The sequence below is a fragment of the Thermobia domestica genome, chromosome 12 (genome assembly GCF_964235325.1).
Source record: "Thermobia domestica chromosome 12, izTheDome1.hap1.1, whole genome shotgun sequence".
In the NCBI taxonomy this organism is placed as follows: Eukaryota; Metazoa; Arthropoda; class Insecta; order Zygentoma; family Lepismatidae; genus Thermobia; species Thermobia domestica.
Window position 1 is genome coordinate 206,373,255 of NC_137465.1, and position 232,719 is coordinate 206,605,973.

At 35.7% G+C, this 232,719-nt stretch overlaps 3 protein-coding genes across 3 annotated transcripts; 1 reads left to right on the forward strand and 2 right to left on the reverse strand.

Moving 5' to 3' along the window:
- Positions 1 to 62,662: 62,662 nt before the first annotated feature.
- On the forward strand, positions 62,663 to 187,573 carry LOC145665865 (uncharacterized). Its single transcript, XM_081732978.1, has 19 exons — positions 62,663 to 62,787; positions 70,366 to 70,566; positions 75,766 to 75,922; positions 83,170 to 83,279; positions 90,692 to 90,794; positions 92,330 to 92,618; positions 102,420 to 102,473; positions 104,466 to 104,559; positions 141,697 to 141,791; positions 147,370 to 147,676; positions 149,421 to 149,573; positions 157,179 to 157,358; positions 158,078 to 158,200; positions 160,197 to 160,284; positions 169,945 to 170,230; positions 172,091 to 172,147; positions 176,199 to 176,310; positions 177,930 to 178,030; positions 187,378 to 187,573. The coding sequence occupies exons 1-19, from the start codon at positions 62,699 to 62,701 to the stop codon at positions 187,503 to 187,505; spliced, it is 2,727 nt and encodes a 908-aa protein (XP_081589104.1). The 5' UTR covers positions 62,663 to 62,698; the 3' UTR covers positions 187,506 to 187,573.
- A 5,211-nt stretch (positions 187,574 to 192,784) lies between these two features.
- Positions 192,785 to 220,734, reverse strand: LOC145666979 (BLOC-1-related complex subunit 8 homolog). Its single transcript, XM_081734640.1, has 6 exons — positions 220,561 to 220,734; positions 218,720 to 218,836; positions 217,444 to 217,509; positions 212,294 to 212,471; positions 207,619 to 207,726; positions 192,785 to 193,850 (listed from the first exon to the last, which is right to left on the reverse strand). The coding sequence occupies exons 2-6, from the start codon at positions 218,742 to 218,744 to the stop codon at positions 193,652 to 193,654; spliced, it is 576 nt and encodes a 191-aa protein (XP_081590766.1). The 5' UTR covers positions 218,745 to 218,836; positions 220,561 to 220,734; the 3' UTR covers positions 192,785 to 193,651.
- A 6,424-nt stretch (positions 220,735 to 227,158) lies between these two features.
- Positions 227,159 to 228,190, reverse strand: LOC145666246 (uncharacterized). The gene has a single exon (XM_081733310.1). The coding sequence runs from the start codon at positions 228,188 to 228,190 to the stop codon at positions 227,159 to 227,161; it is 1,032 nt and encodes a 343-aa protein (XP_081589436.1).
- Between the last annotated feature and the right edge of the window lie 4,529 nt (positions 228,191 to 232,719).

A 232,719-nucleotide genomic window follows, 5' to 3' on the forward strand; every position in this document is an offset into this window, starting at 1 on the left:
AAAGCAGAAAAAACAGTATGAAGTTGACCACCAAATGTATCCTGGAAATAGATATATTTTACTGGTTGTTTTGAAACAAGTGATTTTTTCTTCAAAATAAGCAAACCGCCCCGAAACAAATCACCTTCATCAACATTATTTCTTAATTATATTCTTATGTTTTTCGAATCAAATTACTTTTCTTCCAAACAAGCAACAACAAATCCATATCAAACGATTGATTTTGGTCTTGAATCGAAATTTGTAAGTAAAGGAATCAGATTGAATTTGATCACATTCTAAATTTATTTTGTAAATCTCTTTCTCTATTTTTTCGAAACAAGCGATTTGCTCTTAAAATCAACCAATAAGAAACGCTTGGCTTCGGTTTTGATTCGAGACTTTAAAGTGGAGCCAATATGAAATTCCATCACCCATTTCTCTTGAAAAGACTCTTTATGTTTTTCGAAACAGACTATTCTTTTTCAAAATAATTAGTAGCATACGCATATCAAACAATTGATTTTGATTTTCAATCAAAATTTTAAGTGGAGGAACAAGGATAAATTTGACCATATACCAACTTTATTTTGTAAACATCTCTTTATGTTTTAAGAAAGATACGATTTTTACTATTTTTCTTCAAAAAAGTCAATAACAAACGAAAAACAAACGATTGGCTTCAGATTTCAATTCGAAATTTGAAAGGAGGCAACTTAACATAGTGCATTGCTTCGCTTAAAAAAAAAAAAAATCCAAACGCAAATTCTAAGCCTACAGTTTTAAAATTGCAGTTACATGTACATACTTCAACTTAGTATACATAAAAAATTACAGCATTATAAAAATATCAGACAAATAATATTATTTATTCGGTATTGAAAACCTCGAATCAACTATTGGAGTTATTTAGCGTATTTTTTTAATATCACAAAATTAAAGGTGTATTTATTACGGCATGGATATATTACGCACAATATTTTTATACAATTTGTATATATATATATATATATATATATATATATATATATATACATAATTTTTTAAAAAATAGACCATTTAGAATTATTTATCCTTACAATTTTTTATATCCACAAATTCAAGGTGAGGGATATGCGATATTGATATTTTCAGAAAGTGTTGACCACCCTACAGAGTGTCGATCCTGTGCCGTGTCGATCCTGTGCCGTGTCGATCCTATGCCGTTTCGGTCCTGTGCCGTGTCGATCCTGTGCCGTTTCGGTCCTATGCCGTGTCGGCCCTGTGCCGTGTCGATCCTATGCCGTGTCGATCCTACGCCGTTTCGTTCCTATGCCGTTTCGATCGTATGACGGTTCTCTCCTATATATCCTTGAGAAAATAATTGTTACTTAATATTGCGTAATTATAAAATAATGTATTTTTTATTATTTCGATCGTATGAAAGTTCTGCTGTCGATCCTATGCCGTGTCGATCCTGTGCCGTTTCGGTTCTGTGCCGTGTCAATCCTATGCCGTGTCGATCCTACGCCGTGTCGATCCTATGCCGTGTCGATCCTACGCCGTGTCGATCCTATGCCGTGTCGATCCTATGCCGTGTCGGTCCTGTGCATGTAACCCCAAAATGGAGCAACGGTTCCAGGGCAAATGATCTATCTACGTCAATGCTAGCTGACTATTGTTAGACCATTAATGGATCCAGAAAGATCGTTTGGGGAGGAGGCGGATCACCTGGACAAAGAACGTAAGTAAACGATTTTCACATAAGGCCTAGAAAGCCCAGGCGTCAGGTCAACATGACGAGATAAAATAAGGTCAAAATAGATAGACCTATGTATCAAATTAGAATTGTGTTATTATGTTATTTCTAACATTTTATGGTTCTTATTTGTCAAACATAAAACAAACATTGTGGTGTGTTTATTAAAACAGGGTGGACAACCATATCTGTCGATGTGGGGGGCAGGGTAGACATGAGGGGGAGGTCCGTGCTTCTAGTTTTCCTTTTATTCATAATTGTCAGATCAGAATGATTTCTGGTTCTTAACTGTATTTTCTCGTAACCATAGTTTCTAGGAATGTGTACGAGTCGAGACACGTCTCGAATCTCAACTCGCCTCGGCTCGAATTCGAGTCGAGACATACTTTGTAAAATTTTAGACAAATGTATTTCTCGACTCGAATTTTCGAGTTGAGATACGAGTCAAGTCGAGACTGCTCGTAAAACTCTCGACTCGACTCGCATGTCTCGAAAATCTTTCTATGATTTTTTATATTATTTTGAAGAAAGTATTCACTCAGAAACAGGCTTGAAACCAATTCCAGCATTTATTACTTTAGAAAGGTACAGAACGCATAAACTTAATAGTTAATCTTTCGAGATCAAGATTTAATTTTAATAATAATAATAATAAAAAGCAACTCCGGAGCAGCCAGATTAACACAATAAATGATATGCTCCTTCCGACAAAATAATTGAATTTCTGAAAAGAAGAAAAAAATGACTAAATTAATCTTCCCACGACTGTTGCAAGGAATCGTCATCATTTTAATAAGGACAGAAACCTCCATGATAAGAGAATGAGGGCTACATTGGTAGAGCGCTCACCTCCGGTGTAGGGTTGGCATTCGTTTCGGAAAATCCGGGACAGTCACGGAATCGAGATCTGCGTCTCGGCGTCCCGAAAATATTTCTCGGGACGCTTAAATGTCCCGTATCTCAGAGAAGAAAGGAAGGAAATATTATAGTTTGCTTTTTTCACAGGATTAGGTATATAATTATTCTCTTCAACCTCTGAGTATGGCAGTTCAAAAGTTGAAAAAAAAAAAAAAACTTGAATACATAAAACATGGATTTAATTAAGTTCACGATTTAACTACTTTGACATTGAACGAAGCATTCGTTTCTTTGGGCCAGGGGCAAAAGGTTTTCCTGCTCAATTTTATTGTTATCTTTAATACTCTGTTCCAATCTGCATCTTGGTTCTGAAATATTTTAACCAATAATTCCTGACCGATATTTTTAGTAATTTTCCGCTGACCATTCAAGAAGAAAAATATATTTATTAGTTATATAACACTTTTCTTCATTTTAAGCATTTCAAAGATTCTCGTAATTTAGTAGCGTACCGGATTTTCATTTTTGAAATATACCAAACATACTCCAGTACAAGGGGTCCCTGAGTCGATTCCCGGACACGTGAGTTTGTGGTGGACAACATAGTATCTGTGGGTTCTCCCATGTCCTCCCACTTTCTTATTCCAGGAATTCGTTTAGGATTATTCACTTTTATTAGTCATCATCCATCTTAACTTCTTTAGCCTATTTACATTTAGGAAATAAATGTAGGCGTTCAGATTACAGCGACCAATTAAAAAAGAAATTGTTGCCTTCTCTTAGAGAAACAATGGACAAATAAGCTGTAAAAATGACTTTGAACATACAGTATATTTATTTAAAACAAAGAATTGAAAGTTTCAGAGGGCCGCGGTGGCTCAGTGTAGAGCGTTCATCGATGTTGCATGGGGTCTCTGGTTCGATCCCAGCTCGCGTCAAGCGGGCTTAGTGGTGGACAAATATGATTAAAAATTAGATTTCTGGGCTGTTGACATCTGAAGCCATTTAGCCCGACACGTATATGAGAGATGACGTCCCTTGGCAATCACACTATCCGATGAAAGGGAATGGAGGAAGCGGCCTGGGAACTATATGTTAGGTACCATCCCGACATTCGCCGGGTGTGAATGAGGGAAACCAAGATAAAACCTCATTTAAGATGGCTGACCTGAAAAATCTGTTACACTTTTTCGAGCGAGTGTCCCCATCGGGAATCGAACCCGGGACCGCTTGCACTAAGGGCGAGAGCGTTAGCGACTACGTCATGCGGGGACACTGGTGGACAAACACCGTGTGCGTGGGTTTTCTCAATGTTCTCCCGTTTCCTCCCACTTTATTCATTCCACCATAACATTCATTTCTCATTATCCCCATCTCCTTTAGCCTAGCCGGCATAATCGTGCGACGTAAAACAAAAAATTCATTTCATGAAAGTTTAAGGTTGTCTGAAGGTTAATTGCAGGGAATATACCCCTTGGCCAGTTAGTTATGGGTCCGATTCTGTGCTCTCCCAGTTTATCAACCATCAATTGTATTTATTGCTATATTTACATCTATCATAATCTTATTCCGAAGAGCATGTGATTTCCTTCGTCAATAAGACAGTAAATACATCGTTGTGAGAATTACTTGAATCAAGAAAATAAATGTGAAGAACTCTCGATAAAATATTGTAGCTATAACTCATAACAATTATAAGCAGTGAGGTATTTGAGAACTGAGCATGAAATATTACGGAAATTTTTTGCTGATGAAGTCTTCTAGAATAATTAACGACAAAATAAATAAATAAATAACGAGTTTCCGGGGGATTCAGAGGCACAATTGAATCAAACAAAAGCCAATAAATTTCAATAATAAAAAAATAACAGGTAAAATAGGACGATAGCCTTGAGATAATTTCCTTTGCAGTGTTTGATTTCGATCGTTGTCTCTGCTCCTTTTGTTTGCACAGCAACTACTGGAAGAAAAAGAGGTTAAACCACATAACCTTTTCACGTGATATAACCGGTATATAGACATTGCTGTCAAAATAGGCACCAAAAGAATAGATTTTTTTTTTTTTAATATTTGACATCCTACAAACATTGTGAAGAAAGACGGAATATAAGTCTCCTAAACATAGCATTGACATATGTCACGTGACTTGTAAGGCGAGGTTTTGTCATTCATTAACCTGTCACTCATTTATTTCCCTCACAGAATATATTTTTATTCCCTTCGTCATTATCATTTATTCCATTTCCTACAAGTAACTGTGTTTGCTGCATTGCACAACTGTGAGTAAAAAAAAAAAAAAATACACAAGGCACAGAAACATACATACATAGTCACTTTGCATGAAACGAATGTTCATTCGTTGTTTGAGGTTAGTTAACAAAATGTTAATGTAATTATTTCTCTTAATGATCTTTCTGTTTTCAAATACGATTCTTTTCAGTTTTCTTTTCCCTAGACCAGAGTTTCTCAACCTGGAGGTCGCGACCCCGTAGCGGTCGCGAGAAGGTTTCATGGGAGTCGAAGAGAAAACTTCAATTAGAATTTAATACCGCAAAATATTTTTAAATATTATTTCGAATTTGTTGTAATAGGCATATTTTTACTTTTATATACACTGTTAAGAACAACAAAAAATAGGTCTACTAAACATTTTCAACAAGTAATTGTTTAAAAATTAATTTAAATGAAAGAGGTACGATATGAAACTGATGAGAACTGCATATTGAAATACCAGAAAAATACAAGTGCAACAAAACCTGCAAATTGAAATACAATTAAAATTCAAAGCTAATAAGATACGTATGGAAGATTTTATTAATGAGGTAATGTCCGGTTCATTCTTCGTGACGCGCATTACCAAGTTATTTAAAATATTCAATGAGTTTTTTAACAACTGTCCAAGTTTTTTTTAACCAAAATTAGAAATCACTTTATTTTTTATCACATGACCCAAAATTAAAGGAGTTACGAAGTTTTAAAATATTTCAAATGGCCTCCATTTTGAAACAATATGACGGATCGGATTCGATATTTGTAATATAAATGAACGGATGAAATTTAGTTTTAATCCATTCGCTTTTAGGGAAGTTACTGTATCCACTATATACAAGAAATGGATTCTACTATTATAGAAATAGATCGATATTGTAAGATCTCGGTAATAGGTATATTAAAAATATCACACAGCTTATTACAAACCAGAAATTATAAAGGGTTAGCTGGCTAGAGAGTGTTGTGAAATGAGGGTTGTGATTGGAATTAGGTTCAGAACCACTGCCCTAAACACATTAATTACAGGGCATTGTTTTCTCCGTCTCTTAGTCCTAGAGATAAGCTAATTATCTTCTGCCATTTTGTTGGTATTTTACGGCGAAAACAAGTTTGAAAATATGAGTTGATCTACTTCAAATAGCCCAAATTTGTACTCACTGCTCTATCATCTCAGAAATTTGTAAATTTTCCTTCGGGATAGAGGTTCAGAAACATGATTTGATTTCATTTTCAGTTTAGCATTCCTTTCAGCAGCGAGACTATATGAGACGTGGGCCTACAGCTTAACGTGGGATCCGAACTACATGGGCTCGAACCGGGAATCGAACCCGGATCTCACATGCCAAAGGCAGGTACTCTAACTGCTTAGCCAGGAGGAAGCTTGAAATTCAGAATCAACAATAGGTTAATGTAATTGGACTTGTTACAAGGTTGTACTATTATTAAATCTTCCTTCCGTTACACCACACTAAACGAAAGCGAATGTATAATTCTGTTTCTTCAATAGATAGCGAGAGGTTATTATTTCGACCGAGTTCCTTAATGGAGTCAATTCGTTGAAATCTCCACAGATAACGTACTGTATAGTTTATAATCACCACATTCCCTAGCTCCTATGCAACCTATACGGCAACAAAACATAGTTGGTTGCCTATGAGGGAAGGATACGAAGGATTTCTCACTGCAAAAAAGTTTATCAGCATTCTTTCGCCTGGTCCTCTCTACTAACTTTACTAGAATTTATTTTCAATATTTTTCCTTCTAAAATGGCGGCCATGCTTATGTTGCGAAACTCAGAGATTTAGCATTCCTGAGTTAGAAATGAAAATGAAATGTAATCTTTGAGTTTAACGTCCCACGATTATGCCCGTTAGGCTAAAGTAGACGATGATTAAAGCAAATGAGTGATGGTGGAAAAATTGGTGGAATGAGAAAGTGGGATGAAAAAGGAGTACCCCGAGAAAACCTCCGGACAGAATGCTGTCCAGCACAAACTCACTTGTCCGAGGATTGAACCAAGGAGCCCAGAGCTAAGCGCTCTACCACTGAGCTACCATGCCTCCCACCTGAGTTATATGTTAGACATATTAGGGATCTGGAACTATAATACCGTTTTAGACAATAATAATAATAATAATAATAATAATAATAATAATAATAATAATAATAATAATAATAATAATAATAATAATAATAATAATAGTAATAATAATAATAATAATTCTCTCTTATGGCTAAAATTGGAGCCTGAAATAGGTTTCCAGCATTTTTTTAAATAATAAAAGGTTCTAACGTTTGAATTGATTTTATTTCACAAAGGAATTATAGGACTTTAGTAGTCACATGCTCAAATAATAATCCTGAAGCTTTACGCTTTTTAAAACAAATGAATGTAAGCATAAACTCAATGTGTATAATCCATGGATATCACAGTTTTGATGTCCCATGAGAGTAGCCGTTCACCCACATCATTTTCACCTCCAGGATAGGTTAGTCACAGAACCCCAATCGGTTCCAACACCCTTTATTTGCAGTATAAAATGTTGTATTATTATTATTATTATTATTATTATTATTATTATTATTATTATTATTATTATTATTATTATTATTATTATTATTATTATTATTATTATTATTGTATGAAATTTATAAGGTAAATCAGCATGTATTTGAATTCTATTTTGGAGCATATTCTCGAGAAAATTTACTGTTCGTTATTCTTAGCAAAATAGGTATAAATACATTCTTCCACTAACAAATATATTGTGATTTTTATGAAGTTTGTCTCTTTCTTTAAAAGAATATTTTCTAATAATTATTTTAATCTCTATTGAAAATCAGGCTACAATACTTTATTACGGGATTAATTTCATTAGTTGGAAGCGAATTTTTGAAGTGTTAAGAACCAATCATATTTCGAAAGTAGTAAGTGTTTGCAGTATATCAGAACAGAGTCAGACATATGTTGTTTTTACTGATTCAACATCCTTTATTTACGTCCTTCAACGTCCAAGTGTGTATGTACACGAGCAAAAATGCATTCACACTTCCAATTTTCATATCCTACAATACATAATCAAATATGAATTTCCATGAATGTTTCGGATAATATTTCAATTGGAGCAGGGCCGGCCTTAAGCCGATTTTTCTCTCTTGGAATACGCCGTTCCCCCACATCATTTTCATGCCATCACTATCCCTTGCTATATTCCAAGTAATCAATAACTGTAATTTAGTAAAGAAGAATAAACAAAAGTGAACTAAAATATGATCAAATGAAGAGTCCAGGGAGAAAAGAGGGTATGTCCATTTTTACTAATTTTTCAGGAAACTATTTTTAAAGTTCAAAACATTTTATTTCCTAAACTAATCGTAGAAAGTGCTTCAAAATTAATTTATAAGTTTGTTATTATATTGGAAACTAGCTTGCACAATCTTATGCTTAAAGTATATTATTGTAAGGAAAAGAATACAAAAATTCCGACATGTGGTTGATTTGTACTACGAAAAAAGGGGTCTATTGCAGGCAAAAGAATGGAAAAGAGAGGCGATTTTTTTTTTAAAAAAATTATAAATATTATTAAAAATAGATTATTTTCTTCCTTTGTCGTTTTTATTCTGTTTTACTCCGCTATTTACTTTTTTGGTAGTTCATTATAGAAGGTTTGAGCATCTGCGCTACATAAGACCTTCAAAGCTTACAAAGCCTGCCATTTTTATTCCGAGATAGGCAACTTCCCTTTAAAATAAAGGAAAAGATCTTTTAAGTCACACCATTAGTAATCGTGTTGATCATAGTATCCTATTCAAACTGTTCTCAACAGATTTAACCTAGTACTTTAATGTACAACGAAAATTTTGGAAATGTACTTTTATCCTCGAATCAGTATCAAGTATAGGAGAGTGGGACAAGAAGATCAAGTGGGGTACAAAGGTTCATTGACCTTGTTGACTTGATAGTCAACGTTGTATAAACGACTATCTGACATTGCTTACGAAAGGTGGAGTTGCTCAACCAAGTTTGACGACATTAGGGTGTTAAAAATCAGGTTCTGGGGGCAAGAGTGATATATTTTTAACTTATTTAGTATATAATAATTCATTAAATATACCTGTATTGCACGCATGTCCGTGACAGAACAAGATGACATGAAAATCTAAATTTTGCCCAAAAGTGGACATCCCCCTTTCTTCCTCTGGACTCTTCAAATATGAATATCGATGAATCTTTCGGATAATATTTCAATTGGAAATAAGCCCACTCTTTCGTTTAGCATGTACATGAATCTTGCATTTCATATCTAAATGGAGAACTTTGAACAAAGAGAAGCCACCATACACCTTGCAAGAACAAATTAAATTTAAAAGTGATAAATTTACTTATAGTGGATTTGAATCCACGACCCCACGATTTCTAACCTAGTGTCTATAACACCTCGACTATTCTTTCATTACTGCCGTAGTCTCCTAACTTGGAGGTTGTGTCATGAAATGTTGGTCGGATGGAGAAAGAATGGAAACAAAAGTTTGATTAAAAAAAAAGAAATAACCACAGAAATTTTCGGTTTGCCGAATGAAGGCTTAAGTCTCGGTTAGGATAACCCTTTTGAAGAAATCTTGAGTGTGACACAATATTTCTTTCTACCATAGAAACCTGTGTGTCTTGGTAGGTATTCAATTAATTACGCTGAAATCTAACAGGAGAGTCTTGTGTGGTAAAATAATACATTACTATCTGTCTAAAAGATTTTTGTCGCGGGTATACATTGTTTAACCTTCTTGAAATCGATGTTATGAATCATGGCGGACATAAATTCTTGACCAGGTAATGCCGACTGCCATGGAACCAAATAGAAATATGAGAATTAAATCTGTCATATCTCTAGTTTGGTGTGGAGAAGAAACTAAATTGTGAACTAAAGGTATAAGAACAACTCAAGTTATTTATATAAACTATGCCAAAGATTATTGACTTATACTAAAAGAAATACGCAGACGTTTTGAAACGAAGAAAACATATAACTGGAGGCAAAGAAATCTACCGTAAAAACACTAAAGACGAACAACTAATCGCGTAGTGATCGTGGTTCAGTGGTCAGTGTGCTCGTCCAGTAACTTGAAGGTAGTCGCTTCAGATCCCCAGCTGGTAAGTCTTTTTTAAATTTAGAATTTTTGGTGGCAATTCATCGGCGATGACACATGTTTTATTATCTTCAGATATTTGAATATTTGGACGTTTCAATACTTCAACTATCAAATATTCAGGAATAATAATAATTATCTCGTACAAGATTAAAAGCTAGAAGCTTATTATCGCTCAGGAAGAACCATTACAAGCAGAAATGTGATATTTGCCAAGAATATTGCGATTTTATTTAGTGTTGCTCACGAGAAAAGGAATAACATTTTACATTCGAGACGGGACAAAGCTAAGTCAAGTTATCGTCTCGCTTTCGAGATGAGATGAAAAGTATCTTAAACATTTCTCGTCTTATCTCGATTCTCAGAATAGTGTATGTCCATTCTTTAAGTAACAATTGTTCTGTAGACTGAATCTTATACGCTCTTTTGTTACATTGTATTTCTGAGTTCATCGAATTATGGTCTGTGTAGGTATTTTTGTAGCATAGCCTTTATAATTACTACTGCACATCCAAAAAATAATTTATTATTAGCCTTACTTTTTCGTGATATTCAGTTATTTTTATTACAGTTTTATTCCTTAAAACGTACAGTAGTATACCTTTTACTTAAAACTTAAATGGAACGCTTTCGTTTAATATTTGTGTGGTTGCAGAAGTGTGTTCTGAAGGTCCGGACTCCATACCCGAAATCCCAATTTTTCTGTAAGTTCTGCCTAATTTGGGGCAAAGTTAAAAATTTTAATGCAAGTTCTTCTTCTTCTTCTTCTTCTTCTTCTTATTATTATTATTATTATTATTATTATTATTATTATTATTATTATTATTATTATTATTATTATTATTATTATTATTATTATTATTATTATTATTGAAGTTTTGTAAATTTAATGGTTCACCTTGTACCAAAAAGGTTGAGAGACTTCTTTATGGTTGTTTCAGTCGTAGCCCACTCAGCTTTGGAGCTTGTGTCCTTGGATCTATCCCAGCTTTCCCCCCAGTGTGCATTGTCTTGGACAAACGCCGTGTGTGGGGGTTTTCTCAGGGTTCTGTTTCGTCCCACTTTCTTCATTCCACTATTTCTTTCATTCTTATCATCGGCGTCTCCTTTAGCTTAGCCGGCATCATCATGGAATTTGAAACAAATTTTCGTACGGCTCTTGTGACTTAGTATCCCTACTTTCTATATAAAAGTTTACTGGAAACCTTTTGTTTACCATTTAGCTACTTGTAGGGACATACGTAGGGCGTATGTCCTGGTGGTACGAACACGTCTATCCAATCCCGACTATTTTGTAACTTTTGCCTAATGCTAGGGGCGATTTTACAAATTTTAATACAATCTATCTTCGCACGGAATTTGTGTTCTATATTATTGTTTTCTTCTTCTTCTTCTTCTTCTTCTTCTTCTTATTATTATTATTATTATTATTATTATTATTATTATTATTATTAGTATTATTATTATTATTATTATTATTATTACTGAAGATTTGAGACCTCAATATTACATCCTATTCCAATAAGATTGAGGACATTTTCGGGTTGTTTCAGTGGTTTACTCCTGTTCACATAAACTTGGAAATTTGGCCAAAAAAGTAAGCCTAGATCCGTCACAATTCTCACAGATTTTTAGAGAGGGAATTGCATTTATATAGGCGCTAGCTAAAAGCCGTACATATGCCGCCAGTAGGTAAGCATGTTGAGCCGCTCTGTCTTCGAAAGAAAAACTTGTGAAATTTGAAGATCGAGAGTTCGAAATTCGGTCTGAGATGTTTTATTTATTTTTAACATGAAGATCTGATGAAATAATTTAAAGTGTAACGCTTTTCACAGATGTAAATTGCAAATGTAAGGATGTGAAATTAAAATTGATGTTTACATGCTTCTTTACTGCCTACTAGTGTTTACTGCCTATATTGCGCCTTCTCGGTTTAAAATCTCTAGAATAATCAGTGACACTTGGATGGGTGAAATTAGACTGAAATAAATGCAAATAAGCATACTGAAAATCATAGGAAAAGGAGAAGGAATTGTTTCTTTACACCGTCTAAGGGTGAATTGCTTTGTTGGAAAGATTAGTGCCTAAGCTCTAGGTCCTAAGGGTGAGCCTTATAAATTCATGGATTGTTTGCTAAACACGTTACGTTCTCAGACAGTACGAATCACGGTTGTAGACATTTGAGGTCACGTTGTTGGTTTGTGCCCTATGAACAAAATCGTTTCAACTCTAAGACCGAGGGAAATGGAAGTTTTCATGTTATTATACATCAGAAATATCAACATTGTGAATGATAAAATTTTCCCTATTTACTTAAGCGGGAATCGAATCCAGGATTTTTTAATTAGGAAACAAATGCTCACGCTACTACTCTAAGACGGTTCTGTAAAATAAGAGGAAAAACACTCATGTATGTAGCTAATTGCACTCGTTTACGATTGAAAGGTTTTAATAATGACGGATTTCAGTCATGATAAAATACTATAGTTCAGAGGATTCCAATTTAAATTAGAAATCAAAAGAAAGTATACAAACACGCAAGGAAACTGGTCCTGAGAGTCATTTGAACTATTAACTGAAACCTGGTGTTTCAGACCACTTTCTTTTTTGTTTTCCTGATTAATTGAAAATATATCCGAACTTGTCTCTATTTTCTACTAGGTTAGACTCGTTTTACAGTTCCATTAACCTTGAACGAACACAGACACAGACATCGAGAACATTTAAAATTTCAAAGGCTCTCCCACCGGAAATCGAAAGTGTGACCCCGACTTGTGAACTATCTGACGGGTAGAATATCTGGTTCATTCACACGGCAAGTACGCTTGAGATAACAACATCGTGCACATGGGTTTTCTTGGGACACCTCCGTACTCCGGTTTTTCATCCCTCTAATTTATCCTTCATAATTGACTTGTCTTAATCATGGTCTCGCTTAAGCTGACAGGCATAACCGTGGAATATTAAACGCAAAGAATTTATTTCATTTCATTTTCAAATGGTTAACCAAATCCAAACCTAACCGAAAAACAGTTGTATTTTCTATTGCTCATTCACGTGTTCTCACAAATATATATAGAGAAAAAGGCATGGGAAATCGTAATTCCATTCAAAAGTGAAACAAGATTCTTAATACCTTAACCTAAAACGAAAGCATTAAATATCTTTCAGAACTTTTCCAAAATATGGTTCGATATTCTAAAATGCGGCAATATAATGTCTGTTTTCAAACAAAACTGAACCAAATTAAAGTTTGGTTTCTGAAGTAACTGGAACACGTTCCAGGTAATCGGGCTTTGGAACGCGTCTAGTAGTTAGACTGTAGTTTCTATTATCTCGTAAAGTCAACTGCTACTACGTAGTGTAAGTTTGGAGAGAGATAAAGACCCTAGACCATATATATTTGAATTTTTCCAATTTTAACAGTAAATGAGAGAAGGTCATTGTTTGGCTGCTGTTTTGGGGACGTAAGCACAAAACTTCATTTTCCTTATGGGAGATTCAATGCTAATTTTTTGAAGCAGTTTTCTTCAATGATTATTGGTAAGGATTTTCGGGCACATTCAGTATTATTTGTTAAAACATGCAATAACACTCATCCAAAATGATAGTATAGTTATCTCGAACATTATTTTTGGTAAGGCTCCTCTTTTGGGTAGCAAGGAACGTAAAAGGGTGGTGGGTTAAGTGTCACCAAAATCGCAAATTCTATTTTGGGAATGCCAGTAAGCGTTATTTTAATCACAACTGTCACAGAATTAATGCTCCGATGCTCCTTGCATATGCCAGTGACTGATATGGGGCTACAGTCCCTCCTTTTAAAAATTCACTTATATATTCGTCATAAATATCCTTAGCAGGAACATACGGGAAGAAACATTTTTTGTCAATTAATGTGAAAATTGACGTTCTTGTAGTAAAAAGGGTATGTGTTTTTGAAATCTGGATGGTTGTTTTAATAAGGCAGCACCTTAGGGGGCAAAGTGGGCGTAGCATATGAAGTTGAATCTTCATAAAAACTCGAAATTTTATTTTGGAAATTAGAGTCATTGCCAGATTAATCACAAATATTGCAGAATTAATACTCCGATGCTTCTTGCATGTGCTAGTTGCTAATATGGGCAGTTGACACCAAAAAAGTTTGCAACGCATCTACCAGATGACTTGAAACAAAGAATTGTTCAGAGTGTAGATATGATCACTCCAGATACGTTGGAGAAGAGGTTCACAATGGCTATACTAAATCACATTATTTTGACTTGCTCGTTCACGAGCGCATGCTGAATAAGAGTAAGTTGATATTATCTGTCCTATACTTAGGGTTAATTATATTTTTAAACATTTAATGATGATAGAGCCAGAAAGTGTTGTTTTCAAGAAGGAATAATTTTGAAGAAATGATTCTTAATCTTCGCGAGGCATTTGTTTCTACTACAACCGTGTGTCCATAGTATACGGTTTCTTAATGTATTTACGTGTACATACGAGTAGTTTACCATCTGGAAAGTAGGCTTATACACTTATTGTGTAAGAAGTATGAAAAAGATACGCTCTTCTTTCGAATAAATATATATATATATTGAAATGAAAAGCTATCCTACTAAACTTGTAACTTTTAAAATGTTACTTTTCATTAACATTTTTTGTGCTTTCTGCGACATTTTCAACTATCATTTTATGTTCTATTTCGAGCTGATTTTGCTTAAGTGTGCTGAGTGGCGGAGCCAAGGGAGGACCTAGGGGGGCCAGGCCCCCTTGCTCAAATTGTTGACCCCCTAGTGGCCCCCCTACACAGAGTGATACTGCTATGGGTCGACAAACAGTGAGTTGATAGTAGCCACAAGCGAAACTACTACCAAAACATCTCTCGGCAATAGAGTTACCAGCCGCAGAATACCGTGTTTTGCAATAGTCTGCGTTCCGAGTAAAAAGCTCCAGGTTGATTTTTGTTTGTAGTACAGTAAGTTCTAATTCATCGAAATCTGTAAGGTGTAAATTGACCTCACCATCTAAACGTTCATTTTAACCTCTATCCCTTATCTGATTATTTTCGTTGTTTTCGACAAAGAACCAGAGAAAACAAAAACAAAATCAGTCGCATTCTCATTCGCTTCGATGTTGAAAGTCATACTAAAATAAGAGATGCTAGAGATACAAATAGCACAGTAAAACATTACACTTGTGTTGGAGAAAGAAGTCTTCGTACACTAAGTAATTAATTTCCATTGATCACGGCGACATAGAACAAATGCATAGCATCCGTTAAATAACTTGATATTATTACTATCATGTAATGTACCATTACAATCATATGTAATGATATTTTTGATGGGAGGGTGCCCGAAATTTTTTGCACCGACTGTACTTGACGTTCAGCAAAAAAATTTCTGGCTGTTCATATAGCTCATAATTTTGTTTGTTATCCTATTCCAAATTAATGTGAAAGACTGTAAAAGTTCATTAGGAATCATATTTTTGGTGATTAATATCTTTATTCATAAATTAAATTAGTTATAAATCTTGTATATGGATGTTTTAATGCCTGATTACAAGATCTTATGGTGTCAGTGCTATTCGGAAATGTAGGCCCAGCATTGGACGGAAATTTTGGAATCAGTAACCAATCTAAAATTTTGGCAGAATTTTCTGGACCTCTCCCCACCCCCCTCCTAGATACCCATGTCATCCAAAATCTAGTTTAATCCAGATTTTACTATTTTTTATTTGCTTCAAAGCCCCACCACCAAAAAAGCTTTGTTTTGATTGGTGCAATTACTGACGCGATATATCAAAGCGCCAACATCTTCACTTCTTTTGTTGAACCGGCTGAGCAAGCTCTATAATTTCTGATGGTGACGATTTAAGCAGATTCTATCCAAAAACTGCAGATTTTCAGGTAAATACGTAATACAAGGGAAAAAGAACATGGCTGGAAGCTGTCAATAGTTGAGAACAGAGAATTTATCAGTTATAAAACCCATAGAAGTTAGTTGATATACGAACATCAATTACTGTGACGCCATATTTGACAACAGGAATCGTGATGGATAGAATTCAGTCAAAAGTAATACTCTCGAGTTGAGTTCCTAGCCGATTCACTGCTTTTGACGTCGAGTTTTGAGTCGAGTCGAGTTTGATAAATGGCTCGCTCGTTTTAACTCGTTTTGAAATCATGAAATCATGAAACTTCGAGTCGAGTTTTAGCTTGACTTGTGCCCATTCCTTATTAGAAAAAAATGGTTGCTTATTATTATTCTGCTTAACAATGTTGCTATGTAAAATTAAAAATACAGAATATAGAGAAACATTACACTACAGCTGAAAATGAGAACACATGAACTGGAAGTGAATCAAAACTTGCCATTAACTCTAAAATCGATACATGCTTTTTAAAGCTAATTGTTCCAAACTCTATAATCAACGGGAGTTTAGGATACGCAAACTGATCTAAAAGAACTATAATATTACATACCATCAACATTACATCAATAAAGTAGGCCTGCTCATCAGAACACAATTTATTCATATTAACCCCTTATTGTATGTCGTTAATTATGGCACCCTAGTTGTTGATAAATATTTCCCGCCGGGGCACCAGTTTACTTTTAAATTCTGTTCACCATCATCTTCAGCTTTTAAGAAAAGTATTCTCTCAAATGTTCGAACGATAAAATATTTTCGTTCTCCATCTTTATAATAACAACACCAATCAAAGTAAAATAGACTACCAGTACCATTGCACTCGTAGTTCACTCACTGAATGTATTGATTTGGAGCTGTCAAAATCTAAGACAAAATCTTCCAGGTGCTTGTAATCAGTACACGTTATTTCCCTGAGGCTGTCCTCATCTTCCAAAAAACAGCAAGTGGCACTATATTTTGTTATGTAAATAAATAAATCAAATTGTATCTATGAATATATTTGCAAGCCTACCAACATAAAGTTCGTAAGGCGAAACGGGAAGATGCACATCAAGATTTCCCGTTCCGCCTTACATTAAGATGAAAAGTGATAACAGGTTTTACATGCAAATTTCATTGCTAGAGGTCATAAGGCGAAACGGGAAAAGGCGAACAGTGCAGGAATCGTCGGTCACTGACATCGTTCATGCTCCATTGTTCCATTCTGAGCAATTCACTTACATGAAAGAAACATTTGTTTCCGAAAATATATATACATATATTATAGTTACTCATCCGAAATGTAACGCGAAAAAAGTAACGCAAACTAGGTACGTTACTTAAAAATTTGTAACGCGTTACCATTACTGTTACTTTGTAAAAAAATGTAACGCGTTACTAGGAAACGTTACTTAAAAAGTAACGCGTTACAACTAACGCGTTACTTGAGTTACGTTACTTCCCAAGACTGTCAAATAGTTAAATTTCCCTCTTGCTCCTCTTGAATCAGTGTAGGTTCGTTCAGACCTGACTGTTCAGTAATCTGTCTGTGTAGTTAGTACGTGAATTTTTTAAATATATATATGGCGGTATTTTTAGGTCTGTTTGTAGTCTTAGTAACCATCAGCATGTACGTTTAAATTAAGCAGAAGGGCTCCTATTTACTCCCGAATTGGTTACGGTTTCCAGCGGGGATGGGTTGAATATAGTTGTTAGGGTCCCTTTCCCTTCAGGGAAGGGCCATTTTTCAATAAATAGTTTGGTCACTCAATAAATAGTTCGAATCAATAATGTAAATTTGGCGAATACAAGGGCAAATTGGCCCTGTTCCTTCCTTTCCTTTAGTCTTGCGTGGAGCCGATTTAATATGGTAACATTTGGGTTTAGGTTGTTTAGTAGTGTTTATTAGTGTACGTTATAACATGTATTAATGCATTCTGTAGTTATAGTTTATGGCATGTGTGTGTTTGTAATGTAGTATTATTAGTAGTAATTGTAGTTGTGAGTGATGGAATAGTGTGTGAATTAACTAAGAGTGGACAGTGTACCGTTTACCATTTAATTTTCGTATGTTGTTAGCAGTTAAAACCCATTATAACCCATATCAGCCGATAAGAAATTTAGTATACAAGGTCACATTCCGTGGTTCAAGGGTTGTTGCTATCGTTGCTATTACCCTAGTGTCAAAATTCAGTACTATCCGTTATTCTTATGTCGATAACTCAAGCGCTTAGTGATTTAGTTTTCATAGAATTGACCTTTATTTTTCGATTAAAACCGAGTGAATATAATTCCCAGACCACCTAAATGTGTAGTTACGTAGAATAATCCCGAATAAAGATTTCCTGAAGAGCACGACATTCTATTCGATCTAGAAAGTGAAATATTTGAGTAAAAAGATATTACATAATTTCTTAACAGAAGTCAGCTGATATGATGCTAGTTGTCGTTCTGAAATTACACTATTAAAATGTTCTCTTTTTTTCATTTTTTTTTCGTGGCTGCAGAATTTCATTGTTGTTGCAGAATTTTCGTAAAATTAAATATTATCGCGGATAATTCTATTTTCCAGTGAACATTTTTTTCTTTCTTAATAAATCTATCAGGTATTACATAGTATTTTGTGTGTGGTGAAAGAGTCTTGAGTTCGAGTGAGGTTGTCGTGCGGTGATCGGAATGGGAAATGATTTTAAAGTATTATGATGAAATGTGCATGTAGGCTGGGCGTAGATAGAGGAAACAGAGTGTTTGTAAAATATAGCGTCGTAGTAAATGGAAAAAGATGATGATATGAATATTATATGAATATTTATATGAATATGAATATTATAGTAGATGAATATAGATGATAGGACCCCAAATAGTTATATATATATATAGTAGCCCAGTGCATACTTCGCCACGTGTTGGTATATATATATATATATTGAATAGATATGTGTAGCTACAAACATCTCAGGTTCTGACCCCTGCACCGGAATATCACGCGGACAGGAGGGCGATATATAGTCGGACTATGGTAATACTTTGTAGTTTAATGTGTTATAGTAATGATCAACCATAGTAATATCATCTGATAGTATGGGTAGCATCATATAATCGCTGACTAGACATATTGAATAATCAATTATGCAAAAGACAATAGTAGCCGTAGAACTTGGGGCTGTCGGGAATTATGTTTCGGTCGGTTTTAAACAGAATATTCTGCGTCTTAATATTTTTTCATCTCATGTTACCTACTCGGGCTGGCATACGGTGTTCATGGAGTCGACAGGTCAGACAGGGCTATATAATTAAAGCAACTGGTTACAGTAGACTTTCGTATTCCCGCACCCAGGTGTCGAACCCCTCGCCCCTAGAATATTGTCATTTTTCTTCTTAGTTTTAAAACTAAATAGTTATAGAAATTAATCGACACCTTCAGGATTTGGCATTCCTGCGTAGGGCAGCTATCGGTGAGATTTGGCAATTGACATCACCGATCCAAAATTTAGTTTATTTATTTTTTTTAATTTTTGGCAAATCCATAATTAGGATTTCTCTTACTTCGCTGACCTTAGTCTAGGTTTTTCGTACTTTCCTCGAACTTCTGAATTTCGACGAGGTCGTGTAGATATTTTTTGGGGGAAATTCTAAATTAAGAGACTACACCAACCTTCCGGTATGGCCGGGGTCTCCAAGAACTCAACCGGATACAGTGAGGAGGGAAATTTCCTTAAAGCTTTCGCCTTTTTGAAAATTCCCTTGTGGGCACGGGCTCGTTGTGGGCTTGGAGATAGCTTCTGAGTCTGCGTATTTGAGTAGACCACCCTTTTCGGCATATTAAGAATATTTGGCTATGGATTTGTTGAGAGTGAGATTCGACCTCTATCCTGTAGATTTAGTTATTCTCATCTACGTCTTCGGCGCGCTATTCTTCCTCTTTTCCTTTCTCTCCTCTATCTCTCCTTCTTCTCCTTCAAGTTTTTTAAATCTCAACCTGCCCCCTCAAAAATTGTGAACTTGTTATTTAATAATTATTCAACTTATAACTCTGATCTGAATTTACAAGGTGAAACATTGCGAGATACGACTCATGAGTGAAATATATAGTGACTGGGTTTTTTTCCCATCATTTTTGACCTATTGCCAAAGTGAATAGTGACTTCGTACTTGACGACATTTCATTTACATTCCTTCACAGTCGTCCTTCTGGGATTTTTTTAAAGCCATTGGTCACTATGTTCTGTGTTACGTGCCTGCCTCACAATTTTTTTCTTTTCTTTCCTTGATCTACTCTCCAATTGAATATGTGAGAATTTAAAATTAATAGACGCGCGGTATAAAGGAAAATAATATTTTATTATGATATGTCGACAGTTTTGTTTCTTTGTGTAATGTTGCAACCTTCTTCTTGGACAAATTATTGTTGAGGTTATGTAATTAAATGTGTGCGCGTGTATTAAATATATAGACGTCGAGATGTAAATATGTATGAAATATAGAATATTAAAGTGAAATGTAAAATGTTAAATTTATCATATGGATATATGTAAGAGCACCGCATCTGCCCCAAACGTGTATTGGTTGCCATGGGTTTTTAAGTAATGTTTTCCAACGAATGGAATGATGTAGCCTATTTCTCTCTTTTTAGGAATACCGCCACGAACTTAAATGATTTTCTTTGTTCTGAACAAATGTAATTAGTGATCAGTAATGTAAATAGTTTCAGTGGCGTGTATTCCAAAATAACTGCAGGTCTAAAACGTAACTCAAACCATCAGCAAGTATTATCCTTTAGTGATCAACCAAAAATTATTTTGGAAAGTGTACCTAGAATCCCCCCTGTTTTCCAGTGTGTATCCTATGGCTTAACCAGTGTTTGCCACGATATAAATCACCATAATCATCACAACTATTAAAGATCTTCTCAAATATGAATACTATGTGTAAAAGTTATACATAATTCACGAATAAAGTGTTATGATGTGTCTCAGTGATGAATGAGTAACGAGTAACCTGGAGCTATTAAATAATGAATTCAAAAATGGACTGAACCAAGAGGAGAATCCTCCTCTGACCAAATGTTGTCGTTGAAATCCCTAGATGGGTGGAAATTTTTCAGTATGCAAATACAGCTACAAACTGATAGTTCGTGTATACCTGACGAATGGTCATTATAAATCAATATATATGTGTATAAATATAAACTAAATTAAATCGAGCGAAATGTGTTGGACACTACCCTTAGTGCATTAACATTGATCTTAAATGCTCGAGTTTGATATACGCTACAGGACGTATAAGGATTCCTTTTTTTAATGTCTTGACATGAGATAGAGACTCATAAAGACTTTTTTCATTATATATAAAAGTTCTTTTTGCTTTCCTCTTTGTTCAATTTTTTTAATATAAAAATGAATGTCTCTTTCGTTTATGTTGTGAAGTATAAATTTGATTTAGCATGCGTAAAACGTGGTATATGTAATTATATTAATATTTTTTTCTTTCCTTCGTCAATGTGATTAAATATATGAAGCTAAATTCCAAGAAATGCCATTCGATTGTTTAGACTTATGAAGGTATAACTTTATGTATTCCGTTGACACATAACTAAGAAATTGTTCTTTCAATAATAACTTTTTTTATTCTTTATTCTTTTCCTCCATTAATGTAATAAATATTCTGTAAAATCGTAGCTAGATGGTTTTCTTTAACGATATATACACTGTCCTGTGTGAGTGAGCGTGTGAATGTATGATAGAATTTAGTTTAAGTTATACTGTCTTGTCGTATATAATATATGACGTTTAACGTTTATAATATATGTGTCATGATTTAATATATGTGTTAAGGTAAATGACCGAGGTCATGAAGGACCGCTACTAACAAATTTAAATTGGCTCTAGGAGTGAAATCAGAATAGCAAGATGAGCCTGAAAACGACGTTTTTCTTTCAGAGAAATTGAAACTCCTATTGATGCAATATATAAATATATGAAGTTGATAACTTTGATTTTTTTCTTTCCTTCGGCTAATTCATATGTGTGGTCGATCTCAGATTATGGAGTTCAGATACTGAATAGTTATCAATTATCGTTTAAAATTAAATTGCAAAGAATTAAATTCCATTTTCTCCACACCTAGACTGGGTTTGGGCAACCGATTGGAGCGGTCACTTGGATCCAGGTCGGGGTTGTGCGTATGAACATGTGTCTCTTCCAAATCACTTCAAAATTGATTCTTCACTAATAGTATTTGGAATGATTTACCGGTTAATAACCATTCGAGTTTATTACTATATCTCCTAAATTATCCAGTAATCCATTCTCCTTTAAAATCCTCAATCTTTCTTTTTCCTTTTTTTCTTCTTCTTCCTATCTCCTTCTCCTCCTTTTCCTTCTCTTTCTTTTTCTTATTTCTAACAAAACTGAAAACGGGGTCGTGACTGGGAGTAGTCGCTATCAGCACGGTCAAGGAATTATTTCGATAAGTTTCTTCGGAAGTCTGATGTGGGATAATTAACTCTAAAAAATATATATATACAGGAAGACTAAGAATAATAATATAATTTATTCAAAATTTACTTTATTAGAAAATATTGATAATTTCAATTAGTAGTAGATATTTTATTATCACTCTTTTGCTAAATTCAGGCGACTTCTTCTTCAATCACGATAGTATTTATTTTTAAAATTTTTTTTTACCGTTTTACAATCAAATAATCTTAATATCGAGATGTCTTGTTTAATATACAGTAAAAGAAGAGAACAAAAGTTCTTTTTTCTTATTTCTGTCATTCTTTCTGCTGTTCGTATCCCAATCATTCGAGAAAATTAAGATACTGAATACTACCAACACCTACTATTTGCTACTGATACTGGTTCTCCTTCTCGACTACCTTTTGGTCTTGTCTCTAGTACGTTTAGTTTCCTAACGCTTTTGGCCGTTGACAACTCTGTAGAAACCTGCTGCGATGTTAACAAGCAATACTAGCGATCTCCAAGGAAAACGGAGTCAGCGCTTGGTAGATACTACTAACTAAAGCCTGGGGAAATGAGGCTAACAAAAGTCAGTGATTCTTTATAAATAAACCGTTCAGAAATATTTTCTTTTAAACGATTTTAACTAGCTTAATCCCAAAACTACTAGAGAAATTCCGAAGTTTATCACAGAGCCAGTGCTATAATCTTCTGATTACTAACCATCAAGTACAGGATATTAAGTTATTTCAACTACATTTGAATTTATTTTAAGGCTTTCAAACATCCGAGACCCAGAGGATAGAAATGAGGAAAATGAGACAATAGGACCATAAACATTTTCCTAGTGACACCGAGGAAGAATCTTGGTAAACTTCTCAGTCGAATTATTTACCCACGAAGGATCGATCACACCACCTTCCCAATATTAAGCTGATGATCTACCGCTGAGCTTTGGCTATTCGGTGTGGGTGTGAAGTGTTTGTGTATTTGAATTCACTTGAAATTCTAAAAACTAGTGAAGGTAAACAAACGAAAGAAAATAAAGGCCACGTATACTTCTTTTGCTATAAGGGGTCCTAATTGAAATGTCTGTTCTAACATTTGTTTGATATTAGGGAAAGACAAACACATTTCTTCTTTTAGCTTAAAAGAGTGTTCACTTCATCAGTTTAATGAAATAAAGGCAAATTCATAACTCGGTTTTAAAGTTCAAGTAAAAATAAAATAACTACGGCCAGATCAAGACAAGGGGCTGCAACCAGGGCAGTTACTCCGGGCGCCAGCAAACTAATCTGTGTGTTTATTGGCGTAGATGTAGATGAAGGGAATGCTAATCGCAAAATTTGCCCTGGGCACCAAACATCTAGTTTCGTCACTGGTTAGGCTACCATATTTTTAGAGCGTGAAATCGGAATATTTTTTTGAAATATAAAGAATACATGATAATTATTGGTAATTTACTTTAAAGTGAAACTTAAGCTTCAAAAGCAAGGCTTAAAATTTAAAGCGGACTGAGACAGCAAATCAGTGTCCTGTTAGAGTTCAGTTCTTGTTTCTGTGCGACGTTTGTCCCTTAAGAACATTTGTCCTTGTTCATCACTTTCTACTTTATTATTATTATTATTATTATTATTATTATTATTATTATTATTATTATTATTATTATTATTATTATTATTATTATTATTATAGTTTATCTACCAAATATTTATTTATATTATTATGCGGTATTAAAAAATAAATCTGAAACTTGTGATATTTATTTAGTTCCATCATTCTGTCCGGCAAATTAGTGTGATCTGTAGTCCAATTGAAATATTATCCGAAACATTCATGGAAATTCATTTTTGATTATGTTTTAGTTCATTTTTGTTTATTCTTCTTTACGAAATTAGAGTTCTCGATTACTTAGAATATAGCAAGGGGTGGTAAATGATATATTACGGTATTCCAAAAGAGAATTCGTATTCTTTTGATATCGTATATGCTTCTAATAAAAACATGCTTGTATCTTTAATTAGAGATTAAATTACACAAGCTCATGTTAAGTGCACACAAAATATGACCATATGTCATATTTGAAACATGTGAAACCGCAGTGGCGTATTTAAGGGGGGCTTCCGGGCTTAAGCCCCCCGAAATCTTACTTACTATAGTAAAGTATATGAAATATCTTCTAGAATTTTCACATTTTCAGGCAAATCCCCCCGAAAGTTAGCAAAGCCCTCCCCGAAACAAAATTGTAAATACGCCACTGATGAAACATATGACATGAGGGAATGTTTTTCGCAAATTGAACTGATACACACTGCATATCTTGTTTTTACTTTCTTAGATTGTCTTTCTTTTTTCTTTTTTGTTTCATTTCCGAACACACTGGAAACTATAACTTCAGAACATATTCTTATTATCTTTAATGTGTAAATGAAAAATAATAATAATACATTTTAAAAACTAAAAACTACGATGGTTTTGCTGATAAAAATATTCTCGCAAAACAAAGCTGAAATTCGAAACACCTCGACCTGATCTTTTTTCATAAAATTTTAGTAGAGATATTAAAACTGGTAACTAAGAAAAGAGAAGGTAACGTTAAAACGAATAATGTAAAAGATTTAGAGATTTTACTAAAACTGTAACCTGTAAAATGAAATGAATGTCTGACCAAATTGATATTTCTTTGGTATGTATAAGGTTAAATAAGATCTCTTTGTGACTTTCTCATGATATCAATCGCTCTGTAGATACTAAATGACGTCTTCTACCCGATTTTTTTTATTCGTTGCACAGGCATGGATATTTTTCTATTTTTTGAAGTTTGCTACATTGACATGTTTCCAACAAACTATTGCACTTGTAAAAAGCCTTATGTAGTTCTCAACCAGCCAACCTTAAAAGTATTGTTGGTTGTCTTACGTTGCAGGATATGAAAATTGGAAGTGTGAATGCACTTTTGCTCGTGTGTATACAGTAGGTTTTGGTGCATGGAAAGTTAACACTATTTTTTGCATTATACGATTTATATAAAATTTCTGAACATGAATTTTTTAAGCTCTGAAAGAACTTTCACAAAGAGAACTTAAACTGACCAAAAATGTTCAAAATGACCAAAAAAATGGACTTGATTCCGTTGCGTACTGAACACACCACATGGAACGAGAACAATTGTTTAAAGTAGGGTTGCCAACCGTCCGATATTTTACCGATCAGTTCGGTCTGTGATCCCCTTGTCCGGTAGATCTCACAATCGGACGTTAAATGTCCGGTGATGTTTCGTCTTATTAGTTCTATTCTCTGTTCTATTCAGATTATTTTTTTTAAAAAATTCTGTTTAATGTAGATTTAGTTTAATCTGGTTTCTAAAATGAACTGCATTTTACAACCGCTGATCACAGCCATAGCACAATTCGATTCCAGTACGAATTTGTTTTTCCGTTGCAGTGATGTTATCATTTGCAAAGTGGCAGTGACGTCAATTTTGCCTATTTTTGGCTAAATCTAGCATATTTGGAGAGTGGTAAGACTTATTTTTCAAGTATATTTTGTGTATGCCATAATTATATTGCCAATTATATTTGCTTTTCTGCTTTAAATACAATGTACTGGTATTGATAATGGTAGACTACAACAATTACACGTGTCGACTCGACCAAAATGGAATAAGTATGCTTAATAAATGCTTCAAAAGTAACTTCATTTATTAAATTCGAACTCTGATTCGCTCGATTTTATGTGAAGTAACCATCTTCAAGTTGTTCGCATTTTTGACGAGCGATGATGTCAGGATCTTAAGGGTATACTTACTGCAGGAGGGTGTCCGGTATTTCCATTTTCAAATGTTGGCAACCCTACTTGAAAGTAGGATCCAAACCACTATTCGGGTTTGTATCCGAAGCAAGTACCCCCTCCAGGAATCGAAGCCGGGAACATGTGCAGAAAAAGCACACACATTAGCCACTCAGCCACGTGGAGCAGCTCCATCTTGATAGAAGATAATACTATCAACATTCTATCTTCCTCGTCGAGGTTATACGGAACTTGTATATGCTATACATGTTTCTTTATAAACAAGCTTAGAGCTACGTGGAATATTGAGCTTGTCACTTAAGCGCTGAGTAGATATTTTAGAGCTTCTGTCACTAGTAACTTGCATTTATTGATATGCATTGACATCCAGGTTGATTTTCCTTATCCTGCGCCCTTAAATTTATTCATAAAATGACAAATGGATGCTTGTTGGAAGTCGTTTTCCGTAATTTATACGTAAACTCAGCTCTGGCATTAAATAAAATGTCATATAACGGTAACCAAGAAAGTTCTGTCGCTATATTGATGCAATCGTATATGAGAAATTTCATACTGCTAAATGCAAAAACCTTATAATTCATGACACAGACTTACGACGTTGGGCTATAGAAGCTAGTCAAACTGTGGGATTCGACGGGTTTAAAGCGTCAAAGAAATGGTTATGACAGTTTAAAAGGCGTCATCACATCGTGTCACGGAAAATTACAAAATATGTCACGTACAATAGCGCAGAACAATCCAAAGAGATACATGATAATGCTAATGGGTTCGTGCAAAGTGTTCGCTCATGTATAAATTCTCATGGCGCGGAGAATGTGTATAATACAGATCAGAGTGGATTCAATTTGAAATTTCACTCGGGGTAGATGTCTGGCAATGCGTGGAGAGAAACAGGTCTACGCAAATGTGCAGTCTCTGTCTGCGACGACACACAGTTACACGATACAAACAATTGTATCTTCCAATGGAAAACTACTGTCGCCTATGCTCGTCTTAAAAGAACCTCACGGAAAGTTCGGGCCACGGGTACAACAGACAATGCTTCGACCAGAAAACTTGCTGATTTGTGCATCGACATCCGACAAAGCAACCAAAGAAATAATCAAATTATGGTTTCAGTCTGCGTATCTTCCACAAGTTGGTGACCGGACTGTGCTTTTAGTAGATTCCTGGACTGGGTATGATAAAGATGATTTGGCAGCTATCACGATCCAACAAAACAATGTACAATTATGACCATACCTAAGCATACAACGGGCATAATCCAACCTCTGGATGTTTATGGTTTTAGAATGTGGGAGTTATGTGCGTAAAATACTCTTCAACGACTAAATATTAATTTCTATACAAGAGACAATATCATCAAACTTCAATCATTAGTACATAATCAGTTATCTTCTCCAAGATATACACCTCTGTTCACCTATGCATGGTTCCGCTGCGGATATGTTTCGGAAAGACCGATACATTTCACCAACCCAGTAGTTTTCGGTTTTCAGCAATTGCATTCATTGTTGTGTGATACCTGTAGACAACCATCCGTTGTCAGGTGTTCTTGGCGCCTAAAATATTTGTTTGGAGGATTTTGTGAGTGAGTGAGTGAGTGAGTGAGTGAGTGAGTGAGAGTGTGTGTGTGTGTGTGTGTGTGTGTGTGTGTGTGTGTGTGTGTGTGTGTGTGTGTGCGTTGACGAAAATGAGTTTGTGGGGAGCTTTTGAAGAATACACACCTTGCGAGTGGGGAACGGTTTTTCCATGCGGGGAACAAAGTCGGATCCCCGGAAGAAAAAATAGTTTTAACCGTCTCATAAGGGCCAAAATATGCTAGAAAACGTTTTTTTAGCGACTTCTGAAAAGTTCCCCAACGTTCCCCAAGTAAAGGGTTCTATACCCGTAAACTTTACACAATGTGTGTAAAATAGTTCTAATTTTCTTCAATAGATGGCAGCACAATCGGTTCCGTGTGTAAGCGACTTCCCGCTCTCCAATGAGTGTATGATGATTTTCGAGTTGATGGATTTCCATGCAATGTTGCCAACTCTTCCAGCGTTGTTCCTCTGAAGCAAAGGTGTGTGTTTCGAGGATTTACGATGGTATTTACTAGAAAAAACTCTCTCATTGAAGAAGTACGTATACATTACTTATTTAACCGTTTTAGGATTTATGGTATATTTTATACTATGAAGTAGTATCGTCTTTGACCGTTTATTTAAGTTCTATAACAGGTATTTAAGCCGGATTTTTTATTGGTCAAGCCAAGAATGGAACAAAGAACACCTCAGATGTGTTTTGGAAGCTGGTGGTCAACTTGGCGGCGCCAAGTGGGGCGGGGGGACGTGACTTTTTTTCTTTCTTAAGGAAAATTTCAAACATTTTTCACGTCTTTATTTTTCAAGATATCAGATTGAAACTTTGCATACGGATTATGTGTACCTTTGGCTATTTCTACATTTTTTAGATCTATACGTCAAACTGGGCCGGGCCCCAGGGGGCGATTTTTTCAGAAAAGTTTCCTGTTATTAATGATTATTCCATGTGAGTGGTGCAGTTGGAAAGGGATGGTTAGACTGAAGAAAATATAAATGACGGAGTACACTTTTGAAGTATATATATATATATATATATATATATATATATATATATATATATATAGGGTGTTTCAGATAAAACTTCCAGTGCCTATAAATCAGAAACGGCTGGGAATAAAAAGACGAAACAAAAACTGAGATAGCAAAAGGTCTTAGAGCACATCACATGGTGTTGTTGTGGTGGCCCCCAGGGCCCTCCTTGAAGGGACCCAGGGGCAAACTTTAAATTTTCAAACAGGAACATGTATTGAATCATACCTCATTCGGTGGTCCTTGAAAAACGAAACAACTTTTGTACGAAACAGTTTTCAATTTGGGCCACCGTTTTCAAAATGGACGCAAAAATGTCGTGTGTCAGATAAAACGTCCAGTGCTTATATATCAAAAACGGCTGAGCATAAAAAGATGAAACAAAAACTGAGACAGGAAAATGTCATAGAAGACATCACATGGTGCTGTTGTGGTTGCAACCGGGGCCCTTCTTGAAGGGGGCCCGGGGGAAAATTCAAATTATCAAATAGTAACATGTATTGAATCATACCTCATTCGGTGGTCCTTGAAAAACGAAACAACTTTTGTACGAAACAGTTTTCAATTTGGGCCACCGTTTTCAAAATGGACGCAAAAATGTGTCCTGTATCAGATAAAACGTCCAGTGCTTATAAATCAAAAACGGCTGAGAATAAAAAGATGAAACAAAAACTGAGATAGGAAAATGTCATAGAACACATCACATGGTGCTGTTGTGGTGGTACTCAGAGCCCTCGTTGAAGCGGGCTCAGGGACCAACTTCCAAATTTTTAAATAGAATCATGTATTGAATCATACCTCATTCGCTGGTCCTTGAAAAACGAAATAACTTTTGTAGGAAATAATTTTCAATTTGGGCCACTGTTTTCAAAATGGCTGCAAAAAGTGGGTCCTGTATAAGGTAAAAAAATCAAAAACGGCTAATAATAAAAACCGTTTTCGTTTTCAAAATGAATATAAAATGTTGGTCCAGTATCAGATAAAGCGTCCAGTTCTTATAAATCAGAAACGGTTCAGAAGAGAAAGATAAAACAAAAACTGAGATAGGAAAATGACATAGGGCACTTAACATGTTGTGGTGACCCCCAGGGCCCTCCTTGAATTTGTCGCAGGGACCAACTTCAAATTTTCAAATGGGAAGATGTATTGAATCATAACTCATTTGGTAGTCCTTGAAAAACGAAACAACTTTTATAGGAAAAGATTTTCGATTTGGGCCACCGTTTTCAAAATGGCCACAAAACTGGTGCCTGTATCGGATAAAACGCCCAGCACTCATAAATCCGATCTTAGTTTTTGTTTCATCTTTTATTCTCAGCCGTTTCTGATCTATATACACTAGACGTTTTATCTGATACAGCACCCACTTTTTGCGTCCATTTTGAAAACGGAAGCCCTAATCGAGAATTTTTTTCCTACAAAAGCTGTTTCGTTTTTAAGAACTACCGAATGAGGTTTGATTCAATACATGTTCCCATTTGAAAATTTGAAGTTCCCCCTGGACCCCCTCTATCAGATAACGCGTAAAGCGCAAAAATACAACTTGCTCTCTCTTCGTATTACCAATCTAAACCACTCAATCGTTCCGATCTCAATAAACCCTGCCTGACAGGAAAAACATTCTGCAAGAAACGTATCTTATTCAGTTTTTCAACCATGAAGTAAACTACATACATTTTCCTTTACAAAGGTCTGGTCTCTACAATCCTCCTCCGAAAGGTGAAACATGTTGCGCCTTTTGTGGAAATAAAGGACGTTGTGTTCAATGCACTCTATGACATTTCCCAATTGCGCTAATTCAAAATGGTGGATCAAATTGAAATTTCCTTCCCACAAACGTCGTTTCTTTTCATTTGACTATTTAATAAAGTATGAACCACCCAATGTTCCTATTTGAAACTTGGAAGTTAGCACCCTTCACGGAGGGCCTTGGGGGTCACCACAAGATCATGTGATGTGCCCTTGACATTTTCCTATCTCAGTTTTTGTTTCATCTTTTTATTCTCAGCCGTTTCTGATTTATAAGCACTGGACATTTTATCTGTAACACCCTGTATATATGCATCAGTCATCTTCAGACTTTCAAAAATTTCTCCCGGCCTTAGTTTTCAGGATTCAGGATTAAAAATTTGCACACGTATTATGTACATAACAACGCGTTTTTTTTTTGTAAAAAGTCAGATTCCTACGTGAATCCAGGCCTAGGCCAGAGGGGTGCAAGTTTCGAATTTTTTCGAAAAATCTTCCAATTTTCCCGATTTTCTGGTTCTGGTGTATAATACGGACAAGCGAGTGGTGCCGTTACAAAGTATACTTTACCTTGAAAAAAGGCGAGGTATGAACCATGATTCTACGATAGACAGTAAGGAAGCAGTAGCTGTTTGAGTGAAAGCGTAAAATTTACCTCAAAAAGCGGAAATCCTAAAAGAGTTGGAGTCTTTTATTATGTATAAGGACATCTTCCCATTTTCGATGCACACTATAATATAGTAAGACGACATTTACATTACTTCAATTAACATTATTTGTTTTAGTGTGGCCATGTGAGCTATTTTACAACAATATAAATTTGTACAATTTACGGAAGAAATGTGTATGTTGTCCTATTTTACGACCACAAAAGTACGTTCATGAAATATTAACTTCTTTTAGCATCAAATGAACTGTTACAGCGTCTGTTTTAGAAAGTGTTTCTTAGGGGAAATTTCATTGAAATTGTACGTTTCGATTCAGATCATGATCATTGAACAATATAGTCTAATAGTTCTATATACGCATATGGTGCTTTGGCGTGCATTTACAGTTTTAAGACACTTTTCTCTAAATTTTAACTACTTTGAGAAATGATGTTAGATATTTTAACTTAGTTTGTCCTCTTACTAAATGTGAATCCCTCAAAAAGCTTTCCATCTTTCAAATAAATTCCTGCCTACATCTTTGCAAAGCAGTCATGATTTTAAAGAATGGTCAGGGTTAATGCTTCTCTGCAGCAACGACATTTCCTTAGATCTTCACTAGTTCTCGCCTAGTCCCCTAGTGACCCCCAGACCAGTTCGGCCGATCTTGGACATATACCACATCTGGAATATAATTATTTATGTTAGTGATCCCAAAAACTATGCATTCGATACAAATATAGGATGTTTTCGATTATTTTTGAGTGTCATTCCCACTCTCTGAGCGTCATGCCAACTAAGGCCTAACTTAGAGTTACGCATCATTTATAGTGTCATTATTCATTTTTGCGACCCCGAAGACTATTAATTCGACACTAATATTGTTCATATACCTTCCCCCTCTGACTTTCGTTGACTACCTCCACCCCTTAGTAGGGATTGTTTCAGCGTCTCGCCCCCACAACTACAGAGGAATTTCAACCAACTTAAATATACTTATAAATTACCATCTGAAAAACAACTATGCGGTTGATTTTTTTCCGATAGAAATTCGGCAACTACTTTTTCAGTATCAATTTGGTAGCTCTTATCGCTTTACATGCTGAAGACGGTCAAAGAGCCCAACTTCATCTGCACTATTGTACTATGAATATAGGTTTCAATGGAATTTAGTTGAATGAATGCTTGCTTAGATGTTGCTCTCGTCACAGAAATGTGAGATACGGTTATAAAAGAGTAATAGTCTAAACAAATACGGAACACTACTAGCAATGACAGTTATCTAAGATTAAAATTTTAGATAATTCAATCTAAGTTGAAAATTAATTCAATCTTTTCCTTCATTAGTGTTCGAAAATTTAAAGTTGTTGCAAAAGAGGTGATACATCATTTGAGTAGACTTCGCAGCCTATAGGTTCTTTCACTACTTCTTGTTCATCTGAAGCTAAAGTAGTGTGCATTTTAGACAATGAGGAAAAAGTGTGAAATTATATAAAAATCTGCAGAGTGGATTTACGAAACTTAAATAGGGCCTTTCTTTCCTTGGATCTACCCCACCTTTCGCCGTCCATGCGCATGATGGCATTTCCCCTTTTTAGGAATATTTTCTAAGGCAGTAAGGGTTTCTTTTTTGCTGTAGGAATTGAGTTGTATTTGATAGAACTGTCTGATAAAGGAGACAATATACTCAGACAAAACATATATTTCGAAGCTCTAGCTGAGAATGCAACAAATCGTCGTACATCTGTCACGTTTTCCAAGAGAAAAAGAACAAAACAGTTATTGCTTATACGCATAATGGTGTCACTTGGATTCATATTTTTAATTTGCAAAATGTCATGGTTACGTCATGGCTTGTTAGATAAAAGGTTAGATAAGGAGGTTCCTACGCTGGTGGTCCTGACCTCGAAACTTGGCCGTTCTTGTTACTATTTTCTTCTGGCTACACTTAATTTGTGCATTCCAGACTTTCGGGTTTGAATTAAGTATAAAAGCAGCTAGTTAATTAAATATAGCCAAAGTTATTTTCAAATATGATACTACTATTACATGTTTTTTTCTTTAATTTGTGTTTCAACTTTGATATAAAATCTTGAAATCTTAATTTAACTCATCTTCCGGTGTCAAACAATGATGAACATTTTTATAACGACTCCAGTCGGGTGAAAATACTATATTCCATTGTTACTCGTATATACCTAGCTACTTGTTTATTTGTTTACTTATTTTTGAATTGTTTAAGTAAAAACGTATGGCGGACCGTACAATGTATCATGTGACGGAGCTACGTAGGCGGACATAGCAGGAGGCGTAATGCAAATCTCCCTGGTGATAAAAAAGTACGGCAATTCTTCGCAAGATTTGAACCACTGCTTCAACTAATATTGGTTTACATAGTAAGCGTAATACCACTCTGCCATAATGTCTCATAAATTAGTCTGCTTATTAGTGCAGAACTCATTGAGACGTACATTTACAGGTGTCACGTAAAGTATTTGATAAAACTTTGCTAATAAGTGGGTCGAGTTAGGTACCCTTCGAGACGGCTGATCATGTTGTGGGCGAGCGTTTATTAATAGTATGTATAGTTGCCTTAGGACTCCATCATAGCTGCCGTACGCTGTAGCATTGAAATGAAAATGAAATGAAATGTTTGAGTTTTACGTCCCACGAGTATGCCGGTTAGGCTAAAGGAGACGGTGATGATGAGTAATGAATGAAATGGTGGAATGAAGAAAGTGGGAGGAAACGGGATAACCCCGAGAAAACCCACGCACACGGTGTTTGTCCACCACAAAGTTCACTTGGCGGGGCTGCAGCATTGAATCCGCCAGGCGAGAGATATAGCGTTGTGTGCAAAAGATTGACCACACATCTTCAACACGTTCCCATAACTCGTCGTATCTTCGTCGAGGATTGTTTAATCACGTTTCCCGCAATGGTCGGGCAACAGAGGCCTATACATTTTCAATAGATATCAGATCTGCTCCACGAGGAACCCAGTCAATTGTTTCGACATCAGGTTCCCTCTGCAACCATGTCCGAATCACATTTGTATTAAGTATCAATGTATTATCCTGTTGTAAGTATGATATGTCGTCACCTACATGAGATTTTATTCCGGAAGCGTTTCTTCCAGATTTTCCGAATCCTTGTGGATAGGGATGCACACGAGACGAATCGAGACAGGATTTTCCTGACAAAATTCGAGTCGAAACACGGCTCTTCCAATAGAGAAATATACATTTTTCGAGTCGAGACATAACTTTTACAGCACATTTTCGAGACGAGACAGCCACAAATCTTGTCTCATGAGCATCTCTACTTGTGGACGTTTAGATGACAAGGAATCTTGTAGATTCCACTGAAATTTGAAGTCTTGCATATCCACCAGCAGCAGTGGATTGTTACAGTACTTTTTTGACCTGAACGGCAAACGCATTCAGAGGCATAATTTTTTCCATGTGGGCGGTAAATACATTTGTCCCGATGTTTGCACTGGAAAGTATTTTCCACCTGTATAAACGATCTCGTTCCACACAGTGCAATATTTACCTGCCCCATATTACAGACGTCAAGCATGTGCTCGTCTGTTAACCGCTCCTTAACAGCAGCCCTGTATGACATTAAACTAAATAACAGTCGGACAGGTTGTCAATCTGTCGGATAATTGTAGGATCCCCTGGGAAATTGGTTTCCTCTCGCAACTTTCGAGCAGACATGAAAGGCTTCTCACAGCATTGGGCAGTTAACCTTTGGTTGTTTTCGGCAAAGAAAACTTTTTGAGCCCAGTTCCTTTTTTAGTCTTACATCTCATGTTTCCTCATATCTCCTCCTCCAACTCCGTGCTGTTGCAAGGTTAACGCAATATCACGCGCCTGCTTCACTGCACTTCATGTCCATATGGTGGATGTTTATGTATTTTAAGAAATCTACTGTCGTGATTGACAGTTTCCATAGATTTCACAAGGACCATCTTCTTAGCTTGTAGTCTTTGTAGAAGGGAAAGAATGCAAATAAAGGCGTTTGTAAAGCTATAGCAACGTTTTGTAACATTTTTAAATTCAGGCTCTAAAAAGGCATTTCAGAACAAACGAATGAAAGAGACGGTTTTTAGAGCTATGAAACTTGGAAACCTGGTTCCTGTTTGTTCCGCCTGAATGGAAAGTGTATATTACGTCATACACTACCCTAGACAAGGAAAATGAAATGAAATCTTCCAGCTTTACGTCCTACGTTATGACGGCTAGGCTAAAGAATACGGTGATGATGAGAAATGAATGAAATCGTGGAGTGAATAGTGGGAGGAAATGGGACAACCCATGAACATTGTGTTTGTCCACTACGAAGCCTCACTTTGTGCGAGCTGGGATCGAACCAGGGACCCCACGCACCAGAGTTGAACGCTCTACCACTGAGCCACTGTGCCCAATTTAGACAAGGAGAGGTGAGGGAGTGGATAAGTTGGATTCAATGCCAAACCAAGTACACGATCGAGATGTGTGTTTCTGAATGCATAAGCTAGCCGGGCAAGAGCTTTTAATTAATTTGGGTTTAAAATTTTTGTAACGATTTTTAAGCAGCTATTAGTAAATATAAACAGACCTGACGAAAAATATCAATAAAATAAAGCCGTTGAAAACTCAATTTATTTCAAAGGAAACAGAACACTTCTCATGTAAATCAATGGACTCAAGAAGAAAAATCGTGGGGGTATTCCAGACCCTTAATAATTTGTTCTTTGTTGTTGATCCTTGGTTAAGGAATTATTGATATCGACTATGTATGGTGTCCTTTAGTGCCAAATCTTAATCGAAGGTTTATTATTATTATTATTATTATTATTATTATTATTATTATTATTATTATTATTATTATTATTATTATTATTATTATTATTATTATTATTATTATTAACTACTTGTAACAGCACATGCATTTTCCTTACAGGCTGTACTGGTCACAATATTATGTAACGACTTTGTCTATCGTCGGTCCGTGCTGCAAGTTGATTTCATACTTAAGATGGCTGGTGCGGTCTGGCACGTTATTTCATTTCGTATGGCTCAGATACAAGTTGATTTGAGTCCGAATTTTATTTTTTTTCTACTAGTTTTAACTGCAGATAATAGCGATACGCAATCTCCCTTGTTCATTCAGTATAGGTTTTGGCAAAATTTTAGATTGGCAACGTGGTATGCCGATAATCACTATCCAAAAAGCAGGTTTTTCGTTGTGTCTAAGCAAACCAGTACGGAATGAGGCCTTCTTTTAATATTTGGTAATGATATATTTAAGCAATATGATAAACGCTTCGGGTTCTATAGAGTCGTGTTGACGTTTGATTAGCGTCATATTAAAGGCTGACTACTAAAGGAAACATATGTTCTTTGAACTCTTTAGTATGGAACCAATCATGCGTCAGAACTCTGCATAAGGCATTTCATGTTTAAATTTTCTTTTTATATATATTTGCAGTTGTTCTTCTTGATAGGTTGACAACGCAATATGTAACAGATAAGCGAAGAATCATGGACAACATTCCATATCAGCCTTTGCAAACTTTGCATATCGCAACCAAACACAAAAAAGCGAAAGCCAATAATAATTGCAATGCTGACTACCGCAAACTAAAACCCAAGTTTTGTGTTGCGTTGCTGCACACCAATACAGAATGAGGCTGTAAGTGTAAGCGTGGAATACTGATAACCAAAATTTTAGCAGAAATATACAAAGAGTTTGCAACAGTTGCCATGACGTATTGATAGACCGGAAGTTCCCCAATGTGTACGTTTTAGCTGCAATGTACAAAAATGATGGAATCGTATGTTTCCCCATAAGATGACAGAGAAAAAAACTGTACTTACACATTATACCCCAATGTGGTACATGTATGTTGGTGTGTTTACATGTTTCCCCAATAGCATAGTGTTGTTTGCGGAAGTTGCATGACGTACTTCCGTTCCCCGATAATAACTTTCTCAACGTGTTAGTACCCCGGATACATGATTTTACACACGTGAACTTTAATCAATATATCTCGTAACTATTGAGCTTTTCATGGCAATGTCAGATTTGTAGCTGATTTTTTTCTCTTTCCGCAGCTTGCAAAAGATACGAGAACCCGATACACCCGGTTACCCGAAGGCAGTAATGAAGTGAGGGTCCCCGCAATTTTCACACTGCCAACCATAGTGTGTGTGTGTGTGTGTGTGTGTGTGTGTGTGTGTGTGTGTGTGTGTGTGTGTGTGAATTTCCACTTCTGCAATACATACAATGAATAGGTTGGACAACAAATAAGGAGATGTCATTTATAACAGACAAAGTGAATGTCTGTTTCCCTTAGAGAGCATTTTGTTTCTTATTATCCTTGTTATTGTTTCAACATAGCTATTTACTTTGTAATATCCGCACTGACATGCAACATTTTGCTGTCCAAAATGCACATAATGATACTACGCAACAGACGTGTTGCACGCAACATATTGCCAACACACCTATTGAATTATGAATTGCATTACTGGTTATGTTCTTCGGCTTTAGTTTTATGCCCAGTACTTTCTCAATGACATCAGAACTGTTTTCTAGAAGTTTGTGTTCGGAGTGCTACGTTTAGTTCTATGTATTAATACAACAGAGGAATGGTTTCCAATATTGACATGTGGCAAATTCAAACGCATTTGAATGGCCCCGAACGGTATTTATGTACTGTTTTCGTAAATGTACGTATATCGAACCGTTTTGTTAGTTAGTTGTATAGCTTAGCTCACGAATCTCTGCCGCGGTTGACGGCAAGAAAGAATTAGAATCGCGGCAGAGATTCGTGAGCCAGACTCTAAGACTTTTTATTTTCATTTGACGTGCCATACTTTATACTGTTTACATTTGTATATTTCGAAACAAATACATGTACCCACGAATCATTTAATATCGTTTTTACATGCTTATGTCAAGGAAGTTCTATTAGGCTCATATGCGATTTCAATAAGAATCATTTGTATGATAAATATTTACTACAATTGTTTATATTCGTTCCATACAATATTCGACATTACGCTAATAGCAGCCGGCTATGGTTCAACATACAGCATATTACCGAATATATGTAACATATTCATGTGTTTTGGTTTAAATGCATGCTCATATGCATGTGACTATGAATTGTCTATTTTTGTCAACCTGTTCAATTATATTCAACATGTTTAGTATCCCGCAAAGGCCCTATTTATCCCTACAACGGGGCTTGTTGCAAAACAATATCAATATTTGTATTACTATCCTATACGGCCGATTCTTACAGGAAGGGCGTGATTTCGTTTACTGCTGGGTGGCTTTTAAATTACTGATCATGAGCATTGAACTGTTCGCAATCACTAACTACTAATATATATATAACATATAAACCATTGAACAACAAGACCAGGTTTGGTATTTCTCTCTCGAGCAGGATTCTACCTGTCACGTGCAACCAGTTCTACAACACTGATTGACAGGTTGCCTCTCATACAGGCATTCACATCTTCATATTCGCAGTTCTCCAATCTTTCCACATTGAGATAACGATGCATCTATTTACTTTTTTATCTCATCTAGCAAAAACGAAAAAACACGTATCACTTATTGTTTATCATTCTTTATTCTTACCTACGTTATTTGGATTCTGCGTAATAGATAGAGCTCTGTGACTGCTTTTCATCCCTGATTGGTCCATTTGCGGATGTTGTGTGTTATCCCCGTGGAAGCGCTATGTGTTACTCAAATGCTTATCGTGTCATGACAACTTGCTCCTTTACAACGTTTGGCTATCTCTTCTCGTTTTCGCGCTTTTACCTAAAGTATGCTTTGTTGTCCCAATTTGACAGCCCTATTATACCGCCTAAATATGCATATGAGCCACCATAAAAAATACGTGTCTCTTATTTTTTGTTGTTCTACAAACCTGTGAAGTTTGATTAAAATTGGTGTGTATCACCTGGGAAACTTTACTTCTTAGTAGCTCAAGTACTTGATTTCATCATACGTTCTTTAGGTAACTACGGCTGAGGCCATATGGATGATGATGGGATGAATAGGTGGAATGAAAACTGGGAGAAAACGGGACCACCCCGAAAAATCCCACGCACACTGTGTTTGTTCACCACAAAGCTCACGTAACACGAGCAGGTATTGATCCGACGACCTCTAGCACCAGATGTCAGTGTTTTACCTACTGAGTCACCGTTGTCCCTCGTAGATCAAGCATCGGGTCATATTCTACGCAGACCTTCCATAATAACTATCATTTCTCCGTTTTTTTCTGCACTTAGAAGGTAAATTCTGTACCACCAGACATGTCAACTCTGACGCGAAGTCGTAGCAGTTGTGGTAATATTAGCACTGAGTGGTCGTAGTAGTAATAGTACAAGAAGTATTAGTAGTAGAAGTAGTAATATTACAGTCTTGCAGTCTTTGTAGTCTTCAATAAAGAGTCAGTTTCTCAAACACATTACGATTAACATAGGCTGTCAACATTAGTTTCCGTTCCGTCTTTCAGAGTGTCCTGGCCGAGCCGGGCCGGCATGGCCCGACCCGGAAATACATGTGCCCGGTTCGGCCCTGTAACATTTGTGTCCAGCCCGGAATGTGCCCGGTTAGGGTTCGGTCCAGTTTGATATTACCTGAAATGGGCCGGGCCGGGTAATCCGCCGGACCAAACGGGCGCGCCCGGCCCGTGCAGGGCCTAGCATGGGACCTCCACAGAGCGTCGTAAGGGCGTATATGCTGTACGAGTTCAAACTGGGGTCAAACTCCTCTGCAGCGGGGTGGAAGATATGCCAGGCCTTTGATGAGGGTGTCGTGACTACGCGGACAGTGTAGCGGTGGTTTAACAAGTTTAAGGACGGTGACGAAATACACGAAGGCGCACTACGTGCCGGAAGACCAACACCAGGGGCGTCATTTAAGGGGGGCAGGAAGGGGCATTTGCCCCCCCTGAGTTTGAGATTTATATACATTTTATCAAATTAGTAGTAGTAAATGAGTGAAAAACGCGAAATTTTACTTATATCGAGGGGTTTTTTCTCCCCCAAGCAAAATCTGAAATGACGCTCCTGACCAACACATGTATAAAATGAAGATCTTCAAGTAGCAACTAAGGCGAACAGTAGCCAGACATGAGAGTAACTAGGATTTCAATTCAGTGTGAGTGGAGAAACCATTCGGCAGCACTTCCATCAACTTGGAAAGCACTACAAATTGGATCGATGGGTCCCACATGATTTGACTCTCGGCTAGAAGGAAACGCGAGCAGACACCTGTGTTCTTTTGCTGCCCCGTCTAAGGAAGGGCCATTTCTGGAGAGGGTGTTGATATATTATGAGAAGTAGGTCCTGTACGAAGATCCACGGCACCGCCGTCATTGGTTAACATCCCATGAACCGGTTCCAAAACAGCTGAAACCAGCACTGCAACAGAGTCCTCCAATGTGTTTGGTGGACTGCTCACGGCATCGTGCATCGGGAACTGCTACCAGTTGGTCAGAGCATCAATGTAACTGTGTGCTGTCAGCAGTTGAGCCATATTGAAAAACTCAAAACTCTGGAGCCAGCACTTCTGAATCGCAAAGGGGCCCTCTGTCACAGGAGAACGCTAAGCCCCATGTGGCTAGGATGACCCGGGACACCATTCTACGCGTTGGATAAAAAACACTATTGCATTCGCTATACTTTCCGTACATTGAACCATCCGATTATCACCTGTTCCATTCCTCGGATAATCACCTTTGAGGACGCCAGTTCAAATTACTAGTAGAGGTACTAAATGCACTTGATACCTTCTTTGCTTCACGGTCCACCAAGTTCTATTGCGATGGAATCCATGGCCTTGCAGAACGTTGACAGAAGGTCGTCGATGCTGATGGGGACTATTTTTGATCTTCCAGGTACGTCTTAGGTGACATATCAATGTTCAAAGGTGGTGGGTGAAAAAATGACAGAACTTGCTTGGGTAAATTTATAGTATGAAATAGTGCTTTAGGAACACACGGTATAATAGTTGTTATGTACGTTTTCTGCACGAACGAAGACCAATCAGTGCTACCTACTACTGCGAACTTTTTTGCTACATTATATAGTCTATCCGCGAAGTGTTGCTGCTTCATAGTAACGCAACATCTCATTTTGCAGCTTGTAGCAAGTGAAATTGGGCGATTGCATTGGGCAGTGATTAAGAACATACTACAATTGTGATTTCTCATTATGAGACTATGTTGTGATTGGACCCTTCAAAATAGATTCATGAGTAGAAAAGTTGTCTAACAACGGAAAAATTGCAGAGTTTCGTCTATAATCGGTTAATTTTTTTTTAATGAAAGAATTTTAACTGCCAATATGGTAGCAAAATGTGTTGACATACAATGGAGAATGTGTAGACTGATAATTCAATCCTTTTGCATATGGACTGCTTCGATGCCAAATGGTATAAGGTAGAGCCCTTAGCTCTGGCGCGTGGGTCCCTGGTTCGATCTCCGGTCAAGTAATTTTGTGGTGGACAACACCGTGTCCGTGGCTTTTCTCGGTGGTACTCTCGTTTCTTCCACATTGTCATTCCAACAATCCTTCCTTCATCATTCACTTGACTTAATCATCCACCTTCATTAGCCTGAAAAGCATTCTCGTGGGATGTTAAAGTGGAAAATTTAATTTTCGATCTCAAATGACCTAAGTCCAAAACTGAAATGTTCCAGGAGAGAAATTTTAAGTTTTAAAACATCTCATGTGAAATTAATATTTGTCCTGTGTAGACAACTAAAACTAAAATTAAACAGTTTTTGCTCTAACAATTTACTGTTTAAAGAAATAACAAATAAAATAACAAAATATAAATAGAAGTGAATAATGGCATTAGCCCATTTTCTAATTTTGTAGACTTCGGCCTCTTGACATTTATCTGGCCTATCTGTGTATGTTATTTATTGCATATACATGTGCATTCTATACATATTATGTTTAAAAGTATCCTTTATACTAAATTCACCGTTCGTAGTTCGGTCGACTAGTCTATGCAAGTCTCAATATCAATAAAGATTAAGTTGTTTAATGCAATAGTGTGGATTTAACTGTTCACGACGTTTCATAATAGCGAACACTTGGGTTCGATTCCCGATAGGGCTCATGTGGTTCGGATCTCACGTTAAGCTGTAGAGTCTTGTCTCAAACAGCCTCAGCGATGAACGGAACGCTAAAGTCCAAAGAAAAGAAAATCAACTATGTTTCCCGTGTAACTGAGTTAGGAAAAGCATTGAGAAGCTTAGGACGCTGTGAGCCCCTAATCAGAACTGTAATTGGGAACATTGAAATGAGTGGTGTACGGAAATGGGGTTCAGGGTTTTAACCTGTTTCTTATACAAAATATTATGCAAAAATCAATTTGTCACATTAAATCTCCTTGATGAAATACTGTGTACGCAAGTGTTTGAAATTGTCTCAAAGTAATAAAAGTCGGAAATAATTTTTCTTGATCAGATTCATAACTAACAAACTAACTCTATTGCCTTTCGAACCCGAAGGTTCAATGCCGCTTTCACAGAAGCTCTCCATTGACTTCTATCCTTAGCCAACTGGATCCAGTTTTTACTTCGTATTTCTATTTCTGCAAATCTATCTTAATATTGTCCTCCCATCTGCGTCTAGGTCATCCTAATTATCATTTTCCGATTGGCTTTCTAGTAAAAACTGAAAGCGTTTCTTCTTTCTTCCATTCTGGCTACATGACCTGCCCACTGGAGCCTCCTAGACTGATGATCCTAACAATGTTTGGTATAGGGTATAAATTATGTAGTTCCTCGTTATGAAGTTTCCGATGTTCTCTAGTCTCGTTCCTCTTGGGTTCGAATATTCGTCTCAGGGTCTTCCGCAAATGGACCTCATAAGATTATAAAGTTAATTTTACCCATAAATGGATAAAACCGGATGCTTCCACCATAACGTGTGCTACAAATTTTAACTGGAATGACAGTATTTTAGAAACTGTTTATACTTGAGGGCAGAGCATAGCTTATCTGAAATTTGTAACACCGTGTATTTAGACAACTCAAGGATGAATTTAATTAATTATTTTAGGATAAGAAATGAAATAATCATTTATTTTTTGGGGATATTTTCTACATCACACCACAAGCTATCAGGACTCGAAATGGTTTTAACTATAAAAATCTACTAAATCTTAATGGCACAGAAACTTAACCATTATGTCTATCCAACATCGTAAATAGATATACTCACAGGTACGTAGTTCAGCTTTGATAATCTCCAATTGAAGTCTTTTCACTATGCGATCTTAATTCCAACTCTCTAGTCCACTCTCCGTACTCAACCAGCACAACCCCTTTCCGGGATTCAGATGCTTCCTGGTTGTAGCGTAGAGCTTAGCTCAGGTCTCCTTATGAAACGCCTTACTTTGTATAGGAAAACTCCGTATAGGAAAACTTCCTATAATTGTGGTGTGATGCCTACGTTATCTGTTATGTTTCTAAGCAGTTTAAATATTGCTTCCTTGTTTTACAATAAACAAAATAAATTTAAAAATACATGTAAGGATTTTGGGTACTTTACAGTATGGTGTTTTTGCAAAGGCCTGGTTACCCAATTCTCTTTGAAAAGTTGTATTCTTTTACATTTATTTGGAATTAATCAAATATTTTTTGTTGTTTGGCCGTTTGAAATAATTGTTTAGAACAAAGTATTAAAATTTCCAACATACAGCTGCCAGAATATGGCATTTTAAACTTTGGTGGGTGGCCAAGAAAATTTGAACAAGACTACATATGTAAGTATATACTTCCGTTACTCCACATGACGACTCTTGAACGAAAGCTTTTTTTTTTTCAGGAGATACCTAGAGCAATTATATCGACCAAGTTTGTTAATGGAGTCAATCCATTAACAACTTCACTGGTAATGATGCTTATCCATATCCTGTTCAAAATCAATACAATTTCCTAGCTTCTATGTAACCTGCACAGTAGCAAAGAAATGTTGGTTGCCTATAAAACAAGGATAAATCATCATTTTGTTCACCTCAACCATAGGTTGTTGGGCAACATGGAAATTTTAAAATTTTTCTCTCCTTTGGGAGAGTTGTTTTACACTTTGATAAGGCCTCTTCTTGTAACTGCATCTTGATATTCTATCCTTGGTCTTCCTCTTCCTGATTTTCCTTTTGCACTTACCTCTATCAACACGGTGATCCAATCGGAGTGTCGAATAAGATGGTCAAGCATGCTGTTTCTTCATTTTCCTATTATCTTCATGAACTGTCGTCCTTCATTATCTTCCTTTAGTACGTCTTCATTCCTTTTCCTTTCGGTTCATGATATGTGCAGCATTCTGCGCCAACACCACATTTCAAATGCTTCCAGCTTGGATATTACAGCGTTTCTCAATGTCTATGTCTCTGATCCGTAAAGCGCTACGCTCCATACCAGAGTCTTAATAAATCGTTTACGAACGTCCAGCAACACATTTCTTGATGTTAGTAGTCCTCTTTTCCTATTGAATACTTGTTTAGCCTGCGCTATTCTGGAACTTAGGTCTTTTTCACTTCTTCCGTCCGGGGATATTAGACTTTCTAAATAGGGGAACGTCTTAAAGTCTTCGATTTTCTCTCCATCTTGCCATAATTTGCCCCTTCCTGTCCTGTTCTTGTGCATTTATCCCTTTTTAAACAAAGATAAATAGATTTTCTTAATGGAATTATCTCGGACTGAGTGCGTTAATGGAGTCAATCCGTTAACATGTTCACGGGTAGTGGTGACTATATCCTGTTCAAAATCAATACAATTTCCTATCTTCTATGCAACCTGCACAGTAGTCAAGATATGTTGGTTGCCTATAATACAAGGTTAAATAGATTTTCTTATTTCTAATTATCTCGGACCGAAAAAAGAAAAAAGAAAGCTTTGAGTTTTACGTCCCACGATTATGCCGGTTAGGCTAAAGAAGACGGTGATGATGAGTAATGAATGAAATGGTGGAATGAAGAAAGTGGGAGGAAACGGGAGAACCCCGAGAAAACCCACGCACACGGTGTTTGTCCACAACAAAGTTCACTTGGCGGGGGCTGGGATCGAACCCGGGACCCCAAGCACCAGAGGTGATATCTCGGACCGAGTTTGTTAATGGAGTTAATCTTCATGGGTAATAGTAACTATCCATATCCTGTTCAAAATCAATACAATTTCCTATCTTCTATGCAACCTGCACAGTAGCAAAGATATGTTGGTTGCCTATAATACAAGGTTAAGTAGATTTTATTTCTAATTATCTCGGACCGAGTTCGTTAATGGAGTCAATCCGTTAACATCTTCATGGGAAAAGGTGACTATCCACACCCTGTTCAAAATCAACAGAATTTCCTATCTTGTATGCAACTGCACAGTAGTAAAGAAATGTTTGTTGCCTATAATACAAGGATAAATAGCTTTTCTTAACTGTAATTATCTCGACCGGGTTTATTAATGATGTCAATCCATGAACATATTCATGTTAACGGTGTTTCTGCATATTCCATTTTCTACTATTGAAATAAAGGTGTATAATTGTAGACGTTACGCATCGCGCCGTTAGATGGCAGCAAACATCGTCCAGCGGTTGCCATCTATCGGACAAAATTGAAACTTCGGGTGATCCTCTTAACTGTCTTTATCAGACTATATTATTATTATTATTATTATTATTATTATTATTATTATTATTATTATTATTATTATTATTATTATTATTATTATTATTATTATTATTATTATTGAGTCATCAAAGTTTTACAGATACCGATCAATACGGATGGCGCAAGCAGCTTTCGCACTATTACACATATACAAGCATGAAATGTCGCTTAATTAATCATTTATGTTATTTAATTGATTTTCCTGCGTTCTAGGAAATTTATAAAAGGTTATTTCGAATGCGATTACGGAAAATGATTTGTATATGCAGCATTAATTACAAAAATTAAAAAAATGAAATTAAAAAGAGGTAGCAAGGAAAAACAGGTTTTTACTCCTTCCCATTTTAAAATGTTTTTGTGTTGTGAAAAGTGCGAAAACCCCATTTAGAATAGGCAGTCGCGGGTTTCACTCCACGGAAGCCACCGATCAGAGGCGAATCTAGAAGGTAAAAATTGGGGGACCAACCAGAACGCAGATTATGATAGATTTATCATGAGGTTACTACAAACTTTCAAAAATATATAAATAATATCTTCAATTATTTTTGTCACTGAAAAACTGGGGGGTCTAGACCTCCCCAGTCCCGCGATAGATCCGCCTCTGTTCCTGAGTCCAAAGAAACAGAGCTATCCAGTTATTATTACTATTAAATTTAAATTCTCTCCAACGAGGCCACTTGTTTTCATAACTTTCTAACTAAAGTTATTCAATTTTTCTACTTGACTCAATACCAGAGGTATACACACACAGAAATTTCGAGGGCAGTTAACAACGCCCTCGATGTTAAGAGGGACTCGAACCTCCAATGGGTTTGGCCTTCAGACCGTCACACATTGGACGCCCTGACATGCTCCGTCCGAGCCGAGGCCGCGACCACTCACACATATTATGCTGTGCCGTTGGTGCTTTCTACAGCATTTCACAAGATGTACTACAAAGAGATGTGCACTCCGAAGAAAGCCGAAGAATCTCGGCAACGAGCCACGACTGAACTGTTTTCTCTTCAAGGCAGGCTGTTGGGGCACAGCATTGGAACGGCACAGGCACGTCACGTCATAAGTGAATTTAAAATAAAACAACCCAATGAATTTTCAATGTCAAATTCGAACCCGATGAAATTTCGTGCTTCACGGCACGATGTGGGATCGGTACGCTATATGTGAATTAACCTTTAGACTGCTCAACCAAGCTTCACTCATTTTAAAACTTTATATATATGTTTGCTATTGCGATATCTACATTGTATTGACAGTTCAATAGTACCGTACGTGTCATTGTAACACCTACATGGCAGCAATATATACTGTAGAGGTGTGTGTTGCAATAAGTCATTTATTCCGTGTATTTTTATCGATGGTACGCCCTAATGTGATTATATTATATTAAAAAAAATCAGTTCTGTTAAATTTTTGTATTTATTTTTACTGAAACTCGTAATATAAGTCCTTCAGCACGCGACAGCGAAACTGGTCAACTATTGACAAAACACGCGGTACACTAGGTAACCATGCTGTTTCGTAACATCCATATTCCTTTATAGCTGACTACGATTATATTGATAATAAAGTAATATTTCCTCGTATGATTAGCAAAGCAAGAACAAACAAACAAACAAACAAAGAAAACCGGAGGGAACTAATAGAGCAGTTGATACTAGAGCTGATCTTACGTGAAATAATTTGTGGAGCAAGCTTATTTAGAAAATCAGAGAATTGATACTTATTATCAGTGGCGGCTGAAGGAGCAGTGATACTGATTTTTTCCCGTGTCACTCCCTACAGACTTGAAAATAAAGGTAAAGAGTTATTTCTTATTAAAAAGTAGCATAAAACGTTAAATAAACGAGTTAAATATCATAACTGTCATCCTCGCTTTGCAATCATTTAATCACCGGATTTAGCTGATGGTGTAAAATTTCCGGAAATTTTAAACCTGCTGGTAAAAAAAAAAAAAAACGTTTTTTCCGGTTTCTTTCCGGAAAAATTGGGAAAATAACAAAAATCTTTGTATTAAGTTAGTTTTATTAGTAACGAAACCGTTTTTTTTTATCGAACGTGTGAAAAATATAAGTTGAGAAATTTGAATATTGTGAATATTTAAAAAAAGAAGCATTCGAAAATAAAACTGTTGTAATTACTCTTGAAAATCAATAGTTTGCACTCATTTCCTGTATGTGTCTTTTAGTCGTTTACTCCTGGTTGTGCATTATTACAAAACTTTTACAATTTATACACATCTACCATCATGAAGCGTTTTTGTTGCAACAAATAGGGCTCTTGAATGAAACTGAGTTCTGAACGTGCTCTTTGATCTGGTGAAATTTTGTTAATTTTAACCAAATTACTTATTAAAGGAAAGAGCAGTAAGCAAATTTCACTAATAATCATGCACTAACCTTTGATGTACTTGAACCTGAACCCACAAGTGGGGGTAATGTATATATTTCCTGAAAGCTTGGGTCAAGGTAAGATCAAAACCGGTTACCAAAATTGGGGAGGTCTCATGCATTCTGCTTGGGAGCAGCACTTTACTCATTTTTATTAAAATCTTTAAGCGTGTCTATAAAGTCCGTTGCAACCTCGAGAAATCCGAAAAGGTAAGACAAATATGAAAACAGAAAAACACATCTTTCATCAATTCAAAAGTACAACCTATCAAAGTAAAATAAATTGTCCCAGGGTCCCAGACGGGATCCTACTCAAAATTTTTAAATGGAAAGGGGGTTCAACTTCCATATCATATGAAAATTGGAGTTAAATGAAAAAAGATAAATCAAGTCTAAACTCTCTACGATAAGCCTGTGCAAAATAGCGGTGGGTCAAAATATCAACACAATCTTCATTGAAGAGTCTATTCCCACTCTTATTAATCTGAAACGGTGAGACAGGTGTCAAACAAACAAACGAAAAAAAAAACTAAATTGTTTAAACACGCTTGTGTTGACAATTTGACCCACCGCCATTTTGCACAGGCTTATTATCAAGAGTCGAGACTTGTTTCATCTTTCACTTCACATCAGCTTTCATACGATACTCAACTTGAACACCTTTCCCATTTTAACATTTTGAGTTAGACCCCATCTGGGATCCTGTGCGGGAACCTGGAACATTTTTTTTACTTTGAATCATTATACTTTTGAAATAATGACATATCCTTGTTTTTGTTTTTACACCTATCCCACAGTTTCAGATTAATACGAGTGGCCATAGACTTTGTAATGAAGATTGTGTTGATATTTTGACCCGCCACTATTTTGCACAGGCTTATCGTAGAAAGTTGACACTTGATTTATCTTCTTCCATTTAATACCAACTTTCATACGATATGCAAGTTAGCCCCCCTTTTTATTTAAAAATTTTGAGTTGGACCCCGTTTGGGACCCTGCGGGGGCCCTGGGACAATTTATTTTACTTTGATAGGTTGTACTTTCGAAATAATGAAACACATGTTTTTCTGTTTTCATATCTGTCTCACCGTTTCAGATTTTTCGGGGTTGCAATGGACTTTATAGACACGCTTAAAGACTTTAATAAAAATGAGTAAAGTGCTGCCCCCAAGTGGAATGCATGAGACCTCCCCAATTTTGGTAACCGGTTTTGATCTTACCTTGACCCGGACTTTCAGGAAATATATACATCACCCCCACCTTGTGGATTCAGGTTCAAGTACATCCCTAGTAAGACATATAATTATCATTATTTAATATTCAAATACACACTTTAATATAAACTTTATGTACAAAAATTTGTATGTAAACAAATATCTGTTTTCTAGTGCGACAAATTATCAATATATATATATAAATGAAAGTGATTATATTTGTAACTTAACAACATTTGAACCACTAGACTGATCTCTACAAAAAATTTCCACATAGGTGAGGTTCGAGCCTGTGATGGCTTTTACCATTTCACTTTGAAGTTGCAACTTGGAGGAAGCAAGTGAAGATATATATTGAAAATTACCGATCTTAGTATCGAACCAATAGTTTTCGGTGTTGCTGAGATGAACAGTGACATTTCTGATGAAGCTTAAATTCAAATTCAGCAATGCAACTTGGGGGAAGGAGAGGGAAAATATATAAAATGATCAAAGATGACCGATATTAGTGTCAAATAAATAGTTTTCGGAGTTGCTGAAATGAACAGTAACACTTCCGATGCTGTTTAAATAAAAATTCAGGCCCGCAACTTAGTGGACGGGGAAGGGAGATACATAAAAGTGATTGAAAATAACCGATATCAGTGTCGAATCCATAATTTTCGGGGTTAGTCAGGTGAACAGTGACACTTCCGATGCCATTTAAATCCAAATTCAGCCCCCATTAGTACTCCTAAAGAGGGAGGTTGACATGTAAAAGTAATTGAAAATAACTGATACTAGTGTCGAATTCATAGTTTTTGGGGTCCCTAAGTTCATTGGTGACAATTTGGTGCCCTTTATACCCAAAATGAAACGTATTCTCCCCGTGCGAAAAATGGGTATTGTACTAGTCTTTAATAGATCTAATAACGAACGGAAGTATTATATGTTAAATTCTGTAACATATTTGTCGCTGCTCAAATTTACGCACTTGTGCGATATATGTGTGTATATGTAAATAAGATCATCTCTCTTTTTGTGTTCGAAAAATATGGAAATAATAAAGAGGGATTTTTATCAGAAATCAGAAAACTAAAAAGTAAAATTAAAACATTTTGTTTTAAGTATATTTCGTGCTAGCGAAATACATTGTAAATATGCTGCAGACACGTTACAGCAAATAAGATTAGCATTAACCTAAGAAGTTGTTTTTAAATTATATTTTCCGGGTTTTTCCAATATTTCCGAACAAAAGATTTTTTCTAATGAGTTCAAAATTTCCGGAAATTTTACACAGAACAAGGAAGATACGTATCTCCATAAAATATATATTTGATTTTAACATACTGGTATTAACTAAAATGATTCTGGCCTGTTATTTTAACATTTCACTGCCATAAAACGGTAACTTTATAAGATTACTTAAGATAATTTAAATGCGTCTATATTAATTAATCTAACTAGGATTATATTTTATCTTTTGTACTCATACTCCATTCTATCACTGTGCTAACTTTAAAGGAGTGGTACAAATATATTTGTTGCCACAAAATTTCCGTATTCTAATACAAGAAACATAACTACTCAATGATCTTAACTGTAAACTAGTAAATATAAAATAGTTTTAATTTTAAAAGCATAATGTAGCAAAATATTCAAAAATTTCAATTTTTTCCAATTTTTCCGTTTTTTTCCAAGCTCGAAAAAAAACGGTAAAAAATGTTTTTTACCTAAAATTTCCGGTTTTTTCCAGTCCTTTACAACACTAGGTGGCAACCAGGCGCACACACAGAAATTTTTGTTGAGGGGGTCCAAACTTGAGTTAAGTTGAATTGATTTTGAGTTTAACATCCCTTTCAGCAGCGAGGCTATATGAGACGGCACCTACTGATTAACAATGAAATCCGAATCACATTAGCTCCTGCCGGGAATCGAACCCGGGTCTCCCACGCCAAAGGCGCGTACGCTAACCGCTTAACCAAGAATGAGCTCAGAGAGATCCAAACTTCGAGAGAGACCAATACTATGAGCCTTACATCTATGTAGTATTGAACAGATAGTATTCTGTACAAGATATGTAATTGTAAAATATTTCCACCTATATTTTTTAGAAAAAAATGATAGAAATATATTGGTTTTATAAGAGTGCGAGTACAGGTGAAGTGTAAAATCAAATGTTCATGCTGCATCAATCGTTTCCTGTAAACAAGGATAGGTTTAAGAAAGTGTACAAATGTATGTTGAGTTATGAAGTTTTTTTTTTTTTTTTTTTTTTTAGACGGGGCGTTCCTAACGCGTAGGGATGCGCACGTGCGCACGAGACAAGATTTGTGGCTGTCTCGTCTCGGAAATGTGCCGTAAAAGTGATGTCTCGACTCGAAAAATGTATATTTTTCTATTGGAAGAGCCATGTCTCGACTCGAATTTTGTCAGGAAAATCATGTCTCGACTCGTCTCGTGCGCATCCCTACTGACGCGGTGGTGCCTCTGTGGTTGCGCCCCTGGTGGCAACGGAAATTTTGAACCGCCGTAAAAACATAAACCATTTCATACTGTTTTTTTTTTTCGGAAAGATTGGACACTTTGGAAAACATGTACAGTTTTGAAATTTTTAAAAAATGAAATCTTTAAGTTTTACGTCCCACGTTTATGCCGGTTAGGCTAAAAGAGACGGTGATGAGAAATGAATGAAATGGTGGAATGAGGAAAAACAGCAAAACCCGAAGAAAACCCACGCACACGGTGTTTGTGCACCACAACACTCACTTGGTGCGAGCTGCGATCGAACCAAGGACCCCATGCACCAGAGGTGAACGCTCTACCATTAAGCCTTCGTGGTCCACACGTTCAGTTTTATTTCTATATCGTAATTCCTCTTAATAAACTTTGCCTTCAATGAACTTTAAAATTTTATATCTGCTGTTTCAAATTTAACAACAATGATGAATCCACTGTTCCTAGCCAATAATAATGAAATTGAATGAACAATAAATTATCTTGATTCAACTTTCAGATCTATAAAATTAAATATAATGACTCATTCACTCATTACTAGATTTCTGAGACTATTAACAGCAGAACTTTGAAATGTTGCAAAAATAATCTTCTTGTACCCAAATTATATATAAGATGAGAGTTTGTGACATTCAACTCTTAAAGGGGGGGGGGGGGGGAGAAGAGCGCTTGAAAGTTTTCTCTTAGCGTTTTTCCAGATTTCTGAAACTAGAATTTCCGATTAGGACCAGAACTTTGAAATATTGAAGAAATAATATCCTCGTGTCCTAGGTTGCAGATAAGACATATTTTACGAGACGGAACCTCTAGAGGAGAAAAACTGGTCTTGAAAGTTTTGTTGCTGTATTTCAGATCTTCGAAACTATCAAGCGTAACACTTTGAAATATTTCTTATAAATATTTCCCGTGTTAAGTTAGGCTAACATGGAGTTTTATGAAAGTGATCCGTAAAAGATAGAATATGGGGAGAGTTTACTTTAGTCCCCTTGCATCAACCTTTATTTTGAAACTAAAAAAATATTTGTACCTAGTTATATAGCCTAGTTTCAAATACTTACCACAAATCTTATTTTCCCTAAATCAAAGAACAGGGATTTTGCTTGTCACTTTGTAATTGTGACTACATGTAAAAATCATTACGAAGCATTTGTGAACAATTATGATACATTTTATTCCATTTCTTGCTATACTACACCTTTCTTCTGACATATTATTACATTGTTCTGACACAATAAAACAACAGTTACATTTATATACTCAAAATAGCATGAACGGAATACTAAACTACTTTATTTAGTAATGTTTTCCTTACATTTTTCTCCCTTCTTGAGAACATAACGTGACATCAAATTGTTTGTTGTGTTTCTGAATATCCATTTTCTTATTTTTGTGGAACAAATAAAAACAATTTTCATCTCTACTTTTCGAAAATAAACATATAGTGAATGTTTTCGTTTTTTTCATTCTTAGGAGAGCTAATCACAGGTGTTCTAAATTTGCTTTAGGGTTCAGATATCGACGATTCATATAATGATCCAGATTTTATGGATGATGACTCCAATAACTCTAGCAGTGAAGATAGCGATGGCGGTGTTGCAAGAGACGAAAATGGTAAACAATAAATGGTACTCGTTATCTATTCTAAAGAACTGAATTATCTACACAAAGTTATTTGGCCAATCATAAGTTTGTTTATTTAGAAGATGTCGCGCTATAGATAATTGAAGTGGCCACCTTTTGAAATGGCCCTCCGTCGTTTATTTGGATTGTACAAAAAATTTTCTTGGTTGAACAAAAATTGGACAAGATTCTGAGGTAGTTAAAATTCAAATTTGAACGTGTCGCACTACAACTAAATGGACCCGCCTCTGATTGGCCAAATACCTCGTGTATATAATTCAGTTCTTTAGAACAGATAACGAGTATAACAATTTATTGCTTGCCATTTTCGTCTGTTGCAACACCGCCATCGCTATCTTCACTGCTAGAGTTACTGGAATCATTATACATAAAGTCTGGATCGTCGATATCTGAACCCTAAAGCAAATCTAGAACATCTGTGGTTAGCTCTCCTAAGAATGAAAAGAACGAAACCATTGACTGTATGCTTGCAATATTTGTTACAACAATGATTAGCACAAATAGTAGAAATTATTATAGTTACAAATTTTCCTATACTTTCTAATAATGAAAATGAAATAATGCTATCGTTAAAAATACATATTTCACTTCTTTCAATGCATTTATATCGTGTTTCGTTTCTAACATGTACAATTTTGTAGCAAAATAAACTAAAAATGTATACGAAAGAATATAGAGAAACAATTATCTAATATGAAACCAGTGTACACAATTGTGGACATCAAAAAATAAGTTCTCATTATTTTTTGTTCTCCAGAGATAAAGCGAAGCTAATAATTGCCAACAAGTGTCTGAAACTTTAATTGTTTATTACAAAAATACCTTAATTGTAGCAATAATATATTTGGGCGAAAATGATACTTGCTTTTCCAACTTACAAGAGTCTGTGTTCCACCAACACCTGCCATTTAAAAACATTTGAAAGGCAGTTGCCACTTGCACTCGAGCTTACCGAAGAAAGAAAAAAAAAAAAAACTATGTGGTGTTCAGACGTCCACGCGTGTGTACGCCAGGAGTTAATCGAGCTGATTTAACGAAACGATCAGGGAAAATATATCAATTTGTGTGCACAAATGTGCACATAGGGACCGAAGGGGATAAAATGTGTTCAGTTGAAATTTCAACAAAAATATGTAGTTTAATTGAAATAACTTCCTTTAAAAACCTAGTCCACTACATTATTATTATTATTACTATTATTATTATTATTATTATTATTATTATTATTATTATTATTATTATTATTATTATTATTATTATTATTATTATTATTATTATTATTATTATTATTGCTGTATCTAATAAATTGCCACCAGCCGCCATTGGTTATCGCTAATGTGGAATGAGTTACTTAATTTGAAAGAAGACAACTATTTTAAGACAATTCATACTTAAAGTATGTTTAAAGTATACTTGTATAATAGACTTTTTTCCACAGATACCAGGCCTAGAAATTCCTTTTAGAAAAATGCAATTTCACTGCTGCTAACTATAGATATCCCTCTCAAGCAATAGGAAGGAATCAACCAAAACGTAAGGATGCAAAGGCTCATGTACTCTTCTCAGTCAAACATTGTAAATGAACGTTGCTAAAGGCAGAAAGCAGGATTATGAGAAACATAAATTTATGAATGAATGGGTATGGAAGTCACATTTAAAGACACCATTACCTCTTTTAGGGAACTTGGCCAAGATAATCGCTTCAGCTGTCTGTTGAAAAAAGAACAGAATCAAAAAATTCTTTTTCGTTCAAGAGTTGCCGTCTGGAGTAATGTTCGTACTTACAGACGTGTTCAAATTATTAGACTCTCGCTCGAAAAATGCAAAGTTGATGTAGGAGTCCTAATTTCAGAGCTCTAGAACATTAAATTTAATGGTTATACCACCAATATAGGATCCTTCATTAGTTTACTGTACAGCTGAAGTGATGATATCACTGTTGAACAGCAGATGGTATTAGTGAGGGGGGAATTCTGAAAGTAGTGTTTCAGTTGTACATAGCTATGGTGGTTCCTATCAAGTTATAGTCTGAAGTGTTGTGGCTGCTGTCGTAAGAAGTTAACGACATTCATCAAAGCGTTCAACAGTTCGATTGGGCCAGTTTAAAATGATCATAGCGTGTTTCGTGAATCAATCTTTTATTCTGCCAAGTCCTGTAATCGCAGCATAATGGGAAAAGCCAGAGACCTTTCTCCGCGTAAAGTGGGAGTTATCAAAACACTTCTGTCGGAAGGAAGATATAGGCCTACACGACGACAAATTACTAGTAGGGTAGAATCTCTATTTCTATGAGCAAGAAGCAAATGTATCAGCAAAATAGAGTTGGGAAATATGGAAGAAAACCAAAGTTATCACTAAGAGGTATCGGAAAACCATAAAGATTGGCTCTGGGAAACAGAAGTGCAACTTTTAATAGACTTAAGCATAAAAATGGCTGAGTATGGTGCAGACATTTCGCTTGAAAATATTCGAAGGATTCTTTATGCTGAGGGAGTAAAAGCACACAGGCCAAGAGTGAAAGCAAAAATTATGACAAAGAAGTGCCTCGAATGGGCACGACATAGAACATTGGACTGCTGATGATTGGAGATTAATGTGTTTCAGCGATGAATTATGTTTTCTGATGAATGTTCACAATGTGCGACATCTACCTGGGAAGGAATTCAAGCTAGAATGCCTCCGACAGGCCGTGAAGGACCCTACTTCAGTTATGCTCTGTCTTCGAGCCTAGGATACTGTATATAGTAGAGAGAACAATGAAAGCACGACCAATACCTACAAGTTCTTCAAGAAGAACTGCTTCCCCATATTGCAGTTTGGTTTAATGTCGCAAAATTTATCTTTATGCATCATGGAGCTCCATGCCACCGGGCCAAACTGTGACAAAATTCTTCGAGGACAACGAAATTATTGTTCTTCCGTGGCCGGCCAATAGCCCTGATATGAACCCGATTGAAAACCTTTGGAACTTCATAAAGTAAAAGCTAAAGAAGAAGCACATTAAAGCCAAACTTCAATTGATTAAGAAGATGAACAATTTGTGGTATCATGATGCTGAATTGAAGGCAAAATGTACTAAACTCGTACATAGCATGCCACGAAGCATAAAGGACTTAATAAAAAATAACGGATTTCATACGAAATATTAATATTTCTGTGAAAGTTAATTTTCTTGCAAGTATTTCATTTCATTATTTTTTTCAATTTGGATATACACCGTGTATTGTAATTATATTTGAATGTCACGTATGCATTTGTTTTATTTATGTTGAAAAGCATATGCCACACGCACTAGAAATTAGGACAGAGTTACAAAGCAGTAATTTGGACTGTCCGAATGTGTTTTCTCACGTAATATTGTAAGAACAGTAAAATATTCAGAAACTGAATGTAGAGTCTAATAATTTGAACACGTCTGTATGTATCAAGGTAACCAAGAAAGTTGTGTCGTTTTTTCATCCACCACCTTCGACCATCGATAGATCACCTAAGACATACCTGGAAGATCAAAAATAGTCCCCATCAGCATTGACGACCTTCTGCCAACGTTCTAGAAGGCCATGGATTCCATCGTGGTAGAACTTGGTGGGTCGTGAAGTGAGGAAGGTATCAAGTGCATTTTGCACCTCTACTAGGAATTTGAACTGGCGTCCTCGAAGGTATGTGTCCAAGAAGTGAAACAGGTGATAATCGGACGGTACAATGTCCGGGGAGTATGGCGAATACAATAATGTTTCCCATCCAAAGCGTAGAATGGTGTCCCTGGTCATCTAGTCACCTAGGACTTAGCGTTGTCCTGTAACAAGAGGACCCCATTGCGATTCAGAAATGCTGGCTACAGAGTTTTGAGTTTTTCTTGAACACGGCTCAAGTGTTGACAATACACAGTTACATTGATGCTCTGACCAGTTAGTAACAGTTCCCGATGCATGATGCCGCGACCAGCCCACCAAACACACAGGAGGACCTTCTGTTACAGTACTGGCTTCGACTGTTTTGGAACCGATTCATTGGATGCTAACCAATGATGACGGCGCCGTGGAGCTTCGTACAGTACTCACTTCTCATCACATATCAACATCCTGTCCAGAAATAGCTCCTTCCTCAGACGAGACAGCAAAGAAACACAGGTGTCTGCTCGCGTTGCCTTCTGAATCGGAGTGAAATCATGTGGGACCCATCGACCAGGGCCGGATTAGGGAGGGGCTTAGGGGTGCTATATCCACGTGCCTCCAGTTGGGCAGGGGCCTCCACTCTGTTCAAAATCTCAACTGGCTATCTAAAAATAATCATGAAGACACAATCATCACCATAAAATAAAATATTACCAAAAATATAAAACATATTCCCTTAACTTTTCTACGGTATTTTCGCAGAAATGTATTAAGTGAGGTGAGTTGGGGCCACATATTTTTTTTTCTCGCCCCGGTCCTCCAGGTGGGTTAATCCAGCCCTTCCATCAACCCAACTTGTAGTGCTTCTCAAGTTGATGGAGGTGCTGGCGAATGGTTTCTCCACTTACACTGAATTGTAGTCCCAGTTACTCACATGTATGGCTACTGCTCGCCTCAATTGCTGTCTGAAGATCTTCATTTTGTACATGTGTTGGTCTTCCGGCACGTGGTGCATCTTCGAGTGTTTCGTCACCGTCCTTAAGTTTGTTAAACCACCGCTACACTGTCCGCGTAGTCACGATACCCTCACCAAAGGCCTGGCATATCTTCCGCCCTGCTGCAGCGGCGTTTGACTCCAGTTTGAACGCCCTTATGACGCTATGTGGAGGTCCCATGTTCACTTTGTCCTTACGCAAGTTCACGGTGTAAGTGAACTGCCACAACCAAGTCGTATGTTGGATATATTAACATCAAAAACTAATCTTCGTGTTATCCCCATTCGCATTCAACTCGGTGTGAGGGCTAATTGAAGCATAGGCCAAGCGACAGCGTAACTAGAGACATCTATTGGCGTCAGGCAGGCAAGTTATAGCGTAAGTAGTGATGTCTATTGGCGTAAGGCAGGCAAGACACAGCGTAAGTAGTGACATCTATTGGCATCAGGCAGGCAAGCGACAGCGTAGGTAGCGACATCTACTGGTATCAGGCAGGTAAGCAACTACGTAGGTAGCGATGTCTATTGGTGTTAAGCAATCGACAGCGACATAGTAGGTAGCGACATGTATTAGTATCAGGAAGGCAAGTGACATAGTAGGTAGCGACATCTGTTAGCGTCAAGCAATCAATAGCATCATTGTAGGTAGCGACATCTATTGGTTTCAGGCAGGTAACCAACAGCGTAGGCAGCGACAACTATTGGCGTAAGGCAGGCAACCAACAGCGTAAGTAGCGACATCTATTAGTATAAAAAAAAGATCAGTCAAGCAAGCGACAAGTATGTAGCGACATTTGTTAGCGTCAAGAAAGCGACATCTATTGGTGTCAGACAGGCAACAAACAGCATAGGTATCGACATCTATTGGCGTCAGGTAGGCAAGCTACAGCATATTAGCGATGTCTATTGGCGTCAGACAAGTAAACGGACAAAGTAGGTAGCGACATCTATTGGTATCAGACAGGCAATCAACAGCGTAGATAGCGACATCTATTGGTGTCAGGCCCGTAAACAACAATGGGTAGCGATGTCTATTGGCGTCAGGCAAGTAAATGACAGAGTAGGTAGCGACATCTATTAGTACCAGGCAGGCAAGCGACATCTGTTGGGGTCAAGCAAGCGAGAGCGTAGGTAGCGACATCTATTGGCGCCAGGCAGATAAGGTACAGCATAATTAGTGACATCTATTAACGTGAATGTTTACTATTAGGAATGAGTGTGTCGCAATGAAACGTTTATAAATAGGATTCACTTCGTGTGCAGATAGTGTTTATTAGAATAAATTTCTTAAACTACACTACTTTAGCGAAAAATGTTGAGTTGATTTTCAGTTTACTGGAGTCCTTTTCAGCAGCGAGGCTATAAGAGACAAGCTCCTTCTTTGAATAGAACCTGCTTCTCCCACGCCAAAGGCGCGTACGCTAACCACTTAGCCACGAAAGAGCTCTATCTAAACACTTAGTTGTAATTTTAGAAATAGGCCTAATTTTAACTAATTTATCAGACTTTGTTTCCAACTTGTCAAAATAAATAAAACAACACACTGAGTAAGGCTATTTGATAAGGAGTGGAAGTCTGATGAAGACAGAGTTAGTGTGTTGAAACTGTTACGTGTTTTTATACATTTTTTTTATCACATGGCCTAGCTCAGTGAATTGTTGTACGTAATTTTACTATACGAATATAGGTTCCATAAAACCAGAATGTATCAAAATGTCAAACGATACAATAACATAAAATTATACAACAAACTTCTGCGAATTAGTTTAACTGATTTAATAATTAGAAAAAAAACTAAATAAATTTAATTTTCTACTACTGTAACGCATGCAAAATACATAAAATTGAAAGTTTTTTAATGCCCAGATTTATGTCCTTTAGGATAAAGGAGACAAATGATTAATGGAAGTAAACGGTTGTGAAATTACATCTTTTGTACTCTCCCACTTGGAATCGAACCTGGGACCTCGTATACCAAAGGCACACGGGCTATTAACTAGACTAGGAGAAGGTCAAATCTGTTGAATGAATAATGGTAAATTGTTTATTGACGAATATACACTTTGAACTACGTTGAGTCAAGCATTTTTAACGGTATTTCTGCAATTTCCAACCCCCAACAATGTCGATCAATAACCAACATTAGGGCCTACAAAATATGTTTGCTAGGGAAGAAAGAAATAATAATGTAAACAAAACTTCTGCTAATCTACAAGGGAAAAAATGAAATGAAATCTTTGAGTTTTACGTCCCACGGTTATGCCGGTTAGGCTAAAGGAGACGGTGATTATCGTGATTATCAATCTTAGGCGTTCAAAGGACAATGCGATATTAACTTACTAACTCTATGACCCATGAGACCCGGAGTTTCAATGCTGCGTTCACAAAAGCTCTCCACTGACTTGTGTCCTTAGCCAACTGGATCCAGTTTCTACTTTGTATTCCTATTTCCGTGAGATCCATCTTAATATTATCTCCCATTTGCTCCTAGGTCTTCCTAATGGTCGTTTTCTACTTGGACTTCCAGTTAAAACTTTGAAAATTTACCTACTTTCTTCCATTCTGGCTATACGACCTGCCCACGTGAGCTTCCTAGACTAGATAACCCTGACAATGTTTGGTAAACCATGTAAACTATACAGTTCCTCGTTGTAAAGTTTCCGCTATTCTCCATTCCTATTCCTTTTGGGTCCAAATATCCGTCTCAGGATCTTGTTCTCAAATGCTTTCAGTCTACATTCTTCCCTCAGAGTAAGGACCATGTTTCGCAATCATACAGAACAAAAGGCATAATTATCGTTCTATATATTTTGAGCTTCAAATTCCTCGACAGAATTCGCGACGACAAGAGGTTTTGAGCTGAATAATAACATGAATTCCCTGCTTTTAGTCGACATTTAATTTCTTTGTGAATATGATTTTGTTCTGTTAATATTGATCCTAGATATTTGAAAGTGTCTACTTTATCAAAAGTATTATTTGATATAAAGCATCCGTAATTTCAATGCGATATTAAATTTATTAAAATACATACTCTGGAAGGAAGCATCGAGAAGTCATAAATATTGCGATAAATTGAGTGGTGACTGTAAGAATAATTTGGGACCGCTGAAATGAATCGTGACACTTCCGATAAAGCCCAAATTGAAATTCATCCCCTATCGACAAGTGGGCGTAAAGGGGATGACATTACGGATTTTTGTCATCACATTTCCATTGTAATGTGTATCCTAAGGGGGGAAAGGGGTTCTAATACTCTCCATAAATGTACTTTTCCCCACTAGAAGAAGAAGGGATGATTCAGCTAGTTAATTACTATACCTAATTTGTATTGGTTTATAGCTTTTGGAGTTTAACGTCCCGTTCAGCACCGAAGTTGTATGGGACGTGGACCTACAGGTTGACGTAGGATTCAAACCATATGACCTCCTTCCAAGAATTGCGTCAGATCTCCCGCGACGAAGATACGTACGCTAGCCATACAGAAACGAGAGAAAGTTTATCTCATTTATAACTTAGGGTTTCGAGACCCTTCATTTCATGATAGTGGCACTTTATTTTCTCAAAGATCATTCTGTTATTATTGTTTTGTTTTATTTTCAGTTTTTGTACCATTTGTACAGTGAGCGACAAAAGTTCTTTTCGTTTCACGAAATTAGTTTCGTAAATAACTTCAGAATGGAAATGAAATGAAATGAAATCTTTGAGTTTTACGTCCCACGGTTATGCCGGTTAGGCTAAAGGAGACGGTGATGATGAGAGATGAGTGAAATGGTGGAATGAAGAAAGTGGGAGGAAACGGGAGAACCCCGAGAAAACCCACGAGCACGGAGTTTGTCCACCACAAAGTTCACTTGGCGGGGGCTGGGATCGAACCCGGGACCCCAAGCACCAGAGGTGAACGCTCTACCACTGAGCCACCGCGCCCCCCTAACTTCAGAATGGAAGGACAACTTGAGTAGAGTCTTTCACTAAAGTAGAAATAATGTAATTTTCTGTACATTCGGGCCATACCACCGTTATTCCCAAACGGAAAGAACTTTTGTCACTGACTGTACACAGAAGTTTGATTTTACAAATTATTTTGCATTAATAAATTTATAAATCTACCCGGAAATCCCAATTTAATTTTCGTTCTCTTCTTACAAATGGGGGGACACGGTGGCTGAGTGGTAGAGCGCGCTTACGTCTGGTGCATGGGGTTATTGGTTCACTTCTCCGACCAAGAAAGTTTCTGGTGGACAATATCGTGTCCGTAGGTTTTCTCAGGATACGTCCGTTTCCTCCCACATTCTCATTCCACCAATTCTACCATCACCATTCACTTGCTTTAATCATCTCCTCCCTTAACCAAACGGGCATAATCATGGGACATTAAACTCGAACATTTCATTTCATTTCATTTCATTTTTCTTCTTACCATTTTGTTGCAGGTGCGTCGACAGCCTCTTGAGAAATGAATCTGGAGTTCCGAGATGAAGAAACATTTCATCATATTTTTGAAAGAGACTTCTATCCATGGCATCGGGAACATTGTTAGGAAAGGACATTCATCCTGTGAAAGGTACATAACATGTTGTTTTTAGGATTCTCGTGTCACTACTTTTAGATATTGTGTTTGTTATGTTTGTTGTTTCTACGGTATAATTACTGGAAGTTTAATTTAAAAATTTTCTAGAGGAAGGAGGAATTTTGAACTAAACAATGTAATAATTACATCCTCCCTCCTCCCTGTGCCAAATAGAAAATGGACATTTTCTGCGACGCTATTGGACATACATTATTAAAACTGTCTTGACAAGCACAGAATGTCATATACCGTATCTTCTATTTGGTACTAGAATTCGTAGAATTTACAAATAATTGTTTTTTTATAAATACAATTACGCAGAAAATAGTGAATAAATAAACAATGGTAATGTTAAATTTTAAAAAATGAGAAAGAATGACGTATATTTTACGTCATCTTACACGTAATGCAGTAAATACAGAGGAAAACAATTTAATGCCTTAAATGCATGTTAACCCAGAATATTTCATAACCAACGCGAACTTTCATAAATGTAAATTTTTTACCTGAGAAAAATTAAGATATTCGAGACTGGCAAACACAGTCATTGGCGTCGTCAGAATTTGAAACGTGGAGGGTGCTGACGTGGTGCACAAGATAGAGAGGGGTACAATGTTATTTGAGAGAATCTAACATTATTATTCTTTTATTCATGCAAAATTCTCTTAAAAAGGGCAAAACTTATAAGCAGCCTTAAACTCTTCACACATAATGACATGAAATGGTTTGCTTGAAAGTTTTTCTGACTCTTGAATAATAATAATAATAATAATAATAATAATAATAAATCCGTCTTGCATGAAAACAGCATTAGCGTCTAAGATTAAGCTTTGGTATTTCTGGGAGGTTGCAGTACTTCTGTTTCTTTCCTACTTTCTTGTGGTTGTATGTTTTATGCTGAATTATGGAATCCATTTAGAAAATAATTCAGACGAGAAGTTCATGTTAAATCCGCACTAATTAGTTCAGATTTTTATTTTAATGCTGAAATGTCCCAAGTTTTAATATTTATAAACTTAATTTCATTTAAGCAATATTTAGTTTATGTATATAACGCAAATTAATTTTTACAAATCAAGAGACATTTAATTAGATTTGAAGGAGGCAATTGAAAAAAATGAAAAGCTTGAATTTCTCGTCCATTTATTGTAGAATCGAATGAGCACTTCCCGTGTCGCTGTAGTTATCTTGCCGCAACGACACCACACAATAGGCAGTGAATGCTTTTCCGTCATATATACAACTATATAATAACTACTTCTGAAGCAGCAACAAGGTCGATCGAAAGTTCCTCCGCATGGTGTTGCTATTGTCGATTCATAGGAACCGGAAGATTATTGATCAGACTATGTAATTGTTACAATTATTGCAATTTCGCATTCGTATTCTAATATACGACATACATTTTAGTCTGTGTGTCGCGCTATCATAATAATAAATAGTCACGCACCTATCTGCGCCATCAGGTGTTAAGCTGTTGAACTATTGTGACCATTTAATTGAAACTTAAAAACTATATTGTTTTAACATTCTCTCTCTCTCTCTCTCTCTCTCTCTCTCTCTCTCTCTATATATATATATATATATATATATATATATATATATATATATATATAATACATGTGTATTGTTTTAAAACGCTCATTTAATATCTATTGCTGGATTTTTTTAATCGTTCAGTCATACATGCATTACGAAACAGGTTACATGTATCTTGGAAAGGAGCTCGTCGAGTTGGTGGAGGTCATGACGTCACCTGTTTGGCCTTTAAGAGTACAACACAAAAAGCTTATTTCGTTCTTTCGCAAATGTTGTTTATGGAATGCAATGTCTTCGACATGACCATCAAATTGAGTACAAGTGTCATGGCTTCTTTTCTCCTTTTTCTCTCCCCTTCCTCTCTAAAATTTCTTTATCATTGTTTACTTTCAGTTAAAAGGCACTGGTCTTCAGTTTAAAATCCACTCTCTATATAAACATTTTCCATTTTCCTCCAATTCCCCTTTTCAAGTATATGATGCCGACATGAAAATGATACCGTTTGGAAGGTTGCTTTATTCTGGAGAGAATGAGGAACGAACCAAAATTCTAGGATAAATAGTGATGATCACTGCTTGAGCAAAAGTATAAATTTACTTTAGAATTCCCCAAAAAGTTAATTTAATTATGTTAAAATACGAATCATATTTAGATTTGAGCATTAATGTTTGTGTAGCCGCATATTTAGCCACTTAATGACCTATTGCATGTATTTGGTGTAGCTGTAGTATTGTTTACTACAATTACAGCATTTTGTTCATGGATGGAGGACAAAAATAATATTTAATGTATTCTTTTGGAGTCCTATCTATTTTGATGTGACGCTCTTTAATTATGCAGCAGGCCGAAGGCTCGAGAAGAATAACTAGTTTAAATAACTGAACAACTTTAAGACAAAAGATTGACAACATTAAATTTTGTTTTCAGCACATTTCATTCAAAAAAGAAATGAAATTTCAAGTTTAATGTATTTTTTCAAGACCCTACTATTTCTAGATTGGAATGACTATGAATTGACTCTCGCAAGAATAAGTTCAATCTTGCCTCTAATGCTTCCATTGAAACCGGAAGTATGTAGATATGTACGATCACTTCCGGTTTCAGTACAGATCCTCACAGAGCAATCCTAAAATAGGTTTCATATTTCCCTTTCTCCGCCTATTAAAACCGGATTTGATAAAATCTGTTACTTCTGGACAGGCTTGTATCCAGGGGGGCTTAGGGGGCCGGGCCCCCTAAATTTTCACTGCCCCCTTAAAATTTTGACGCTAGGTTTGCAAATGAATTATAATATGGTGATGAACTATATTATGGTTGGATCTCCCCCCTAACTTCTGCCGGGCCCCCCTAAATTTTTGGGCTGGCTACCGGCCGGCTTCTGGATAGTATTTTGGACGTATATAGTTCGAAAGTCTACTGTACTCTATTGCCTTTTGTATATGTTCGCGATCAAGGTTTATGCAGCCTTATACACGTCAATAAATATCTCAAAAACAAATGAATAATTAAAGCGATAAGCAATATATGATTAAGTGGAGCTCTCTGACGTACTTACGCTAAGCCAATCAATTAAATGTCACCTCATTGCAATTGCAACAACTCTGTTGCTATCGTGTGTGGGAACTCTGTTTCCAATGGCACATTGCTTAATCTAGAATATTGGAATTACTCGTATTAATGTTTAATGAACATGCAATGAAGCCATATTGAATGTGTTTTTCTTTTTCTGCTCTTTTCAAATGATTATGTCTTCTGACTGCCTGACATAGAATATCTTAGGAAGGCATTGGAGCTTTCGTCATTGTGATCAATTAAGCGTCTAAATTTTCGTGACACAATTACTTCGATTTTCTGTCACTCTGCCGTTTGTCCGTCTTCCGATATGAAGACGAAAGGTTAGAACACGTGCTTTTTGAATGTAAGATTCCAGGTTCGAATCCTTTCGGTGTTTCCTAGTATCCTAAGGCAGTGGTTCTCAAACTTTCCGATAACGCGGACCCTCTGTTTCTTCGGAAATCGATCTGCGGACTCCCTTGCAATGCTTTCTCAAATTTCACTTGGTATTAAAAACTATATTGATTAGAATTACCACTGACAAGAAAAAGATCAAGAAAAATAATGGAATAAGTAATTTATTCTAAAGATACATGATTGTTTCCTAGTGAACGAAATTTCAATTGAAAATAATAACTTTCATGACTGAAAATCAGTCTTTTTTTATTTTTTAAAGGAAGTCCACTTGATAAATTATTAAATGTGGTGTCACTATTGTGAAGAATGAAATTCTTTGTGTTTTTCCATAATTGCATTGAAATCTGGAATAAGTTTTGTCACCATCAATTTTAGGTCCGATTCCACATTAAGACGATTTCGCTTTAAGGTTTTAATACTGCAAAGAGCAGAAAAGGTTTGCTCACGCAAGTAAGTGGCAGGAAAAGGCATCAAACGTTGCAATGCCTTTTTAGACAAATCTCTATACTCACCGGGCAGAAATCTAGTAAAGTAGGAAAACATTTAAATTCATAAACGTAGGTATAATTTCTAATTGCTTTTTTTTTAGTAACTGAAAAAATACTTCTTGCATAATAGGTGTGAGTTCCCTTTTATTGCAACACATTTTAATTTTTAGGCGTCACGGACCCGCTGGCTTGATCCTGCGGACCTCACTTTGAGAACTATTGTCCTAAGGTATTTGGAGAACTATACAAACTAAGGTACGACGGCAAGTGAGGCAGAAGCAAATATTTGATGCTTTGTACCCATCATTGAGACAACCTTTATTAATCTATTGCTGGATGAAAGTTTCCCCATATACTCGTAATGTCTGCATCTGAGAAGGTTGCAAGGCTACGGAATTCGATTTTCTCGACCTTTCCAGCTGAGTTTTTCCATCTATTCCCGACAGTGAAGACTTCCTTACAGGGTGGCCAGTCATATCCAAATTTTCTTCTAGAAATCACAAATCAAGGAAACAAGAAAGAAGCACATAACGAAATGCTTAGAATAAAATGACATTATTATTATTATTATTATTATTATTATTATTATTATTATTATTATTATTATTATTATTATTATTATTATTATTATTATTATTATTAAGGTAAATACTTTCAACCAACACGAGAAACCAAATCCATTACATGAAGTATCTAATCCTTAATATATTATGGTTTCCATCTCTTTAGTTCCTATTCTTATTTTCAATCTCAATAAGGTAATTTTGTTGAAAGAAACGCAAGCACTGCGTAAAGCTCTTTTTGCCTAAAGTTGTAGACAATCCTTTTCGAAATTATCTTTCCGTTAGCTGAATTCATTTTCTTGAACAAGGTTCGTTGATGTAATTAATCCTTACTATAAAAAATAAGTCTTAGTCTGTGAGTAACGCTAATTCCTAACAGTTCACAGCGGCACTCAATCACCAATACAAGTCGCTAGTGTGCAGACAATTTGCAGATTTAGAATTATTTTGACGATTTAATTGCAACTTAAAAACTGAATTTTTTCAATTTAATTGAAAAGAAACACTAAAAATGAATAAACAAACAAAAGATTTTTTTAGAAGTTTCATCTGTGCTATGTAGTCTGCCAAAACACTTTAAAAATATCAGTTTTCTAACTTCCCGCTGTGATTTAGCTACTAAATGAGTACGTAACTCGTGACCCTTGTAGCGTAGTCGCTAACACTATTGCCTTTGGTGCGAGCGGTCCTGGATTCGATTCCAGATGGTGACACTCGGTCGAAAATGTGCAACAGCCTTTTCAGGCTAATCATCCTGAGTGGGGTTTCCCCTGGATTTTTCTCATTGACACCAGGTTAATGTAGGGACATACAGGTCCTACGTGCTACTTCTCTTCCCTTCATTGGATTGTGTGTTCGCCGAAGGACGTTATCCCTCATAGATGAGGGTGTAGATGCCGATAAGACCCATAAATATGTATAAATAAAATAAATAAATAACAATTGAGCAATTCACTTATGATAATATTTTCATTTTTTATTTATTTATTTATTTATTTAACAATCACCAGATACAGCTCAGAGACCATTTTATACTGGATATCTAACAACAACAATAACAATGGAAAGGATTTGTGAAGGTATCGGCCAGGCCTGTTTAGGAGGTACCATCCTGGCATTTGCTGGTAGGACTGAGGAAAACCCTGGAAAACCCCAGTCAGGATGGTCAGCAAGGGAATCGAACCCACGACCTCCCGAATGCGAAGCCAACGCTCTACCACTTGAGCTACTTCGCTTAAGAATAGTACATTTGTTTTTAAAATCTTTTGCAGGTACATTAATATTTTTATTTATTATTTACGAATACAGTACAGTTATGTAGTTATTCACACTACAAGCAATTAATAAAACACAATAAATTATTTTAGAAGCACGTCAGTTAGGTAAGGGCGCCGATTTCTCTGTAACTTTGGAAGTGGGGGCATTCAGATGTGTGTTTGGTTGCAGAAGGCATATGTGAAAATTTTAAGACAAATTTAATTCAAATTATGCCAATATTCATAAATGCAATGCGTGGACCCACTCGAGCATATAAACCTGTTCTCCCGACAGTGTAGTAGAAGACAGGAAAGAACCATGATACACTCTTTAGAATAAAGATTTAATTTAGGAGCCACAAACCATACTTTTCTTTTCATTCATCAGATCAGATGAGCGTTCACCTTTGGTGCTTGGCGTTCCGGGTTCGATGCCAGCCCCCGCCAAGTGAACTTTGTGTGCGGGGTTTTCTCGGGGTTCTCCCATTTCCTCCCACTTTCTTCAGTCCACCATTTCATTCATTACTCATCATCACCGTCTCCTTTAGCCTAACCGGCATAACCATGGGACGTAAAACTCAAAGATTTCATTTCATTTTTTCGTCAAATTAGGTATCATGTCCGGGGCGGATAGAATCTTTCAGGGGGGCGCATGTGGCCCGTGGGCTGTAGTTTGACCATCACTGAACTAGAACATTTCAAATAAATTTTTGACTACATATAGTTGAAGTATACTGAAAGTATTTGAGAACAAGATCCTGAGACGAATATTCGGACCCAAAAGGAACGGGAATGGGGAATGGCGGAAACTTCATAATGAGGAACTACATAAGTTATATGGTTTACCCAACATTGTTAGGGTCGTCAAGTCTAGAAGGCTTAGGTGGGCGGGTCATGTAGCTAGAATGGGAGAAAGTAGAAACGCTTTCAAAGTCTTGACTGGAAGACCAATCGGAAAACGACCATTAGGAAGACCTAGGCGCAGATGGGAGGACAATATTAAGATGGATCTCGCAGAGATTGGAATACTAAGTCGAAACTGGATCCAATTAGCTAAGGATAGAAGTCAGTGGAGAGCTTTTGTGAACGCGGCATTGAACCTCCGGGTTCCATAGGCCATAGAGTTAGTTAGTTAGTTATAGTTGAAGTATGTATTGGGTGCATGGTGCTATGTGCGATTTTTATTCCTCCTTAAGAGTGCCATTTTTCTTTTCTTTTTTTTATTTAAAAAAAGTATGTGCAAATCCCAAGGAGAAAAAGAATCATAGAGAAGACAGTGTTTCTTTGCCAATAGGTTTAAATTATTTTACGTGGTTTGTGGTTTCTGTTTTAATTGATTATGTTTACGTGCACGTTTACTTTGTTTTGTTTCATATAAAAACGGAAGAAAAAGAAAACAAAACCCATCATTTTTAAGCTTAAATACGATAAATACTTCTTTTAGGAACTTTGTAGAGTCTTTTAGAGCTGCTTTTAGCGATATTTTGCAAATTAGATTTGGCAACAGTGATCATGGTTTTATCATAACCAACTTCGGTCTGTTTTACTACTTTTTTTTTCAGGGGGATATGTCCAAAAACTTGGAGAATGGGCACCACTACTTAACCACTAACAAATATAAACCCCTCTTTTCATTATTATTATTATTATTATTATTATTATTATTATTATTATTATTATTATTATTATTATTATTATTATTATTATTATTATTATTACTTTTTATATTGACATGGAAAGACTTTTTTCTTTCAGACTGCTGTGGATATGTTTATTCGTGAGTTGTGTTTCAGTTACACTATTTCTGATTCTGGAATCGTGGAGAAAATACCAGGAAAATCCCACTGTTGTGACCATTGAGAGAGACTATATTAATTGGGAACTGCCAGTGCCAGCTGTTATAATGTGCTCCTCCGAAAACACGGATCGAAGAGAAGTCAACGACTGGATCAAACAGTAAGGCATTTTCGATCCTTTGTTACTCGTAGTTTCTCAGCCCAATATTCTAAACCTTAGACTAAATATATAGGGTGGCTCGGAGCCGAGTGACACATTTCAAAATTGAAAATTGCGCAGGCGCGATAGCTTAGAATGGGTTGCGGCTAGGGAATGGAAAGTGGACAGGATGCCATCTCATAAGAAGACTATAGTGCTGCCAAAATGTCTTGATCCGTGGCAAAAATGTGAACTAATGTTCACACCCACGCGTTCAGCCAATAAGGATTGAGCTGTTGCTAAGCGAGAGACCGGATGACGAGTGGGAGTGGTATTCCTTCAGTCGATAGCAGCGCTTCGAACGGAAGACTAGGTGTCAAGTCAATGTGGTAGTGGTATATCTGTACAACAGTTACAAGACCTTTAAGGTAACGCCAGGTAACAATGAAATGTCTGAACAATCGCTGCACTTTAATAACTGACTTCGTTTCGTAGTAAGTACGAACACAGAAAACACATTGTTTAATGCTCCAACGATGTTAAGGGTCTTCACTACAGCGAAATTAAACTACCGCTAATTTTAGAGTTTTTCTGTAATATCTTCAAAACAAACAAAAATATTTGAAAAGCAAAAACGTAGTGCACTAGACAATATTATTTTGCATGTGATACCGTTATCACAACTCACCCATCTGCTTTCGATTGGCAGCTGTAGATAAATTTAGCATTTTTTGCTGGTTCTTTAAATAGTGGCATACCAGAAGCAAATAGGTAAATAGTGATAAAGGTATCACAACCAAAATCGCATTGTCTAGTTCACTACGTTTCTGCTTTTCGAATATTTTTATCTGTTTTGAAGATATTTCAAAAAAACTCTAAAATTAGTGGTAGTTTAATTTCGCTGTACTGAAGACCCTTAATGGTAACTATCATGGTATTCTTCAGTACCGTGCCGTAGGGGGGGGGGGCGACGCCCCCGGGCGCCGAAGTAAGAGGGTGCAGAATTCGAGAGGGTAAAATGGAAGGGAAATAATGAAAAGTGCTCAAAACCAAGGAAAAGCAGAATTTATTTTTGAAAATTACCTTACACTTTGCGCCAACCATGGTGGTGCTTCGCGGCTGGTCTGTCGACCTCATTCATATGTGCGGGGGCGCCATCGTATTCTTTCGCCCCGGGCACTGATTTTCTACCAGTGATGCTAGGTTCTCAAGCTAAAATTTCCCTCAGGAATGCTCAAAATTCCCCTTTTAAGAAAAAATCTCCCCTTTCTTTCGCTTTATATATATAGGCCTATATAATCATTGTTTAAAGAGAGCATTATTGCCTATCTATGAATTATTATGCTGTGTCCATATCTCTACAACATGCGTTTGTGTTTTTGATCTGTTATTACTTCAATATTATGTTGTATAATGACGTCCTGAAGCCAGGCCGCGGAAGGGTTATGGGGGAGGGGGAGTTTATCACTTTGTGTATGGGATTCTGGGAAGAATAGCACCGTCTTTCGCCATACTACCGCAGTGCTTAGTAACATAATATTTGTTGAAGAACTAACTTTCCCTACATTTTCTCTCATAATCCTGAAATGTCCATTTTTCCCTCTTTAAGAAATTCTTTGCTAAATATCCCTACGCCGCGGGAAATTTCCCTCCAACTAGCATCACTGTTTTCCACGGCACGGTACTGATATTCTTATAAAATGGCATCCAATTCCTCACCCGTAACCCACTCCAAGCTATAGCGTCTGTGCAATATTCAACTTTAAATTGTGTCAGTCGGCTCCGCGCCACTCTATGTCAAACTGGTACTTTACCTAATATAGGATACTTTGATACTTACGATTATTGTGTTATAATGTACATTTATAGGATGATTTTTTAAAAAAGAAACTATAGATTTCATTTGTTCACACCGTATAGAAATTCTAATTAAAGTTTATTTTTTATGCAATTGGTGGCAAATGATCAAGGAAGAATGAGAAGCTAATGAGACTATGTTTAAATTTACCCCGCATAATATAGGCAACATCTCAAGAAAAACAGCGAATATCCATCATTATCAGTATACCTCACAATTGAAACAGACTTTTAAATTTTTTAAGCGGGATTGAAGAATAAAATTAAAATTAAAGTATTAGTGGTAAAAAACATTTAAAAAATATTAAACTATATCATCATTAATTTGATTTGATAATTAGTTAAGCGTCCCTTTGAGCAGCGAGGCTTTAAATGAAACGTGGACCTACAGTTTAACGTGGAATCTTAACCACATGAGCTCCTGCTGGGAATCGAACCTAGGTCTCCACGCCTAAGGCGCGTAGGCTAACCGCTTATACACGAGGGAACTCTATTATCATTAATGAAACGAAAGAAGACACATAACAATCTGACCTATAGAGATGTTGAAAATGTCCGTCTCATTTGGTCAGCATTATTTTGTTAATACATATTGATATTTCCAACGCTATAGTAAACAATAGTTTTATAGTTTTATATATAGTTTTATATATACAGTTCACCTGTGAGTGTCGTGGTGTGAAAGTGGTGCGGTAAAATGGGCGACCTGACAGACTTCCAAAGAGGCATGATCGTTGGTGCCCGTCTGGTTGGAGCTTCAGTGGCAACAGTGGCGAACATTGTGGGGGTATCGAGAGGCACTGTGTCCAATGTCACGAGGGTATACACAATTCATGGGCAAACAACGTCTGCAAAGCACAACAGTGGTCGAAAGACAATCCCGTCAGATAGGGACCGGAGGGCATAAAAACGGATTGTAGCCGCTGAAAAGAAGAACACTGCAATGAAAATTACGTCTGAACTCAATTCCGGCCTACAGAATCCGGTTTCGTCGAAAACAGTGCGACGGGAACTTCATAAAATGAAAATTCATGGCAGGGCCGCTATCGCCAAACCCCTGGTCACAACAGTAAATACGAAGAGGCTTATCCAGTGGTGCAAGGACCACAAGGCGTGGGCTCATGGGCGGAAACACGTAGTGTGGTCCGATGAATCGACCTTCACCTTGTTTCCAACAACCGGTCGTGTTTACGTATGGAAAACACCGTCACAGGCCTCTGATGCAGACTGTCTGCTCCCAATTGTAAAGCATGGGGGTGGTTCTATTACAGTATGGGCAGTGATATCGTGATTTTCTGCAGGTCCCATCATAGCCCTGCATGGAATGATGAATGCTAAGGCGTATGAGGCCATTTTGGGGGATCACGTTCTACCGATGGCCCAAATATTGTTTCCTGATGGTGATGGCATCTACCAAGATGATTTGGCATCCTGTCACGCTGCAAAAACGGTGAAATCATGGTTTGAGGAGCATGACCAGGAGCTATCACACCTCCCCTGGGTCTCACAATCACCAGATCTGAATATCAATGAGCCATTGTGGTCTGAGTTAGAAAGGCGTGTTCGGTCTCATTACCTTCCACCAGCATCCCTAAGGAACTGGAGCATGTTTTGGAGGGACAATGGTACAAAATTCCACACACCACGATTCAGGAGCTGTACACTTCCATTCCACGTCGGATCCAAGCTGTTTTGGACGCAAAAGAAGGTCCCACACCATACTCGGTATGATTTTCACACTTTTGCAAACGTTTTAGACTTTTGTGTCCAACCCATATATATATATATATATATATATATATATATATATATATATATATACATATACATATATATATATATATATATATATATATATATATATATATATATATATATATATATATATATATATATATATATATATATATATATAAAATTTACTGTGCCATTACTGTTCGGCCTAGGGTCATGGTTCGACCGCCATTGTCTTCAGTATAACAAGCCCTTTCCAATGGTACCACTCATATGTCCGTATCGTACACTAAACCGGAAAAATCGAAAAAAACTAATTTTTTTCTAAAAAAAAAATCACCCCCTCGGAATAGAATGAAATATTGATATATGTATGAAATATAAGCAAAATCGTTAGAGCTGTTTTTTTTTTAATTTCAAATTTTCATCCTTTAGTAAACTACCCCTATTTTTGTGGGTAGGAAGAAAATTCAAAATCCATTCCCTAGAGAACCTTATACTTCAAATATTTAAGTTTAAAATTGTGGTGCAGATACGCTGACCGATTGGGCTCTAGATGAATAAACATGTTAACATTGGAGGGACAGATACTCAAAAATAGGATTTTCGGTATATACGAGCCATGAAACGTGAAAATCCGTTGAAATCACGAATCACTCGAGTTTTTTTACGGTCATCATACTATCTTATTTCCTATCATTCGAAAGTAAACATTATATAACAATACTAATAATAATAATAATAATTAAGCATGCATTAATTGAATCGTTGAGTTCGAAAACCGATCATCTCCATCGAAGTTAATTTGAAAAGAGTGACAAACAAAACTAAATTAGTTAACATGCATCTGTCATATAGAGCTGTTTTCATTTTCGGACCGTAGAACTGACATTTCTCTACTTTCAGAAAATGGAAATAACCCTCTATGTCAGATACATATTGATAAATTTAGTTTTTTTTTTTTTTTTTTTTGTCACTCCTCTCAAATTAGCTTCGATGGAGATGACCAGTTTTCGAACTCAACGATTCAATTGTAAATTTCAAGGCAAGCGATCAAATTCTATTGATTATTCATAGAATTATTTTTAGCGCATCAGTTGTTTTCGTGAATGGACACGGAATACAAATAATTGAATTTGGCATATCAGCAAAAAAACATAATGACTTTGAAACAATTGTGTCCGTAGAAATAAACGAAAAGAGCGCTGCCCTATTTCTAATGCTGAAAATGCAATTTCCTATTGTTTTGTCAAAGCCTATGGGCATTATGTTTTTCGGTGATTATTCCTCAATGGCATGTCCAATCGGGACATGCAACCTCTTACGACACTCAGCACAAGTTCTGGAATCATCATGTCAAATTTTGTTAGAACGGTGTGGACATCTTGGAGGAGTATGCGGACAGATGAATTTCTAACTCGAGTAAAGAGAAGCTTCGCCATAATAATAATAATAATAATCATAATAATAATAATAATAATAATAATAATAATAATAATAATAATAATAATAATAATAATAAAGAAAATACCTATTTCTAAATTAGCTTTATCTTTTTGTTTCTAAAAATGTATGTTATGTATTCTTTTAACATATTTATCATGCTGATAGTGTGTGTTTCTTTCACAGAGGTTTACCAAAGTCTGTGAATAAAAAGGAGTTCAGGAAATTTGCCTCCTATGTAAGCAATGTGAACATTCAAAATTTGAATGGTGCTGCAACGTACGAGGCGACATCTATTGAGCAAAGACTTAACCTCACTTCTTTGAGAGATGTTGCTCTAAGGGTAAGGTTCATTATTATTGATTACAAACGTAACTTTTTTAAAAGTTTATTTGTTATCCTAATATCTATAACAGTGATTTTCAACTGGCTAATGCGTGACGTAAGAGCAAACTTTATAATTAGAGAAAGAAGAGAGAGAAAAGGAGGGGAGGTGTATGGGAGAACCAAGTGTTGCCAGTGTATCTGTAATTATGGGTACACACATAATAATAAGCCTGGAAAACCAGCGACTATGCTATCTTGCCTGCAGCACTATTCTTTCTCAACGCCAGTTATCTGTCTTCTTCTTTTCTTTCCGTGTAATTTGTTGAGAAAGGGGACATCGAACTGTAACGTCACAGATAAACCAGTAGGAAATGACTAACCTACAGGGTTTGTCCGGAAAGTAATAGGACTGAGTCGATTAAAAAAAAAAATATTGAGCCAATCGTTACAATTCTTTAAAAACTTTCAAAATAGGCTCCTTCTGCGTCGATGCAGCGCTGCCAGCGCGATTTCCAGCATTGAAGGCGTCACGGAAGTCATTCTCCGGAATAGCCTTGAGAGCCGCGGTGCAAGTTGCTTGGATCCCCTCTGTCGTCTCAAAATGCTTGCCTTTCATCGGGCGTTTCAGACGAGGAAACAAAAAGAAGTCCAGGGGGCCACATCTGGGCTGTAGGGCGGCTGCGGAAGCGTTGGGATGGTCAGATAGCTGTTCACAAGAAAGGCGGTGTGAGCCGGGCGTTGTCGTGTTGCAGCTTCCAGTCGGCTCCGATGTCTGGTCGGACCCGATTGACCCTTCGTTTGAGTCTCTTGAGCACTTCCACGTAAAACTTGGCACTGACGGTTTGTCCAGGAGGAACAAATTCATGGTGGACGATGCCTTTGATGTCAAAAAAGACAATGAGCATCGTTTTCACTTCGGATTCGCTCATTCTTTCCTTTTTTGGGCGATTAGACGCCGGCGTGTGCCACTCGGAAGATTGCCTCTTTGTCTCGGGATCATACTCAAAGATCCATGATTCGTCACCTGTGATTACGTTATTCAAAAATTGGGGGTCACTTTCACACATGTTCAAATTTTTTTGGCACAATTCCACTCGCCGCAATTTCTGGTCGTCAGTGAGCACTTTTGGGACAATCTTCGCGTACACCTTGCGCATGTTCAAATGCTCCGTCACAATTTCATGAACCACAGTTTTTGGTAAATTTAACATCTGGGCAATTAAACGAATACTTAGTCGACGGTCTGAGTTCAAAACTTCGCGCACACGAGTCACATTGTCGGTGTTTGTCGAAGTCGAAGGTCTTCCAGCACGGTCTTCATCGGTGACCTCTTCCCGGCCCTCCGAAAAGGCCTTGTGCCACCGAAACACACCACTTCTTGCTAAAGCATCATCTGGGTAAGCCTGCTTGATCATATCAAACGTCTCTGTCGCAGATTTACCGAGTTTAACACAGAATTTAATCGCGTATCTATGCTCTAACGCTGCATTTTTGGCTTGCACCACTCACAGAAACACGTCGCGCGAAAAAGCCTGTCCTGACTTTCCGTGTGCTCGGAGACAACTGACCAGCCGCTCGTTCGTTAGCTAGCAACGCCCTCTACCGGATCCAGTCGGTGCGCGCACGCTCCGAAGTACAGTCATGGCGGAATAAAATCAGTCCTATTACTTCCTGGACAAACCCTGTATATACATGATGTTGCGTTCATTTACCTGTTCTCTAATATCGAATAAATAATAGGATAGACCAATAACTATAGATTATGTGAATTTTTTATTAAACGACTAGAAGCTTTTGAAATGTAGGTGTGGAGAAGAATAGAGGGAATTAGCTGAATCGAGCTTAAAACTAATGAGAGGTGTATTAGAAACGGTTGGGGAAAAAAGAACAATTTTAGATATTAAGAAGAGGAAGAGATACTGGTTGGGATGTTGGCTAAGAAGGAACTGTATCATGAGGGACGTGCTAGAAGGGTATGGTGGCCGAAAAGAGAGGGAGAGGGCGAAAGATACTACAATTAATGGACGATATCAAAACAAAAAAATCGTACGTGAAGACGAAGAGGTTAGCGGAAGACCGTGGAGCATGGAAGCTTCTCAGTTGTGGCAGGTGACCTGCTAATAATGGAGAATACCTATGATGAAGATGACTTCTTTTCTAATGTTTGACTATTTCAATCTGAGTATTATCAAATATATGATTTGGTGGCAGGGATCACTGGGTCCGGATCTTCTCAAAACTTTGTACCTCGACATACATTTGTGCACTTTCTTAATAAAACTATACTTGTTTGGCAGAAACTTAACTGATATAGGCTAATGATATGGTCTTATACTTCATCTGTACACTTTCATATCTTTAAAAAAAACAATCTAGTTCTATGATTCTTTCATAGAATATAGGTGCCAGTACAACAATTACTTACCGTCTTTTCGGTTGTAAAATAATAACGGTTCAATACTACTAGTATTGGATCTCGCAAACCTTGGACTGCTCTCAACAACATATTTTTGGCGCGCATATGGTTGGTGGTAAATGCTGCAACCAGTTTTCCGTGCTGACTGCTAAGTTTTTCAGTTTTTTTTTTTTTTAAATCACGAATAGATGTTATCTCACTGGCGTGCTGACCAACGTTGCCGACTTTCCAAAATTTATGTGGGTGCATATCAATGGCGAGACATGTTAACCTATATCTTTTCAGGAAAGTCTCTTTATTTGATTGAATTATTTTTAGTTAAAATCTTTTGTAAATACTGTCATAAAGGCCTGTGCTGTAATAAAGTAAAATGTGCCGGTATTCTAAGAATAAGTTGGGGCTGCCCTACCTCAGTTGGTAGCACGACTGATTTAGACGCAAGAGAAACGGGTTCAAACCCGGATTCAAAGTAAAAATCTTGTGGGTGCCGTGCATCCACAAGATTATTTGTGTGGGTGCCGTAACCCCAAAGCACCCACGCAATCGGCGCGCATGATGCTGACTGCCACGAACCTAAAGCAAACAACACTTGGGAAGAGGGAGAGATATGGTAAATATGAGAACAATAGAATATGTGTAGAATAGAATTACAGCAAAACTTATATAAATCGGAATTTGAGGAACCCTTCTTTTTTCACTATGTATGAACAATGTTAGAAGTAAAATGAACATTAAGAGTACTATTTATATGCTGATTTTGTATAGGGTTATCTTGGAGGTTCGCCGAAGATATTACATGAATTTATTATAAAATCTTTAAAAACTGCGAACCTACTTTTAAAAAATGCACTAAAATGCAGAAAATAATAAAAGCGCTAAAAAAAAGTAGAAAAAATAATAAAGTGCTTAAAAGCACAAAGTAATATTAAGTCGTGCCAAACCAAACATAGTAATACTTCATAAAATTACCATAGAAATAATTTCATGTTAGGCATTAATTTGTTCACCTTGACATGACCCCAAAAGTATTTTATAGATAATAGTAACAACTTATTTTGTGCTTTCGAAAGCTTTATTATTGTTGTTTTCTGTTTTTTTAGCGCCTTTATTATCTTCAGCTTTTTAGTGCCTTCCTTGAACTCGATTCATACTTTTTTATTATTTTTCTTTTCAGTGTGTTTTGAAGTCAACTATTTTTCTTTTATCTTCTTCTTTTTTTTTTAAGAAAATTTCACTTTTTTGTTACCCCAGTACCTTAGTTAGATACCTAATCTAAAGGTAGACAATAACTTCCTATAAAATGGATCTCCCTACGAAATATGTGTGAACGAATGCGTACATTATCAAAATTATTGAAATATTTTTACTATACTAGGTGAAAATATTTCCTGGGAATAGTTCATTAAGTTAGTGAGAACCACATCAAAATATCATGTAGTCTAAAAAGTAGTTAACCTTACGTCATTTCATAGTTGACAGTTGAGGATAGTACATGTCAAACAAGTGTTGGAACTCTTATAATCACATGTAAGGTAGTACGCCGTAAGGGTGAGTGAGCTTTCCGCAAAACTGTGCAACATTTTACTATTTTATTTCGATAAAGTCACAAATGCTCCGCAAGCCCGTGAAGAAAAGTTGTGTTGTTTATAGGTAATATACGTTACCAAAAGCAACAACCAGAAGATGATTCAGTCACTTTTATTCTGGAAATTTCGATGTCAAACATGCTCCTTGCAGTGGACAACCCATCACACACAAAAAAAAGGAAAAAAAAAAGAAAAAAAGTGGATGAGATTCTGACAAAAGTTGAGCAACACCGGCGTGCAAGCAAGCATAGTCATTCGGAAAGTTTATTACCCCCTTAGTTATACGCAAGCCACATTACTTCAATAAATTTCTGGTTGCAGCATATTTTAGGCTAAGTTTCTCCATCGCGTTGCAGGAATTATTTAAATTTTCTTGAATTAATTAATGAATTATTAAAATGTTTCAAGTATTCGTAAGAACCTTCCTTGGAAATAGCTCGTTCTATTAGTGAAAACTGCCGACATAAACTCTGCTGAAGACAGCAGGCTAATGAGGATCAGGAGAAGTATTTCCATGTATGAGATATGGATAGAGAACGTTTATCAGTGTTCCCCGTGAAGATGGTAACAGATTAACTCCATTAATGAACTTGGCTGAGATAATCACTCTAGCTATTTATTCCAAAAAGCAGAATTCAAAGATTCGTTTACAACTATGGAATATGAGGAAGAGATAGCCACCGTTAAAATCTCCGTTATCCGTTAATATGTTAAGGAATAAGGAAACCGGCCATTATTTGAGAGGAAATTCAAGCATTTTTCTTCTCTGTTTTACATTTTTTTCTTTATTTTTTATTCACAAAAATGAAATTTCTCAGTTTTACGTTCCACGATTATGTCATGTAGGAAGAGACGAAAGTTTTTCATAATTTTGATATTGTGTAGCATTAATTATTACAATTCTCGCAATAATGTCGCATTTATTTTTTTTAAATGTAGCACAGATTAAAAAATATATAGTAATTTTAAACAGTATATTTTTGGTAGTAAGGTGTATCTATTACAAAAATGAGGATATATCTTGATTAGGTGCACATTCTAACTAATGTATTCACTGAAATATAGATATTAATGAAAAATTTAAATACTTTCCCTAACTCCTTAGTTAAAGGATAACGTGCAGCAAGACATTACCAATTCTTCTTTTAAGTTTGTTCTCCTGTCAGTAACAATCATATTATATTTGGAAAAGAATCTCTCGGCATCAACACTCGAGACTGGCAATCATATTAAACGTAACGAGCTGACAGCAAAGAACCTGTGGTTAATTTTTAAACTGTTTAACGCAGGACCACTACGGGAAGAGCGGGTTTCGGCCAATACGATGTGAGCCCGTGGCCACAAGTGTACGAGCGGGTTTCGGCACCACGTTGTGTGCATATGCTCCTGAGTCTTACCTGGTCTCAGGGCACAGCGCACATTGAACGTTCTTGTCTAGGTGAGGTTTCCGTACCTGCAACCTAGAACGTATCTTCATTTTTATATTATCAGGGAGAGCATTTTGGGTGAATGAAAGGTACACAGTTTTCGAGGAGGAAATGTGCGAGTAGAAAGGAAACATTCATTCATAGCAAAGGCAATGTGTGAGGCTTTAATGCGAGTGCCTTTGTTTCTTAAAACGAATCTAATTTGAAATTAAATTCCCGATAAAATTTTGGGTTAGTGTTTGATTGGAAACAACACAGCCTAAAAGGAAACATTTAGATATGAGAGCAGAACGGTGAGTATATGTATAGAAACTGCAACTGACTCGGATTTGCCAATAAATGAGTACTACTTACGGATTTAGTTCCATCCATTCCAGTTTGTTGTAGTCTGTATTAACACTCACACTAACACATCACTAATACACAGTTTTTGAAGGTTATTCAGTGACACTTGTGTTAGTCCGAAAAATGAGGTGGGAAGGTCTTTAGTCCATTAAGCATCTAAATTGCTTGGAGATTAGCTCTGGGCGGCGACCAATTAGGAATCTGGACTCCAGCATCGTAGACTGCTAGGCAACCATCTCTTCCTTCTTTTCTGTATGGGCGAAGTTTTCGGTAATTTTCCCTCTTTTGGGAGGACCACGAGGGTATCTCCTAAGGATCTGAAATACCCTAAAAGTCTATGATAGTCCTTTTCTCATTTTGGGTATTTTCTTCTTCAGATTCGTATATGCTTGAATAACAAAATAAGACAAATCGGAGTATCTCGCACACAGAGAAGTCGCGCGGTTGAAATATCGAGGTAAAAAGCTTAGTGTTACAAGTTGTTGCTTCTATTTGTAACTTCGCTTGGCGTTGTTCGAAGGATCTGGCGTCCCTATCTCAGCAAATCAATTGCTTGTGATGAGAACGTTCTCTTCAGTGTATTTCCATCTTATGTCTGCAGTTTCGTTGTATGTTTTTTTTTTCTGCTGCTTTATCTGCATGTTTGCTTCCGGCTAATGTTGAACTATTGAAAGCTAATTGCATGAGACATGAAAAGTAAACGTTTCTATGGAATGGAAAATTAAATTTAGAATAATCGCGTTTCTTTATTATTTCCTTTGTACTCTTTCTGATTTATTTTGTTTTCCTTTTAGAAATTACAAATTAGATCTGTTTTACGATATAGTCTTAAGTTTGCGCATTTTATGGAGAACTTAATTTAGCATCGTTCATGTTTTCGGTAAAATGCAACGATTTTTAAGTTAAATGATATTGAAAATGCGCTTTTTAGTTATTATTAGCATTAATTAGCAAGAATTACACTTCTTCGTTCTCATTCGCATTTATCGTAAGTAATGTCGAATTTCGCAAAAATTCGCGATAATATAAACGTGAATTCTGGCTCTGAAACTAAATGTTTAAGGTTTCCTGAAACATATACGTATTTTTTTAACGTTTTGCACATATTGCATTAGCGAAAAAGTTTCGTCTCTACACATAGGCTATTAGACAAGGCGATGAGAATGACTGGAATGTGGAATGAAGATAATGCGAGGAAACTGGAGAAGTCCAAGAAAACGCACGCACACGGGTTTTGTCCACCTCAAAGCCAACTTGGTGCGAGCTGCGATCAAACTACGGACCATACACACCGAAAAAAAATTAATGTAGAGTTTTTCCTATATATTTTAAATACTACTTCCGTTGTACAGTATTTACTTTTGTTACTTGAATGTATTGTGTGATTGGGTGTAAGATACGAGACAATGCTATAACTTTGATATTTAAAATAAAAATTAATAAAATAAAATTAATATAAAAGTTAATAGTTTTTATAAATATATTTCAGGTACGCAACAAAATGACAACTAATGTAAACCATTTGACAAGAGAAGTCTTGAGTGTCAAAATTTTGGGAACAGAGTTCGGCCTCTGTAATGGCTACAACACTGCATTACGGTAAGGAAGAATATATTTTAAATAACGTTTCTCTATATTATATTGTTTATATATCTGTTATAATGAAATTAGTTCTTTATAATTAAATTCATGTCATAGCAGGTCTTATTTTCACACTTTACTTGGATTGCTCATTATATTAACCATTGTTGCCTAGCATTCGGCCTCTGTACACGACATACTAAAACCATGCTTAATTATAATATTTAATTTCTTTATTTGCTCTAATAATAAATAGTAAAACATGCTCATGCTCAACATAATCACAACCCATGTTTCAACAATTATATTGAAACAATAAAATTTCAATTGTAATTAAATCGTCACAAATACAAGGTGGCGCGGAACTGACTGACACATTACAAAGTTGAATATTGCGCATGCGCGATAGTTTGGAATGGGTTGCGGCTGAGGGATGGAAAGTGGATAGGATGCCATTTCAACAGTTACAATGGAACTTGAGCGTAGTGTCAGGTAACAAATAAAATGTCTGAACAAGCGCTGGACTTGAATGACTGACTTCGTTTCGTAATAATTAAATACTAACACAGAAAACACATTATTCAACACTCCAACAATGTCCATGGTAACTGTTGTGGTATTCCTATAAAATGGCATCCTATCCTCTTCCAATCTCCCACCCGTATCCCACTCCAATCTATCACGCCTGCGAAATATTCAATTTTGAAATGTGTGAGTTGACTCCGCGCCATTATGTATTATTGTGAAATGCACAAAATAAAGATTAATACTCAAATCAAATCTAAATATGGTTTTCTATATTTTGAAATACAATAGATTTCCGACTATTCAGTTTAATGTGGCGGGAGGGCAGGATTACCATTTCATTTATTTTTTTTTAAAATGTACATTGTAAGAAGAATATTGAAATCTAATGGTGGATATGTTGCATGACTGTATTATTTTACATGATGATTTGTATTAATGGTGAACTCATATATTATAGTTTTTTTGTGTGTTAGATAACTCATTTCTCTTGTTCTTATTACATTTCTTTTTATATTAAATTGAAACTTGGTGTCGTCCCACTTGCGACAGTCCTATTAGCGACAGGAACTGTTAACTGTCCTATGAGCGACCGATTCGATCTGTTCATTGCCCTATGAGTCACTGATTCGTTCATACTAAGATAATGGAAGAACATAAGGTTCTCTCTTCTTTAACTTGTTTCATGCTAATGTGATTTAGAACCTAACAAAATGTACTATGAAAAATTTCGCTCTACCTGAATTTAATACGTGAGAATGCTCTCATTACATTAAAAATCTTTTATACGTTTTTCCTAATATTATATTTTCGAATTAATTTCTATGAATGCACTGACTATATCAAGGGGAAAACTAACTAAATATTTAGAGTAGCTCCGCCTTTGTCTATGGTTCTAATATAATTAAACATTTCATGTTAAAATGGTACGGAGCATAAGTTTAGATTGAATATGTTTATGGCAGGGATACAAATAAGCAACAAAATTTTACTCGCCCAAGAAGAAAGCTACTAGCCCATATCACACAATAGAAATCATTTACTTATCTTCGGTATGATATTAAATACTCGCCCGCACCGACGAACCAGTCGCCCCGGGCTAGTAGCGAGTAGTTATTTGCATCCCTGGTTTATGGCATAAGAAAGAAATCAGAAAGAGGTAGGGGCGCCCGAAGAAAATTTTCTTGGGAGGGGCATCTTCATAGTTTCTGTATCACTTCTGGTATATCTGGTATTTAATATGCATGGTTTGCTATATTACGTATACATTTTCGTGAGCCAGGGGGACGATCCCTGCCTTCCCATCGGGCGCACATGGAAAGAAAGTGTTCACCACTTGAGGATATCAAATAAATCTAAAAACACGGTGTATTCGAAGAAATTATTACACAAGTTACAAATCTCTCGCAGGACTTAACAGTTCGTCTAGTTATAAGGGATTATTTCAGATTGCTATACGATAAGCTTTTATTTATAAGTCAAAATAAGAGAAGAAGGCAATTAAGCAATTAGTTTACGTTTTAGTAGCTTACAATAGGGGGAAGGTAGTTCAAGGACTTTGTTTAGATTTTGGATTGTTTAGAGTGAACTGCATTGTAATTGGTGGGATTAGTTCAGAATAGTCAATCAGATATAAGGGATCTCAAAAGCTGTCTTATATCATTGACATTTTTTCCATTTTATTCTCAGTGTCTTAGGAAGTCTAAAAAGTAGATAGTTGGCGAAACTATTACACGTTTAAGTTTTCCTAAATAAAATATATTACTGTGCTTAGTGAGTAATTAGATTTGAATCAAATTAAGTACAGAAAACAGAGCTTTTGAAGAAAGGGGATATTACAACTGATTTTCAATAATTACATAGGAATATACTTTTCATGGAAATATCCCTGTTGTCTCGTTAAGTTATTTGATATGTTTTATGTCAAATCTAACTCAAAATTAAAATAAGTTTTATTTGCACTCACAGTAGAGGAAAAATATATTTGACGAACAGTATCACTGGCACGTACATATTTCCTACCAAGGTTGTTCAGACGCTAATAACGCCAGAGGCAAACATATTTTACGAGAGGGAATCGTATCATCTTCCATCATCTCAATGTAAACGAATCGGTCGCTCATAGGACAGGTAACAGTTCCTGTCACTAATAGGACTGTCGCTTATGGGACTAATTCTTGAAACTTTGCCCCAAAACAAATTAAATTATTAATCAGAGAATAATCCTGGCATTTACTAATTCTTTTGTTTTACAGAGAGCACCTAATTTTATTCTCACAAACATGTCTCCATTAATGAACATTTTCCCAACAAAGGAAATAAATAAAATATGAAAACTGCATAAATTACTCCCCAATTAATTATTCATTTTTTAAACAAAGCTTCAATATTTGCCTTGAATTTGATTGAATTATTTTTAATACTATGTCTCTCTTAAAAAATACATTGGAAAGATAGGAATAAAGTGATGCCATCTGTTGTTCAATAGTGCTGCTTCAAACTTACATTTAAATGACTACACCCAATAAACATTGGAAATATTTATATTTGGAGAAACTAGTTGAAACTATTAAATGATAGAAACTTACAATACTTGACCGAATATTTTCTTCGCATCGGCGCTTGTGCCAACAGCTACACGTTAAATTGTGAAAATATGAGTAAAATCTTATATACATGAAATATACAAAGTGCTTCAAAACAACACCGACAACGTTTGGAAGGTGATTTCCTGACACTAAGATAAGACAGAAAGTATAGACCAACCTGGGTGCACAAATCCGTTATTTCGAAGTTATAAGCTGCTGAAAACATGAAAAATGACCTTTAAAAATCCATAGTCTCAAAACTATGGCACCTACCGTAGCCGGGTCAAGACTTCACTTAGGAACTAATATGTGCGCTATCCAAAAATACATATTTTAGAATCCTAAGGTACTCACGAAACAATTTTTATAGAGGAAGTTTGGCTACGGGCATATAATTTAAAGTACTTACCAACTTACAACGACTTATCAAAAAGATAGTCGTAAACCTGGTTCGTTTGCTGAGATAAAAATCCGAAGTGGTAGAATTTCTTTGACATTAAAAACATTAGCTTCGATATTTAAATACCATTAATCTCACCTTTTTAATAAAACTGACAACGTCTATAAACGATGTTAAACTGATTTATTATTTGATATAACTTAAATATCCTTTTCTTAAAACTGTTAAGTACACAAACTCACTGACTAGGTAACCATAAAACATGTCCATATCAACCACTATCCCATAATAATCTCATACATATATTAAAAACATTCTTCTTTTGTTAATATGAAATGAACATTCTACTAAGTATAGTGCATATGTATGAGTACTTTCTGCCCAAGGTACAGGTAAATATTACACAAACCAAAGTATTTTGTTATATAAAAATGTCGCTCGACAAAGGGACTGAATATAAAAGTCATGAGTAGGCTTGGCTTTTATCTTCAAGAACCACTGGTCCGTTTACATTATTGTTCTTACATAACATATGTCCATCATATTTTGATCGCACCTTGTATATCTATTCATTACATTTCACGTATACATATATATATATAAATACATTCATAACAATTCTTTCATTTCATCAATATTTATCTTTAATTACATTAATTATATTTATTTCATTATTATCCACTATATTATTAATATATCTTCTTATTAAAATATCGTCGCTTATTTAATTAGTCGTCGGAGAGTGCGATTTCAAAAAATGTAAAGGACAAACGTGGGTTATAAACAATCAGAGCGCATTATATGATAAACAAGTTAGATGTTGCATTTAAAGATATACATAGTAGCACTAAGATGTTATAATAAAGAAGAATTTCCTTCAAGGTAATCGTTGGATAATTGATTTTATAGAATAGATCTTCTTTTTAACATAATCTTTGACAATTAAGTTTTCAACACAAATCAATCTAATATAAATAATCTTTGCTTTTAATTAATTATAAATCGAATTATAATTCCTCATATTAACAAGAAAGAATAAAAATCATTTGAAAATTAATTTTCCAGTCTACTTAAAACTCTATTTAAGCATTTCGAGTAATTTTAAGAATCGTTTTCATTATTGATATTAACACATAAACTTTAAAATGAAATTTACAAGAATCTATAACTAACATGAATTTAACCTAATTTCAGTAACGGTAATCAGGTTACATTCGAACTTGCATACGGTTCTAATAACGTACACTGTACTGCGCTATCATGATTAGGTTCTACATCATGTCATACACGTCTTTCATAGTGATTTTGATTTTGGTATGAAGTCCCATCTCTTGATCTCCAATTACGTCTATCCACGTAGTTCGCTGTGTTTCTGGAATTTCGCTCAGTACTTCGACTATTTTTATATCTACTGCTGTTGGGTGATCTGACATCATAATTACCATGATTAGTTAGGTTAGGCGGATTCTCTACATAACCTTGTCTATTTTGTTCATTCGGATTACTAGAGTATACTCGGCTTAGGTTAGGTTCTGTATTATTCACACTCCGAATATTTAAATTCCGAACAGGCACCAAATGATCTGAATTATTCTTATTTTTACCTATTCCTGATTGTGGATTCATGGCATGGTATTGAGTTTCGTAGCATTGGACAAGCATCAATAAATGGCTGAAACTCATACACTGTGTGGAAAATAAGATCTGTTGCAATTTAAATGGAAGCAAATTTCGAATCGATGCTATTATTCTCGATTCCGATTGCAAAGGATTAACGACCTTTAATTCGTTGTAGACATTTACAACAAATTCTACAAGAGATTTGTGCAATCGAGGATTGAAGTGTTGATTTCTAAGGGTGGCATCTCTATTTGCCAGCAAAAAGTCATTTTCATAATTTGCGATCAATGCCGCTTTGAATTCCTCATATGTACTAATGTGATCACGTATTGCCTTAAACCATAAGGAACAAGGTGGGAGTAATACATGGGGTATTAATTTCATATATTGTGATCGATCGATTGACATTATATTGCATTCGTCTTGGAATTTCTCTAAGAAAGAAGTAGCATTCTCATTACACTTACCACTGAATTTGCTCATCGCTCGGATTTCACTCATTTTAACACTTAATTTTACCTTCTTTTTCTCATTCCTTGTTCTTGTTGAGTGATAGTTCCTATCCATGACATGCTGTGTCGTCACACCATCTATATTTCGCTCATCAGTACTCTTCGGACAACTTTCTTCTAGTATAATATCTTCATCAGACCCCGGCGCAGGCGAGTTCATCTCTGGTGAGTGGGGAAACTCAAAGCGATCACTACCCAAGTTATTACGGTAAATGTTGTCTTTAGCCTGTAACGTTCTAATCTCTTCCTGAATAGTAGCTAACAACTGTGTATTTGCACGTATGTTATTAGAATTGTTGCTAACCTGGATCTTTTGCTGTTTAATGGAAGATTCTATTACTTCTAAATCTTTTTTTACTGCACTAAGTTCTTGGTTTTGGTGATTGTGCCTTTCTTGACAATCATCGGATATCTTTTTTAACTTTTCCTCGAACTGTGAGGATATGTCGTTCACCACCTGGACAATTGTTTGTTTCGTTTCATCTGATTTCTGTTCTATCCGTCTACTTAATTCTTCATATTGCTTATTAGATTCGTCGAACTTCTGGTCCATTCGTCTACTTAATTCTTCATTCTGCTTGTTAGCTTGGTCAAGCTTCTGTTCCATTTCGTCAAACTTTTGTTCCAATCGTCTGCTTAATTCTTCATTTTGTTTGTTAGCTTCGTCAAACTTCAGTTCTATCTTCTGTTCCATGGTCTGCTTTAATTCTTCATTTTGCTTCTTTATCTCGGTAGACATCTGCATTAATTGTCGCTGTAAAGCTAACAAGATATCTTCCGATGTCAATCCTGGTGTTACACTAGTCTCATCACTGTCACTAGTATTTGATTCCTGCTGCATGGTTTCGTTGTCCATTTTTCTAATGATTACTTTACCGCTTCGCAATATGGTTAAGTTCGTATTCATAAAAGTAAATTCAACCTTACTCTTCTTCTTCGGGAACTGAATTTACAAAGTCCCGGGTGAGGTAAACCAAATTTTTTACAACGACTTATCAAAAAGATAGTCGTAAACCTGGTTCGTTTGCTGAGATAAAAATCCGAAGTGGTAGAATTTCTTTGACATTAAAAACATTAGCTTCGATATTTAAATACCATTAATCTCACCTTTTTAATAAAACTGACAACGTCTATAAACGATGTTAAACTGATTTATTATTTGATATAACTTAAATATCCTTTTCTTAAAACTGTTAAGTACACAAACTCACTGACTAGGTAACCATAAAACATGTCCATATCAACCACTATCCCATAATAATCTCATACATATATTAAAAACATTCTTCTTTTGTTAATATGAAATGAACATTCTACTAAGTATAGTGCATATGTATGAGTACTTTCTGCCCAAGGTACAGGTAAATATTACACAAACCAAAGTATTTTGTTATAAACTACGTCTATAAAAATTGTTGCGGAAGTGCCACAGGATTCTGAAACAACATGGGTGTTAGGATAAGGCCCAAACTAGTTCCTAAGTGAAGTCTTGACCCTACTACGGTAGGTCCCATAGTATTGGAGCTATGGATCTATAAAGTTCATTTTTTCATGTTTTCGGCAGCCTGTAACTCCGAAAGAAAGTATTTGTGCACCCAGGTTGGTCTATACTGTTTGTTTTATTTTAGCGTCAAGGATCACTTCCCAAAACTTGTAGGTGTTATTTTGAAACACCTTGCATAGGTGCATAAAATCCTCATTTGATATATTGGTATCTCGTTCGTATAATAACATTTAGTTTCTCTCTATAATTGAAAAAAATCCTATTTATTTATTTATTTACAGAGTATCAGCGGAAAATGGCAAAGGGGCGGACAAAGTTATAATGTCAACAAATAGCGATCAACTAATGAGATTTAATCTTTTCAGTCCAATGAAAAAATCAAAGGTATTTATTAGCTTTGTCTAATGATAGTGTATTAACCTAATGCTTCAACCAAGACATTTTTACGTAATAGCATAGTAGATAATTTTAATAACTCCAACAAATACTAGAAAGCAGTAGCTCAGTGGGAAAGAGCTCACCTCTGGCGCAAGAGATCTCTGATTCGATCCCAGGTCATGCCAGTTTGTAGTGAGCACTATCGTGTTCGTGAATTTTCTCAGCAGTTCTCCCGTTTGCTCCCACATCTTATTCCACTAATTGTGTCACCATTATTCACTTTGATTAATGAACATTATCCGTTAATCTAAAGAGCATAATTATGGTACGTAACACTAGAAATTACATTTCCCTTGATACTTGAGAGAGAGAGGACTAATACCATCGTGGTTGAGAGTTCTCCAGAATGGATTTCTTCTATGTGACTGCACGAACTTTTTAATACTTCCTGGTATATGTATGTAAGACCAGGGGCGAATCCAGGGGAGGGCGATCGGGGCGATTGTCCCCCCCAGAAGAGGAAACTTTCTTATTTTATATATATAAATAAAACCCATCCCAAAGTTTAGAGCCCTTAAAAGTAGCAGTATGACAACCCAACCCCCAGAAGTCGGTCCTGGATCCGCCCCTGTGTAAGGCTTAGATGCACATAGAAAGATAAGCGAAGGGCAATAATCAGAAAGCTTATTACAAACTGGAAATTACTTAGGACAGTCGCTGACAAAAGGATGTGATGAGAGGGTTCGTGGTATGAAATAGGTTGCAAAAGATTGCTTATGGTAACCTAAGACCTACAGTCTTGAAAAGTTGAACACATGGTTGAGCAAATGGCATATGTTTAAGAATCGTTCGTTAACCACCTTAACCTACGTTGGACCAACTGCGAAAAGTTGTTATGTTGGATGTTTTAACGTTTGGCATGAGTGTTGGCAAAATTCATTCTTAATAACTTACTTTCAAATATCGTGGATACTTAAAACTTTACGTACTGGTATGAATATTTGCAGTGTAGTTATGTTAAATGTATTCAAACATGAGATTATCAACTACAAAATCAAAATATTAATAATTCCATGTTAGGATAGTTTTAGTCATACAATAATTTTTAAATATCTTTTCTTTTAAATTTGAAAACAACCATACCAACCGTACATATATTTGACGTCAGGTCTTTGGCCATTTCATTCATTTTTTCAATTCTTCAATTCAGTGATTTGTTCTTTCGGTTCCGTACAAGTTTATAAAAATGGGTCAAAACTTCCTTAACCTTAAGCTAACCCATTCCTATCCCTAACTTACTTATCCCTACCTTGTTCTACTCTAACCAATCTACTACACTACACCCTTTTAAAGCGGTCCTACTTATCGATGCGCAGCTGGAGCATCCGAACCGAAAGAACAAATCACTGAATCGAAGAATGAAAAAAAATGAATGAAATGGTCAAAGTAAAGACCTTCCTACTTGCCTTCTATAACATATATACCTTGTAAGAATATGTTTTTAGTAAACTGCACTGTACTACTCGTACTCAATTTTCCAGATCTTTATAATCTCTCCGTACGAATACCCACAAATGAAACTAGGCTATCTTCCGTATGCAATGACTGATGAAGATCACAATCAATATGCCCTTGAATACACCGTCCTGTCAACAGTGAGCACTCCTTCTGTTCGGAATTTAGCCCTTCACCAAAGGAAGTGCATGTATCACGACGAGAGAGAGTTGGAAACCAACAACTTTTACACGTCCGTCAGCTGCTATTATCAGTGTTTGTACGCAAAAATAATGGAAATATGTAATTGCATACCACTTATTTTCTATGACTCAGGTTAGTATTAAAAGTTAACATTACAGATACTAACAAGGAAAAATCACGAAGTGGCTCCGCTGAGATCCGAACGAGTCAATTGTGTTTGCATTTGATATGTTATAACTAGACGAATCACGAAGTTATACGTAGCCACCGGGCGAGGATATCGTGAGTTACAATATATTCTGTAATGTAAAAGCTACAAAAAATTACCGGACAGAATAGTTTGAACAGAGTCATTTGTTCGCAAACGGTTGGGTAAATGGAAAACTCGGCGAACACATACCCCATCATTTTCAAAGGCACACTTTTGGGGGTAAAAAGTTTGCCCCAGGATCCGCCGCAAGGTCCCAGACGGGATCCAACTCAAAAGTTTCAAATGGCAAGGGGGATTAAGTAGCACATCGTTTGAAAGCTATTGTAAAATGAAAGAAGATGAAGTAAGTCTCGACTATCTATGATAATCCTGTGCAAAATGGCGGCGGGTCAAAATGTAAACAAAAACTTAGTTGGAAAGTCCATGACTACCCCTGTAAATCGGAAACGGTGAGGCAAATGTGAAAACAGGAAAGAACATGTGGCATTATTTTTAAAGTACAAGGATTTAAGTTAAAATGCCTTATCCCAGGTGGGGTCCAACTGAAAAGTTTCAAATGGCAGGGGGGGTTAAGTAGCACATTGTGTGAAAGCTGTTGTTAAAAAAGATGAAGCAAGTCTCGACTAACTACGATAATCCTTTGCAAAATGGCGGCGGCTCAAAACGTAATCACAAACTTAATTGAAAAGTCTATGGCAGGGATGAAAATAACCACTCGCCTACTCGCTTGGTGTGAGTGGTTCATCGGGCGAATAAAATTTTGTTACTTATTTGCATTCCTGGTCTATGGCCACCTTGAATCCAAGATAGCCGCTTAAAACTTTTGTCATTCACAACAGTACTAACCTAAATATCTATTTTTCTCTATTATGTATTTAGAAACAATAGGAAGACTAAAGAACAGTTGAATTTCGATTCACTTCAACTATTATTTCATTCCGTAACAACACATATATATTTTGTTCCTAATACACGTTCGTCACAGTTCCCTCGATATCATTTACGTGAATATAACGAATATGCGATGGACACACAACTCTGACTTCCTATTCATACTGTTAAGCAAAAGTTGAATGCCTTCGGGATTTTTCTAATTTTATCATACATAGTTCATATATAAAGGACTTGTTGCACCACTCAGGTTTGGGACTCTATTGTAACGTATCCATGATGATTACATTTGAATGCCATTCGTTGGTTTGATCATAATATTTTAACCAATACCAAACGTACGAGAAATGTTCATTGACAAGATTGGCGAGCAGTACCAAACCACATGTAAATCATTTCAGTACATCGAGCTGCGTCAAATTTTGTTGGTTCGGTCACAATATTCCAAGAAATAGCATATTTATATACAAATTTATTTTCACGCTGGCAACCATATTGGATCACAGATAATACGTCTTTAATATTTTGCGGATATCTACTATTAACCATAAACGTAAATACCACATTTCGCTTCTCCAACTCCAGTAATATGAGCTGGACATGCGTTCGATACATAGTGCGGCATTTTGAACTCAAGATGTCGCATTTTCGAACATTTCGTGTCTGTTATCACCTGCTGATCAACATTCATGCCAAATTTGGTTTTCCTAGCTTCAGCAGTTTGGTATACCTATCCTTTCGACATGTTTTAAGCAGCCATCTTGAATTCAAGGTGACCATAGATTTTTCAATTAAGTTTTTGCTTACATTTTGACCCGCCGCTATTTTACACAGGGTTGTCGTAGAAAGTCGAGACTTGCTCCATCTTCTTTCATTTCACAACAGCTTTTAAACGATGTGCTACTTAATCCCCCTTGCCATTTGAAATTTTTGAGTTGGACCCCGTCTGGGACCCTGCAGGGGAGCCTGGGGAAAACTTTTTACCCCCAAAAGTGTGCCCTTGAAAATGATGGGGTACATATTCACTGAGTTTTCCATTTACCCAACCGTTTGCGAACAAATGACTCAGTTCAAAATATTGTCAGGTAATTTTTTGTAGCTTTTACATTACAAAATATGTTGTAACTCACGACATTCCGTCCGATGGCACGTATAACTTTGTGATTCGTCTAGTTATAACACATCAAATGCAAACACAATTGTCTCGTTTGAATCTCAGCGGAGCCACTTAATGACCTTCCCTTGTAAGATTTATTGTTGTGTTTTAACATTTTTATTACCAAAACAATGCATTTCGTAGGGAAACTTTGTATAGTGTGCATAATGCCAAAAAAAAGTATTGCTACTGTCATCTGGCGAAGTGGTTCCCAACTATTTTCACTGATAACACATTTTACTGAATGTACGTTATCTCTAATTGTTTAAATCATTGAACTAACATTTTCCTAATTATGAAAAGATTTTATTATCTTTGTTCACATACATATGAAAAGTTCTGATTTTATTACCTTTGTGCAATCCATATTCAAAGTTATGTTTTTATTCCTTTGTGCACATCTATATAAAAGTTCTGATTGTGTTATCTTTGTTCACATCCATATGAAAAGTTCTGATTTTATTATTTTTGTACAATCCATATTCAGTTATGTTTTTATTCCTTTGTGCCATCTATACAAAAGTTCTGATTTTATTATATTTTTTTCACATCCACATGAAAAGTTTACCTTTGTACAATCCACATTCAAAGTTACGTTTTTATTCCTTTGTGCATATCTATATAAAAGTCCTGATTTTGTTACCTTTGTTCACATTCATATGAAAAGTTCTGATTTTATTATTTTTGTACAATCCATATTCAGTTATGTTTTTATTCCTTTGTGCCATCTATACAAAAGTTCTGATTTTATTATATTTTTTTCACATCCACATGAAAAGTTTACCTTTGTACAATCCACATTCAAAGTTACGTTTTTATTCCTTTGTGCATATCTATATAAAAGTCCTGATTTTGTTACCTTTGTTCACATTCATATGAAAAGTTCTGATTTTATTATTTTTGTACAATCCATATTCAGTTATGTTTTTATTCCTTTGTGCCATCTATACAAAAGTTCTGATTTTATTATATTTTTTTCACATCCACATGAAAAGTTTACCTTTGTACAATCCACATTCAAAGTTACGTTTTTATTCCTTTGTGCATATCTATATAAAAGTTCTGATTTTGTTACCTTTGTTCACATTCATATGAAAAGTTCTGATTTTATTACCTTTATGCAATCCATATTCAAAGTTATGTTTTTATTCCTTTGTGCACATCTATACAAAAGTTCTGATTTTATTTTCTTTTTTCACATCCACATGAAAACTTCTGATTTTATTATCTTTGTGCAATCCATATTCAATGTTATGTTTTTATTCCTTTGTGCACATCTTTATATAAAAGTTCTGATTTTATTATCTTTGTTCACATCCACATAAAAAAGTTCTGATTTTATTACCTTTGTGCAAATCCATATAAAAGTTCTGATTTCAATACCTTTGTGGACATTCATATCAAAAGCTGTGACAATATCTATGATTATTTTTATATAAAAGTTATAAAATTAAGAAAGGTCTGAATCATTATTGGTAAATAGTGAGTGTGAAAAATCTGAGTTTAAAACTGGGCCGAAGTTAGTTTTTTATATGGCGCTTACCTATATTTTTTTCAGTGACGAATATAGTAGCCTATCATTGAACCGGACCATTGTTACATCTTTCAATATATTCAGTTTGGCATGTAAATTACACAGTATTGAGACAGCAATTGTAGTAACAATAAATTTTTGTGAATAGTGTTTACTTGCTTCTGTTAAAATATCAAAATGAAGTTACCAATATTATATTTTATTAATAAAATATATATATATAAACATCACACCTACAATTCCGATGGCGGAAGCTAGCACTAAACCTTTTTCGATTGTCGCATTTTTGAAATTTCAAAATTATTTTCCGTGTGTGCACCAACATAACTCCCATCTATGATTTAATCATACAATAGGTGTTGCCATTGGCTAATAAACAATATAGTTCCATTGCGATAGTAGTAATAGCAGGACCTGATCTCGCTTTTGCACCCCCGGATTCTGGCGCCAGGGTCAATGACCTAGGGGTACATAGAACCACCCCCTCCATATTTTGGCAAGGGTACCTTGATCCACCTCCTAAATTTTGGCAGGGCTACATAGGTCCACCCCTTAAATTTTGGAAATTATCAAATCAAAATTTGGTTTTGGTAGCTTAGGACCAGAGTATGTACCTCTATAAGTATTAGGGGTCCATCTCGTTCCGTTTCATGGATAAAAAATAGCCAAAAATTCAACTTCCGAGGTTTTGGACCTAATTTATCCCCTTTGATAAGGTCTTATTTTCTTATATGATTATATGGGTGTATACAGGGGTCCATTTTCTTTCATTAAAGATGGGTACATTAGTGCACCCCTTCAAAAATTTGGGAGGAGTACCTTGGCTCACCCCTTAAATTTTGAAAATTGCCAAATTCAAACATTTGGTATAATAGTATAGGACTCTAATATGTATCACTATAAACTTGAGTGGTCCATCTCGTTCCCTTTCATGGGTAAAAATTGCCAAAATGTAAACGTAAGCAATGCGTTATAGCACGTGTTTGGTTTGTGACCCAATTTATCCCCTTTGATGAGGCCCTATTACCTTATGTGATTATATGAATGTATTCAGGGGTCCATTCTCTTTCATAAGGCATGGATCCATTGGTGCAGCCTTCTTAAAATTTGGGAGGGGTTCATTGACTCACCCCTTAAATTTTGGAAAATGCCCAATTTAAAAATTTGGTATAATAGTGTGGGACCTCAATATGTATCACTGTAAATTTGGGTGGTCCATCTTGTTTCCTTTCATGACTAAAAGATTTCCAAAATTTAGTACAACCACGTGCTTGGTTTTTGACCTAATTTATTTCCTTTGATAAGATCTTAATATCTTATATAATTATATGGGCATGTACAGGAGCTCATTCTCTTGTACAAGACATAGATACATTAGTGCACCCCTTTGAAATTGTGGGAGGGGTACATTGGCCCACACTTCAAATTTTGGAAATTGTAGAATTTAAAAATTCGGTATAATAGTATGTGATCTTAATATATGCCACTATAAATTTCGGTGGTCCATCTTGTTCCCTTTTACGGTTAAAAATATGTCAAAAAATTAGTACGACCACGTGTTCGGTTATTGACCCAATTTAATCTCTTTAAATAAGTCTTATTACCTTATATTGTTATATGGACGTGTACAGAGGTTTATTCTCTTTCTTAAGATATAGGTACATTGAAAATTTAGGAGGGTACATTGGCCCACCCATTAAATTTTAGAAATTGCCCAATTTAAAAATTTTGTATAATAGTATAGGGCCCTAATAAGTACCATTATAAATTTTGGTGGTTTATCTCATTCCCTTTCATGGGTAAAATTGTAAAAAATGTAAATTTCGGTAGTTATTGACCCAATTTATTCCCTTTGGTATGGATTTAACACGTTATATGAGTGCGTACAGGGGGTTCATTTCTTTTATAGTACATATATACTATGATGCTTCCTTTTTAAAATTTGTTGGTGTACATAAGACCATTTCTTAAATTTGGGAATTACTAAATAACAAAATTCGGTAAACGTTCTCTAGGACCCATTGCAAATTTTGGTGTTTATCTTGTTTCCTCTTATGGGTATAAAAATGGCCAAATCGAAGATTATTGGCCTATTTTATCTTCTTTGATACGGTTTTATTACCTTATATGATTAAATGAATGAGTACAGAGTTTATTACTTTTCATAAAACACAGGTATATTTGTGCACCAATCTTAAATTTTGGAAGGGGTACATTCCTTCACCATTAAATTTTGGGAATTGTTAAATCGACAATTGGTAATTGTTCTTAGAATATGAGTATGTATCATTGTAGAAAATTGGTTGGTTCAGCTTATTCCATTCTTTGGGTAAATCATTGTCAAATATTAGTAATGTCACGTGTTTAGTTATTGACCTATGATGGGATTTTATTATCTTATATGGGTCCATGATATTGGTACATTAATGCGTTTTTCTTAACTTTGCTGGATCACTTTGCTTAAATTTGAGAATTGTCAAAATGAAATTACGTAATATATATTTCTGTACATTTCATAGGTCATGATTATTCCCGCCTACCTAAAAGAAATACCAAAATATAAACGTAAGAAATACGTTGTACCACATGGAAGGTGTTATTGAAACTGATGAGGCTTAACACGTTAAATGAATATATGGTAGTGTATAGGAATTCACTTTTTTAATGCTCCTTTTCAAAGTTTGTTGCAGTACATAGGACCACTTCTTAAGTTTGGGAGTTACCAAATAACAAAATTCAGTAAATGTTTCCATAACTGGTTCTGCTTATTTCCTTCTAAGGTAAACAACTGCCGGATGTTATTGACCTAATGAGACCTAACTACAACATATAATTATATGACTAATTATAAGACTTAGGTATATTGATGCACTTTGGGAGAGGTACACTCATGTCCAAAATTATTGTCGCATGTCTATAAATATGTTGTTCTAGGAATATAATTTGATAACGAATGGTATTGCTTATAATGTTAGTATGTGTATAATCGGAAAAGACATGAATGTGGCAAATTTCATGTCAAAAGAGCAGTAAATAAGAGCAATAAAACGAAAATAAATCTTTCTTGTCCATTTAGCAATATTTTGTTTTATTCATTCTAATTTTCGTATTTATAATTCTTTTCCTATGAAATTTACCACAAACATACATTTCCCGATTATACACATTGTATCAGTATTAAAACTGCCGTGCAACATCATTATCAAATTATATTCTTACAGGAAAACAGTTATAGATATGCGACAATCATTTTGGACATGAGTGTACGTAGGGCCATTCTTTAAATTTGGGAATTGTGATAAACAAAATTTTAGTATGAGGGGCTAAGTTTGAATGATGTGCTTAACGTTCAATACTCGATTGATACGAAACAATATTTTAAACTTTAGTCATAACTCATAGTCTAAGATCATTGGTGGAAAATTATCTTTACTGAAATCTGATTGGTTGATTTTTACTTCGAACTTTAAATTATGGACCTGAAATGTGATAAGTAACGTTATTGAATCTTAGAGTTGTAGTTATGACTCACAGTCTAAAGGCAATATTTCAACACATCATACTTGATATGCTACAACACTTTGAAATTTAATCACAATTGCTGTCTAAGGTGATGCAATCTGATTGGTTAATCACTGAAAAAGTTATTGTTGATGCAATTTGATTGGGTAATCACTATCTTTCATGTAATCTGATTGGGTGATGACATTCAAATTTTTGTGATTGGCTGATCATTTTTTCATGCAATTTGATTGGTTGATGACTTTCAAATCTTTGCTGCATACAGTTTAAAAGTTTTGCCTAACATTTATCGATTGCTGTTTAAATATTTATTTAAAAATCTTGGTTTGAAAAGTTTTAGTTCGAAAACTTTAGTTTGAACATTTTCGTTTAACATTTTGCACTCACTGACAAATATGATGAAAACTGTTTATTTGTTAATATTCGAAAATTTTGTTTGAAAAATTTTTCGTTTGAAAATATTTGTTTCAAATTTTTAAGTTTGAAAATCTTGTTTCAAAATATTTAGTTTGATTTTTTTTTCAAAATTTTTAGTTTCAAAAATTTTGTTTGAAATGTTTAGTTTGAAAATTCTGTTTGAGAAAAGTTTCGTTTCAAAATTTTGTTTGAAATTTTATGTTTGAATAAAATTTGTCGCTTAAAGTTTTGTTTCAAAATTTTGGGGGATTCAAAGGGGATAAATTGGGCCAAAACCAAACACGTGGTATAACGTATTGCTTACGTTTATTTTTTAAATTTTTTACCCATGAAAGGGAACGAGATGAACCACCCAAATTTATAGTAATATATATTAGGGTCTTATACTATTATATCAAATGTTTGAATTTGGCAATTTTAAAAATTTAAGGGGTGGGCCAAGGTACCCCTCCCAAATTTTTAAAAGAGTGCACTAATGTACACATGTCTAATGAAGGAAAATGGACCCCTGTATACACTCATATAACCATATAAAGTAATAAGACCTTATAAAAGGGGATAAATTAGGTCAGAAACCTCCGAAATTGAATTTTTGGCAATTTGTAACCTATGAAAGGGAACGAGGTGGACCCCAATACTTATAGAGGTACATACCGTGGTCCTAGGCTACCATACTACATTTTTAGATTTGACGATTTCCAAAATTTAATGAGTGGCCCTAGGTACTTCTGTCAAAATTTAGGGGATGCGCCAAGATACCCTGCCAAAATATGGAGGAGGTGGTCCTAGGTACCCCTAGGTCATTGACCTGGTTGCCCGGGCGTCAGAATTCGGGGGCGCAAAAGTGCGCTCAGGTCCTGCCATTACTACTGCGATACTCTCTGTACAAGTTAGTTGTTCCATTGCAATAACATATAAAAAGAATAAACCAATGTCACACACAAACTGTCTGAATTTCAAAGAAGAAGGATCGATTTTATGACTAAAATTTTTGTAAGAATTTTGTTGTTTTTTTACACATTTGTATTCACGACTTCCGTTAGCTGTTCAACGTCTTTTTTGGGTAGCCAGTTTGACTGTAAAAGTTTTCAAGACTGATCATAATAAGCCCAGTTCAAGTTTTCTAAATGTATACACTGAACATTTTAAATAAACAATTTTCCTACTGAGTACTTCAATTTTAAATGCTTTGAATAGATGCACCAATTTTGTTTTATGATTTCCACTGATTTCGTATTTGGGGAATTCGTTTTCCATTTTCTTTGTAATGTTAATGGTTTGTTTTTTTTAATAATGTATAAAATGACCTTTACTTCCTGACAGGAGAGATGGTCCATCGGGTCCGGACCTTCCTAACAAACTTCTTAACTCAACATACATTTGTCCACTTTCTCAATAGGACTATACTTGTTTAACAAGGAAATGATTGATATAGTATGAAAATTTCATCTTACACTTCATCTGTACTCTTTCTCTTATAAAAAACATTCTAGTTCTATCGCTTTGTTCTGAAAACGTAAGTGAAAGTGTTTTACAATTGTTTGTCGTCTTTTCGGGTGCAGAGCAGCATAATACCCGTTCAATACTACATAGAAGTAGTGGCTTGTACTATTAGATACCTCACAACAAAAATATTTGGATGCGCGTCTGCTTCGAGATAAAGTTTCTCATAGATAATTTTGATTATTTAATAATCAAATTTAAGTACTTAACAATCAAAATTAGATATATATAAAATAGTAATTCGTTTTGAGAAAGTAAGGGACAATATTTAACTAGACTTGAAGATAAAAATCTTATCACATTAAAATTCCAGTACATTTCAAAGAAAATCAGAAAAATAATTCCCCATTTAAGTCAATGGGCTAAAAAAAATTAAAACGGCATAGACAGGGCTATAATTAACACTTTCCCCGTCCCAGGCCATTAGAAAATGTCCCCTCCTTAATTTCAGTATTTCCGCTAAATTTCTGTAATTCCTAGAACTGGAGTATAAAAAGGTTGACTTGAGAAAATTGCCGCCCGGGCCATGGTTCGTGTTGGCCCATTCGTAAATACGGCCCTGAGCACAGGTACTCAACATCGTCAAGTTCTTCACTCTCTGCTTCAACTTGCAGGATAAGTTAGAACATACAATAAATTATAAAATACCTGACATGATTTAATTATTAATTCTCATTTCAATTTTACTTTATACAAAAGGAAAATACCCGGAGTGCTCCCTCAAAGGATTAACATGCTTCGCTCAACAAATAGGTAAGTTATTACGCTTTAAATATTAAGTTTACAATACCAAATTAATCAAGAAGAACCGAAAAGACTTTACCTGCCAATCGTACAGCCCGAGTTTGATTCTAGTGTCTGTGGGATTTATTCTATCATTCTATGATAATAGAAATGTGTTTCAGGGGTTTTACCGAACATGTTGCAAACGAATATCTCGGCTGACCTGGTGGAGCGTAGATTACCTTCATCTTTTTATTATTAAGTAATTGAATATATATATATATATATATATATATATATATATATATATATATATATATATATATATATATATATATATATATATATATATATATATATATATATATATATATATATGTGTGTGTGTGTGTGTGTGTGTGTGTGTAAAATCGCGTTTTGAAAATACTGACTATAGCCTGTAGAAAAGAAAACTTAATTTTGAAAACCAGATTAAAAGTTTGACAACAAAAAATAATAAACTAATTTTTAGATTAAAGGATCCAATATATTTCAATAAAAAATTTTCTTATATGCCTTATATCTGAAGAATTACATATAGCGTAGCCAAACTCAAACTATCACTTAACTCAGTATGATGTCCTTATTCCTTAATAATAATAATAATAATAATAAAGCGTTCAAAATTTTGTGGCTCCTGATCCAAAAACTAATTATTGGTCAAGATCGCAATCTTTTTATGTATTTTTGGATCATTTCTAAAATTCTTGCCCAAGTTCGCAAACTTTTGAGCCATTTTTTTAATCATTCCTAAAATTCTTGTTTTATAATACTGTTTAGCCGATGCGACGTAAGGTTAATCGTTTTAAGCGTTTTAACTAATGTCTATTCTTAGAGTCTGTCCAAAAAGAATTTAGTCTTAATTTATAGGCCTACAGGGCGTTCATGAACTATACCGACAAATTGTAAAATCAAATAAGATTCTAAAAAGTTTATGTGAACATACGGGGGGAAGTCCATAGTTTTGGAGCTAGGACCGTGCAAATCGTTATAAAATAAATCATAGCACGCGTCTAACATTTTTTTTATTGTCACGCGATCCAGTTGATAAGGTAATGATTAGCTAGAAGCATCAAAACTAACATTTTTTAAAGATATAGGTTGCCACTGGAGAAAGTGCTCCAGACAAAATAACGCTGTTCCACATTCAGTGGAAGGAGTCGCCTATTCCCAGAGTTGATAGAATAATTGAAATAACATACAAATTTACGGTGCAACCTCGTACATGCGTAGGGTAACATTACATGAATATTGTTTTTACAAAACAATTTACATTTCAAGTCTGAACCTTGTATTATTGCAACTCGTAAGCTAAAAACACAATTTGAACACCCAATTCTATACATAGATACATGTATGTACGAAGTAGCAACATTCTCAAATTGTAATTAAACATAATCCTGATGGATTATATCCAAGCTGAACAACTCTAATATATCATCACTTTCTACAGATGATTCTAATAAAATACCCATTACGTGTTCTAGATGGATAATTAAGAAATGTAAAGTCGAATGTTGGTCAAACTATATGTTCATGTAATTAGATCTATATGTGAAAGCTCATTAGACTAATGTTATGTACCATCTAAACTTACTTTCAATCCACAATTACAGATATCAATTTATATTTAAATATTTATTCTTTTGACTCCTATTCTTCTTCTTCATGTTATTCTATGAATAAGCCCCTGTATGGTTGCGCCGGGAGCTAATAATGACCCAGAAATTGCAAGTAATGCCAGAACTCTGTCTTGCTGCTTCTAAACAGTAATTATTTTTGTAAAATAATTTTGCTGCAAACACGATAAAATAATTTTGCTGTGTTGTTCCTTTTCTATTAAATTGCATTATTGAGGGGACAAAATAACATCATTGTAACCTTTCCAACCTAAAAACATATACCTGAAATGCTGAAATCAAAATTTCATATTAGAAACGTTTAGATAAATACACAGTGATCCTGTACTTTTCTATTTAACAGAAATAGCTTCTAAGGAGTATAAACCTGAAGACTGCAACTGTTACGAAACGTGTGATCAAGAGATTGTTTCCACCCAAGTACTTTATGAAAGCAGGTAAGTTACTAGCATTAGTAGAACATAAATATGTTGGTGAATGGATGCTATGCTTAATTTCATCACTTTATGTGCAAATAAAAGTACAAAACCTTAAAAAAAAATCATTGCTAACTACACCAATATATGTTTCACATTTATAGTATTTCCATGTAGTTGCTAAGGATGCGCACGAGTCGAGTCCAGATTTAAGGCTGTCTCGACTCGTCTCGAGAAAATGTTGTCTCGACTCGAAAATATGTTTCTGTCTCGACTCAACTCGAATCGAGACGAGACGTCTCGAAATTCGAGCCGAGAAAAAATATACGAGTTAAAATATTCGCACACATCAGCCAGAACATGATGACTAGTTACCTAATTGTCAGTATGTCTACCTTTGGCACGGATATTAACGGAGACGCGTCTTGCCATGGACACAATGATCCTTGGTATGTGTATCGCTGGAGAGAGTTGGCACCACATGTGCACACCTAGATCGCCTCATTCCCGTAAATTCCGAGGAGAAGGCGATGCTCTCTGACGTCACGTTCAATCACATCCCAGACGTCTTTGATTGGGTTTAGATCCAGCGAGTTGGGTGGCCACTACATCACTTTGAACTCGTCCCTGTGTTCCTCGAACCACTCCATCACACTCTTGGCCTTGTGACATGGTGCATTATCTTGTCGAAAAATGTCACTACCGTTGGGAAACATGGTCGGCTTGAAAAGGTATACGTAGTCTACAAGCAGTGTGCGATACATCTCGGCCGTCATGGTGCCTTGCTCGAGCTCTGCTAGACACATGGATGCTCACGTGAATGTTCCCCAGAGCATAATTAAGCTGCCGCCAACTTGTCTCCGTCTCGTAGTAAAGGTGTCAAGGAGCTGTTCCCTTGGAACACGACGGTTTCGCACCCTCCCATCGTCATGATGAAGAAGGTATCGGGATTCATTAGACAATGCAACGCTCTGCCACTGTGCCAAGGTTTAGTGACGATGGTCATGCGTTTATTTCAGTCGTAGTTGCCGATGTCGTGGTGTTAACATTTGTACATGGATGGGTCGTCAGCTGCGGAGGCCCATCGTTAGGAGTGGTTAGGAGTGTTCGGTGCACTGTGTTAAGACACACTTGTACTTTGCCCAGCGTTGAAGTCTGATGTTAGTTCCGCCACAGTTCGCTGTCTGTCCTGTTTTACCAATCTGTCCAGCTTACGACGTCCGACATCTGTAATGAGGTGGGGGGCGCCCAATCCCTCGACGTTCGGATGTAGTTTCCCCTTAGTTTCACCACTTGTTGAAGACACTCACCACAGCACTCCTCGAACACCCGACAAGTCCTGCAGTTTCCAAAATTCTCGTGCCGAGTCTCCGGACCATTACAACCTGCCCTCGGTCAAACTCAGATAGATCACTTCCCAATTCTACAAACGGCCAGCACTTCACTAATTAACTGAATTGAAAATTAAATCTTGATTTCGAAAGATTAACTATTAAGTTTATGCGTTCTGTACCTTTCTAAAGTAACAAATGCTGGAATTGGTTTCAATGCTGTTTCTGAGTGAATACTTTCTTCAAAATAATATTAAAATTTATAGAAAAATTTTCGAGATATTCGAGTCGAGTCGAGATTTTTACGAGCAGTCTTGACTCGACTCGAAAATTCGAGTCGAGAAATATTTGTCTCGACTCGTCTCGAATTTTACAAAGTGTGTCTCGACTCGTGCGCATCCCTAGTAGTTACGTCTTCTTACCCTCCTTATCTTTGATCCAACCACTAGGGAAAAGGGGCGGATTCTGGCCAAGTTAGTGACGGTCTCAAGAGAAGGGCACCCTGTCGTAAAAGCTAAGTGAAAAACATAATCATGGGTCGTCTAAATAATGCCTCGGAAAATGCTAGGGCGTACCCCGTCTAAAACTGGAAAAAGGGGGCCGTTGCCACAGCAACCACTGTTGCCATAACAACGAATCCTGTCACCGCTCGTCAATCTAAAACTGATTGAGGAAAAAGGAAGCTGCAACAAATGTGATGCACAGAATAAGTCGTGAGTGGGAACCCTTCACCCCTGGTGGGGATGTTCATGAAGCTATCAGCTTATGCCTAATTATATTGGAATATAATTTCCATTTCTTAATTTCTTAATTTCGAACATACTAGGTTCGATCGAAAAGAGAAAACCTTTTATCGGACTTCTAAAGAAAATAAAATCAAATAAATACATGACCGTGTTTATTACATATAGAATTCCCAGTCACGACCCCCCTTTCAGTTTTATTAAAAAGAAATTAGAAGAAGGAGAAGAAGATGAAGAAAAGAAAAAGAAGATAGAAGAGGAAAGATGTAAAGTAAGAAGGTGATAAAGGGGAAGCTGTTACTAGATATTTTGAGGAATATGGTAAAGGAAAGTGAATAATTATCTAATTGTGATCGTTTCCAATAGCTATTGGGTAAATGTCTGGTATTAGGGTGATCAAAGGTAGACACATGTTAACCCATACATCCCCGATCTAGATCCATCTGACCCCAACTACCGAATTATCCCAATCTAGCTCGGAGATAGATGAGAAAGTTTAATTTTACCGTTTATTCAATATTTCCAGAAGTTTTAGACTAATATTCAATATTTGAAAAATGAACGACGCAGTTGATGGCATGTTAGAAACGACCACAGAAAAAAAAAAAATCAGAGTATCACATATGTGTCGAAGATTTTGACTTTCACAGTTCTCTCATGATGATCATTCGTTCAGGCTACTTCAGTCCTTTTTACTTCCTTCATAGAGCCAACTTAAGTTAGTATTAACATTCAATGAGTTCAATTGATAACTACCAATAATTATAATAAATTACACATGTATGACAAGATAATTGGTGCACTTAATACTAAACCTACATTTCACTCACACACACATTCATACAGGACAATGTATACTTCGGGTTGTATTTGGTTGAATTAAACTAACCTAACTACAATGCTATAGACATTTATTACATTTCAATAGAAGAAGATTTAGTTTGACATAACAGAACAAAAAATTTAATACATGAAAAAAAATGTTTCATAAACATGCACAGAAATTCGCTACTTGCAACAAGATCAAATAACACATTTCACTTTTATATATATATATATATTAAAAGTTGAATTACATGAAAAAGAATTAAACCAAAGACGAAACAAGAAAAAAGAAGAAAAAAAAACTTCAAGGGTCGAGATATATTTAAAATTCAGTGCAATGAATACATATCGTTGCAGGCAAAAGAGAAAAAAATAATTGGTTAATCATTCAAAAAAAAAACACTTTAGTAATATTTTATTGAGTCTTTGTCTCAATAGGAGACATATCGACAGTTTTATGAGTCTTCGTTTTTACGTCGATAATAGCTCCTTTTTTTTTTCTTTTAACTCTCTTTAGGCACTGTGGTTTGTGTCCATGAGAGTATTCAATTGGTTTTGTTTTAACTATAGACAACTAATTGCTTCATATCACATATACGTTTATATTTTTCATTTTGTCACTCGACGCACTTGATCTAAAATTTCAAAGTTTGTTAATATTAAAGAAAAATTATCAAATCCAGTCACAGATATTGGGAACATATTTCCATATTCCGGTATTCACATTAACTTATTAAACAGATTTCAGTTCGTTGAATTTAAGATCACTAATTTTTTTCCTAGTATAGATCTTGTAGTCAAAAGATTCTAAATATTGAATAGTTTGGTTTCCGATCGTAGGGGAAGGATTTGTTTCATGGTTTACTGATGGAAAGATTCGTTGGAGGGGCGCACTGTTTCGTAGGTTGCTAATTTCACTCGCAAAGTAAATTTGGGTAAGGATTAGGGTTATTCTTATTTATCTTACGACCCGCTACTTGTTTTATTCACATGCAGTAGTTAACATTATATTCCACTTTAATAGTTACAAAAATTAATAACAACTCAACAAAAAGTAATTTATGACAATTTACGCGGGAATACTATATATCACAAATAGTTAGTTAATACCGGGTGTCAAAAATCTATGGCAACCTAACAAGACCAGGGTAAATATCGAGCCCATTACATACATACTCGTATATATATATATATATGTATTCATATTAATCAATACAATAAATTTCACTTTAATATCTATCTTAATATTTCATCGACGTTTAAATTCTACATCACCGTTCATATTCGACAAGTATTCATATTTTATAAATATTTATATTTATTTGGCTCAAAGACAAAACAAAAAACCCTGACTATCAAAATTCACTTTTTTCCTTCATAAGGTTGCAACATTGTATTTCATATGAATAAACCCGATAATCAATAATCATTTTCAATTTACTAAAGATCCGCGTATATATACAAAAAAAAAATAGCTGGTGTTATTTAATGAGTTGACATAAGAGGTGGAAAATGCAACAAATAGAGCAGGCACGTAACTTTTAAAACTATGTAAGTACATATATAGATGTATATACAAAAAAAAAATCAATGTTATTCGAAACTAGTGGGCCCAAACTATTAATACATACACACTATATGACCAATCAATAGAAATAAAAACCAGAAATCAGTAATCAATTGATATAAGTTGTATGATCAATGAATAACAAAGGTTTCTAGGAATCTGAAAGCATAGTGTACCTTCTCGTCAATTTCCCCCGTGGTGGATTGAATATCGCGAAAATGGTCCTGAGTTGTGCTGCAATACCTCCACGAATTGCATCCCTCGATGTCTCAGTTAGTACATACGATCGAAATAAGTGAAATGAATATTGTATGTTTTATGAGTTTCAGAAACCGGGGGGGGGGCAAGGTTGAAAAATTTAAAAAAAAAAATCTCGAAGTAATGAAGACAGAGAGAGAGATAGAAAAGAAAGAAGACGAAGAATAGGGGCGCCAAAGACTTAAGTGAGAAATAACTAACGCTACAAAGACAGAAGTCGAATTTCACTCTCAACAAATCCTTAGCCAAAATATTATTAAAATGCCAAAAGGGTGGTCTACTCAAATACGTAGACTCAAGGAGCGCCCTGCTGCCAAGGAGCAAGTCTGTGTCTTGTAAATAATAACTTCACAAGTTATTGCTTGTAAAATTATTATCTAGTAACCGTATCCGGCCCAAACCAACAGGGTCCCGGAAATCGTCCGGAAGGTTAGAGACGGCGTTAATTTAGAATTTCAAAAGAGAAAAAAAAAATCATCCGACCACTTGGAAACTAGAAGATTCCAGAATAGTAATGAAATTAGAGTAATAGCTAAGATATCCCTAATGAGAATTTGCCAAAATAAAAAAAAATTAAATAAACTGAATTTTGGATCGGTGATTTCAATAACCAAAACATCACCGATAGCTACCCTGCGCAGACACGCCACAGTCTGGGATGTCGTTAATTTCCCTCATCTAATTAAACTAAGAAAAGAAATGAAAATACTTAAAGGGACTAGGGGTCGACATCCGGGTACGCGATAACATAAATATTAATTTAGTAGCAGTTAGTTTAATCGGATAGTCCGAACTGAGTTATATGAACACTGCACAATAAATAAATAAGGTAAGCAACGAAAAAAAAAATCTCGGAGAGGCTATGAATGCTAAAGGTACAAATGACCGAAACCTGTACTTTTCGATGATCACAGGATATAGCAGTTGGTTTTCTTAATTATCATTTCTGTCATCCTTTAGAAGTAATTCCCACATGATACTACTCTATCTATTGAAAGGCTTAAGATCTGGGGCTGTTGTTAGGAGGTACATAAATGCAAAGTAACACACAATTCCCAACTATAATTTACTATCCAAGTAGCAAACTCGGTTGGATGAATGCACTGGTGTGGAAGTCAAAACGCGAGAGATTTTTTTTCTTTCTTTCTTCGTAAACATATTCATATTTTCACTATATAAAATTCACTAGGCCTATCCATTTAAATATAGGGGTCATCATCTCATTCGTATTATATATCATATTATTAACATATCATTACATTCATTCATTATCTACTAATTTTCGCACGAAGTAATATTTTATAAACACCCTATTTCGTACATTTTACACGCAGGCCATACACATATTTACATTACGCAGTAATAAATATATATATATATATAACTATCACAATCTATCACGCTCAAACCACCACACGATCACATTCATCGAACCACGTACTCTTTATTTCGAAGCACCCAAATTGTATTTACCTTGCAGGTTTAAAAAAAAAATCATACATGTATTTACGGAAAGTTAAATTGTCAATGGTTAATCTATTTCTGATTTGTTGATAAAACTGAAGCAACAATGGAATTTTCTACAGCCACGGGAAAAGAGAATTTAATACTACATTTTCAAACAAACAGTAACAGCATATGGGCTTTACTTCTATTAAGGAAATAGGTGTTCTTTATTTCAGCGGATTATTCATTAACTACTGGACCTAGCAAGCTGAAATTTTCAGTACAGTAAGATCTCATGCTATTTTATACGAAGGTATACTCATCCGAACCGAAAACCATGTCCACGGGAAGTAATTTGAGAATAACTGTCCAAAATCAAACAATCTAAATCACTAAGTCATGCGATGTCGTACTGTCAACAAACAATTGACTACCGAAAACTGACGCTATGGCGCTGTAGTGGAGGCATAATTTACCGTGTACTGAAATGTATACTTGTACTCATTAATCAGAAATTTAATATTTACTCTGGTTTATTTATGTTAGAAAAATGGTACTAAATTAAAGCATATTTATACACTGTCCAAATCGAAAATTCACACACTCACACAAAACTACTAACTACATACACCACTGTTAGTACTATACATAAAGACAACTAACTAAACTAAACATGCACCATTTAGTTACATGCATGTTGACGAAAATAACCTAACACATTAGATTTAAAATACATTACTCCCTCGTCGATATATACAGTCGGCTCTATTTAATTTAAAGGGGGTCACAAATGAGAAAGGTAACACTAGGTCTAATTGACCTGACCAATTGTTTACATAATGATTGCCAAAAATTGATGCCCTGGGGGCACCTTAACGAGGTTTATGGAGGGACCCTTCCCCTGAAAGGGAAAAGGCCCTAAAACGAACAATAACTAACCCATTCCCCCGCTAGAACTGGTTCAATTTGGAAAAGGGGATAGGAGCCCTTTTAAGCTAACTTAAGCTGCCATTATGATTATTCACTTTACAACCATCAAACCTACGTACATGCGATTACTGAATAAATAATAAAAAGTCACTTCTACTTAATACACGAACAACATGCACTAACAGGTCGTAATTTCCCTAATCCCTACTTGAGTTTGAAATAAAAAAAAAGTAAAGTCACTCTTTCACTGTTGTCTATTCTCGATAGGCAGCAAACATGGCTTCCTAGTAAACAGAACTGGAATTTGTTATTTCACTGAATTGCAGCTTCTTTACCAAAATTTGTGGATTTTCCGGGCTCCTATTCCGTTGTAAATCTTTAACTATTGAATTACATTATATGTTACCTTAGTTGTCCTTGGAAATTGGAATTCTTCCCGAAAAATATGTAGCACAAAATTCACAAGCTGCTCCTTGTAAGGTGTCTTCGATTGTTCTGATAATATTGCGCCGAAAAAGCCAGAGGTAGGAGAATTCCTCCAATCAGAACGAAAACTTTAGCCGCGGAAATTACAAAGCAAATAGAAATTTGGCAAATCCAGATATAACCGGATCTGAAAGCGACTATGGACTAGTGAGAGGGGGTGAGGGAAAGATTAGGTACCTGGCCAAAATCTACATTGGTCTGAAATTAAGAAAATTTATATCCAATGACAGAACTATGTTTCGGTATGACGTCAGAATGGTAAACCTTGTAACTATTCGACTTATATATCCGAAAATGGGATTTACACTTAATCAAAATATAAATAAAATATATTATTCAGTGGGAATATGGTTACTAATGAAACCTTTGGATTCATTATATTTAATTCGAAGTAAAGAGAGTAAATAAATTGTGTAACTAAACCGAAATTGAATTAAAAAAAATTACTAGGTACAGGGTGCGTAAAAAAAATTGCCATTACTTTCAACTGTAATGGTACATTACAGTTTTCCCCGGCCCATTAACAAAATTTTGTTAGAATAACAAAATTTTGCTAATTGGGAATACTAACTAATGATGCTTGTTAAGTTAACACACTCATTCATCCCATTCAAACGTTACCAGTCACTCTAGGACAGTGTATTATATCTACTTGGGGTATTGCGCAAGTAATTCACTACGTTTATCTTCTGTACAATTGAAAATCTTTAAATTTCGAAAATTGTGAGTTCCGATACTTTTTTTTTTTCAGTAGTGTTCATATAGCGATAGAACGGACAGAAGTTCTAACTGAGAAATCGACAGAGACAACTCGTAAGGCTTCACTCGCCGACTAGCATATCAGATGACATTAGGATCTAGTTTCCCGACTATCACTCCCATTTAATATTGTTCTAGGCTCACCGTTACCACGCACTTGCGAAGGGACTGAATTCTGGGGTCGATTTACATTATTGTTACTATTATTCTGACTATTACCGTTCTCCCCTCTTCCGTACGCCCTGTTAAAATTCCTCCTGGTGTTTTCGCCCCTACCCGGGTTCGATTCCATGTTGGTACGGTCATAGGGACGATAACTCCGGCGATTGTTGAACATGGGCCGATTCCTAAATAGTCGCCGGCCATTATTGTTGTTTTCTGAGCCATACCCACTAGGATAACGAGATCCAGCTTGGGTATAACTCAGGAAATCTGTCTGGCAACTTGCCGTTACCTTCGTCTTCGTCGGTTTTAGAATTTTTGCCTGTCGGGCGAAGTATCGTTTTGGTGGACCACCAACTTCCTTACCGCACAAGGCAGCTAAACGTGAGGTGACTTCTCGTACCGTTTGGCACAAGTGGGACGCTATGGCCCGGGACTCATCGGGTGGAAGAGCGTTAACTATAATATCTACAAGTTCAGCCTGAGAGGGATGTTCAGCTATCTGATAATATAGTTCGATAATTTTCCAAGCATAGTCCAAGAGGGACCCATACTTGGAGCGATCATACCGGAGTGATTGTAAGTTTCTCTTTTGGAGCCGTTCGATGTGCTCATTACAATATTCTTCTTTAAAAAGAATCAAAAAATCACTAAACGTCCGGATTTGGTATTTAACCGAAGCAAACCATGCGCCCGAAGCGGCGATCAAACATTTTTCAACTATCTGTAGGCGTTCCCCATCTGTAAGTTTGTACATGTCTAAATATTGCTGCAGTCTCCGCAGGAAAACTCGAGGTAACCCGTTAGTAATGTTCCCATCGAAAGTGGGAAAACGTTCAATATCCCGGAGGGAAACTTTAGAGCTCATACTGTAAAAGGGAGAGTCGTCGTTGCCATAGAAACTACCGTTTCCATAACAACGAATCCTGTCACTGCTTGTCAGTCTAAAACTGTTTGAAGAAAAGAATAAGTCGTAAGTGGGAACCCTTCACCCCTGGTGGGGATGTTCATGAAGCTATCAGCTTATGTCTAATTACGTTCGAATATATTAGCCGTTTCTTAATTTTGAACATACTAGATTCGATCGAAACGAGAAAACTTTTTATCGGACTTCTAAAGAGAATGAAATAAAATAACTAAATACATGACCGTGTTTAGTACATCTAGGATTCCCAGTCACGACCCCCTTTTCAGTTTTATTAAAAAATAGAAGAAGAAGATGAAGAAAGGAAAAGGAAAATAGAAGAGGAAAGAGGTAAAGTAAGAAGGTGATAAAGAGGAAGCTGTTACTGAATATTTTGAAAAATATGGTAAAGAAAAGTGAATAATTATCGAATTCCAATAGCTATTGGGTTAATATTTGGTATTAAGGTGATCAAGGGTAGACACATGTTAACCCATACATCCCCGATCTAGATCCATTTGACCCCAACTACCGAATTATCCCAATCTAGCTCTGAGATAGATGAGAAAGTTTAATTTTACCGTTTATTCAATATTTCCAGAAGTTTTAGACTAATATTCAATATTTGAAAAATGAACGACGAAGTTGATGGCATGTTAGAAACGACCACAGAAAGAAAAAAAAATCAGAGTATTACATATTCGTAGAAGATTTTGACTCTCACAGTTCTCCCATGCTGATCATTCGTTCAGGCTACTTCAGTCCTTTTTACTTCCTTCATAGAGCCAACTTAAGTTAGTATTAACATTCAATGAGTTTAATTGATAACTACCATTAATTATAATAAATCACACATATATGTCAAAATAATGGATGCACTTAATACTAAACCTACATTTCACTCACACACACATTCATACAGGACAATGTATACTTCGGGTTGTATTTAGTTAAATTAAACTAACCTAACTACATTACTATATACATTTATTACATTTCAATAAAAGAAAAATTAGTTGGACATAACAGGGAAAAACTTAATACATGGAAAGAATGTTTCATTAACATGCATAGAAATTCGCTAATTTTATCAAGACCAAATAACACATTTCTCTTCCTATATATATATTAAAAGTTGAATTACATAAAAGAGAATTTGACAAAAAAAAAAATGAAAGACAAAAATAAAAAAAATTCAAAGATCAATACATTTAGGATTCAATGTAATGAATATATATATATCGTTGCGGAAAAGAAAGAAAAAAAAATATAATTGGTTAATCATCCTAAAAAAAAAAACACTTTAGTAACATTTTATTAGGTCTCTGTCCCAAGAGGAGACATTTCGACGATTTTATGAGTCTTTGTTCTCACATCGATAATAGCTCCTTTTTCCAACTCTCTTTTGCACTGTGGTTTGTGTCCATGAGAGTATTTAATTATTTTTGTTTTAGCTATAGACAAATAATCGCTTCATATCATATATATATATTTATATTTCTCATTTCGTCACTCGACGCACTCAATATAAAATTTCAAAGTTTATCAAGGTTAAAAAAAATTTGAATCCAGTCACAGACATTGAGAACATATTTCCATATTCCGGTATTCACATTAAATTATCAACCAAATTTCACTTCATTAAATTTAAGACCAGTAATTTTCTTTATAGTATAGATCTTGTAGTCAGAAGATTCTAGTCACTGAATAGTTAAATTTCCGATCGTAGGGGAAGGATTTGTTTCAGAGTTTACTGATAGAAGATTCGTTGGTGGGGCACACTGTTTCGTAGGTTATTAATTTCACTTTGATCTTGCGAATAAATTTGGATGAGGATTAGGGTTATTTTACTTATCTTACGACCTGCTACTCGTTTTACTTACATGCGGTATTTAACATTATATTCAACTTTAATAGTTACAGACATCAGTAACCACTCAACAAAATGTAATTTATTACAATATACGCGGTAACACTATATGTCACAAATAGTTGGTAAAGGTCGGGTGTCAAAAACCTATGGCAACCTAAACAAAACCAGGGTAAATACCGAGCCCATTACATACATACTCGTATATATATATATTCATATTATTCAATACAATAAATTTCACTTTAATATCCATCGTAGTATTTCGTCGACGTTTAAATTCTACATAACCGTTCATATTCGACAAGTATTCATATTTTATAAATATTTATATTTTATTGGCTCAAAGACAAAAACAAAAACCCTGACTATCAAAATTCACTTTTTTCTCTCATAAGGTTGCAACATTGTACTTTCTATGTATAAACCCGATAATCAATAATCATTTTCAATTTACTAAAGATCCGCATATATATATGTATAAAAAATAGTTGGTGTTATTTAGCGACATAAGAGGTGGAAATGCAACAAAATGAGCAGGCACGTAACTTTTAAAACTATGTAAGCACATATATAGATGTATATAAAAAAAAAATCAATGTTATTGGAAACTAGTGGGCCCAGACTACTAATACATACACACTATATGACCAATCAATAGAAATAAAAACCAGAAATCAGTTGTCAATGGATATAATTTGTATGATCCATGAATAACGAATGTTTCTAGGAATCCGAAAGCATAGTGTACCTTCCCGTCAGTTTCTCCCGTGGTGGATTGAATATCGCGAAAATGGTCCCGAGATGTGCTGCAATACCTCCACGAATTGCATCCCTCGATGTCTCAGTTAGTACATACGATCGAAATAGGTGATATGAAATATTGTACGTTTTCATGAGTTTCAGAAACCGGGGGGGGGAGGTTGAAAAATTTGAAAAAAAAAATCTCGAAGTAAGGAAGACAGAGAGAGATAGAGAAGAAGGAAGACGAAGAATAGTGGCGCCAAAGACTTAAGTGAGAAGTAACTAACGCTACAAAGACGAAAGTCGAATTTCTATCTCAACAAATCCATAGCCAAAATATTCTTAACATGCCAAAAGGGTGGTCTACTCAAATACGTAGACTCAAGGAACGCCCTGCTGCCAAGGATGCAAGTTCTGTGTCCATCAGATCCCAATCCCACAAGAGTTTGGTTGTAAGATTGAAATCCGATCCCCGTATCCGGCCCAAACCAGCAGGTTCCCGGAAATCGTCCGGAAGGTTAGAGAAGGCGCTAATTTAGAATTTCAAGAAAAAAAAATCATCCGACCTCTTGGAAACTAGAAGATTCCAGAATAGGGATGAAATTAGAGTAATAGCTAAGGTATCCCTAATGAGAATTTGCCAAAATAAAAAAAAAATTAAATAAACTGAATTTTGGATCGGTGATTTCAATTACCAAAACATCACCGATGGCTACCCAGCGCAGACATGCCACCGTCTGGGACGTCGTTAATTTCCCTCATCTAATTAAACTAAGAAAAGACATGAAAATACTTAAGGGGACTAGGGGTCGACATCCGGGTACGCTATAACATAAATATTAATTTAGTAGCAGTTAATTTAATCGGATAGTCCGAACTGAGTTATATGAACACTGCACAATAAATAAATAAGGTAAGCAACAAAAAAAAATCTCGGAGAGGCTATGAATGCTAAAGGTACAAATGACCGAAACCTGTACTTTTCGATGATCACAGGATATAGCAGTTGGTTTTCTTAATTATCATTTCTGTCATCCTTTAGAAGTAATTCCCACATGATACTACTCTATCTATTGAAAGGCTGAAGATCTGGGGCTGTTGTTAGGAGGTACATAAATGCAAAGTAACACACAATTCCCAACTATAATTTACTATCCAAGTAGCAAACTCGGTTGGATGAATGCACTGGTGTGGAAGTCAAAACGCGAGAGATTTTTTTTTCTTCGTAAACATATTCATATTTTCACTATATAAAATTCACTAGGCCTATCCATTTAAATATAGGGGTCATCATTTCATTCATATTATATATCATATTATTAACATATCATTACATTCATTCATTATCTACTAATTTTCGCACGAAGTAATATTTTATAAACACCCTATTTCGTACATTTTACACGCAGGCCATACACATATTTACATTACGCAGTAATAAATATATATATATATATATAACTATCACAATCTATCACGCTCAAACCACCACACGATCACATTCATCGAACCACGTACTCTTTATTTCGAAGCACCTAAATTGTATTTACCTTGCAGGTTTAAAAAAAAAAATCATACATGTATTTACGGAAAGTTAAATTGTCAACGATTAATCTATTTCTGATTTGTTGATAAAACTGAAGCAACAATGGAATTTTCTACAGCCACGGGAAAAGAGAATTTAATACTACATTTTCAAACAAACAGTAACAGCATATGGGCTTTACTTCTATTAAGAAAATAGGTGTTCTTTATTTCAGCGGATTATTCATTAACTACTGGACCTAGCAAGCTGAAATTTTCAGTACAGTAAGATCTCATGCTATTTTATACGAAGGTATACTCATCTGAACCGAAAACCATGTCCAATGAAAGTAATTTTTGAATAAATGACTAAAATCCAACAACCTAGATCACTAAGTTATGCGATGTCGTATTGTCAACAAACAATTGAGTACCGAAACCGGACGCTGTGGCGCTGTAGTGGAGGCATAATTTACCGTGTACTGAAATCTATACTTGTACTTATTAATCAGAAATTTAATATTTACTCTGGTTTATTTATGTTAGAAAAATGGGACTAAATTAACACATATTTATACACTGTCCAAATCGAAAATTCACACACTCACACAAAACTACTAACTACATACACCACTGTTAGTACTATACATAAAGACAACTAACTAAACTAAACATGCACCATTTAGTTACATGCATGTTGACGAAAATAACCTAACACATTAGATTTAAAATACATTACTCTCTCGTCGATATATACAGTTGGCTCTATTTAATTTAAAGGGGGTAAAATGAGAAAGGTAAACACTAGGTCCAATTGACCTGACCAATTGTTTACATAATGACTACCAAAAGTTGATGCCCGGGGGGCACCTTAACGAAGTTTATGTAGGGACCCTTCCCCTGAAAGGGGAAAAGGCCCTAAAACGAACAATAACTAACCCATTCCCCCGCTAGAACTGGTTCAATTCAGAAAAGGGGATAGGAGCCCTTTTTAGCTAACTTAAGCTGCCATTATGATTATTTACAATACTATCAAACCTACTACATACATGCAATTACGAAATAAATAATGATAAATCACATTTACGGTATACACGACCAACATGCACTAATCAGGTCGTAATTTCCCTAATCCCTAATTGAATTTGGAATAACAAAAAAAATAAAGTCACTCTTTCACTTCTGCTATTATAGCTGGGCAGCAAACATGGCTTCCTAGAAAACAGAACTGGATGCTTCACTAAATTATTGTTTCTTTACGAAAATGTAGCTTTTTTCACTGTTTTTAGGGCTCCTACACAGCCTTCAGTGTTCAATTATGAAATTAAATCATATTTTTTACCTGAATTCTATTAAAATCTTAGTCCTTTTACCGCAGATATGTAGGCGAAAATATAAGCTGCGTCTCGTAAGGTGTCTTCGATTATTCTGATAATATTGCGCCGAAAAAGCCAGAGGTAGGAGAATTCCTCCAATTAGAACGAAAACTTTAGCCGCGGAAATTACAAAGCAAATAGAAATTTGGCAAATCCAGATATAACCGGATCTGAAAGTGACTATGGACTAGTGAGAGGGGGTGAGGGAAAGATTAGGTACCTGGCCAAAATCTACATTGGTCTGAAATTAAGGAAATTTATATCCAATAACGGAACTATGTTTCGGTATGACGTCAGAATGGTAAACCTTGTAACTATTCAAATTATATATCCGGAAATGGGATTTACACTTAATCAAAATATAAATAAATATATTATACAGTGGGAATATGGTTACTAACGAAACCTTTGGGTTCATTATATTTAATTCGAAGTAGAGAGAGTAAATAAATTGTGTAACTAAACCGAAATTGAATTAAAAAAAAATTACTAGGTACAGGGTGCGTAAAAAAAAATTGCCATTACTTTCAACTGTAATGGTACATTACAGTTTTCCCCGGCCCATTAACAAAATTTTGTTAGAATAACAAAATTTTGCTAATTGGGAATACTAACTAATGATGCTTGTTAAGTTAACACACTCATTCATCCCATTCAAACGTTACCAGTCACTCTAGGACAGTGTATTATATCTACTTGGGGTATTGCGCAAGTAATTCACTACGTTTATCTTCTGTACAATTGAAAATCTTTAAATTTCGAAAATTGTGAGTTCCGATACTTTTTTTTTTCAGTAGTGTTCATATAGCAATAGAACGGACAGAAGTTCTAACTGAGAAATCGACAGAGACGATTCGTAAGGCTTCAGCCGTCGACTAGTATATCTGATGACATTAGGCTGCAATTTCTCGTCTATCACTCCCATTTAATATTGTTCTAGGCTCACCGTTACCACGCACTTGCGAATGGACTGAATTCTGGGGTCGATTTACATTATTGTTACTATTATTCTGACTATTACCGTTCTCCCTTCTTCCGTACGCCCTGTTAAAATTCCTCCTGGTGTTATCGCCCCTACCCGGGTTCGATTCCATGTTGGTACGGTCATAGGGACGATAACTCCGGCGATTGTTGAACATGGGCCGATTCCTAAATAGTCGCCGGCCATTATTGTTGTTTTCTGAGCCATACCCACTAGGATAACGAGATCCAGCTTGGGTATAACTCAGAAAATCTGTCTGGCAACTTGCCGTCACCTTCGTCTTCGTCGGTTTTAGAATCTTTGCCTGTCGGGCGAAGTATCGTTTTGGTGGACCACCAACTTCCTTACCGCACAAGGCAGCTAAACGTGAGGTGACTTCTCGCACCGTTTGGCACAAGTGGGACGCTATGGCCCGGGACTCATCGGGTGGAAGAGCGTTAACTATAATATCTACCAGTTCGGCCTGAGAGGGATGTTCAGCTATCTGATAATATAGTTCGATAATTTTCCAAGCATAGTCCAAGAGGGATCCATACTTGGAGCGATCATACCGGAGTGATTGTAAGTTTCTTTTTTGGAGTCGTTCGATGTGCTCATTACAATATTCTTCTTTGAAAAGAATCAAAAAATCACCGAACGTCCGGATTTGGTATTTAACCGAGGCAAACCATGCGCCCGAAGCGGCGATCAAACATTTTTCAACTATTTGTAGGCGTTCTCCATCAGTAAGTTTGTACATGTCTAGATATTGCTGCAATCTTCGCAGAAAAACTCTAGGTAACCCGTTAGTAATGTTCCCATCGAAAGTGGGAAAACGTTCAATATCCCGGAGGGAAACTTTAGAGCTCATACTATACGGGGCAGGAAAAGAATCTAGTGGAATCAACGCATTATCCTGAGCGGTTGGGGTTGTCACCGGATTTGCCACCGACGGAGTGGTCACTGAACTGAACGCTCCCATATGACCAAGAGAGGTTTTGTAATTTGTGTTGACCATGTAAGGTTCAAACTTAGGACCCACCACGGCAGTAACCGACGGTCCGGCACATCTCCTTTCCCCTCCTGGCAGCACGCTGTAAGATTGTACCATTCCAAAAGTAGAGTGAGCATTTACGCTAGTGACTGTTGTAGTCACAACACTCGACTGCATCGGTACATCGAAATTACTCAACCATGATTTCGAGGTTGGCTGATGCGGGGGACAATACATGGTTGTGTCCCGTGCATCAGGCAACACTTGACTCTTTCCCGGGAGGACGTTACTCGTTTCTGGGAAATTTTTCCCTATAGAATCGCTATCAGGAAAAGGATAGGAGATGTCAGACTTGACGATTTCCAGTTTAGTAATCTTCCCCTTAATACTGTCTACCTCAGTTTGAATTCGACTAATTCTTTGATCAACCGACTCTAGTTTAGTCTCTATTGATAGGTCGGATATTACAACATTCAATTTACTTATTTCAGCCTGCTGCTGTTCAACCTTTCGTTCGATGTCACCAAATCTTTTGTTTGTACCCTCAAACTTTACATCCATTTCGTTTAGTTTCTCATTTGTTTCGTCTCTGAGCTGCTCGGTAGACTGTTGGGCCTGGTATCTAACCTGCTCCAATTCAGTAGACGTTTGTTCTTTCAATTTACTAATCGAAGAAGCAAAGTCTAAACAAATCTGGTCAAATTTGTTGTTTAATACCTCGAATCGAGCATCGGTCTCTCGTTTCGAGGTATCAAACTTTTCATTTATTTCACGTCTCATTTCTGCATTATTTTGTTCCATGTTAGAAAATTTTTCATGCATCATTTCCATCATCTGGCGAATTAATGCAGACGTGTCAGACCCTCCAGATGACATTCCTTCCTTCGGGTTTGCCGTCTGATCCCGAGAATCACTGTGATTTTCATTTTTTTCCTCATCGTCGAGGTCAGATATCTCCGCTGGAGATATTTGGCCTCGGTCCTTTTCACAGTCCTCACAATATTTTTCTATTTCGCCGGTTTGCACCTTTTCTGCATTTTCCGCAGTATCATCTAAATTGGAACAAGCAAAGTGGATCCATTTTTGTCCACAACCGGTGCATCTAATTAATCTTCGCGGGGCGCGAGATCTTTTCTCTTTTTCATTTAATGTGCATTGAGTGCACGTGATTTCACACTCGCCCTGTGACACCACAACCTTTTTTGTTGCCATAGTTTTGAGACACTTTACACTTTACAAAAGACAAGATATATATAGCAAAAATACACATATACTATAAAATACTTATTTGCTATCCAGACAAGTATTATTCATGACTTAAAGGACTCCCATTCTCCTTCCTTCCTTGAAACCCTTCTAGCGTTTAATTCTAATTTTAGAAAAATTTGGACACTCCTTCTCTTTCTCCCCCTTAGAAAAGGAAACAAAAATGACAAAGTAGCCAACGACTCTACTTATTTCATTTGACTATAAAATTTCTCTTATTAATTTCAATGTTGTAATCAATTCAACATGCCTTCAACCTCACTCTTTGACATTCTTAAAAAAATTTCAAATCTATCGGTCGCCATTTAAACGGAGATCCGTTGCCATGGAAACAAACGTTGCCATAACAACCATTCTTATCGCGGTTCACCAACTCAAACTGATTGGCATGATAACTGGTATTATTCAATAAGCATTTTCAGATCCGTTACCACAGTAAACATGGTTACCATAGCAACAGTCTTGTCACGTGTCGCCACTTTAAAACTGTAAAAGGGAGAGTCGTCGTTGCCATAGAAACTACCGTTTCCATAACAACGAATCCTGTCACTGCTTGTCAGTCTAAAACTGTTTGAAGAAAAGAATAAGTCGTAAGTGGGAACCCTTCACCCCTGGTGGGGATGTTCATGAAGCTATCAGCTTATGTCTAATTACGTTCGAATATATTAGCCGTTTCTTAATTTTGAACATACTAGATTCGATCGAAACGAGAAAACTTTTTATCGGACTTCTAAAGAGAATGAAATAAAATAACTAAATACATGACCGTGTTTAGTACATCTAGGATTCCCAGTCACGACCCCCTTTTCAGTTTTATTAAAAAATAGAAGAAGAAGATGAAGAAAGGAAAAGGAAAATAGAAGAGGAAAGAGGTAAAGTAAGAAGGTGATAAAGAGGAAGCTGTTACTGAATATTTTGAAAAATATGGTAAAGAAAAGTGAATAATTATCGAATTCCAATAGCTATTGGGTTAATATTTGGTATTAAGGTGATCAAGGGTAGACACATGTTAACCCATACATCCCCGATCTAGATCCATTTGACCCCAACTACCGAATTATCCCAATCTAGCTCTGAGATAGATGAGAAAGTTTAATTTTACCGTTTATTCAATATTTCCAGAAGTTTTAGACTAATATTCAATATTTGAAAAATGAACGACGAAGTTGATGGCATGTTAGAAACGACCACAGAAAGAAAAAAAAATCAGAGTATTACATATTCGTAGAAGATTTTGACTCTCACAGTTCTCCCATGCTGATCATTCGTTCAGGCTACTTCAGTCCTTTTTACTTCCTTCATAGAGCCAACTTAAGTTAGTATTAACATTCAATGAGTTTAATTGATAACTACCATTAATTATAATAAATCACACATATATGTCAAAATAATGGATGCACTTAATACTAAACCTACATTTCACTCACACACACATTCATACAGGACAATGTATACTTCGGGTTGTATTTAGTTAAATTAAACTAACCTAACTACATTACTATATACATTTATTACATTTCAATAAAAGAAAAATTAGTTGGACATAACAGGGAAAAACTTAATACATGGAAAGAATGTTTCATTAACATGCATAGAAATTCGCTAATTTTATCAAGACCAAATAACACATTTCTCTTCCTATATATATATTAAAAGTTGAATTACATAAAAGAGAATTTGACAAAAAAAAATGAAAGACAAAAATAAAAAAAATTCAAAGATCAATACATTTAGGATTCAATGTAATGAATATATATATATCGTTGCGGAAAAGAAAGAAAAAAAAATATAATTGGTTAATCATCCTAAAAAAAAAAACACTTTAGTAACATTTTATTAGGTCTCTGTCCCAAGAGGAGACATTTCGACGATTTTATGAGTCTTTGTTCTCACATCGATAATAGCTCCTTTTTCCAACTCTCTTTTGCACTGTGGTTTGTGTCCATGAGAGTATTTAATTATTTTTGTTTTAGCTATAGACAAATAATCGCTTCATATCATATATATATATTTATATTTCTCATTTCGTCACTCGACGCACTCAATATAAAATTTCAAAGTTTATCAAGGTTAAAAAAAATTTGAATCCAGTCACAGACATTGAGAACATATTTCCATATTCCGGTATTCACATTAAATTATCAACCAAATTTCACTTCATTAAATTTAAGACCAGTAATTTTCTTTATAGTATAGATCTTGTAGTCAGAAGATTCTAGTCACTGAATAGTTAAATTTCCGATCGTAGGGGAAGGATTTGTTTCAGAGTTTACTGATAGAAGATTCGTTGGTGGGGCACACTGTTTCGTAGGTTATTAATTTCACTTTGATCTTGCGAATAAATTTGGATGAGGATTAGGGTTATTTTACTTATCTTACGACCTGCTACTCGTTTTACTTACATGCGGTATTTAACATTATATTCAACTTTAATAGTTACAGACATCAGTAACCACTCAACAAAATGTAATTTATTACAATATACGCGGTAACACTATATGTCACAAATAGTTGGTAAAGGTCGGGTGTCAAAAACCTATGGCAACCTAAACAAAACCAGGGTAAATACCGAGCCCATTACATACATACTCGTATATATATATATTCATATTATTCAATACAATAAATTTCACTTTAATATCCATCGTAGTATTTCGTCGACGTTTAAATTCTACATAACCGTTCATATTCGACAAGTATTCATATTTTATAAATATTTATATTTTATTGGCTCAAAGACAAAAACAAAAACCCTGACTATCAAAATTCACTTTTTTCTCTCATAAGGTTGCAACATTGTACTTTCTATGTATAAACCCGATAATCAATAATCATTTTCAATTTACTAAAGATCCGCATATATATATGTATAAAAAATAGTTGGTGTTATTTAGCGACATAAGAGGTGGAAATGCAACAAAATGAGCAGGCACGTAACTTTTAAAACTATGTAAGCACATATATAGATGTATATAAAAAAAAAATCAATGTTATTGGAAACTAGTGGGCCCAGACTACTAATACATACACACTATATGACCAATCAATAGAAATAAAAACCAGAAATCAGTTGTCAATGGATATAATTTGTATGATCCATGAATAACGAATGTTTCTAGGAATCCGAAAGCATAGTGTACCTTCCCGTCAGTTTCTCCCGTGGTGGATTGAATATCGCGAAAATGGTCCCGAGATGTGCTGCAATACCTCCACGAATTGCATCCCTCGATGTCTCAGTTAGTACATACGATCGAAATAGGTGATATGAAATATTGTACGTTTTCATGAGTTTCAGAAACCGGGGGGGGGAGGTTGAAAAATTTGAAAAAAAAAATCTCGAAGTAAGGAAGACAGAGAGAGATAGAGAAGAAGGAAGACGAAGAATAGTGGCGCCAAAGACTTAAGTGAGAAGTAACTAACGCTACAAAGACGAAAGTCGAATTTCTATCTCAACAAATCCATAGCCAAAATATTCTTAACATGCCAAAAGGGTGGTCTACTCAAATACGTAGACTCAAGGAACGCCCTGCTGCCAAGGATGCAAGTTCTGTGTCCATCAGATCCCAATCCCACAAGAGTTTGGTTGTAAGATTGAAATCCGATCCCCGTATCCGGCCCAAACCAGCAGGTTCCCGGAAATCGTCCGGAAGGTTAGAGAAGGCGCTAATTTAGAATTTCAAGAAAAAAAAAAATCATCCGACCTCTTGGAAACTAGAAGATTCCAGAATAGGGATGAAATTAGAGTAATAGCTAAGGTATCCCTAATGAGAATTTGCCAAAATAAAAAAAAAATTAAATAAACTGAATTTTGGATCGGTGATTTCAATTACCAAAACATCACCGATGGCTACCCAGCGCAGACATGCCACCGTCTGGGACGTCGTTAATTTCCCTCATCTAATTAAACTAAGAAAAGACATGAAAATACTTAAGGGGACTAGGGGTCGACATCCGGGTACGCTATAACATAAATATTAATTTAGTAGCAGTTAATTTAATCGGATAGTCCGAACTGAGTTATATGAACACTGCACAATAAATAAATAAGGTAAGCAACAAAAAAAAAATCTCGGAGAGGCTATGAATGCTAAAGGTACAAATGACCGAAACCTGTACTTTTCGATGATCACAGGATATAGCAGTTGGTTTTCTTAATTATCATTTCTGTCATCCTTTAGAAGTAATTCCCACATGATACTACTCTATCTATTGAAAGGCTTAAGATCTGGGGCTGTTGTTAGGAGGTACATAAATGCAAAGTAACACACAATTCCCAACTATAATTTACTATCCAAGTAGCAAACTCGGTTGGATGAATGCACTGGTGTGGAAGTCAAAACGCGAGAGATTTTTTTTTCTTCGTAAACATATTCATATTTTCACTATATAAAATTCACTAGGCCTATCCATTTAAATATAGGGGTCATCATTTCATTCATATTATATATCATATTATTAACATATCATTACATTCATTCATTATCTACTAATTTTCGCACGAAGTAATATTTTATAAACACCCTATTTCGTACATTTTACACGCAGGCCATACACATATTTACATTACGCAGTAATAAATATATATATATATATATAACTATCACAATCTATCACGCTCAAACCACCACACGATCACATTCATCGAACCACGTACTCTTTATTTCGAAGCACCTAAATTGTATTTACCTTGCAGGTTTAAAAAAAAAAATCATACATGTATTTACGGAAAGTTAAATTGTCAACGATTAATCTATTTCTGATTTGTTGATAAAACTGAAGCAACAATGGAATTTTCTACAGCCACGGGAAAAGAGAATTTAATACTACATTTTCAAACAAACAGTAACAGCATATGGGCTTTACTTCTATTAAGAAAATAGGTGTTCTTTATTTCAGCGGATTATTCATTAACTACTGGACCTAGCAAGCTGAAATTTTCAGTACAGTAAGATCTCATGCTATTTTATACGAAGGTATACTCATCTGAACCGAAAACCATGTCCAATGAAAGTAATTTTTGAATAAATGACTAAAATCCAACAACCTAGATCACTAAGTTATGCGATGTCGTATTGTCAACAAACAATTGAGTACCGAAACCGGACGCTGTGGCGCTGTAGTGGAGGCATAATTTACCGTGTACTGAAATGTATACTTGTACTTATTAATCAGAAATTTAATATTTACTCTGGTTTATTTATGTTAGAAAAATGGGACTAAATTAACACATATTTATACACTGTCCAAATCGAAAATTCACACACTCACACAAAACTACTAACTACATACACCACTGTTAGTACTATACATAAAGACAACTAACTAAACTAAACATGCACCATTTAGTTACATGCATGTTGACGAAAATAACCTAACACATTAGATTTAAAATACATTACTCCCTCGTCGATATATACAGTTGGCTCTATTTAATTTAAAGGGGGTAAAATGAGAAAGGTAAACACTAGGTCCAATTGACCTGACCAATTGTTTACATAATGACTACCAAAAGTTGATGCCCGGGGGGCACCTTAACGAAGTTTATGTAGGGACCCTTCCCCTGAAAGGGGAAAAGGCCCTAAAACGAACAATAACTAACCCATTCCCCCGCTAGAACTGGTTCAATTCAGAAAAGGGGATAGGAGCCCTTTTTAGCTAACTTAAGCTGCCATTATGATTATTTACAATACTATCAAACCTACTACATACATGCAATTACGAAATAAATAATGATAAATCACATTTACGGTATACACGACCAACATGCACTAATCAGGTCGTAATTTCCCTAATCCCTAATTGAATTTGGAATAACAAAAAAAATAAAGTCACTCTTTCACTTCTGCTATTATAGCTGGGCAGCAAACATGGCTTCCTAGAAAACAGAACTGGATGCTTCACTAAATTATTGTTTCTTTACGAAAATGTAGCTTTTTTCACTGTTTTTAGGGCTCCTACACAGCCTTCAGTGTTCAATTATGAAATTAAATCATATTTTTTACCTGAATTCTATTAAAATCTTAGTCCTTTTACCGCAGATATGTAGGCGAAAATATAAGCTGCGTCTCGTAAGGTGTCTTCGATTATTCTGATAATATTGCGCCGAAAAAGCCAGAGGTAGGAGAATTCCTCCAATTAGAACGAAAACTTTAGCCGCGGAAATTACAAAGCAAATAGAAATTTGGCAAATCCAGATATAACCGGATCTGAAAGTGACTATGGACTAGTGAGAGGGGGTGAGGGAAAGATTAGGTACCTGGCCAAAATCTACATTGGTCTGAAATTAAGGAAATTTATATCCAATAACGGAACTATGTTTCGGTATGACGTCAGAATGGTAAACCTTGTAACTATTCAAATTATATATCCGGAAATGGGATTTACACTTAATCAAAATATAAATAAATATATTATACAGTGGGAATATGGTTACTAACGAAACCTTTGGGTTCATTATATTTAATTCGAAGTAGAGAGAGTAAATAAATTGTGTAACTAAACCGAAATTGAATTTAAAAAAAAATTACTAGGTACAGGGTGCGTAAAAAAAAATTGCCATTACTTTCAACTGTAATGGTACATTACAATACTATGCGGGGCAGGAAAAGAATCCAGTGGAATCAACGCGTTATCCTGAGCAGTTGGGGTTGTCACCGGATTTGCCACCGACGGAGTGGTCACTGAACTGAACGCTCCCATATGACCAAGAGAGGTTTTGTAATTTGTGTTGACCATGTAAGGTTCAAACTTAGGACCCACCACGGTAGTAACCGACGGTCCGGCACATCTCCTTTCCCCTCCTGGCAGCACGCTGTACGATTGTACCATTCCAAAGGTAGAGTGAGCATTTACGCTAGTGACTGTTGTAGTCACAACACTCGACTGCATCGGTACATCGAAATTACTCAACCATGATTTCGAGGTTGGCTGATGCGGGGAGCAATACATTGCTGTGTCCCGTGCATCAGGCAACACTTGACTCTTTCCCGGGAGGACGTTACTTGTTTCTGGGAGAATTTTCCCTGGAGAATCGCCATCAGGAAAAGGATAGGAGATATCAGACTTGGCGATTTGCAATTTAGTAATATTCCCCTTAATACTGTCTACTTCGGTTTGAATTCGACTAATTCTTTGATCAACCGACTCTAGTTTAGTTTCTATTGATAGGTCGGATATTACAACATTCAATCTACTTATTTCAGCCTGCTGCTGTTCAACTTTTTGTTCGATGTCACCAAATCTTTTGTTCGTACTCTCAAACCTTACATCTATTTCGTTTAATTTTTTATTTGTTTCGTCTCTGAGCTGCTCGGTAGACTGTTGGGCCCGGTATCTAACCTGCTCTAGTTCCGTAGACGTTTGCTCTTTCAATTTGCTCATCGAAGAAGCAAAGTCTAAACAAATCTGGTCAAATTTATTGTTTAATACCTCGAATCGAGCATCGGTCTCTCGTTTCGAGGTATCAAACTTTTCATTTATTTCACGTCTCATTTCTGCATTCTCACGCCTCATTTCTGTATTCTCACGTCTCAGATCTGCACCATTCTGTTCTATTTTAACTTCCATGTTAGAAAATTTTTCATTCATCATTTCCATCATCTGGCGAATTAATGCAGACGTGTCAGACCCTCCAGATGACATTCCTTCCTTCGGGTTTGCCGTCTGATCCCGAGAATCATTGTGATTTCTATTCTTTTCCTCATCATCGAGGTCAGATATCTCCGCTGGAGATATTTGGCCTCGGTCCTTTTCACAATCCTCACAATATTTTATTATTTCGCCGGTTTGAGCTTTTTCTGCATTTTCAGCAGTATCGTCCAAATTGGAGCAAGCAAAGTGGATCCATTTTAGTCCACAACCGGTACATCTTATAAGTCTCCGCGGGGCGCGAGATCTTTTCTCTTTTTCGTCTAACGTGCATTGAGTGCACGTGACTTCACACTCGTCCTGTGATACAACAACCTTTTTTGTTGCCATAGCTTCGAGACACTTTACACTTTACAAAAGACAAGATATATATATATCAAAAATACACATATACTATAAGATACTTATTCGCTATCCAGACAAGTATTATTCATAAATTAAAGGACTCCCATTCTCTTTCCTTCCTTGAAACCCTTCTAGCGTTTAGTTCTATTTTAGAAAAATTTTGACACTCCTTCTCTTTTTCCCCCTTAGAAAAGGAAACAAAAATGACAAAGTAGCCAACGACTCAACTTGTTTCACTTGACTATAAAATTTCTCGTATTAATTTCAATGTTGTAATCAATTCAACATGCCTTCAACCTCACTCTTTGACATTCTTAAAAAAAATTTCAAATCTATCGGTCGCCATTTAAACGGAGATCCGTTGCCATGGGAACAAACGTTGCCATGACAAACATTCTTGTCGCGGTTCACCAATTCAAACTAATTGGCATGATAACTGGTATTATTCAATAAGCATTTTCAGATCCGTTACCACAGTAAACATGGTTACCATGGCAACAATCTTGTCACGTGTCGCCATTCTAAAACTGAAAATAAGGGGGCCGTTGCCACAGCAACCACTGTTGCCATAACAACGAATCCTGTCACCGCTCGTCAATCTAAAACTGATTGAGGAAAAAGGAAGCTGCAACAAATGTGATGCACAGAATAAGTCGTGAGTGGGAACCCTTCACCCCTGGTGGGGATGTTCATGAAGCTATCAGCTTATGCCTAATTATATTGGAATATAATTTCCATTTCTTAATTTCTTAATTTCGAACATACTAGGTTCGATCGAAAAGAGAAAACCTTTTATCGGACTTCTAAAGAAAATAAAATCAAATAAATACATGACCGTGTTTATTACATATAGAATTCCCAGTCACGACCCCCCTTTCAGTTTTATTAAAAAGAAATTAGAAGAAGGAGAAGAAGATGAAGAAAAGAAAAAGAAGATAGAAGAGGAAAGATGTTAAGTAAGAAGGTGACAAAGGGGAAGCTGTTACTAGATATTTTGAGGAATATGGTAAAGGAAAGTGAATAATTATCTAATTGTGATCGTTTCCAATAGCTATTGGGTAAATGTCTGGTATTAGGGTGATCAAAGGTAGACACATGTTAACCCATACATCCCCGATCTAGATCCATCTGACCCCAACTACCGAATTATCCCAATCTAGCTCGGAGATAGATGAGAAAGTTTAATTTTACCGTTTATTCAATATTTCCAGAAGTTTTAGACTAATATTCAATATTTGAAAAATGAACGACGCAGTTGATGGCATGTTAGAAACGACCACAGAAAAAAAAAATCAGAGTATCACATATGTGTCGAAGATTTTGACTTTCACAGTTCTCTCATGATGATCATTCGTTCAGGCTACTTCAGTCCTTTTTACTTCCTTCATAGAGCCAACTTAAGTTAGTATTAACATTCAATGAGTTCAATTGATAACTACCAATAATTATAATAAATTACACATGTATGACAAGATAATTGGTGCACTTAATACTAAACCTACATTTCACTCACACACACATTCATACAGGACAATGTATACTTCGGGTTGTATTTGGTTGAATTAAACTAACCTAACTACAATGCTATAGACATTTATTACATTTCAATAGAAGAAGATTTAGTTTGACATAACAGAACAAAAAATTTAATACATGAAAAAAAATGTTTCATAAACATGCACAGAAATTCGCTACTTGCAACAAGATCAAATAACACATTTCACTTTTATATATATATATATTAAAAGTTGAATTACATGAAAAAGAATTAAACCAAAGACGAAACAAGAAAAAAGAAGAAAAAAAAACTTCAAGGGTCGAGATATATTTAAAATTCAGTGCAATGAATACATATCGTTGCAGGCAAAAGAGAAAAAAATAATTGGTTAATCATTCAAAAAAAAAACACTTTAGTAATATTTTATTGAGTCTTTGTCTCAATAGGAGACATATCGACAGTTTTATGAGTCTTCGTTTTTACGTCGATAATAGCTCCTTTTTTTTTCTTTTAACTCTCTTTAGGCACTGTGGTTTGTGTCCATGAGAGTATTCAATTGGTTTTGTTTTAACTATAGACAACTAATTGCTTCATATCACATATACGTTTATATTTTTCATTTTGTCACTCGACGCACTTGATCTAAAATTTCAAAGTTTGTTAATATTAAAGAAAAATTATCAAATCCAGTCACAGATATTGGGAACATATTTCCATATTCCGGTATTCACATTAACTTATTAAACAGATTTCAGTTCGTTGAATTTAAGATCACTAATTTTTTTCCTAGTATAGATCTTGTAGTCAAAAGATTCTAAATATTGAATAGTTTGGTTTCCGATCGTAGGGGAAGGATTTGTTTCATGGTTTACTGATGGAAAGATTCGTTGGAGGGGCGCACTGTTTCGTAGGTTGCTAATTTCACTCGCAAAGTAAATTTGGGTAAGGATTAGGGTTATTCTTATTTATCTTACGACCCGCTACTTGTTTTATTCACATGCAGTAGTTAACATTATATTCCACTTTAATAGTTACAAAAATTAATAACAACTCAACAAAAAGTAATTTATGACAATTTACGCGGGAATACTATATATCACAAATAGTTAGTTAATACCGGGTGTCAAAAATCTATGGCAACCTAACAAGACCAGGGTAAATATCGAGCCCATTACATACATACTCGTATATATATATATATATATATATATATATATATGTATTCATATTAATCAATACAATAAATTTCACTTTAATATCTATCTTAATATTTCATCGACGTTTAAATTCTACATCACCGTTCATATTCGACAAGTATTCATATTTTATAAATATTTATATTTATTTGGCTCAAAGACAAAACAAAAAACCCTGACTATCAAAATTCACTTTTTTCCTTCATAAGGTTGCAACATTGTATTTCATATGAATAAACCCGATAATCAATAATCATTTTCAATTTACTAAAGATCCGCGTATATATACAAAAAAAAATAGCTGGTGTTATTTAATGAGTTGACATAAGAGGTGGAAAATGCAACAAATAGAGCAGGCACGTAACTTTTAAAACTATGTAAGTACATATATAGATGTATATACAAAAAAAATCAATGTTATTCGAAACTAGTGGGCCCAAACTATTAATACATACACACTATATGACCAATCAATAGAAATAAAAACCAGAAATCAGTAATCAATTGATATAAGTTGTATGATCAATGAATAACAAAGGTTTCTAGGAATCTGAAAGCATAGTGTACCTTCTCGTCAATTTCCCCCGTGGTGGATTGAATATCGCGAAAATGGTCCTGAGTTGTGCTGCAATACCTCCACGAATTGCATCCCTCGATGTCTCAGTTAGTACATACGATCGAAATAAGTGAAATGAATATTGTATGTTTTATGAGTTTCAGAAACCGGGGGGGGGGCAAGGTTGAAAAATTAAAAAAAAAAATCTCTAAGTAATGAAGACACAGAGAGAGATAGAAAAGAAAGAAGACGAAGAATAGGGGCGCCAAAGACTTAAGTGAGAAATAACTAACGCTACAAAGACAGAAGTCGAATTTCACTCTCAACAAATCCTTAGCCAAAATATTATTAAAATGCCAAAAGGGTGGTCTACTCAAATACGTAGACTCAAGGAGCGCCCTGCTGCCAAGGAGCAAGTCTGTGTCTTGTAAATAATAACTTCACAAGTTATTGCTTGTAAAATTATTATCTAGTAACCGTATCCGGCCCAAACCAACAGGGTCCCGGAAATCGTCCGGAAGGTTAGAGACGGCGTTAATTTAGAATTTCAAAAGAGAAAAAAAAAATCATCCGACCACTTGGAAACTAGAAGATTCCAGAATAGTAATGAAATTAGAGTAATAGCTAAGATATCCCTAATGAGAATTTGCCAAAATAAAAAAAAATTAAATAAACTGAATTTTGGATCGGTGATTTCAATAACCAAAACATCACCGATAGCTACCCTGCGCAGACACGCCACAGTCTGGGATGTCGTTAATTTCCCTCATCTAATTAAACTAAGAAAAGAAATGAAAATACTTAAAGGGACTAGGGGTCGACATCCGGGTACGCGATAACATAAATATTAATTTAGTAGCAGTTAGTTTAATCGGATAGTCCGAACTGAGTTATATGAACACTGCACAATAAATAAATAAGGTAAGCAACGAAAAAAAAAAATCTCGGAGAGGCTATGAATGCTAAAGGTACAAATGACCGAAACCTGTACTTTTCGATGATCACAGGATATAGCAGTTGGTTTTCTTAATTATCATTTCTGTCATCCTTTAGAAGTAATTCCCACATGATACTACTCTATCTATTGAAAGGCTTAAGATCTGGGGCTGTTGTTAGGAGGTACATAAATGCAAAGTAACACACAATTCCCAACTATAATTTACTATCCAAGTAGCAAACTCGGTTGGATGAATGCACTGGTGTGGAAGTCAAAACGCGAGAGATTTTTTTTTCTTTCTTTCTTCGTAAACATATTCATATTTTCACTATATAAAATTCACTAGGCCTATCCATTTAAATATAGGGGTCATCATCTCATTCGTATTATATATCATATTATTAACATATCATTACATTCATTCATTATCTACTAATTTTCGCACGAAGTAATATTTTATAAACACCCTATTTCGTACATTTTACACGCAGGCCATACACATATTTACATTACGCAGTAATAAATATATATATATATATAACTATCACAATCTATCACGCTCAAACCACCACACGATCACATTCATCGAACCACGTACTCTTTATTTCGAAGCACCCAAATTGTATTTACCTTGCAGGTTTAAAAAAAAAATCATACATGTATTTACGGAAAGTTAAATTGTCAATGGTTAATCTATTTCTGATTTGTTGATAAAACTGAAGCAACAATGGAATTTTCTACAGCCACGGGAAAAGAGAATTTAATACTACATTTTCAAACAAACAGTAACAGCATATGGGCTTTACTTCTATTAAGGAAATAGGTGTTCTTTATTTCAGCGGATTATTCATTAACTACTGGACCTAGCAAGCTGAAATTTTCAGTACAGTAAGATCTCATGCTATTTTATACGAAGGTATACTCATCCGAACCGAAAACCATGTCCACGGGAAGTAATTTGAGAATAACTGTCCAAAATCAAACAATCTAAATCACTAAGTCATGCGATGTCGTACTGTCAACAAACAATTGACTACCGAAAACTGACGCTATGGCGCTGTAGTGGAGGCATAATTTACCGTGTACTGAAATGTATACTTGTACTCATTAATCAGAAATTTAATATTTACTCTGGTTTATTTATGTTAGAAAAATGGTACTAAATTAAAGCATATTTATACACTGTTCAAATCGAAAATTCACACACTCACACAAAACTACTAACTACATACACCACTGTTAGTACTATACATAAAGACAACTAACTAAACTAAACATGCACCATTTAGTTACATGCATGTTGACGAAAATAACCTAACACATTAGATTTAAAATACATTACTCCCTCGTCGATATATACAGTCGGCTCTATTTAATTTAAAGGGGGTCACAAATGAGAAAGGTAACACTAGGTCTAATTGACCTGACCAATTGTTTACATAATGATTGCCAAAAATTGATGCCCTGGGGGCACCTTAACGAGGTTTATGGAGGGACCCTTCCCCTGAAAGGGGAAAAGGCCCTAAAACGAACAATAACTAACCCATTCCCCCGCTAGAACTGGTTCAATTTGGAAAAGGGGATAGGAGCCCTTTTAAGCTAACTTAAGCTGCCATTATGATTATTCACTTTACAACCATCAAACCTACGTACATGCGATTACTGAATAAATAATAAAAAGTCACTTCTACTTAATACACGAACAACATGCACTAACAGGTCGTAATTTCCCTAATCCCTACTTGAGTTTGAAATAAAAAAAAAGTAAAGTCACTCTTTCACTGTTGTCTATTCTCGATAGGCAGCAAACATGGCTTCCTAGTAAACAGAACTGGAATTTGTTATTTCACTGAATTGCAGCTTCTTTACCAAAATTTGTGGATTTTCCGGGCTCCTATTCCGTTGTAAATCTTTAACTATTGAATTACATTATATGTTACCTTAGTTGTCCTTGGAAATTGGAATTCTTCCCGAAAAATATGTAGCACAAAATTCACAAGCTGCTCCTTGTAAGGTGTCTTCGATTGTTCTGATAATATTGCGCCGAAAAAGCCAGAGGTAGGAGAATTCCTCCAATCAGAACGAAAACTTTAGCCGCGGAAATTACAAAGCAAATAGAAATTTGGCAAATCCAGATATAACCGGATCTGAAAGCGACTATGGACTAGTGAGAGGGGGTGAGGGAAAGATTAGGTACCTGGCCAAAATCTACATTGGTCTGAAATTAAGAAAATTTATATCCAATGACAGAACTATGTTTCGGTATGACGTCAGAATGGTAAACCTTGTAACTATTCGACTTATATATCCGAAAATGGGATTTACACTTAATCAAAATATAAATAAAATATATTATTCAGTGGGAATATGGTTACTAATGAAACCTTTGGATTCATTATATTTAATTCGAAGTAAAGAGAGTAAATAAATTGTGTAACTAAACCGAAATTGAATTAAAAAAAATTACTAGGTACAGGGTGCGTAAAAAAAATTGCCATTACTTTCAACTGTAATGGTACATTACACGTCTTCGCCATTCACAGTGTGTTTCCATTCACAAAAATTACAGTGTTGCCAGAATAACATTTTTCCCTTGACTGCCAAGGTGATTTGAGGGTACTGGTCCCAAGAGGCCATAAATTTCTTCTTACCTTTGGCTCGATTATGGATAGTTATATCACATTTTTGTCGCGATATTTTTTCTCCCGAAAATGTACCAATGGGAGCCGAGCACCATATGTGATGATTATTGTCTCTCACAGTAATTTGTGACAATGAGCATCATATATGATGCTCAAGAACCTGGACAGGTTAGTAATTTGTGATACCAAACATGAGCATCATATATGGTGCTCATGACCCCATAGAGAAATAACGTGAGCACTACATATGCTCATGGCAGTCAACCTGTTAAGGCATACTGTATACTGGAGAAACGAATTCAACTGCATTTGATTACGTATCATGTTGTTTTAGAATCCTGTGAACCAGGCCCGTGCTGACCCACCGGGACACCGGGACATGTCCCGGTGCGCCCTCCGAAACATCACATTATAAATAAAGGTACAAGTTTTTTTTTTTTAGTGAACTTTCTACATAAGGCGCCCTTGTGAAACCACATGAAAGATAAACGGTTTTCTTTATTCTTCTGTGTGGCACAGTTAAGTACAATGAATACATACTGTTACTGTTGGTAAAGGACCCGTGAAGGATACAGTGCGCCCTTTACGTAAGGCGCCTTTCCAAAAACCCATCCAAGATAAATAGTTTTATTTATTCTTCTGTATGGCACAGTTCGGTACAATGAATACATTCTGTTACAGTTGGTAAAGAACCCGTGAAGGGTACAGTGCGCCCTTATAAAAATCATTATAAATAATTTATATATCATATTATAAATATTATTTTTGAAAAAAAATTCTCTATATCCTTTGTATTATACACTCATAAAGTTCCTATTGGCAGAGAACAGGTAAAGAGTGCAATCACTTTTCAAAAAAATATGTATAAAACCAATAAAGCAATTAACATGTAGGTCTATTTGGTAAGACAATATACAAGTTATTCGTGCTACTATTCATTTATTGCCAAAAAAAAAAAAAAAAAACTTTCAGAAGCTAAGCGTAATTGATATAATGCAGTTTAAACAATTAATGTTTTTTAAAAGCTCTTTATTTACAAATTTGTTCCTGTGTGTTTTAGAGTAGTGTTCGAATATTCAGTGCCTATTGTATTTTCAAAATATAGCTATATTAATTTATAGATATATTAGTTTACATATTTATCTTCATTTTGTATGACAAAGAGTTTATTACAAGAACTAAAAAGTGTTTCTCTAATAAAGACGTTTTCACAGTTTAGCTGTTTATGTTACTAAACAAATTTGTTAATCAGGGGTAAAAGTGGATCTGAAAAGGTATGGGGACGGATGATGTCACGCCGTTCCCCGTGCCTATCTTTTCCTATTGTATTTTTTTTTTTTTTTTTACGAAGTGGGGGGAAAGGAAGTAGTAATATTCCATGCTGATCCCAAATAAAATGACCATCACTTTGCTCGCTCAGAGTTGAACACGGACTTCCCTTGGTGGTGATACGACGGCACGCTTTTATTGGTTTGGCTAGGTCTTCCCTGGTTTTCTTCACTCCCAGTAGGCGAAGACAGGGATGGTATCTTCTAGAAAGTCAGAGCCAGTTTCTTCCCAAACCCTAGACTCGCCCAATAGACCGATCTGACCCTGGAGTTGGAAGTCCGAACCTTTCCTTGAGTCGTTCCTTTGCATAAATACAGGGTGTCCAATATACAATGCAACCCGGAGTTTGGGATAGTAGAACTTTTGAACCTGAAGTGATACACAAATAATGATTATACCAAAATGAAGCTTTGTTCATGCGTATATTTTTAAACTAGGAAGCAACGATTGAAGTACACTAGGAACCTCACAGTGTTGCAAGATGTAACCGAAGATAAATCATGTTTTTTTGCAAAACCTGTAAATTGACTCGTAACTTATACGTATGGATGTTCTGTCGTTAGTTTTGAGTTTGGTTAGTCGGAGTAGCTTGGAAACTATGGATCAGAAAAAAGAATTTTTCATTTCCACCGACAACTAATCGGATGAGGCCTCTGTAAGGGGGAAGTAGCCAAATTGTAGTTTTCATAAATTAATACTCTGAATTGGCAACCCTGCTGATGTTTCAGTGCATCAAAAGGTGTGTTAAGGATATGTCTACATTATGCAATTCCTGAAAACAATGAAAAACAAACTTTGAAATTATCACGATAAAACTTTTACTTAAATGCACCCGGCAACACGGCTACTATCAGAAATGAATTACCAGCTCTACAGCAGATGCTAGAAGTGTTCCCTGTTTTGATTCAAACACTGGCTCAAACGTTTCACCAGATTGGCAGCAACTTTGCAAAGATTAGAAGTGTTAATGTTCTCAATGGCACTGCGAATGTTCGTTTCCAGGTCTTGAATAGTTCGAGAATTGTTCTTGTATACCCCTTCCTTTAAGTAGCCCCATAGAAATAAAGAGCAGTGTTGCCGGGTGCACGTAAGTAAAAGTGTTATCATGATAATTTCAAAGTTTCTTTTTAATTATTTTCAGGAAATGCATAACGTAGATAGATCCGTAATACATCTTTCGATGCACTGAAGCATCAGCAATGTTGACAATTCAGAGTGTTAATCTTTTTTCTGATCCATAATTTCCAAGCTACTCCAACGAAACAAATTGAAAATTAACGACAGAATATCCATACGTATAAGTTATGAGTCAATTTACAGGTTTTGCAAAAAAAAAAAAAAAAAAAATACACCTTCGGTTACGTCTGGCAACACTGTGTGATTCCTAGTGTACTTCAATCGTTGTTTCCTAGTTCAAAAATATATGCATAAACAAAGCTTCATTTTGGTATAACCATTATTTGTGTATCACTTCAGGTTCGAAAGTTCTACTACCCCAAACTCTGGGTTGCGTTGTATATTGAATACTCTGTACATAAAGAAAGAAAGAATTAGCAATAGAATACATTGCTTTAATAACTCAAAACAAAATGACGACCATTGTCGTACCAATTGCTACAATGATAACCTAATGTTATAAGTTTTCTACAAAGGTAAAAATGTAAACCTTGGAAAGTCATAAGAAAATATCACATTTAACACTGTAGCACTAACAAAAGCTTGTGAAAGATAGAAACATGTTCACAAAAGGTGTCGGCCTCCTGGAAAACAACGCATCCATTCACAGCTCGAATCTTGGCCACACAAATGCACAACCCTGGGTATGAAATCCATCATTCTTCGCGTTTTCTCTTTACCGAACACCATCTTCATTCCACCTCTTCCAAACCATGCAGTCACTGCCTAGTTGCAAGTACTTCTGCGATGTTGCCATGCTACTTTCTGAGGTGCAGGAATGGATTTTGGACCACTACACCTTACTTCACGTTCGGATCTATAACACAGCAACGGTACAGAGTAATGAGCTGTACATTATCACATCACCTACAAAGATACGTAGGATTACACACGTAAAATTTCATCGTTCTACGGAATGTGGAAGTGGGTCAATGTGAAACTTTCTCGAGCACCTCTATTTAGCCGGCAAATTTCAAAGAAATCACACATATGCAAATTACTCAGAAACTATTGATTTGCGAACCCCGGTTCATATAGGTGAAAATGTTCCAAAGTACTTGTAGAATATCCCCTTGCAAGGAATGCATCGAATTAGCAGTCGCCCTATATATATATGTAATACGTATTCACGTTTGTATGGGCGCCCTTTTGGTAGACTTGTGCACCGCCCTCTTTAGTATCCCAGCACGGGCCTGCTGTGAACTACTTTTTAAATAACATTATTATTTAATTTTAATAACTGTACGTTAAAACTATTTTGTTTATTACAAACTTAAATATAACTATTATTTAAAAACTAGTTCGTAGGATTCCAAGACATCATGATACGTAATCAAAAGCAGTTGATTTCGTTCCTCTAGTCGCTGCATTAACTTAGATTTTGGGGGAAATATTATTATGGCAGCACTGTAATTTCTATGGATGGCAACACAGAAAATTCTTCAGGTTCATATTTCCTGTTGTAGAATAACATTATCTATGATTATGGTAAGTTGCATTTCGTTATCTCCTTTCACTTATGAAAAACAAGCAAAAGAAAAATGGTATTTTTCTTTATTATTTTTAGTATATCAGGCTCTTGAGAAAGGAATAGAGAGAGTTAAAAACATTCTTTTTGTTCAAATTGATTACTTATATACGGTACCAACCTTTGTTAGTTATTAATTATTTTATTTTATTTATCAGGAGTTCAATGGCGAAGTTGGTAACCTATTTGCTGGTTTATTTTCCAAAATTGAGGTATAGACGTGACATTTTGTTTGGAGATATGGAAATGTTAGGTAAGATAAAGAACATTCGTTTATATTTACATTCAAAATTTAAAAAAAAAAAAAATCAATTGTTCTGATAGTTATTCTTAAAGGTAGATGAAAATCTGGTAACTTCCGACAATTCTTTAAAATTTAATTTAAAAAATCAGTGATAAGAAATCTAAATTATGGCGTCATCACATAATACATTTAGTAAGGGATAAGTATCTACTTCAGAGTAAAGCGTTTCTAAGCAAAACATTTTAGTCTTACCGACCCTAAAAGCTACAAAATAAAAGAAAGAAAGAAAGAAATACTAGCGAGAGAAAATAGGCTACCATTACTCAAATTGGTACTTTCCAAAAAATTTCAATTTAGTCTGACATTATTATCATACATAGGGAAAAGGTGGGTAAAGCGGCCACCCTACGGAATTCTAATTTTTTCAATCCTATAGAAACATGCTAGCAAGTTAGTAAAAGTTGTATAATGTACTTCCCTCCTTAAGTTTTACGGTATATTTAAATGAACCTGTTTTGAAGAAGCTTTACGGAGTAATTATTGATGATTTCAAGTCACATAAAATGTCCACTTGACCCGATCTAGTCGGGCAAAGTGGACACGCTTCGCCACAATGTCTGGTGCTTATGGGATATCGTTCGCGGTGCCATGATCTGGTGGGAGAATTTATGGACTACAATTGACTTGTTAATTAGGGGTTTAAAGTGCATCTTTACATCCAATAGTCATCTATTTAGAGCCCACCTAATCTGAAAGACTTTCAGAAATTGTTATTATAGTAATTGCCTGTAGTCATAAGAAAGTTAGCTACTACCAGTGGCGTATTTAGGAGGAGGCTTCCGGGCTTAAGCCCCCCCCCGAAATGTTACTTACCATAGTAAAGTATATGAAATATCTTGCTGAATTTTCACATTTTCAGGCAAAGCCCCCTCCGAAAGTTAGCAACCCCCCCGAAACAAAATCGTAAATACGCAACTGGCTAATACTGAATACAAATAGAAGCTACCAAAATCCCCACCTTTCAAAATAGCCAAATGCATTTATTTGTTAACAGAACAAAATGGCTTAATAATTTCTATATTATTTCGATCAAGAATACCGATATAGACCTAAGTCTATATGAGCGTACCTAGCATTGCAAGTATATAATAAGTGAAACGCTGTTTCAATATTAAAATATTAAGTCTAATTTATGACATAATTTAGCAATATTTGGATCAATTGGAAGCGTCGGGCAAAGTGATCACAGGAACAGTGAGATGGGCACTTTATCCGTTTCTGCTTCTGACCACTTTGCCTGATTGCACGCCATACTGAACATTTTCTTTTTCGCTCTGAACAACAAAACACAAACACTACGAAATAATAGAAAAATTATTAAGAAGCATCACACTTGATAATAAAAATATTATATAGTCATCAAGTTCTATTGGGTGCTTGAATTAATTCCCGCTGTTTTGAAACCAATGATAAATTATCATTCCACAAGAACAGAACAATTTCTTCTACTGGAAGTACTGTACCTCTGCAGCTACAACCTTTTCCCACTTTTCGGGTAACAAATCTATTCCGCGTTTTGGACAGTTTATCTTCGGCAGTTCTGAAGTGTTGGTCAGAAAGGTCATGCTGCATGGATCGGAACAAATGGTAGTTGGAAGGGCCGACGTCTGGTGAATATGGAGGGTGGGGTAAGACATCCCATCGCAATCCCTCTAAGGTTTCTTTCTTTACATTTGCAACTTGTGGTATGGCATTGTCACGCAGCAGAATAACTTTGTCATGTCTCTGGGCATACTCCAGTCGTTTTTCTTGAAGTGCTTAATTCAGATACAGTAATTGTATTCGGTAACGATCACCATTCATCGTTTGATCCGGTGGAAGCAGCTCATAATAAACCACACCGACTTGATACCACCAAATACACAGCATAAATTTTTTCCGTGAATGTCCGTTTTTGGCATTGATGCTGATGGTTCTCCGGGCCTCACCCATGACTTTCTGCGCTTAGGATTGTCGTAATGAATCCATTTTTCATCGCCGGTTACAATGCGATGCAAAAACGACTTTCGTTTGTCTTTGAAGCAGCACTTCACAATAATGGTTAAACGCTTCGCAATATCTCTTTTCCGTCAATTCATGTGGCACCCAGTTTCTCACTTTCTGGATCATTACGATGGATTTTAAATGCTTACTAACAGTTGATTCATCAACGTTTAGAGTTTGAGACAACTGTTTAAGCGTCTGAGATTAATTTTCTTCCAGTAGTGACTCTACGTCTCCATCTTCAAACTTTTTCGGCTGACCAGGAAGCACTTTGTTGCTCAAGTCAAAATCATTGTATTTGAATCGTCAAAACCACTCTCTACACGTTGTTTCCGATAGAGATGCTCTCCATACGCCTCCACTAGCAAACGATAAATTTCAATGGCAGATTTCTTAAGATGGAAGCAGAAGAGTAGCGCTTCCCGCAAATATTGTTTTTTAGGCATAAAGCCCGCTGTATTCAAGTCACTGAAAACAAATGTTCTTTTCACTTCACTCGAAGGTCAAATAGTACTCTGATGACCCAAGGATAGCACTTCCAAATAGGTATCCTGTCACAGTCCGCTGTGCTGCAATAACACAACTACTGCCCTATGTTCATCAACAGCGAGAATTAATTCAAGCAAAATCATTGTTAAACTAATACTTACCCTTAGATCAATAATAGATGAAAACAGTTTTTTCTTCATACAAGCAAAACAACAATTGCGTCTGTTCGGTGACGCGGCACAAGTCCTAAACGGCACAAGACCTAAAAATCATTTCGCGGCACAAGTTCTAAAAGGCACTGGTCCTAAACGGCAGTGGACCTAAAAATCCCTTGTGGCGCTACCATCGCATCCGTGCCAAGAATACTGTCAATCTGTTAGTCAAAGTTTTAGATACACTGTTCCATATTACAGAACCAGATTCTAGCTTCGTTCTTACAAGTAACTTGTATAAATACATATTCTATCGTTATGAAATAATAAATAAATAAATAAATAAAGCCTATTTTTCTTTCTTGCTGTTTGCATGATAGCATTTGTGTGGTGACAAAATATTAACAACCTATCAAATGTGATTCCCAGATCTTTCTGGTTTTTTTTTTCTATTCCCACACCAAATGATGGCTTAATACCCAAAACAAACTCTTGGTCCCCCAAGTGGGGGTTAGTCTGTGTTTAATAATAACAGCAAATTAATAATGTTTATAATAGATTGTGAATCACTTTTTTAAAAATTAAACTATGTCAACATGTTAAAATAATTAAAAGAACCTAGTTAATCGTCCACTTTGTACTCGCATTTGCTTAACTGGACGAACCCAAACGTAAAGGAAAAGAGTTTTCTGCCCAAATCTCATAAGCAGTGGAAAATTTTGATATTATAGAAATTGTCCCTCCTTCCCTCTTAAAAATGTAATTTTCCGGACACTGAAACATATTTTAAACTTTTAATTAATAGTTGAAATACCGAGTTTCACGCATCCAGCTTAAGCAATCCTTCTTTACTTTACAAATATTTTCTGAATAAGTAATGGAGAATTCGAACATTAAAGAAAGTTCACCCTTTGTTCTTTCCTTTTATGTGTTGAATTTTCAGGTCTTTCTTTCTTTCTTTCTTTCTTTTCTTTTCTTTTCTTTTCTTTTCTTTCTTTCTTTTCTTTTCTTTCTTTCTTTCTTTCTTTCTTTATTTATTTATTTATTTATTTATTTATTTATTTATTTATTTATTTATTTATTTATTTATTTATTTATTTATTATTTTTTGTTTCACAGTGGGAAGTTTATATGCCAAGTTTCATTTTACTAGCTTCAGAAATTTACGAGATACACTACTCTTTTAAAAAATCTTACCCCTCCCTTTTTACGATACGTATTTCCAAAAATTCTTTCTTATATCCTGCTTTCGTAAAAAAAACGATTTTTTAAAATTAAAATTTAACGTCTCTACTTGTAGTAGTATGCCCAGAAAGTCACTTAGCTATCTTAACTCTTTTATATAAGAGTACAGAAGATAAACACAGTCAAACTTATTGAATTTCATGAACAGTTTCCGATTTCTTTTGACTTAACTCATTCGTACATTTCCCACAAGCTGTAGCTTTAAATTCACTCACTGTCAAGACCCAGGTTTCAAAAAGGTAACAAACTGAGAATATAATAATAATAATAATAATAATAATAATAATAATAATAATAATAATAATAATAATAATAATAATAATAATAATAATAATAATAATAATAATAATATATGTATTTATGTACGTGTGTAATATGTAGGCTATATATTTATTGTCTTATTGAAGCTTTCGTAATTTGGAAATATACCTTTGGTTTGCTTTTAATATGTTAAAACGCCTACTTCCCTTGAAATGTTTGCAGGCTACACCCCTAAATGACTATGTATTGGTTTCTTCAAACGTATTATGTTGCATATTACATTAGTAATTTAGCGTTATTTGTTGATTCTTTTCTGGCGTATACATATCAACTCTATCAAAACACACTGTGAAATATAGTAACTGCCTGCGTTCTTAATATACATAATCGGTATTTAGTGTTCACTTGTGAAATATGTAGTGGGCTTTTGTCCTAATTAAGCAAATTTTGGAAAGTTAGAATGGGCTTTGTCCTACTCTTAATAAAATACACTCCACAGAATATATATATATATATATATATATATATATATATATATATATATATATATATATATATATATATGTGTGTGTGTGTGTGTGTGTGTGTGTGTGTGCTTGGCTTCTGGTAAAATATGCTTTTTAAACATTTTTATTTAATTCTTTTTTAGGAATTGGTCATAGGATTCTCGTATCTCCATTTGAAAGAAACGAATTTCTTAATGAATTATATAATTAATTCTTAGAATGAAATAGGTTATATAATGTAATTCATGTATAACTACAGAACAGATAATTATAATAATAATTATAGTAGTGTAGGTGTTACCATTGGAATTAGCTACGTTCTTAACATTATTGCCAACTAGTTACTGCATCGTCGCAATTTCGTGTGGTGGTGGCGAATTTCAGAACTAAAGCAGGTGAATGAAAAAGGCACAAGACCTAAACGGAATAAGACCTAAACGGCACAAGACCTAAAAATTATTTCACGGCACTAGTCCTAAATGACACAACTCTTAAACGGCATTAGTCCTAAACGACACAAGACCTAAAATTTATACCTTTGGTAAGCTTTTATGTCTTGACCGCCGTTTAGGTCTTGTGCCGTTTAGGACTTGTGAATGTTACCCGTCTGGTCTCTTTGTCGTCTACGATGGCAACTAGCGCAACTGATTGAGCTTACTTGCGATAGGTGTCAGGTATATACAGGCGAGAAAGGTGTCGATGACCACTTTACCCGCTCTGACCACTTTATACACCTTTCCCCTACATATTGCTCCATACATATTTTAGGATTTTTATAAAAGATATATTTATAATGTTCTTCCTTGTTTCTTAATATAAGATTAGTACACAATTAGAAAGGATTTTCCTAACGGAAGATAGAGTAAGTTCTTCCGGCTTTACTTTTTTCAGTTTCCTTTGGAAGCACAGCCAGCCTGTTCTTTGGAGGGAGTATTCTGTCCATTATAGAATTCTTCTATTTTCTCTTTCTTCGCGTAATGTGTAATGTGAGAAAATGTGCGAAAAGGAGAAAGAAAAGAAACAGGGTCCAGCAGCTTCCTTGTCAAAGGCGTCAGGGGACGGAGGCTCTGCAGAAGAGATTAGAAAGGATTCACAACATGTATCGTACATCCGATGGTCGGCTGGGGCGCTTTGCATGGGTTGCTGATCCTTTTGATGCAAACGCTACACAAATGCAACAACAATTTTTAAAATACAAGTGAGTAGTCTCGAATTTCCAAAAATGGATCTCATTTTCACAATATCATTGGCATAAATTTCGCTAACAAGCGGAAGCTTATAAAACACATGTTAGGTTGAAACACATGTTAGATAGGTTTGGGTTAGTCTAGCTTACTTTATATTAGAGTAAGTTCTGTTTATGTTTACCATGATGTAAGTAATCGTGATGGAACTTTACGGAATTTAACCCATATATCGATTAATCCTACTAATTGGAACTTTAAAAATCGCAATACTTGTATTAACACGAAGGGAGCAAATAAATCATCGTATTTTTATATAATTAATGGCAATGAGAGTATATTGAGTTTGACAGATAGATAAATAAGTTATTAAATGAACATTTTATTTAACTACAGTATATATCATTATTCTTTACGAAGGAAAAGTATAAACGAGTAAAAGACACGCCATAATATATATATTACAAAAAAGAACTAAAATAACAAAACACATTCAAAATGCAACCTCTTTTAAAATAAAAATCAAAATATGTTTAAAGAAAACACTTAAAAATACGTAAAAGTTTTTTAATCTTAAAATATCTTGATAGTCATAATCTTAAAATAAACTTAAAACTGTATCTACAGTCACCGACAGAAACCAAATAACGTATTTTGTATAGAGATTACACATGAAAAATAATATTAACTATTGTGGATGACTTATCTTTTTTGCTAAATTTTAGTATTTTAATGTTTTGTGTAGCAATAAGTCATCATTATATAGTTCCAAATAGTAATAGCCAAGTTTTCCAGTTACATCAGGGGTAAAAGTGTGCGAGAACGCGGGGGGGCGTTCCCCCACCTCGACAAAATATGTACGGCGTCCCCCCAGTTCCTAAAAAATTGCAATGTACAAAGATAGGCAGGGGGAGCGGCGTGGCGTCATGCCGTTACCTACCGTCCCCCCACCTTTTCAGATCCACTTTTACCCCTGAGTTACATGTATTATATATTCTATTCTTTATATACAGGGTGTTTCAAAACAACACCGATAACGTTTGGGAGGTGACTCTTGATACCAAGATAAGACAAACAGTATAGACCAACCTGGTTGCAGAAATCCGTTATTTCGGAGTTATAGGCTGCCGTAAACATGAAAAAAATGAACTTTAAATATCCATAGCTCCAATACTATGGGATCTTCCGTAGTCGGATCAAGATTTCACTTAGGAACTAGTACATGCCCTTTCTAAAAGTACATATTTCAGAATCCTGTGGTTACTTCCGCAACAATTTTTATAGAGGTAGTTGGTGAGTACTTCAAATTACATGCCTGTAGGCAAGCTCCTTCTATAAAAATTGTTGCCTGAGCACCTTAGGATTATGAAACATGTATTTTTGGATACTAGTTTCTATATATTACAAAAAAGAACTAAAATAGCAAAACACAATCAAAATGCAACCCTCTTTATAAAATAAAAATCCAAATACATTTAAGGAAAACTCCTCCTCGAAAATCGTTATCATAAACTCATGTGTTGAACTATGTCAATGAATATGCACGGAACACATAAAGATACGTCGTTCGAAGATACCTTTTTCGAATGAATCGATTATAAGAAATAAAGCAGTTACTGTAAAATATAACTTTTTTTTGTTCCATTGCGCCTCACTTTCCCTTAGACCTACTATCCTTGTGGTTAATATTTTAAGAAGTGAAATCAAGTGAAGGAGAAGAAAGAAAATTATTATCATTATTATTTGATTCTATTTCAGGAGATATTCAATCGTAATTAAGCGGAAAAGACGACAAAGATTCTTCAGGATGCTTTTGTCTTCTTTATATATTGCGTTTAAAGAATATCTGCTGCATTCATCGCTTCACGCTTTGAAGTATTTAGGAAAACCTTTACTCCGTTGGCCTGATAAGTGAGTACATGTATAGTCTTAGTCAAAAATAAATAAATAAATAAATAAAATAAAATAAAATAAAATAAAATAAAATAAAAAATCTAGCCACCCATCTTTCGTTAATAGGTCTAGAACTCATTCTCCTAAGAGTGCATAGTGGATTTTAATACGTTGGCTTCAAATGAATATCTCAATTGACTGACTGAAGAAGATACATATTTAATTTAGTCTTTAATTTAACGTTTAACAGATATGCCCTTTAAGTAGTGGTGCTATTCAGCCGGTTCACTAGAAACGGTTGTTAAAACATTTCGAGTTCGCAGAACCGTTTCTTATACCCAGACATAACAGTAAATTTTACCCTGTTATACTCAGGAACAGTAAATTTTAATTTAACTTTTAGAAATTCTTACAGCTACAGACTTAAACATCTGATCTCTCAGAACAAGGTATAAGCGTTTATTCCTTGATCACAAATGCTCAGATATCAAGAACGAGAACTGGGTTCACACGATTGTAGTGATGAGGGTTATTTATATTTGAAACGCATATATACCATTATCAACAATTGCCGATCCGTTGCTGGATTAAGATCTTCCAATACTTTTTAATAGACATCTATCTTGGATAATTTGTTTCCAAGATATTCGTAATGCTACCTAATTTCGTCACACCACCTTGTATTAGTACCCTGTGTAGATCTTCACTTGTCACTTGTGGTATCCAGTAAAAATTTTGCTTTTGTCTAACTTGCATGTTTTTTTCGTAAGTTATGTCTATCCATCTATTCTCTTTCTTTCTCTCTCTCTCTCTCTCTATCTATTTAAAAATTAGAATAACACCACTGCCTTTAGGCAAATGATTTTGAAAGGGATTGAAGGAATGAAAATGTGAGAGGGCAGGGGCGGATCCAGGACGAACGTCTGGGGGGCGGTGGGTTGTAATATTACTACTTGGAGCTACTTTTAAGACCTCCAAACTCTGGGATGGGTTTTTTTATATATATAAAAAGGAAAGTCGATCGCCCCCTTGGATCCACCTCTGTGAGAGGGACCGGGAAAACCTCGAGAAAACCCACGGATACGATCAGCGGCGTCATTTCAGATCTTAGTTGGGGAGGGGGAGATACAAGACTCTCCACCGACATAAGATTTTTAACTTATTTCCCATTAGTGTGCAATGATTATAAAATATGTAGTTCCCAAACTCATGAAGGAAAGAAGTGCTACTCTGCCCTTCTCAAATGATGACCCTGTACATCATATAGTCCACCACCTCTCACGTCCTGCGATCGAACTAAGGAAGAGATACCCATTTGTTTGTTATAATTCCTTTTATGGGTAAGAATACAGGGATTCTCAAAGAGAGATGGAATCCGCTTTCTTTTTCTGTTTCTGTCCTTTTTTCTAAAGCAAGTTGTACATTTAATGTTAAATAACTTACTTCTTCTTAACTTCTCAAAACGCCAATGAAATAGTTCATAAATACACTCATTTTAGCTTTGGAACTTCTTGTATACAATAATTTTAAAAAAATCTGACCAAAACATATATATTATCTAATAAAAATAGCGTTACTGTTTCGGCAAAGTATCTTTGCCTTCATCAGACACATTGGGTCATTCCATGTCAAATCACCTAATTTTAAAACATGACCGTGCTTCAATGTCTCAGATTCTCCTCAATTTTTTATACATTAATGCCAAAGAAATTATGCTAAATTAATTTTTTCCGATTTTTTGGATGAGAAATGGATCAGGGAGAATTTTTTGAAAAATGTGAATTTTGCTTCAATTTTACTTTCCCCCACTCAGAATCATGGAACTAAAATTACCATAACTTACTTATTTTTGAAATTATTGGGTTCATCCAGGTGTCAAATGAAAGCTTAAGTTTTGCTCTTTCAGTAGACCCTAAGCAATCTTACAAAAAGTTACACTGTCAAACATTATTGGGTATACAAAGAAAGTTTTAGGTTTTTTTTTACAAATTGTGCCGTTGCTCAAAAGTTACAACTATGAAACTTTTGAAACTTTTTTGTACATTCATCTTAACACGTATATGGTATGGTTAAAAAATAAACAGGGTGTTTTTTTGTATTTTTGTAATTATTATTTTTTATGTGTGGAAATTTACAGTTTTAAGTTTTGTTACAAATTGCTCGTAAGTTACAACTATGAAACTTTTGAAACTTTTAATAGAATAATCTTAGCACATACTTGATATGGTTAAAAAAATAAAAAAGGTGCTTTTGGTATTTTTGTAATTATTATTTTTTTGGTATTTTACATGTATGGAAATATACAGTTTTAAGTTTTGTTACAAATTGTGTCATTGTTCTTAAGTTACAACTATGAAACTTATGAAACTTTTCAAATAGAATCATCTTAGCACATAAATGATATGGTTAAAAAATAAAAAAGGGTACTTTTCGTATTTTTGCAATTATTATTATTATTATTATTATTATTATTATTATTATTATTATTATTATTATTATTATTATTATTATTATTATTATTATTATTATTATTATTATTATTATTATTATTGTTTTAAATATTCAGAAACATACAGATTTACTATTGTTAACGGATTATGCGTTTTCTCTGAAGTAGTGATGACCAATTCCGGAATTTTTTCTTTCCGGATTCCGGAAAGTAAAATCGGAAATATTTTGAAATTCGGAAAAATTTCGATTTCGGAAAAATCTTGAATTCGAAATAAGTCCGGAAAGTGAAATTTCCGATTTCGGAAAATTTTGGCCATCCCTACTCTGAAGTGACAACTGTCAAACTTTAAAACTTTTTCAAATAATCATCTTAGTAAATATTAGGTATGCTTAAAAATGGAACTGGTGTAATGCGTAGTTTTGATATCTCCATAATATTATATCTTTGTATTTTAATTATGACTTTCAACTTTTTTCCAAATTGTACCATCGCTTACAATTTCAAACTTTTGTAACTTTTTATAGGATTAGTTTGCATTTACTAGGTATGATTAAATAACAAAAAGGCATACCTTTTTTTTTAATAATAATCTTGCGGTTTTGTAAATGAAAAATATAGGCCTATCAACGTAAGGGGTTAAGTGATTATTACAAATTCTATCAACAGAAATAAGAAATAATAGACTAATGTAGACGAAAACAATAGAAACATAGACGAAAACAATAAACATACATAGATTTACATACAAAATGTTGTGTCCTATATTTCACAGCTCATTCTTTTCATTGATGATATGATGTCTTCTTTTAATTTTGCTTTCAGTTGCGTAAGTTCGGGCTGATTGGCTTGTAAGAGATGGAACAGGAACTCCCTAGATGATATTTTCAAAAGATATCCAACAAAAGTCTTCATTTTCTGGCCAGTAGAATATAGAAGGCCCAGAGCACTCTGATGTACAAAAATAATAATTACAAAAATACCAAAATCACACTTTTTAATTTTTAACCATATCATGTATGTGCTAAAATGATTCTATAAAAAAGGTTTCAAGAGTTTCGCAGTTGTAATTTACGAGCAATGACACAATTTGTAACAAAACTTATATCTATATATTTCCGTACATGTAAAATACCAAAAAAAAAAAATAATAATTACAAAAATACCAAAAGCGCCGTTTTTATTTTTTAACCATATCATGTATGTGCTAAGATGATTCTATTTAAAAAGTTTCAAAAGTTTCATAGTTGTAACTTAAGAGCAATGACACAATTAACAAAATTTAAAATTGTATATTTCCGTACATAAAAAATAATAATTACAAAAATACAAAACACCCTCTTTATTTTTTAACCATTCAATGTGCGTGTTAAGATGAATGTACAAAAAAGTTTCAAAAGTTTCATAGTTGTAGCTTTTGAGCAACCGCACAATTTGTCAAAACCCTAGGATTTGCTTTGTATACCTATTAATGTTTGACAGTGTAATCTTTTGCAAGGTTACTTAATATCTACTGAAAGAGCAAAACTTAAGCTTTCATTTGACACCTGGATGAGCTCAATAATTTTAAAAATAAGGAAGTTATGGTAATTTAGTTACACGATGGTGAATGCCAAAAAGTGAAATTGAAGCAAAATTCACATTTTTCAAAAAAAAAAAAAAAAAATCCCCCCCGGCCCATTTCTCATCCAAAAGAAAAAAAAATCGGAAAAAAAATTTAGCATAATTTCATTGGTATTTATGTATGAAAAAATTTTGAAGAGAATCTGAGACATTGAAGCATAGTGCTCTAGGTGATTTGACATGGAATGACCCCATTATGAAATATAATTTCTAAGACTACAGCTTATATATCTAAAAATGAGAGGTCATACCTATAATAGGAACCAATAAGATTAGTCCTTTCAGTTTTAACAATTTGTAATTGATTGCGTATGTGCAACTTTTAATGATACAACTTTCACTCGAGAGTTAAACTGTTAATTGCCACACCTGTGTTACTTTAATGAACAACTTTCACTTTTGAGAACTTTAAACCTTAATCTTTAATGAACTGAAATAGTGAACTAAATATACATCATGTATGGAGGAAGATATTGGATAAAGCAGAGAATAAGGAAAAGGTAACACAAGTGTATTAAATAACAGATAGCTAATTAAAAATTTAAGGTTCTTAAAAGTGAAAGTTGCTCATTAAAATAGCACAGGTGTGCCAATCAACAGCTTAGCTCTCAAGTGAAAGCTCGATCATTAAAAGTTGCAAATATGTAATCACTTACAAAAAAATGTAAACAATGAAATGGCCAATCTCATTGGTTCCTAGGTATGACCTCTTCTCATTTTCAGATATATATAACTGTACTCTTAGAAATTATATTTCATAACGTGTCTGATGAAGGCAAAGATACTTTGCCGAAACTATAACACTGTTATTTATTAGAGAACATATATGTTTTAGTCAGAACTTGTCTCTTATTGTAATTCATTAATATACGAAGCAACGTCAACGCATGAAACCCGGGTTCGTTTCCCGGTGAGAGCTCATGTGGTTCGGATCCCACGTTAAGCTATAGATCCATGTCTCACATAGCCTCACTGCTAGAAAGTATGTAAACTTCAATCCCATGAAATGAACCAACATTAAAATATTCTAATACAATGGTACTCAATCTAATTCCTATCAAGACCCCCATTTTATCACATCTTCTTGCCAGCGACCCCCTTATAATTTCTGGTTTGTAATAAGCTTGTGTGGGATTTTTAATATAACTATTGCGGAGATCTCACTATATTCATCTACTTCTATAATAGTAGAATGTATTTCTTGTATATAGTGGATAAAGTAACTTCCCTAAAAGCGAATGGATTAAAACCGAATTTAGTCAGTTCATTCGTTTTACAAATATCGAATCCGATCAATCATACTGTTTCAAAATGGAGGCCGTTTGAAAATTTTAAAACTTCGTAACTCTCTTAATGTTGGATCATATGATAAAAAAATTAAAAGATTTCTAACTTTGGTTTAAAAAACTTGGACAGTTATTTTTAAAAAAATATGGAGTATTTTAATTTTCGAGAGGCCGCCATTTTGAGTTACGTCATATTGTTGTGAATTTGGTACATTGTTGTGTATGTGTTCAGTATCACCAACAGGTATCTCGTTACCTTTCAATTATAATTGTATTTCAATATACAGGTTTTGTTGCATTTGTATTTTTCTGGTATTTCAATACGCAGTTCTCATTAGTTTCATATCGTACCTTTTTCATTTAAATTGTTTTTTAAACAACTCTGCACTTGATGAAAATGTTTAGTAGACCTATATTTTGTCATTCTTAACAGTATGTATAAAAGTTTAAATACGCCTATCAGAACAAAATTCAAAATAATGTTTAAAAATATTTTCTGGTATCAGATTCTAATTATATTTATCCCTTCTGCTTATCTTCGCGACCCCCAGATGGAAAAACCCTGTACTAATATATTCGATAATATACTGGAACCCTGTAGTCGATTGTACATTTTACTGTAATTTCCACAGAAAAAATACTATATTTTTCTAGAGACTTTTACTGTTTATGAGTATTTTCATTTCTCTTCATTATAAGTGTGCACATCAATATGGTGGTGAAAATAACTACGTGAGATTTTCTTATTAGTTTCCTAACTTCATAACATGATGCGCCTCAAGCAAATCTCTTAGTAATAAAGTATACTTGAAAACCACTGCCCATTAGGCATTTTTTTTTCAAAGTTATCTTTTTTTTTTTTTTATTTCGTTTCCATTTTAGGATTCGAGAAATGAGTGTCAGAAGTGTTGAAAAGTTATTGCAAGACTTTGCTAATAAGTAAATATATGGAGAGAGCAAATCCATATAAAATCAACAAATGATGGTCCCTGAAAAAATAATTCTATTTTGAAATTTCTGTACACACAATTCTATTACGCTTAGACAGTTGAAAATAAGTACTCATTCATTCATTTTTAAGACGTTTTATTATATTTTCGCGGCCATTTTGTAATGTCGTGTAAGCTTATTTTGCACTTTACAAAGGTTTACAGTATACACTGTGGCTCCTTTATTCTTTAAGATATGGATTTCGGCGAAGAACATTTGAAAGGTACACATGTTTGTTTGTGTCTGATACACATTAACCCTTTCAGACCTGGTGGTCACATTTGTGTACATTAAGTTTTAAGCTTAATATAATTACTCTGGAGGATTCTAAATGGCTGGGTTTTTATGTCAGAATTCTTTGAACTTTTCTAAATCACTTTCCACTATTTCTGTGGTGTTTTAATCTGTTGTCAGGAAGCAATGCACATTTCTTGTAGACTACTTGCAGGGGCTATCACAATGGACAAAGTCCAGCCACGTAGGCTATTTTATTCTTGGCGAAACAAGCTATTTGCAATAAATTCTTATTTTGTTTTAGTGATGTATTTTGAGTTTCTAAACTATATAGATCACAATGATGTGTTCGATTAATCCCATTTTAATTTTACATACGTATTTCAACCCTAATGCACGCAAAATGTTTCGTCCATAATTCTCTAAATATGACATCCGCAAACGAATTGACGGTTGTATTTCATTTGTTAAGTCATAAAGAATAATAATTCAAAATAACAATAACACCGGAAAGTAAACAAAAAATCAGGTCTGAAAGGGTTAAAGCCTACTACGTACATCTTTAAAAACTTGTTGGCAATTTAAAATTTGAAAAACGAAAATTGTCATTTTTGAGATTAAAAATTTTAAAGAAAAATAAGAATCACCGTTAAAGTTCTTTTTTAGAAATACCCTGTGATACTACTAATATTTCTTAAAAACATTTTATACCTAAGAGTCTAATCTTTTCTTTGTTGTGTGTCTTCAAACGTTGTGATTTTCTGAAAATCGGCTATGTTCAACCTGAAATCTCTCAAAAGGAACAATGTATACAACAATTAGAACCGGTACATCAGCTAACTTTTCTTCCCTTAGTTTGAAGCGATAGAACTGGAAATTTTACCGATGTTACTTACCTCACGAGCAACCTTTGTACTCTTATTGTCCTCATTCTATTATAAAAACTGTCAAAAAAATGAGGTATCGACTATTAACTTTCTCAATGTTTATTCTAAAAGTAAAGATGACATGTTTAAATTCGTTATTCTCAATTGCTCGTAGAATCTTTTGGCTAGCAGCGTGGATCTGCTCCATGATGTTTGCACTCGTCGTTACGAAGTCCTTGTGGTCTACGTATTACTACAGCTCAGTTACGTATGCTTTACAAGAGAACGATAAATCCTGGAAAACTTCATTGCCTGCCATCTTTTGGTGTTCAATGGATTCTGACTGGACTGTAAAGTAAGTGGAAATACATTGCTCTAATTTGTGAACGTGCCACATTCGGGAAATATTTTCACGAGTTTAGATACAGAAATAACTCTCTGTTCATTCCTGTTTACTTCTACATCAAATCTTCGTTAACCTATTGGAATTATAATAAGGGAAAGTAGTACCTTTTTCTGCGCGGAGATGTCTCTTGGACTCACTTTCTCTTGAGAGGAAGGACTGGGTTGAGCATAGTGTTGTCAACGGTTCGAGCAGCTTGGTTCACGGCTCAGACACCACCGAGCTGAACCGAGAAGTGAGCCGAGCCAACAGCTCAACCAACTGAGCCGGCTCGAGCCATTGGCTCAGTTGGGCTGAGCCGATGTCACACTTGAGCCAAGCCGATGGCTCACCTGAGTCGAGCCGTAGGCTCATCTCACCAGAGCCGGCTCCAGCCAATGGCTCATCTGAGCCAAGCCGAACTGAGCCAATGGCTCATTCCAATCAAGCTGGCTCGAGCTGTTGGCATAGTTAAATCGCGCCGAGACGGTTGACATCACTAGTCGGGCACTTGGCTTCCATGTCATTTGCTTACAGCAAGACATTAAAATCTGATTCCAATGGGTTAAAAAATTATAAAGCTATGAAAAGATCACGTAAGGTTACTTCATGCCAAAAGTACTTTTTCTTTTTTTAAATGATACTGCAGTTTGTACAATGAAACGATTTGTGATAAGGGCTGATATTTGCAGGCCATGTGAAGAAGTTTTTGTGAAATGTTTGGTAAATAACCAACCAGTTGATTGCTGTTCTTCCATTGAGGCAATGCCGTCAGATGCTAAAGGGTGTTTTGCAATGTTTTCCAGACAAACTAGGTGAGTTTTCACTTTTCTCTACTGACTAAAATGTGGAACAAAAATAAACGACCAAAAATGCCATTACAACTAATGACGTGCTTTGGTCTTTGTTCTTGTTCCATACTTTGCTGTAAAACATAATTTACTGAAAAAACTAACAACAATGAGAATGATACAACAACTAGTACATCAAGTAATACATACAACACAGTTCATAGATCACAACAATTGTTTAATTGGCCTTTTCTAATGAGTTTTGTGCCTACAACTTCAAACTGTATTTTGCCATCTGAATTTGTGAGAGTAATTGAAGAAATTGGCTAAAATGCATCATGTTTTGCTAGATCAAAAACACAAAGATGTATTGTGCACACAACCATTTGAAGGGTGTGAGGCAAGAACATGGTAATCCACAATTTTACTATTGTAAGAAATTAAGAGGTTTTCTGCTGCTCAATTCATTTTCAAAATCGGAAAGCTGATTTTTCACATAAGACTATACATGAAGGATTAAACGGACAAGTTTAAACGAAGCGGTATACATTGCTCTCTATCGGGTGCTGCAAAACGCAGCAATTGCAAAATCGTGAGTTACCATGTTTTTGCCTTACACCAAGGTGACCAGATGTCCCGTTTTAGCCGGGACAGTCCCTTTTTCAATCATTGTCCAGTTTTTTTTCTGATTCTCAAACGGGACGCCTAAATGTCCCGTTTTAAAGCAAAAATGACCCAGGTGTCCCGTAATTATTATTCAAAATATAAATTGTCAATACAAACTCTACACTTTTCCGTACCAACACTCATTGGAAAGGTTCATTTAAGTGGAACTTAAATAAAGCATCTCCTGACAACTGCTGAGTAGAAGTATTTTCCCATTTCTGTTCTTATAACGTACCATACTCAAATCTTCTAAAACTTGTGAAGTTCCTTCTCTGTTTACCCGGGACTAATGCTCCAACTGAACGTGTATTCTCGCATATGAATGCTTTGTGGACAAGTGATAAAAACCCAACTGTCTACAGATACTTTGGAAACTGTGCTGACCAGTAAGATTAATTTTGATCAGTCTTGTACCAATTTCTACGAAAATGTTAAGTGCAAACAAACAAAGAACTTTTAAAGAAGATCCATTCATCCCAAAAATGCCAGTGAAAATTACGCTATAGATGATGTAGTGAAAGTAATGATATAGTAGAGAATAACAGATATTCAATAATGAGGTAAGTAGTTTATTAGTAGTTAAAAGTATTGTTGGGTAGTACTTAAGTTAGAAACGCTGTGTTATCACTCTTACTTGTGTATTTTGTAAATAGAAAACACTGCTGAGTCCCAAAATGCAATCTGGATATTTACCCCTTCCTCCCGTCGCTGATTTGTATGCGTCCCGTTTTTACAAGTAAGAATTCTGGTCACCTTGCCTTACACCCTTCATTTATGCGTTCTATTCTATTCTTCAACCACAAATGTCATTATCAATACCGGTATTAAAATCGTAATACGTAGCCAAATAGACTATCGCACTGGTTTTGTTTTGAAGATGACATTTGTATTAAATTATGTTGTACGAAATAACATTCATTAGTCACAGCACAAGCTGCAACCAAAATGGTGCGGACATTTGTCCAAACTCCCCTACTTTAGATGATAAATTGTTACAAAATAATCAAATGCAATAGCTAAGTTGACACCAGGTCATTATTTAAAAAAAAGAAGAAACATGTAGTATAAAATAAAATAGATCCCCCCTCTCAAAAAAAAAAAAAAGAAAGAAAAAAAAGAACACGTATTAAATGAAATCATTGCACTAAATTGGAGCTCAAAACACGTCGTCGAAATTTGGTGCTATCTTACCCCGAATTCCATTTATGCGTTATAGAGCACACATTTAATTTTGTTTATCGGTATTGTTGCTAGATTTTGATAAGTTCTTGTAAATTTATTATTATTTAAGGTATTGTTGAAAACAATACAAACTCTTATGTTAAAATATATAAGATTTTAACTTCTTTTCTAGAGTAACGAGTCCTGCGCCATGGATGTCCATTGATAATAATACTTACGTTGAATTGTGGGCACGAAATACCAATCGAGCAAGAACAATTGTAAGTTGTTGAAAAGTACTTCTATTTTTCCAAAAGTATTTGTAAGTTACATAATTATAAACTTAAAAAAATAGGTTTAATATAATATTTTGATACATAGAAGAATGACCAAGAACAAAACCATAGTGTGAGAACTAAGCGAAAGATACTTATAACGTTACATCAGACAATTGAATTAGGTAGATAATCAACTGTTTATTAATATGTAAGTTTTTCAATATTCCGAACTATCAGAATATTCGTTCTTCGCACAGAGAGAATAGTTTCATTTTAACATAAAGGGCTAAATTTGGATTTAAACGGAATCGGGAGTGTCACTGTTCGTCTCAGCGACCCCGAAAACTATGGATTCGACACTTAACATCGGTAATTTTTATAATTTTTAAATATCTCCCCCTCCACCTACGTTACATCGTCAAAGTGAAATAATAAGAACCATCCTAGGCTCGAACTTCATTTATGTTGAAAATTTGATCGAGATCGGTCGTGTAGTTCAAAAGTTATTAAGTTACAAACGTAGTCACTTTCGTTTTTATTTATTTTTATATATTTTTCTCTCCCTCTTCTCTAAGTTGCACCGTCAAAGTGAAATGATAAAGATTATCCCAGACCCGAACCTCATCTATTTGACAAATTTGATCGAGATCGGTCTAGTAGTTCAAGAGTCATTAAGTTTTATTTTTTATATATCTGCCTCTTTCCTCCCCTACATTGTACCGTAAAGCGTAATGATAAAAAATCATCACAGGCCAGAACCTCATCTATATTGAAAATTTGATCGAAATCAGCCAGGTTGTTCAAGAGGCACGTAGTTACAAACCTAGTGACTTTCATTTTTATATATAGATTACACACTTTGTCCCAAGGTCATATGAAAATCCATCCATGACACATCGTTCATTTTATTTTTCATTTAAATGGATTACCCACCACTAGGGTTTTAATCTATTTGGAATTCATTCGAACAGTCTGAGAAAACGAGCATTTGTTCGTGGTGAGTAAGGATTGATACAAAACTCAAAAATATTTAAGAAATTATAGTAGTAAAGTAGTAGAAACTTCAGATATTCCGGATTGGTAACGGAACAGCTTGCCAACGTGAGAAGTCAAAGAAGAAACAAATACCGCTATATAAATTTCAAGCAAAAGTCTGCTTCTGCTTTATAATCCTTATTATAATGTTATAAAAAATAAATGCTTTCTAAAACTTTATGTATACGTAATTTTCGTAATATATCTGCTACGTGTACCTTCACACATTCATTAGAATCAAATCTGTGTTCAGTGTTTAGCTGGCAGTAATAAATGTGGATTATCATAAAATACATTTAACGCAATTAGTAAACAATCAAACCCTTCTCATTATTTTATTCCAGTATTGTACTAATGTTTAGTTGTATATTTTAAACATCATATTTATTATTATTATTATTATTATTATTATTATTATTATTATTATTATTATTATTATTATTATTATTATTATTATTATTATTATTATTATTATGTATTTTGTTCTATTTCTTTCTGAACAGGCGATATGGTAATATAGGGACACAGGCCCGCAACCAGCCACAGAGGTTTGTGGGGGCCATGAATATGTTAGGGGGCCAAGTCATTAAAATTCTCTTACACATAGCTAAATTGTGTTTTTTGTATTAATAATAGCATTTTGTCTTAAGGTCTAGAGGGGCCACGAAAAGTTAAGGGGGCTAGAGCCCCCCTCTAGTTGCGAGCTTGTAGCAACATCTAAGTATATCTAAGTATACTGTTTCATTGTATATTTTCCTTTATTCTGGGTTTTGCAAGGAATATCTTACAATTCTGCATGTGTCCAGTGTTACGCTCTTCTGTATCTTCTCTATCTTCTCTAGGATCGATATTAACAGACGAAAATCATATTCACGAGGAAATTAAATGTCGACTAAAAGCAGGGAATTCGTGTTATTATTCAGTTGAAAAATCTCTTGTCGTCGCGAATTCTGTCGAAGAATTTGAAGCTTAAAATATATAAAACGATAATCATGCCTGTTGTTCTGTATGGTTGCGAAACATGGTCGCTTACTCTGAGGGAAGAACATAGACTGAAAGTATTTGAGAACAAGATCCTAAGAAGAATATTCGGATCCAAGAGGAATGGGAACGGGGAATGGCGGAAACTTCATAACGAGGAATTACCTAATTTATACGGTTTACCCAACATTGTTAGGGTCGTCAAGTCTAGGAGGCTTAGGTGGGCACGTCATGTAGCTAGAATGGAAGAAAGTAGAAACGCTTTCAAAGTCTTTACTGGAAGACCAATCGGAAAACGATCATTAGGAAGACCTAGGCGCAGATGGGGGGACAATATTAAGATGGATCTCGCAGAGATAGGAATACAAAGTAGGAACTGGATGCAGTTAGCTAAGGATAGAAATCAGTGGAGAGCTTTTGTGAACGCGGCATTGAACCTCCGGATTCCATAGGCCATAGAGCTAGTTAGTTAGTATCTTCTCTATGTTCGTTTTCTTCTCTTCTAATTATTTTAAGTGCCTTTTTCAACATTTTGGATCACTTTGGTATCCGAATTTATTACTGGTATTATGTTCACATTTTTGGTCTTCTATTGTTCTCTCTCAACCTATGTTTTGGGCTAGCTACTCGTATTTTCCTATTTTCTCTCTCATTTATATGGTTTCTGCAGATAATTTGTGTTTGGTGCTGTGATGTTTATTAGGTATACCTTCTCTTTATTATTATTATTATTATTATTATTATTATTATTATTATTATTATTATTATTATTATTATTATTATTATTATTATTATTATTATTATTATAGGCTTTCAGGAAACGTAAATAGCAGTACGGTATTAACTTATTGCATGAGTGTTTGGAAAACATACTGAAAGAAAAAGTACCGAGAAAACCTATTGTTACAAAAGACGAAATATAAAGTCTTTGGATTGCCAAAGAGTTAAAAACACTAATTAATAAAAATATGAAATATTTTGTAAAATTTAAGAAACCTGGTAATTTAGTCATGTATGAAAAATTCTTTGCTTTAAGAAAAGATGTTAAAAGATTGTATAGTTATTTTGATGAGCTGAAAAATATAATTTATACCAACAAATTGTACTTTTGGAATAATTTTGAAAAGTCACAAGATGAAACTGTAAACCCCTCCCCCCCCCAAAAAAAATGTGAAAAGGTACAATTGTTACAGGAGTAAGAGAAATTGCTGAAGTTGTTAAAGATGTATTTCATAATAATCTTCATATAAAAGTTAATACAGTAAATATGTTGTAATCAGTAAAGTCAACAGCAACAATATAACGATTTTAGTAATATGCGAAAATGATGTTGCTAAAGTCAAAGTATAACTTATTACGAATGACAATAGTACCTTTTACGAAACTCTTGTAACACTGGTTCGAACCGGGATGCCTGATTATCAGAAGTTTGAGTTAAATGCTCATCTGTGAATCTTTTTCTAATATCACCTTTTTGAACTAACCATATATTTCTTTTCATTCGTCACAGGCCGGATATAAAGTTCCAGAGGGCTGTATCTGGCTCTCATGCCGTAGTTTGACCATCACTGATCTAAACTGTATCATTTATATTACGATTATATTAACATATTGATCTTATAGAAGTACAACCTTTCACAGCGAGACGGAAAGATAATAATATAATTTTAATTAAAACTTTAATTTACAAAAAGTAAGCAATCATTTAATTTTAAGCGAAGTGTTATTTTCCGTATCCCAACTGGGGAAGAAACGGTGGCTCAGTGGTAGAGTGCGTGAGGTACCTGGTTCGATCCCCTGCCAAGTAAGGTTATCGTGAACATCATCATGTCCGTAGGTTTTCTCAGGGTACTGCCGTTTTCTCTCACATTCTCATTCCACCAAGTCTTCCATCATCATTCATTTGCCTTAATCATCGTCTCCCTTAGCCTAAAGAGCACAATCGTGGGACGTTAAACTGAAAGATTTCAGCCATTGCCAAACCACGCTCAGGAATTCTAACTATCATTCTATTTAGAGATTTTTGTCATTCCTGAATTTTTAGAGTTCCAAACTTTCGACTCTCCCCTGGGGTCTTGGTCACGGAAGTTAAAAACAGGAAGAAAATGAATTGAAACATCAAGGAATAAAAAGGAACCGACTTATCAAGGGAAGAGCTGTGTTGTACAAAAAACATGTTGTCAAGTGCGTCAGCGATCTTCAGATGAGGTTAATGCGAACTAAAATATGGCGGAGTCAATTTTGTGCGTCTTTCCTGTTCCTTGTTAGACTTTTAGCGTTCTTTTCGTTTTGCTTAAGTAACTTTCTTGATAACTGCTTTTTATTTCGTAAATACCCAATTTTTTCTTGGGATTAGTGCAATAACTCTTAAATTGGGTTATGTTCTTTTCTAAAGTTTTGGGTGGTGGTGGGGGGTGGGGTTAAGGCTGTACGAAAACCTTGTTGTGTATAGATTCTATTTAATGCAGTTGTCAATCTGGGAAAAATTGGCAACCCAATCCATTTTTTATATGGACGAAAAGAAATCTAAAAATCCGAGTAAACTAGCATATTATAAATTCAAATGCGGAAAATTCGGTGTCAGGTTTATCGAAGCATTTAAAAGAAACGTAATACAGGGTAGAAGATTCAAAAAAATTTATTTGGAGCTAGTAGAGAGACTGGTTTTTGAAAATGTATTTATTCATTTAAAAAAAAAACAAAAAAAAATCTAGACAAGGGATAGTTGAGTGAAAAATGGGAGGCGCTAATTACAAAATTTTCACAGCTTTGGCATGACAATAAAAATATTAACGTGAGTTGGTAACCTTCCAACAAGGAACAGGAAAGGCGCATAAATTGACTCCGCCATACTTGAGTTCTCATTAATCTCATCTGGAGATCGCTAATGCACTTGACAACGTGTTTTTGTACAACACAACTCTTTCCATGATAAGTCCGTTCCTTTTTATTCCTTGATGTTTCTATTCATTTTTCTTCCTGTTTTTAACCTCCATGACCAAGACTCCAGGGGAGAATCGAAAGCTTAAGGAACTCTAAAAATTCAGGACTTACAGAAATCTGTTAAGTAGAATGATTGAAAGATTTCATTTCATTTTCATGAACGTCTCCCAACTGGCAAAGCAAGAACAAGACCCCCTACTACGTGAAAGAGATGATACACAATTACTTCCAAAAGGCACTAATGTTTACCTAACGAAGCCTTCTATATGCAGGAACTAAACCACTGGAACAAAAGAAAGGTAACCAGTTCCTTCCCCTTGTACTTCTAAAGGGTGTATGGATAATGAAAACTAAGGAATTATAATGAAGGGATAAATTGAGAATTAGGATTAGAATACAATTACAGAATTAGAATTAGGATATTAAGATACAGCATGAACAAAGAACTTGTGGTACTATTGTGGTTTCATTGCACAGATATTCACTTGCACACGTCAATGAATATTTCTCCAAATGCAAGTTGTTACTTCTAGGACTGTTAAGAAACCCGTCCTCAGCACAAGTGACTGTTGTTTTGCATTAGGGTAACTGTCCCAATAATTGACAGTGTACCAGTAATTGACACTGTCGTCTTTTTTTCGCCGCAACAAGACTGCGGGACTAGATACCAGCAAATGCTGCCACCTGTTATTCTTTTGTGATGTTGTTAATCCTACACTACTGTTAATATTTGTCAGTAGGTGGTAGTACTCCAAAGGAAGCAGAACATCGATGGACAGTGAGAAGTCAACCGTTTTTTCAGCCTTGTAGTAACGGTTACGCTTAAGGAAAGTTGTTTTTGTTTCCGGCTCATATCAAATAGACCATAATAAAGACTGACGAGTTAAAGATCTTTTAATGTAACTGAAGGACTAATAGATCAGACTAAACCAAAAATTTTAGCTTCCTGAAAGTTAAACCGAGTTTTCAGGGGGGATGTCAATTATTGGTCACAGGTTAGCTGCAATCACCAGTAATTGACACCCCTGTCAATTACTGGTGATATGTCTAAGCTCAATGAATATCAGTAGAAATTTGTATACCATGTATTTCAGTGCAGTTAAGTTTACTGGTAGAGTTAAAAACATTATTTCTTATAAAATTCCAGTAGTTGACAGGGGGTGTCAATTACTAGGTTACTGCAGAAAAATTGTACAATTTACACAACTTTGTTATTATTGTGATTTATCATCATTCGAAAGGTCCTGGGTTGACACCTTTGTGATTAACAGAGAACCGACCTCGCTTTTTAAAAATAATTTCTTGAAGTGGTAAATATCCCCTTGATGCGGAGTTAAGTGGACCTAGGCCTTTTCCCTTATTTTTCTTTGTCTTTCTGAGCGTTCAATATGACTTTAAGTGACGTTCAAGTGTCTTCCCTTAATCTACAGTATTCTTACTTGGCACGTTGCCACTGGTAGAGTAGCCTACAGTAGCCGATTAGTTAAGAAAAAGGGAAATAACATATATTTATGGACACTGTGAATGCTTTACATTGATGAAGCTAAGGAAAGATTCTGCTTTGTTTCTTTACAAGTGAAATCACATCTATGGAGCAAAGTAAAATCACTTCTAATAGGTATAATGTCCACTCAGAGTGCATCTTTAGCTAGTGATCATATGAATGCAACGCAGCTACAAACTGGCCACACCTACAAGCGAGAGGGCAGTCTTCCCTAGATATTGGTGATAGCCCAGAGGAAAATGAGAAAACAGAAGTAGCACAAGTGTTAGAAATACCGTCAAATTCGTCCCTTCAGATTCCGTCAGGTGGTGAAAAAACTAACTCTTCTTTAAATGAAATCTTTAAGTTTTACGTCCCGCTGTTATGCCGGTTAGGCTAAAGGAGACGGTGATGAAGAGAAATGAGTGAAATAGTGGAATGAAGAAAGTGGGAGGAAACGAGAGAACTCCAAGAAAACCCAGGAGCACGGTGTTTGTCCACCACAAAGTCCACACGATGTGAGTTGGGATTGAACCAGGGACCCCAAGCCCGGAGGTTAACGCTCTACCACTGAGCCACCACGTAAGAGAGTCTGGGAATGAACAGTGACATTCCAACCACATCACATCAACTATCAATGTGTAAAATTAAAAAAAAAAAAAAAGTCTTTATTATGATGAACAGTTTTATATCGGTTGCATTACTGCTATTGATAAAGGCAGGGTTCGTCAAATTTCTTAGAGAAGTGACGGAAGACAAATTTGAGTGGCTAAAAGTCACTGATATTGATAAAGGTGGACATAAAATTCATATTTTACGGATCGCTTTCTCTAATTGGATAATGTCGTTATGCGCAAGATCAAAATCTCATACCGACAGATGAAACTATCATAAAGGTTTTCCGCCATCATTAGGCCATTAATTCTTGTGTTATGCGATGCTGTTACATTAGGACCGAGGCAGGGTTGGCTGGTTTAAACCAAGGTTTAAACCAGCTGGTTTTTTCAAAAAAACCAACTGGTTTAAACCAAAAAAACAAAAACTGTTCGTAAAAGTGTGTGTGTTTGTAAAATCTTGATGAACACACATTTGTGGGTTATCACGTTTCACTCCCGTATATTATTCGTATTATATTCAGACCTAAATTCCCCATTCGTTACTCAAAAAGATTATACTACAAAAACAACTTTTTTTTTTTTTTTACAAGTTTATAAATGTTTATTTTGTGATTTTTTTGTACTTGTTATTATTGTCATGTAATTGCAATCGAAGAAAAATTCTAAATATTGTTTCGTTTCAATGTTTACTATTGATAAAATACATCGAAAATGCCGTACTTTGTGTGTGGGGGAGGGGTACATACAGACCCCACGAGAGGCATTTAGTGAAATAAGTATCTTTGGTATCTATCTATGTATAAATGAGTCTGAGCCAAAGTGGACTCAAATAATTCGTATCTTTATTCACTTTTCTTATTGATATGCAGATTAAGTCGGTGTATTTCTTTAATTTGGACCAATAAAAGTCGTTGTTAACTAACTTGAACTAAATTAGTTCTTCTGTACTCCGTAGTACATTGAAATTGTTCATATGTAATTCTGTGTAATGGTTTCACTTGTGCAACTGTTTATCTTTTTGTCCTTTTGAAATGACTCTTGACAGTTATATTAAGAAGCATGTAAAGATCAGTACAACGTATTTTTTTTTATCAGGATTCCTTCGTGAGTGAGTCGGCAGACGTATCGCATTTGTGGCCAATTAGTCCTGGTTCTGAGTTCAAATGGAGGACAATTTCTCTCGGATGTAACTCGAGAAGCGGTTTTTATTCCGCTTTAAGCTTATGTGACCCCTTCCAGCATAACCCGGTTGTTGCATAATAACATCAAGGCGAAACAAACTTATTTCTGTCCATATATGATATGAATATATAGAGCAAATCATTTAAACCATATAAACCTGGTTTAAACCAAAAAAAAAAAAAAAAAAACGTTTTTTTAGTTTTTTTTTTTTAAATAAAAACCATGGTTTTTGCCAACCCTGGACCGAGGACATTTATAATAAGACAATATTTCACAGATAGTATTAGAAAATATTTTACTTCTCAATTATACAATTATTAATATTTAATTTTCTTGTCATGTGTCAACTGGAAACAAGACTTATGCTATGAATATTTGCATTATTTTAGTATTAACATCCGTTGTATGCAAAAATAATATCTCAAAACTGTTATAAATCAGCTTGGTAAGGTGGTAGAAAATTATGTAGTTCATTCGAAATAAGATATTAAGAGATGTCAATTACTGGGTCACGATGTGTCAATTACTGGTTATTCTGTCAAATCACACTGTCAATTACTGGTACAATAAACAACTTTTCGTATATATATATTTAAAAATAATTATCAGTCTATATTTTTTCCGGTGGTGTGTATGGATGAAGGAAGGATGCCTTCGTACCTGCACGAGAGTTAAGTAAGTTGGACTCATTTGAAGGGTAAAAAAACATGTAATTTGTCAAATACTGCTCTTATACTGTCAATTATTGGGACAGTTGCCCTATCTAATTGTAACAGCTCCATATCGAGCATCATTTACATGCTTTAAAACTGATTAATGAAATACAAGGTGTTTCAAAACAACACCGACAACGTTTGGGAGGTGATTCCTGATACCAAGATAAGACAAAAAGTATAGACCAACCTGCGTGCACAGATACTTCCTTTCGGAGTTATAGGCTACCGAAAACATGAAAAATTGAACTTTGAAGGTCCATAGCTCCAAAACTATGGGGTCTACCGTAGTAAGGTCAAGACTTCATATAGGAACTAGTATGTGTCCTATCCAAATATCCAAGTTTCAGAATTTTGTGGTACTTCCGCAACAATTTTTACAGAAATAGTTGGTGAGTACTTCAAATTATCTGCCCGTATCCAAACTCCCTCTATAAAAAATGTTGCGTGAGTACCTTAGATTCTGAAACATGTATTTTCCATGGATCCACGGACCTATAAAGTACTTTTTTTTTCATGTTTTCGGCAGTCTAAACTCCGAAGTATTTGTGCACCCAGGTTGGTATATACTTTTTGTCTTATCTTGGTGTCAGGAATCACCTCGCACACATTGTGGGTGTTGTTTTGAAACACCCTGTATAATATAATAGTTTGAAAAATATGACATTGTTCCAAAGGAAAATATTTTTTCTTTCTTTCTTTGTTGCAGCTCACTATCATGACAAACGAGGAGGTTCCACTGGACACAGGAGACATAACAGACACTCGCGTTGACTTTGAGTCGATGACTCTCATATACACAGTCAGTGATGAAGCAGCAGATGAAGACGTGCATACCATTCCCATCAAATCAAGACAATGCAAATTCTCTGACGAGAATAAGGGATTGTGGGCCTTCAAGCACTACAGCTACTCAGCGTGTGTGACGCAAAAGAAGGCAGAGTGGAAAATGAAATTCTGCAATTGCACCGACAAAATTATCGGCTTTACAGTTGGTAAAGTGATTTGCCTTTAATTTCAGTTAATATGAGTTTTATTTTCTTCTTAACGGATAGTTTTTCTCCTCCTTTCTTAGTGTGCAATATGGGAGAATACTTTTTTGTGTGTATTTCCTACTGTATATCACTACCCAGCATGTCACGGGTAGTGTGATGTAATTGTTTTAACTTCTAACTTATTTCATTTAGTTAGTAGTGAGGCCATAGTTCCTTTTGCCGCCTTTGCATTTTACAATTGGCTAATTTAAATAGTCAAACAACTTAAAATAATACATGTGACAAGTAATGTACGAATTACTTTCGAGTACCATTTTCGCATTGAGTTTGCACTACTTTTATTTTATTTCTTCAAAACACATTTTTTTTACACATTTATACTACCGTTGTAAAATTTCTTTCGCAATATATCCTAATGGATTTGTTTTTTACTTCTTCCATTTTTCTAATGTTTTCGATTTAAAATAAAATATTCATTAGTACTAGTTATAACAACAAATAAACTTTCATCTTACGTTCAAGTATCTTTTTATTATCATTCGAAATATTGTTTAAGTTCTAATTTATGTCGTATCAAATTTTTTCTCCTAATTGATTCTGTGTTATTTCAAAGAAAAACAGTTGTGTTTATAAACTTCAACTGGATGCACAAAATATTCACTTCACTATCAAATTGTTGAAGTGGGATAACGATTTAATTATCGAAATTAACTTTTGTAATTGTATTGGCCTTCAACTAGCTGGAGGCTCCGTCCCCAGACCCAGCGTTTGCTCGGCCTACGGCTTCGTACCTCCTAAACCCACAATTCTACGGAATTTCAAGTTTCTTTTCCTATTTCAATTATCTAAAAGATAAGATTTTGTATCTCAAAAAAGCTCGTTTAAATAACATGGGGATTTTTCATCCCCCCTTTAGACCCCTTAAAAACTAAAAATATTCACTTTTGGAAATTTTCCTGTGGGTTAATCCCCGAAGGCTACAATCATGCCAAATTTCATCATTCTAATCCTGCTGGAAGTGCATAGACATTTTGGGGTGTAGAAGATGTCCTATATGAATAACATGGAAAACATTTTTAAGTTCCCCATAGGACACTCTAAAGTTGGAAACTTTAACTTTTGGTGATTCACTTAGGTAACACTAATGGAAACGTAGGAGCATACGGAATTTCAATTTTTTATTCCAATTCCAAGTACCTAAAATATGGGATTATAGGTCCAGAAAAAAGTACATTTAAATAATATGGGAATTTCTTCATCCCTCCTTTAGACCCCCTAGAAATTAAAAATATTCACTTTTGGAAATTTTTTCTGTGGATTAGTCCTGTGGAAAGCTACAATCATGTCAAATTTCATCATTGTAGCCCTATAGGAAGTGCCCAATAATTTTGTGGTGTAGAAGTTGTCCCATATAAATAACATAGGGAAAGATTTTTCAATTGCCTATAAAACTCCATTAAAGTTGGAATTTTTAAGTAATTTTGTTAAATAATCCTATAGAAAGCATACAAGCATACCGAATTTCAAGTTATTATTCCAATTCGAAGTACCTAAAACATGAGACTATAAGTCCAAAAAAAGGTCCATTCAAATAGCTTGGGGAATTTCTTTATCCCCCCTTTAGACCCCCTAAAATGTAAAAATATTCACTTTTTGCAATTTTTCTGTGGTTAGTCCCTAAAAGCTACAATCATGCCAAATTTCAACTCCCCGTCTCAACCGGAACTACCCGTTATTTTATGCCAGTTGATATAGTTTGATACAAATTTTTATATAGTTAGGATACAACTGTGTATATATAACTTCATTTACTGAAATATTATCTTTTTAATATACATTCTCTATTTTTTTATATCGTAGGGAATCAACGACTTTGCGAAACAGAAAAAGAGAAGAACTGTATAAAGATTCTTCTAGGTACGTTAAAAAAACATAGTGAATCACAGAATCTAAGCATGACGTTCTCAAATTTGGATGTAACTCTTTATCAAATTAAATCTTGCAAGTTTAGAATTTTAAATATTTTTAAATAAGATTTTTAGCTCAAAAATAAGTGTAGTTGTAGTGTATATTCGAAAGTGGGTTCCCTCTGGGAAAATAATGCACTTTCGTGACAAATAGAAACAGGAAAAATGAATATGGTAGCACTTCTTTTAACTCCACACATACAGGTAATCACTTGCAATTTGCACACTTTGACCTATTTCTAGTTACTCTTGCAGTCTTCTTTTTTTAAGTTTAAAGTGTCTTCTGATAACCATTGATGTACCTTAAAATAGAATATGCACATAAAAGAATATCGAATTTACAATAATGATTCACACATAGAATGTGTAATGAGATCGCCTTTAGTCACGTACCACATCCACCGACAGATCCATATTTATCAAACTACAGAACACAGAAAGCTTTCTGTTTAGGTGTCGCCATCTTTGCTACTGGAGCTGTCAAGCGGAAGAACAAGAATAGAATAAAATATTTTAATTGTTGTTAAGCCTATAATTACGCAATACACGTCAATTGGAATATATATATACGTACATGATTTATAAATTACCATACATTACATGTACATGTACCCTTACCACACATTATATGTACTTACTGAAAATAAAATTTATATTCTATAGTATCACCAATAAGCACATAAGTTTTGAGATTCAACGAATTAATTACAGGGTTCCTACTGATCTGGAAAAATCTATTTCCCAGACTTCTCCCTAACCTTTGGCAGGAAATTCCCTGGCTTTGATGACAGGTGTCGGATGACGTTGTCATATAAATAAGGAATAAATAACTATGTATACTTATATATGAGAACAACTATTTTATAGAAAAAAATAGTAAGCAATTTCTCATACGTACATTCGACTTATCTCCCATAAAAATGTGAGCAACGTCCCATATTTTGATTATTAAGCTAAAATTGGTGTACAATTAATGTTAGAAAAAAATATATTTTATAAAATTTCCCTGACCTTTCCTGAATTCCAGCATTTTCCCTGAATTTCTCTGATTTTCAGCCTTTTTCCCTGAGTTTCACTGACCTGCACCATTTTTCCTGAGTTTTCGCTGACTTCCCTGATCAGTAGGAACCCTGCATTAATGTTGTAAATAGGCATTGACACCAGACCATTATATGCGAGGCGTGTCCGGAATGTAAGTACCGTTTTGAAAAAATAAAATACTAAAACAGGTTTGATCACCCAAATTTATTTTTACATGAAAGAACACACCTTAAATTATTTTTCGACATAGTTTCCACCAATGTTCTAACACTTGTCTAGCGGATGATCAACTTCTTCAAACCTTCCTCACAGAAACATCCCGTCAGTGAAGACAACCATAACTCCACAGTTTTTTTTTTTTTTTTTTTTTTTTGCGTCGTCGTCACTTTCAAAGCGCTTACCGACGAGCTTGCGCTTCAAGTGCAGGAACAAGTAGTAGTTAGACGGCGCCAAGTCGGAGCTGTATGGCGGATGGTCAAACCTCCGAACCGACCTGTAGAATTAACGATTGGGTGACACTTGCAGTATGGGGACAAGCAATGTCATGGAGCAACACAACTCCTTTACTAAGCATCCCTCTTCTTTCGTTTTGGATTGCACACCGAGGTTTTCTCAGAGTCTCACAATATCGTTCCGGATTGACGGTTTCTTCTTGGGTACGAAGTCAACCAGCAAAATCTCTTTCCTGTCCCAAAACACTATACACATGAGTTTTTATGCTGACATTGTCGTTTTGAACTTTTGCTTTGTGGGAAATCCTGTGTGCCGCCATTCCATTGAATGTTGTTTCGATTCTGAGGTGACCTACGTTTCGTCACCAGTCACAATTTGGTTTAAAAAGTCCTCTCTTTCCTTACTATAACGGGTAAGAAATGTCAAAGCACTGCCAAATCGTTTGGTTTTGTGGACGTCTTTGAGCATTTTCGGAGTCCAGCGGGAACACAGGTTGCGATAACCTAAGCGGTCTGTAACAATCTCATGCTAAACGTTCTCGAAACTTGAGAAAACTCATCTGAAAGCATTGTCATTGAGCACCATCTCTCGTCTACTTTTCTCACCAACTCATCAATCACAACAGAATGCCACCCACTTCGTGGTTCGTCATGGACATTTGTCCGCTCTTCATTGCACTCCCTTTCCCACTTTCACACCATGCCATCACTCATTACATTTTCACCGTAAGCCTTTACAATTTGAGAAACAATTTCGGCCGGCTTAACGTTTCTTGTATTCAAAAACCGGATAACAGAACGAATCTCACAGTCGGTGGGTTTAGCAATTGCTTTAAACATTGTAAACGATCACAGGACACAGTACACTCACGACAACCAACCGTACTGGCGTCAGTAGAGAGGAATGAACCAGTGAAACTAACGCGCATGCGCGGAGCGCCGATACTAGCGATGCGATGGCCTTCAAACAAAACGGTGCGTACTTGCCGTACACTGGCGGGATGTTTCGTTGAGGACGTTTTGGACAAGTTGGTAATCCGCTCTGACAAGTGTTTGAACATTGGTGGAAACTATGTCGACAAATAATTTAAGGTGTGCTGTTTCATGTGAAAATAAATTTGGTTTGAACAAAACTGTTTTAGTATTTAAAATAAACTATTTACTTTCGGGACACGCCTCGTACTTAATATTTGGCTTTAACTTTACCCATAGGCAAATAATGTATGTAGGTTGGTAACATGTTACATACAATTACAGAGCTGAACTTATCAAACAGTATTAACAAAAAATTGGCTTACCAATGAATCCTCCCTTGGAAAGCCTAAATATTTTTCATACGTTTCGGAACGCCACGTTGGTTCCTTCTTCAGTGGCAAGATAACAAGGATAAAGACGGATAGGAAATAAAAGGTGTAAAACAAGGAATACATACGACTAAATAAATAAATGAAACGTAAAGAATGGATCCTGAAATGTCACGAGCAGAGGAAAGCGCAAGAAGAGTAAACTAAATCAAAAGAAGCGCGGTCTCTATGCCAGATACAAAATATGCATCAAAGGTAGATAATCAAATTCTATCAATATTGCCAGTATCCAGATTTAAAGCAGGTTTGTATTTATGAATAAAGAATGATTCTTTAATCTCTCTTGTTTCTTTATTTTTGCTGAACCTATTACATTAACTTGTTTTATATTATGTTTATGTTGTTTTAAATGAATCGCCAATCCCAACATGCCCTCTTCTTGAGCCTTTTTTTCATTGTCTAATATATTCTTTAATTCGAGTGTTAATATTCCTTTCTTTCTACAATTATCGACAAAAATGTAACGTATTCTTGCAAACGCATCTGCTTCTAGTATCCCACCAAAAAGTCTACAAAAACATCTCACCGGATTTAAAAGTTATTTTGTTGATACACTAAATAAGTCAGGCATTTACCGCATTCAATGCGAATATGACTACTCATATAGGCCAAACGGAACGCAGTATAAACACAGTTATTTGTTTAGTGGTATGTATTCCTTGTTTTACACCCTTTTATTTCCTATCCGTTTTAATCCTTGTTACCTTGCCATTGAAGAAGGAACCAGCGTGGTGTTCCGAAACGTATGAAAAATATTTAGGCTTTCCAAGGGAGGATTCATTGGTAAGAAGCCAATTTTTTGTTAATTTGAATCATCCTCTCATGCGCCTATTTTAATAATTTTAATTTTTATCAAACAGTAATTTACAATGCTTATTGCTGAACCTATCTAATTACTCTAAACAGTTTTTTTTTAAGTAATAAGAACACATCATTTACATAATTGTTAGTACCCAAAAGCATTATACCATATGCTATTATACTTTTAAAAATGCAAAATAAGCAGTTCGTAAAGCATGAAGATTGGTGGTATTAAGAAGAGGCGTTACTTTCGTAAGTAAATTACTAAAAGATAGATAATATCACCGTAAGTGTATTTGCGTTTTTTCTCTTTCTCAAATCCGATGATTTTGACTTCTTTCAGGCGAGGGAAAGGAGAATGAAACCATTCCCGGAAGTGAAGACGACGGTACATCACAATGTCTTCTTAGCTGCACCGAAAAGAGAATTGAAATTTCGTATATCAACATCGCAAAGTAAGTCTCTTTCAGGAAGTTTATTTATTTTATTTTATTTTATTTATTTATTTATTTATTTTTTTTAGAACATTTTTCGGAAATCGATCAAGTGTTTTCGTTCAAATATGGATGAAACGAAGATCCACAGCCGAGGAGTCTGCGTTTAATGATTTACTGTTCCTTGAATTTCTGCTCACGGAGTCCTTGAAAAGTCGTTAAAAAATCAATAAAACACAAAATATGAGTACATAATGCACAAATTTATTTCTTACACATTTCGAAACAATAGTTTACTATATGAGAAACACGAACTATGAGGAAAACCCAGATATAGATATAAGTTTTATTTAGGTTGTGCTCTCGTCGATGTGACCTCCGTGAGCACTTATGACAGCCTTGCATAGAGCTGGAATTCTAGATACCAAGTTGTCGAGGGTTTCACAGTTTATATTTCTCCTTGCATCTTCCAGTCATTCCCAGAGCCTTTTGACATCAGTTGGAGCCTTTATGTGTGCTTTTCTGTTTAACTCATCCCATAGTTTCTCTATCGGATTCAAAGCCGGGGATTGTGGAGGCCATGTCATGATTATCAGGACCTTTTGCTGCTCTTTACTTTTTAAATAATTGAAACACAATTTCGACATGTGCTTTGGGTCATTGCCTTCTTGAAAGACAAACCTTTTGCCAATATTGCGAATACCAGATGACTCCGCATGATGTACTAAAATACTATGATACGTTTTTTTAATCCATTGTTGACTTGAATCACCAATATTTCCTCCTCCGAAACCAGCCCAAATCATCACACTACCGCCACCGTGTTTTACTAAGTAACTCAGACAATTATCACTTACACGTTCGCCAACCATTCGTCGGACATACTTACGTCTTCTCGTTCCAAATTAACTCAAACTTCGATTCATCCGTCCAAAACACCTTTTTTCATTGATCGAATATCCACCATTTATATTCTTTTGCGCATTAAGAGGATTTGTTTATTTACATCCCACTATAAAGGTATTCGACAAGCGATGCGGCCGTTTAGACCAACACTACGTAGTCGCCTCTTGACTGCGTCCACTTATATCGGAGCTTGTTTGGTTTTATTCAACTCTTCCGTGATTACAGTAACCGGAAGTCGTCTATTGCGTTTGCTTGTCACTACAATGTGCTTATCTTCCCCCCTTGCTGTACATTTTGGTCTCCCTGTTCGTTTTCTCGTCGAGTTTGCCCCTATTATTCTTAATCGAGCAAACGTGTATGTTACACTTGATTTCTGAATGAACCCTCTTGTGTCCACAAAATCTATCTATGCGATTCAATAATATTCCAAAGGATTCCATAGTGACTTTTAAAATGTTATATTTTTAGTGTTTCATTTAATATATGATATGCATTGAATGGCAGAAAACAATAAATTAGGAACTGTGGTACGTATAAATAAAATATTGAAGTTACAAACTTAAGGACATTGAAGTGATTATCCGTGCTTTTCCGTATTTAAGTTGTATTGTTCAATGTAATTTGTAAGGCAGAATACTGTACCGGTTTTACTGTATAACAGTATTTATATGTTACACATTAATGTGTACAGATTATATTTGGAAGTTGAAAATTTTATATTCTTTTCTTTTCAGACGAACCAAAAACACTGACATTATCATAGGCCGGATGATTTTTGTTTTGGGGCGAATGAGAACTCAGTTGAGAGTTGTGAGAGGAATGATTGATGTTACAGGTACAGCATTTATATAATATTACGTTTTTACAATCTAGTTTTTTCTATTATATATATCAAAATAACACCGACGTTTGAAAGGTGATCCTTGACACCAAAATAAAACAAAAAGTATAGATCAACCTTGGTAAACAAATGCTTGCTTTCGGAGTTATTAGCTGCCGAGAACATAAATAAAATGAACTTTAACCCTAGGAACACCAGGGAAGGGGGGGGGGGGCTCTGAGGCTCACAGCCATTAGTTTTTAATGGAAGCCAAAATACCTTGGTGTTCCTAGGGTTAAAGGTCCATAGCTCCAAAACTATGAGACCTACCGTAGTCGGGTCAAGATTTTATTTAGGAACTAATATGTGCGGTATGTTTCAGAATCCTAAGGTACTCACGCAACAATGTTTATAGAGGGAGTTTGGTTACGGGCACATAATTTGAAGTACTCACCAACTACCTCTATAAAAATTGTTGCGGAAGTACCACACGTTTGTGAAACTTGGATATTTTTATAGGGCGTACAGTAATTCCTAAGTGAAGTCTTGACCTGACTAAGGTTGGTCTCTTAGTATTGGAGCTATGGATCTTTAAATTTCATTTTTTAAATTTTTTTATATATATTTTCGGCAGCCTCAACTCCGAAAGGAAGCATGTGTACCCAGGTTGGTCTCTTAGTATTGGAGCTATGGACCTTTAAATTTCATTTTTTTAATTTTTTTATATATATTTTCGGCAGCCTCAACTCCGAAAGGAAGCATTTGTGTACCCAGGTTGGTCTCTCAGTATTGGAGCTATGGACCTTTAAATTTCATTTTTTAAATTTTTTTAATATATATTTTCGGCAGCCTCAACTCCGAAAGGAAGCATTTGTGTACCCAGGTTGCTCTCTTAGTATTGGAGCTTTGGACCTTTAAATTTCATTTTTTAAATTTTTTTATATATATTTTCGGCAGCCTCAACTTCGAAAGGAAGCATTTGTGTACCCAGGTTGGTCTCTTAGTATTGGAGCTATGGACCTTTAAATTTCATTTTTTAAATTTTTTAAATATATATTTCGGCAGCCTCAACTCCGAAAGGAAGCATTTGTGTACCCAGGTTGATCTCTTAGTATTGGAGCTATGGACCTTTAAATTTCATTTTTTAAATTTTTTTAATATATATTTCGGCAGCCTCAACTCCGAAAGGAAGCATTTGTGTACCCAGGTTGATCTCTTAGTATTGGAGCTATGGACCTTTAAATTTCATTTTTTAATTTTTTTTTATATATATATTTTCGGCAGCCTCAACTCCGAAAGGAAGCATTTGTGTACCCAGGTTGGTCTCTTAGTATTGGAGCTATGGACCTTTAAATTTCATTTTTTAAATTTTTTAATATATATTTTCGGCAGCCTCAACTCCGAAAGGAAGCATTTGTGTACCCAGGTTGGTCTCTCAGTATTGGAGCTATGGACCTTTAAATTTCATTTTTTAAATTTTTTTAATATATATTTTCGGCAGCCTCAACTCCGAAAGGAAGCATTTGTGTACCCAGGTTGGTCTCTTAGTATTGGAGCTATGGACCTTTAAATTTCATTTTTTAAATTTTTTTTATATATATTTTCGGCAGCCTCAACTCCGAAAGGAAGCATTTGTGTACCCAGGTTGGTCTGTACGTTTTGTCTAATATTCGTGTCAGGAATCAACTAGCAAACGTTGTCGGTGTTGTTTTGAAACACCATATATATATATTAGTGTTTTTTTTACAATTTATATTTTATATAGCAAATTGCGATACAAATTTCAATTTTTATCCCGTATTTCATATATCCAGTAGATCACTTTACCAGAAACTAAGAATATTACCATTATCGTGTAAATAGCTTGTCGAAACATCATCATTCATATATGTGAATAAACGAAATTTTCTATTAAATTCCGACCTAGCGATACAACACTAGAACCATCAATACTTCATATACAGAATTTCCGGTTAACAAATCTCAAAACTCATTACACCACAACTATGTAGTACCAAATTCTGTCAAACAAATGCCAAATTTGTAGTTTAAAAATTATCTTAAATTACTGTTCTCTAATTACCTATCCTATAATAATTCATTGTATAAGAATAAAATTTACTCCGCGTGTAGAGCAAATACTAATATATGTTACGAACGGAGAGCTATGAACCCAGAGTTTCCTAACGCAGAAAATGAAATAAATAACTAAACAATGATGTTTCAACACGATTCACCGTTTCCGCTACTAAAAATTCAAAGTTCATAATGCGTTGCCATAGAAGGCAAACTTCACTCCATTTCACAGGCTAATCATACAGAACGAATGCACGAAATTAAACGAACCTTGGCGTGTTTCTAGTGGGGCGGTGTAGCTATCAGACTTAATGGATGGGCTTTGTGAGTTGTTTTGTTCTCAATTCAATTTCATTTCATTTCATTTCATTTTATTTATCCTCCATTCTGTACAAACTTGGAAATAATTTTCCGATAGTACATGGGATTCGTCATGGTTAATTGATGCAGTACATATATATTAGACACATTTGTTAAACATAATTCATACTTTTATACATTACAGTAATTTGAAATATCATTATACAAATACTACAGCATACCTTATACATAAATGAACCTATCTTGTTACTTTGCTACTACTATTTACATTGTGACTAATTGATTATATTCATCTATTGTATAGAAGCAATGTGACAATAGGTATTCTTTTAATTTTCTTTTGAATGTAACATTAGACTTGATTACCTTTAATTTCTTTGGTAACTTATTGTATAGCATAATAGCAGCATATTTTACTCCCTTTTCGTACATTGCTGTTCTATGGTTTGGTGGATGAAAATTAGTCTTATTTCTTGTGTTGTATCCATGCATGTCACCGTTTGTTATGTACTCATTTATGTTGGATCTTACAAATTCTATTAAGCAATATATATACAAACATGGTAAAGGTAGTATAGCTAGTTCTTTAAAATATTTCCTACAAGACTCTCGGGGTCCTACACCAGCTAGGATTCGTACAACTCTTTTTTGAAGAACAAAAATATCTCTACTTTTTACAGTATTTCCCCAAAATATTAATCCATATCTTAATATAGATTCAAATGAGCAGTAATATAATATTTTTGCTGTATTTCGGTTTATAGTATTTTTGATGGTTTGTACGGCAAAACACATTTTTCTTAACCTATTCGCAATTTTTTCTATATGATAATCCCATTTTAAATCTGCTGATATATGTACACCTAAAAATTTTACAAAACTAACTTGTTTTATTTCGTTTTCTCCTATTTTTATACTTCCTTTATCTAGATTGTTGTTTGTTAATTTAAAACTTATTGACAAGGTTTTTTTCTGAATTTACTATTAACTTATTATGATCAAACCAGTTCGTTAGCTGTTTTACGGTGTTTTCTATGTTAGTATTTAATCGTTGTTGGTTTTCGCCTGTTATTGCTACACTTGTGTCATCCGCGAATAATGTGGCTTTTGCAAAGTTTAAATTATCCGGGAGATCGTTTATATATATCAAAAACAGTAATGGCCCAAGAATTGATCCTTGTGGTACGCCGCATTTTATTTTATTCATTGTAGATGTGAAAGTAGTTAATTTTAAATTTCTCCCATCTACTCTAGTTATTTCTACCACCTGCATTCTATCTGTCAAATATGAACGAAACCAGTTTCTTATTACTCCTCTTATTCCACATTTCTCTATTTTACATAAAAGTTCTCTATGAGGCACTAAGTCAAACGCTTTTGTAAGGTCTAAAAACAATCCTATGCACTTATTTCTTTTATCTAGTAGTTCGCTAACGTAATTCAGATATTGATAAATAGCGGTTTCCGTTGATTTTCCTTGAATAAATCCATGTTGATATTTTGAAATTGTTCCAGTACTTTGTAAATACAGTGTAATCTGTTTGTTCATTGCTAATTCTAATATTTTCGCAAATGTTGTAATAAGAGAAATTGGTCTATAGTTACTGATATCCATTTTATCTCCCTTTTTATAAATTGGTTTGACTTTGGTAACTTTTAATTTATCAGGAAATACTCCTGTTTGGAAAGAAAGGTTTATTAAATAGCATAAAGCTTCAGCTAGAGAACTGTTTACAACTTTTTTGATAAGCGCAGGAGGTACTTCATCAATGCCTGCTGACCATTTATTTTTCATTTGGTTGATAATTTTTATTACGTCGGTCACATTTACAGGATATATATACATTGAATTTAGATTATTTCTTATGTTAACTTTCCCAAATTGGTTGCTATTTTTGTGTTTGTCATATATTCTACTTAAATTTGTGTAATAAGAATTGAATGTGTCTGAAATCATTTGTGGGTTATGAATTACTTCATCATTGCGTTTTATTTCAGTAATATTTTCTCTTGTTTCATTTATTTTTAGTTCATTATTTACTAATGACCACAACGCTTTGGTCTTATTAGACGAATGCTGTACTATAGTTTCGTTATGCATTTGTTTTGCTGCTATAATTACACGTTTATATATATATTTATATTTCTTGTAATATTTTTCGAATGCTTCAGTAGTATTTCCTTCCTTCCTTAACAAGTTTAGTGTTTTCATTTTTTGACTGGAAATTTTAATACCCTGAGTACACCATTGTTTGGAAGCTTTTGTTCGTAAAGTAACACTCTTTTTGGGAAAAGTTACATTGAAATAGTAACTAAAGTTATCAAGAAAAACGCTCCAGGCTTCATTTACGTCATTGTGCAAAAATACTTCTTCCCAATTTTCATCTTTAATTAGCATTTTAAAGTGCATAATATTATTTGTATTGAAATTCCGCCTATATGCGTGTATTTTTTCTTGTTCCCGTTTTAAAGACGTACTTTTATTTATTGGTACATTAATAGTGAAGAGTTGACCGAGATGGTCAGAAAACCCAGTGTTTACTACCCTAGCATGACTATTTAATATTAAGTCATTTATCAGAAGTTGTTCTATTGCTGTTTTGCTATTTTCGGTTATTCTAGTAGGTGCTCGTACGATTGCTTTCAAGCCATATGTTTCTAACATAGCATTAAATTTAAAATCAATCTTTTCAGTTTTCAAAAAATCAACATTTATATCCCCTATTACTGCTACGTTTTTTCTTCTTTGAGTTATTGCATCCTTAAGTCATACGCGAGAGTTGTTACAAAAGTTCTATGCCTCCTATGAACGGAGCAGCAGAGAGTTTATAGATAGTGTTACTTTTCAACATAGTCCTATAACAAGTCCACACGTTTTGTCCATCCATGTTTAAGTGCGTTAATGCCACTGGTAAAAATGATTTGTAGAAGGAGTGTAAAATTTTACCTGTGGCATGCATGACGTCATCATCAGTGTCAAAATGAGCACCTTTCAACTTCCTTTTTAAGCTTTGGGAAAAGATGAAAGTCAGACGGTGTCAAATCAGACGAATAAGGTGGGAGGAGGACCAATCCGTACCAGCAATCGTCAATTGTTAACCATTGCGATGACCTGACTTGTGACCAGGGGCATTGTCTTGATGGAGAAGCACACCTCTTGTCAGTTTCCCAACCTCTTCTGCCGAATATTATCACGCAGCTGTCTTAGAAAATCTGCATAGTACTCCCCAGTCACTGTTCTGTTCGCCCCTTTGTAAGATAATCCATCGTCACTATCCCTTCTGAATTCCGGAATACTCTAGCCATTACTTTTCCAGCTGAGGGCAGTGACTTGGCCTTCTTTGCAGGGGGAATAAGGGTTGTTTCCACTGCTTGGAACTTTGGACTCTGCTTGGTAATGATGGACCCAGGTCTTATCTACTGTTATGAGTCGAGCGTGGAAACCTTGCTCATTTTCAGATGCTGGGTGATAATTTGGTTAACGCTTGCAGTAGATAAATCCACTGTCTTAGCAATCTGTCTGATAATCATTCGCCGATCATTCATGGTGATTTCATGCACTATGTTAATGTTGTCCTGAGTTAGTGATTCTACAGGCCTTCCTCATCGAGTGTTACCTTTAATGGAGGTTCTTCTCTTAAGTTCGGCTGCCCATTTCTTCACCGTGGCATATGAAGGGGCACAATCACTTAAAGTACCAACTATGTCGGCGTCGATTTCCTGCGGCTTTAAAACTTTTCTTGTGGAAATATTCAATAAACAGTACTCGCCTTCAATTTCTCCATTTGGTCACACTTTGCTCACTCTTCTGTCTTTTTGGTCACACTTTGCTCACTCTTCTGTCTTTTTGGTCACACTTTGCTCACTCTTCTGTCTTTTTGGTCACACTTTGCTCACTCTTCTGTCTTTTTGGACCTGTAACAACAGAATAAACGTAGATATTAATACCAAATTTGGAATAACGTCTTAAAAAGGTTCAATAAATACGGCCTAAAAGTATTACCTGTCTAGTTGTAACATTTCTTGATTAGGCTTAGAATTTATGTAACAATTCTCGTACATGATATTAGAATTGTCAAGTAGAAACCATAATTACATGTTACTAAAGCCCAAATTACAAACCCCATCAAGAGTATAAAAAGAGTTTAAAAAAAAAATACATTTTTCAGCAACTCGTTAAATTTAAAAAATACTTTTTCTTGTTTTTTTTTTTTTTTTTTTTTTTATTACAGTGTGTTAGCATGTTACATAATTTCTTACCATATATGTTTCTTCTTCCTGATACATGTTACTTCCATGTTCAGGGTGTTTATCGGTCACGAAAGTCCCAGAAAAGACACGAAATCAGAAAACGGTCATGAAAGTCAAGAAAAAGTCACGAAATTTAGCCTTCGGGTCACGATTTTTTTTATCTGTATAAATATAAGCACAGACTGGAAAATTTTGTTTTATAAAACGTCAAAATTCATCACCAAAAATGTCCGTGGTCGGCTTCAGACGCTACCAAATCACAAGCAAAGCACGCTTCTATCGCATGCATAAACATTCGGCGTAATTCGCATCCAAATTTGCTCTTGAGAATGTTGCGAAATTATATGATTTGGTAAAGAAAAGGTCATGAAAAAGTCACGAAATTTCAATTTGAAATTTTAGTAGACACCCTGATCTTGGACAATGTAAAAGTTATTTTTTCTGCGCGTGTTGATAGTATCTGGGCGTATTTTTGAATCCAAGACGAGGTTTTCGCCGCAATTTCGTGCCCCAAAATATGAGGCTGTCTTGCTTTCGCAACGTATGATGTTAAGTTCTTTTTTTTAACTGAACAGAATCACAAACTTCCTTGAAGCTCTAACTTCACCTCTTCCTCGCCTACCGCTTTGGCCTTGAACGTTCGCAGATTCAGTGGAACCTTCCAGTGAGGAAGACTAAAAGAAGCTTGTATCTGATTTGAAAACGAAATGAAATCAAAGTTTATGTCCAACGGTTATGTCGGCTAGGCTAAAAGAGACGGTGATGATTAGAAATGAATGAAATGGTGCAATGAAGAAACTGGGAGGAAACGAGAGAACCCCGAGGAAACCTACGCACACGGTGTTTGTTCACCACAAAGCTTACTTGGGATCGAACCAAGAACCCCGTGCACCAGAGATGAACGCTCTACCACTGAGCCACCGCGGCCCGATGTCTCTGATTTGACGTTTTGTGCAGTTTTATACTGTTCTGAAAATACACTCGGTATGTGATGAATATTCTTTTTTTGTAACCCTTTGTTTAAAAAATGGAGGATGTTTGGGATTCCGAAATACACGGTGTAACTTTATTTAATACAAACTCTGAATTCAGAAAATGGTATGTATAATAACGGTAATGGTAAAATGATGCTGTAATGGTAAAATAAAATTGTCTTTATCTTTAAACAACTATCGGCAAGAACTTTACTTATGCGGCATAAACTCCTTACTATTTCTTTTTTTTTTAAATTTAAAACAATTGTGAAGATATCAGTGCTTATCGTTTATTGATTAGTATTGATCACCCACCTATCAAACTATCGATTGATTGGAAAACAAGAAACATTACTCATTGCAAGGTAATTGATGTTATTTTTGTGATACTTTTGTTGTTGTTGTTTGTTTGTTTGTTACATAGACCTGTTTGCCAGAATAGAGAATAACAACACACGGAAGAACAAACCTTAGTAATGAAATTCATTTTAGTCTGAGAGTTCACTATATGTTTTCTTCCGTTCTTTTATGTTTTCTTGCAGAGTTGAAAATGTGTTTGTTTATGTTATGTAATTAATTACGTCAGTGTATTTCTTTTATGTAATAAAACTGAGAGGGTTCTATCTAACCATTCTTACGTCAAGTGCCTGTCGACACGAAACTCATCTTATCAGCAACACGTCAAGTGAATTTGGCTTTAAAATCCCAAGCCAACCCGGAAGCAGGCAGTGAGCCGGAGAGATTTGTTAACAGACAGTCAGTCTATCGGAAGATTTTAGATCTTCAGTTTCAGTCTTATGGGGGATACTAGCCCAGTGGCACAAGAGTCAGTCAAATTTGTCTATTGGACAGACAGCCGTTCTTGTGAACAGTCTGTCAGCGTTGTATCCGTCTTTCGAGCGATGACGTGAGTCTGAGATACAGCCACTTCTAGGCTAATTAGTTCAGACTTTTAAAGCTCTGCATGTCTATCGCAGGACAAGGATATAGTCACTACCAATCTCCAGGAGGACGACAAGGAGCCTAGGCGAGCTTGGATAGTCAACAGGTACTGTGATTCGTAGAATCTTTCCTTCCAACCCCTTCTCCCAATAATCTCCCTCATTTTTTTTTAAAAAAAAGAAAACACTTATTTTCCTACTTATAAGTTTCCAGACGGGAGTCGCTCGACTCCAAAAGTACCTATTCTCACCTGAGTCATTCCTCAGGCATTCTAGTTCGCGACGCAGCTTTATTGAAACCTTATTTCAATATTAGCACCGTAAAACTCTTGGTACTATAGCCCAAACTATGAATTTTTTTCTAAAGTTTAACATGCCAAGATTACGTCCTTTAGGCTAAAGACGACGGACGATTAATGGAAAGGAATGACGGTGAAATTAATTTTTTGTGCTCTCCCACCAGGAATCGAACTCGGGACCATGTGCACCAAAGACACACGCGCTAGCCACTAGACCTGCGGAAAGGACTACCAAAAATTAATAGCATATTTTACTTAAGTGAGATTGTGAATTTTTTTTCAACCAACCCAAGGCAAAATAATGTAATGAAGCGAAAGAGTGAATTTTACATGTTTTGCATATGTTTATATTTGTTATTGCTACAAGAAATTTCTAGCTTTAACTCAATATCTAAATATCTCAGTAAATTGCATTATCCTCCATGTTTGTTATAAGCATTGTATATATTGTTCAATATTAGATTTAATGTACTCTATTTCTGTTTTCTTTTATGTTATAGTGTCAATCGCCGGAGTGTTTTCCTTGTTTTTGGGAGCTAGCTCTGTGAGTGTAATGGAAGTCATCTATTTTATGATGATTCGTCCCATTTTCATTTTTTCTACACAATGGTCTACTAAGAAACAGTGATGAAGCAGAAGCCGAGCTAATCCAAAGAATCTGTATATATATATGCATGAATATACTGTATATTTATATTTTGTATTTATTTATTAAATACTAGTAATTTTAATTAAAAGTGAGACAACTTAATAATTTTCGTTTTTACTTCGTTACACCAAAGTAGTACCAAAGATAGGACATATAATTGGATAGTTTTGCTATTTTATCTGAAATTTAAACCATAGCCATATCTAAAATGTGGCTATTTTCGTACACTAATCAAAGATCTCTAACCATGTGATCTTGCAATCATGAACGTGTTTAATTCTGTAAGCTGTACAACTGGTCCATGCAAAGCATCGATGTACTTGGCCAATTGACGGTGAAATCAATTTCCTTAACATACTTAATAATTTAATAAATAAAACATTCGTAACATATATGTGTTGTTAAATATATCATGAAACAATGCAAAATCAGATAATATATTTGTTGGCGTGTAAGATGCACTAACTAACTCTATGGCATATGGAACCCGAAGGTTCACAAAAGCTCTCCATTGACTTCTATCTTTAGCCAACTCGATCCAGTTGCTACTTTGTATTCCTATTTCTGCGAGGTTAATCTTAATATTGTTCTCCCATCTGGGCCTAGGTCTTCCTAATGGTTGTTTTCCGATTGGTCTTCCAGTCAAGACTTTGAAAGCATTTCTGCTTTCTTTCATCCTAGCTACATGACCTGCCCACCTAAGCCTCCTAGACTTGATGACCCTAACAATGTTTGGTAAACTGTATAAATTACGTAGTTCCTTGTTATGAAGTTTCCGCCATTCCCCACTCCCGTTTCTCTTGGGTCTGAATATTTGTCTCAGGATCTTGTTCTCAAATAATTTCAGTCTACGTTCTTCCCTCAGAGTAAGCGACCATGTTTTGCAATCATACAGAACAACAGGCATGATTATCGTTTCATATATTTATAGCTTCAATTTCGCGACGACAAGAGATTTTGAACTGAATAATAACACGAATTCCCTGCTTTTAGTCGACATTTAATTTCTTCGTGAATGTGATTTTTGTTTGTTAATATTGATCCTAGATATTTGAAAGTGTCTACTTGATCAAATGTATTATTCGATATTTTAACGCCTGTATAATTTGCCGTATTACGATACTGACGAACTTCCATGTATTTAGTTTTCTTTTCATTTACTTCTAAACCCATGTCCCTGTAAGTGTTTAATAAAGCCTCTGCATTTATTTCTATTGTTCCCCTGTCATCCCCTATTAAATTTACATCATCAGCATATGCCATAACCTGGTGAATACCGTTCAACTCTAGGCCCTGGTTATCATCTTTGATTTTCCTTAAAGCGTATTCCAGGACAAAGTTGAATAATAATGGGGACAACGCATCTCCTTGTTTCAGGTCATTCTCGACGTGAAAGCTCGTGGACAAAAAGTTTCCTACCCAGACTTTACTTTGGGATTCATTTAAACATACCTTAATTAATCTAATTTGCTTTCTCGGTATTCCAAATTCTGTAAGAATGATGTACAATGTTTCTCTCTTAACCGAGTCGTAAGCCTTTCTAAAATCAATTAACAGTTGATGTACCGGGGTATTGTATTTCCACTTCTTTTCGAGTATTTGTCGATATTTGGTCGATTTCGTCTGAATTCGCACTGATAATCTCCAATAACTTCATCTGCGATGTAAGAAGCACAAAAGGTCTAAAAAATGTGGAGTGTCTTATGCGCCACAAATAGTACTTATTTTCACAGTGAGGAAGACAGGACATAACAATAACTTAGAACAATAACATTAAAATTAAGGAAATACGTATATTCACATGAGCTATGATTAAGCATGGTTTATCGTTATCGCCACATTGCGAGCAAGGTTGCATAGCATCGTTGAATCTCAATGAACTGGCCGGTAATATTCCTATCGAATGAATATATTTTCGTGAATACTAGGAAGCACAAAAGGTCTAAAAAATGTGGAGTGTCTTATGCGCCACAAATAGTACTTATTTTCACAGTGAGGAAGGCAGGACATAACAATCTTAGAACAATAACATTAAAATTAACCCTTAATACCGCAAGGTGTGTCCAATGGACACACAGCTTTGAATTTTTCGAAGCTGTATCTTTATTATTTTGAAAATTTTCTTTTCCTTTTAGGTATGCTTCTAACTACTCAATAGCATTACACTACCAAAGTAAGTTCGTTCTTGGTGCTGATTTGTGTTGCATACGGCGGGATTAAATCTTTTAGTTCGTAAACGCCGCAAGATGTGTCCAATGGAAACATATTTAAAATGTATTGAATGATTGTATTTTCATTTTTTGAATCAATTATCATACATTTTATCATCCCCTCTTTCTTACTTGCGTTCTCCTTTCGTGTTTTCTTTCTTTGTTTGTCTCCTTTTCGATATTTATGTTGATAAACTTTAGTAAACTATCTGTCGTATGTAGTTGCTTTCTTGACAGATATGGCTGACAATATTGTTATGTGCGTGTAGTAATTCATTTGTTTTCCCTCGCTTTTGTGTTGGTAGGTGTTGTACCAGATTATTTATCTTTTGAAATATTTTCCTTTGTGTTTGTGAGTATATTTTATGTGTAAATATGGCAAAAAAAAGCTGAATGATACAGAAATCGGACCAAATACTTGCTGATGATGTATCGTGTTCTGATTGAAGAATTGCTTTTCGATGGAACACTTGAAAGTGATTCGAGTGAGGCGGATCACGTGAGTAATGTAAGTGAACATGAAGATCAAGAAAGTGCTTCGGATAGTGATAATGACATTCAAGTCCCTTCTCGTTCAGTGTAAGTGAATATGTAAGTAAAAGTGAATATGTAAGTCCCGTTGGAATAAGGACGTTCCAACTTCTATCAAAATAAAAGCACGAAATATTGTTAGAGGTAGTTGCAATAAAGTAGTTCTTCCTGCTAACTGTGAAATAAAGACACCTGAAGATGTGTTCCACTTATCCGTTGGGGATGATATTATAAGTGATATTGTTACAAACACAAATGCAGAAGCTAATCGGGTCTATAGGGAAAAAAGAGGGGAAAGGTGTAGAAGATGTGTGATTCTGAAGAAGTTTTAGCATTTATTGGACTTCTTATGACTGCTGGTCATCTGAAATGAAAAAAAAAACTAAAGTCCCTATGGAATAAGAAGTACGGTCCACCTTTATTTCGCGCCACTATGAGTTATAATAGATTTATTGATCTACTGTCTTTCATCAGGTTTGACTGTAAAACTACTAGATCGGCAAGAAGGAAGAACGACAAACTTGCTCCGATTAGAGACATTTCGGAAAAGATTTGCAAAAACTTAACAAAATATTATCTTCCTGGTAGTTGTCTAACACTCGACGAACAGCTTGTTCCCTTTAGAGGTCGTTGTCCTTTCAAACAATACATGCCGTCAAAGCCGGATAAGTACGGTATGAAAATTGGATGGATAAGTGACTCCAAAATCCATTATCCATTGAAAGGTATACCGTACTTAGGCAAAGAAGGAAGAAAAAAAGCAAATAAGTTAGATACAGAAGTTGTTTTATCCTTAGGCGAACCATATTATCGAACTAACAGAAATATAACTTGTGACAATTTTTTTACAGACAGGGAACTCGGTAAAACCTTACTAGAAACGGCTTAACAATAGTAGGCACTGTGAGAGAATAAATTATTTGTTCCTGAAGAATTCAAACCAAGCAAGAACAGGGTTGAGCAATCATCTATCTTCGGGTTCACAAGTGATTTCACATTAGTTTCCTATTGTCCAAAAACGAAAAAGGCTGTTATTCTTTTGTCAAGCATGCACAACACTGACGATATAGTTGTTGATAAAGAAAAGAAGCTAGAAATAATACTGTATTATAATGAAACAAAGGCGGCGTTGATACTTGAGATCAATTAGTACACTGCTACTCCTGCAAAAGGAAAACCAATCGATGGCCTCTAGCATTATTCATGAATCTTCTGGATGTATCTGCTGTTGCCTCCTATGTTGTGTGGTTGAATATCAATCCTCAGTGGAACATAAGAAAAGCGAACTCGAGACGACATATATTTCTTGTGGAGTTGGCGGAATCCTTGGTTCTCCCTAAAATCCATCGAAGAAGAAAATTAGGACTTCAGAGACCTGTTCTTACTGCAATCGACGTAAATGCTTCGGCACGTAGATCGTACACGTGATGCTTCGGCAGCTCAGACAAGTGTATCATCTACAGGTTTTGGCACAGTGAAATCTACGCACAAGAGAAGATGTTACATGTGTAACACCAAAAGTGCAGAATGCAGAGACAAGCATGTGATATTTTCAACAGGAATGTCTGCTCTGAGCACTCAAGTGTTAACAGAAAGTGTCTGAAATGCTCCATGGGTAACTCTTAAGGGGAAATATACAAAAATTTAATGTCAATGATATATCAAAACATATGTACTAAGAAAATATTTGTGCTGTTTTTCAAATGAGTCGTTTATCTTACATTAGATACTTGAGGATGGGAACCCTGAACAATATATATGTTTTGTCTTATATTAGAATGTAAAATATAATGATAAAAAATGTGTGAAATGTTGAATGCTTTGTCACAATACCAAACAAATCTATGAAGAAAATATTAGAGTTCAGTTTTGCAATGTAGTTGTTTATCTTTGGAAGTACAAAGAGATGAAAACACTGTATATTATATATTTTTCCTTCTATGAGAGTACTTTGATGTTCAATGTACAACTTAATTCATGTTATGTCAATAATATACAAAAATATATCTATGAAGAATACATTTGTCTTTACTTTTACAAATTTGTTGTCGCTTATCTTTCATAATACAAAGGGGTTGGAAACACTGAACATTATATTTTAGGCTTATGTTGGAATTTATTGATTTTAAATACATATTTTTACAAAATTACAGTTAAGAAAAATAAAATATTAAAGTTTTGAAGACGAAATGAGGTGAAAAATCGCAATGTGTCCATTGGACACACCTTGCGGGTTTGCGTAACTGAAATACCTTGTGGTATTAAGGGTTAAGGAAATACGTATATTCACATGAGCTATGATTAAGCATGGTTTATCGTTATCGCCACATTGCGAGCAAGGTTGCATAGCATCGTTGAATCTCAATGAACTGGCCGGTAATATTCCTATCGAATGAATATATTTTCGTGAATACTAGGGATAATTACAAAATTATGAAATATTATACATATACCGTATATATTTATTTCTCTTTCAAAAAAGGGACGTAATAAGACATGCATTTATTATTATTATTATTTTAAAAAATTGTTTATTCAATTTACTTTTACTATTTACATGAATCTGACACTTCTATACAATTCAAAGTAATTACAAAACACACGTAAAATCTTGTTCAAAGACCAAATCACAAATAGTCATTTTATATTCGTACTTTAAGGGATTTCTATCCGTTTACATGTCAAGTAGCATCCCCATAACAAAACATATTCTTTGTCAGCGAATATATCATTAAATGCTTCACTGACTTTTCTGACCAAATATTTAAAATAACTAGAGACTGACTTCGATTTTCTCCATCGCATCCATAGAGGAATTGATGTAATATTAAATTGGTTGTTTCCTCCATTTATATAAGAGTTGCCGGTATTTTTGAAGATTACCAAACTACATTTATACTATGTACTTTGTGTCATAGAAAGTGTATGGATGTAAATCCCAAAATATTACTAGTCTTCAATGCGACTCTCATACATTTTGCATAAAAAATTAATACTAAAATTATTTTTTTGCTTGATTTTTGATACGGCCACTTGGGAATTCAATCATCTTTTCCTTTCTTTCTTTTTTTCTTTTTCTCTTTCTTTCTTTTTTTTAAGGTTTAAATATAAATTATAAGATACTAACTCCATATTTCATGCTATATGTGGGATTCAGAATTTCTTATGGAGATGCCACTTGACTTCCGAAAGATAAAGAACCGCCTTAAGAATGAATCAAATTAATTTTCCATTCCAATACCTAAATTTCTGAGATCACTTTATAATCAGTCTATTGAAAACACCACACAACCCTTGATAAGCTCATTCTTTGGTTTATTGTCGGTGATTTTGTGATCAAAAACGTCTTATATCTAAACTAAATCCACAACCACCGATGTAATGTTACTTCTGCACTGTCTGCGACCGTTGTAGTTCCGCCGATGACGACGAATGGCGTGCTTGTGACATAATCGACTCCACACGGGAAGCAGTCTCTCGTGCTGTCTCTCGCAGTGCATCAGAAAGCTCCGGAAGATCTGGAAGCTCCAGTGAGATGTGTGCAGACAGGCGCTTGTACATCGACGGCTCCTTTTTCTGTTTCCTGTAACAACAAAAGAATAGAACACTTGAGAATAGAATAGATGTTCTCTTGTTCAAAAGGCAACTGACCACTGACCGTTCTTTAAAAAATATTTAGTCTTGTGTGTAAAAAGCCTGCAATTTTTACAAATAGGAGAGAGAGGCAAATCTTTAACTGGTAGAGTTTTTTTTTTCTAAGGAAATACAAAATAAAGGTGAAAAAAACAACTAAATAAAGCTAAAGCGCATTGTGTGTTAGTTTTACTGTAATAAAAATACTTTATAGAGTTCATGCATTTGACTTTTATCTACTTCATGTGTATAATTTCAAAGAGTGCACTTAGTGCTGAGATGCTGATTGACTGAAAAATGTAATTACAGAGTAAGGAGTGCAGTATGTAGGGAAGTAATTCTATTTTTCTGCTTAGTGATAATAATTAAGTAGATTCGGTGCCAAAATGAGAACAAAATATAAATAACTGAAACTTTGGTATCAAAGATTAACTTAAATGAACAGAAGCTCGCGAGTAGCACTTGTGGTCTCGATTCGATCCCGGTAGGACATATAGATTGAATGTTACGTTGACTTTGGAATGATTCAAACTTTTGGAAACTATTCCCTTATCTTTGACGCAATCTTGTTCAAAATCCCAATTCAAGCATTCTATGTCATGTCGGCCACCTCTGTGCGAAACTATCTTGAGTTTAATATAAGTCCTAAATTGCTTTGGTCCATACCGTATGATGTTCCCGAGACTTTTTTAGCTGTATTTTTTGCATAGCTGTTTAGCAACCAAGAGCAATATGATTGCTGTTTTCATCGTTAAGCTTTCCTCTCACTGCTGACAGCTTCTGGATTCGGGACCGAAGTCAAAGTACGAGTTTTGGTTCAAAATTGTCTTTCTAGGGTCTTCATACGATCGCATCCTTTTTGAGTACAACGAGAGGGAGAATACTTCTGTAAAGGCAGCCTGATGGGTAAATAAAGAACCGCTTATAATTATGCATATGATGTTTTAAAGACTGCGATAAAGGAACTAGCAAACATAACTTGAACATAAACCTCTACCTTTCTCTAGTGCCTTTCCTTACAAGAATTTTAATCTGTTTTCCATGATATGGTCCACCACTGTACCATCCAGACACGTTGTCACAAGCAGCTTGACAGACCCGTACTGGTACCCTGTGGAACTCTTCTGTGATAGCTTCCCGTATTTCGGCCAAATTGCATATGTGATATTGATACACTTTGTCCATTAAAACACCCCATAAGGAAAAGTCAGGTGGGTTCAAATTGGGAGATCGAGCTGGCCACTCCACAGAATACAAACGCACACGCGGTTCCAGAGACAACGTTCCGCCATTCTGTCTGGCAAACATTAACGGTTCTAAGTCCAGTGACCATATTCCCACTCTCAGATTACAGTGTTGCCATGTCGAAACTTTTTGTCCAGAATTACAAATACTACAGTCAGCCAAACATCATATACATAATTACGGGTCACCCTATATTTTAATTTGGACTGGTGGAAAAGATGAAGTGAATTCAATTCTAACAACCAGTATCTTCTTCGGAACTCTCAACCGTCCCAAAGGATCACCATCCTCAATTGGTAAATGGATTGACTCCAAATAGGCATCATCTTTCCATACTACCTTTGGGTACTGAATGTAAGTATAACATCTGCAGAACTGATCTTTCTCAATTCAGATATTTTCTCACGCCCTTCGCACATTTTCAGTGAACTTACACACCTTTGATCAATTGAATTCATCGTGCGTGGGAGCTTACAAAACACATCTGACCGCTGCTACTACTAAACAATAACGAAGGATGGGAGCAAACAGCGGATGGATACAAATACAGAGAAAAGTTCGGGTCTTCTAGATGTCCACTTAGGCGCATTAACAACACTTTAGGTAAAGAAATATTTAAACAGAGAAACACTGCAGAACATCAATAAATGAATATTTAAGCTCAATATTTTACTTTTTCTTTTGTCTTCCTTTGTATTAGAAAGCTAATACTTGTAAAAGAGTGTAGGAAGATAACTTGAAACCATATCTCGTATTTCGACCTTGATTCCGAATCCAGGAAGTTGGCGGGATTAAAAGAAGGCTGTACATCAGAAATGACAATTATGTTGCCCTTTTGTAGTTAAGCAAACCACACAACATAGGCTAAAAGAAACTGTCAGATACGTCATATCGTATACAGATGTAGCAATTAAAGACGTCTCATCAAAATCTAAGATGATCAATCTGACGCGCAATGCCTCGAAAGCCATGTAAAAATTTGAACATAGTTTGAAATCCTTTAAACCATAGATTAAGGAACCTTCCTTATATGTTACAGTAGAAGAAGGATACTATAGCATAGCTATGAATTTGAAACGATTGCAGCCACAGATATCAAGTAGTTATTGATTTCCACGACATACAAAAAACGAGAATTATGTAGTTAGTTATTAGGTTCTTTGTTCACAGCAGAAGAGCCAAAAACTTCGAAGAGATTGCAACAGAAAAAGAGTTAATTTTCAATACAGAGCTGAAATATGTTCTACTGATAGCAATAAAAAAAATTACGAGACGTTACAATAGACATACAGATGGTTATCAAAATAATGCAGATACCTATGGTTTGCAACACGTAAGATGTGTGAAGTGGTAACAGTAGAGAATGCATGTGCAGCGCCTGGCTGTTCATGTGATGCGTCAGGAAATCGTCTGTAGTCGGGACACCAGGAGACGTAAAGCTAAAGTGTGTGTTGGGGTGGGCAGACGACGGTGATACACAATAGATTTCTCTAGAGGCCAAATTGTGAGCGCCTAGTTAGTTGGCGCAAATTATCTGAGGTGGCCGTGTGCTACATGTGTCGCAAGGAAGTGTCTAACGATATACAGAATTCGTGACAACGCACCAGCAAAGGTTAATAGGGAAAAATGAAATGAAATCTTTCAGTTTAACGTTTCACGTTTATGACTTTTAGGCTAAGAAAGACGGATGATTGAGACAAGCAAATGATGATGGACGAATTGATGGAACAAGAATGTGGGAGAAAATGGAAATGCCGTGAGAAACCTCAGGGACACGATGTTTCTACCGCAAACTTCATTGGCTAGGGACTGAACCATGGACTTCACGCACCAGGAGTACCCCCCGAAGGTTAATAAGAGATGAAAGAGACGCCTCAACGACAATGATCCCCAAGCATTGAAGAGCAGTATCACCAAAGAACGCAGACTGTGGGATAAACACCTGCAATAGACTACTATTAAAATCATGTCACATAACCTGAAAAAAAAGGAAATTACGTCTTTGTTTTACGTCCCACACTTATGCCGGTTAGGCTAAAGGAGACGGTGATTATGAGAAATGAATAAAAATGGCGGAATGAAGAAAGTGGGAGGAAACGGGAGAACCCCGAGAAAACCCACGAGCACGGTGTTTGTCCACCACAAAGTCTACACGGCGCGAGCTGGGATCGAACCAGAGACCCCAAGCACCGGAGGTGAACGCTCTACTACTGAGCCACCGCGCCCCCCTCACATAACCTGAACAGCCACAGTCAGGTTGCCATTTTTAAAACTGCTGATCACCACTAACAACGCTTTAGTGTGAAGATAATGATGCCGGTTACACGCAACGTGGATCGTAGACAATAGGAAATGCATAATATAGTCTGGTGAATCATATTACACCTTATTTCCAACATTAGGCTGTGTTTATAAATGGTGGACGCCAAAAGGAACGTATTTTACGTGAAACATGGAGCCGACTCTGTGATGTTTTGGACTGCGATTACCTTATATTCCGTGGCTTTTACGTTACTCTTCACAGGACACATTACTGTCAGGGATTGTGCGGACGTTCTACGTGACCATGCGCATCTTATGGTCTAGATGTTTCCAGCCCATTTCTCAAGATGACAGTTCACACAGCTGGAGTCGTCGTTTCATGAACATCGATGTAAACTACAATACTTTCCCTGTCTCCCCCAATCCCCAGACCTCAACATTATTAAACACCTTTAGTTAATTCTAGAGGCCCATCCATGCTGACGAGACTGAGTGATGCATTGAATAAGGAAGGTATAATTCCTTTGAAAACTATTCATTCTTTATACGGCCCTATGCCACGAGTAAGAGCTGTTCTGCAGGCTAATGATAAGTCTACCGTATTAATCACTTAAATTGCATTTTCTTCAGGTATCAACATTATTTTGAAAGCTATCTGTGCACACTAACCAGATAACGACATAATTAATCTATAAACGCACATCATTGAAGGGTCATTTACATATTGCGTAGAAGCATTACTTATTTTTGACCAATTTTTACCCCCTCCCGCTTATCACACTTTGTAACGCAAAGCCGAATCCCTTCACCCTCTTTGTCACGTAACGCTTTTCTTTTAACCGATTTTGCTTTTATGGGAGATTATTACAATATTAAAAAAAAATTAATGACAGAACTTTTTATTACAAAATGTTTGTATTCTGAATAAATTTGAGATTTTATTTTATTTTTTTCGCCAACAAATCAAAGTGTTAGAAAATGGTAGTACTGTTAATAATATCTTAACCCCATAAGCTTGTTTAATTAATCAGTCTTAATTCTTCGATATTACATACTGTCGTTTTCCCAAGGAGATTGCACCCATTCCTTTAAGTCACCGATGATTGACAAGGAGGAAGTACTCTGAAAGATGCAGATGAAAAAGGATCTAAAGAACTGACATCGAGCTCTTCCAGGATCAACGATGCTTCTTATACTTGAAGTTTGCCAGATGCGAAGATGTTCTCCTCCTTTTCGACCACAGATTTGACGTCGCTGCACTCGTGGAGGAGCAGGTGCATCTCGTCTGTGAATAAAGTTTTCGAGCATTTTCTTTGGACTTTGGACTTCAGTTCACCCCTTTTCAAATTCTTCTTATCCTAAATCAGTGTCAGAATGCTAATAAACTATTTCTTCAGGAAAACTCAAATCCAAAGAGCAAAAAATTCAGTACGAGATGAATATCCGACGAATTCGGTTTTTAATATCTTATTTCCGCGAATCGTTCCGTCGCGAAAAATATTATTTTACGAGAAAGTGTTTCTTCCATTTCACATGCGGAACTTCTTAGAAAAACAGAGTGGGTAATGATTCGAAACAAAAGTTTTAAATATTCTCAGAAATAGTGATACAAGTGGGAACGCGAGGGCATTTTTAAGCGATAGTTGCGATCGCTAACAACTAACTCCAGAAAATCTTCGTATGCCATAAATGCAATGCTGCGATAGCCACAAAACGTAGTTTTATTGTATTGTAATTCACGCAGAATTCGTCACAGTCATGCTGGTGTCTTGTATCGTCTTCGAAATTATTCTGCATGATTCATTTTATATAGACTATATGTTCGCAATTTCCCAAAACAACAGAAATATTAATTTGTTTATATAAAAAAAGAAAAGAACTAAATAAAATTATTTGTTTTTAAAACATTGCATATAAACCTGAGAATAAAAATGAAAATTATAGAAAAAAATGCGTTACGTAACGAAGGCGTAAACATTCTCCTCCCCTTTGTCACACTTAGTAACGCAAGGCCCAACCCCTCCCCCGTTACCGCATTACGTAATACGTGAACGACCTCTTACTTCAAACTTTAGAAATCGGAGTAGTTTCTTCGGAGTCTTGCAAAATAATGGATTAATTATATCTTCTGCTAGACATGTTCAGTATGTACTACTCTAATGCAAGGTTTTGTAGAAAATATTAGTTTTTTCATTGTTATCAATAAAAATAAATAGTTAAGCATCAATAAAAAAAATAGTTAAGCATCATTTAATAATTGTCCTTTTCCCATTGTAATTCTCTCCGAAGTATTTACGGCTCTCATCATGTTCCAGCACTGACGCTATTTAAGACGTTTCAGCATTGAAACCATACAAGACATTTCAGCACTAGAGCAATGCAATATGCTATATAAGGCATTTTAGCACTCAGACTATATAAGGTGTTTCAGCACTGAAGCTGCATAAGACATTTCAGCACTGAAGTTATATAAGACCTTCAGCATTGAGGGTCTATAGGACGTTTTAGCACTGTGGTTATATAAGACGACTGAGCACTGAGGGTATATAAGACATTCAGCTCTGAAGTTAGATAAGGCGTTTCAGCACTGAGGTTATACAAGTCTTTCAGCACTGAAGCTATATAAGACATTTCAGCACTGAAGCTATCTAAGATACTTCAGCACTGAGGCTATATAACCCATTTCAGCATTAAGGCTATGCACACTGTTTCAGCACTGAAGCTATATAAGACGTTTCAGCACAGGTTATTTAAGATGTTCTAGCAATGAGGTTATATAAGATGATTGAGAACTGAGGTTATATACGATATTTCAGCACTGAGGCTATATAAGCCGTTTCAGCAATGAGGCTATACAATTCGTTTGACCACTGAAGCTATATAACACGTTTGAGCACTGAAGCTATATAAGACGTTTCAGCACAGGTTATTTAAGATATTTCAGCAATGAGGTTATATACGATATTTCAGCACTGAGGCTATATACGATATTTCAGCACTGAGGCTATATACGATATTTCAGCGCTGAGGCTATATACGATATTTCAGCACTGAGGCCATATAACCCGTTTCAGCACTAAGGCTATGCACATTGTTTCAGCACTGAAGCTATATGAGACGTTTCAGCACAGGTTATTTAAGACGTTTCAACAATGAGGTTCTATAAGATGATTGAGCACTGAGGCTATATACGATATTTCAGCACTGAGGCTATGCACACTGTTTCAGCACTGAAGCTATATAAGACGTTTCAGAAATGAGGTTATATAAGACGATTGAGCACTGAGGTTATATACGATATTTCAGCACTGAGGCTATATAAGTCGTTTCAGCACTAAGGCCATACAAGCTGCTTCAGCACTGAGGCTATACAAGACGTTTGAGCACTGAAGCTATATAAGACATTTCAGCACAGGTTATTTAAGATATTTCAGCAATGAGGTTATATAAGATGATTGAGCACTGAAGCTATACACAATATTTCAGCACTGAGGCTCTATAAGACGTAAATGTACAGTTTAGTATGGTAACAGGTATTCGTTCCGAGTTCCAACACGAAACTACACATATTTATGCATATATGCTAGCTACAGAGAAACCTTAGCCTCTGATTTATAAGTATCTCCTTAACTCAAGCTTCGGCATGATTCTCTTGTTCTATATAAAACAGACGAATGTGTACAATGTATTCTCTACAATATAGGAACCAAAGTATACGTTTTAGCAACGAAATTGAAGCACAAATCAAAATGAACTACACTGAACAGAAGAAAATAAAGTACTTTACCTTCCTAAATCAAACTGGCAAAAGACATCTACGCAGGCTAAATGGGTTTACGTACCACCTTTTATCTTACTGGAGTTAAGCCTACAGGAAGAACATGCGAATCAATTCAACATAAACACAAAAATAAATTCAACATGCAGGAAACAAAAATAATATTCGGTAAATACAACCAAACATTACACAACAGAATAAATTAATTACGCACGCAGAGATAGAAACAATATAGTTTAACTACCGAAATAACTGAGAAAGAAACGATAAATTCTTTTAACATCAACAAGCGTTAACAACTTAAGGAACTAAGCTGATGCACGATTACAAATGCTTTCTATTTTAAGTGTGCCCTCGGAAAATATGTGAAACATATTTCGGCCCCACCCCTCGCCTACCTCTTACGGAGGAAAACCTCCCCTTTACTTTGGGAAAAGAAGTGAATGACCCTGCCTGTATTACCACGTTTGGCCTTGGCGAGTGAAGATCGTAATCAACTTAGAATGTCTAATAGCACAGTACAGTGAAGCCCGTGAAATAATTCGGAATATTTCAATGTGGCAACCCTGTCCGCATATAACAACATATATTGAAGAACTTTGGCCAAAGCAACTTGTCCCTCCTCTTTCAAGGGAGGTACGTGAAAACATACCTCGACAGCACCGTCACTAGTGGCATACTTAAAATAGAAAGCCTCTAAGTCTGGTATATCTCTCATTCAATAATTGCCGAAATTTTCAATAGAAACTCGCATGTTTTCCAGCGGCGTTTCTTTAAAGCATCGACTGTAAACTTCAACTCTTATCTAATAGCATGAATCGTTATGATAAATATCAAACAAAAGCCTTTCTTCTAGAAATGGAAATCATGTAAACAAATATTTCACTACTATTAGTAACAGAAGTTGTATTCTTAAATACCTGAACTTTCATAGAAGCACCTTGAACTCAAAAAATAGAACGCATTATGTGAAGAAAGAAAAGAACATTGGAAGTGTGTAACAAACATTTGTTACAATCTTTCCTTTTTAGTTTTTCATTCCTACCCCCCCCCCCTTTTTTTAATTCCTTTTCTTTTACTGAATATCAACTAGAAATTTGCGATCTAATGAAAATTGCGCTAATGCTCCCTTTTCATCTTTAGTCCTCATTTCGTATCAATATTGTAATTATTAAATTGTTAAAATCGCCGCTGTAATAAAACGAAAGAAAATATCTTTCTTACAATATAGAAGAAGAAGAAAAAAAAGAGAGATAATTAGCAAAACGTTCTGCTCAGTTTTGAAAAAAAAAAAAAAAAAAAAAGTGGAGTAGTTCACAATCACAAAGGACAGGTGCATAAATCTAGAAATTTTTCTTCTGGAAACCTCAGAAAGGAACACCAGGAAAAGAGAATTTACGCTGATTGTTCCGAATCTTTGAATAGCGTTCCAACTCCGCGCTGTGATTGGTTAAAGAAAAAGAAGCTTAGCAAAGTGGCGCAAAAAGCATCGTACTTTGTTCCCGACCAGCTAACAATATATATATATATATATATATATATCTAAGACAATGCGGTGTAAGGCAATTATTAACTAGGCCTAAAATCTACAAGATTAAATATTATAAATTAAAACAAAAAGAGAAGATCAAGGAAAAGTATAAGTAAGGCTCCTTGGCGTAAGCCATTTTTAGTACATGTGAAGTAATATTTCAGTGTCAAATGTCCACATCCCTCCCAATACAAATAGTCTGAATCATCACTATCTCACTTTTGCAAGAATTTCAAAATATGTCTTGTTTATTTCTTCATTGTGACATTCAAGTTACTATGATTAATTGTTGGTAAATTTTGAAATGAAATTTGTGAGTTTTAGTCCCACGGTTATGCCGGCTAGGCTAAAGGAGACGGTGATGATGAGTAATGAATGAAATGGTGGAATGAAGAAAGTGGGAGGAAACGGGAGAAGCCCGAGAAAACCCATGTATGCAGTCTTTATCCACCACGAAGTTCACTTGGCGCGACCTGGGATCGAACCAAGGACCACATCCGCCAGAGGTGAACGCTCTACTATTGAGCCACTGCGGCCAGTGATAATGAAGTATTAGTTTGTATATATATATATATATATATGACAACCCAAAGCAGAGAAAACTGGTTAAGTGCATCGTGTTATTCAGAAGTACAAGATTTGTACTGTTTACAATCTCAAGGTTGTAATCCTATAGTGCATATGTACAAAATTGGAAAGTTTTCAGTTGAAGAAAAGTTTCAGAGTGGTTATGTGAAAGTTCATATATATATAAAATTGCAACTTTTGTTATTCATAATAGCGAGGTATGTGCAGTGGTGTGGGCAATGGGAGGTTTCGGGGTTCTAATATATGGAAAAATAAAGATTTACTAAATTAAGGTGTATTTCAAAACAACACCACCAACGTTTGGGAGGTGATTCCTGACACCAAGATAAGACAAAAGGTATAGACCAACCTGGGTGCAGAAATCCGTCATTTCGGAGCTATAGACTGTCGAAAACATGAAAAAATGAACTTTAAAAGGTCCACTATGGGACCTGCCGCAGTCGATTCAAGACTTTTCTTAGGAACTAGTATGTGACCTATCGAAATAACCAAGTTTCAGAATCATGCGGTACTTTCGCAGTAATTTCTATTAGAGGTAGTTGGTGAGTACTTCAGATTATATGGCCGTAGCCAATCTCCCTCTACGAAAATTGTTGTGTGAGTATCTTAGATTCTGAAGCACGTATTTTTGAATAGCGCACATTTTAATTCCTAAGTGAAGTCTTGACCCGACTTTTGAGCTATGGACCTTTAAAGTTTATTTTTCATGTTTTCAGCAGCCTATAACTCCGAAAAGGAAGCACTTATGCACCAAGGTTGGTCTATACTTTTTGTCTCATCTTGGTGTCAGCAATCATCCGAAACGTTGTTGGTGTTGTTCTCAAAAACACCCTGTATGTACAGAAAATCACATGTGTCCTAAAATTGTATGAAACTGAGTGCTTGACCTCCCCCTTTAATAAAATTCCACGTACGCCACTGAGTATCTGTATACTAATTTTTATTTCTAGAAGAAAGACTTTTGTTTGATATTTCTACTCCATAGACTGATGCCATTAGATGTAAGTTGAAGTTTGCAGCTGATGCTTTAAGAAAATACTGCTGAGAAACATGCGAGTTCCCACTGAAAATTTCGGTCATTATTGAATGATGGATATAAGTCCAAGTTAATACCAATCAGCGTTCTTAAACATATACACAATACTTAAGGCTCCTCGAAAACAAAACATTACAAATTACTCATACTAACAATAACATTGCAGTGAAATAATTCACTGTAATTGCATAATTATAATTATTGACGAGGTTATAAGCCTACGAAGATTAAAAAAAAAAAAAAAAAAAAAAAAAATGAAATCAAAATTTAATTCGAACTGATTTGCAAATACGAAAAGAAATAAACAATCGTTCAGACACAATCATACAATCGAAATTAATTTATTTGAGAAGTTCTCGCAAATAAACAAGTATGATCTTTTTTTTTTTTTTTTTTTTCTTTCTTTTCCTGGTCCATCTACATACCAAGTCCCATAAAGGATTATCGCAGGACAATGAACAAATGCGAAAAATACACTCATTCCAGACGTTTCCATTTTGGGTTTCCATTTAACAATCACTTCAGAACAATGTATGGTAGCTGCAATTTTTTTAATTTATTTATCTATTTTTAATTCTATTTAAGAAAGATAAATTGGATTAGGAAAAATATTGTGATTTTTGTTTCTCACGTACTTCTTCATGAAGGCTATTTTTTGCACATTTTAAACTTGAATTATTACAGTAGAATTCCGATAACTCGACGATCACTTTTCTACTTTTATTTTTAAAAATTGCTAAATAATTTCTGACGGTGAAGCAGAATATGATCTTTGAAATATGTGGTGATCTATTACTAGCTAGACTGAACAATATCCTCTATACGGTGTAAAGAGTATAGATGCATTTAGTTACTGTACCTAGGTATTATTGTAATTACAGTACATATTTATGCGTATGAAGTACGAATTTACTTTGTTCTATTTCGTAAGTTCGTTACGGTACCTAATTCTTGTAATTTTGGTCCCTTTCCTTTGAGCCAACAATTCTTGGAACTATCTACCAAATTTGGTGAGAGGTTTTGTTCTTTTCGTGCAAATTCCAATCTATCCCATTCTTGATCTCGGTAACTAAAGCGCTGACTTGGCATAAAAATAGCAAGTCTCTCAGACAGCAAAACTACTACAGGAAAAGGAAGGTCGTACTTGAATAAGAACTCCCTTCCCTTATGAAGACTTAGTAACGAATTTTAATTTTCAAACATTAGCAAAAAGGAGATGGTCTTTTGATTTGTTGTTCTTACATAAACTATTAAACGGTAAAATTGATTGCTCAGAATTAGTTTCAGAAGTATTATTACATGTGTCCCAACAGGTAAGACTAGAACAGCAAGTATGGATGTTAAATAATTATGTATACGACTCTATAACTGGGCATTAAGTCTGCTGTGTTGTCCTTTTGGAAAAAAAAAAAAAAAAAAAAAAAAAATGAAATAAGAAAGTTACAAAAAAAGTTTTTATCCCAAAAAATTAGTTTACTTTAAAAAAAAAAAAACATCCCAGATTTTTAAAAATAAATATCTAGTACTGTAGTTATGATGTAATTTCACTGTGAATTGCTGGAGGTGGAGAGTGCTAGGATTAGAGTGTACATGCCAATAAAATGTAAAAGCAGCAGCATTTTGAGAATTGCTGTTATTGATATATCTACAGATGTTGCTAATGTATAATAGTGTAATGAGTGACTATTAAACAGAGCCTTAGAACTAGGAGCCTTGCACTAAGACTACCTCAGAGGGTTACTTAATACTACAGTAGTATTTGATCCGAAAGCAGAACGTTTTTGTATTTTCGACGGCTTACCCAAAAAACGAAAATCTTTCTCCAAGCATTTTAAGTAGCGTAGTAAAATTATAACCTAAAATTTTCAAGTGCATAAAAGCAAAACAGTTCTACTTTTCTAGACATTTCTTTTACTTATAGGCTTCTTATTTACGGAGAAATATAAGGGAGGCTTATAGAGCTGTATAATAACTGAATAAGTAACCTATCAAGAATTCTTCACATATATTTACTTAAAAGGAATTTACAACTATTTACTTTATCCAAAATACTAGCACTAGGCCTAGCCTTGCTGGAGATAGTTGATCTTCTTCATATATATATATATATTGTTTTGTTTGGCACGGAACCGCGAAGAAATGTACTACCGGTAATATTTTCGCTGGTCGTGGATGTAAATTTCAGAGAATAACTCACATGATGTCTTGAATAATGAGTTTTAAGGTTTTTACGAACACTTTTCTCCGAGAAAATACTGCAAATAACACGATTCACCAGAGGTAGCCATTTTCTAAGTATCACGTTATAATCACTACCAAGCAATACGCGATTGCTCAACGAGCATCCCGGCCCCGGGTAGCTGTCTGTTAGTCTTGACTCGGCTGCATGCAGTGTACACTACTGGTGATTGTACGTATCGCTTACTTTTCTCTTTCGCCCCTCTCAAGCTTGTCGGTATATTGGCATGAATATCGAACGTTGAATTATTTTTGGATCGCGTTTTTATTTACAGAGAAGAAAATCCTTCTCCAGCCGTAAACTCTCTTTACATAGTAGACAATCTTTCTGCAGCATGCCTTTTCTTTCTGCGATAATGTCGCTCCGTCGCCTGTAGTTCTGCTTTGCGGGCATTTGGTACTAAGTACTGATGTAATATTCAGTGAGAAGTTCACGTAGAATAAAGATAACTGGTTAGAGAAAAAAGTGTCAATTTTTATAATCTTAGCTAGGTGTAGACTTTTTTGCTCTTAATCGTTCAAGTTACAACGTTTCATCTGTCTTACATTGTTGAAGAAGTAATAATAATAATAATAATAATAATAATAATAATAATAATAATAATAATAATAATAATAATAATAATAATAATAAGACGAATGATAGGAAAGCTCTCTGTGCTTTATGGAATTTCTTTTTTTTTTTTTTTTTTTTTTTTTTTTTAGTTTTTCTTCTGTAATTTCCCACTATTCTTATAATTTATTAATACAACTAAAAGGCCAGTCAATATGACTCCGAAAGCTCAGAAACTAAAAGCGGGGAATAATTCATTCGTAACACTAACTAAACATATCATGCCGTTAACGTTATATGATCGAACTCAAAAAATAACCATGCATACACTGTAACTAACAGTCTACAATTTCATGCTTATACTGATATATTTTCCGAAAACTTTTTTTTTATCTAAAACATCCAACAACAACATACACTCAAGAAATGATCTATATTCTATTAGCATTAAAAAAAAAAAAAAAAAAAAAAAAAAGACGATTTTTACCGTCTACTTTCTTCGTACTTGAGCTGTTGTTTGGTGAACATCGCATTTTTAAGGAGATCCTGCATATTATCGAAGTGCTCATCCGCCGCTTCTATGGATTTCACAGCCCTAATAAAAAAATAAAAATGAATTATTCACATGGCAATGAGCTTATTTAGGAATACTCTACATCAGGCATGTGCAAGTTGGAACAAGGCGGGAGGGGGGGGGGAGGGTCCAATCACAGAGGACTTAGCGTACTGGCCGTAAGAGACAATGTATAACATTTTCACAATAACTGAATACCCACATTCAATGAAGAAACTCGTTCATCGTACATTAACATCAGGGTTCGTACTGATCTGAAGAAATCTATTTCCCTGACTTCTCCCTGACCTTTGGCAGGAAATTCCCTGACATCCATCATAGGTGTCGGATGACGTTGACATATAAATAAGGAATAAATAACGGCAATATTTATATATTAGAACATTTACTCTATAGAGAGAAATATATATAGTAATCAATTGCTGATACGTACATTCCACTTACCTCGCATAAAAATCAGAACAACGTCCCATATAATGGTTGACTAAGCTGAAACTGGTGTACAACTAATGTTAGAAAAATATATTTTATAAAATTTCTCTGACTTTCCCTCATTTTCAGTCTTTTCCCCTGAGTTTTTCCCTGACCAGTAGGAACCCTGAACATCATAGGAACACAAAAACTGTTACAAGGGAAAATAAAATATTTACTTACTCAAAAAAATCTATTTATTTACCATTTTAGTGGGAAACTTGACCCTTCATGTTCAGAACTAATCTCTCGACGTTCGGTGTATTGTTCAACAACACCTCCCTTCACCCCCTTACAATATATATTTCCAAAAACCCTTCGTTATTCCTTACTTTTGTGACAAAAGGAATACCCTATCCAAATTTCACTTTCTACTTATAGCATTATGATCTGGGCAACGATAAATCACTCAGTTCTACTCTTTTATATAATGCAGAAGGTCAATTCACCTAAGATGGCCAAAGTTTATGCGCTCACCTGGTCATGACAATCCCTTCCTCCACCAACGGTTGTGCTCGATGTGGTGTCAACGAGCCTGGATCATCGCCCTGCAAAGCAATTTCCACTGAAGCAGTGTGAGTCGAAGGTGTGTGAGGGGAAATGTAGACCACACCGCTTGACAAGCTCTCCAGAGCCCCGCTATGGTGGTGGGACGCCTTCGTGCGAGGCCTCGTTTCAGAAGGCCAAAGGCGCAGAAATCCATCGGCGACGCATTTGGTGACTTCACAGATTAGGACGAGAAGGGTATAACAGACACACCAGTCTCCGTGGCCATACGCCGATAATACGCTACAAAATTGCGAGCAGTGTGACTGGATGGTTTGTCCATGTGGATCCACACCTTCCGGGTGTCCTTGCTATACAACTGTGCGTTGTGTATACGGGTTCCATGATGTTCGTTTGAAAGTAGTCTGCATTCACCTTGGCCTTCGAATCCACACGATGCATTGGCACGGGCGCAGAAACCTGCCACCACCATGAAGCCTTTGGAAACCTTCTCGCGACATTCACGGACGAATTTGCCGCGGCCCTTCGCATCATGTGGTGAATAAAAAATGGCCCTGGGCTTATTGGTGTCACCAAGGTAGATCCAGGCTTCATCCAGAGTGACAACCCACTGCCATTTGTCATTGGAGAGGTACTGTTCATACAACTTTCTTGCGTTCTTGGATCTCTCTTGAATGTGCCTTGGTGATAACTTATGCCGCATCGCGTTATGACGTTTTTTCAGTCCCAAATTGTACTTTATGATATGACACACTATGCTCTGTGATATCCTGCATGAGGTGGCAAGGTTGCTTTGGGTGAGTGGGTTCTCCTTCACAACTGATGTCCTGATGTTTCTCACAACACGTGGTGTCCTGGCTGGACATGCCCGTTTCCTTTTCACTCTCAGACTTGATCTTGATATTTAGGGCCGGTGCTTTTACATCGCTGACTTACCCTTGCTACTGTACGCCTGCTGATATTGTTGCCCCTTGCAGCACACATTTTCACAATCACTGACGCACTGAATCGTGCATCGGAAAGTGCACATATGTACCCTTCCCAATAAGGTAGTTGACATTTAAGGTATACTTCTGTTTAGTGTTTATATAAGTTCAGGGTTAATTACTCGTTAATCGCATTATTTGCGTTGAGTTACATAGATTGGCTCGCATTTTCTTCTTACTTAGTGTGAACTCGCTGTTCTATTATTATATCATCAAGAGATAAGCATAATATATCGTTTTTATCCATTGCGATGGTTCATGTATACACTAAAATCAGAGGGATAATATTCCTTAGTAGATCTTCTTTTAGACTAAAGTGTGAGTTAAGGAATGAGGCTTTGTCGTTTCTTAAACGTCTTTTCTTTTCTTCTGCCAGTTGAAAAGAGTCATAGTCTGAGAATTCGCAGTAGCTAAAGAAAGTACGGAATGAGGCTAGTTAGATTAGTAATTATCACCCATTATATTGCTCCTTTCCAATTATATTCAACTTCTTAACGTTTATATTTTATATTTTTAAATATATATATTTACATTCATGAAATATAAATGTTTACAATCAAATATTAAAGAGTTTTAGTAGCTTAGTTACTCTCACACCGGTTGGTAGATACAGTCTCAGGCTAACTAGTTGTTTTAAAATAATAAAGGTCAGATATATATATATACTATTTAGTGTACGCATTGGAATTAGCGTCTGTTCAAGTTAAGTTAACGCCGTTTGATATTGTCAGCACTAGCAATTGATACGATTCATCGAGTATTCATTATCATCATTTCATGTCTTCTTGATTATTTTATACGTTTACTGGGTTACATCATATAAATAATACATATCCGTATTTGCCATGTCGCACGTCTATTTCATCCTCCTTTGTCCGCCTGCAAGGGAATATTGTTAGTGATTACTAACTGGATAGTTGTGGCCTTTGTCGTCTCGTCGAGAGTTTTACGGTGTGCTACGTCACCGGAACCTTGGTCGTGAACTTATCTTCCGAAGTGGGTATGCAGGACTTCATGGTGCAGTAGTTGCTTTTAAGATTTCAGGTGTGGCTCTAATTTAACATGAGGATAATAAAGTAATTTTAAAGTGCGCTCATGTAGTGAAGCTGCCGAATGGAGATTAGTAAATAAATAAATAAATAATTCCTCCGTTCCTTCTTTTTTTCTTTTCCTTCTCTGTGGTGTGATGGCACCTGAATTAAATTAGGAATACGTTGCACTTCTGCCGGCGGACGCTCGCTCAGGTGAAAGTCAGTTTGTCTTCAATGTGTAATAACTGTCTGCAAGGCCAAGTGTGTTACCAAGTTATCTAGTGTTTGTTTATGTTAAACTTCCACGTTTTGGAATTTGTGTAATGGCCTATTGTGATTACAAGGTTGAAAATTTCCGATTCTCTGATATTGAATGAACATGGTCTCTAAGTGTTCATTTAAAATTATATGATGTTAATCTGAGAATTTTTCCGTTGTAACCAATGGTCTGTCATGAGAAAGCTATTGTAAACATGCAGATGCTGACCAAACCAAATGTAAGCTGATTTATATGCTGTGGCACTTTGATTTTTTTTTTTCTTTCCAAGCCTGAGGTAAGGAATGGAAATACTGAAATCTTATCGAGGTGTTAAACGATATTTGACTCATGGTTCTGAGACTGTTATATTCAACTATTTCCTTGTTAATAAATTTAGATTTCTGTGAAATGAGAGAAATGAAATGAAATGAAATCTTTGAGTTTTACGTCCTACGGTTATGCCGGCCAGGCTAAAGGAGACGGTGATGATTAGTAATGAATGAAATGGTGGAATGAAGAAAGTGGGAGGAAACGGGAGAACCCCGAGAAAACCCACGCACACGGTGTTTGTCCACCACAAAGTTCACTTGGCGGGGGCTGGGATCGAACCCAGGACCCCAAGCACCAGAGGTGAACGCTCTACCACTGAGCCAGCGCGGACCCTGTGAAATGAGAGAATTATTTGGATTATTGCATCCGATATAATATAAGGTAATTTAACTTAAGCACTAAGTCTTGGAAGTTGTTAAGGATTGGTGTGCTTGACCACTTCATCTTTCTGCTGCATTCTCCGGAGGTAAGGTCCTGGTTTTTCTAACGTATTCCGTTGCGCAAATCGTTTCTTCTTGGCTTCTCTCAGGGTTGCCAGGACCCTGAGTTAGGAGTTGAGAAGCTGACTCAAGAAGCTGGTCGTTACGTATAGACTTGTAATTAACGTTACACATTGTACGTGACTCACTACTGGATTCACAGGCTACTAACTTCTGGTTCCTTCTCCTACGCTGTGCTCGTCATCAGCTCTCTAAAACTGGCCACCTTAGGTGAACTGACCTTCTGTAGTATAGTTTTGGTAACTCGGGATTCAAGAAACGAATAGATTGTGCATAATATGCATCGTAGGATCGTGTGCTTACATTTAAAGAAAGAATTAAAACACCAAAAAAAAAAAAAAAAATCCATAATCTATTGTAGCATGAATATTGAAATTATTTCATTCAAAATATAACGTCTCCCAGAGGTACTTACAACATTATCCCCTCATTGTACTCACCCTACATATACAAAGGTGCCCACCGTAGAACATACAAGACTAATAATAAATAAAGAGAACGCACCCAATTGCATACTCGACGTCGTAACACCTTCCTTGCAACTCCTGATGAAGTTTGTTTACTTCCACTCTTTTGTCGACCATCGGGGGAAGGGCTTTGCGCACATGTTCCTGTAGCCTGTAGAACGCCAACGATGGTTCGTTTGCCACGATGTGCATGTTTTCGGATATCCTCTCCGTCGCTGGAAACAACAAACGAAAGTTTTAATGACATACAGTGTACAGTAGACACAGGTACAGTAGACATACAGTACAGTACATAATACATACACATACAGCAGACTCTCGATTATCAGGCATAATGTGGTGGAACAGTAGGCCGGAGTTCTATAATTACTCACTTCTTACCTCACCCATATCTTTAAAAACACATTTTTTTTTTAAAAAAATATCAAAACCCACTCTTATTCATATTTTCTGACCTCTTAGTACAGGCCTGCACTCTATAAATGTTTGCCATTTACTGTACTATACGTTTTGAAAAGGAAAACGCAAAGAAAGGAAGTTCAAGCATAAAATATTGTAATATCCTATGTAAACACCAACACGTACTTTTTATTTATGAACAAAACCACGTGCTCTTCTACCAAAATTTCTGCATGAAGCAGATGATCCTCGTCATCTTCTGGTTATGTGATAGAAGAGGTGCACCAGCGCCACCGCTGTCCAGGTAAAAGAAGGTATAAAACACCATATAATGTCTCCACCGATATCAGGCTCGGCTGGTCAAATCCCCTCTCTTAGCTTGCCTGAAGCTCTGAGAGAATCCTATCCGCAATCATATTGATTCCGGTACCTCTCGAACGTCATTTAACACATTTTACGATAAATTTTATAATGTCTAACTTAACTGCAGGAAACATAAAATGATGTACGCTGTACATACATACTATTTTAAAATAAACAAAATATACATACTATTTTAAAGTAAAATATAGGCCTAATCCTTAAATAATTTAAACCGTTCATTGATAAATGATTAGACAAATGTGAAGAGGTAGCCCTAAGAGTCAAAACTTACACTTTTTAGATATTAAAAATAGTCTTTGCTAGATGATTTTATTTTCATGACAAAGTCATGAAGACGTTACAAATTCGAGTAGCTCGTTCAAAAAATTATTCCTCATTTTAATACGGAGTTTTCCTTTCTTTCTTTTTTGGAACTAGGCTGGAAAATTGCGACCCGGATAGGTGGAAGTCTACTGAATATTACTTTGTTAAACTGCATATTACTATTTCAACATTTTTTTTCTTCTTGCTGCAAACACTTTATTTTAGACCATGTCTGAGGAATTATTTTTCCTCGAAATAACAATTAGTTAACAGCAACCTCGTGAAAGTATAAAGATCCTAGAACAGTGTCAGTCAAGATAGCTGAACTATCACGGCTAAAATCCTTTGAACAGACCTACGTGGTATGATAAAAAAAAAAAAAAAAAAAAAAAAAAAAAAAAAAAAAAAATATGGTGAATAATTTTATTGGAAACAAAGTAATAATTTTACATGGAATTTGATTTAATCTCCTTCAAAGTACTGTCCTTGGCTAGCAATGCACTTCTCCCAACGTTGAATCCATGACTGAAAGCATTTCTGGAAGGGCGTTCAGCTGCTCTGTGGTGGCCCTCTCAAAATCGCGAATGATGTCAAAACGTTTTCCTTTAAGCACAGTTTTAATTTTGGGGGAAGAGCCAGAAGTCACATGGTGCTATATCTGGAGAGCACAGAGAATGTGGACAGACAGGAATATTTTTTTGACCAAAACCTCGCGGATCAAAAGCAAGGGGTGGCAAGGCGCGTTTTCGTGGTGAAGAAGGAAGCCATTTGCCCCTTTAATAGGCGGTTAAAATGCTTTTCACGGACCTATACAGCATGTTTAGTTCTTAAGAAAGCACTGGAATAGTCATCTGCCTGTTTGAACAAATCATTTGTGTCACTTTTTGCACGTGTTCATCCATTTTTGACGTCAAAGGACGTTTCGATCGTTGCTCGTTTTCAACATACTTCTTGCCACTTTTGAATCGCTAGTACCATTTGTAAACAGTCTTCAATGCCAGCGCTTCATCGACATACACTGACTGACATTTCGTGAGCTTCTTTGGTTTTGGCTTTTTTTCTTTCTTTCTTTCTTTCTTTCTGGAAGCCAACTAACATGTCACAACTCGTTCAAACTTGACATTGACTGTACCAAAGGTTTAGGCTACAGGGCTTACTACTTAAAATAGATACAACATCGATAGATGGCACTGTGCAACTACATTCTCGGTACTTTTTGATCACACCTTGTATTATTAAATTCACACGAAAGACAGTCAATTACTATATGAAAAATATTCTACCACATTCACAACACAATATAAATTCCAGAGAGCTTAACAATTAAATCAGTAAGTGCACAAAGGAGAATTTATACACACCTTACCTTTGGATAACTAAAAACTAAACCATTTATCAGAATTACCGTTGCTTTTACAAACATTTTTGTATGGCACATTTGTAGCACATGTTACGATCTTTCAGTTTCCAAAATACCAGAAATGTAAATGAGATAAAATATTTAGTCCTTTTCCCAACCACCGACTCGAGCATATGGGACACCATAGTCTAGTGGTTAAAGCGCTGGACTCACGTCCGCGTGGTCCCGAGTTCGATTTCCAGACGGAAAAATTAAATGAAATGAAATCTTTGAGTTTTACGTCCCACACTTATGCCGGTTAGGCTAAAGGAGACGGCGATGATGAGTAATGAATGAAAATGGTGGAATGAATAAAGTGGGAGGAAACGGGAGAACCCCGAGAAAACCCACGCACACGGGATTTCCAGTCGCTGCTCCCCAATTTTCGACGTCACCCAGCGTCGTTAGGCAAACTGGGGAGTCACGTGAATACAAGACGTGACGCCCACTACGTCTAGAAAGCTCCTGAGATACGCCTGTTAGGGACAGAGAAACGCAGCGCTATGACCACGTGTTCGTCGCTAGGCTAGACATACTTTATCCAGTTGCTAACAGATGGCGTTGAAGTAGCTCAAGCCCACAAAAAGAGCTGTTACGCCAAGTGGCGGTTTTATATTCCTAACACACTTAACCAAACTACAGTTGTAGTTCCTAATACATCTAAATGCTGAATTCTAGTGGTGATCACTATCGACGTTCAACTAGAAGCCACGATTACACTTACAGGAATTCTTTATTCTCTACCCCAGTACTTAATTACCTAGACATTTTGAAATACTTTGTTCTTTCCTTAAACGACATGTTGTTTCAAGCAAGGCAGTTTTAAGAGCAAGAGAGGGGAAAGATGTACCTCCCGAAATACCTCGAAAGTGGTTATATCATTATGTGTCCTTATGATAGACATTCTGGCGTGGGAGACCCGGATTCGATTCCCGGCGGGAGCTCATGTGGTTCGGATTCCACGTTAATCAGTAGGTTCATGTCTCATATAGCCTCGCTGCTGAACGGGACGTTAAACTGAAAATCAACTCAACTCAACAACGATAGACATTCCTTAGTGTTAGGCTAGTTTTAGACGGAAGCATTTCTCGTAGCAGATGTGCTGTCAAAAATTTCATATAATATTCTATGGCATCAAAAGTATATGGTGCTCTTAACCGGTAGCATTTTGATAAGCATCTGTCGTGACGTAGCAAACAAATCACTGGAGAAGAGCGCAATTATGGCTCCGAAATTAAGCGAGAGGTAGCTAAAGCTATAGTATTGTAACAACAGTTCTCGCCGGCCATATTAAAAAACGAAAATCACAAAGAACTATGTGAACAAAGAGCATTCCTAATCCAACTCATTTTTTGTTTACTACAATTCAATTTCCCACACAAAACAAAGAGCATGGATATTTGGCATAAAATCTTTCGTTTTTTTTTTTTTTAACACACCACGGTGCTGCAATCGGACCAGAAATGCTGAGGAAAATGCTACGAAATAGAACAGGTTCTATCAACAAGAAATGCCATGGCATGGGAAATGCTATAGCATTTGCTACTTTACACGGTAGGATATCGATGATACGATTTTTGCTATGAGAAATGCTACGATAAATGCTTCCGTCTAAAACTAGCCTTACGTTGCCAGTTATAGTAACGTATGAAAATACTAGAGGCAACCTTAAAATGTAAATTTGTCAGTTGCTCCAATGAATTGGGTGTGTCCTTGACCACCAGCTGTCAAAAGCTGGAAATATGAAAGATCATATCGTTCAACTGCTAAAAATAAATACATAAAATTTTGACTTGTCTAAAGAAAGCAACCAGATTTACCACTGAAATGAACAAAATGCAATTTCAAATAAAAGTACAGCAGAATTAGGATAGTAAAATATGGTCTCTTACTATTTTGATTTTATACGTAAAGTGTTTCTAATATGTCAGCCATCTACACAATATCTTAATGTAAAGCTGAAACTCCGTGAGGTGTCCTCATCACTTGTAAGTCTCTCTGTCAAAAATTCTCCACACACTCCCTCGTTCAACTCAATCCTCAAAGTTTGTTCTCAAGCGGTTTGCACAAAACCCTCTCCTTTCTCCTTTTCAGGGACACCCACAATTACGTTGTCATGACGTAGAATTGAAAGATCTAGAAGGTACAGGACATGACCCCAAGGCTAAGTTCATCAAGCACTGACCAAAGACGACCTCAGTTGAGGTGTAATCGAGTAACGTGAAGTTTCCAGTTCAGCTGACTTGAAGTAGGAGGACAGATTTGGCATGAAAATAATGTTTATGTAGGAGGACGTGAAACAACATTCTGTAGAAAACATTAGCTGGCAGGTTGGTCAATAACGAATTATTGACCTGACAAAGTACCACAACAAAAGTATGGCTGACATATGAAAACACGTTGCGTTAACAAAGCGTCAAGTAAGGGGAAAAATAAATGATGAGAATTATGGAGTAACTATACGTGGAGTGAAAAGACTTCTGCTATTGTACCGGGTTTAATGATTCAACAAAAGTTTACACATAATGCTTCTAAGAAGCTTTAGAGAACATAAGATTTTAATCCTTAAAAAAGAAAGAAAAAAAAACTTGAAAAAAGAAACATAATAAAAACAAAATTTTCGTACATGATGGCGACAGGAATTGAACAGTGAATCTTTCTGCAGTGCATCTCTCATACAACATTAGTTAATATTCGCTTACCTTTCTTTACTTTAACATCTAGATCTGGATCATTCCGAAGAGGAGGGGACATGGGTCCGCTGGGCCCTGAAACACCAAATATCAAAGTATTTACTTTCAAAACTAATCGAAAAGTATATAAGGAATTAAATACTCTAATAAATAATCGATATGAAAGCATTCTCGAATTACTATATTTTCACTTGCCTAGCTCCATAAATCATTAGTAAGAAGAATATTACAGTAAGGAACAAATTGCAAAGTAATTGCATAACTTTCTAACTCATCAAAATAAATAAATAAATAAATAAAGAGCGACACACAAGCGAATTCGCGAATATATATGATACTTAATACTTATATTAAGATTGATGCACATAATACTTATATTGGCGTACATTGCATAACTTTATCAAATTCTGTAGTGGGTGAGTAAGCAAATATAGACCTAACATGTTTTGACACGTATTTCGAAGAAAGAACTTAACGTCCCACAATGCGGACGTCCATGCTGTGAAGCAACTTCATAATTGTAGCATCCACTATAAGAAAACAAAAATCGTACTTAAATAGGAAAATCATAAGAAGCCATAGAAGTGGGATTTTTTCTTTCAAGTCAGCTTTTAATGAGAAAAACCTCCATCCCCCAAAAAGCTGCCCTTTTTGCATCTCTACTTCGGAGCTGTTGACAAACTAAATTGTATGATTGGTTACCACATTTCTGGACAATGTACAGTCCGCAGCAAAAAAACCTGCAACATGAGAATGGAAGTTTATTGTGAAACTACACCTAACAGCGCAGGGAATCAACATAACGTTTAAGTGGCACGAATCACGCCAGGAGAAACCTCGGCGTCCTCTCTTGCACACTTATTTTGGAGCAAAAGACTTTGTCGTTTCACAATAAACTTACATGCTCATGTTGCAGGTTTTTTGCTGCGAACTGCACAATAATATTAACGATGAGAAATTGAGACATACTTTTTATGAAACACTACAACAGGACCAAGCAAAGCGACATTGTATCATTCAATACAGGACGAAAATAGCTGTACAGTTGTGTGTTCACTCTACAATAACTATCGTATAAATAAAGAAATTTTAATGAAAAATAACGCGTTTTCTTCGAGAGTTATCAATCATTCCTATTGTGGAGTGAAATTGAGTCAAAGATAAGGAAGTGAATCTACCTTTTCGCTTCGTTCACTTCTACGGTGTACAGAAATACTAATCAGTAAAATACAATTATTATACTAAGTTTTACTTCTATTATGAATACGATCAACTATTTTCTTACCAGGATGATTCATTTTATCCAACATCTGTACAGCTGTCTGATAGGAATCACTCACAGAAATGATGAAACAGTTTTAAGAGAGAACAGCACAGCTCAAAGAATCGGGAAGGATCCCACCTACAAAAAGATAAGAAACTTCACAATTACATAACATGTAATGCTATAATACATTTATAACTTATTGTATTACATCTATTACACCTAGGAATGAAGGTATTATTACTCTTATCACAACTAAATTTCTATCAATTAATATAATTGAAGTACTCTCCTATTTATATCCTGTTAATGTAGAATATTTTTTCCAATAATTCGGTTGCATACACAGCTAACCTTTAACGAGGACTAACTCTCGCACTACCTACTTATTTTTTTGTAATATGAAGTACCTGGGGGTCATTTTGTGCCCACCTGTTAAGATTAAATATATCTCGGAAAAGAAACAAGTTAGAAACTCTCGCAAAAATCTACAATGAATGAAGTGAACTGTACACAACATAAGACTAACAACTATTTATTACACTGCCATCTAGGACTGGCAATTCTAAATGTCAGTCACATTTCCTACCAACGGAGGTGTGGGGGTATTTTGTGCTCGCTAATTTAAAATAGCAAATTTTAGGAGACACACCAACGTTTAATTTGAATCACCGTAAGGTATACGCTTTGGCTAAACGTGTTGAGTGATAACATATTTTCTTACAATTTTAAAGAAACAATTAGAAGAGTAATTACAAAAAATATACTGTGGTGGGCTCAAATTATCCTCCCCTCCCCGTTGTTAGTCTGAGGGTTAATGACGAGATGTTCAATGCTTATTGTCTTGGTATCAATGTACATTTTTAATTTATACACAGAGAGAAACTTAACATAGTCCTAAAATTGAGAACTTCAAACAAGCAATGAGGAATCGTAATAATCTATCTTAGGCCTGGCTACGGATTTTTGAATGATTTGCAAGTTTCTGGTTTGCTTGTAACAGCCTATTTGTTGGATAGTTGGCCAGCTACATGTGTTGACACCACTTAATACCGCCAATGTTGACACAATGCCGTAAAACAGATGATTTATATGGCACTCCGTTATGAGGGCCATGGAAGAAGAGCTACGTACTAATGAAAACCCCAGAAAGGATTGAAAAAATTTACATATATTTTTAGATACAAGGTTAGTACTTAATTTTAATTCTCTTTTTGCTACAGAGTAGGTCCAAGATATACAAAGGCTTTGGCTAGGTTTCATATTTCTAGCCCAACTTTTCGGCACTTCACCCACTGTTCCATTTTAATTTACAATATGAATTCTAAAACGTGAATTAGCAAGTATTGGCTCCTTACTCATAACCTGTACGAAAATAACTTAATATGTACAAAGCTTTTCGAATACCCACACTAATTGATTTAGGATGAGTTTTAATAGCAAAATGGCAGGGTAAACTTTTCAATACACGCTCCAGCTCCGCATCGTTAAGAAGGGCCGCTTAAAAAAGTATAGTAGATTCGCATTTAGATAAGTTTGGTTATATTTTATTAAAATTGCTCGTAATTTCTCATGTCTGCGTAAGGATACCAACTGGAGCGGACATTGTAAAGTTCACCCAGGTGACACAACTCAAAAATGACCTTTGTTGACATATGATGTTGGAAATGACCCTAAAAGTTACAAGAGTTATATGAGTAAACACATCGTAGATGCATTACAAATCGGCCCTTTAACCCGCAGGAGGTGTGTTATTTGTCCAACTATGTTAACCTGCAGCAATGACAATCTTCAACTCGCTCTCCTGGAAAGCTAATTTGAGTAGTGCCACTTACATAAAAGCAAAGATTAAAATTACTTACGTTAACAAAATATTTTAACAAGCTGTTTTATCTAATCAATTTTCGTCACTGCACATTTCGTTTAATTGTCTTTTTAATGCTTACTAAAACACAACGATCTTATTAAAATTTTTTAAAGAATTCTGGCTACAGACGATACAACAAATGAAGAAACGCACAACAGCATTCAACTTTCTAAATTATCAGTGTTGCCTAGTCATATTAAAAATTTATTTTCGTTCAAATATGTAGTACATGAACCTATTGTGGAAAGATTTGCGTCAACGCAAAGCAAAATCTGCGCTTAGGTTTGCGACAATATTCTATATGTAGGCTATAACAGCTATAAGGCGGATTTTCATGCCCGCGTTAGAACGGAAGCATCACATGTAGCGTATTCACCGTAAATTATTTTCGTTTTCATACATCCGTGCGTGTATTGCGCCAAATTACTACTCCCTAGCTAATGCGCATGCGTAAAATAGAAAGTTTGCGACTTCCGCCATGTTAGTCAGTGAATACAATAGTGTACGCGCGCTACTTCCGTCAGAATTGAACAAATTTCTACTCTGACGCGAGTGTAGCGCGCCATCTCCGATGCGTGATTTCATTGGCTGTTTAGCACAATCGCTCGCAACTCACGGAGGTAAAGGACACATGAAAATCCGCCTATAATCGATATCACAATATTGCGAGCGGGGATGGTATTTAATGACAAACAAGCAAAAAGGTTAAGTATGACCGCAAAAATAGCAGAGTTTTGTTCTATATGTAAGAAAAAGCGCATTCGAAACCTCCTCCCAAAATCAGCTTGCTTAAAATTCAAAATCGATTTAAAAACTTAAATCCGTAGACAAATACCTAACAAGTTTTAAGGCATTATTACTGGCCATCTACAAAGCAGTAATATATGAACTAGAATAACTGAACATGTTTCTACTTCGAAGTCTAGGAGCCCGAAACAGCTGTCTGGTCTAACAACGCATCTTAGAGATTATAACCATAACGTCGCAGAGGCATGTTTGAGAAAACAAAACAGCAACGGAAAGAAAAATCAAAAGATCATATTACATCCGTAAAGAGAAATCCATACTCAATTTGGGTAGGGGAGAAATAAATATGGTTTGGACTAATCTTTTCACAACATACTTTCGCTATTTGGGAAGAAAGAAAATAAAATAGTGTACAGCAGTGTACAATAACAGTGACTATTCCCATATGTTTAATTTTTGACAAAAGATTTGTGTTTTATATTTCTTATCTTTTCAACTTCTTTTTACCTTTCCATATTCTTTTTCGTGTTTTAAATTTCCCTTGCGGTGACTAATAGCCCTTTTGCTTGTTTCTCATTTGCTATAATTAATTTTTGCATGTTTCGAGTTGCGTTACTCTCTACAATTATTGCGAAGGCAAGCATTGAATTGAGTCCCTTCACTCTCAGACCATTCGAATTAGATATCGTTTGTGGACATCACAAAATTAATAATGATCTTATCCCTCTTACAGAATTGTTGCAATTGATTTCCTCATGCAAGACTTAAAATCTTTTAGCCTCGTTCTATTCTATTCATCTCCCTCGCGGGAGATTTTATAATTAAAAGTCACAGCACTAAGGCCAAGTTGACTGCTTCACTAGAATTGTTTTAAATATTTTTGTTGTAATTATAATTGTAAAAGATGGCCCGTTCCAAAATGGACGAATTGGCCTGTTTCAAATAGTTATGTTTCCACACTAGTTTGTGAAGTAAAAAGGAAGGCAGAAGCGTAGAACATACAAAAAAATATGTAAATCACTATAAAAATTGTAATGCACTAAATTATGTCCAAAATTGAAATTGTTGTTAAAATTGAAATTGCAAACTATCTCGTTATCGGTTTGCGTCAATACAATGAAAAATTTGCCTTTTAGTTTATGATAATTGGTATCACTGATTACCCTGATGAACCACTCCCTATATTCCTAATGGAAATACAAATCGTACCCACAATGCAACAAAAGTGACTGCGACACTACTGACAAGAGCTGTCTGCATCGTCTGCTACTGGTAGTTGCTAATAATATGTTACTATTTATGTTACTAAATATAGCAACAATCAATTGTCACGTTAAGTAATCAGAATGCTAATAAAAGGACAAGTGTCATTCATTTGGGGTATTTATTAAAACCGTCATCTTAACGATATAGAAACAAACAATATTTACAAAATCATGATATGAAATATAAGAAGTACAATGGTTGGGGTCTATCAAGGAGAAGTCCCTGATACTATCGTGTGTTTTTAATGTTACGTAATCCTCCTTTCACGACAATATGTCATGCAAAAGTTCAACAGCACAGAGCATATACTCACAAACTCAGGCCTTTCTTCATGACTGTCAGTCCTGGTTGGTTCATCCTGGATGCAGATTGAATATGCCAAACCACACTATTAGCAGGTGTAGGTCGAATGAATATAATTGTTTTAAAATGCCTGGTTTTATAGTATCACAAAAACTATTTTGGTTTTGGCAAGGCACTGTTTATGCTGGAAAATATGTTTTTTCAATTTCTTTCAAAATAGACACCTTGAAAGTTTTTATCTTATATGTTTTGACACCATCAACTTGAATATACTTGATACCATCACTTTGAAAGTTTTTATCTTGATTGTGTTGTTAACCTTGTTCTTTAATAGAACTTTTACAAGGAGACATTACAAAGTATATGAGTGTATAATAATTTTAAAATTTTCATCGTTTAATGATTTTGGGAATATAATAATCCCACTTTTAATAAAGTACAATGGTTAACTGTTCATGAGAACCAGTGACATAGAATCTCTTAAAATTTTTCATCGTTTAAGACCTTCATAACCATGGGGCTGGTGCACAAAGGAAAGAAAAAAACACTAGAGGAAGGAGGCACTAGTAAACACACACACGAGAAAAAAAATCACTAAAACTGCTGGGTCCGTGTAGATGTCTAGCGTGATCCCAATGGTATATCCGGGAGGGCTGGAACTCTGGGAAATCCTGATCGTGGTGGTGCGGCACGTTGAGAGTCAAGGGCTATCTCCTGGAAGTCTGCTATCTGGAAGGCGTGATCCTTGAAACAAAATGGACAGCATCTTGTGGTTTGGAAGTCGTGAGATCCATCATCCAGAAAAAACTGCGACTGGTAGGCATCATCCATGGAAACGGGTAGCAAGATGATGGGTAGCCCAGGTGCGTTTGTGAAAATAGGCCGGGTGCGGAAAAGAAATTACATGACAGGAGGAACTGAATTACTTGTTAAAGACCATTGTGAAAATGTTTTTAAAAAAGGACTAAAAGAAAGAAGAAAAGGGAGAAGAGAAAAATTTGGAAGAAGAGTAATACTATTGCAAAAGGAACGTACAAGGAACAAAAGGAATTACGTAAAAATATGTATAATGGTGAACTGAAATGAAGAAGGCACCTGATCAATCTGAGGGAGATGCGGAGATTCCGGGGTGTGTGACGTTATTGGTATGAAAAAGAGGAAGATAGGATGGTTTAGGAGCAGCGGGTGGTGTGTAAGATACGGTGTAAGTGTGGGGGGTAGGCATTGGGTGGGTAAAGGAGCGACGAAATTTACGAGTTAAAAGAAACGTGATGTAAAAGAAGCCACCAATGATAAAGAAGAGAAAGATGAGGGGAATTGCAATATATAAAGATATGGGAAGGAAGTCGCCAGCTGCAACGCCGGGTATAACCAGAAGGAAGAGGATGCTAAAAGAAAAGAGAGAAAAAAATGTAAAAGGCGAGACCCTTATGTTTTTTTATTATTATTATGATCATGTTTAATACTACTGTATGTGGTGTGGACGGGAGTATGGTCGTTGATAGCGAAAGATTCCGTTACAGTAGAAGAAGTATAGAAAGGAAGAGTGAATTTGCCATTAAGTAGGACAAAATAAATATATACATATATTAGTGAGACGTAGTTTATTCCTGGCCAAGGTACCGTAAGTTGACCTGGAAGACAATTGATTCGGGAGAAACTACGTGAGGTTGCCAGTTGTGAGCAAAAGGAGCTTGTATACGGGTGGTGAGAAAAAAAATGGAGACGCGAGTGACAATGGTAATTAATGTGTACCGTTCGCGAATGTGTGGTGGTGATTTTGTGTTTTATTATCATCAAAATGAGAGGATTTGTTAAGGTGTGTGGAACGAGTAATGAAAATGGCGGAGGACAGAGTACGAGGTAAGTACCAAAAAATTGTGTGATTTAGTAATTAGATTGCCCATTTTTTTAAGGAAGAGATGCGGAAGGAAAGTTAACGTGAGTTAAGGGAAATTAATTCGGGTGGCTGAGTTGTGGTGGGTGTTAAAGATAACTGGTGTGTACGACGATGTAAAATATAGATGAAGAGGGTATTCATCATAGAGAGGGTAAACAGGATGAGAGAGAAGGAGGTAGAGATGGTGGGATAGTCGTCCGTGGGAAGCCAGGAAAGCCAAGTTGGCGGTTGAAAGGAAGAATTGGTAGCTGTGATTGGTGTTATGCGGTGGCTAAAATTAAGGGGAAGATTTTGAAGGGAGTTATAAGGGAGAGTCCTATCAGCGGGTAAGAGGAGTAAATCGGAATCAATTATATGGATATGATGAAGGACTAAATGGACAGGAATGATCGTGGTCGGAAGACAGAAATGAGAGCGGGGTATGAGTTCGATAGTTCCCGAATGGAGGCTTGTGTCACAGGGTAAAGTAACACGGATATTTAAAGAATTATTAATGTATAATGGCGTGGCAGTGCCATTAAGGAAAAGATAATGAAGGTTGTTGGGTGGTCGGGTTAAAATAAATTGATAATCGTATACTTGGGTGATGGTAAACTGGTGTGTGAGGGAGCAGCTGTAAGAACAGGCATTTTTTAGTAAGCCTGATATATGTTGATATTTCAAAGTGTGTAAACAAGAAGCTATTGTATGATTATAAATAGTAGGGATTTTGCACAAGAAATGTTTAGATGAGAAGGAACAAGATGTAAGATCAGCCGGAGAAAAAGGGATGGCTTGCTTATCCATGAAGACAACAAAATTCGAAGGAAGCTGTAAATAGCAATTTTGTTGAGCTGACGCAACCGGATAGGGAACTAATTTAAATAAACGTGGTAGCGTATGGAGGGGAATAGCAGGGAGTTTTACGTGTAAAATGATATGATCGGGAAAGAAATAGCAAGTGGTAAGAGGTAGGGTGTAAATGATCGGTGCCGTCAAAACGGGATTGACGCGTAAATTTTTTGAAACCAATTTGAGATTAAAATCATGTAAGTCAGAATGTAACTGATGAACTGGTATGATTTGAGGAGATAACCGGTTTTCTTTACATTGGTCAAAAATGTCGTTAAAATTGATTAAGTAAAGTAACTGACGAATCATAAGGAGGATCGCGTTGTCAAATTTTAAATACATCTTAGAGAAAGTAACAAAAGAGGAGTGATCCGTGCGCATGGCTTCAAGTAGGCGTGTCTCATCGGCAATGAGAGCAGAAACCGTTGTTTGCACATCTTTGAAGGAAGAAGATGTTTGTCCAGCAAGTGTTGCAACCTGATGAGAAATATCAGAAAATTTAGAACTGAGAACAGATTCATGGTTTTCAAGCTCTTGTACGTGTGTCTTTAGTTGTTCGAAATTAATTTTAGTTGAATGTATTTGGTCTTCAGTAGCAACTCCTGTGAGAAAGTTTAATGCTGATCCGATGAAGTTAAAAAGACCTCTTTGGGGTCTCGGAGTCTTTGAAGAAGAGGTTTCGTTAGAAAGAAACTTAACCAAGTATATAGAAGTTTGAATGTCATTAGACAGAGAATTTATTGAGGATAGAAAATCTTGAAAATGGGTACACAACCGGGATGTATTAGCTTTGCATTCTATGGTTGAATTGATAGACGGAAAGGTAGGTGTTGAAATGTTATAGATTAAAGGAAAGGTCTGGGAATAGGGGATCGCTTGGGGAAGGGGAATATAGTCAATGCCATTAACAAACTGTACGCCTTGTGGCATGAACGTGCCTGAAGCTGATACAAATAGGATGGAGAGAATAAACCTGAGAGAAGAGAGAGAGAAAAAAATGTCACATAATTGTGATATATTGACTGTAATGTATGGGTGTGGGATGAGAGAAAGCATTTCGTCCTAGCGACCTTAGTGATATCATGTGGGGTCGGGCCAGCCGTTCCCAAAAAAGGACGCAAGAAGGAAATGAGATGGAGAGTCTTTCCTTACGCGTCTAGGAAAGATAATGACGTAAGTAATGAATGATGCCGGTATATTGCTTATGGGGAGAAGGAAAAGCGTAGAGTTTGTTATGAGCGTAACTAGGAGTCGTTGCACGAAACAGTGTATGTACAACGGGTTGCCTAAAAACAGGAGACGAAGCATATGCAATAATAATGAACTACCGGAAGAAAAAAATGCCGCACGGGAGAAGTATTGTCTGTAATGTGTGTTGCCTACCTGTAACTGTAATTATGGCATAACGAGAGACAAAGTCGGAAGTTTTGCCAGTGTGGTACTACAGAAAGGGATCATGTTCCACTAGGAACGTTGAATTAGATAATCAAAACATAACGTGAAATGTAATTGGTAGTTGGGTTTTGAAGTAATGTGTGGTCGGATCCTATTTAGAGGTACTGAGAAAGCGCTTGTACTTATACTCAAATTCGGGGTCTGGGTTTGTAGGCGGGATGTACAGTTTCAAACGGATCTTAGCAATGACCGTTGGCTTCCCATCAATATCTAAAAGATACTCATCAGCTGAGACATTCGAAATCACTTTGTAGGGTCCCTTATAAAGACGGGATAATGGTTTACAAGTGTTAGGTTTTCTTGAGGTATCTAAGACCATAACTAAACTGTCAGGGAAGAACTGTGTTGGATTTTTGGCCTTCTCAATGCGCTTCTTCAGATCAGTGAAAACTTGGTGTTTTCGAAATTCAACGAGGTCCCTCATTTCTTTGAGTGCAAGTAGGCGATCATTAGTATTCAAAGTTTCTTGTTGAACATGTAGCAAATTGTCTAATGGTAAAGTGGGATGAACGCCATAGAGGAGAAAATGAGGAGATAGACCAATGGAAGTTAAGGGTGATTTATTCAGAGATGCTGTGGCATGCGCAAGGAATCGAGGCCAAAATTTCTGGTTGTCTTGGCACAGAAATTTGAGACTCGTTTGCAAGGAGCCTAATCTTTGTTCAACTGTGCCTAGAGAACGATGTTGATAGGGTAGGCCGTACTTAACTGTTATGTTAAGAGACTTGAGAAAGTTTAACGATACTGTAGACCGGTGTGAACTCTGAAGATCTAAGTAGATTGTGCGAGGAGTATTATATGGAAGAATGATATGGTTTGTGATGAAATTGATGAAGTTGTCGCTGTTTGGAGTTGTAATGGGATGAGTAATGGTGAATCCAGTACAGTGATCCGTAGCTGCATAAAAGTATTGGAAACCTTCGGGATCGCTGGGTATTAGCTTGCCGGCTAGGTCCAAAGAAAAGGTTTCAAATAGGCCTGACTGAGGAAAACGCTGAACTGTTGGGTTATTAGGCATGTAATTGCGTTTAAAGATGGCGCAGCCTTTACATGATTTAAGTTTCTGAGCTAGCCATGATTTTAGGCGCGGAAAGAAATACTTGTATCGCAACATCCAATACATCTTGGTAAAACCTATGTGAGTCATTGAGTCACGATACTCATCGAATAAAGCTGGTTTAAGATTGTCGGGTACGCAGAGCAGTAATCGAGAGTTAGGTACTCGGTACAGTTTTTTGTAAAGTATGCCTTTCTGAATAACGTATTGTTTGTTGAGACGTTGGAATGAAGGATCTGTCTCGTCTCGTTTGTTGAGAGTTTCGATAATTTTGGAGAAGAATTTATCTTCGCCCTGTAGTCTAGATAGGTCCAAGTTGTTATCGATAGTTAGAAGTACAGAATCAGGCACAGCCTCATTGTCCATGTCTATTGTGTCTTGCGTAAAAGGAGCAGGATGCCTACTAAGATAATCAGCTATGGGGTTCTGATGGCTTTTTGCATGTTTGATTGTAAAGTTAAATGTATTAATGTAGTTTAACCATCTCAAAATTTTTGGGGATGAAACAATTGTTTTCCGAACAGCAAGAAGAGAAATATTGTCAGTAACTAGGGTGAAATGGTGGCCTAACAAATATTTTTCTAATTTCCGGAGAGAAAAGTACACTGCATATAATTCTTGATGGAAGCTTGGAAAGGGGGAAACGGTTTTGGGATGTCTGGAAGAGACATAGCAAACAGGTTGCACAACGTTAGTAGTGAGATCTTTCTGTAATAACACCGCCCCGACGCCTACGATTGCGGCGTCTGTCATGAGAATGTGGTGTGTATTGCGGGTGGAATATAGAGCAAGTACGGGGGGTGAGGTTAGAAGTTTCTGCATTGTTTCAAACGCTTGAACGCGCTCAGGAGTCCAGATGAGCTTTTTAGGATTGTTTGACAGAGCCTGATAAAGGGGTGCAAGAATGATGGAAAAATTTTTGAAAAAAACGTCGGAAAAAATTTGCACTGGCTAACCAGCTTTTGAGACTTTTGGGAGTGGCCGGTCTGGGTGCCTGAGCTAAAGCTGAAATCTTATCAGGGTCAGGTTGTAGAGTGTGATTGTCAATAATATGGCCTAAACATTTAATTCTTTTTGATCCGAAAACTGATTTTTTAATGTTAAAGAGCAGAGGATGTTTGGCGGCTTGCTGAAAGAAGGCACGAAGCACAATCATCATCTGATCGAACGAATCTGCGTGGACATACATGTCGTCAACGAATGATGTAATATTGTTGGGGAAGATGTCCCTATAAATGGTTTGAAGAGCTTGTTGAAGTAAAATGGAGGCATTTTTGAAACCCTGAGGAACATATGTCAACTGAAGGTGATTGAAGGGGAGAGAAAGACCCTTAATGGAGAACGCAGTGGCCGGTCTGTCCTTGGGATCTAAGTCTAATTGATAGAAACTGGAGTGTAAATCAAAGGAGTTGAACCAAACTGAGTCAGAAAGAGACTCTAGAGCGTCCTGTATATCTTCTAAAGGAAAAGCTATTGTTCTGAAACGGGAATTAAGGCCCCTGAGATCAAAAACGGCCCTTAGCTCAGTTTTGGAATTTGGTTTTAAAACAAATAATATGTTATTTCTGTACTGAGAATCTGATTGTTCAAACACTCCTTGATTAATGAGGCGCAGGACGAGTTCTCTTGCTCGCGGTCTAAGTCTATGTGGAATTACGAATTTGAGGGACTGAAAGGGAACGTCTGATTCTAAGTCTAACGTGGCCGAAAAGGTGGGTATTTTTGTAAAATCATTGTCGTGCCATTGAAAAAGAAAAGCATATTCAGAAAGTAGCGCCTTCATTTGAGCAGTTTGATGTTCGTCCATGTCAGGAGATAAGTGAAATTTGTTAATGTCAATGAGATGACCTATTTCTTTAAGGCGTTGTGCTTTGTGTCGTGAAGCGTCCTCGTCCGTGGGAAAATGAACCTGTCTGATGGTGTAAGCATTAGTGTTTTGTTCCAGTGGTGAAAATATGGAACCAATAACAATGGGAGCATTGGCCTTTATAATCTGGGGACGAGACGAGACGTTTGCAAGTGGCAAAACTAGGTTATCTATGGAAACAACAGCATGCGTCATATAGCAGTTACTTAAGTTTCGTAAGATAGGAGTATGTAGCCGGAAGGATGTATTTGGAAAGTGACCGTTAACCTTGAGAGGAACTGCTTTAGCTGAACGGGGTGGTATGACAAGTCTCCTACGTGCTTGAAAAACAATGTGAGGAATGGGATGTTTTCTGAAGAAGTGAAATGTGTTTGTATTAAAGCTGTGTATTGCATTATCGGCTGGAGGCATGCGACCTAGATGACGTAATGATAGGATGCCTTTGTCAAAATTAAGGGTTGCTTGATGGTCTTGAAGAAATTTACTGGAAAGGATAGCAGGAAAGTTCTTGAAATGAACCAAACGAAAAAGTACGGAGTATTGATGACCATTAAAATTCAAGTTGAGAATGGTAGCACGGGAGAGGTGTACCGGAGATGATGAAAGACCATTTAGAACCGTGTGAAGCTTAAAAGTACGAACCGAAGGGTCCAGCTGGTCGGCTGGAAAGAGGCTGACTTCGGCACCAGAATCGAGGCAAAAGAAAACATCCTTGGTCATGCAACGGGCTTTTACGTAAGGTAATTTGCCTTTGAAATGCAACGGTAATTGGAGGTAATCTGAGGAAGAGGGAGGGGAAGAAGGAGATGAGGAAGAATTAAGCGCGAGAAGACTGGTGCGCTCTCGCGCTAATTTTGGGGTTTTTTGGTTTATTGGTACGAGAGTTTGTGGAGACAGGGGAAGGGGAGGGGAGGGAGAGTAGGTGGGTAGGGGTGGGATATTGAAAAAAAGGATGATAGAATGGATATGGTGGGATGGGTATGGTTGGCTGTTGTGTAGTATAGACGTTTTGGGGTTGGGAAGAATGCTTAGTGTTAAAACGCTTATTGTTCTTGCCTTTACGAGAACCGTTATTGTTATCAGTTCGTGGAGTGTTACGGGTTGGGGGAGACTGAGGGACAGTTTGACAATGAGAGGAGGCGGTACATTGACAACAATGAGACGGGTGTGTGGAGCAATGAGTACATGAGTTAGAAGAAGAAGAGGTCGGATTGGTGGAATGAGAATGTTGGAGACAGGAGGACGGCGGATGGGGTGAGAGGGACTGTGGAAAGGGAAGGGATTTATAGTTAGGAGAGAGGGTGTTGTGATTGTGAGGACTAGGAGAACGAGAACGGGTAGGAGCGAAATGAACAGAGGTAGGTTGAGAATTGGAAAGGGTATTAAGATGAAGCTGTATCTGTGAGACTTGATGAGTCAGTTCTTGAATGGCGCTAGAAGTTGGGACATCTGAAGTTTGGCGTGAAAAGGAAGAGTCCGTTTCTCGCTTTTGGGCCATGAGCTGAGTGCGTTCTAAGGTTGTAACCTCATCAATAAATGTGGGATAGTCAGATATGGTGCGAGTGCCAAACCAACGTATGTTCTCGGGTGTCATACTCGACACGCATTCTAAAAGAAACTCCTGAAAATCTAATTGCGTGTATGCCTGATCTGCCAAAAATTTCTTTGCGAAAACGTAATGAGAAAGTGGTTCATTAGGGAGTTGAACTCGAGCCCTATACTGATGAATGCGAGATCGTGGAACCTGCCCGTCGCCAAATTGTTTTAGGAATTTTTGTTGGACGGTTGACCAGGGAAGGGTAGAGAGATTTTGGGTGGAGAACCAATGTTGAGCGGGTCCAGAAAGGGACTTTTCGAAAATCTTTATGCATTTTGAGTCATCCTAGTTATTGACCAGTGCGATCTTCAAGAAATTTTGTAAAAATAAATCCGCGCTTTGTTCCTTGGACGCACTGTATATATCGGGAATGATGGAAGAAATGCCTGCCATATTGTTTGAATTTTGAACTTGAGGTGTGTTTAAGGGAATGAAAGAAGCCTGACTGCGAGTCGTGGGCATGACAAGAGAATGTGAGAAATGAAATGACCACAATGGAGTTAACAAAGCAAAAAAGTGCCTTATATGTGTGAAAAGAGGAACACAAACACTAAGAACCACACGAGAGAGATTCCTCTGGGGGAGCCATAATATGATACTAATTGTGTTATTGAATATAGCAACAATCAATTGTCACGTTAAGTAATCAGAATGCTGATAAAAGGACAAGTGTCATACATTTGGGGTATTTATTAAAACCGTCACCTTAACGATATAGAAACAAACAATATTTACAAAATCATGATATGAAATATAAGAAGTACAAAGGTTGGGGTATATCAAGGAGAAATCCCTGATATTCTCGTGTGTTTTTAATGTTACGTAATCCTCCTTTCACGACAATATGTCATGCAAAAGTTCAACAGCACAGAGCATAGGCCTTTCTTCATGACTGTCAGTCCTGGTTGGTTCATCCTGGATGCAGATTGAATAATGCCAAACCACACTATTAGCAGGTGTAGGTCGAATGAATATAATTGTTTTAAAATGCCTGGTTTTATAGTATCACAAAAACTATTTTGGTTTTTGGCAAGGCACTGTTTATGCTGGAAAATATGTTTTTTCAATTTCTTTCAAAATAGACACCTTGAAAGTCTTTATCTTATATGTTTTGACACCATCACCTTGAAT

Excerpts from the sequence above, each read along its gene's own strand:
- LOC145666246 (XM_081733310.1), bottom strand. The coding sequence starts at position 228,190 with ATGTATTGGATGTTGCGATACAAGTATTTCTTTCCGCGCCTAAAATCA.
- LOC145666979 (XM_081734640.1), bottom strand. The coding sequence starts at position 218,744 with ATGTTGGATAAAATGAATCATCCTG. Across the intron at positions 217,510-218,719 it reads GGATAAAATGAATCATCCTG|GGCCCAGCGGACCCATGTCC; the intron begins GTAAGAAAATAG and ends TTGGTGTTTCAG. Across the intron at positions 212,472-217,443 it reads AGATGTTAAAGTAAAGAAAG|CGACGGAGAGGATATCCGAA; the intron begins GTAAGCGAATAT and ends TGTTGTTTCCAG.
- LOC145665865 (XM_081732978.1), top strand. The coding sequence starts at position 62,699 with ATGAAGAAACATTTCATCATATTTTTGAAAGAGACTTCTATCCATGGC. Across the intron at positions 141,792-147,369 it reads TGGAGATATGGAAATGTTAG|TTTCCTTTGGAAGCACAGCC; the intron begins GTAAGATAAAGA and ends TACTTTTTTCAG. Across the intron at positions 172,148-176,198 it reads CTGTATAAAGATTCTTCTAG|GCGAGGGAAAGGAGAATGAA; the intron begins GTACGTTAAAAA and ends GACTTCTTTCAG.